This window comes from Rhea pennata, chromosome 14 (assembly GCF_028389875.1).
Source record: "Rhea pennata isolate bPtePen1 chromosome 14, bPtePen1.pri, whole genome shotgun sequence".
NCBI classification, from domain to species: domain Eukaryota; kingdom Metazoa; phylum Chordata; class Aves; order Rheiformes; family Rheidae; genus Rhea; species Rhea pennata.
This window is the reverse complement of record NC_084676.1, coordinates 14,521,802-14,805,467: the sequence shown is the minus strand read 5'-3', so window position 1 is coordinate 14,805,467 and position 283,666 is coordinate 14,521,802. Positions and strand designations below refer to the sequence as shown.

The 283,666-nt window shown below is 44.5% G+C and overlaps 9 protein-coding genes and 1 long non-coding RNA gene across 13 annotated transcripts; 5 read left to right on the top strand and 5 right to left on the bottom strand.

Moving 5' to 3' along the window:
• Positions 1-17,091: 17,091 nt before the first annotated feature.
• On the bottom strand, positions 17,092-19,737 carry DUSP1 (dual specificity phosphatase 1). Its single transcript, XM_062587359.1, has 4 exons — positions 19,243-19,737; positions 18,990-19,138; positions 18,682-18,901; positions 17,092-18,146 (listed from the first exon to the last, which is right to left on the bottom strand). The coding sequence occupies exons 1-4, from the start codon at positions 19,610-19,612 to the stop codon at positions 17,773-17,775; spliced, it is 1,113 nt and encodes a 370-aa protein (XP_062443343.1). The 5' UTR covers positions 19,613-19,737; the 3' UTR covers positions 17,092-17,772.
• A 28,555-nt stretch (positions 19,738-48,292) lies between these two features.
• On the top strand, positions 48,293-111,434 carry ERGIC1 (endoplasmic reticulum-golgi intermediate compartment 1). Of its 2 annotated transcripts, XM_062587280.1 has the most exons (11): positions 48,293-48,381; positions 72,883-72,944; positions 79,685-79,757; positions 87,118-87,177; positions 89,631-89,725; positions 90,345-90,469; positions 93,156-93,260; positions 97,264-97,324; positions 98,508-98,608; positions 100,727-100,849; positions 107,051-111,434. In XM_062587280.1, exons 1-11 carry the CDS (start codon positions 48,362-48,364, stop codon positions 107,156-107,158), a joined length of 933 nt encoding a protein of 310 aa, XP_062443264.1. In that variant the 5' UTR covers positions 48,293-48,361; the 3' UTR covers positions 107,159-111,434. The 2 variants fall into 2 exon arrangements, with proteins under 2 accessions (XP_062443264.1, XP_062443265.1); XM_062587281.1 differs by lacking the exons at positions 48,293-48,381; positions 87,118-87,177 and having other exon boundaries at positions 72,827-72,944.
• A 1,328-nt stretch (positions 111,435-112,762) lies between these two features.
• RPL26L1 (ribosomal protein L26 like 1) lies at positions 112,763-116,604 on the top strand. 2 transcript variants are annotated; one of them, XM_062587154.1, is made up of 4 exons: positions 112,763-112,843; positions 113,470-113,642; positions 114,364-114,504; positions 116,433-116,604. In XM_062587154.1, exons 2-4 carry the CDS (start codon positions 113,475-113,477, stop codon positions 116,559-116,561), a joined length of 438 nt encoding a protein of 145 aa, XP_062443138.1. In that variant the 5' UTR covers positions 112,763-112,843; positions 113,470-113,474; the 3' UTR covers positions 116,562-116,604. The 2 variants fall into 2 exon arrangements, with proteins under 2 accessions (XP_062443138.1, XP_062443137.1); XM_062587153.1 differs by lacking the exon at positions 112,763-112,843 and adding an exon at positions 113,124-113,224.
• A 1,532-nt stretch (positions 116,605-118,136) lies between these two features.
• ATP6V0E1 (ATPase H+ transporting V0 subunit e1) lies at positions 118,137-129,658 on the top strand. Its single transcript, XM_062587614.1, has 4 exons — positions 118,137-118,322; positions 120,184-120,231; positions 125,416-125,543; positions 128,424-129,658. The coding sequence occupies exons 1-3, from the start codon at positions 118,219-118,221 to the stop codon at positions 125,507-125,509; spliced, it is 246 nt and encodes an 81-aa protein (XP_062443598.1). The 5' UTR covers positions 118,137-118,218; the 3' UTR covers positions 125,510-125,543; positions 128,424-129,658.
• Positions 129,659-131,398: 1,740 nt separating this feature from the next.
• CREBRF (CREB3 regulatory factor) lies at positions 131,399-152,448 on the top strand. Of its 2 annotated transcripts, XM_062587476.1 has the most exons (9): positions 131,399-131,489; positions 140,457-140,634; positions 141,604-141,729; positions 142,592-143,675; positions 148,301-148,495; positions 150,465-150,654; positions 151,089-151,162; positions 151,477-151,599; positions 151,868-152,448. In XM_062587476.1, exons 2-9 carry the CDS (start codon positions 140,626-140,628, stop codon positions 151,981-151,983), a joined length of 1,917 nt encoding a protein of 638 aa, XP_062443460.1. In that variant the 5' UTR covers positions 131,399-131,489; positions 140,457-140,625; the 3' UTR covers positions 151,984-152,448. The 2 variants fall into 2 exon arrangements, with proteins under 2 accessions (XP_062443460.1, XP_062443461.1); XM_062587477.1 differs by lacking the exons at positions 151,089-151,162; positions 151,868-152,448 and having other exon boundaries at positions 151,477-151,563.
• Positions 152,449-159,113: 6,665 nt separating this feature from the next.
• On the top strand, positions 159,114-164,143 carry BNIP1 (BCL2 interacting protein 1). Its single transcript, XM_062587590.1, has 6 exons — positions 159,114-159,209; positions 159,313-159,405; positions 159,627-159,718; positions 160,230-160,331; positions 160,931-161,049; positions 163,231-164,143. The coding sequence occupies exons 1-6, from the start codon at positions 159,123-159,125 to the stop codon at positions 163,425-163,427; spliced, it is 690 nt and encodes a 229-aa protein (XP_062443574.1). The 5' UTR covers positions 159,114-159,122; the 3' UTR covers positions 163,428-164,143.
• A 6,027-nt stretch (positions 164,144-170,170) lies between these two features.
• On the bottom strand, positions 170,171-171,413 carry LOC134146825 (uncharacterized). The gene is made up of 2 exons (XR_009959896.1): positions 171,208-171,413; positions 170,171-170,447 (listed from the first exon to the last, which is right to left on the bottom strand). It is a non-coding gene; the product is annotated as an uncharacterized LOC134146825 (long non-coding RNA).
• A 14,308-nt stretch (positions 171,414-185,721) lies between these two features.
• Positions 185,722-188,944, bottom strand: NKX2-5 (NK2 homeobox 5). The gene is made up of 2 exons (XM_062586944.1): positions 188,154-188,944; positions 185,722-187,215 (listed from the first exon to the last, which is right to left on the bottom strand). Exons 1-2 carry the CDS (start codon positions 188,440-188,442, stop codon positions 186,608-186,610), a joined length of 897 nt encoding a protein of 298 aa, XP_062442928.1. The 5' UTR covers positions 188,443-188,944; the 3' UTR covers positions 185,722-186,607.
• Positions 188,945-191,192: 2,248 nt separating this feature from the next.
• LOC134147020 (uncharacterized) lies at positions 191,193-200,021 on the bottom strand. The gene is made up of 4 exons (XM_062587720.1): positions 199,996-200,021; positions 195,523-195,853; positions 194,342-194,724; positions 191,193-192,213 (listed from the first exon to the last, which is right to left on the bottom strand). Exons 1-4 carry the CDS (start codon positions 200,019-200,021, stop codon positions 191,979-191,981), a joined length of 975 nt encoding a protein of 324 aa, XP_062443704.1. The 3' UTR covers positions 191,193-191,978.
• Positions 200,022-218,452: 18,431 nt separating this feature from the next.
• STC2 (stanniocalcin 2) lies at positions 218,453-231,102 on the bottom strand. The gene is made up of 4 exons (XM_062587197.1): positions 230,901-231,102; positions 228,516-228,658; positions 225,675-225,886; positions 218,453-222,040 (listed from the first exon to the last, which is right to left on the bottom strand). The coding sequence occupies exons 1-4, from the start codon at positions 231,049-231,051 to the stop codon at positions 221,647-221,649; spliced, it is 900 nt and encodes a 299-aa protein (XP_062443181.1). The 5' UTR covers positions 231,052-231,102; the 3' UTR covers positions 218,453-221,646.
• Positions 231,103-283,666: the final 52,564 nt, after the last annotated feature.

Genomic DNA, 283,666 nt, shown 5'->3' with positions numbered 1-283,666 from the left:
GTCTGACCTCCTTGATGGGCACAGCTGATGTGACCTGCTGTCTGAATAAGAGCTTGACATCACTGCAACCCATCATAGTCTTTGTAATGGTCTCTGTGCTGATGCGATGTCTAACAGAGTAGCTAAATATTTACTAATGAATCAGGTATATCCACTAGTCACTCAGCAGTCCTTTTCTGGGTTGGTGCAATTGGACTGGGAACCTGCTTCCCAGAGAAGGACTGTTCACAGGGGTAGAGCAGAGGTTACCTCTCCAGGTTGCAGAATTTGGGCTAGAGAGGCATCTGTCTCTCTCTCTTTTTTTTTTTTTTTTTTTTCCTTAACAGACTCTAGGAAGCCTGCTATGCTAATGTCTCAGTATGGCTTTGGAGGTGCAGATCAGTCAGCCATAACCTGGCTTTCTCCTCCCAAGTTCTTTCTGCAGTCTGTATTTGCTTCTAGGTTTCTGTTGTGAAAGCCTTGAACCACCTGAGTGTACATTTCCTTGTGTCCCAGGAACACCTGACTATAGGACCACATAGAGCAGAGTTCTTTGGTGACACAAGTGACACAGAGATGGCACTGCTGGGCCAAACCTCTCCCAGAACTGTGTTCTGCTCCCAAGCTACTGAGAGCACATACAGGAAGAGGCCTTACCATGCACAGCAGACTCGTTAGGTACAAAAAAAGATCAAGCAGCAAAGGTAAGTAGCACTGTGGGCTGCACTTACCATGACATGTGAGCTTACTCAGCGTGGGAAGGGGAAGCGCTGGAGGTAGGAAGACCAAGGTATGTGGAGGAGGCACAAATGAAAGTTGATCTGTCCCACTCCTTTGTGCTGTTCCAAAACATGAGAACCAATAGTCTGATGTGGAAGTTATAAATGTGCAGTCAACTGAGAGCAATAAAAGGAAACATTGTGTCCTGCAGCATTTAGCGAGCCTGAGAATATATGGCCAGAAGGGTCAAGAGAGCCAATCTGTGCAGGTGGATATTTAAAGGATTATCTCTTTTTTCTAACTATTAATAATATTTGAAGCTATGATAGTGTCAACTTCCGCTCCTGCTGCAGGGCATCAGCCCATCTATCAGGACTCCTTCTACCTCCCTGCCCAGCAGTGTTATGAGGTGGCTTAAAGCTGAGCATGTTGTTGGTTTCCATCTGTCCCACACTAGAGGATGGACAATGACCTGAGCAGTGGACAACATCCAATGTGAGGGCTTATGTTTCCTGACACATCCCTCTTCACCAGCTCTCTCATCTCGGCAGTCAGTTTTCTCTGTAGCCCCAAATGGCGCCCAAGTTCCTCAGAGGACCATGTCATGCAGAAGATGATAGCTTCCCTTTGCCAAGTCTGCATGGAGCCAGGGCGTCTCCTGTATCTCTGATCTTAGTTTTCACATACTAAAACTTAATAGGGAGTGTTGAGATCTCTGGGGTGGTTGGGACTGGCACAAGGTACCAGGCAAACTGCTCTATCCAGGAAGGCTGCAGGGTTGTGGGTGGATGGTTAGAAGGGAGGTCATCTACTGGCACAAGGATTCATTGCTGTCTCCTTTAGATGTGGATTGGGAGCTCTGTTTCTGAGCTTCCTCTATTCAAGATGGTCAGACATGGAAGCCTGGCTGGACTTACAGGGACAGGTACAAATCTGGATTCACATTTCCCAAGAACTCATTAGGACTTTGCCCTCCATGCCCTGGACTGGGTAACAGGACACAAACCCTCCTCCTCCAATGTAAGGTCAAAGTAGAACCTCCTACTAGGGCACTAACTGATTCTCAGTTACTGATCCCCAGTCCCCTGATCCTCTCACAATTCAAGAGGGACAGCAGATGCCTTGACTTTCTAGAAGCTCTCGGACCAGAGACTTCAAGCTCTGCCTAAATGATAGGAGATGGGAGGTCACTGCAGAACATGATGCTGTGTGAGGCAGGGCAAAAGTAGAGACTGTATGTGGCCTTTGCCATACAGCAGGCAGCATTAAAGCTCCTGTCTGCTGCCTGCCCTGCCCCAACCTCCTTCCACAGCTTGTTTCAGGGTACAGCAGCGTCAGGGAGCATCCCCTGACTGCCAGGGCCAGAGTAGCAGCATCTATCACTCTGTGTTGAAAGTAGTGGAAGTTTTCAGTACTACAGACCAACTTCTATTTCTTGGAAACTTTGCCTTCTTCTGCACTATGAAGCCTAGGCAAGTCTGTTTTTTTTTTTTTTCCCCCTTTTCTTTTCTTTGTGCTGGTGCCAGTGCTGCTGTGCTGTTGCTATGTTTTGCCGTGGTTAAGTACAGCACAGTTCTCATTTCAGGCACTGACGTGAACTTTGCAAATCTGAAATGAGTTAAAATGTCCCGCAGCATTCCTGGGAGAGCAACGCTGATTCCCTGCTTGCCAGCTGAGTACACGCTGTGGCCGGCTCCTCACATACCCCACACTGCACTCAGAGCAAAGCTGGAAAAAAGCCGGGAGAGGAAAACCACAACAGCAGCTTCAAACTGCAAAGAGTGTCTAAGTTTTTGGGGAAGACTCTGGCCAACAGTGGGCCTGCAATAGCTGGGACTCAGTAAGGACCTCCCAAAGACAGTGAATTTTCAGATCTTGGACTTTGTTCTGGTCTGAGCTGAGAATATTTTACTAGGATATTCAATCAGGATATTGAAAGCACTCAAGGGTGGAGAACTCTTCCTGGAACTAAAACGGGTAACTTGGTTCCCAGGGTCTGGTCCTGCTTTTGACGCTGCATGAGGAAGTCACCTAAACTTTTCAGGCCTGTATTTCCTGTTCCCCTGCTTCACAGGGCATGGCAGATGCTGGCAGATTAATTCCTGCTTTGAGGTCCTTAGATGTAAGAGGCACAAGACTGTCCAAGTGAAGGCAGCCTGCCACTCTGAGTAGTTGGCAAGAAGTAAAAAGTAAAAACACATCACTCAGATGTGTTTGTCATCACTCAGATATGTTTGTGTAGCAGAAGACAAAGGTCCTCCCCATGTTGCATCTGTTCTGCCTTCTCTTTTAAATGAACTCTCTTGGGCAAATGAGCCTCTGTACCACTTGGGACCTGAGGGGTGAAAGGTGCTGTGGAGTCATGCTCAGATCTTCCCATGTCATCTGCTCCTGGCAGCCCCATCTCCCCATGCCGGTGCTGGGAGCTGGTACGTTTGTGGGGAGCGTGACCTATGGGGGCTGGGACATTCTTGGCAGCTTGCTTTGCACGGTTGATGTCTGTAGAGTGGTTCCTCCCCACCCCTTTCTGCCAGCTCCTCTTTATATGGAGAAGTGTGAGGCTGCTGCTGGAATTGCAAAACACTCAGCTGCGTTGTGTTTGAGGCTGGTTTTCGCCAACGTTACTAGGGTACGAGGAGTGACTAATTCTCTCCGAACTTTCAGTTTCAGCCTCAAGCACTGCATTTCAGAGAGACCTGGTGTCTGTTTGGTTCATAAAAAAAACTCTCAGACAACTCAACACTGCATCTATCTGGGGCAGAAATGTGCATATACAGAGATCAACCTAATCTGTGGTGCTGAGCTGACCTGGCAGGACCAAGACTGACCCCAGAAGGCAGATGTGGACGGGAAGGAGCACATGCTGTCATTTCTAACTGCTACAACAGCCAAAGTACCTTTTGCCAAAAAAAGCATGAGCATTCTCATAAGGTATGTCCTAGGGAGAATGCAAATTGCTGCAAAAAGGGTAATGTTTGCAAACGCAGATGTGAGTGAAATGCAGTGAACAACTAAGGAACCTTTTATGTAACCTTTTCTATTTTCAATGTGATCTCTGGACGCTACCTAGACCATAATCACCAAATAAGCAACACGCAAGAGAAAGAAGGATGAGGGACACCGAGCCACGAACACCTTTATTTGTGGGGAACCTGGAGTCAGGCCCAAGCTTGCGGCATGCTCCCCCCGCCTGCTTTATACAAGTTCTCAGTAAACCCCAAAAGCTCTTTCCTGCGCCCCGTGTCGAGCAGGCCCGGCACAGCGAAGTTCTGGAAAAGTACAGCACACGCAGGAAGCCTCCAGGCAAATGCTTCAGGGAGGGGTTTGCTTCCCCATCTCGTGTGAAAAGAAATACAGATCTGGAAGCTTGCCATGGAAATGCGCTTCAATAATAGCCTGGCTCCCCGCGGGACGGGCTGGAGACGGGCTCGCGCGGCGGAGGGGAGGGGGCGGCGGGCCGGCCCCTCGCTCAGCTATGAGAGGAATGTCTCCGGCTCCCGCAGGAACTCGCTGTTCCTTCCGGAGCGCTCACGTCACCGCTCCTGCCAGGGACCCGGGCAGGAAGGCTTGCGCTGCCCTGCCGCTTCTCACCCTCCTTTGTGCTGGATCCTGTTTTCCTGACCCTGCATAAACAATCCCTCCTTTCAGAGGCGGGAGGTGAGGGAAGCCGAAGGAACAACAGCGCCAGGTTGCTCAGCTCAGGCTGATCATTAGCTAAGGCGATTAGCTCCAAGCCCCACAGCTCCGCAGGCCAGGGCAGCGTGGTTCCCGGGACAGGCAGCTGCGCTGGGGCGTTGCTCCGCTAGGTCAGGTTTGCCAGAAGGTTCTCCTTGGGCTGGACTACCCGGTGGCATGGGACCAAGCCGGTGGTCTTGCATGGTGCCATCTCATGTTGACGAACTGGGCACTCTTAGGGGGTCTTGGAGGGGTTCCCAGCATGGCCAGCACTCCCTGGTGCAGGCAAAGCCTTCGGTGAGTGGCTTTGGCACCTGCATGCAAGAGGAGATATCCACCACATCCAGCTGCTCCCCAGTTCCCTCCAACTTTTTGGGCTGTCTTCTTGGGACACGGCTGGGTAGGAAGGACCTGCGGTGAACAGTGGCATCTGATCCAGTGTGGCCTCCTCAACTCTGCTCTCAACACGAGGAGACCATTCCCCACCCCCACGGCCAAGTACATACAGTCTTAGTGTCACTGCAAACTCAGTGGCCACAGGACACTCGTATATGGGGACAACCCAGCGAGGAGCATATTGGGAATGGTCGTGCAGCTGGGCTTACTGCCCCGGCATGGGAGGAGCGCGGCGCTTAGCTGGAAAGCTGAACCTGCGGTGTCCCAGGGGGTTGAGGCTGGGCAGATTTCCTTCAGGGGACAAGAAAGTACAAACCACCTGCGGACAACCGCTGCCATAAGGGCAGAGTCGCAGGCCTGCGCTGGCACTGCTGCTCCTGGCGGCACATGCACGTGGCGCTGCCCACCTGGCTGGGTCTCTCCTCCGCAGCCTTTGCCCCCTGCACGGGTCCCGCACCCCCGTTGCATCAGCAGCTCCCGTTGAGAAGTTGGCACGCCAGCCGGGCTATCACTTTTTATAGCCCGTGAGCTGGACCTTGCCTGAACTCGGCAGCATGAGGGAGCAGCAGTTTGCATAGCCAGGGAAGAGGATAAACATATCAGAGCAGCCACCAGGCAACGGGGCAAACAGAGCGTTGCGTCTGCAAACAAGGCCCAGCCCCTTCAGCCCTGACAAGCAGTTCTCCCGCCAGCCACGGCGCTCCAGGCAGACAGGCCCCTGAGCTGCCCGCTCTGCTGTTCTTGCAAAGCCATTTCTTTCTCCTCTAGCTGCCTCTTGGAGATACCTTGCTCCCACAAAGGCCGTAGTCGGGGCACATCTGCGGAGCAGCTTGTGCAGTCGTTCTCAGGCAGGGAGGCTGCAAGGAGGAGGAGGAAATGAAAGTCGCTGTGATGGAGGGCTTTGGAGGAGAGCCACCGGTCAGGCCAGGCACTCGTAGAGCTCTGCCAGCACCCGGGGCTGGCAGTTCAGCGGAGAGCTGGGCAGAAAGGGAAACAGCCTGCAGCAACTGCTCCCAGGTAAAACTGCCATCTAACAGGCAAAACTTACAATGCCTTGGCCAAGAATAGTCATTTCCCTGCAGAAAGGGGCTCCAAGAGGAGACCTCACACATGGTGATGTCCTAAACCCCCTTTTGTCGAGACAGAGTATCAGGGAGAAGGACAAAGCAAGGGAGAATGTGTCCCCTCTTCTGTACAGGGCCAACTGTCTTCCAGAAGGGAAACTGGCCTGTGCAGTATAAGGGGGAAATGGAGAAATGAGCCAGCCAAGGCAGTAAGGCTGGTAAGAGGCTTGGGCAAACATGACATATTTCCCATGCAAAAAGCCAACAGGATCCTTAGATCACCAACGTAAGAAGAGACTCTGTAGGAGCCAGTTGGGCTTACAGCTTCTCCTGTACTGAACTGCATCTTCCCTCTGGATTTCTTTGCCTAATGCTTGCACGGGTTCAAAGGTCTCAAAGGCTGGAGAACCACATGCAGAAGCTGCCCCATAGGATGGAAATGCCCAGAGTAGGTACAGGAGAAGAGCAATTCAGTTTTAGCAGCACACCGCTCAGAATGGGCTAGTTTATTGTAAATGAATGGAAATCTCCCTGAGAAATAGCCATTCCCAGGGAGGTACTGGTCCTGGCAGCTATTTAACTTGAAACACTTCAAAGGCACTTGTGCTCAAGGGATAGGGCAATCTCTCACAAGAAACTCAGGTAAGCTGGAAGCAGCAGTAAGAGATCTGCTGCTCAGCAACTGTATCTCTGGTCGCAGACCTATGTGTGAAAAAGGCTGTCCTGGAAACACAGCGCACTGCCAGCTTCTGCACTGCTTTGACCATGAGCAATGGAGAGACCTTTGTGAGCCTCTCAAGACACAAAAACGACCTGTCAGTGAGTGCCAGGCCCTGTTCGGTGCCAGTCGGATGTGCAGAGCTCTCCCCCTGAAAGGCCCCATCATGGGTCAAGTGGCCTTGGCCTGGTCTGAACACCATGGAGGGAGCTCCCTCCATTATGTTTAGACACTCGGTGACTTCCAAGCTACCTGCCTGCTCCCAGCCCTGTCTTTTCTGCCTTATTTTCCTTGTCTTCATTACAAATATTTTTGGTTCTTCCGTGCTTCATTTTCTTTCCCCTCAAGCTTTTGCTACTTCCCCCCATCCCAGAGCTCTACCTGGTAATCTGCATATTTAGCTTGCTCCCAGCATCCACGTCCTTTGCCCCTGCTTCACATTGTCAAAGCGCCTCTTGCATCCAGTGACCCTTTCCCCCTCTGCAGATTCATTCTCTCATAATTTTTTTTTGCTTTGCTTCTTCCTAAATAAACAGTTTGATGTCCTCTAGCCACTTCTGTCTTTGCATCGTTTTGCTTCACAAACCATCCTTGTTCAGCCCTCAGAGTGTCCCTGCTTCCAGCCTCCATGCCTCTCCATATCTGCAGGCTCATCTCCCCCTGGTTCCCATCTTGCTCACTCCTGGATTTCTAATTGCTCATAAGATCCTCTTTATTTTCCAAAATCTTTCAGGAATATGGAGGGAGGGGATTGCCTCTGCCTCACCCCTGTGCCCATCTTTTGCCTCTAAATACAGATTGCTGGTTCTCTGGGACAAGAAGGGTGCTTCTGATTTGCATTTATACATCATGTTGCAGAACATGTCATGACTGTGGTTCCTAAGAACCACTGTAATACAAACAATGATAGTCATTATTATTATTATTATTATGGACAATTAGCTCTGAAAATAGAAGTTAGGGATTTTTTCCACCTGCTGTAGTTACTTAGCTAATGGGTTCTAGCTCTAGCATTGATTTGTAGAAAACTCCATGGAGAAGAACTCCAGCAAGCATAGAGCTTTGACCCAATAATTGCTAGTGACGTTAACAGCAGAATTTGTGCTGACATTAAGGCAATAGCGAGCTCCTGTGGCCGTTCTACCCTAAAATTGCCCAGTATGCTCCACTGGAAAAGGCCCGGTGGATGTGTGCGCTCACCAGACAGCTGCCTCTGTCTGTCACCAGCCGGTCATCCGTCTAACTACAGCCGATCGTGTTAAGGCACAGCATCGCAGCCTGTTGTTTAGAGAAAGGTAAACTGAGGTAGAAAAACTGGAACTGATGTGGTGAAAGTCAAGCAGAACCATTTTGAGAATCTATTATTTCTGTCTCGGTCTTCTACTGTTTCCACTAAAACTCAATCCAAAAAAAATCTTCCAAAATTTTATATTGCCATCATTTAATCGAGACAGTGTCCTTCTAAGGAATATGCTTTATTTCAGACAGCAGTTTGGCTTACATTATGCAGGACTGTGTAATCAAAATAATCTCTTCTGGCCTTAGAAATCAGTTTGTATCTTTACATCTGCTACCATTAGTAACCAGAAAAAGTGAATGGGAAACATCAGCTCATGCCTAGCCTGCTGGATTTAATTGTCTCTACCTACAACAGACCATGTTCTCTTTCTAAATGTTATTATTCACTCCTTTCTTCTGTGGTTTGGTAGTAGTTAGAAGGGAAGTTTTTTGTATCCTGTCTCCAGGAGCCAATTTTTCATAGACAGACAGTATTAAATCAGCTCTGATTGGAAATCAGAAAGCGGAAAATTTTCATGCAGCCTCAAAAAAATAAATATTCCTCCAGAAGAACTTCTCAGAGGAAAAGCTGTCATCAGTCTTGCACTGGGCAAGACTCTGGAAATATCAAATATTTCCACTTTGAGTTTATGACTTGGGAAAAATATCTTCCTGGTGCACAGGTGAGGAGGGGTTAATGGAGCAGTTCGTTTCAGAGGGCAAGTCTTAGCTTTGATCAGTTAACTTTGATTAGCACCATGACTACTGTCACAGTCACAGTATTTTTGTACCACTTACATTTGAGGAGTGTATTTGAAGAGTGTCAGCCCTTAAAACTTACCTAAAAAGTTAAGAACAAGAATGGCAAACTCCTGCAAGCTTTAAAGAAAGAACATGTTTACTTCCTTTTGCATTTTCTCATAAGCTTTTGTGCAGTCAGCAGCCCGCCCGTGCTGTTAGAACATGAAACGTTTCAGACCGCCAGTCTCACGCGTAGGCGCAGAGGTTGTGCCGGCAAAACCCACAGCTGCACCGACACGTGGGAGGTGGCCCTGCCGGCCGTACGCCTTCTTCTGACCTGCAAAATAGGTTACACTGAGCAGTCTGGGGGACCACATGCCATCGCTCGCCTGGGAGTGGGAGCAGAACCGTTCACTCCACTACCAAGTGGGTGTAACCCACCCTTCATAATGGGGCCTGCAGCACAATTCAGGGCGTCTCGGTGTTACTACGAGGCACACAGTAAATAAACAACTCCTGTTGATCAGTTCTTTTTAGGAATTTCTTTAAGCCCTGGCAAGCAAAAGGTATTGCTGCCTTTGAGATCTGGTTGATCTGCAGTGAGTGACAGGTCCAAAATTGGTGAAGGCAACAGCAGCTCTGCATTTAGCATCCTTGTTCATCACTGTTTTAGCCTCTTAAAATGTTTTGGAATCTGAAACTCCCCCAACAGCCTATTTCAAACACATGCAAGGCCCTCCAGTGTCCTCAGCTAAACCCCAGCTGTAAACTAAACCCAGGCTTTCTTAATTACAGATCGATGAACAAATCATTGGCAAAGAGCATGCGATGGTGGCAGAGAGCATCAGGCTTTCTCTCTGGGTGAGACCTCCATGGCCACTAGCTCTCCTTGCATCTTTTTTCACACCTCTCTTCCAATCACATCCAGCTGTTTCTTCCTTGCTGTCTGGGAACCCAAACTCATGTGTTTCATATGAAAAATCTCTGCATCACCCAGGAAGATCAATTTGCACCAGAAATAGATTGCACTATACTTGGGATTCAGCCCAGGCCTATTAAAAATAGCTCTGTGCGTAGCTCTTGGTGCCATGCAGCGTTCTGCCAGCTGCGAGGACATGCAGACGGCTTGCCCGATGGGCTGGCCCTCCCGCACACTGCCATAAATGACCATCGCGCTCTCCAGCAAACCAATTGGCAGCCGGCGGGGAAAGCAGAGGTGGGAAGCATCGCGCTGTGCCCTGATCAAATGCCGATTGGCCTCCTGCTTCCCTTCTCCCCTCTTGTGGCGTCCTCTCCCCCTCCCGTGTCGGCCGGCTCACGTTGCAGTTCGCATTCCCAGCGCTCATGGAACGCATTAACGCCAGATAAAAGTGCAGCGAGCCCAAATGTAGCGCTCTGACGTCAGCCATCCCCAGAGCTTGGAAGGGAAGCTGTAAACAGAGGAACAAAAGGCAGTTATAAAAGACCATCGTCTTTGGCGCCCATGGATGAACCTCTGAAGAAACGAAAAGCGGAGTAAGGGAAGGCGCTGAAATTTTGGGTGTGCTCAGCGTTGAGATGTCTGCTGGCTCCAGCAGGGAGGAAGCTCTCCAAAGGGAGTGAGCCTAGTCAAAGACCAGCACCGAAAAGATTTGTATCCTGGCAAATGGTTTGTTCCTTCCTGTTCCTCCGGGTCAGTAGGAAAAGGTGGGAGCTATTGTTCGATACCGTGCAATCTGCTCCACGGCCATGTCCTGGTGGGGCGCCAGAGCAGTCAGAGGTCCCACGGCTCAGAAAGTGTTTGGCTTGTACAACAGCCATCCCAGCCAGGCTTCAACAGCTGACGTGATTTTAACATTTGCCCAGCTTCAGCTGTCCTACTGCACCTGCACTAATCATGATGGATGCTGCAGTTTGTAATAGTGCATCTTGAAAGGCCTTGAATGGTTGGATTTCTCATACTTGGCTGACAATGAGACCTAAAGATGTTTTCGGAGGGACCCCTGAGGTCCCAGATATGATCCACCTAGACTCTGAAGAGACAACACGGCCGGAGAATCGGCCTCTACACAGACGTGGGTATACGAACCCTCTTAGGCTGTGAATGAATTGGGCTGGGACCCACCTACATCCAGACCATTAGCCAAAAGCTTTGGTCTCCAGCAACACCAAAGCAAAGCTCAGTGACGTAGGAGGAAATTCCCCATGCCCAGACACAGACCAAGTTCATAACTGACGACGTTACAGCCAGCTTGCATGCAGGACTTCTGATTTTTCTTTTTAACAACAAGTACCAAGAAAACATCCTCCATCATAACACTTAAACTGGCACTTATCTGATTAAAAAAAATAAATAAAAGGCACGTTTACTCGTTTCATGCCATGTGTTTATGCTAACGATGTCCCCATTTCCTGGCTAATGTGAATTAATGATGGGCACTTTAAACTACTGAAAAGCAGCAAAACTCTGTTGAGCATTTTGTATGTAGGAAGGATTGCACAGGCATGCAGGACTCAAAACAATCACATATTGTCAGCAGCAGATGTCATTTGTAAAATATTCACCATGCAAAAACCCCTAAGATACATATCTGTGATAATCAGGATTTCACTGCAGAAGACAATAAAGAAGTTACTAGTCAGTCTGCAAGCACTGCGGAGTATCAGGAAACTCTGTTAGAATTAATGAACATCTGCGGTTTATATCCTCCATAAATTAGACAAAACCTGCCGTCCAAACCACATACCGTTATATGACCCAGTTGCTGATTAACAAAGCTGTAACAAGGTTGAAAAGAAGAACAAGATACTGATGTGGAAGCAAATTTACCACAAATTATATTTCGACAAGAATTTAGGGAAGACACTGAAAAGAAACCTCTCTTTCCTGTATACAAAAGACCTGAAAAAGTCATTTTTAGACACCTCCACTAAGACCATTTACAAAAAATGCCCTTCCAAATGAAATTAAATAACATTAGGAATTAGAAGTCTAAATCACACTGTCATTGATCATTTTAATAAGGCTTAGACAGGTGGGAAACTACATTTGGTTGTGGGACAAAGACTATAATTTTTTTTATTGTTATGCAGTGAGAACCCTATTATCTGTAACCAAGTGGTTACCGAGCTAAAAGGCAGTTACGTCATGTTAGAGTCTCCTGGGAATTTATTTTTAGATGTGGCCTATAGTTAGGGAACCAAAAATGTAGTGAAATGAGCTGGATTGGTGTAACACATCACCATTTTATGAGAAATTAAGTTTTTTCCGTGGCACTGGTGATAGCCCCTACACAGCCTATATAATAAGGATTTTGGAATGAATTGGCTGATGAAATTGCTGTTCCCACAGACCTGACTCATCCAGCCTGGATGTTAAACAGGAGCTAGGTGAGCCCGGGCGATGCAACGGTGCTGCTAACATCTGCTCTTATCAGCCGTGCTTCATCCCTGTGTCTCCATACGCTGGGTATGTCCGTGGGCATCTCCTCTCTTGGCTTTTCCCGCTGTTCATCTTTGACCTTCCAGGCTCTGCAAGCCAGGGCGATGCGGAGGAGCATCCTCCTGCGTCCAGTTCAGCCTCCGGACACGTCCTCCCACCCTCCGGCGCCCGGGAAGGCAGCGCCCGCGCGGGGCTGGAACGTACCTGCTGGCTGTGACGGGCATCGCGGCTCGCCCACCGCGCTGTCTCACGGCAGCGCACCGGGAGGGAAAGCCCGGGACGAGTCATTTCTGCAGCTAGCAGGAAACACACGCAAATGCAACGGCTTGAGAGCGCCCTGGAGGAAACCCCCCTCCCGGCTCATAGGCAGCCAGCTCAGCGAGGCGCCCGGGGAGCTCAGCCCAGCCTCAGCCTCCGGCACGTGCCGCGGGGCACCGCGGCGGGGGCACGCACCCGGAGCATCGCTCGCGGATGCCTCCTGCCCGGTCCTGCCATCCCCACCGCTGGAAACCCCTGGGGTTGGAAACCTGCGGGACAGAATCACCTGGAGAACGGGCTGTGCCCCGCCATATAAGGCAAAAGAACAAACTTGCCGTTGTTTCCTTGGGTTTGGCCCCTTGTTCTGTGATGAGGAAGCCAGTTTGCTCTACGTGAGGCTCCAGTGTTGCCAGGTAGGGCCTTGGCCCTGATCTCTAGGCAGGCACAGATCTGTACCAAAGAACTACCAAAGTGAGAAATAGCTCTCAAACCAGCAAGCCTTTACTCAATTGCAAAGGCCATGGGGTCGGGGCAGAGTAACCCTGCTGCTTCCCCATGGTACCAGGGCTTTATCCCTCGGGATCAGCCCTTCTGGGGGTTGCTCTCAGTATTGCAGAGCAAAAGGCTGAGTGCCAGCAGCGTGCATGAACCGTGCATGAAGCCCTCGCCGCAACGCTGATTCAAACCAGCCAAGCATGCAGCCTCTGCGCATCCAGCCTGTGCCACTGCTCCCCAGCGCCCGACCCCTCAGAGCTGCTTCCCCTCCTCTCCTTCTTTTGTGTCCCCTAAAGCCTGGTGATCTGTCACGTTGCTGATGGGTGCTGGCAGCACCCGCCCAGTCCAGCACCTTGGCAGCAATTCTCAGCCTCCCTCACCAGGACTGTTAGCTCTGCTTTGCAGTAAATAGCATTTGGGAGAAGGCCACACACATCCACGTGGAGAGCAGAACTCCAGGATCATTTATTCTTTCAACACAGGTGGGGTCTAGCCTGTGCTTTAACTGTTTTCCTAAGTTCCCGCAGCCTTGGATTGGAGGAGACCTTGGTGGAAACCAAAACCCTGGGTGGAGTCTGATTGACTACATGACCTGTCTATCACAAGCATCATTGCTGGATAAGAGAAAGGGTAAGAAATAGGGCTTCAAATAGGTTTAAAAGACATTTCAGGCATGCTAGCTTTTAAATATTCTTGATTGTCAAACACCATGACCCTTTCTCATTCCCCATCATGCTACGATTAGTCTGCCGAGCTGGGAAGGGGGATCTCCAGGGACCACATCTAAATGCACTTACTAAATGACTTCTAGTGCCCTTTCTGCTGCCCTGGAGTCAGATAGAGAAGAGAAAAAAAAAATTGCAGCTGCTAACTGGGCAAATGAGATTTGCCTGTGCATGATGATCGGGATGCAAAGTTCTTTCCAGCGCTTACCTAACGGCATAACGTAGCCTTGCGGCCCTGCTAGTCCGATACCGCGGGTGACTAACGTGGGATAGTCCCTAAGCTTCAGCGCACTTAGTGCTTTCCAAAGCGCTGATTGCAAAAGAAAGGCCAAAGCTCCGAGACGAGGGGATTACCCCAGATGCAGCTAATCTGGAGCTCCGCGGCTGTTCGTCTTACAACAGCCGGGTCCTACTGTATCCCCTGGGTGTTACGTCCTACGGGGTGTCTCGCGCTGCGCGCTTGTCCCGGCCACGCGCTGCCTCTCTACATCCCGCGTGGCTGCGTGGAGGAGCACGCTGGTGCGTTGGGCTGCGGGGACCGTCCCGCTCCCCTCGGCGCTCGGGTGCATCGGGTTGCAGGATGCCGAGGTGCCGGGGCCGGCTGGGAGCAGCCCCCCGTGGCCGATGTCTGCCCGCGGGGCGGGGGAGCGGGCTCCTGGCTGCGGAGCAGCAAAGCCCGGAGCAGGTTCCTGCGAACATTAAACGGGCCTTTTTATTGCTTTGTGACAAACTGGTTTGTCAGCAGCAGGAAGTGATGTTCCTGCCTTCCTCACCGAAGGGAAACTCCTCGTGGTTTCCATGGGGATGTATGCAACTGTGTAAATACAGGTTTATATAACCTTAAAGCCCACATCGAGCTGCTGCGTGCCTGGTTGCCGGGGGTCTCGGGTGGCTGCGTGGGGAAGGGTCTGAGCTCAGAGCCGCTGGCACGGCCAGGGTAACGTGCCACGGGCAGAAGTCAAGGGCCGCTGGAGTTCGGCGCCCTGAGTCACAGCGAACCGTGCGCCTTGATATCCCGAACAAGCAGAAGAGCAAAGCGGGGAGCGTAAGCAAGCGGAGAGGAGGGAAAATGCCTCCCCAGCGCATTCGCAGCTAGCAAGGTTGAGCCGGCCTGAGTAACGGAGGCTTCCTCCAGCGGGGCTAATTTTAGACCCCGCCACTGCCGGTCTCGGCCCCCTCGCGCCCGCGGCCGCAGCCTCCCCGCCGCAGCGCCGCACCTCCTCCTCTTCCTCCTCTTCCTCCTCTTCCTCCCACCTTGCCAGGCCTCTCTCAGCTCCTTCCCCCGCCTCTCGCCATCAGCTCCCAGCCGAGCCCCTTGGTCTCCCCCCCAAGCTGCGGCATGGACATGACGTTTGCCGTGCTCGCTGTGATCTTTCCTGCTCCCGGTGCTGCTCTTTTCCCATCTCCTTCACTCGTTTGGGCTGGGAGCGCTTCAGGATCCGCGGACGATCCTGGGCGCAGATAATCTGCATGAACCACAGGGGACTCCCATTACAGCAGGTGGGGAAGGCTCCCCGTGAAGCCTCCAGAAAAGATGCTAGAAGCAGCCGCAGAGCTGGAAGTGGCTCTCGGTGCCTTGCCGAGAGGCTCGTGCCCTGCCGCAGCCGGCTACTTTTTCAGAAACCCGCTTTGTGCTGAAGCAGCTCTCTTTTTGTGCCCCTCTGTCAGGTGCCTTGTTAGGTTATAAAAACTGATCGACTGCCAGGTAATGAGTTTTATTGTTCCAAGAAACACATAAACAAGCTCCCCCGGCTGCCGGGGAGCGGAATTCTGTTTGAACTGTGATTAACAGGCAGGATTTTTTTTATCAGTTGCGCGGCTGGGGCTGCCAAGGTTGTATTTTTCCACTGAACAAGCTCCGCTTTGCTTTGAAGGTGAAGGTTTGTTCCCCCGCTTGCTGCAGGTGTAAAAAGGCTCACGCATTCGGGAACAGCCTGGCACGTTTTGCAGGGGACGCGGCAGCGGGTGCAATTCCACCGAACGGTGCGATCTGCAGAGTGAGTTTCCACGAAAGAAGGAAGGGATTTCTGCAGGATCTTCAGGACAGAACAGGTTTGGGGGAGGAACAGTCAGCTAGTGGCTCGTGCACATTAATATGCTGTAGAGAAAGGGTTTCTAACCTCAGTTCTTAGTGACCAGGGACCTCTGTTCACTTCCCTTTTTGCTGCTCCATTTGTTTCTATCCCTTGGTGTCAGGTTGAAGCTTGCTGACTGTTAATGCGTAGCGCTGACGACAGAGCTGCGTCTGAGGGGTAGTTCACGTGGAAGAATTTCAGACGCAGCAGTGCATCATCCCATCCTTCAAGGGCACCTTCTCCCAGGAGAAGAGTCCCAGATTTTAGTATCGTTAACACTCCAGGTAACTTGCAGGATTGCAGCAGGAGTTTATTTAGTGCATAGTTTGTCTCCAGTTACGGGACAAGGCTGCAGCTGCTTTATGCTTAACAAAAACCTCATCTGTAAGCTTAGGCTTCAGACTTTAACTACCAAAATGCTTTAGTTTTACATAGAGCGTTGTAGCCTCCTGCTGTCTGCCTAAGCAAGCCTTTATTCAACGAGCCAAGAGTAGGATCTATCTCCTTGAATTTCAGAGATGCAAGGACCAGCACCCTCCTTCCAGAGTCAAGCTGCAGAGCCAGCACAGTTGACGTCCTAGTATACCTCCCTCCAGCTAGCCACTCGTGACACAACACGGTCAGGAAAGCAAGCTGACTTCTGGCTGCATTTCTTCATTCTGCATTAGCTTCACCATGCGTGAGGGACATATTGCAGCACCTGCTGCTCCCCCATACATGCGCTGCCTGCCCTATGGACCCCACGCACCTCTGCCAGACCCATGGGCAGCACTGGCCCTGCCACCCTCCAGACAGGAGCACCAACCGGGCAGAGCTCTCCTCTGCTGTTATGCTACAAAAAAGCTCTACTCCTCATTACCTCAACTTAAATGCCAGGTAAAAGTCACAGTAGTGCGAACTCATAGCAAGAGTAAGCGTGGGTCTAGGTAATAAGTTTAGCAACCATTGGTACTTGATCTGTTCTTATGCTCTGACTTGCTTACAGAGATAACCAGTAAGCCAAGTGTTTCACAGCAAGTGGCATAAAATTTCACAAACATTAGAGAACTGTTTCTAACAGGTTAATTTTTAGATTTAACCTTTGAAGTGTTAAAAGTAAACAAGCAGTGAGGAAGCTCTTCCTAGAAGAAGGTTATTTTAAACCCACAGTGAGCCCACCATGCCCAAGCTGCAGCTGGTGTAAACTGCTCCAGGTCCATGGCTGTCACTGGATCCAGATCCACCTATGCAGCTGAGAATCCGCCCTTGACTCTTTACCATGGCATGTAATAACACAGGGACAAAACAAGGCCAAGTCACAGCCTTCTCCTACGTCAAAGGAGAGCTCAACTCAGAAACAAAAGCTAGTTTCTAGTGAAGTCTAGTGTTTTCAAACACTTTTTTTTTTTTTTCTCTATCGAGCTCAATTAGGATACTAGTTAAGTGCAATGCCTGAGGACCGTAAACTCCATAGAGTCAAAAACTCAGACCTCCTATGGTCTATCTGTGAATGCCTAAGTGAGTTTTGAGGCAGTAAAATACAAGATTTTGAAAGTATCCAGCTCTCTCCCAGTAGAAATATCATAATTTATTGTTTGTATAAAAAGTTAATCATATAACAAAACTATGTCTCCATAAGAAGAAATATATTATTTCACATCATAAATAGATATACAACCCTTGGCAACTCAAAAAAAAAAAAAAAAGCACTCGCCTGGTGCTTTTACGTCAGTGCTTAGGAAACAAGAAGAGTTGACGGCTATATACAGGATTACAGTACCAAAAAATTACTGAGGTATTTTGTTTCTCTAGAAATAAAACCTTAGGTTTGTGAAGGCAAAAAACAATGCATTAATGTAAAAATAAATAAATAGTAGGACTGTCATATTACAGGGGACAGCATCAGTGTTGCTTGAAGTGTCCAGGAATGGGAATACTGGTGCATGTATACTAGACAGTGAGCAGGCTTAAAATAGACAGGAGACAAGAAGGAACAGCTCAGAAAAAGGCAACTATGTTCTTTGATCTCTATGTAGACATCCAGATATTGGCTTAAAACGTCAGCCCCAAAAAACAAAAAAAAGTAACACTAGTTCTCTGGAGTCAGGTGAGCTCCTCTCTGCTTACAACAGCACTCTGGGATGGATGGATCCCCACAAAATGCAAGTGGCTGATGACACTGTCCCCATAGTTATTGCACTTCTGAGACAATAAAAGTCTGAGTTCTGACCACGTTTTCACCCGCCTTTCAGCAGCTTGGGGAAGTGGTAATGGGGCTCTGAAGATAGCTTAAAGCACTGGACGATGTGTGAACAGGGATGGAGACTGGAAAGTTAAAGACTGTCGTGGTTGATGCTCCTCTGTCCAATACAGCAGACATAGCAGGGCTGCCAGCTTCTGCTGAGCAGTTTGGGGCAAGGACCTGGGACTCAAACTGAAGCAGCTGTCCCATGAAGCTGAAATTTGGGGAGATGATGCTTCTTCTCTGCTTCACAAACTCAAATGCTTCATCCAGTTTGACTCTGTTGGTCCTCATGAGATAAGCAAGGCAGATGGTTGCTGATCGGGAAATGCCAGCCTGGCAGTGCACAAATACCCTTCCACCATCATTTTTAACAGAATCTGAAAGAATTAACACACACAATTAGCAAACTAGTCCCACTGCTTCCAGAGGTGGGAAAGCACAGGGTGCTGCTTTACATTTCTTTAAGCCATCCCTTCCTTAGCCTAGGAAGTGTACACAGGGCTTTAGGGACAGAGGGAGCCTTTGTCCTGGGGCAAGCAGCAATGTAGCTATTCTCATTCTGGGCTCCAACTCCGATTATACCAATAGCTCCTCTGGGTCACTTTACTGCTCTTGTAAGATTACTTTAAGACTTATCTGCTTAAACTTGCTAGCTCTTTTCTGCAATACCCATGCCTCTCGATTCAGTGCTTCAAACTGATTTTTAAAGCCAGGATTATTCCACCCTTGGTAGAAAAAAATTAACAGGAATGGTCCCCAAGTATTTCCCCTATGGAATGAAACTCCCTAGTTTTAAGATGCAGCCTGGGCTACAGCAGAGGAAGGAAGAGAAGGGGGGAGGCAGAGTTCATTGCTTCCCAACAGCAGAGATGTTATCCCTGGATAAAAACAGGCTGTAAAGAGCTCACTTACCTATGAAATCAATCGCCTCATTGAACCAGGAGCTGATATCTGCCTTGTGGTTGTCCTCCACAGGGATGCTTTTGTACTGGTAGTGCCCTTCAAAATGGTTGGGGCAGTTGGCAGAGACATTGATCAACGCCGTGATCCCCAGGGCATCCAGCATGTCTTTGCGGGAGGCATGGTACGCGCTGCCCAGGTAGAGAAACGGCAGGATTTCCACGGGCCCACCCTGGAAGAGAAGGGACGGGGGAGCCGTCAGCCTCGCGGCGGCTTCGCGGCGGCCTCCCCCTCTCCCCGCACGGCCCGCGGGGGCTCACCTGGTCGTAGAGCGGCGTGCCGCAGGAGCTGCAGCCCGAGTCGGCGCTGCCGGGCGCGCCGGCGGCGCTCAGGGGCAGGCTGAGGCCCGTCGGGGCGGCCGGCTTGGTGCAGAGCTCGGAGCAGGCGGCCGAGAAGGCTTCGTAACCTCCTACAAGAGCGGGCGGAGAGAGGCGGCGGTGAGCGCCGCGGGGCCCGGGCTCGCCGAGGCCCGCGGGGCCGGGGCGGCCGCGGGGGGCGGCCGCGGGGACTCACCCTTGAGGAAGCAGATGCGGGCGCCGCGGGCCTCCCGGCACAGGGCGCTGAGGGCCAGCACCAGGGTGCTGTCGCGCTTGGGCAACTCCAGGTCGGCGCTGCGCTCGTCCAGCAGCACCACGGTGTGGAAGAGCCCCTGGCGCAGGCGGGCGCGCAGCTCCTCGTTGGGCACGACGTGCTCCAGCCCCACGGCGCCCTTGGCGCGGCGGCGGACGATGGTGCTGAGGCGGACGTTGCAGGAGCCCAGGATGTGCGAGGCGTTGAAGGAGAAGAAGGAGCGGCAGTCGAGGACGAGGCACTGCGCGGCGCGCTCCTGCAGCAGCCCCCGCAGCGCCTCGCACTCCAGGGCGCTCGCCCGCAGGTTCACCATGGCCCGCGGCAGCGCGCACAGAACGGAAGGGAAGGGAGGCGGCTGCGGGCGGCGGCGGCGCTGGGCCGGTGTCGGGTCGGTGCCGATGTCGGTGCCGGCGGCAGCCCGGCCCCGCACGCCCGCGCCCGCCTTATATCGCCGCGCGCCGCCGCGCCGCCGCCGTTTTCTCAATGGGGCCGCGTCACGTGAGCGCCCCGCGCAGACGTCACCTGGCGGCGCGCCAGCCGCGGCGCGCCCAGCCCGGCCGGCCATGACGTCATGTGCAGCGGGGCCGGCCGGAGCGCGGCGCGCGCGCGCGCCCCGGCCCCCGGGCGGCACACGGGCGCGCGCACACATACGGACACACGCATGTGCCTGCTCACACATACATGCATACATAGGCACCTACGTGCACACGCGCACATATATAATACACACCTGCACATACATGTATATATGCACGTATACACGCAGACATCCTATATACATGCAGAGACATATATGCATACACACACACATGCATCCACATGTATATGCATATGTGCACGTGCATATACGTACACATACATGCACATGCATAGTCACACACTGCAGCGTGTTCTCCCCCCAACACATACACACATACACATAAAAATACACTTACACACACACCCCCCTCTCTCTCTCTCTCTCTCTCTCTCACACACACACACACACACACACACACACACACACACACACACACACACACACTGCCCCGCACCCCAGGCCCGCTGGCTCCCCGGGCTGGGTGGGGGCGGGGCACCTTCCTGTCCCACCCGGTGTTGGTCCTTGTCCAGCCTCTGCCACAATCGCTGTTGCTGAGGGTGCAGGAAGGACCCTGGAGAAGCACCAGGGTGAGGGGATGCTCTAGGGATGTGTGTGTACGTGCTTATTCTCATCAAATGCACATTCAAAGAGACAAGCATACCTACCCATGTATTTATACTCGTGTGTAACTGAATATACATGTACAGACATAGCTACACATAAATAGATGTATATAAATATATTTGAATGTATTTTTATAAACACATATTTGAGAACAGTTCCCATCATGTTTTATAGTAAGTAAAAGAAATGTAATAGACCTACAGCCTCCGCAAATTTGGATTTCCATATAGAAAAGTTCCCCAGAATTTAGGGCTACCAAGTAACTGGCAATGAAGTAGTGCAAGTTCTGTTTTTTTTTCCGCTTTGATTGTGTATCAGTGCTTCCCAAAAGTTTTTGTTACCCCGTGGGCGATCAGCTTCTACCAAATCACTCGGCTGTTTCTTACTCAGGGCTTCCAGTCACCGCCGCTTGCAGTTCCCCATCTGTCTCCTCGCCGGTTCCTCGCTGGCCCCTTCCCTCCTGCGCCTCTCTCTCCCACCTGCGTGGCCCAGAGCATCCTTGCCCCTGCCCTCTGGCAGCCGTGCGGCTCTCTTCCCGGACGGCCCGACGGTCGAACACTTCAGAGCCTTCCAGGCTCTTCTCGGGTGGCAGGGGGAGAGAGGCGGCCGAGAGCCGGCAGCGGGGAGCCAGTGCCGTCTCCAGCTCATTATTTTATTGCAGAATTGCCTCGGTTCTGCTGAGCTCTGTTTTTTTGCCAGAACTGCAGCCTCACAGCAAATCTGTTTTTTCAACACATTCCTTAAAAATAAACACGGGCTTGCGCTTTTCGTTCGCTTTATTTATTGTTGCGCTTTTAATAGTGAGTTAGAAACGGATTGCGGGAGAAAGGCTCGCACGTGGCGTCGCCGGGAAATAACCGCGCCGCGCTGCTGCCCGCTCCGCCGCGAGGGCTCCGGGGCGGCTCCAGGGCAGCCCGAGCACCAGCTCCGGTGGGCCGGGAGCACGGGGCATCCCCAGCCGTGCTCCCGGCCGGTCCTGCCCAGCCGTGGCACCGCCGTGGCCAAGCTCTCGCCGCCCCGCCGGCGACCTGCCGAACACCAGCCTGCAGCACCCTTGCGCCGGGCGGAATTAGCAATGGTCAACTGGTCGCCGGTGTTTTGCCGCAGGCTCCTGTAGAGCCGCGAGACTGGACTTTATTCATCACCTTTTCCTAGAGAGAATTCCCCCGGGTTGACATGGACCTCTGCCTGTGACCTGTCTGTAAATTCATATCTAGGCGACCGACTTCCCCAGGGTGCTGAGCTCCTCCTGCCTGCTCCATGCCCGGGAGTGTGCGTCGGACAACCTCGCTTGAATGCCTTAATGGAAAAACTCTATTTCCAACGGTGCTGTGCCCCGTACCCCAGCCCGGCTCACAGGCGCCCATGAGTGTCTGACTGATTTTTTTTCCTGTTGTCCTCATTTTTTCTTGGTGTCCCACGCACACAACAAAACTAAGAGATGTATTTTTTCCTGGTTTGCCAGGCTCAGTTTCTCCCAAGTCCAAAGAAATTGCCCTGACATCCGCACGTCTAAGTGAGAATGTGCTCCCATGTTGTTAACTAGTGTTATACAAATATTAAATAACAAGTATCTTGTAAATATACAAGATACTTCCACTGCTATGAGATAGCACAGAAACCTCCAGATGATGCCTCTGGGAGAGGAGAATCTGCCTCCACGAGGGTACACCATGGCAGTAATTGCTCCTTGATGAGTTTGCCATGTAATTATGAGACTCTCTAATCCAGTTTTATTTACACCCAGTGCAAATCAGAATGAAAAAAAAATACATTACATGGGCACTGTTTTCTTAATCACTTATAATACTGGACTAGCTATTTCCTTGCTTTTCTCCTTTTCTCTCTCTCTCTCTCCCTTTTTTTTTTTTTTTTTTTTTTTTTTTGAATAAGGTGCTATAAAAATGAAAGAAAGGAAAACACAAAACAAGAGTGACTTATAGGAGCTCAGTCTGACCTGAATGACTTTCTTATGGGTCTGATTTCCCCTGTTAACAAAAGCCAGGAAATACAAAATTAACCCCTTCCTCCAAAACAAATCCATGTTTGCATTCTGGCCACAAAGTCATTGTAATAATAACAATAGAAACAACAGCGCGAGGTGCGGCGCCCTGGGTGTGGAGGTGGGAGGTGATGCTTTTATTTTAGCACCTAGGGACCCGCTGCTGGCTGGTCTCCAGGCTCTTCAACTCTGGCTTAGGAGCCTGCAGCTCCCTGGTTGCTCTGCCAGAGCGTTCGCAAGTCCGAAACGCCGTGAGAGCCCCATGAGGCTGAGCCCACGCTCATAGGATTAAGGGCTTCTCGGGAAGATGACTTCACCCCCATTCCGTAATGTCATCGCTGAGTGTTTTCTCTCTGTCTCAGTGGGACAGGAGCCCTCAGAGCTTTTCTCGGAGCCTGTGGGTCTCCCAGGCCTGGCGGGCTAAAGCTGAGCTGTGAGGGTGGTGGAGGGCTACGGACAGCCTCCGCACGGACTAGCGCCGAGGCCAGGTGGTTAGCAACTCGGGGACAAGGTTAGATAACTCCTTCCCTGCAACTGGCCCATTGCACAAACTGGTTATCCAGTAAAACTGGTTATTCAGGCTTTTAAACTGGTCACCCATGGCCAAAATCAGTTCTGAAACGTTCCAGGGAACTCAGGATTACAGCACCATCGGACCTGACCCGAGCCTGTGCCTCTCTGCCCTCAGCCTGTGGCTTGCCTGAATAAAGATAGGCAAGATCAAGCCTTGAGACTTGAGACAGAGAACAAAAATGCATGTGGGAAAATTTGGAAACTGTGCTGGATGCATTTCTTCAGCATGTGTAACTTTTTCTCCGAATTCAGTTTCACAACCCAGCATTTCCTTTTGTAAATATTTGGACAGATTGTACAGAGACACCCACATTCACAAAAAACAGAAGGAAAAGAGGGAGGAAAGGAAGGAAAGAGAGGATAGAAGGATGGAAGGAAGGAAAAAAGGAAAGAGAGAGAGAGAAAGAGAGAGAGAGAGAAAGAAAAAGAAAGAAAAGGGGATCCAGCAACAAAAGGCTACAACAAACAGAATATGAACAATAAAGAAATGCTACAAGGAAACACTGGTTTTTACATCTTTAAATTCTGCGACTGAACCCTTTTGCCAGAGTCTGGTTGAGTTCTAGCTGCCCCACATTCTTGTGTCAGAGGCAACAAGGTGGGTGAATTAGGAGGGCGCAGGGCGAGTCCAGCTTGCAGGGAAGGAGACTCTGGACTCGGGTCTCACTCCTGGAGAGAGGGGCTGAAAACCCTCCTGCTGCGTGACACGTCTGGGGCATCGCTGCCTCATGCTGAGCGCAAAATGTAGTGACTCGGGCCTTTTGACTGAGGACACATCCAGGGGATGGGCACGTAACTGAGGAGTAAGAAAAGCCCCTGCGTTGCCGCCCTGCTCACGGGTCCCGCTTCGAGCACACCGTCCACCTGCCCCGGACCGCTCGCAGTCCCGCGGCGCGGGAGGCCGGGCAGAGGCGGCAGAAAGCAGAAGCTCAGTCCCTGCACGTTCCTGGACCCTGTAGTCCCTCCTTAGACCCCCCCCCACTCCCCGCCACGGGTCTTTCTCTACCCAGTTTCTCATGCACGATCTCGCTGTTGTTCCAAGCAGGCAGCTCCGAAAGGCGACAACCCCAGCAGCCGCCCAGCAGTGTGCGACCCCGCACACATGGCCCAAAACCCAAGACACCCGAGGAGCCAGTGGCAGGGACGAACCCTCCCGTTGTAATTTTGCAAGTGAGTCCATGCCTGCTTGAGCAGCTAATGCAAGTCAGTTCTGCTTTCTCTGCCAGTGACTCACTGAATAGCCTTGGGCGAGTTGCTTAGTGTTGCATTTTAACCTGATTATAGGCATTACATTGCCAGTCTGGAATACCATGGATTTGATACTCAAAATCATTAAATATCTGTCTCCAAAGGAAGATTCTTGGGAATTAGCGCTGATACAGTACTCAGCACCAGGATCAGCTTAGTAGAGCAAATGGTTTAAGCAATTTAATCTTATGTTTAATTGCCTCTATCAATCTGCAATGAATCATGATAGCACTGGGCACAGGGGTACTCACTTAATAAAATCGCTGTATTTGTGAAGGTGCCATATATTGGAATGAAAGGTGTCAGATACATACACATATATAAAATATACACCTATGGGAAGTTATTTTCCTGCTGCTCGAATGTGTATTTTCTCAGCAACATCCACCAATGGCTGGTATGGTAAGGAAAGGCTTATGTGGGAGGAGGAGGAATCTGAATAGAAAACAAGTGACGTACCTTGCCCCAAGCAGCAGGGAGAGGCGTGTTCTCCTATCTAGATATAAGAGACATGGATTTATTGCTGCTGATGTGATGTCAGTGTTTTGTGGGTGCAGTGACTGTATACAAGCTTCTATTCCCAGAAACATCAGCTCTATTAGAGACTGCAATAAGAGTCACAGAGGCATGGAGAATTGCAGGTCGTTCTTCTGTTCTTCTTATCTCTGATATTTGTGTAGAAAAATCGAGGCTCCACAAACGTCCGTGGCAGAGAGGCACCTGCTGAGCCCGGGGTTACTCTCAGCTGTGCACACGAGGACGTGCTGCACAGCTGGGAGGAACGGGACTGGAATCCAGTGGCTTGTTCCCACTTTCCGGAGGGAGCGCAAACCAGTTCTCCTTTAGCCTGTAGCTACAACTGTTCCCACCACCTTGCTGGTGCAAGGGTCTGCAAAGCCAGTGAAACCAGCTACCATTGGCTTTCCCCAGCGTTAAGGGCATGTCTGGGAAAGACTTCCACGGTCGGAGTCCCGGTACATGCTAAGTAGTCCCAACTCAAGAATAATTTTGGGTGGATCTAGGCAGCCGGGAATAATTTAGGACTGTCAGGGCTGAAAACTCTGCAGGTGACAGAAAAGTACTTCTGCCTCCTCCTGAAGTCCTGCGCTGAGCGCAGGACTCGAGGTCTCAGAAATCAGCCTCTCTCGGAGCACTCAGAGCACTTATCCTCTACATGCATCTCCCTGCTCATGGCATCGAAACGGGTTATTTTCCGAGGAGACCGGAGAGAAGGACCTAACAGCAAAAGCGGCGAGCAGGGATGCGAAGCAGCGCAGGGTAAGGTGAGGCTTCGCTTATCAAAAGCCGCAGTTCCCATGTTCTTTGACTGTGGAGTAAACCAACGAGTACGCCCACGAGTGACACTTCGTAAGAGGATGTGAAAAAATAAGGAGATTGTATAAGGAATGTGAGCATGAAGTAATGCCGATGTATAGCACATTACGCACGCTCTGCCTGAGTCTCTTGTCATCCATCTACTTTTTTTCTGCGCTTCTTAGCATGGGCCTTCAAGGTGTTTATAGCCAACCTTTGCATTTCACTTCTGACTGTTAAAAAATACCCCCATAGCAGTAAATACAGAACTGCTTATTCATTTTCTGTGATGCAGTTTGTTAAAATATTTGCAATATGACACGGTTCTCTCATGTGATAGAGTGAGGTGATGTTTGTGTGTAATAGCGGTTAGTGAAAACACAGTATTAGTCATAGGAGAGAATAACACTTGACTGTTTTGAATGTGAAAACCTTTAGCCTGTGGAAAAAGCCAAACTTTGGCCTACTGTGCTGTTTTCAAAAGTATACGAGAACATATGGGGCAGAATGAGTCAGCGCGTGGCGATCTCCGAGCGCCGTCCCAGCCGGAGCAGGGTACGATGCTCCGCGGGAGGACGATCTGCTCCTCGCCCCCATGAAAAGCCTCCTCATGGCCACCCGTGAGTTGCCATGTCGCTCGGACCCCGTTCGACTCAATAAAACTCAGCGTGGGGCTGATCTAACGCACCCGAGAAGTTGCCCTCTTGCAAAATCTTCCCCCCCCCCCACCCCCCCAAGGTGAGACCCCTGGACGCTCCTGCGAGCTTTCTCCTCGGCGGCCGACAAACCGTTTCCTGAGTGGGACGAACGAGGGATGAAGTCACGGGGCCGAATCGGGTGAAACCAGCTTGACCAAACACGGGGCTTCTCTCGGGCCGGGGGGGCAGGTTGGTCACACTCGCGCTCCCGACGCTCTGCGGCTCCCGGAGCCCGGCGCAAACTCCGATTTCGCCACGGGCGCCGCACAAAAAGCTGAGCTCTGCTTAGCCAGAGGCCCGGCCGAAGGGGCTCTCCTACGAGCACGCGTCCCGGAGAGCTTTTTTTTTAGCTTTTTTTTTTTTTTTTACAGCTGCTGCGGTGTAAAAATACCCGTCTTGATGCAGGGCGCCTGGGCGAGGGGAGGCGCGGGGCTGGCTTTCACCCGGCGGCTGTACAGAGAGGCCGTTCCTTGATTTTAAAAGCCACCTGATCACCCGAAGGTTACGCTAGGAAGCACGTTATCACGGGGTCCCACATAGACGGCGGATAAGAGTCCGGGCGTTCGATTTTTAAAGCTCTGCCATAAAGATTTCTACGCGTTCTCAGATACTCAGTGCCCAAACCTACGATCAAGCAGCTCTTTAACGTAATCAGATGAAACTGTAAATAAATCTCCCCCCCAGGTTAATTGGTTGAGCCATTCGCATCCATAATCACAGGGAAAAGATTAGAACCGAAGAGATAAATAAGGAAATAACCAAAATAAGAGAGCTTTTGTATTATTTTACTGAAGTTATTTTTGAACACAACCCCTCATTTGAACAGCCAGAATTTTGAAAAAAAACGTGAAGTGTGAGTCAGGGGCTGAATTTCACAAACTGGGCTCTGATTAATTTAGTAATTCAAAGTATCTTTCCTTCTCTTTTTTCTCTCTATTCAGTTCTGTTTTAGTTCACACACCAGGTCAACCAGTGGGATATGTCACAGCGATCAGCAATTGCTTTGCTTTCCTCAGCACTCATTTTTCTTTTGTGAAAAAGAGGAACAAGAAGTGAAATTAGCTAAAAGAATCAGGCACATTCTCAAATGGTAAATACAAGAGGAGCATGAATCATCCTCTTATAGAAATGACGAGAAAGGATGGAAAAGGTAGCGGTTTAGGAGAAGAAAGTTATGCTCTACACGGCTGATTCAGCTCTCCGGACTGAAAATGAATCACCAGAATATTTAAATCATATTACCAGTATTAACACACACAAAGTCCCTGAGCTCAGGGAGCCTTTGTTATGAAACAAATTTGATAACGGGGAACAAAAGAACAAAAGAGCAAACGAACAAAAGAACAGCTTGCTGAAAGCACTGCGCTCCGCTGCCTGTCGCAGCCTGCACAGCCCGGGGAGAACCAGGACGTTTGCTGTTATCGTAGCAGTAATGTCACAGCCGCGGTGGGCTACAGCAATGCCGGGCAACCCCAAATGCTTTAGAAACCCAAAGACAGGCTCTCCTTTACCCTCTATATCTTCTATGCTTCAGCGGTGGCACAAAGTTTTGTAAAGCAAAGGAATTACCCGCCGGAGAGCACACACCAAAGCGTTTGTCGCCCCGAGCAGTGCACACAGTTAGCTGAAGATGCAACGTCAGGTCAGAGACTGGCTAGGAGGAGGTTTGATATGGGAAACACGGCTGTTCTTATCTCGTGGTTTGCACCTGAGCCTAAGTGACAGCATTCATGGAGTTGTAACATACGTCAGATTTCAGGCAGACTCTAGGCATAGATTACAGACAAGTTAAAGAGTGTTTTTAAATCCCCTTTCTTCCTTCCATCTTCCTGGCCAAGCTGAGCTCAGCTGGAATAAAGGAAGAGACCTATGTGTGCTGAGATTTTTTCTTTCACATAGGATATAACACAGCAGAAGTATCAAAGCAACCACAAGATTCTTTTAGTTAATGAGTTGCAAAGTTTTGTAGTGAGGTGCCTTGCTGCTATAAAGGACATCTGTATATGGCATAACAGTTTGGTACAATAAAATCCCTCAATGTTAAAATAAGCGTATCTGTTCAATGGCTGGAATCCTCAGAGGGATCAAAATGAGCTAAAGTTCCATCTCCAAATAATTTTCAGTGTATCTTCTTGTCTAAATCATTCAGGTTCCCTTACAAATCTCCAATTTAGCTATTAAATGTAAATGCTAAGGAATGAAAGCTTTCATACTCAGCTAGTAAGCAAGACTCATAGTCAAGACAAGACTCATAGTCAAGATTAGCCAAAATCCTGACAAGCTATTTTTAATAAAATCTGGTTTGGTAAAAGAATGTATATTGCTGAAGTAAACATGGACAGGAAAGGCAGAAAGTGAGAGTGACAGCCAGGGAGACAAACATTAATTGGCAAAGAATCCTTTGAAACATCTGGAATGCTGCACAGAAATGTCATTTACCAAGAATGTCAGCCAATCCCAGCGCAGATGGTTCCCATTAGTGTAAGATCAAGAGACCAGCAAGGCTAAAAATATGTATTTGCTTTTTTAGAAATAGGACTTAGTTTTCTGTGCTTTAAAAATAATAATCTCTGTTACGTAATTCCTGAAACTTGGAAATGTTTTCTTGGAATATTGCTTGGCACGCAGTTTAGAGCGCAGGCCCTGTGCCATTGCTATTGCTCATAGCCTTTCCCCTGAGGATTTTGTGATATATCTTTTTCTTAGGAACAGGAGGATGGCACATTGAGCTAAAATTGATGACTTTTGGTTGTAAGCGTCAGTGACAAAATATCTGGACTGCTGTTAGGGGCCAGTTCCTTGCCTGGTGTAACTGTGTGGCTCCACCAGAGTCCATCAGAGCACCATGCAAAGGCACCGTGGGACTGTGGAGTCACCCAGTCGCTTCCCTACTGCCAGACCAGCAGCGTGTGCCGCACCAAGCAACGTGCCTGGAGAAGTTGAGAGGAGAGCGTTTTTAGTCTCCCTGGTCAATCTGTTTTGGAATAGTTGTTTAAGTCAATGGAACAACGTTGGTTTACACCAGGCAGCAGTCTGGCTAAGTGAGAAGGGAAGCACACAGCTATGTGAACACACCTTCACCTCTGTACCTCACCTGATCCTGATTTCTGCTGGCAATGGTTACAAGGCACATGGCCACCTACCCAGAAGTACACCAGCCTTGGAGGAATTTGTGATTTGAAATAAGAAAAGCAGATGTAATTGCTTATCTGATTATCAGTTGTAACATATTTTATGCTGAAACCACCAATGGTCAGCCAGAGGTCTCCAGCTCTGTCCAGAGCACAGAGAAAAAAATGCAATTCCATAGGTAAATACTCTAAACTTCTCTTTGGCACAGGGGGTTTTCTAGCTTCAGTTCAGACCAGTCAACCAAGACTCTTTTCCCTGTGAAGGATAAAGGTGTTGCCTGTCATCTCTAAATCTAATGCTTGGTAGAGTGAGAAGTGTTGCTCAGTGGCAGATGGCAGAGGCATTGCAAGCCACAGCAACAACTCAAGAAGCACAAGCAGAGAAATGCTGCCTTGACTGCACCCTTTTGAAAGCTCAGGGCATGCTTCTCACTTCCAGCTTAGCTCTGCTATTAAGGATATGAGGCTTAGTGAAGAAACAAGTCAACGTTTTGCAAAGCAAGCAGAAACTGTGAGTAGACTGACTCCTTATCCTCTTCCCCTTGCCCTCATACCTCTGTGCAGAACAACCCACTGGCATGTGGAGCCGAGGTGCCTGAGCTTATGAGCTACAGGGCTGGAAATGCCCAATCAACACTACCACCTCTCAAGCTGTGAACAGTGGTAATACATGGTTTGGATTTTGATCATAATACCTTCTCCTTGGAGAAGCTTAAGGTGAGCACACCCAGGATGACAGTGGCTGATACAAGTTTCCTAATTGCTGACTTCCCTCTGGATGGAAATGAAAGAGAAATCTTTCTAGTCATCCATATTACCTCTTTTTTAAAGGAACTTCAGTGTTTACTGTCACAGAGGGAAACCTCAGTGGATGGATTGTTTTGCTTTCCTTTTACACACTTTCCTTTTCTAGCCAGTATATTTTTTTCCAATGGTAAAAGAAGTTTCTGCTTTGCTTTTTTTCAATATTGATTTAACCCAACATGGGGGAGAGTAGGGACAAATAGAGAAGAAAATGCTGAGATATGTATGAGACGGACTATGGTTTCACAGAAATTACACAAATGAAACAAAAACTTTCAGGATTGTCAACAAAATGCTTAGGGCCTTTCAAGTATAATGTTTCAAAATATCTTACTCACAGCAGCTGCCCCTATTAAACAAATAGGGAAATAAAGAGCTGAAATGTGAATGTAGTCTAATGAACAACTCCTGAATAAAAGATGTGAGTTCTCCATGGAAATTCTGAAGCAAAACTTTCAAGTATTTCCTATGGCCCCTGCTGAAAAACAGGTTTTGGAATAGTGATAAAATGGTTCCTACTGCTGGTGGTCTTCCAGTAGTAACAGATTTTAAGCAAAGAAAGCAATAGAAATGAGTTCAACTTACAGGAATTCTTTACTAAAGCCAAATATTTTGGTTGGGAAAGAGAACTGAGGATGGAGCGGGAGCATGGAGAGCAGCAGAGTTTCACCCTCAACCATGGCTTGGCCCGACTTTGCTGGCCACGTGGCATCTCATCTGTGGCTGTTTGCAGGGGAGTAGACACCTCAACCTCGACCTGATGGCTTGAGGGGCTTCTCCAACACGAAAAGCCACTTTTGGAGTCTGCACACTGTAGGAAGCTGGTGAAACAGCATCTGCCCCTACTAGTGATGGGTTGTGGCATTTCCATTTGAGCTGGGGTATCACCAGGGACATGCAGAAACATATGAACCAGTAAAACACAGTTATTGCCCCAAAGATCTTGACATTTCAGCCGGGTTACGGCAAGTAAGCGTGACAATCAGAAAGAAAGAGAATCAGATGATTAGATGACTGCACTTTGTCAGCTAGTTTTGAATCATTTCCTCTTTTGGGTTCTTTTTTACTGTCAGTAAAGACAGAAAAAATATATTTCAAAGGGAAAATATGCAATCAGGTGTTTGTCTGACTGAAACATGAATATATCAAAGATGATTTTGCAGAATTGCTAGCTGCCGTGTGAGACTGGAAAGAAAGAGAATAGAGAATGAACTCCTGTCCAGATGTCCCAAACATCTATGACCTATAAAAATGATTTTGTGGGTCTTTATCAGTCTCTTTCTGAGTAGGACAGTACAGAAAGCACTAACTGGTCTCTTTGTCTCAGTGAAGAAACTTGGTTCAACTGGGCTGCAATGAGAGCAGGGAACTCTCCTGTCTCCCCGCGGGTAAACAAGAGGCAGCCTTAGGAGGCAGAGTACGGGGTCTGCCACTACCTATGCTAAGCTGCCTGTATGGAGAGAGGATTTCAGTGTCGAGGGACAATATATGGCACCGATCAACAGTGTCAACCTCGCCACAGGATAAGAGGAGGTGCAAAAACTGAAAGTCAGAGTTAGGAGGAGAGTGGTGTAGAATGAGTAAATAAACCCCCAAAATATTCAATGACAAGTTCCAAGTCCTCTGATACGTGGAGCGATTTCTGTCTGAAATAACACCAGTTCTTGAAATGACATCAGCCCTCCTCCCTCAGCCCCCATCAAGGGCTGTGCACTGTTCAGCAAGGCTGTCGGCTTGGCAAGTGGGTGACCGTGTGTGTAATGTATAATTCAAGTATCCAATACACAAATGATTGCAGCGGAGTCAGAAAACATGCAAATTATGTCCCACATCCTGCTGTTAGTCATCCTCTTGGGGGAACTCCCCCCTACAAAGCTAGTATCCCAGAACACATTGTATGTTTGCTAATCCTCACTTTCTAAATGTTTCAACAGCAGCGGGAATCTTCCAGCTCTTCTCCTGAAAATGACTGTAATCCAAAACTGCTGTAGTAAAATACTCCATTCTTTCTCTAAAAATAGAAAATGAATTATCTGTATTTCATATTACTGCTGCATAACAATTAGAGGTATTAGTTTAAAATATTATAGCAGGTTACATAGAATCTTTCATCAAAGGGGATCAAAGCACTTTGCATATTAATTAAATCTTAAAATAAGACTCGGAGTTAAGCATTATTATGGGAGACAGAGAGTTCTAGGGATTCGTATAGGTGATAAGAAATGAGGCCGCATGGTGATTTACTGCCTGTGATTTACTACATAACCTTGTACGAGTCCTTCAGAGTCTTTGTGCCTTGGTTTCGCTGTCTGTAAGTGAAGGATAGTCGTATTTAACTTTGTTTGCAGAGTCTGAAATAAATCCTCTGGCAAAAGTGATGCCTGACTGTGGCAGTTACAGTGCCAGGACGTTAAAGGCAAAGAGACGGAGGAGTGGACTGACAGACATATCCAACGGAGTCCTAAAGCTGCTCTGTCTCTTATCTAATTTTTCACTGCATAACTGGGCTGCCTACAGGGTGTTTGTCAGCACTGCTTCTTCCCTTCTTTTTCAAATGCTCCTGAAAGCACAACCGCCACCGAGGCACCTAAGCAGCCATCACTGTTGCAGCCCTGAGCCCCTCATAGGCTTCAGAAGTTGCTGTATCCACAGTAGCTTTCTAAGGCATCATCTGCTGTTCCTATTTGACAGGTTAAATGCAACCTAAGGATCAGATTATCGAGGTTTTCAAGGGCTATCAATAGGAATTAGGTATCAAAGTATCTTTAAAAAGTACCTTCCAGTCAAAAGTGATCTGCAGAGCCAGGCTTCACCCATGGTGCCCTGCTAGCACTCTACTCACTGAAGAAACCTGTTTCCCTTTACAGGAGGAAGCTGGAGGGGCAAGTCCTCCTCCTTTCTTAGTGTAACTAGGACAAAGCAATTCATGGATCTCGAATCAATCTCTATGCATTAATTGCATGGAAAAGTCACATTTTATAGCACTGACTAACAGTGGCTTATGATAACAGAGACTCAATATCAAACACCTTGACCAAAGGTTATTTTCAGTTGTACATTATTTAAATAGGTCATGTAGAATCATAAAAGGACCTATGACTAAACCTGAACAGCTCAAGACACGTCACGAGACCAGTCATAAAATTATGAGAACCAGCAACAAAAAATCAGCCCCGTTAAAAGTCAGACTGGAGAGAGCAGGCAGCTTTTGTTTCTTCATTGTCAAACACGTGAGAAATAAAACCCAACATTCAGTCCAAACCCAGGGCACTCTGTGATCAGACAAGAGTGAGCAGAAGTATATTTCTAATCTCATATTAAAGTAAATACCATCTTCTGTTTGCTTTTAAGTAGAAGAACAAATATCTTTGAGTGATGTCTGAGATGTGCTGAGTTTTGTTTGTTCTCAGACTCCAGTGCCACAGGTCCACATGTTGTGGTGAGGTACCTTCCATTACTGCCAAAGTCTGTTTATCTTGTCTTGTGACTTACTGGAGTTAAACTTGGTTTCCCTCCTCCCCGTCAGTGCACTGAGACGCTTTTTGTTTTCATCTTAGAAACCAGAATGCCTCGTATAGCACCTGCGAGGAAGGGCGGTTACACCTGGTCCCGTTTTCTGGGAGGAGAAACGGAGCCTGAAGAAGTCGGGTGGCTAGAGGAGAGCGGCGAGCTGGGCTGAGAGCCGCGTTCTCACCGCCAAACCCGTGCTCCCCCACGGGGCTGCCCTTCCTCTTTTCTGCCCAGAGAAGCATGGCATTATCAGCAACGAGGCCAACAGAAAAGCCACACACGTTGCCGCAGCGTTGCTTCAGCTACATTGGGCAACTGACGGAAAGCCACTTCCCTAGACAACAGTTGCAGGCAGTTCGGGGCCGGTGCTGTTTGCAGCGTTCACCAACAATCCCATGGTAACAGGCATTTGCAGGGAGTCCCAGCCCTCTCAAGAAGCAAAGGAGATACATTCGGAGGCAACATCTACTAGCAGAAAGATGTGATGGGGCCTTCTGTTATCTCAGCCTCATGCAAACAAGGTACAGCACGAGAGGCAAAAGTGAAAGCCTCCAGGCCTCCGGGCTGCCGCTGCCACTACCGGCAGCACTTGGCAGAGCTGTTCTGAGATTTGGCTTGCTAATGTATGAGAAGTTGAAATGAAAATGATTATAGAGTCATGGAAATCAGAGACAGAAGTCTGGGACAAATGCTCCTGAATTGGCTCTTATTGTGCATGTTCTCATCTGCTCTTTTTAATTGCAAGAGCTGGTGCCTTGCAGATACCTTGAAGATGCTGGAGACAGACAGATGTATCTCATCATCAGGAAGTCTGTCTTGATAGTCAGCCAACATCCAAGGGGAGCGTGCATTATTTATTATGATGATCATCATCACCACCACTAACCTCATTTCCCTAGAGATTTGACTCCAGTATAAATGCTTGAGGCCACATCCTGGGCTTCTTACTCCTTTTTTGTTAACCATGCTATCATAAAAGCCCCCTTCATCTTCTTCAGGAACTTGGTCTGCATAAAGAATGGGGCACACAGGGAGTAAACTCTTCTGGATGGTGCTCTATCTTTTTCTTACAAGCTTCATTTGAAAGCCATACGACAGGAAAGCAAAAGGCTGGACGTGCTATGAAATGTTTGCAGAGAGTGACTACCTGGCTCCCCACAGACATCCACTTTATTGAGAAAAGCAGAACAGCAGAAAACCAATAGCAACAAGCAAAAGTTGTTTGTGTGTGTTTCAACACTGAGTTACGAACTCTGAGCTTTTTGCATACTGCATGTGCAGGAACATGATGTCAGTACTACTGTGCTGCAACAGGAAGCAAAAGATAAGAACGTGGTGAACCATCAGCTCTTCCTGAGCACTAACTTGTCACTATGTTTTTGTTTATGTTTTATGAAGTACAGGTTAGCAATACAAACGATTTTTCTGGCAACTTCAGCCATTTTTTTATTATTTCACAAACTGATTAAGCTATTGCAAATACATCTTTTATTTCTAAGTACTTGCCTCATTTTTAGCAGGAAGCATGTATATAAGTGCTGTGCTATCTATGGTTTGTGTTGTAAGGTCACATTGTAGAACTTCTGCTCCTTAATCAGACGACAGAGAGAAATAAATTAGAGGATGCAAACAACGTGCTCATCATCATTAGTAGGCATTTCAGAACATATTTCTGGAGAAATTATTTGTCCTAAAGATTCATAGACCTTCTTTATAAATCTCAGATGACTATGCAAATATTAGCAATGACATGAAAAAAAATTACATTTCCCCACATATGGAAAAGAAGTGAAATCTAAATTTACAAACTCTGCATTTTCATTATTCATCTAAGCCTAATCACAAGCACTGAGAAATACCATTGTAAAATCCAGTGAGTGCTTGATTTGTTTTTTAAGCCCGAGAGAAGGGGGCTGTTTCCTTATTCTGACAGCATGCTGAATTTAGCGCACGCTGCTCACGGTATTCTCTAATCCGTTGCAGCTGAATTGAAACATTCAAGTTTCTGGGGCACTGAGGCTTGACAGCTCAGAAAGAGCGATACCGCAGCACGAGCCCGCCGAGCTCTTCTGCACCGTGCATTGAAAGGGGCAGGAGCCAGCACAGTGGAGCTGCTGAATAATGACAGCAATCATGGAGGATTTCCTATTGTGCCAAGCTTCAGAGGGAAACAGCAAGTAACGTAAAGGAAATGAGTGCATTTGCTCAAACTGAAAAGGTCATCCAGCCACATATTTTCAGCTTTGGTATACATGTAGCATTTTAAGTCCAATTTTTATCACAAATCCTATCTTCTCAAGGTCTTCAGGAAGGTGACAGAGAAACTGTGAGGTTATTGGGTGGTGTGAGAACGGAACTAGCTATGATTTACAAACTTGTCATTGCAGCATATCCACTTTTGTGTAATGAAGGAAAAAGCAACCACCCTAGTAGCAATTCTTTTGCATCCTCACCGTACAGTTTTAAACAACAGCTTCAGTATCAGAGAGATTCAAGACCTCCCCCACAAAATACCCTGTAAAGCCTATTTAACAGAGCACAACATGGATATGCAAAAACTGCTGCTCTCCTGTGAGTTTCAGACTATGTGCAACTTAACAGAGAACTCTGCCAAATTCTCATTCACACTGATGTGCCTCTAAGTTAAATACCAGTGACTGTGAATATAGCAAAATCTTTCACACAAAATACTACTCGACAAAAAAAAATGTTCAGAACTCCTGGGTTTCATCCACGATAGTTCCATCATCTCCCTATGACAAGTAACTTAACCTCTCCCAACCTCAACTCGCATGTTTATTAAGTACAAATAATAGCATTTAGCTTTCTTTCATGGGCCATTGTGAGATGTGGTGAATCTTCAGTGAGTGTTTGAAAGATTAGCAAATTAGCATTGCAAGAATAAAAGGACTTTGACTATTAATGCAATAATACAAATGATTCATATTGTTTTAGTTATTTCCTAATCTCCTCAACTTTCAAACAACTCTCAAAAACCACTGTAAAGCATGTTATATAGTAGATGCGAAGGGAGTTGCGTATTATTTTAGCTGGGTAAGCACACAGCACACAGTGTGAAACCACAGTGCTGCTAAAGTTAACAGCAATACGCATAGCATATAACAGAAAATAGCTATTTTGTATATTTTACAGCGTCTATTGTATCTCATAGAGCCATAGTGAGACATATCTAAAATACCAAATCGAAAAGACTGCACGACACTAACTCAAGACTAGACTGATAAGACAAAATTTCAATCTATTGCACTTGAATGCATAATGAAAAATCCATTAGTGACTCACTCACTTCTAAGGATAGAAGGCAGCGTACCTTATGAGTCAGCCTTCTGCTGAGAAAAAGTTCTACCTTCAATGGACTGGGAGACAGACCGTTGAAAAGAGTACAATTATCGACCATTACATTGTGGGACAGAGTGGAGAATGGGCAATGAAAAGAGCAAAAATATATGAAGGACTTAGCTCATGGAGGAAATCTTGGCATCATAAGACTGACCTTTAAACTCCATGAAAAATATGAGTTGAATCAGTCCATCACTTGTCTGGGAAGTTTGCTGCAGACTTCCCTGGAAGTCAAAGTATGCAGGTTAATTCAACAGGAATACTAGAAAAAGTAAGGTTAAAATAGACAGGACTGGTTGCCACATATGGAGGTTTGGCCCAACCGGAGAAGGAGAAAATGAAAAAAAGACAAATGAACCCAATGTACTCAGTAATATCAAATTAGGATTAATGTAAAGTATGATCTGCATTTATAGTGCCTTCAATGGATGCAAAAAAATTGGTTATAGCATTTCATTCAGATAATAACTACAGATAAATGAATGGAAACACATACAAGAAGAAATAGGCTGAAAACAGAGAAACAGTGGTATGTTCTCTAAAAGGATTTGAGGGAAGGTACTTCAAGAGAACTGCACGAACTAAATAGAGTCACTCTTCTGTGATCTCTGGGCTAGTGAAGTAGATGTTTTTGCATTTCTAATTTCAGTTCCTGAAGTCCTTACTCAAGTAAAACTCCCATTCGAGTCAATTAAATCTTCACTCTGGTTTTAAACAATGTACCTAATGCAAGACAAATGCTTTCTAGTTTGTTGACATTTTAATACCTTTTGGCTCAATGCAGTCATCTGCAGTAGTCATGCTATGCTCTATCTGCTAGCAATATACATACGTATGAGTCATTGCACCCTAGAAATAAGATAACAAGGGGGGTCAAGATTTTGGAGTCTGACTTTCTAGATTAATTCCATTGTTTTCTGTAAACTCCAGCTTGATTTTCCTGTGGGTGAGTCATAGAGAATTTGGCCCTCCACCTGGAATAACATTATCTGTGGCTTTGGATAGACACATTTCAACTGTACAGCTTTTTTTACTCTTTCACTCCTCCTCATTGCTCTTGCCTAGGGTACACTGCCTACAAGAGGTCATTGTGAGAGGGCACACGATATTATGCCATGTAGCTGTAGGCTTCTTCTTACATTTTGGATAAGCTAAATGAGATTCCTAGCTTTGACACAGGTGACCAATAAATCTTACTAAAAGAGATTAATTCTCAGGAAGAAAACACTTTAGTGAAATCCACAACTTTCCCCTTATCTGGCTTCCCCTCCAAATTTTCAGTCGGTGGTAAGAGACTCAATTACTTCTGCAGTTGACAGCAAAAGGCAACAGCAAACTTTCTCCAGGCATCGCTGCTGGGAACGAATCTCTGGCCTGATGTTCCAGGGGCTTCACATTCAGATTCATTATCAGCTTTAACCCATGGCCCTTTCTGGGGGAGTCACACCTGTCTTAGGCTCTACCTCTACCCTGTGTCAAGGACAGAGGGGGCATGGGAACGCAGCGTCACTGACGTGAACTTTACGTGGCCTCATTAGCCCAACAGGAAGTAACAGAAGATGTTCCTCATTTACATAAAGCTCCAATCATGAGTCATCTCTATCTTCTGCAGCTTCACTTGTCACTCTGACGAGTCTCTGGACGGTAAACGAACGTACCGTTCGTCAGTCATATGCTCGCAAACGTCGGCCTGGCTGTTTCAGTGCCTGCTTTGGGGAAATAGAAAAATGTAAAATGTGCGCATAAAACTTCCCTGCAGTCTGGGAAAACTGTGTGTCTAGCTTTTCTCACATTGGAAGGGAGCGATTCATTAATTGTTAGCCCATACTGTCACAAGCCAATGTCTCAGCTTTAAGCCTTTCATCTTCCTTGTTGAGTGCCCATCAGTTGTCCATCAAATCTCTGCCTTCTTCTCTGACTTCTGGAGAAAAGTCTTTCATTAATGAACATCATAACTTATACCATTTCCCACACAGAAAGCTAAGGCCCAAAGAATCCCTGTACAGGACTGTTTGGAAATCCAGTTGCCAAGTTGGGAACAGAATTGAGGAAAATTGTCCTGAACAACAAATCTCTGGCTACAAGATCAAGAGCATCTTTCTCCATGTCAGCAGAAAAGATCAGTATGTCTGTAACAGTGTCACTGTGAATATATGGGCAAGTTGCACATTTTAAGCTCAAGCAGTTAATCTCTCTGGATATGGTCTGTGCTCCACAGAAGGAGGTTACTTATAGTCCTGATCTGAACTGCCCAGGGGCAGTGGCCCTGTGAACCTTTCTTGTACTTAGGCTAGAGAGGAAATCTAGGAAAATTAGCTTTATTATGCTAATATTAGCCTCTGTGAATAACCTTGCAATTAAATCATTGTATTTCTGACACTTTTCACACTACCGTCCCCAGCAAAAAACACCTACTGACATGGAAATAGAGCAGCAGGGAAATTCCATTGAAATAAATGTATTTGGAAACTTCTCTCTGTTTTTGTCCATAGGATTGTTCCCATCATGATTTCAGGGAAGAGAATGCGTGAGCAAGATGGCATTGAAGAAGAGGCAGGGATTCACCAAATACTTTGTGTGTGCATGCTCAAAGTATGGATAATTTTGAACATAATCATCACAGAATAGAAATATTCAAAAGAGAGAAAGCAAAGAACTGAAAAACAAATGATGAGAGACTCCTGTTTCAGTGTGTCAGGAAAAGCCTTGGTGAACAGAATAATCATCTTTGTTTATGTTTTTGTTGCACCCACATTTCCAAGACAACTAAAAGGGAAGGGGCAAACTGTTGTATCACTGAACTCAACCTAATGTACCAAGATTTAATACCTTTGACTCAATACTGTGCTAACCAAAACATCTGTACAGATTTTGGAGTGAGCACAGGCCAAAGAGTTGCCCCAGACATTACCATTTTGGCAATCAATATTATAGAATGATAAAACATGAACTTCAGGAGTATTTTAGTAGAATATAATATGGATTATATGGATTTTTTTTATAAAACATGTTTTTCTCACAGAATCTGGTCAAATGTTTGTAGTTGAACATCAGATGACCAGAATTTGCCTATGATGTCAGACATATTCCCTTTAGTAGTCTCTGACACCATAGATGCTAGCATACAGACATCTTATCTTACACCATAGGATGCAGCACAGCCAAACTGCATTAACATACGGCAGCTAAGATTAATGCTTGGAAATAGCCCAGTTTCTGAGTCAGACTGATCCCTTCCGTTCATAAACTATAAAGTGCCAGGAAAAAAAGTTTAAAAGTCCAATTAAAATAAAACTCAGTTAGCTCCACTGCAGGCTTATCATCAGTGTTTGAGAAGGGCAGTGCTCCTCTTCTGCAAAATGCTTGAGCAAGAACCATGTTTGTAGGGGGCACGCTGGAAGGGGCTTCTCTGTCAAGGGTAAAATGTAGAGTCTGATAGGCCTGGCTTCCTCTGTAGGCCGGAGGAGTTTTCTGTATGTATATGTTGCTTGGTCAAGTCTACTTGGTTTGATAATTTCTAATTATACTCTCTGTCATTTGAAAAGGACCTTTGCTGTCTGCACTTGACTTTTCATTTCTAATGAGTCAGCTCCCCAGCTCTTCAGTTACATCTCTTCTTTCCTTCTTCTACAGGCTGAAACTTCTCATCCTCACCTCTAAGTTCCTAGAGAAGTCTGCCTACGTATCTGCTCTCATTTCTTCCCAATTCCCTTCTTCTAGGTACTCACAATTTAAGCAATTTCTCTCTTTGCAGATTCTCTCATTAAAAAATGCTGCTATATTTTTTAATGTTGTTTCTGTATTTACAGCACCTTCTCTCTCTATCTCTATCTCTCAATATATGCTAAAGCATATATTTAGCATATATTAGGAGAGATACCAACCCTTAAAAAAGCGAATTACCAGTTTGGGGTATCTGTTTGGCCAAGCGGCAGCTTCAGCTGAAATCAGCAATGAGGGTGGATGCTAAATTGGATCCCGGGTCATTCGAAGTCAGGCATCCAAAACTACCCCCGAGGCCAGATCCTGACAAATCAAACCCTAACACTCCTAAACCCTTTATTCATTAGAGAATTAAAAAAACCTCTCTTTTTAAAAGATCTTCTCTAGCCACTCCCTGACTTTTGCAACATGTGTTAGCCCTGAGAAAACCTCAGTCCACTGATCATCATAGGACTGGCAAAGGACCAAGCAAGAGTGATGAGAACTGAAGTGTGAGTCACAGAAGAAGCTGCATGCTAGCAACGCACAGAAGACACAATTACAAATCCATGTCCTTCCTATAGAAAAGATGGAAAAAGATTCTATCTCTTGCCTGAAAAGTCCCACTGGGCTTACTGAGCCCTTGAACATTACACAATATCTAGAGGAAACCACTGAGAAAATTGATAAGGCAGCGTGGACTAGCATGCCAAAAGTGAGGTGCTATTCAACATCTCACGCATATGGCCAGTTCAAATGGCTCAAATGATAGGTGAGAACTTGCTAAGCTGCAATAACTTGACTGGATAACTACAGATTGCTGAAGTAGGATTTGGTAAGTCTTCTAACAAAGCTTCTAGTGCCTTCTTTGAAAAATTCCTCCTTGTCAAAATTTGGGGTTGTTTAACTTCTTTGCTGCCTATGGGTCTTTGTGATGACCCAGTGTTACTGAATACTCAGATACTCATTCTGCTGAAAAATGCCAGTTGCCACTTATTACTGCCATTCCCTCCTGCTAGACATAGACCTGAGCACAGGCTGACTATGCACTCAAGAGGCCCAGGCTGGCTTTCAAAACTCATATCTAGGAAGAAGCCGCCCATTCTAAGAAGGTTATTCTTAAAGCAGCAAGCCAGGCACTTAGCATCACTAGTCCCTTTCTGCACTGACTCCCCACTGAGAGTATGCTGGTGCAAGATCTCTGGGAGAAATCCAAAATAGCACTCAAGCACTGAAGTGTAACTTATGCAGACTGCTGGTGCCTGTGCTCATGAAAGCAACCCAGAAAAGCTCTGCCTCCTCCACCCCAGCTATGTCAGATGCTCTAAGTGCCTACGGTTTCTGACGACAGCTTTTTCAGGCGCCAGAAGGTCTAGTGCCTCTTTGCGCACAGAAGTCCAGCTGCTGAATTCAGGTAGCTATGTCTTGCTGAGGCCTATGCAGAAAGCAGGTGTGGTTTTCTTTGTCGTTTAGGTCTTAAGGACTCAACTTCCTAGGCATGTTGTGATTGAATAGGACTCAGAGTATACAGCAGTGGTGGACCTTGAGAGTGCTTACTCATTTAACACGAGTCAGTCACGGACCCCATAGTATTCCAACCCCAATATCCCCCTGTTGCCCAGCTAAATCTCTTAGCAGGGCACTCTCTTCTGGCACCAGGAACTTTTCATTCCTGGCTTCACAGTGGCTCAGCTTTAAGAAGCTGGGCACAGAGTATTTCCCTTCCTTCTCTGAATGCTTTTGAGTCTCTCACAGCATTCCCAGTCCCCTTAAGTTCAAAGGCCCCAAACTCACTTCTGGGGCAGTGCTCTTAAGCACTTGGCGATTATGCAAAACAGAAGTCGTGGCTCATCTCTCGGGTATAGTTTCACTAAGAAAAGTGATTCAGGTGTTCATGCCAAATATGTGACTTATACCCAAAAGCAAATGCTTTTGGGTCCTGAATCAGAGTTTCAGAGTGAGATAGAGGTGCCCCTTCCTTAGCATTTCCTACCAGCTGATGTAGACATCTCAGCACTCAGTGTGTTAGCTACAGGTCCAAGTCTTTAGTTTCTTAACTCTTCCTTTCCAAAGTACATGGAATTTAAGCACCTAACACAGTACAGTGCATTCCCCCTCTGTGAACCAGGTGCTAATCCCAAACTCTTTTTTTATTTTTAATCTCAAACATCGTTGAGATTTGTCCCTCTCTCTTCAACTCAAAGTCCTTTATTAAAGGACTTAACTCTAGTTAATTGTTAACTTGAATCTCCCTTTGGCCATGACCTCTCATGCATTTGCAGCTTCCTGAACTACTGTAAACACTGCTCAATACAGGGATGGCTACGAAAGCATGAAGAAAGCCTGTGACAACAGCTGAAACTTGTCCATGGAGTTCATTCCCACAGTGGAAAAGGAACCAAATAGAAAAATGTTCTGCTCAATATGACTTTCTCATAGTAAATTCCTGACACACCAAAAAGTACAGCAAACAAGTAAAGAAAAAGAAACCATATCAAAACTAGAGTAAATTTCCTAGGGACTTTAAGAGCTGCAGATTCCCATTAGCACTGCCCAATGCAGTGCTTGCCCACTGTCACAGGACAAGTAAGAGGCCACAGAGCCGCACAGACCCCCTCCTCAATACACAAAACACACGTGGCTGCTGTAGTCAACCCTGTGATCTATCAGATAATCAGGTTATTGTTTCTACATATTGAACAGGAAGAAGAGAAGTTGTTATTATGGCTTCTTTAAGGGAGAAGTTTAGATATTCAATAAAGAAGACTCTCTTGAAGTCCTTAGCTGTGTAGATCCTAATTTAGTCTGATGTCCGTTTAAAGTCCGGTCTTACAGTAGATTGACAAGTTATAATTAAAGTTATGATAATGATGAACACAAACTACTTTTCATCATGGCTTAAAGCCTGCTTTTTTGTTTTCTGGTGTTTTGAAAGTACTGTCAACACACGGCTTATCAAAATCCTAAGAGGAAGGGCTGAACTTCTGTTACTGATTATACTTAGCCCAGCCCTAGTATTTAAATTCTTCACCTACATGGGCATCCTGTCCCTTCAGAAAGATTTCCTCAGATGATATTATTTATATTTTTAATGCTTTATACCATTTTCTCTTCCTTTTCTAAAATGTTTTTTTCCTTTTCCTGGACGGCAGTTCTGTTTATTACACCATGCAGTCAGTGACACACCCTATAGAATACAACACATAATCAAGTAAACACACCCTGGAAAGCAATGTGCTCACTTTAAACCCAAACCCACCCTGACATGAATGCTACAAGCATATCCTGTGGGTAAATACACAGCGGTAAGATGTCATGGTGCATACCCTGCCACAAGCTATCCCAAACCAAAAGCTACAGCTCTGCTGCGAGCAAACTCACCTCTGTAACAGAAGGGGCACAAGTGAATAAGTGAATAAGCACTGTACCCTCCTTACAGTCACTGCACATTCCCAATGGGGAACGAAACCTAATTGACCTAAACGATGACTGTACGTACCCAGCTTTACCTTTAGCAAACAATGCTACTCACGACCTAGTCACAGCACTTACAACACGTTCCCAAGTCAAGAGCCGTAGTCCAAGCCAGAGGCTAACAAAACTCAGCCATGCGTAAGGAATCACAAACAAAATAAAAGAGGAAATCACGCATGAGCATTACAGAATTTTAAAATTATGCCAAATGGGTAAGGATCTAGGTCATACTTTTTTAGGGAAAAAAGAGGAAATTTTGATATAACAAAATCAACAATATCAAGGGTTGATGCAAATTGTGTAAACAAGAAGTTAAAAGTGAAGAATAGCATATCATCTAAAAATTAAAAGTGCCTAGAGAACCTGCAGAGACAACATTTTTCTTGTAAGAACAAGTTTATGGAGTAAATATTAAGGAAAATGATTCAAAGTACTTCTGGGCCACTTTTTTATAGGAAGGAGGTAGCATTTTTGCCGTATCTGCAAGACTATCCTTTTATTTTTCAACTTTGCATTAATTAGGAATCCGGGTATAGTCATCCATACATAAGAAACTCATATGAAGAAAATATTATTTTTTACAGGGAGAATTAAGAATATAGAATTAGGAGAGAAGGGATTTGTTTGCTAATTTTAGAACGGAAGTTGACTTTATTTTGTAGTCTTAGGTGATTCTATTCACGTTTCTGCTTCAGATTTTTCATCAGTAAACTAGTTCTGGTAATATTTACTCATTGATTTCAGAGTAGTAGTTTGGCTCAATTAATGTTACTTATGCACTTTCAGGAGAAATAGCAGATATTTTTAGGATTACTCTTATCAAAAATATGTTAGTTTGTTACTTTTATGAAAAAGAAACTTTCAAAATCAGTTGCCATTATCAGTTAACTTATTCCAGTTGTAATGAAGTGATAGTCACCTCGAGTAAACTCTTGCTTTTAATTCCTACTCTAATACACAATGTGATCTAAGCAGCCGCACCCAGCTGGCCTGTAGACAAATTCCTGTTCTTATCTCAGGCACAGTCGAAGCCTTATGTAATTAAACAACACTGTGACGAGGGTCTTATCTCAGGGCATTAACTTCTTCTTTCCTTGGCAAGGATGTAAGTGAATTGGATCAAATTGGAAAGCTGCCCTGGCGTTGCTCGGAGTCCATTAATTTCTTCAGAGTTTGACCTTTTCATTGCAAATAAAATCCTCCCAATGTGATCTCTTACTCTGTTATATTCTTGAGGCTGCAAAAGGAATGACTCCTCAAGGCTGCCTCAAGATTTGTCGACTGTACAACTTAAGTGATTTTGCACCACTTTAGAAACTCACTTGGCTCTTGAGAGAGTTTATGTCTTTGCATAAGATTGTTAATAATAGCTAATGTTATCGGGCTCTTGCCAGAAGCCTAGAGTAGCAGTTGGTTGTGTAACTATAACTTGATAGGTGCTGTTTTGATTTTTTTTTCACTATAGATAGCACCCGCTAGCTATGTCTACGTAATTGGTTTGACCTCATGAGAGATGAGAATTGCCTCATTAACTTCAGTGAGTCGTTTTATTTTGGAGCACAATGCAAAGTGCAGCAGGATTTCACTGCTGATCAGCTGGCAATCTGCTGAATGTGCTTTTAGAACAGAGTTGGATAATTTGGATGTCTGATATCAAAATCAAAAAACAATTAGGCATTTTTTAACTGTTCCCTGGGGGCTTTTGAGGGATTATACTTTGTTATCTCATCCCCAGGATTCCTCCAGTTTTAAATATTCCCAGCAAAGAATTGTTATCTCTTCATTTGAAAGACAATTTGAAAGACATTTAACAGCTATAACTCTTAAGTAGTTTTTTCTCTCCTTGTTCTAATCCCCCCCTTTTTTTTTCAAGTACAGCTTAGCTTTCAGGTAAGAAAAAGAATGGAAAGATGCGGATCTCTAAGGATGGTGATGATGACAGCAGAAAGAAGAGGAAGAACAAAGTTGTAGAATCAATTAGGAAAGCAGCACATCTAGAATGCTGTAGTCCCTCTTTCTCTTACCTTGCTTTCTGACTAAAAAGACAAAAATAGTTGTATTTTGTTCCTGCACTGTAATTTAACATGCACTATATGTGAGTGACGCAACTTTATTCCTTAATAGAGCCGTGATCATGGTTTATCTGCAGGAAAAAAAAAAAAAAAAAAAAAAAAAAAAAAAAAAAAACGACCCTGACTGAATCCATTAGCTGGAGACATTGTTAAGGGAACAACCTGCGGTGCCGGATGATGTATGGAATAGCGTGGGATAAGCGAGATGTATTGCATTAAACGCAGCAGGGATGAAGTCAGACAAAAGCATTAGTACTTAGACAAGCAAAGAGGCAAGACAGCACATCAAAAGACCTCAAGTGACTGGCGAAATGCCTTGCCTGCAGAATGGGGAGCCTTCTCTTGTTTTAATACTTTGGCCTCCAACAAAATTGCAAAGAGATTTTTAAGAGAAAGTGAAAGAGCCGTACTGAGACCAAAGAAGTTCACCCTCCACCAGAAAGGGGTGTGTGCGTGCGTGCGTGGGAGGGTAGTGTTGCAGCGGTGCTGCTCCCTTATTTACAGGCACTTCGAACCATGAGACTTTCCTAAGTCCGTTCTTGCGGTTTTATCCGGGCACCCGGTCCCCAGAGAGAGAAAAGACTGTGCTGCAGACGTACGCACGATGCTGCGAATGCAAGGGATGGCGGACAAAACCTGAAATGCCACACGCACACGAAGTGCCGCGCTGCAGCCTGCACACCTAGGCATTTCCACTGAAACGGCCGACGCGGCCCACAGCTGCGGACAGGGCCGCGGAGAAGCACGCCAAGACTAACGCTACGAAACGCGCCCTGCAGCCGCGGGCTGCGGGTTTGGACAGCCACGCAGGGCACGGCTTGCCCTGCCAGGCAGGATTAACTCCTGGGGTCCTGGGAGGCCTGAGGCCGCCCTCGGGGCAAGCAGAGGCCGAGCCCCTCACTCTGCAAGGGTGGCCTCAGGCCCTCGGGGCTGTGGGGTGCTAAGGAAGGTCCTCACAGGTGTAGGGACCCTTGGGTCCATAGGGTACTGAGGGATGAGCCTCAGAGCTGTGGGGTACTGAGGGAACCCTTGGGGCCATGAGGTCCTCTGTGGGGGTGTCCTCATAGCTGTGGGGTGCTGAGGAGAGTCCTTGGGGTGCTGAGGTGGTTCCTTATGGCTGTGGAGTGCTGAAGGGTCCTTAAAGCTGTGGGGCACTGAGGGGGGCCCATGGCTGTCGGGTGATGAGGAGACCCTTGGGACCATGGGGCACTGAGGGGAGCCCATAGCTGTGGGGTGCTGAGGGGACCCTCAGTGCTGTGGGGCAGCGAGGTGGGCCCAGGGCTGTGGGGTGCCAAGGGCACCCTCGGTGCTGTGGGGCACTGAGGAGGGGGGCCCACGGGTGTGGGGTGCCAAGGGCACCCTCAGGGCTGTGGGGCACTGAGGGGGGGGCCACGGCTGTGGGGTGACAAGGGCACCCTCAGGGCTGTGGGGCACAGAGGCGGGGGGGGGGCACGGCTGTGGGGTGCCGAGGGCACCGAGGGGGGGCCACGGCTGTGGGGTGACAAGGGCACCCTCAGGGCTGTGGGGCACAGAGGCGGGGGGGGGCACGGCTGTGGGGTGCCGAGGGCACCAACGGGGGGCCACGGCTGTGGGGTGACAAGGGTACCCTCAGGGCTGTGGGGCACCGAGGGGGGCCCATGGCTGTGGGGTGCCGAGGGCTCCGAGGAGGGGCCCACGGCTGTGTGGCGCTGCGGGGCCCTCGTGCCGCCGGGCCGCGCCGAGCCGGGCCGTGCCGGGCCGCGTCCCGCAGCGCGGCGGCTCCCGCCGCTGCCCTTGACCCGGCGGCGGAAGCGGCGGCCGGCGCCGGCCGCCCAATGGGCTGGTGCTGCGCGGCGCCGGGGCCGGGGCCGGGGCCGTCACTTCCTGGGCCCGCGGCCGGCGGCAGCGAGGCGGGGAGCCGGGCCGAGCCGGGCCGAGCCGGGCCGGGCGGGCGGCGGCGGGGCCCGCAGCCTGCGGCCGCCGCTACCAACATGCCCTTTGACTTCAGGAGGTGAGTGCGGCGCGGCGGGTGCCGCTGCGCCGGGGGCGGCGTCGGGGCGCGGCGCGGCGAGGGCCGGGCCCGCCGCGCCGGTGCGAGTGGAGCGGCCGGAGCGGCGGGGAGGCCCGCGGGGAGCGGGGCGGGCGCGGTGCGTGCGCGGGGGGGGCGGCGGGGCCCGGGGCAGCGCGTCCCGCCCCGCTCCCGCTCCCGCTCCCGGCCCGGGCGCTCGGGGCCGCCCGTGGCGCCGCGGCAGAGCCCTGCGCCGGGGCCTCGGTGCCGAGGGGGCCTCGAGGACGACGCCAGCCTCTCAACCTCTGCGTTTTATTATTATTATTATTATTATTATTATTATTAAGCAGATGCGAGTTCTGAGGTTTTTGCCTTCCTGCCGGCCCCCACTGAACCCGCAGAGCCCCCAGCGCCTTGACTAACACGAAGCTGAAGCTATAACTGTGGGTTAATTTTTAGCGCCTTTGTGCCATTCCTGATCCAAAGATTTTTGACTTCACAAATTCAGAGGTGCCACATGGAAAATGTGCAGCTAAGTCTTCTCACACGGGTTTCACCAGAGCACTAGAATTACAGTAAAAAATGCATAGCGAGTTCTTGGGAATTGAGAAACGCAGTTGTTGGCTGATGCTTCTCATGTAGGACCATCACGAACCATACATTTGCCCTCCTTTGAGATGACTGGAGGAACTGGTAGTATTGCGCTTTTTTAGTTCTCCCAAATAAAAGTTGTGTTGTCTATTTTTACTGTAATTCTAAACCAGGCCTCTCATTTATACAGGCTAACAGGATCTTGTATGTGATCCGTGGGGCACTATTGAACACGGAGGCAGTTGCTTCTGAATGAAAGAACTTGCTGAAGCTGGGAAAAGCATCTGCTGGATCATGGGGGATCCAAGGCCCAGAGCCATTTCTGCTTTTGTATAAAATTTGGTAGAAAAAAAAATCTTCTCAGCTTTGGAGACGTTTTGCCACCTGCAGATCCTGTTGCCATCTTTTTTCAGACTTGTTGAACACATGAACAATAAGGGAGCCTGGTTGTAGCAGTCACTTGTTACAACAGACAAAATGTATTTCAGATGGCTTTGAAAACGTAATTTTTGTTAGAACTCAAATCTCAATCTCCGCATGTGGAAACACAGGTTTACAGAGAATAATTATCTTGAGAGAACTAGTGCTTCACTTTTGAATGGAACAAGGACGTTAATTAAAAGCTAAGTTACAATTTGGATTAATGAGTTACAAAAACATAGAAGCATCAGTTCAGATCTGCATTTTAAAGATTCATAGTTGCACATAAGTCATCAGATTGAAGGATTAGAAATAGGTACTTCAAAGAACTCTCAAATAATGTAAGCTTAATTAAAGTTCAGCTTTTCTGCAAAGATAAAATTTCAGAGGTGTGAAATTAATATAGCCAAAAACTTCATATTTTTATGGTACATAGAAACTATTGTCACATGCAATAAACAGTTTTCCTGTTTTAGCAACATGGACAGAGTTCAGGACCAAAATTTTTGTAATGGTTATAGACAGCGTCTTAGTTGTTGTAAATTTCATTCATTGTGCAGTTAGTGGAATGAAATCTATTGAGTTGGAAAATTTTACTGTCATAGGTAAAGATTGATGCATGTATTAAAAAATTACAGTTGCTCCCTGACAGCTGTACAACCCACAGTATGATACTCCTGGAGAAATAAAGTTACCATCTTCAGTGTGTTTTTGAATGAGGATGTAATGCTTTCCATTGTGCAAAATGCTACAATTTTCTTTCAGAGATTTGAAATTGATGTTCTTTTTGTCAGACAATTTGGCTTCCTGGCTTTAGCACGCACTTTAAAGCGTGTGTTATACCTGTGTATCGTAAGAAAGTTGAATTGTTAGAGACTTCTTAAATTGGCCCTATACATCTCCTAGAGTCTAAAATTTAGAGCTACCGAGTGGAAAGGTATTAGATTCTTCTGGAATTCTGGAGGCCGCAGACCTCACAGGTCTCCATTGCTAGTGCATCCACAGAAATCCACACCATCTTCAGCAGCAACCTTCAGGCATTCAGGAAGGTAATTTTTTTTTTGCTGCATTTTCTCCTCATTTGAGTTTTTATTTTTGATATTTTTAGAGGGGCAAGACATTGCTAGCTAGCACTGGTTGCAGAGATGAGGATAGCATGTTTGAGTAGACCAGCCAGAAGTTTGGGACTCTTTTTGCATGGTTGCCGCACACAATAGCTCTAGGAAGAATAGGTGGACACAGTCTCATCTGAAGAAAATAGAGGCACAAATGACAAGTAAAGAAGGTAACTTGTGAACAAAAAAAAACCCCACTGTTCTTCACCAACTTAAAGCATTTCTGGCCATTTCACTAAATCTGTTTCCTATCTCCTAGAGTTGTGAGTTCAAATTTGACCAGAGTGAAGACCCCAAAGTGCTTGAACATGCCTGTCATCTGTTTCTTGGAAGCTGTCTTGCTGGGAGTTGTCTATTTGTACTATACTTCTTTTTTTTTTCCGTAGAACTTGTTTTCTTGGCTTATCAATGGTTCCTTTTGCTAGACTAAATGCATTTAAATTTTTAGATGAGAATGCCTTCATGTAAAGTAATCTAAAGTGAATAAACAATTGTTCTACCCTAAGTATCTTTAGTTTTAATAATACTTAATACTTTTAGTGCTTTTCATTTTTTCCAAGCGTTTCATGCACACTAATCTCTACAATCCTGTTACGATGTTGGTAAGCAATTAAGTTTTTATTTTGTCAGTGGGAATGTTTGGTACAGGTCTGCTCAAGGCATGTCGTGAGACACCTGCCCTTCTACAGAGTTAATTTGTATTTCCAGATGTCCTGATACTTTCTTATTTTTAAAACATATTTGGCTGCAAAGGAATTACTGATTTCTGCCTCTTGCCTCTCCCCTCGATGTGTTACAGTTTGTGTCAGCAAAGAAGCACTATATCTTTCTGACTGGGGATTTTGAGGCATGCAGCTGGAGCTGGAAGGGTACTTTCCCCTCAGGCCTTTAAGGCTCAGCATCACCTGTGTACTTTCAGGTTCTGTGGGTGTTAAAATCCTAATTAGATTAAACTGTAAATCTGGGCCATCTTGAATAGAGTGGCCAAAAGGTTTCTTGTACAGTGTTGCCGGTTACCAGGGAGGCTTAGCTTCAGTAGTGAAGAAAAACGCAGAAATTTAGACTACTCTGTTGTTGAGAATCACAGAAGTAAAAAATAGGACAGCGCCTGTGCACTGTAAATGGACGTTTCAGAGAGGAACTTTGCTACAAATTCTGTTGCTCGTGAATCTGGTTGCTTTTTTTGGCATCTGCCTATTTGCATGAAAGAGTTACTGATGGCTTTGTACAGCTACTGAAACTTCTGAGCTATTTTGGTAGTGTTAACTGATTAGATTGAGGAAAAACCAAAATAGACCACTCCGAAATCAAGTTTCTATTCTAAAGGTGGGCACTTCTCAGTTGTGCCTTGACTACTTTTTTGACATAGGTAAGTATCCAAGAATCCTTATTTTTATGTTTAAGTGATCAATTCAGAATTTATTTAATCATCATGCTGTTTTTCAGGGTTTTTTCCTCCTTGCTTCTTGATAACCTAAATGAAGTACTGTTATTGCCATTGTATTATGCATGAATTTTGGAGATCCTGGGGAAGGAGCCAGGCTTACAAGGGATTTAGATGTAAATGCCAATTTAGATCGGAAGTTCTTACTCCATCTCTGTAGTGTACAATACAGTGGGACTCCATATTCAGCTGGTTCTTGGCACATCTGTAATAAATTATCCTTTTTCTATAGGTGTTCTAATTCAAATCTGAACAACTTTGTTGTTGTTTTGAGAGATGGGGAGGCAGGTCTTTGCTTTGGCTTCTGTTTGTCTTTCCTAAATCAATTTGTCCAGTCTTAACCAAAGCTGACATACTTTCAACGTTATTGTTCTTGGAGAGGCAGTGTGTGTGTGAATGCTTTTAGTTTAGACCTAGGAGTTGTGATGGCTGATAGGCAAACTGCTGCTTGAGTCACCCAGCCTGATACAGTTGGGAAACTGGTGATACAGCAGCTTTAGCAAGGTCTGTTTTTCCTCCTTCGATTCCCTACCAGATTAGTAAGGTCAAACAATTAGGTTTAGGTGATTAGGAGTCTTAAAGAGAAAAATCTTTTCCAAACTAAGCACCTTCCTGGACAAAATTTCTCATTCACTTATGGATCTAATGAAAATAGCTTTGTTTTAGTCTCCAGACTTAAAAAGAGAAGGAGCAAAGCTCACTTTAATAATCCTGTCACTTTCCTTTTACAAGTTTGTGAGGGTCATGACTTAAAATCCCTCTGTAACCCCTCAATTCTCGTTTTGCTCATCCGGGAGCTGCTCAGCTTGTGTGAACACTTGCAGTTCTTAAGCAGAGATGGTGACTAAATAACGCTTTGGCACTGCCTAATAAATATCAAATGTCAGTGGAAACGTACATATTTGTTCAGGACTTTAATTTGGACTTCCTTTGTGAAGTCTCAAACAGCTCGGCGTTTCTCATCAGTCTGTGATATAGTGGGCTCCATCCACCCGTTTGTTTTCTCTCAGTGCGTTGTTTGACTGGCTGCATTAATACGCAGTGGATCATTTGGCAAAACTGACCTTTACAAGTGAGCTCATGGTGCCCCTGGTGTAGAGCATACATGCTGTTGATGGCAGCCCGTAAGTGTTGTTGGCTGAAGCTGTGGGAGGACAAGAGAGAAGAACAAACAGCCAAGGCCAGCTTGTACAGTTTTGTCTGATTAGATGAGCTGTGCTTTGTTGTTTTGTGTAGCAATGTCGCAGCAAAAAGCTTTGCATGTGCCCTCCACTAAATTGTGTATGGTCATGCTGACTTCCACAGCCGTAAGTTTTGCCACTTACACAACAATTTTGTTCAAAAGTCACGAATCCTGGATGTGATTTAGTTGGAAGTTGGTGACCTAACTTACACATTTATAATTAATGACTGCAACGTTATGTGTTGGTTAAATAGTTGCCTCTTTACTCTTTGCAGGGGCCTGTTCTTTCTCTCTCAGGTATCGAAATGCAAGCTGATCACACCAGTGGGCACGCTAACAGTGCAAGCATATTTTCATATTAAAATGCAGTCATGTCAGGCAAACATGTTCCACTTCCATTGCACGTTGTGCAATGTCCCTGGTAAACAAGCATTCCGCATGGTATTGCTGCTATCTTATGTAATTGCCAACATTGATTTTGGTGCCAGCCAGTACCATGACTAACCCTGCTTCAACAATAGCCCTTTGAGGGCACCTGAAAAATTGTCTGCACTCACAGCAGTCAGAGGGTTGCGCAGAGTTTTATAGAGAGAGTCTGTTCATGCTACAAATAAAGGATTATCCATAGAGTGTATATGTGTAAACATTTTTTCCTAATTCTCCTTAATACATTATTTCTCTTAAAATGTAGTTGGAGTAGAAAACTTTTCCTGAGTAAGTACAGTGGTATTAAGATCTGGCTTGGTAAGAAAGTTTTGTATTGTTCCTTCTTGAGCTTAGCTGTCTTGCCCTGCTCACTCATTGATGACACAGATGTTTGCTTCATGGCATCATAGTTCGTTGCTGTGAAAATAGTTGAATCGTGCGGTAAACAAAGAGTTGAAGCACTGCCATGAGCATAGAGTGAGAAGCTGTGGAAATTCTTGAGCTTCTATTTTGACGTGTGTATGAGTATATGCCTGTGTATTTTTTAGGTATGTACTTCAGAAAGTGGAGTTGGAGAGGAAAGAAGAGATTTGCAATATAAGAAGAGATGGGAGAATCATCTGCATTTTTTTTTTCTTCTATCCAAGCACAAGCCCTAGAGTATGGTCCAGGTGTTCCTATACTAAGCTAAATGCTCCCAAATAGAAAGCTTATTCTGCCAGAAAACTGTTAACAGTAATCTTGTCACTGTCTATGCTACACATCTTACAGTATGATTGGCTACATTTGAATTGTATTTTTTTAAGGATGTTTTCAAAATGAATTGTTATCTAGTTTATTCCAAAGAAGGCAGAAAGTTGGATTGGTTTCATGGAAGAACCTCACTTCAGAATGTTGTGTTAATGTGGACAGGCATGCGTAACTCCTGACAGTATTTCAGCGGTCATGATTGCTTGGTGTTTATTTGATAGTCATATGCAAGGCAGATCACTTGCCTTCCTGATTGCTGTCCATTTCCATAGACCACTCAGTGCTGAAGATAAAACAAGATTGGAGAGCCCCCTGAAACACCAATTTTCTAATAAAAATGGAGTCTCAGAATCTCACTCTGATTCTATGTTGCTCTAAATTGAGCGTGACCCTACCAAACTAAAATCTGAATGTGACTGGTGGATTATAACAAGTTTTATCTTGGCTGACAAGAACAGGTCAAGTTGGTGCCAACCACAGGCTGCAGCTCTTTCCTCTGTCTGTATTGGTCACATTTGTCTAGCGGAGGTAGCATCGTCATAGATGTTTCTTGAAAACTGAGTCAAAACCAGGAACCTCACTTGAAAGTCAGGTTTGAGCTGTATTCACTTGTCGGTAATACAATTCTATGCAACTGCAAAACAGTATTAAGCCATAGAAGAAGATACAGAAATTCTCTTCTCTTCCCTTAGACTGGGACATAAATGGGAGAATCTGAACTGGTCACTGCAGGTTTGTTGAGATTCTTCAATTAGATACTGGTATGATACGATATTTATGTTCCTGTTGGTTGCTCTGGAACACAGTTTTTCCCGCTAAAGCATGTGTAAAAAAAGAACAAAGGGCTCCATTTTGCTTTGGAGAAGAGGGAGGACTTCCATGCGTTGTTTGTGTGTACACCAGTGAACGTAGTTGTCTAATCTCTCAAGTCAGGATTCTGTTGTTCTTAAATGCTTCTGGCTTCTGAAAGTAGCAACACCTCTCAGAGCCTCAGTTAGCTTGTTTGTGTCAAGGGCTTTGTGTTCTTTGCTTTTTCACTTTGCAAAGCAGCCGTTGAATGTTTTTTCTTTGGTGTGTTTGTCTGCATCTCTCGTGATTTTCTTGGCCTGGTCCAGCTTGAGCTGTTGGGCCTAGCAGAATTTTAGGAATCGATCTGTTTGTTCAAGGGAAAGATTTTTGTCGTGCAGTGGAGTATTGATGGGACTGTGTGCTTTGGGGAGAAGCCTTATGAAGATGGAGCCGTGTTCTTCACTGCCTTTTTTTCTCCTTCACCTTCCCCCTCTTTTTCTTGCCAGAGGTTATGTTTGTTCATGCTGTTTTGGGAAATCTAGAGGTGCTTAGAACAGATATCTAATTTATGTGCTGTCCTAGTGCAGCTTAGCGCCTCTCTCCTGCAGAAAGGGCTGAGGATGAGAAGGATGTGTTCAGGGGCACTGGCTACTGAGGTCAGCAGCACTGGCAATATTTGGAGTTGGCAGGAGCCTTGTGTGGCAAGATGGAGCTGGAGGAGCATGGCAGGAGATAGAGAAAATCTGAGTTGGCAGATCTAGAATAGGATAAGGGAGATAAATTCAGGACTGGAGGGCTCCCACAGGAGGGATTGGTTGAGGGACGGGGGGGGGGGGGGGGGGGGCAGAAGTGTGTGTGTGTGGGGGGATGCTATGGTAGGAGGTGCTGGGGAGCTGCAAGGAGCAAGAATCCCTGAGCTTTACTGGGATGAGGAGATCTGAGATAAGATAGGTTGTGGTTTACTTAAAACATTCAAGCATTTGAGTGGTTTAATTGCTTTGGAGTGCAGCTATGTGTGTTTAATTCTTCCTCTCTTTCTCCATCCTCTCCTTCTGATCTCCAAAATACGGCGCTACCACTCAGAAGTACAATCTCTCACTTTCAGTCCAGTGAAGGGCTGGGTCCCTTTAAATACCAGTTCCCTTAGTTGAACATTTTTTCTTCATGACACTTTTCTCCTGTTTTGATGAAGCAGAGTATAGTTTGTTCACTTTATTAAAAATACGTTTTTCTTCCATCCTTCATTTTGACACCTGCCTTGCTGCTTAAAAGAAAATAAAATACTTATTGACAAGAATCCACCATTGAGTATATGGGATTGTAAATACTTTCCTCTTCCTAATTACCTTTGAAATATGTTTGTACCTAACACTTTTTATTAAAAAAAAAAAATGTGTTGCATGGCTTCCTGTCTTCCGTTTTGCAGTGGCATCTAAAATAGTTTGCACTTTTGGCACATTTGAGAAATCGCAATTGCTACTTGTTCCTGGCTGATAGAGAACAAGCTCCTCACTCCGAAAGAGTAAGAGAACAAAATTTAGAACATGGTTGGCAGAAAGGTATTATGCAGGACAGTGTGACGGAGTGAGCGTGGCTGGCAGAAGGGAGGAAACAGGCGCTCCTTGGAAAGAAATCAGTTTAATCAGGAGCAGAAACTTTTCAGTTTTTTGTGTCTCTCTTCCTTTAAGTGTTGTGGGGGTTCATAGTCTTTTCTCCTAAGTAAATGGTTTTGCTATTTTTCATTACAAAATCTTTCCTGTACAAACCTGAAGACCAGATGACATAATGCCACAGAAACTGCTGCTGAGCAGCAACGGGTTCTCTTGGCCCCTTTCCCTAAACATCCAGTTACCCAAGGGCTGAATTATATAACGAATGACAGTCCTCATAGCTAACCTTGTTTGCTTGTTCTCAGTACTCCTCCTTGTTTCAGAAACTTCATCTGTTAGTTTCATTATGTTCTTGGAACTGGAATTAAGAGAGAGGAGCTGGCTGGCAAGGAAACCTATTCCTGTGTTTCACTTCTGAGCCTAAAAGTCTAGAGAGTCAGCAGGTCAGAGGAAAAAAAAATACTGGAGGAGTGTGCTTTGAAAAACGGTGAGATATTAGGAGTGCAATGTCAGTCACGCATAATTTGAAAATTCCAGTCTCCATCTGTTTACAATACAGATAAGCTAGTTTAAAACTACATTAGCTTTCTTGTTCTGCCCCTTGCATATCAGAACTTGCTTAAAGTAGTTCAGGAATAACAGTTTTCAATGAAATTTTGATGTCTTAAGAATTTGTCCATTAAAACTGGACTCTACAGTATGTGTGTTAATACTCAATGTAAATGAGGATTAGCTGATTGCTTAATGGTGTTTTTGTATTATCTGCTGTTACGCAGGTGTTCATCTTATAAAATGTGTTAATAACTGTTTGGTATTTGTAAGTATCGGTTTATTAGTCCTACTTTGAATCTATATTTACATCGTGAACTCACGTTTAAGGCCAAGCTTCAATAGCTGCATATTCTGTGTTTGCTTTCCATGTGTAAAATTACATTAGCGGGATCACTTATTTAAGTTTACATGTGCTTCTAAGTTTGGGTCCCAATTCAGGACACTGTTCCTGATCAAGTTTGCTCTTAAACATGCACTCTAGGCACAACTGTGTTTTTGAACCAAGGCTCAGCTCCTGCAATACATGTCTGATTTGTTTTCATGAACCCCTCTTCCTGGGCTTTCCTTGTAAGAACCTTCAAAGAAGTTGAGACTTTGATCAGTAGTACTTCATACTTTTATGGAGCTTTTCATCTGTAGATTTCAATGATGAAATGTGGGCAAATGCCATCAGGTGCCACTCTGCAAAATGAAGAAGCTGAGGAAGAAAGATTGAATTGACAGGAACAAAAATTACACAGTGAGTCAGTGCTGGGAGCGGAACAGAATTCAGGTCTGTTGGCTACCCCTTTGGCATCAGATCCATAGGATCACAGTGTGTCTCTGTCCCAGAAGTTGTCCTGAGTTGCTCTCTGCACATTATGTTCTCATCTGCAGTCAGACAGGAAACACAGAAATTTCATTTAAACAAAGAATTGACAATTGCAAAATGAAGCATTCAGAGTCAGTAATTCCTACTTTGTTTCCCTCCTGCTGATTTCCTCTCATTGTTTCCCACTCTATAAAACAGGGGTGATAGATTTCAACTACTTTGTCGGAGGAGTAATTACCTTTTATCTGTGCTCTATTATGTAAGAGCTAAGTGTTCTTCCAGAGTTGTCAAGAGCAGGCACTTGCCTTTCCAGGGGAAGAAAAGCAGCATAGTCTAAAGAAAAGATTTCAGAATGAAATGTTGAGCTAATATTTCTCCCTAAAAAGGGAAAAAATAATGCTTCCAATCGATGATAAAGGTATTAGGATAGGGCTTTTGTCACTTTCCTATGAAATATGGTTTTGAGTGAATTTACAAGTGTTGAGAAATGCCTCTTTGACAGATTTGTAGAACAAGATTCCATATTGATGTCCAGGACAGGTACAGCAATGGCCATAAGGAACTGAATAAGCAGTTGGAAGTTGCTGCTTTTTAAAGTCAGTAAGAGAAGTTTTCCCAATTAAAAATAAAACAAAAATCCAAGAGAAAAATAATTCTGACAGAAGTTTTATTCGCTAGATCTTGTTTGGCTTTAGCGTTCTTCCCCACATTCCTGAGGGAAACAGACCCTCTCACATCATGACATTATTTTGGAAGTTTTCTTCCTTCAGCTCTTCCCTTTGTTCCTGAAAAAAATGCCTGGGTAGTTTAGAGACTGGAAACAGTATTTTTTTTTTTCCTCTTGGGAGTCTCTCCATGCAGGACTTCAGATAGGTTCCCTCTCTCCATTACTGAGAAGTCTTTTACTGTTCATACTCAGAGACTGCATCTTTTCTCAAGCCCATGCTTTTTTAATGTAGAGATTTGCTCCAAACTGCTGGTCAGACCAGTTCTGACTTTTTGTAGCAGCTTTCAGCCATCTGGGCTACCCAATCCTGCCTGCAAAAATTGCTGGGTAGTCTCCGTCCAATCCAGCCCTGTACTCGTTCTTCTCCTCTTTCCCGGGAGTTCTTGATAATGTCCAACCCCTCTCTGGGTCACTAGGCAGAGGGGAGTCTTGCCCCACTTGTTCCTTTATCGTCTTTGTCCCAGATACTAACCCTTCTCCAGGACCATCTTTACTGTTTGATTGTTTCACACATTCTGTCTTCAGGCACCTGGAATGGGGTAATTGGTCTTTCAGGCCATCTCTGCAAACCCTAGGAGTCAGCCTGCTGTTACACTGTTAAGTAAAATCTATTTAACAAGTGAGAAGAGTTCTAACTTTTTTCTCCTTTTCTCTCTGATCTTGGTCACATTAGTTCTGGGTATGGTTTTAACAAGTAGGAACAAAAACAGCTCCTGCTTTCCCCCCCTTCCCCCAAGTTCAAACAGATGACTTGGATTTTATTTGTAGGGTTTTTTTTTAATAGATGATCTTTTGTTAATTGAAGGAGCACTGTGTGTGCAAACCTGACTCAACTGTGCTGTTTGTTCTACCTTTTGCATCTCACTCAGCTTGAATAGTCACATTGAAAACTAAATTGGTGTTTTTAGATTTGTCCATTATATGAAAGTAACAGCTTTGCTTTTAAAGATCTTACTGCGAGTGTCTAATGAGCTTCCTGGAAAAGAACAAAGCCAGGAAGGTACGCTCCGTGGTAGAGGGACCTGTCTGTGTTTGGTGGGGTAAAGGCATATGCATAAGCCTGCTTGTTTTTATTTAGAATTAAATGTCCTCTGAAGAGGTTAAAAGCTACCACAATGACTACCCGTGGTTGAATGCACAGCAGCTCGTGCTGTTCAGTTGGCATTGCTGGGCCTGCTCTCACTGCCCAGCGTTCAAAGGCTGTTAAGGCAGCCTTATTGACAAAGCAGGGATGAATCGTCCCAAAGTCATTATTTCAGAGCAGTGACCCAAGAAACAGAGGAACAGTTGTTGCCTATTAAACTTTTTCTTTGTTTTTTAAAGCTCTTAGCTGAGTGATTCTCTGTGTGTGTGTATGTGTTTGTGTGTGTGGTTAGAAACCTTTTGCTCTCCTAGTAGCATTGGAGTATTCTGTATATCTTCCTAATTTTTCGTATTTTTTCTAGTATCTTGTAATTGCACATGCTCTCTCTCACTCTCGCTCACTCTCTTTTTTTGATGTCTGTTTTGATTAAAGAAGCACTGAGATTTAAAGTTCTGGGGCAACAATTTCTTTTCTTCTCAGTCTTAGTAGTTACAGCCCAAGAATCTGTTTTACTCCATCTTGCTGATGTGGAAAATGGGGAGGTGGAAGGGGAGCACAGTTGGTGTGTGTTTCAGTGAGCACTTCTGTAGCGTGGCCAGTTTGCCAAGCTGCTTTCTGTAGCTTTCAAAACGCTTCTGTAAGCAGAGATCCTACAGTATCACCAGCTATTGAGGAGGCAGGTTGTCTCTTACACGTGTACTTCTGATTCTTAAGCTTTGCTTAGGTGGTGGACATCTCTTTGTCCAAGCAACCAGCATATCACCAAGCTATAAATGCTACTTCTAGAAATACCCTGGGGACTAAAAGAAAGGTATACTCCTTCTGCCATTACTCTGTAGCCTGACTGATCTTATTCTCACAACAGTCTCTTCCGAACTTCATTTCTATTCCATGAGTTCACATGGAGAATAGCTGATGTGGCTGCTTACTCTTTTTCCTTCCACCTTGAAGTTACACTGCTGTTTTTTGAGGGCAGAAAGAAGCTTCTAAGAGAAACACAGTGACTGGATTCTGATCTCCCCTCTGTAACACCAACCTCTGCTAAAAGTTTCTTGGAGAGAGAAGATGGAGTCTGTTCACACATTCTTTCATGTCAGATGGACTTTATCCAGCTTGCATTTGTAATGACCAAGTTTCTTCCTACTTCCCATGTCCTACTTATAAATAGTGAAACATTTTATGCAAAGGGAACTGCTGGATTCTGTATTATAAGTGGTATCTTGGTTAAGAATCTTAATAGCAGCAAGTATTGAATGACCCCATAGTCCATAAACTCCTCTGCTGACTTCCAGGGCACATCTTCCAGAGATGGAAGCAACAGCAGTAATTTTAGGAGATAAAGTTGTGTGGTAGCCTGAGCTATGGACCAGTGGAAACCTGTAGGGCCACTATTCCAGCTCACTTCATGTGCACTTCAACGTGTTTCCTAAAGTAGGATTGAGAGGAGAATTGCTCACTTTCCTCTCCCTACTTTATCCCCACCTTGATTTCCTAAACTGCTAATGCAACTCTTCTGTCATGAAATGGCAAACTTGAAAATAGGTGCAGCTACACAAGTCTTGTGGGAAGACCTGGTTGTCTCTGTGCATCAGATCTGTAACTCCTATGGAGAACCAAACAGAAGTGACTGATCCAACCATCTCTGCTCTCTGAATCATGTCTGTGATACAACAATAGAACAGAAGTGTTTGAGGAGGGAGATAGGTAACAATTAAGAGTAGAATAAGAGTGTGTAGAGTGACAAATCCCAAGGTTATATCCATCTCCAAGGTAAATTAATTCTCCTCAAAGTTAAAGATGATTTTTGTTCCGTGACAGCTGAATAGAAATTGTTAGTTGACTGTATTCATCAGTGCCTACATGGAGCAATTAAAGAGGCTGCATGGAGTGATTAAAGAATATGGTGTTATTCAGAAGGCTAAAGTGAATTCATTTAAAAAGTCTAAATGGTAGATGCACACAAAGAAGAGAAGACACTAGATGCTTTCTAATCTGTTACCAGCCAGAGCTGCCCGAAGATGACTCTCGCTGAAGGTAAAATTAATGCTGAGACAGATTTGGTTGCCAAAGGCTGCGACTATTTGTACTGAGTAAATACCTGCTCCTAGAAGTGCGGTTTTTCTACCTATGTGAAAAAAAAGCATTTAATCGACAAATAAACTTTTAGATCTTATTGTAACGTAAAACACATTTTTCTTTCCCAAGAATGAGTTTTCTAAAAGTTAATGTAGCTAATCCACGTGTGCCACCACTGTGTCTTGACTATGGCAAGCACAATGTGTAATGGTAGAAATTCCCCATTCTGCCTGTAACTCCCAGTTACTGAGGAGCACTTAATGAATGGACTTTGTAAGAAATGGGCATGTTCTTTGTTGAGTTAGTCAGGAATTGGCATATGCCTGGAAAAATTGAATTCTTGTTGAATTATTGGTATTTGAGGCCTGCGGCCATACTCTGGCTCATTTTTCTTTTGTTTGCAAGAAAGGCTTGACAAATGGGGAAAACCACCACCAACAGTATTGCGGTTCAGTCTACCTACCGTTTGCAGGAACTGCACTCCTTGCTGTTAGACTAGGTAAGCACATTCACAAGCATATGGGCAGAAGCCCAAGGGGAAACAAGTTTTGAGAACTGTTTTAACCAACTTGCATCCCTTCGTGTGTTGGCAGAGGAACACTTCTTGGATGAAGTGGTTGTTAAAAGGGCAACCTAATCTTGTTTTATGTTGTAGACTAGATAGCTTGGCCTACAAACTCAGTGTCAGCTGCCATGCCAGCTTTCAGAGCTTACTTTCTAGGTATACAAATGGATCAATGGATTTAGAGTGATGCAATCTTGCTTTCAAAAAGGCTCAGAAAAGACAGATTTATTGCTGCTTTCTGACTTATTCAGCTATCTTGAAAGTAAATTAACCTGTGCTGTAAATATGTAAAGACTATGTGAGAAGAGGGAAGAGACTGTGTCTTTGCAAATGGCAGCAAAATGCTCAAGAAAAATCTGAGTAATATACTGAGTATTGGTGTCCTGCAGCCTCCCGCTGAAGTGTGGGTGGCTGCTGAAGATGGGGTTTCATTTCTCTGCTCCTTTCTGCTCTGTAGTTTAAAATTGGGATGATATTTGAGCAAGCGGTTTTGATGATCAAGGAAGTGATCTCAGCTTGACTGGGGAGGTGTACTTTGTTTCTAAAAAAAAAAAAAAAAAAAAAAAAAAAACCCACTTGGGTACATGTTGTGGATGCTTTGCCTTTCTTCTTTTCTTCTTTGTTTAATTCTCCGTTTCTTTGAGCAGTGAAGCAGTGATGTATCTTATCAAGAAGGAAGCAATTGGGGATTTAGATTTAACTGACCCTGAATACACTTTTGGGACAGTTCAGACTGCAAGGTTTCACCAGTTGGCTTTTCTTCTCTTCAGGAGACACTGTTATATGTGATGGAGTCCAATGGAAAAGGTGTCACTGCCTGCTTAGAATGAAGGAGCCCTTCTCCAGCACTGGATTTCCACCCTGCAGCACGCTGGAATACAAGCATTGGCTCTGCAGTTCTCCAAATTTTTTTATTGCTGTAGCTTAATGTAATCATTATAGTATTTTTCAAAAAAAGAATTTTTTTTTGTATCTGTTCTTGATAATACCCTCTTTGTCCAATTTAATCAAATTTGCTGTAGAATTTTCAATTCTTTGGTTAACTTAATAGTGAACTTGCATTTTTTTGCTGTAAAATATGCCAAACCTGCAAGTGACTTCAAGTACACTTACCTATAAGTGAAGCAGATTGGTTCAGTAGAACTAGTTCAATTCTTGTTTTGAACAGATCTCAAAGCTACTGATGTGTAGTAAAATTAAGGTAGTTTGTCAATGTGCACTGGACTAGCTCTTGAGAGTGAGTAATGTCACCAGGAATTAGTGACCGCAACTTCAAATGTGATATCTATTGAGAAATAGGTGCCTCTTCTAAAAGCTGGTTAATACAGGAGGTGGAGAATGGAGTGTTATTTCAACACCCACATCCTTCTATGTGAATCACAGCCATGGACCCTTACTGCTAAGACAAGATGACATGATATATTTACAGTGTCATTGACCTGCCAAAGGTGGAATGTCAGCCGTGGTAACCAATTTTTTAATCATCTTCGACATCAGAAATGTAATTTGCTGTAATTGAATGATCATGTCCTCCAGGCACCTTCTTCCTTCTCTACATGCTACAGAACAACCTGCTATAGTGCCGGTATGCTTCAGAAAGAAGATTAATTCAGTTCTTTTTGGTAGTAATATACCTAAAGAACAAAAAATCTTTTCCCTCTTTTGTAAGCATTAAAGCTACATTTCTGAATAATTTGAAGAGGAGAAAGGGTAGAAAATTAATCTGTTTGCAAATGTCAGCATTGCTGCCGACTTTGTTTTACGGTGCCTAAGTTCTGCTCTGTGGCCAAGTGCCCACATATAAATGTGCTGCGCTTACTATTGAGTTAACTGGAGTCTAAAATACAGCCCAAGAGTTACAAAGCAACCTTCTTTCCCTTTTCCCCTGTGAAAGCAATGAGAACAGACCTTGCAGAAAGGTACATGAAAATTTTCCACTGCTTCTCACCCCAAAGTTATCTTTCAGTGCACCACAGACAAAGCGAAAGCATCTGCTCTCTCTTTGCAGCAGCTTGACACAGTGGATCAGGATTACAGGGAGATTTATAAGCTATTGTGCTGAGTGCTTAAAGTCTGGCTTAGGTAACATGACTAATGCATTACCCTTTTCTTTTCTCCCTCTTCTTGTGCCAGAGAGGGCTCTGCATGCTTGAGTGTTGCTATATGCAATAAATGCTGTAAGCTGAAGGAGGACTTTGTGTTCCTCCTTGTCTGATATGAACTCCTTGAGATGTCAAAGTTTCCCTTTGCTATAAGGCTGCTTGAATTTAGCCACTGTGTATTTAGCGCTGCTTACAAGTACTGCTTTCTTATATTGCTTCTAGCTTGTGAAAGAGGTAACAGTATCTTACAAAGATGTTGCTGTAGCACTTTATGACCCTCTCTTGAGACAGAATAATGCTTAGAGTGGGTTTGGCTCATACATGACCCCTGCAAATACGACCTTGGGCTGCTGCGTGAGTGCCAGGTTGCTAACAGCATGATGCAGCAGGACACTCTGCCTGTGCTACTGCTGTGTCTGCTCTTTGTGCTTCACTTTGCCTTTTCTTTATTTCCTCTACAAGTCAGACCTAGTGCCCTGACTCATGGCTGGCAGGGAGCTGGATGGCACCGTTGGAGTTTTAAAAGCCCCCAAAGGGTGGAGGAGAACGCTTTGTATGCGTGTGTCTGCTTAAATTCATATGCTGTGCCTGCCAGTGTCGTGTTTGCTTGGATCTTGAGAATGCAAAGATACAGCTTTGTGTGCTCAGTGAAAAACACGGAGCCTCTGTCAGAGCTTAATCTGGTCTCCTGATAAGTTTCTGTACAAGAATTAGGTACGTAAAAATCTTCTCTAAACAAGAAACTTTTCAGATTAGATTAACTGTTGGCAAGCCCTTTCTTCCCTAAAAGTCTACTTAGTTGCATGCTATCTTTTTTCCTCCTTGTCTTATAAGGGACTTCCTGCAGCAGTTTGAAAGCAGCATTAGAATGTCTTTGAAATATTTCATCCATTTATCCGTAACTTACTGTGATAAAGTAGCTCTATCTCCGTATCTTGAAATAATTCCACTATTCTCCAATGACATATTGTGGAGTCTTTGAGGTTATATTTAATGGTTTCACGTTTGCGTGAACTCAGTAGTAAGTGGAAAATCAATAGTAAGTGGAAAACTGAATTTTAGAAGATTCCAAGAAACTTTTAGACATTCCCATGGTGAGGATCCTGTCACTATTGTCTTCTTAGCTGTAGAGCCCACCTCATGCCAATGGCAAGCTACCAAGCCATGCTGGCATAATCAGGTACCAGATAGGGAAAGGATTCCTTACTTACTAAGAGAGGAATAGTTTCCTGGTAAAATTGTTGTAAGGACAGGTGTATAGGCTGCTGTGGATGCTTCGGACTGAAGTACAAAGCTTGTGTCTGTGGCCGTGAAGTGGGCTTCTCTGGCTGTTGAAGCTCCTTTCAGGCTTCAAAGACATCAGACAAGATTTGTCTGTTTAGGGAGGTAGTACTCTTCAGTGAAATAACATATTTAATACTTCACCTCCTGAAATACTTAAGGGAAATACTGATGCTTGAAACTTTTTGGGTGTTTGTAAAGCAAGCCCTGGCGGAAAGCTACCTGTGGTAGCTCCTGCTGAGGGGGTGAACTCATCCTCATTTGCAGGGCAGCTAATTGAAGTATCCACTCTCAGGGAAAATAATAGAGTATTTGAGTAGACATCATCTGCCCCTCTTTGTCACCTGTGTTGCACTGTCTAGCAGATAGATTTGAAAGGAAAGTCAGGAATCACCCCAGGGCTGATGATATCAACTTGCTTGTTTCTGTTGGGTTTGACCTACCGTTGCCTCTGCGTAGCCAGCCGCAGACATAATTGTTTGTGACTGTCCCATTCAGATGAGTGGTACTGCATCTGACTGTGGCTGGTGAAGTGCTTTGATGCTTTCTATGGCTCTAAGAAATCCTGGAAACTGAACAAGAGGAGCATATATCTCTCCAGGAAAAAAAAAAAAAAGTTGGAAAAGCAATAACCGTACTTAGTCTGGGTATAGTTTGGACCTCCAGTATTGAAGTTCATCTGTTACTTAATAACACTTTAAATATGCCATCCTTTTTCTGGCTCCATTGAGGCTTGCCAGTCCACAATTTTAGGTTACTCTCCACTTGTGTTTTGTCTCTTGCAGTTGCACAATTTCTGTGTTTCTGAGATCTATTGCATACCTGTCCATCAGACAGCTATAGTTCTGCCTCATACCTCAATTAATTGTTCTAACGTTTGTGGATTCTCTACTTGGGCCTTTTTAAGAACAATCCTTTTGCTATTGATCTTCAAAATGCTGTCTAATAAGTTGGTGAACATTTCAGTCAAGGAGGTGAGAGAGTTTCTGGTTGTGTCCTTTCAACACTGGGTAGGAAAGAGTATTGTAGCAGTTTCTGATGTTATGAATGTTGGTTCTGATGAAAGTCTAAGATTATCAAACAGTCATTTTTATCTCTGTGGTTGCAGCTGGGCTCTCCATTGAGAGCAAAGACAGTAGATACGCTAGTTGTGTCTAGAATTTACTTTGTCATATTTATGACAGTCTGTTTCTATCTTTAGCCTGGTATTCTAGTATTCCAAGGTCCAGCCCTCCCTTTATAAGGATATGCATGACCTGAAGGAAGAGCTTTCCTGTTGAAAAGCTTGTTGTTCTCACCCTCCAACTATGTCGGTTGATTTGACTCAAAGATATTACTTCTCCTTTACTCAGAAAAACAGTTGCCAAAAGCTAGATATTATAAATAACATGCTAATCATGCTATAGAGGCTGCCCGTGTGCCTGCTTTCTAAGTGTAAAGTAATGTATCCCTCTGTGTAAGTGGAAAACTCTTACAAGTACTACAAGTAAAGAGAGTTTACTTAGCAATTACTGTGAAATAGTGAACATGCTGTAAGTCTGCAACCTAATTTGTCTCATGGTCATTTAGGATATGACGACAAGAATACCAAAATGGATATTCTCATTGTAACATGATGTGCCTCACTGTGTTGTGAGCTGACTGGTATTAATTTCCTTTCTGAACATCCAGTCTTGCTCCAGTGTTAGTAATATCTTCCACTGCTTTGAATGTGCCAGTATCAGAAATCAGTAAAACAGCTTTCATGATACAGAGCACAAGGTTCCGCTCTGTTCCTGGAGTATAGGTATTTTTCCAAACAACCAAAATCACGGGAACTTTGAGGCTTATTGAAATTTTTACTGCAGGTGCTTGCAGGAATATCTGACCTGAGGGCAAGTAAAACCTGTTCCCTTTTCCATATGTACAACTCCATGACCTCTTCCCTCACACATTACAAATCATCTGTGATGCCTAATCAGCATTCTTCCTTCTTCCCAAGACAGTTTAAGTGATCCCCTGAAATTGCTTTGAGCCCTGTGATGTAGGCAAGAAGCTCGTGGCAAAAGGAGAGGAGTTTGCCTGGTGGAGCCTAGAAGTTCATCAGGTTTTAGCCCTTAGGTCTGTGAGGAACTGTGGCTTTCACAGATCTCAGATCTCTTGGGGCTTAAGTTTTCCTATTACAATAACTGTTATCAACTTCACACATTTGTATGAGAAGTTTGATTTAGTTATTTATTAGAATTATTTATAATTAATTAGGGCTTTGTTTGGGGTTCCATTCTCTATTTACTGCTGGGATCTAATCCCTCTAGTATCTCACAAACATACCCTTCAAGCTGTCATTGAATCCCATACAGTTTTCATCTTCCCTTAACTCCGAGCTTTGTCTCTGTTCCCTCACCATGCTGGCATAGCCATCATTCTCTTTTCTGTGCAGTTTTGCTATCCTTTTGGGCTCCCAGTTTTCCCTTCTCTGAACACTTAAGCCCAACAGCTGTTTTCACTGTCCCAGATCAGGCTGTATAAATTATACTTTCTCAGGCTCTGTCCCATACGAAGTGCTTTATGGGAAGATGCCTGGCACCCTGAAGAGTACTGTCAGTGATCAAAGCATAGAACCCCTTAATCTAGAGCATGTCTCTTCCAAGCCCTGTAGCACAGATGAATACTTCCACAGGATACTTGTGAAGATGCAGTCCTTTTTCTTTTAATCCAAGTCTCGTAGATTTGCTGGTATTACGTGTCAGAGAGCAGAAGGAAGCTGCGTGTGTTTCTTGTGTCAAACTAGTCTCCATTTGTTCCCTTGCTGTTAGGGTTATTTTGTTTTGATTTTTTTTCCCACCGTTCTTCTCCAAGCATAAATAAGCTCCTTTGGTCACCTTCTCTTCTGCTGCTTGAGACATGTGCCTGTCCTCATCCTTTGAGCTTCTGCATTCACTCACAAGATCTCAGCCAAGCTTTCCACCTTTCTTCCTGCCATCCAATCTGCTTTCATTGCCACTCTTGCATCCTTTGTCCACTGCTGATCATAGAATCATAGAATCAGTAAGGTTGGAAGGAACCTCTGGAGATCATCTAGTCCAACCTCCCTGCTCAAGCAGGGTCACCTAGAACATGTTAGACAGGGTTGCATCCAGGCAGGCCTTGAAGATCTCCAGAGAAGGAGACTCCACAACCTCTCTGGGCAACCTGTCCCAGTGCTCCATCACTCACAGTGAAGAAATTCCCCCTCACGTTCAGGCGGAACTTCCTGTGCTTCGATTTCTGCCCGTTGCCTCTTGTCCTGTCACATGGGACAACTGAAAAGAATTTGTCCCCGTCCCCCTAACACCCTCCCTTCAGGTACTTGTACATATTGATGAGATCCCCCCTCAGTCTTCTCTTCCCCAGGCTGAAGAGGCCCAGCTCTCGCAACCATTCCTCATAGGGCAGATGCTCCAGCCCTCTGATCATCTTTGTAGCCCTATGCTGGACTCTCTCCAGAAGCTCCATGTTTCTCTTATACTGGGGAGCCCAGAACTGGACACAGGACTCGAGACGAGGCCTCCCCAGGGCTGAGTAGAGGGGCAGGATCACCTCCCTTGACCTGCTGGCAACAGTCTTCCTAATGCAGCTCAGGATACTATTGGCCTTCTTGGCCACAAGGGCACGTTGCTGGCTCATGGTCGACTTGTCACCCACCGGCTCTCCCAGGTCCTTCTCTGCAGAGCTGCTCTCCAGAAGGTCAGCCCCCAGCTTGTACTGGTGCGTAGGGTTATTTTTCCCTACATGCAGGACTCTGTACTTGCCCTTGTTGAACCTCACGAGGTTCCTCTCCACCCAGCTCTCCAGCCTGTCCAGGTCTCTCTGAATGGCAGCACAGCCCTCAGGTGTATCAGCCACTCCTCCCAGCTTGGTACCATCAGCAAACTTGCTGAGGATGCACTCCGTCCCCTCATCCAGATCATTGATGAAGAAGTTGAACAGGATGGGCCCCAGTACTGAGCCCTGGGGGACGGCACTAGCCACAGGCCTCCTACTAGACTCCATGCCACTGATGACGAGCCTCTGAGCTCTGCCTTTCAGCCAGTTCTCAATCCACCTCACTGTCCACTCCCCTAACCCACACTTCCAGAACTTATCTAGGAGGATGTTATGGGAGACAGTGTCAAAAGCCTTGCTGAAGTCAAGGTACACAACGTCTACTGCTCTGCCCTCATCCACCCGCCAGTCATTCCATCACAGAAGGCTATCAGGTTGATTAAGCAGGATTTCCCCTTGGTGAATCCATGCTGGCTACTCCTGATCACCTTCTTTTCCACCGTATGTTTGGAGATGACATCCAGAATGAGCTGTTCCATTGCCTTTCCAGGGATGATTCTGAGTTACTCCTTAGAATTTCCCCTTATCTAAAAATGTTTTAATTCTGAGAAACATGCATGTTGTAGTTTTATGCTGTCCTCTTGGGTTGTTCTATACTATTCTTGTAAGTGACTCTAGGCTGTAAGTTCAAGGCTAGGATGCTATTTGCCTTATGTTCTTTGCTTAGCAAGCTGCGTACACTCGCTGTGCTCAGGTATTAACTGTTCTTTAAAGTGCTTGAAGACCTCAGGTGACAAATGTTGCAAACATGGTGTACTATGCTTACAGAGAGGCTTCATCCTTGACGTACAGACCTAAGCTTTCTCAGAACTCCAGCAAATTAGATCCTGAGGATTGCATAAATATCTTTCTAGGTGTGCATGATTGTAGTAGGTGAGAGAGCGAATATAAAATCATAGTAGAAGAGACAGGAAGCAGAATAGCAAATGGAAAGGGTGGGCTGCCTTTTAAGCTTTTAAAGTTAGGAGATAAATGTTAGGAGAAAGCATTGATCAACTTTCTATAGTGTCTTGGTCTGGTGAAGAGTTTGATGTTGCTTGTCCTCCTAGCTTATTTTCACAATGTAAAACTCTTTCTTTGGTGTCACTTATGTGCTGAAAATAGCAGTCTGAAAGGAGAGGCTCCTGCTGTGACATCAACTTTCCACTGAGTTATTTAAAAATCTAGGTATTTTTACTGAATCCTGCGATGGGTCATCATTTTAAAACTAGTAAATATTTCTTGTTGTAAGAACAGACTTCCTTTTATAGTATCCACATGCTGCTATTTTTACTGAATCCAGTGTAGAGATATTTCCTATTTCTAAATGTTCGCTGACACTCAGAAGCTCTTGCGTGTTCCTGCGTGCTCTGTCTTTTCTCTCTCAGCTTTTTTAGCCTTGTCGATCCATTGTTGTGACTTTAGAGAGGACGCCAGCTTTCAGCACTGAATGGGCTGTGAGCAGGAAGATCAGCTACTTCCTCTGCCTGTGAGACCATGAAGTCATCAGCCGCTCTGGCTTGCTTTATCATCTGCTGCTGTTGCTTTGGTGCATGTGGAAAGAATGTAAACAGCACTTTCCAGATGTTTGCAAGGAAGCTGCCGATCCATAAATGGACTGTTTGGTTCAGAAATATTACTAATCTGTTTAGGGCATGGCGGTGGATAGAGTCACAAAAACATGTAACTCCATGCATATGCTGTGCAACATGCTCCGTCAACTATATCACAGGAACAAGAGTTGCGTATAGTTGGCAAATGTGCTGGCACTCTCTGCTTGTGTCGCCCCGTCAGCGCTGTACCAGAAAACGCTGCAGATCCTGAATCCCCATGAAACCTTAGAGAGATGTGTTCTTCCCATTTCATAGCGGACGCACTGGGTTGTTTGAACAGTTACGTGATTTCATAGCATGTTCAGGTGTTGAATCGGGTGAGTGAAGTCTCATTATACCAGCTGTCCTGCCTTCTTGTACCCTCTCTTCATCCAGCTTCAACTGCTGAGCAAAACGTAGCAGCAGCACCCTTCTGATCCCATGCTTGGCAAATGCTGTTTTGCTCACCTCATGAGCCTCCGAGTTGTATTGATGATCTAATCAGACACAGAGTAAAGGAAAGAAAGCTGATCTGGTTTTTGAACTCTCAATATAGCATTTGGTGTAGTAGGAAGTACTGAATAAACATGGTGGTGTTTCATCTTGCTGCAGGATGGAATGGGAATTTGGAACGCAACGTCTCCCATGCCCCTCCTGGGCTGGAAAAAAGCATCAAATTTCACTCGCTAGTAGTATATCCCCAAAAAAGTCTATTTGGTGGGAGTACCAGTCACTTCCCACGTTAGGGTGTGTGTGTTTTTAATGCATTAATTAATTTTTATTGAGTGGTGGAAAAATTGATGTCAGAGCTGCATTGCAGCTGGCCATGGAGGAACACAAGGTGGTAGGAAATAATACATCTAACATCAAAAGGGCAATGAAAGTTTAACCATGGAGAGTTTAAAATAGCAAAGCTGAGCCAGGTGGATATTAAAAGATATGACTGAATCAAAACAACAGTCTAATATTAAACTGGATTTTGCAGGGGGGAAGAGCAAACTTTTTCAGTTAATTTCTCTTGTGTATGTGGTATCCAAGGGTAGGTTTCTTACCTCAGCACCTTGAATTCTGGCTTTGGTGTCGGCAGTCCCTGGCTGCCCATGGTACAGTCTGCAAGCTGCAGTGTAGATCTAGGGGTTTTCTGCCTGCCTGTTTCTCTCTCTTTCTCTCTTTTTTCTTTTTTCTTTTTCTTTTGGCCAGGCTTAGTTGTTCATATTCAGGAGCCTCTAAAATATCCTTTTCCTTTTACGGTGGTCTGTAAACTTGTCCAGCATGACTTATCCCCTGGCATCACTAACAGTTCAGGTTGCAGAGATCTATGAAAGCAAGGCAGAGGGAAGTAGAGAGAAGTGCTTTGGAAATTGGAACCAAAAAACCTTTGTGGTTACATAATCGTACAAAAGAAAATGGTTTTTTTTTGTTTTCCATTTCATAACCTCCTATGAACTGAAAAATGCTATTGGAAAGCTGAATGGAAAAACTTCAGTATTGTTCATTACTGTGCGGACATGAAATGTATTGAAATATTCCACCTGTTTTATGGCTGTTACTTTTCCTCTTTCAGGTTTGACATCTACAGGAAGGTACCAAAAGACCTTACACAGCCAACCTACACAGGGGCTATTAGTAAGTAGCACTTCTCTTTGCTGTCCTTGTGTACCTCTGGTCTAAAATTAAAGATCTTTTGGCCTCTCTGTCTTAGAGGATATTTTTAAAGGAATATTAAACACTAGAAAGAGTATCCTTTATTGCTGAAACAGCTAATTTTGCCCAATCTGTCAAGTTTTACTAAATGATGGAACAGTCTGCATGGATTCAGAATCTTAATAACAGAAAATGGTAAAGATACATTGTTGTGAAAGGGAGCTCTTAAGAGCTAAAGTTTTTCAACTGCTGTGCTAGCTACTGAAGCGGCTAGAGAGCTTTTCGCTAGTGTGTTTTGTGAAGAGGAGCTGTAAGTCCACTCTAAACACTGAGTGGGGAGGGGAAAACTGCAGCATTTTTTAATTCTCTCTGATCGTTGTGCAGTCCCTCAGTCAGGATGAAAAACAGCTGAAGACAGTTGCGTTCATGTCTTGCTTGCCAAAGAGACTTAAGTTTTGATGTCTAGGGCCTGGGTCAGGAGGGAGCAGGATGGATGGCAACATGCAAGTGGCCAGTGGTGAGTATGAATTGAGAGAGACAAATTTCTGTCACAGCATACTCAAGGGGATTCATCTGGCATTGAAGCAGGGATAAATGAGCAGAAGTTTTATTTTGTTTTTATTTGTCATATTTTTAAAGAGAAGTTGCATTGTCAGAAACCACCAACAATGATCCACTCTCACTGCCGTGTGTCAATGCATAAATTCTGACAGATACAGATCTCTTGCCTTGGGCCTTTTTTCCTTCTTTCCTCTGCCTGAGGTGGGAGATGGTAGGCTGAGTAATGCAATTTCACACCATCATGACCAATGAGAGCACTGTGCAGAGTGGTAAACATTGATCAGTTGGTCCTGCCAAGTCTGTAATTAGATGGCTAATGGAGCTTTCCTGTTCCATTGAACAGTGACTTCCTTTGATCATGGAGCTTTGCTCCATTCATCCATTCTTATAGATGGGTCAGTAGCCTTGTGTGTCATTGCTGATGTGAGTGATGTCATATCCCTTGGTGACAACGGACGTCAAATAGAACTGAGTCAGTAACAGCGAATCAATGGGACACAAAGCAAAGCCTTTTGTAAGCTGAGGAAACTCCTCACTAACATAGTATGTGACTCTAAATATTTATTTTTAGAGAGTTGTCGTCCTCCATATTCTCCTGATCATGGATAGAGTTACTTGCCTATTGACTCCCATTTAGTTTTGCTGAAACTGTGAATGAAGGGCTTGAAACAGTTTGCTAATTTAGAGGCATAGGAGATTTAGTGTTTTGAAATAACACTTTGAACTTGTTGGTGTTCCTACCTGCTCTTCTATTCTGGAAACTAAGAATTCCCACAATGTATCTGGGTTCCCTTCGAGAATTTGTCTTATGAATCACCAGCAAAGGAGCATGTTTTAGAAACAAAAAAGAACATCAGAGGCCATCCGGTGTTAGGCTCTCTGATCTACAGTGAACAGCTCAAGTGATAAGTTTGTTGTGGGAAGGCTTGGAGGCTGTGACTCTTACTTAAAATCGTTAGCTGACTTATTTCTCTCTATTGTTACAATTGTTATTTGCAGCTTCTCAAGCTTTGATTTTCTTCTCTAACTGGTTCTCCTTCTTTTGGTCAGAATGCTTGTAGACAGGCTGATATAGGCTTTTGAACTACACAAGCAGCCAAAAAACTTTAGCAGCTCTGTGTGGGAAGATCTTGTATACAGCTTTTATAATGGGCTGTCTGACCAAGCGTGCGACTTGTAATTTGAAAGCTAGTAATCTTGAGCATTGTAGTAGGCTGTGAATGAGACTAGCCCATTGCCATGCCAGTTTGAAGCCTGGGAAGGTTGCATGATTTTGTGATAAATGCTTCAGGGAAATTAGATTGTAATAATATTAGGAGCTTGGGAGTAGGGGAAAGTTCTGCCTCACAAAAACTTTTAGGGCTGGAAATCTGGGAAATGGCTATGACTGGAGTTATACTTTGATTTCCTTGAAGTGTTCCAAAGTTTACAGAGGAGATACAAAGTAGTCTGTGGTAGCTGAATATTAACTTGGGCCCTTCCCGCAATCTCTGCTGAGGCTTTAAGTCCCAGATCACTTATGCTACTGAAGACTTTATGGAATAGGAATGGATTTACAGCAGGATTTCTACAGGTTCCTTTAAATTATAGAAAAGCCTATTTTCAAAAGTTTGATTAATCTGTGCTGCTTGCATTATGGAAGAAAGAGCAGATCAAATTCTAGAAGACAGGAAATGGAAAGTACAAGCTCTGCTTCTAACAACTAGAAGTAAGATAGCCAACTTCCCTGGAAAGGAGAGGCTTAAAGAGAAAGGAGGTAGCTCAGTGAGCATCACTTTTTCTTGGTGGAGAGGAGCAGTCAATCTCAAATACTTGCAAGTTCAGAAGCTAACTGGAAGACTTGAGAGCCTTTCCGCTATGTAGGATTTTGAAATTTCCTAAGTTGCACTGGATGCTGCATGAGGTGTTTGAGATCTGCATGGCCACCCTTCCAACCACTGGACGTTAGTAAGAATGAGGACTAGGAGCAGTCCACTGTAATTTGAAGGAGTGAGGTTTGCCTAGGACAACATACGCACTGCTGTGGACTTGCCTGAAATATGTGTAGTAGCTGGGTGTTCTTTTTTCTCAGTAGAAATCTTTTGTTTTAGATAGTTAATGTGCCCCAGACGTGTTGTTGTCGCTGTTCCACCAGATGCTTGTTCCAGTCCTTAAAAGCCACCCTATCCCTGTTTAGTGGTGTCTGTGATGCTGGCACACACTATTTGTGATGGTGCGCTTCCCCCTTCCTGCCCCCCTCCAATGTGCTCTCCTCACTGTCTTCCCATATTTTTTTTTCCTCCTTTCCTTCCCCTCCTTCCCTGTGGAGAGATTGTCAGCAACACCTGGACAAGGGCTAACAGAACATGCACCAACTAAAACTCCATCTAATATGCTTTTCCCTCTCTTCTCCTCCCCCGCCTCAGAGGGGATCCCTCTACACTCCTCCGCACTCGTCTGTGACACCGTTCTAACGGACCTGGCTAGCCTGGTGACAAATTGGCCATGTTTGGTATGCAGACAGCAGTGGCATGTGCCCTGGGTGTCTGACAGCTGGCATCTGCCTGGACAGGAGCAATCTTGACTTCTTGATGGAGGGGTCTGTAGCTCAGGCAGCTGCTGTAGCAATTGTGCTATTTAACAGTCAATGCAGATGCATAGTTTGCATGCGTGTGTTATATGCACACATGGTAATGTTATCCAGAAATACTCTATGCTTTGTGGAGGCTGAAGTTTTAAATACACATCAGGAAATATCAAAGTTATGATTCACATGGCATCTGTAACAAGACCCGCTCCTCACGCTTCATAGCAGTTTGCTTCATTGAACAATAAATGCGATTAGTTTTATGCCTTAATATAGAAATGGATTCACGTTCTCATTCTGTATGCTGTGCTAAACACTTTGCTTTGCATGTCTTTCATTTCTTGGGATGGGGGAAGGGAGGTTTCAGGCATGTATAGAGATGGAGTTATGTATCAGAAGGGATACGTACAAAGGGTTAGGTTGTAGAAGCCAGTGTTGAAAAGTTCCGTGGGAGCCCCCCATCCTTTGGGGGCTTCTCATTAGCCAACTGCAGCGTATTCCAGTATGTCTAACTGGAACATTAGACATGATGTTCTATGTCTAACATATAGACATATATTCCAGAGTGTCTAACACCAGCAGCCTTCAATGTATTGATTGTTATCATAGTAGAGTTTTAAGAAAGCCTGTCTATGATGGCCGTGAGAGTTCTGTTGGAACATTACAATGCTCTTGCAGTTGAATTAAGATTTATTTGTTAATTGCTTTATTCTATCTGATTCCAGCCTTTAATCTACTTTTCCAAATATAATACAGTTGTCAAGAGTGGGCTGTGGGAGCTGTACATTTGCATGGAAGCAAATAAAGGCCTTCGCTGTGTATTAAGTAGCTGAAGTGCTGTGTGTGTGACTTATGCTGGGAACATCACATGTGCCTGCAGTTTCGCACTAACTAGAGGAACCCATGTTCTGTATCTGAAAAAGTTTCCATCTAACTTTTGGCAAAAGAGACAGTTCAGTGCATAAGACTTGCACGTAAGTCTTATGCCTGCCTCCCCTCACCCTCCAAAAATGTGTGTGTACAGAGAGACTTTGATAGAAGGACACCCAAGCCAGGTCAGTCCAAAGGTCCATTTAGCCTGGCATCCTGTTTCCGGTAGTGGTCAGCAGCAGATGCCTAAGAAAAAGCACAAAGGCAGGTCAAACGCTTCCCCAGCCTTCAGTAAATTGGCCGTTCTGGAACTTCCTGATCTAGAGGTAGATTTTTGTGTTTAATAACCCTTAATGGATTTCTTCTTGAGGGAACATCTGATTTTTTATGAATCTTGTAGACTTTGGGCATCCACAACATCCATAGTTAAGGAGTTACAGAATTCACTTATGTTGTGTAGAGAAATATCTCTTGTTTTTAATGTTCCCTTCCCTCCCATTCTTGTACTGGAAGAGACAGTGAGCAGTTGTTCCCCATTCATCTTCTCCAGGCTGCTCATGATCCAGCATGTTGTCCTCAGTAATCTCTTGTCCAGGCTGAAAACTGACCACACAGTTTGAAAAAGCAAAAGTTTTGAAAAACTTTGAAAGTCACTCCTTGCCAGTTTTATCAGGATACTCTTGCTCACTTGTAGGTATTTCTAAGTATAGGTTAGTGTAATTTTATCTTACTCTATTTGCTAAGTGTTGTCACAGGTCTTCATTAGAAGAGCTGAAATGAAATATGGACTTGAGGGAGCGAGTACTTGGTATACTGGGAAGGGAGAAGGTACTTCAAAGACAAAATGACAGAGAAGAAAACAAAACATTGGAAGAGAAAGCAAGCTCCAGAAGAGAATTTACAATTAGCAATATCAGGCTTGCATAGAAGTGATGGAGAGCTGAGAGATCTGGCCGATGCTGTGGAAAGCCTTTATAGGATGATAACAAGGCGCAGAGAAATGTGACAAAAGATGAAGTGGTTGTTTCTATGTGAAACATTTTCCCTCTGCATACTGCCAGAGATGAGTTATCTTGTGTCTCTGCTATTTGGTGATTAGCAGTAAGAAATACTAGATCAACTTATCTTGTGACTGGCTGCTTACTTCTTTTGTGCTCTTATGTAGGTGTGTATGTTCTTATAAGAATTTGTGGCTGTGCTTAAACTACACCTTTCTCCTCCCTGATGTGGCCTTGTGCACCCTGCTAGCAGCTTAGCTGGGTTACAGCAGAGTGGTCTTCCCTGTGTCTTGACAGTCAAGACTTGGAAGTAACTGTGTGACCAGCTGAGGTTTCTCTTTGGAAATTAGCATCTCCTCTCACTTCCCATTTTCCTACTATTCTTTGGCTTTCTTTTTCCTTTTTCTCTTTTTCTTCATCCTCCTTAATGGATTTTTTGACATCTCTTGTAATCCCTTGCACTTCTGAGAGAGTTGGTAAATCAATCCACCCTGATGAGGAAGGGGAAGCAACGCATTTCTCTTTCCTCAGAACTGTAGGCTGACTAATCTGAAGAATAGGCACAAGGCTTTGGGTCATTTGAGGGTCTGTCTCTGTATTTGCCTTAATTACCTCCTCTTTCCTTCCCTTGCCTCTCGTACTCCCTACCAAGGGTGTTTGGACAAGCACAGTGGTATGATACAATTGCTCTCCTGCCAGTTGTTGCTTGTGCCTCTCAAAGGAATGGGTATTCAGGCTGTATTGGTCATATGGAATAAAGTTGAGGAATAGAGTTTTCTTACGGATTTCTCAATCTTAATTAGGAGCTATGGTGAAGTGCTCATTTCCAAAGAGTGCTTGGTCATTATTACTCTACTGGAATTGAGGGGTGAGCCACATTATATGTCTGTTGTCACAACCCTGGAATAACATGCCAGAGTTACGAGTTTACGAGCTCACTTTTTTGTATAGTGATTCACTATGAACTTCGAAGTGTTATTTAATACAGATATACATTGCAACCCTGTCTCCTTGAGTTGGCACATCCTTGTCTACTTCAGTCATCTCTACTCAGCAGGGTTCACTGTTGTCCATCCTTCCAGCCACTCCTCTGCCGGTTTGCTGTGTAAACCTCACTGCACAATGTTTTGTATAGTTTTCTGATGAAGAGTAACCAGTAATAAATGGTTACATTGGGCTCCCTTCTTTTAACTCTAGGTTAGCTTTCTTGGAAAAGACATGGGAATTGCTGTCTGAGTGCTTAACATCTCCTATACTGGGTATTTCCCCTTTCTGAAAAGCCAATGTGTGTGCAAATGGAGAAACTGGAGAAGCATCAGGCATTAGCTAGGCTAGTCTGTTATCCTCATGTCTCTGCTGTGGCAGCTCTGTCTGTTGGGTTGGACACACCATGAGCCTGACTTGCACGTGGCCTTAGGGTTGACAAAGAGGCAAAACATCTCCTAATCCACAATATGCCACATAACTGACTGTGCTTTTGAAGCAAGGTGATGTTGGTTCTTGTTCCTTTCTGGAGGTTTTAGTAGCAGTAAAATGTCATCACACTTCTGAGATTCCAGTGTTATCACCCTGAGGTCCCCTGAGGGTCCCTGTCTCTAAAGAGAATGTGAATTCTCAAGTGTATCATGGGCAATGCATTTGTCAGGGGAATCATCTGACTGCATAAAAACATTTCGTATTTTTATTAGAGATGTGAAACTAACCTTTTCCTCCATCTTCTTTTCCAGTCTCTGTCTGCTGCTGTCTTTTCATACTGTTTCTCTTCCTGTCTGAGCTCACCGGATTCATTGCCACTGAAATGTAAGTAAAAAATGCTATTTTTTTTGTATAAATGCATATGTCTATATGGTTCTTTAACACTTTATTCTGTTATCTTGCATAAATGTGTGTGTAATTTCGCTAGCCCAATTAGTCATGTAATGGTTTTTGGATTCCTTTTGGTTGATTCCAAATTCTTAATCATTCATTCAACTTTTTGATTTACTAATGTATCCTAGGCAAATTTATATCTAAAATACTTTTTTTAGAGAAAGCTGTTTCAGACCTGCTTGATGTTTTATCAGCTGCATACGTGATTTATGTATTGAGCGTGGGGGATATTTTTGATGTGACCGCAGATTATACCCAGCTTTTGACCCTTTCCAGTTTCTGTGGTGATTGGGTGCAAGGTAGTATGAATGCCAAAGAGGCCAACATCTCTTCCCCTTTTGCCCTCATCTGAGATTGTTTCCTCTCTTCTTCTGAGTAAGTACTTTCTTCTGCACTTGTTTCATTCGAAGTTATCCTGGAAAAATAGCATTTTTTTTTCTGTCAGTGACACTATATTTTTAAATGTATGGTGCCCACTGGTGGAATCCCTGTGGTCCATGCTCTGAGACTGCAGTGTTTCATTGCTGATATGGTGGGATTCCTGACAAGACATTCTTTTCCCCTCACTTCCCTGTGGACAAAGTGGAGATCACGTTTTGCCAGTCTTCACCAGATGTTTTTGGTGATGCTTTTTGCAGTAAGGAATTGTATTTAAATATGAATGATTTTTTGCTTAATGTTAATAATACTACTTTTTTTTTTTAATCTAAGATAGAACTGAATATCTAATACATGCAGATAGGTTTACTCATAGCATAGATATTATCTTTCTTTGTGCCTGTTGAGCCTTACTTGTAAATTTAATTGACAAGACTTCTGTGCCTAAAGAGGAGTTGTCCCTAGGTAAGCTCTTCAGGACCTTGCTATGAGCAAAATGAAAATAATTTCCTTTAAAAAAAAATCACTCATAGAGCAAGTATTTTAGTTCGATCAGATTTTTTTTTCCTCTTCTCATGCTCCTCTTGCTTTAAAGCAAACTTTCCTTAGTAACTCTTAACATAAGTACTTTTGTTTTGGATTCTGGGACTCATTCTCCATCCTACTACTGATGTGGCAGTGAGCTCACTGGCTGTGATGCATGATTCCTGGAGAGATAGGAAGGATAGAGCTTCCATCAGACTTATAGGGTGGTCCAGATAGCACCAGTCATTCCTGCTGGGCAAAACAGCTCTTGAATGCATTGGACTTGCATGGCAGATTTTGACCTACCATGCTTAGTGTTGGTTCTGAACCATGTGGCTCTTTCATTGCTTTTGTGTGACTCTGGCTTGGAACAAGAATATCATCTCAAGAATAGCTGTAACTTTGAGTAATGCTTAGCCTTAAGACAGCAGTATTATCTAGCTCTATCTTTTTTATTCCTATTGCTCATTTACTTCTGAATTCGTATCTTATGTTTCCTCCCTTACTCTTTCTTTGAATTCAATCCCATGCTTTTACTTATAAAATACTTGGGATCTCCTTGTCAACACTTCTCTCTAGAGCTGAATTTTCAAAAAAAAAAAAAAAAAAAAAAGAAAGAAGAAGAAAGCTAGACAAATTGCTTCACATGAAAAAAATAGTACTCTTTCTTGGTCTCATCTTAGACCTCATTCTCTCATTTCATTTTTTTCTTTTTTAATGTTTTACTGGGGAAATTAGTAACATTTCCTTAAATCTGATCAAATTAATTGAGTTATGTGACTTTGTGTAGTGAGTTGTGTAATAATTTCTTTTTGAACGGCAAAATTATGTGGTTCTTTGAGACCTCTGCATTTTTTTTCACATTGTGACTCTGTTAACAGGATGATGCATTTTTCACAAAGATATTGTAAATGTTGTAAGTTCCTGAATGCTCAGCTGACAGGATTCTCATCAAAACATCAGAGAGATAGTAAACTGCCTTTCCCAGCAGGAACGGCTTGGGGAGGAGGTGTTTATAAGCACTAAAGCAGTAAAATTTTAGTGAGGATGTCATAGAAGAGACAAATGCAGTAAACTGATTCGTCATGGACCATCCAACACAACTTGCAAAATATGAAAACCTCCTTCTGATGAGTTCTAGGTAATCAAAATCTCCCTTGCTGAGAACAGATCACCCGCAGTGTTTGTGAAGAGGCTCCCTCTGTAATAACGGAAATACTTCAGAATCTGACAGTAACAAAATAATTCCTAGTTCAGTAACTTCTAAAGACGAAGTAAACTTTTCTTTTTCCGCTTCTTACTCGTTACTCTCTCTTCTGGGAAACTCTGTAACCTAGAGATGTTTGAAGATACTACTAACCTCTCGTGCTTCCCTTTCACATGTATATTACTGGCAGGAGACTATGATGCAGCAGAGTCCAGTGGTTTGGAGCATGGGTGTGGAAGTGTGGAGCTGTATGTAGTTGAGCAGTGTGAGAACTCCATGCTGTCGTTATGAAAGGGGTGACGACAGATAGCAGGGGGGGAATATTACCTCACAAAGATGTTTTGAGCCTTGTTGGTCCCTGAACGATACACTTTTGAAGATACAGAAGATTGCTTAAGTGCAAATTGTTGAAATCTGATCATCTTTTATTGCAAGCTTGAAGTTTCTTTTATATCAGGAGTTTTGCATAACAGATATCCCTGCTTGAAGTTTCCTTGTGTCAGCCAGGATCTGAATTATTAACCAGAATATGCTTACTTGTGTTCACTTACGTGGGGTGAGCTTTCCTTCTTTGCCAGTACTAACTGCTTTATGAAACTGCGTCAGTCTTTCTCCTTTTGTGTAATGTTTCCCTTAAAGCAGTCATGCACTTGACAGAGCAGGTTTGCATGGAGGTAGCTGCACATTTTGGATGGCAATGAGAAATTGAGAGTGCTTGGCCAGGTGCCTTACATCAGAGATGTACTTGATTGCCTGATGTGGACTTGTGCGTACATCATAACCCTATTATGCCAAGTAATTGTGCATGGTATATGTGCATGTGACAGCCTGCTTCAGGGGAAGTCAGCAGCAGCCTTGATAGCAGTGGTACCTACAGGATTAACTGTCTAACTCTCACCAATAGGAGATTTGTTTGGTATCTGCAACTGAAGTGAGAGGTTGGTGTGGTTGGTTGTACTTGCATGCTGTAACATGAGAAAACAAGATCCACTTTGCACTACACTAACCGCTAGTGCTTGCTAGCTTCTACCCAGTACTGGATTTTCTTCTACGTTCATATGACCATAGCAACATAAATTCTTATTCTTACTAGAAATCTCAGTGTAGTCACGCTTACTCAACTTGAAAGGTGATTTTCTGTAAAAAGCCCATTATCTCAGTGCTTGTAGTCTCAGATGCTAGAGATGTGTCTAGGTAGCAGAGGCCAGGAAATGGCAGCCTTGTCTTGAGGGTAACAGTCATTACATGAAACCAGACAGATTATCTACGTGTGGCAGATGGTGTGCACCACAGTAGCTCTGTCATAACTCGCTGTGTGGGCATGTCTAATGCCCACCAAGATTGCGTCTGTGCGAGGGAGCTTACTTCAGTTAGGAAGCCAAGTAAGATAGTGTGGACGTTACAGTGGCCGTGCAGGAAGTTCATGTGGCATAGGTAATACACTGTAAACGCGCATCCTATTCTGCTGCTTGCTAGCTTCCTGTATAGCCTTGAACAGGTTAGAAAATTCCTAATTTCTCATTTTCTAGGCCTATTACATGATCCTAACAGGCAGTCTTCTGAACAGCCATGAAGGGAATTAAAGCTTGTATGTTATCTAAGCCCCCAGGGAAAGTACAGCAAAGTAGTGGTGAGAGAAAAGATTCTGTTATTTTGCTCAACCGCAATCCATCATTGCAGTTGAGGTAAGGTAGAGTTAGCACTGGAAATCAAACCCAGACTGAATGTGATGGAAGCCCTCAGAACTGTCCAAAGCAAACTCCTCAGTTCTGTAAAAGACGGATAAAAGAAGGGAGGTCTATGCCTCACACTTGGACTTCTGCAAAATTGGCAATATCGGATACGTGTTTGTCCCACTGCACAAATGACTCAAATAGCTGAAGAAGTAAATCTAAAGTGTTAAATCTGTCTGGTATTTCCTGGGCAGGATCAGTAGTAGGCTGAGAGTGGACTGAAGGCTAGAAGTTGCTTTGCGTACCTTTTAACAGCCTTCCTCACTCATCTTGATGTTATGTTGCAAATCAAGAACATAGAAATCATCTATCTCTTTTCTAATTAACCCAGATCAATTCTGGAAGTTAATAGCTGGCAAGAAGATAATCCTACATTTTATGACCTTAATTAGGTCATGAATTATGTTCTATAGGTTCGATAAGAGTTTTCCAAGTATTCCATTACTAAGGAGGCAAGATGCAATTAACTTATTTGGTTTGCCTTGCATTGACAGCCTGGGGAAGGGATAGGAAGGTATGAATTTGGCACTTGTGGTATGAATGTGACAGGTCAATTATTGTTGACCAGATGCAGCACATTAAGTTGAAAGCAACAGATCATTCCTGACAGTGTTTTTTTTTTGTTTTTGTTTGTTCGTTTGTTTGTTTCTAATGAAGTAGCTGGCACTAAACAGGATGATGTGACAAGTTTGCTGCTTCAAAGGCTGTGTCCCCCTGCGTGGAAGTTAATTACTTAGGCAGAATATTTGCAACAAAAATACTGTATTTGCATAAGAGCATAAATCAGCAGCAATGTATGCATCATTTGTTCATTTTAGGTGACTGGGTCATTCACTGAGGATGCTTGCTTGCTTTAATCTTTCTAAAGAATACTTTGGCCAGTCTGTGAACGTCATGCAGCCTAGCGCCCAGTGTCAGGGAGGCATCATGTGTGGCACAACTCAACTGTTAGCCTCAAATATGGGAAGAAGCAAAAGCCAGGAGTTACCAAGACCAAGATTGCTTGTTCACCCTGGACTTACTTGTGTGCCTGAGACTGATCCTGCAATGAAACAGGGGAATAGTTATCATATGTGCCTTCAGAGAACTTGGAGAGCTCCTTTGTCCCATAGTCCCCCAAGATATGTGAAATGTGTTTTGTGGCTCTTGGCCCACAAAAATTTCTCATAGCAGCTTGCAAAGTCAAACTGCACCTACGATGAGCAATAGTGTGAACTTAGTGCAACAAGTGTTCCTCCTGCTAGGGTCTGTAACCTCTGAGTATATACTGTTGGTACAGGAAGCACAGTGCTAAAGCTTGTATGTTCTCATCTAGGTCCCAAACGTTAGGGTAGAGATGCAACTCCAATTCCACTAGCTCATATGATTGAGGCAGGTGAAATGCAGGAGAAGCTAGACTAGAAGGTGGAATATCTCCTAGTAGCTGGAGGGGAATGGGAGTTCTCAGTTTTACCACTGACTGACCTTGAGACAGACACTTGACTTTTCTGTAGAAGGATGGTAATGCTTACCTACCTACCTCTCAGGGGTGTTAAGAAGCTTAATTAATGTTTGCTTAGTACCTTGGAGATTACCTAATAAAAGGTGTTGTACGGTTGTGAAGTGTTGTTATGCTGTCTGTCCTAATGTACCTGTGTGGGTTAGCAGGAAGCGGAAGGTCATGTCATGATGTCATTTGTAATCTCTGACTCAAATATACGTTGACGTCTTTAGAAGCCTTCTCCTTCTTCCTGCCTGCTGGAGAATTGTAATTCCTTCCTTTGTAGGACAGTGTGTTTTCTATGCTTCCTGCTGAGGTGAGACCAGATCTGGGACAGACTTTCTAAATGAAGTTTTCACTGTGATTCAGGGCTTAGAAGAAAGCTTCCAAATGGCAGAGCAATACATTGCAAGCATAACTTACTATAGAGTAGAAAATTTGCTACCCTGCTTATTTATTGTTCCTTAGCCCTAACTGAGAAGATGGTTGGTTTGTCTGAAGTTAGCTCTTCTCTGGTTTGGCACAGCTGAGAAGCAGGTAGTGCAGAAGTCTCAGCTTGGGCTGTTGTGATTCTGGAAGCTGTCAGGGGGATGATTAATTAGAGCTCACCCAAGAAAGTCTCTTGAAGCTTTGGGATCCACTGAGAAAGAATAGTAATTTTCCCTTTTAGCTTTCGGGTGCTGGAGGCTGGAAGGTGCTTCCTGGGAGTCAGAGAACAAGTTAAAGTGCAACTTGCTGGAGTCAGCAGCTGTGTTTTCTATCCATATGGCAGATTACTGGAGAGAAGGGTTTCTGGTTGTTCACTGTGAAAGATGGAGCAAAAAGGTTTGAAGTAAAGACTAGGCCAAGGAAGACAGAGACCAAGCAAGATGCACTCAGGCAGAGTTTGAAGTTTGGAAAAGTTGATGAAGTTTGTTTCCTTTTGTATTCAAAGGGCCACAGATTCTTCAGCTGTTGAGTGCTGAAGTGTCTGATGCTAGTGGCCAAGGTTGCTGGGTGAAAATAACGTCTGCTAAAGAAATTTGTTTCTGGGGAAACAAAGCTGTTGTATCATAAATCTAAGTCTTAGAGCATGGAGAGCAGGATCTTTCATTGGATAAGATCATAAGAAATATTAAGTCCCTTTGCTGCTGTTTCCCCCTTTCATTCTCCTTCTCTGTGTGCCATTTGCACAACCTGCAGTCTTAGCCAAAAAAATCCCTCCATTTTTTGTGTGTAATGTGCAAGTTTGTAAGGAAACAGGATGAGCAACTGAGGAACCCAGCAGCCAAGGAATGTGAAGTATTTCAGAGTGGCTCTTTCTAGAAGTGAACCAGATTCTTTCTGTGTGGATCATGGCTCCTGCTGTGTAGAGAAACTTTTCTCCCCTTTTCCTTGAAATAGTGAAGGGAGGCCCCGCACTGGGAGGAGTGCTCCTCTCACTTGTCTTACTGCCCATATTACACTTTCATAGCTCTGCACCTAACCACTGCTTTATTGTGCTACTTAAATAAAGTAGCCCTTACTAGCAACCAGTAAAATAGCAAATCCTACTTGCTTAGGCTCTTTAGAGGAGGCATGTGACATCTTTGGAGTCACAATACAACCTTGTGTGCGCTTCTGTCTAAAAAGCTTATGAACCATCTGTATTTACCGTGTCCTTCTGCCTGACATCAGATTTTATTTCCCTTGTGGCAGTCCCAGATTCATACTTAATCTCTATTGCTCTAATCTTGGAACACTTTAGATTCCAGGAGATGCAGCTGTAAGTCAGAGCCAACTTCTTTTCTTCCACTGGAGACATTATCCCTCCAAGGAGAGTTTCTAGAGGTGGCAAATACCACTTCTCCCAACATCCCTGGGTTGTCTGATTAAATAATAGAAAGGCTGTGTGCAGTTTGGATTTTTGGCCTTGGGGAGGAGGATAGCAATGAGTGCCACATGAGTGCCAGTTCTCTGCCAGCTCCATCCAGCTTTCTCCCAAGGCAGGAAGAAGTGGAGTAAGGACAAGATGTTACAAGCTGCCGGGTGTCTGAAGAGTGATAATAGGTAAGGCTATAAAGTTGGGAATATGAGTAGGGAAGGAGCAGGGGGCTCCTAGGCAAAGAGGAGGAGGAGGTGGCCATGAGCCTTGCTCAAGGGACAAGTTGGGAACCGTTGGTCTAATGACTAGAGCTCAGGACAGGAAGCAGGTCACCTTTTATCTCCACAATTAATGGGATGTGTAATGTGGACAAAGTGGCCTGCTTCTCTTTGCCTCAGGAATCCAGTCTGTAACTGAGTGACTTCACCACTTTGCTTTCCTATTTAAAATGTTGGCTCTGCGTGCACAGTTAATCATTTGTCTTCTACCAACAGCCATGTCTCACTGTGTTATCACTGAGAGGTTTCTGTGTACTTGCATGCTCACAGAACACGCCTGACTTCACTTCTTCTGACTAGTTCAGAATTAGAGATCGCTAAATACAAATACTAATATACGTAGAGTTTCAGTCCAGTAAGTAGGACCCAAGCTACTTAACCTGATGTGTTCCTCTGCGAGCAGTACACTCCTTTTTGCCAGTAATGTTAAACTGCCTGCCGCACTGGCTGCGCATGGTCCACGTATTAGACAGCAGAGAGCTTTAAGTCAGATGCTGTTATGAAACAGGTTTGCCGGCAACTGAGATCTTGATGGGAGGACTCCGAGTACAGAAAGGTGCATGGCTTTGGGGGATTAATGCATCTCCTGGCTGGAGCTGCTCCTCACAACCGTATTTGGAAGTATGACTTAATCCTGCACCCTATCTATTCGTCAGTCATGAACACACAGAAGATTTAATGCATTCCACCTGGAAGGAGAGGGCTCAGCCAAGAAGCTTCTAACTAGGTCACTGATGAGCAATCTTGCCCATCCCTCTGTGTCATTTTTATTAATCACTTGAAAAATACGTTGAGTAACGATTTCAAGCAACTTGTCAGGCCAATTAAAAACAGAGAAAGGTAGGGCAGTGAAGCCGAAGACAAATGCTGTGCTGGTTTTAAATGACTGTCTATAAACCCCACTGACCTGTGAATAATTATCTCAGCAAAATTGGCAGTTGCATGCTTCCCTGTCTGAAGACTTGTTTCTTCTGAATACACGGGGCAAACAGTTCGTTATTGTCCAGAGGTGTATCACCAGAACAAAATTGCTTTGAATCTGGCTTGTGGCTACCCTTAATCTGGTTTGGCCATTAGCATGTATAGTTTTTGGCAAGGGCTTGTCAAAGTGTTTCGTACATTTTGACCATTAAATAAAAGTAATGCAAAGCTGTTATTGGTGAAGGCAGTTTTATGGAGCCTGCCTGAACAGAAGTTCCCATCGCTTTATGATCCTTCCTACTAGGAAATAAATTGCCAAATTTTCTGACTTGATGAGGCTGAACAGAGTTGAACTGAGAGAGAAAAAGTTGATAGGTAATATCACCATCTTCTTGAAGTTTAGTGGAGTGGTTTTCCCTGGAATATATTTTCTAGGACCACTTAGCTAATGCTGCTGTGCTTGGGGTGTGTTTTTTTTTGTTTATATTTAAAGTGTCAAATGGATTGTATGTGCCAACAATAAATATTTATAATCTTGTATTCCTTTTACTTTTTATCTGTATTTTGTCTTCTGTGAAATATGTGCCAGCCCTCTGGGTGCTATAAACAGCATTACTCTTTGGGAGACTGTTGCATAGTGTATTACATCCTGCTGTCCAGGATGCTTCATCCCATCTGTTTCCTGGCTCAAGTCCTCTTCTCCTCAATTTTATTTTTTGTCTTTAGTTACAGTTCGTAGACTGAAATGAGATGTTAAGGAGAGAGATACAAGTAGAGGAGAAGGACAGGAGGGGGAGGCCTTGGCACCCAGAAAGGGAGCGCCAACAATGGGAAGCGGAGAAATGGAAGAAGCTCAGGCAACTTTCTAGCTGGGCATGGTTAATCACAGGTCTTAATGCTCCATGGCCTGCCATACACACTACCCTTGCTTCGGCTGTGTCAGCTGGGTGGCAATAGCAGATGGCAGTTATTTACACAAATCGGCTTTAGGATATCTGAGAGTAGCCTTTCTCTAAATCTATTTATGCTATAGAAGAGCACGTGCTTCTCTCCTTCCTGAAAGAAGTAGCAGCCCAGATATGCAGCAAGGTAGCACACTAGCCTGCTGCCTCTTAAACATGAGGTTCTTGTTTTGTGTCACTACTGAGACTCATGTTGGAGGGGCAGAAAATTAGGGAACATTTTTCTTTTCTTCTGGTGTAAAGGAGATGTTTAGAGCATCCATATACTGCATCTGTCAAGCAAGGAGTAAAATAAATTGTAGTTTGTCCCCATGCAATGGAGGGGGTAATTCCTGCTCTAAGTCCGTAACTCTTGGTAGCAAGTGTCACACAACCAAACCCAGTGCTTCAAAGACTCATTTTTCCCTTTCCATGCAAATTCTTTCTGTGGAAAGTAGCTGTGTGCATGAACCTACTTGTGGTTTTTCTGTCCTTCAGAGTTAATGAGCTCTATGTGGATGACCCAGACAAAGACAGTGGAGGGAAAATAGAAGTGAATCTGAACATCAGTTTACCAAACCTGCATTGTGAATGTGAGTACCCCTTTTCACTCTTCATTTTTTTCATCATATTTTAAGTGATAATTGAAATAGGTGCAGTGACCCTTCTTCTGTAACAGAGTGGAATGAAGTAGCTGCAGCCTTTGCCAGTACCCTGTTGCTCTGTATTGCAGGCTAGGACACCTGTTTTCTTCACTGAGCTCTTTCTCCAGCTCTTAGTAGTGGCTGATCTTCCTCACTGGCTTCTTTCTAAGTCTTACTTCCTTCTTTTTAGTGACCTTTTTGTGTCTGGCAGCAAGAAATCTTGGTCTCCCAGGTTTTATTTGTAACTCTGAAGGGACCACCTGCTTGTTGGCTGTTACAAATCACCTTCATTGATTACCTTGATTTTCAAAAACTGAGATTGCAGTCACATGGCAGGATATAGGAGTTACATTTGTGTCAAATAAGCAGTCTGAAAAGTTTGGTTATAAAATCCATTATAAAGATCTGCTATGACAAAATTTGACAGGTTAATTTACTCATTGCCAGGAAAAGATGTAGGTTTGGTTTTTTTTTTTTGGTTTTTTTTTTTTTTTTTTTTTTGGTAAAAGCAGAACCTACCTTTCCTATACAATCTGTTTTTTAATTGTTGTCTCTTCCACCCATGCAGTAGTTGGACTAGACATCCAGGATGAAATGGGAAGGCATGAAGTGGGTCATATTGACAACTCGATGAAAATACCTCTCAACAATGGGGATGGCTGCAGGTTTGAGGGCCATTTCAGCATCAACAAGGTGAGTAGGAATGACAGTGGGTGAGTGTGCTGGCTGGAGAGGTGCTAGCAAGATCTGTTTGTAAAATACTCATGAAAATCTGTGCGTCAGTGTCTCGTCTTGCAGAGGATACATGCATGTCCCTAATCAGTAGGTGAGCTTGGTTCTCATGCTGCTGCAGAACAATGTGTGGAGAGGAGGCTACATAGTTAGACTCACTCAAAGCATGTTAGATCAAGCTCTTTTTTACTGTTCTCTAGAGCGGCTAATCCAGGCAGCATTGCTTGAATAGCAGAGAGTAGCCCTGTGACTAGTGCTATCACTTTCAGTGGAGCTGCCCTAAGGTTTGGGGGCGTCTTTGAACTCCTTGTGAATACGGAGTGTCTTCTGTGTTTATTCCTCATGACTTTTGCACCTCCAAAACATGAGTCACTATGTAGAGGTCTTTGGCATTGTCTCTATCTTTTGTTCCAAGAGCTGCAGAATGACAGGAATGTTCCCTGCTAGAGGATGTCAGCCCAACAGAAACGGCTCTGCGTTAAAATGTTTGGAATACATACACGAGGCCTGTGCGCATGCTTCATAGGGGTGCTCTGCTTCTGTCTCAAGGAATGAACATCTAGGCCTAGAGGAGGCTCCTCTCTGGGATGGGTGTGTTAAGAATTGAATAATCTTGCTATGTAATGCTAGAGATGACTAGATGGGGTGGGGGAGGCAGAGGTGGGGCCCGCTGATGTCCTCAGAAGGGCACACCCTTTATTCACGCCTCCTCATGTACCACGGGCTACAAAATCCTACTCCCTTCTTTTCCTCCCAGGTCATGGTAAATCGCATCTAAAAATAACAGACAGAACCTCTTGCTGATTCTGTGGCATGGAAAGGATTAGAGACTTGAAAAGAGGACTTTTTTTTCCTCACCTCTAAAACTACTGGTAGCTGATAGTCCGCAAGCCTGGGAAAGGGCTCCTTGCTTGTTCTGCTAATCCCCGAAGCACAGAGCTAACATACTTAGGGTGTGTTTTTTGTTGTTGTAGTTTTTAACCTGGCATGTGTGATGCTTTCTGCTCACCAAGGCAACTCAACAGGGGCTTGCTGTATGTGACAGTGAGAAGTTCCCTTTGCTGCTTGGTTTGTGCAAGGCCACTGTTTATGTTGTGCCGTATAATAGTTGTGGCCAAAGTCAGAGGGAAGGAGCCTAACATGGGGCTTCTAGCTCTGAAAACCTGAACCTCTCATGTCTGAAGTGAAAATCTTCAGCCCCTTGGCAGAAATTTTACGGACTTCTGTATGACCTAGGGTAGGACAGGGCCCTGCCTTGAGACCTGACTGAGGATCACAGTCAGACCCTCTTCTGTGGGGCTCTGCAGACGTATAGAGACAGTCCTTTCTCTGAAGAGCATATGTTTGAAGGCACTGATCCTGCAAAGAGCTTCACAGCTGCTGAGCTTCCTGCTGACTTCAGTGGCTGAGTGAAGTTAGTGACAGGAGCAGTGACTAGAGCCGGAGTATGTGACAGTACCTGGCAAGGCATCTGACCTGGAGTGAAGCCACAAGGCAGCAGTGAGGTGATTTTGTGGGGTTCTTGTTGTAGAGTCTGCCTGCTCGTTCACTTAGCCTGTGTATGTCCCAGCTTACGTCCACACGTGAAAGTGTTTCCCAAAGTACCCAGGTGTTCCTCAAGTCATTTTAAATTAGCTATTCTGGAAGCATATGTAACCAGCATGCAGCTGGTGCCAGTTCTGCTGGTGAGGCATCTCTGCAGAGAGGACAGTGGGCACCAGTTGTATAACAGTCCTCCCACTGTTGTCTTAGACTGTGTCAGATTGCTTTTCAGTGCTGCCGAAGGGTTTGCAAATCAAGACTGTTTAATTTCCTGCCCTTTTCCTGTTAGGAAGAGTTCCTTGCACCCCCCATAACCATGTTTGAGCTGAATCTGCTGAAAGTCTTCACGGCTTAGGGCTAATGAACTGAAAGTGAGCACGTGCCAGAGTGATCGACTCAAAATGACATCAGTGCTCATTTGCTGTCTTGACAACTGGAGTCCTGAGGTGAAATCCTTATTTATCAGGGCTTTGTCTTTCTCTCAGTCTAAAAGAAAAAAAAAAACCTGCGCTTGAAACCCTTGAAAGGGTTATTGCCAGGGCTGGAAACTGAAGATATGGCTTAGTTTTTGTATGAAGCCTACAGATTAAAAAAAAAAAAAAAAAAGTCTTACCCACAGTCTTGTCAAATGTAAGGTTGCTCATGACCAATGCTATAATAAGGACATATCCATAGCTTTCTTAGACTGTTCTGCAACAGTGGGCCCATTTACTAGTGTGAGATGCAGGAGGAGAACGTTAAGCAACCGTTGCCTGCCAGAGGCATGAATCTTATTTTAATGGGGATGAAAGACATAGCCCTAAGCATTAGGAATCTCTGAGGCTGGGAGTGGTCCACTCATCACCCCGTAGTCAGCAGCAGTAGCAATGTGAGGATGGCTGGGATGTAACTACTCTCCACAGTGTGTGTGGTGCAGTGATGTTGGACAAGTGCAGGAAGATATTTTCGAGCCTTTTACTGAAGTGCCGGAGGTTATCCACTGCTAAATAGATACAGCATGCCAGACTGGATGGATCCAGGCATTTCTGCTTCGTATCACAGAGCCTAGCAATGCCTTGAGGGATAAAATGTGAAATTCTGTCTTCCTTGTCTTGACTAATTTTAGGTCCCTGGTAACTTTCATGTGTCAACACACAGTGCCACTGCGCAGCCTCAGAATCCTGACATGACTCACATCATCCACAAGCTCTCCTTTGGGGACAAGTTGCAGGTGAGTTATTTTCCCTGGAAACTCCCTGTTTGTAGGGGACCGAATGCAACCAGAGCAACTTCAGTACTAGACTCTCTGATCAGTTTTATGGAAGTTCCATGTACAGCGTGGGAAAGAACTACCTAAATAAGCAAATCCATCCTTTGCATTTGTGTGTTGTATGCTCAGTCTCTTCACATGCCACCACATCAGGAAGGAACAGTGTTCAGTCATAGACTAACTTTGCTATTTTCGTCTGAAATGGAAAGTGCTTTTGGAAAACTAAGTGTCTATGTTCATGCTGGGAATAGAAGTGAGGATCCATGGACTTGTAAAATACTATACAGAACTGCTTTTAATATTAATTTTGCAAATATATCTTAATGAGCGTGTTTGCTGAGGAGCAGTAATTATACTGAGGGAAGATGTGTTCTCTACTGTCTTTACCATGACACCAGTCAAGTTCTTTATAGTTCACTTCACCATACTTCTAAAGCAGATATCTATTAGCCAAATTGTTCTGTGAGACACAGGTTAGGCTGAGAACTGCCAGTTCCCTGCTGGGAAGAAGTTGAACATGTGCACTTGCATTGTGGATAGAGTTACACCTGCTGTTGCAAGTTATGTAATAATTTCTGATTTCTCAATAAGGACAGATTACAGCATTTCTTTAGCCTACTTCCAAGGAACTGGCTTCATAGGTGGGAGTTACATATGTGCACACCCAATTTACGACTCACCCTAAACATTGCTTACCCATTGTCTCTTTGTAATCTTTGTTTCCCAGTGCAGACATCTCATTAGTCTGCTTCTTGTACACCTACTCCCCAAAACCTTTTCTCATGCTAACAAGTCTAAGTGCTGCTTTGTAGTCTTCTGACTCTGCTCCCAGCTTCTTTTAGGAAATATCTTGTGTGGGAACACTGAAATATTAGCATATAAATAAGCTGGGCTTATTGTCTGTAAAGCACACTGAGATTATGAAAAATATTAGGTAAGTGCTAATAGGGAGTTCTGTAGTTTGCCTGGAAAATTAGTGCTGTAGGGTAGTATTCCCAGTGTTTTATCATAGAGTCTTTGAGTAACGAAGCTGAATTGCAAATTGGCATGTATGAGATGAGAAGCCTGGGCAGTTCAGGGCAAAGGAGCAAGTTTCTGATAGCAGGTGTCTTCCACGCTGGTGGTGAGAAACCTGTCTAGTACACACATAGTTGACTCATGATTTAGACAAGTTCTGCTGGTACTTTCAAAGGCCAAAATAACTAGTCATCACTACACACAAGAGTGGGGCAAGAGTGGAATATAGCTGCTGATCCAGTAGTCAAACAAGAGCTCACAGCGCAGGTTAAAAAAGGATGCATTCACTAAACGGGTGCTATTGAGACTCAGCAAGCAGTGGAGAGAGCCAGCGGTTCTGGAAAGCTTTAAAGTTATCTGATACACCTTTGAATCTTTTGTTTTGGCTTCACCTGCTTTGATGTAATATATGCTCATATTTCATAAATGGGTTGAGGAGCTTGTCTCATTCACTTGTGTCATGTGCTGGGACTCTGTTCTTTTGTAGGTTGTTACTCGCTCTACTGGGATGATGTAAGATACATGCTGTTGTCTCCAGAAAAAACAGTCCATGTGAAACAGATTTAAATTTGATCTGACCCTGTTTAAGCTTCAGTTCTTCAACAGTCATTCATGCACACTAGTGGCATACTTTTTGTAGATCTTGCCTAATACACAGAGGACCAAAATTCAGCTTGATCAGGTTATTGAGTGTCAGGTTACACACTAAAGAAACAGATGCAGAAAGTAGGAAATTACGTGGTTTTTTATTACAGAATTCTCTTGAGTGATCTCATTGAATATCCCAGACCTTCATGTTGAATAATCTTAGTTTAAACCTTTGTGAGAAGACTTGTGTTTTCTTTATAGATGCAAGGTTGGAATTTATTTTAGCCTGCTTTTGGACTCTGACTGATCAGTTCAGCAGGCTTTTCAGTTATATACTTTTGTATGCTTTCATAGAGGTTAAAGCCTAGGCTGCTCAAGGCCCTGGCAAGCGTCTTTTTGAGGTCCATCTAGCAGGAGCATAAAGTATTGGCACTACTAGACCTCTGATTACCTTCCTTTTCATTTGAGTACCACTAGTGAAGCACTAGATTTGGTCTTGGTACTGCAGCACAGTCCTGAGAATATCTGGCTAAACAAGCTGGCTTGAGTTCTCTGTTGCAAAGTAATTTTGTCACTGTGGCCAAAATCATATTTCTTATTGAAGTCCCTCCAGACACTTAACAAGGTGCAAGTGTGTTCTCTCGGGAACATACCTGTGCAGTTCATAGAGCAAAGATTAATTAGCAGTTCTGGGATAGCGAATGTTGTAATGGGAGACCAGAACAGCCCACAAGGAAAATCAAAGTGAAATATCAAGCTGGGAGTTATAAATGCCATCCATGTTGCAAATGCCAGAGAAACAGGCAGTTGTGGAGATCTGTGGTGGTTTTATCTGTGTGGAAGTCCTGTAACTTGCAACTGCTTTGTACCCTGAATTGGGTAGAGAGGGAGAAAGAGCAGACAGTTTTTACATATAAGCAAAGTCTGAAAAAGATTGCACTTGCCCAGGTAAGTCTGGATGCTTGGGAGCAAAAAGCAAGAGTATCTCCTAGGACAGATACAGCAGTTGTTTGCTGAGTAGTCACTTAAATATTTACAGTAGTGAATTTTGAGTGGATCTTAATATTCCTGGCCCAGGTGTATGATAAGGGGCTTACTTCTGAGCTGCATCCAGAATGAAGCATAATACTATAGCCCAGTCCAGTGGCTTCTCTTTCTTCACTAGCTTTTCCACTGTCCTCATCTGTGTGTGTATGGCAGCTGAGTAAAGAATATGTGGAGTCTGCGTGGATAGTTCTGACTATCTGTTCCTATTCTGTAAAATCCCTGAGATACCACCAGTGTGAAAGGCACTGCAGAAAGTTCAGCTGTTGCTTTTGCTCTGTGCTTGTTACCAGCACCTTGGTAGTTGAACTTGCTGGTGATTTGGTCTCTCTAGAATTTCTTTTCTCAACTGAGAAACTGGTTCAGTTGCTTTTTCCTTGAGACCGTCGTCTGCTCTGTGGCATTCTGAATGGGGAAACAGCCGTTAGGATCAGACAAATACGTCTATGTGCTATCAGCTGTTGAGAGGGTCTGGGAAGTAGCTACTTGTGCAGTGTCCTGTTAATAAGGTGAAAGTCAGAACACACTGAAGCAGAACACTCCTTCCCTGTGGTCTGGCTTAAGGTCAGGAATTTTTAGGTTGTTGAGTTATTTGTCTTTTCTGTGTGTTATATGAATGATGCAACCCTTATTCTGCAGCTGTTGCTGTGGAGTTTCTCCTGTCTGTAGGATTCACAAATTGATTATTCTGTTGGTGAACACTAGACTCCAGAAGAAAATAGTATGTGTGAGGTATGGGATCAAATCCTGTTGATCTGGGCAAACAGATACTTGCATGCCTGCTGTAAAGAAAAATGAAGGAATGGCAGAGTTGGCATGTGTCCTTTCCTTCTTCAAGGGTGTAGTGTACATGGTGTAAGGAATGGAATAATGAGGTAAAGATTTGTAGAAATGCGGCAGCTCTGACATGAGCCCTCTTTGCAGGAGGACTTTGAGTTTTAACCTGAATCTGGCTTCCATTTATTTCCCTTTGAGCCTGATAATAAATTTTCACTGTAAACTATTCAGAGCTCTTGTGAAATTTCATTGTGATATATTTCCTAACTAGCATCTTTCAACGGCAACTCCTTTAGCTTTGGAGTGGTTTTTGAGTTTCATTGTGTAAAACATTGTGAAATCAATTTTTTCACTTGGAACCAACCCCAGCATTGATGGTCACTGAAAGATATTTCAAGTTTTCTTTTGCTGGATTGAGCCTTTGTGTTTGGAAAGGTTGAATCATGCTGAACTCTTTGTTACAGGAGAAAATAGGGAAGTGAAGGTCAAGATTACAAAGTCAGAGCATAGCTTGTTCATGTACTTTTTTGCTTTCCAGGTCCAGAACATTCATGGAGCATTCAATGCCTTGGAGGGAGCAGACAAACTCAGCTCAAATCGTACGTATTCTTGGTGATTGCAGGTTTTAGCTACTCACTGCAGTAGGGAAAACAGTGCTATCAATGCAACACTGGTGTATCCAGAAGTCTTTAATTTTCCCTGTTAATCAAAGAGTTCCAGGCATCACTGACTGACATTTCCATTCTCTCCACTACTGAAGAGAAGTGTTAGTCCAGAATATGCTTTACAACTTTTCTGCAACTTGGACATTGTCTTCAGCTCTTTTATGACCTGCTGGTGTAGGATTACTGAGTTTTTTATCCACGTTCTACTCCTATAACTTCCATTTGCTACTGTCAGCACCACTTGAGTTTTCCTTGTTCTCTTGTGGTAAGTTCGCTGTTACCTTAGCTTGTCACCCCATGGCTTAAATGATATACTTTTTTGCTGCACTTCTACACAACCGGCTGCACAAAAAGAAACTTTCAGTGCATGCTACAATTCAGCTGAGTGTTTTATTTCATTTCAAATCTTCAGGTTCCTGAGGGATATCCATCTTGTCCATTACTTGGAATAGAATATTCATGATGGTTCCTGATGCCAGATAGTTTTTTGTCCCCCCTGCCCTCCAAGAGTCAAATGTCACTGGGTGCTGCAGAGAACTGCTTTAGAACTGTTGCAGCAAACACACAAATATCCAAACCGTTCTAATCATGGGAGAAAAAAAATAATTGTTAAGCATCTGTGAGAGAAGGAGAAAGAAGAGAAAGGAACAAAGCAGACTGCATAGAGGAGATGGGACTACACAGACTGCAGTGCTTTTAGTTTTTTCTGTCAAAAGCAGCACAGTGAACTGCAGCTCTAACCTCAGCTAGCACTTGATTTAAACAGGACAGCTTTTTGTAGTATTGATAGGGCTATTCATTTATAGATGCAAGCAGTTATAAAATTTGAAATGACCCAAAGTCATCTCCTTGTGTGCTTCTGGTACTGCAGAAGTGTTAGAATGATAGACAGGTTATGGTGGTGTCCAAATACCTTGCAAAGTTTTGTATAAATGCCATAAAAATAGGATGCAAAATTGTCCCTGCATTACAGAACCTGAGGTAAGGAAGGAAAAGGTGGTACTTTAGTTAGCTTGCTTTTTTTCAGTTGATTTGGGACATTTGCTCAAAAACATATAGGCTGCTATTCCTTTCTCTAAATTGTAACTTACGTTTTCCTTTTCTTTTCTGACCACAGCTCTTGCATCTCATGATTACATATTGAAGATAGTCCCTACAGTGTATGAAGACAAGAGTGGCAAGCAGCGATACTCGTACCAATATACTGTAGCAAACAAGGTAAAGAAGTAGGTGGTTCTCAGAGAAGCTCCTCATTGCATCCCAGTGCATACATGGAGGATCTTTAGTCACCATTCCACCATTCTGGCTGCTGTGCTCCACAGCCATGTGTGTGTGTGTTTGTAGGTGAACAGTAGCCTCTGCTGGGAGGAGGAGGAACTGAAGCCCGTCAGAGCCCTTCCTGCTGCTCCTGGTGCTGCCTTCACTAGGGTTAGGGTTAGGGTTGTGAGGGCCTTTCAGAGCCAATGGTGGTGGTATTTTTCTTCTAGAGAATGGTATTTTTACTCCTGACTTTCTTGTATGTCAGTTTAATTGATCTCTCTAAATTAGGTCTCTCTAAATTGTACAGAAGATTTTCAGGTGCTGCAGAAGCTCTTGTGATTTGTGTCAAGGTGCATTTGGATGGAAATTGGAATCCAACTGAATGTACAAAACAGCAATCTCATGGTTTTATTAATAGAACAGTCTTAAGTGCGATGGCTATGTAAGAAGAAAAAAGTAAGTTATCAAAATATGTCACACTGAAGTTAGCTTATAAAATTGAGAAGCTGGTTGAGCTGACTGGGGAGAACAATGGTTTGTGATTTTTCATGTTCTTCAAGATTTTATAACAAGTAGATCTCACTCTCTTGTTTCACGATTTTAAATGTGTGTCAGAAGAGCAAGTAGAATTTCTGGGGCTTTTTTTTCTTCCCCCCAATTCTCACTGTTTTTTGTTTTTTGTTTAACTCAGGAATTAACCAGTACTAAACTGAGCTAGCAAAATAAATAGAAATAATGGAGATAACACTCTCTGGATTAGCAGGAAAAGATACTGTTTTTTGAAATTTTAACATTTTACAAGTGTTGATTTCAGTTACTAAGCTATTTTATAGTATGTAATACCTGCTATTTTGCCGTAATTGAAAATCAAGCATGCGCTCTCATGGACTATTTCTCAGATTAGTGTTCCTGTCTAGTGACTTCTGGGCTTGTACAGTGTGTCCCAATGATTTGCATGTCTCTCTCTATTCTGATTACAATGTATTTGTTCTGTTTAATGTCACAACTGCTGTTCTGGTAAGTCTCTTGCGACACAAGTTCTGAAAGTAATTTGGAAAATAGACAGCAGGAGCTACTGCCTTTGACACTTCTGTGAACATGGTTGCAAATTGGGGCATCCAGCCAAGACTGACTCATTAGAGCAGAACTGCTGGTGGGGAAAAGGGGGAGAGGAGGGAAAAATTGAGGTCAGATCTGTTAAAACTGAAGCACATGGCAGCAGGCAGCAGTGCTGCCTCTGCATTTTCTTCTCATTAAAAATAAAAATTTTCTTATTGTTACTTTTGTTCTTGACTGCAATGCTGATTAGTGCAAACAGAAATCAGAAGCCATTGGTATAGTCTGCTAGTATACGTTATATATTGGCATTGTGCAGAATCTCTTGTTGGGATGCTGTTCTGTGGCTGATGCATTGTGCTGTATCTGTTAAGGAAATAGATTAAAGGAGATTATTGCAGATAATTAAAAAATGTCTCCCCTGAACCAGTTTGTAATAACCTTTTGCAGTATTTTTCTGTATACAGTTTCCTTCAGCATGATTTTTAAACTGGGTTTAAATTTGTCTGTACATGATTCACACTAGGTGTGAAAAGTGTTTGCATGGCTAGTCCCAGTGTGAAGAGGGCCTCTCACACAGGAAATGTTACTTCATATTTCAAGTGCATGGACAAGTAGAGATTCTCTGGTTCTTGCAAACAAGATTCTGTTTGTTTTTATGAATTTCCCAGTGTGTGATTTACATACTGACAGGACATACTGATGGAGAAATCAATGACAGTCTATGTATTTACACTTGTAACTTTGGATGAAGATGAGAGAAAGCAGCATCAATTGTTGTTCTAAGGTATATCATTATCACACTGTGATGATCCTATTTTTCTCTTTGATGAGGATAGAGGGAAAATAGCCATACAGGAGCTAGCTCTTTGCTTCTTTCAGTCTGATGATAATCACTGTCTTGTGTACAGAACCATGGAGTAAGGACTTGATTCACAGAAGCAGAGCTATTGTAGATATTCTATCTAGATTGAGATTGCTCACGCTTTCTGCCATTTTTTCACTCTCCTGCTTTTCTAGGAGTATGTAGCCTACAGTCACACTGGCCGCATTATCCCAGCCATCTGGTTCCGTTATGATTTGAGCCCCATCACAGTGAAATACACAGAGAGACGACAACCGTTGTACAGGTTTATCACATCGGTGAGTTACTCAAAGCCTCTTACTCCGCTTTCTTCTGCCTGCCTTTCATTTCTCTTCTGGACCCTTCTTGCTCAGAAGTAAGTTTCTGCTTCAGAGCATTGGGATCATGGACTGAAAGTAAAGCAGTATGTCTCCTCACTTGTACTGAAACCTGAGCGAGGTAACTGGTAAGTCCTATGCTCTGACAGTTTAATTAAGCAGTTAGGCACTAGAAGAAAGAAAAACATCCTGTTCTAGAAATGCAAAAATCTGTCCATCAATGGTGGGCACTATTGTGACATGTCAGAAACTTGGAAGTAAAACTGAGGTGGTATATAATAAAACATGCTGCAATATACTCTCTTTCTAATAATGAGATCTCACTTGCAGGGCAGTTGTTTAACTCAGTATGGCTGTTTGGTTTAATATAGTTTTGCCAGTTCTGAGCTTCTGCTTCTGTATAGAAGAGGAGAAAGGCTGCATTATCAAATTGCACAGGTGTTTTTCTGATGAGCTGTGTTTTGATCTATCAAGCCCAAACTACTTGTAAGTTAAAGAGCTATTTCGAGATCTTCTAGAACTTTAAAAAATATGTGTTGAGGGAGTTGGCTTGAAGTTTAAGCACAGTCTAGTCTATTGTGCTGTTGAGGAGTGGCAGAATGTGGAGTAGTTGAAAAGTTGTCTGGATTAAAACCTTGGATTATGATTTTTAAACTATTTGAATATTTAAATTGGAAGTGACATAAATGGTGTGGCTATGCTGCACTTAAGGATCTTGACTTTGCAGCTTCTGATTAACATCAAGTCCCTTTCACTTAATTTCAGAGATGTGTAAGATCTCTAGAATACACAGATACCAAGACGAAGGGGTTTAAAGAAAAATCTGAGTATTATGGTTTAAGCTCGTCTCTTATTAGCCTGTCTCTCTGATTTCAAAGCATGATCTTAAAAAAAGTTGAACACCAGCAATTTATTGTTTGGTATATCATGCTGCCTGTACTTCTTTCCCTAAGAATACATGCTCATAGATTTCTGAAGCTTCTTGTTGGCAGTGGGGATGTAGAGATGTTTTTAATTGGAAAGAGTGTTTAGAAATCACTGATAGCTGGCATTACTTCTTTATCATGTCTGCTGCTAACATTCATTTACTGATATGCCATCGTAGGGATATAAACAGCTGTATAAAGATGGTACAAATAGCATCTTTCTCAAACGTGGTACTGTGCTTTCAGAGTTTGCATAAGGAGCCCATAGGAAGGCTTTCCTCGCAGGCTATCACAATGACCTTTTGGATTCGAGATTGCAGCTCTGCCTAGTCCTGTCTGTAAGGGTAGCCAGGTGTACACTAGCTGCTAGGTGGCTGAAGAAGAGTTTTAGAACTGATTTTTTTTTTTTTGTCTGTTTTCTTTAGTCTTATAAATGGCTCTGTGCTTAATCAACTCATCTGGGGCCATTTCAATTTAACGTTCTTCCTATGGAGATGTGCAGATGACAACAATATCTTATGCAGTACTTCAAACAGGTTTGTCAGACCTTTCCCAGTTATGGCTGACTGAGAGGCAGGTCCTGTTGTAGATACTGTACTGTCATTGTCAGCGTGAACCCTCTGGCCCTCATGTAGGTGACCTGTTCATATTGCATTTATTTAGGCTGAGAATATTTTACAACAGGGCAGCCTTGTCTGTGCATGTGCCACACTTTAATCTTTACAGCTTTCAAGGTAGCATTGAAAAGGTTGGAGGGGAGCAGAGCTGCTGAGGATTGAAATACTTTATGCCCTAGGTTTTCTTGCCCTGTTTTGATGACATGATCTGCTCTGTTGTCCTTTTTGCTGCTCTGGCCCCCTCCTGTATCTCCAGCTTGGCCTTTTGCATCACTGTTGCTCTGGAGACCAGTGAGTGATCATCACTGCTGTGCTGAGGCTGCAGCTTTTTGCTCTAGCCTGAGATTATCTGCGTGGGGCAGCTGCAGTGAACGGAGCTGGCCTTGGAAATGCAGCAGCTTTTTTGAAGAGCAGCTGCTTAATTTAAAAACCACAAGTCGGGGGACCACCTGCCAGTCCTTCTATTGAGCAGCTTGTTTACCAGGATGCCGTGTGGCTGTCGGTAAAATGTTGTGGTATTTGCATGTGTCCACAGAGGCTCGTGAGGGGTGGGGGGAAGATCCTGTGGGTTTGAAAGACTTGAGCAAGGTTAGAGATGTAACCCAGGGTAGGGCTGAGCGGGGCTGTCTGTCGGCAGAAGTAGTGTCTCTGTCAAAGAATAGCGTGGAAGGGTACCCTTCAGGAGGGACGATCCCATATGGAGAGATCAGGTGGGAGAGTGGTACTTGGCTGCTCAGCAGAGAGCCAAAGGAATCTAATTCTGCTGCTGGAAAGATTATCTGATGCTCTTTGTCACTATTGAGTTTGCTCTCCAAAATTTCAGCACTGCTGAGAGTGGCAGACGTAGCGCTCTTGCATGGCCTTCCACTGCCATCTGAACTGCTGCACTGTGTGTTCCCATGCTTAAACTCATGTCTGCTCCTTGGGTTTTTGTGATATGAAAAATTATCCTTGTTTTCTGTACCACACTAGAGAAGCTTCCTATACAGGACAAAAGGCATTGGTTTAGGATACATTTTACTTTACCTGTCACACTTCAAAAAATACAGTCCTAAATAAGATTTTGTATCGCTGCAAATCAGTGCTACCACTGTCACCACACTGTGAATTTACCATGGATCCTGGGGTTAACCACAGAGACTTGGCACGGTGTTAAACACAGTAGTTCTTGTCTGTTAACCCATACTGCTTGTAGTCAAGACCTCTCCCAGTAAGGACAAGATATTCATGGTCTCACGGTCAAGATTTTGGAGCACACGGGAAAGTTTCGTCACTGAAAAGTTATGATTTCCTTTCAGTAGCCAAACTGAAAGAAAAGGTTTATTCTGAGGTTATTCTAGGGGTATAAGGGGAGAATAGGCAAAATACATGCCAAAGTTCTGCTGAAACATTCAAAGTCCAAAGAAAAGAATAGAAGCATTAACTAGAAATAATATATAAAAAAAATAAAAAGTGCTTGAAGAGAGAATTATTTCAGCCATGGGACCTGTTACCAGCAGAGGAGGTCAACGTTCAGTCTCCTGGAGTTTCTAAATCAGGACAGAGTGCTCTTCTATGAGACACACTGCAGCTCAGCCAGGCGTCACTGAGTGGAAATCTGCAGCTTATACTACCAGCAGTTGTGACCTGATGGTCCTAGTGGTCCCCTCTGTCCTTAAAATCTGACCGCAAGGACATCTCAGAGATCTGCAGTCACGTATGTGACTCTTGCCTTTCTGCCATCTTTCTTGTAGCCTTGTGTCCTCTTACATATCCTGTTCCTTTTTCCATGACACTTCAGCCGGCATCCCAGCCACTATAATCTCATCCTATTAAAAAGCCTCATATGCCCCCCACCATTACATGATCTCTCACTGTTGTGATTCTTACTCTTCTAGACTACTTTTTTTTCTTCTTTTAATGGTTAGGCCCGAATCAAACTGTAATGTCTCATGGCCAATTCCAGATGATTCTCAATGTAGAACTCAATAAAACACGAGTAAGTGCATGATGCCTGATTTCCTCCAGTGCTGCTAGGGAACAACGCTCCACGCCCGTTAGAACCGTGATGATACGGAAATGTCACGGTGCAGCTTCTGTGCTGACCCGGAGACCAGCCCCAGTGCTGCCTTTTTTGTCGCCACAAGACAGAGCGCCGTGTGCGTGCGGGGAGGCAGGCTCCAAGCGAATGCCAGGTGTGTGTGAGTCACAAGCACTCAGCAGTACAGAGCTGTGCAGATGAATATATGTTTTTCTATCTCCCCCCTCCTTGCACTGCTGCGCTGAAATCAGATTTTCCTACCATATGATGCAAAATCTTAGTGTTGGACGGTTTTCTGTTGTTTGTGGTGTAAAATCTCCTGTCAGCTGAGCTGCTGTGATCTGAAATAACCCAGTTCCATTGCTGTCATTTTCCCTGAAAAGTCACCCTGCGTCATGCTCTGAGGGACAGCAGGGTGGCAACGGAGGGGGTGAAGCAGGGTACAGAGGGCAGGAGCTGGATTTGCTCCCTAAAAATACAAACTCTGCCTCAGGCAGGTGCTCTTGTTTCTGAAGCTTTTATCTGCTGAAATGCCAACTGTCCTGCAACAGCTATGTTTACCTTGCCTTGCTATCTCTGTTGCATCTGTTCCTTTCACTGAGCTCAGGGAACACAAATATCCCACTTATAAACACGCATGTAAATGAGTGATTTATTTCTTACTGCCTTCCCTCACCAATAATCAGCTGTTTGTTCTTTTGCCACTGCACCGAACTCGGCACTGCTACTCCTGTGCTGCTCTTTCATGCTGGTTGGGAGAAGAGATGGGGCATAGTAGACCTAGTGTGGCATTGGTTCCCTTCTGCGTTAGCTGTATTGCATCTTCTGCTACGCTGGCTTATTGGTTTTGATTTCCCCTCCCTCTCATGGCTTCTAGCTCACAGCAAGATCTCCCTTTTTCCTGAGCAGGCCCTTCGCAGGAGGTAAGGTCTGTGTCTTGTTCCCACCTCACTGACCTATTGTCCTTTACTTCCAGAGCCACCTAATCCAACACAGTGAATAACATGTAAAACACTGTATTAAAAGAGCATCACAGTTACGAAGTCAAAAATGTGGGAGTTAGGAAATGCAAGGTCCTGTGTAGTTGTAACTTGGCTGCTAAACATTATTAGGTTACAGGACCATGGATCATACTTTCCATATGAGCCCAGCCTTGCTCAGTGTCCAGGGTGCAGCAACAGAGCCCTGTGTCCTCCGTTGTACAGTATGTGATTACCAGCTTGTTGCTGTCGTGTGGTTTGTATTAACCCAGTCCTGAGTACAGAGCTGCACGTTTCCATGGGGCCTCCGAGACAGCTATTGTCATAGCGCTGAACGCTTCAGATGTGTTTTCCTCCGCAGTTTCCCTGATATTGTCCTTGTTTCGAAGTTAAGGGTTTGGAAGAAATGCAATGCGAAGTCCAAAACTGTTGCCCCCTAATTTCTGGTGATCCAAGCCAAGGTACTTCTGATCTGACACGTCAGGATACTTTGGTGTTTTTCTAGTGCTTGAGAACCAAAGTAAGCTGTTCTGCTAATTAAGATTTTTTTTTCTCTAACTTTGTTCTAGAAAATGATTATGTGTTTTTGCTAATGTTTAAATAATTTTACCCAAGACATGGGTAACTCCATGCATGGAAAACTTCAGCTCTCAAACAGTTAAAGGTTGGCAGTTCTTTTGTAAGCGGCTGAACATAGGCCTTGTAATGGAAAGTGTTAGTTGGACTTAGCTGTAGGTGTCACTGGTAGCTGCACTTCTCTGTTTCTCTGTTAGTCACTACCCTCAACATGCTTTTTAAGTGTCTTTTGCCTGTTTACAAATGCTGTATCTTGTGAAATGGAGAAAAGACTACAAGGCTATGATATTTATAACAGAAAACAGTAGTAGGAAGACTTGAGCAAAATGGAGCTTTTAGAAGGCTTTAGTCAGTGGAAGCTAGCCCTGAAAGAAGGGCGTTTGTGCTGGTGACTCTTGAGATTAGTGATAGGGCAGATCTTTTGCACTCTTTGGCATTGTATCCACGGAGCTTTTGAGGGTACAAGCCTTTGCTGCAATAAGTACTTAAACTAGTATGGTTTTCTATCCAGCCTGTCATCTCCTCTCCGTGCCTCCCCCCCACACACACACACACGCACAGAGAAATGAGGAGGAAGTTGCTTAAATAACAAAACACTGCGCTGTTTGCTCAGTTGAAGCTGGGCTGCAGCTAGTAGGGGCTGCCTTCCCCCAACAGCAAATGAATTTGCCAAGTGTAGTAGCAGAAGATCTGCTCTGCCATAACCCTTCCCATCCCAGGCACCAGCCCTGTTCCCTCTGGCAAGTGTAGAAGAGTGAATTCAGTGTCATCTTGGAGTAGCTTGGAGAGTAGCTTAGTGATACCATCCTAAGGTGAAAGGAGAAGGAATGGGTTCAGGATAGCACTAAGGTGCCCTGCTGTACAGGGAATAGTTTTCCTAAATGTGGTTGTCGTGTGATTACCTCCCCAGTACCGTTACTCAATTCTTACTCTGCTTCCAGAAGACATCCTAGCAGTAGGCCTCATCTTTCCTCTTGGTTTCAAGCTGTGTAACAGTCTGTCTCATCAGTGACATTTTTTTTTCCGCTTTCTGTAAATTTCAGATATGTGCCATCATTGGAGGAACATTTACTGTAGCTGGGATCCTTGACTCCTGCATTTTTACGGCGTCAGAAGCCTGGAAGAAGATCCAGTTGGGAAAAATGCAGTAGCAGCAAAACTTTACCCTAGTCTCCAAGGACAGGAGCAAAGATTGAGAAATCTACCACTACCTGTTTTTTTTTCTTTTCTATTTGATTGAATCAGTAAATTTTTTGCTAATCAGGCTGTTCAGTGAAGACCTTTTCAAGAAATCAGAGACATCTCCATGCATTTCAAAGTTCTGAGAGTCAAAAATCGATGGAATCAAGGCTTGGATTTCAATTCTCTCCCACAGAAAGGGAGGTTGAAATGGCTTACATGAAATACACTGTCGGATCTAAATAAGGTTAATGGTCTGTTTTCTGGGAGATTCCTATGGCAGTGTTGTACAAACTAGCTAGAAGATTTTGAAGAGTTAAGTTGTCTTGTGGCACTTTTTGGAATTCTCTTGGAATTGCATAAGTAGACAATCGACTTTTGTATAAGGCAAAATTATACAGTAGGAAGAAATTCCATCCATGGTGCCAAAAAGGTGATGTATCTGTTGGTGATGAATGGAAAATGTTAGTCCCCATAGCAGACTTGAGAGACAGAGGGCAGAAATAACATCAAAAAATGTGTTGTGCTTTTATTGAAAGCTCTTTAGTTCACATACGACCTTTCTAATGAAGTGAGCAAATGAGAAGAGGAGGCCTTCCCCCAGCTACCTTTTCCTGGATAATGTGTAGTCCAGGTAGAGGAGGGCCTTTCTTTTACTCTGGATGTAGAAGTGGCTTCATTTCTTCCCGAAAACTGAATATCCAGTCTTGTGTTTACAGGTGGCATGAAGTAAAAACCAAACTGAGCAACACAGTTTTATGTGGCCTTTGCTTTGAAGGGGAATAGTAGTCTTTACAATGTTAGCTTTTATTCTTTCTCCTCCTTTTTTAAACATGGACCACCCAGCAGTCTGGAATCTTCACTTCCGTTTTTTTTATTATTAATAATAGTATTATTATTATTGCTGTTATTTTGAAAAGGGGTTGTCCATTCTATGTGTTCAGAAAAATGCTGCAGTCTTCGGGGTGGATGAGCACAGCTTGCTGTCTTGCTTTGTGTGCGTATAATGAGTACACCTGTAAAACACAGGAAGTCTGTCTTTTCAGGGTGTAAGGTGCCCACCTTTTCCTTTAATATTCAGTCAGGCCTCATTTCTGAGCCCTAGATTGGCACTGTTCATCCACAGGTACACCAGTAGCAGGGCAGGCATTCCCACAAGCTGGCCCCTGCTAGTGGCTCTTTTTGGTTTTATTTCCTTTTTTTTTCCTTTCTTTCTTTTTAACTTAAAATGGTACCTAAACCTCCGTGCTTATTCATTCAAACCTTGTTTTCTGAGGTTTCTAGTAAATGGAGGTAGAAGAAAAAACTACTGCCAGGTATGGCTGTGGTGGCAGACAGAAGTTCACTGAAACTTAGACCAAGACCTACCAGCACGTTTTCCATAGCCTCCTGAATGTTCCCTGAGTAGGAACAGTTTCTGCATGCTTTGTAAATGTCTGAACTGAGGATGCACAAATTAAGTGTTCCAGGATGAATGAAAATCATAAAATAAAATTCCTTAGCTCTCCTAATGCTAGAAATTCTAAGACAGGTGTAAGATTTCTCTTGGATAATGCCTACTGTCCCTAGCCCTGTTCTGGAGGCAAAAGCATCGAAACATTATGTTGTAATGAAATGAATCTTTAAATATTCAGTGTTAATGCTAGAGTCGGATGCATTTCAGAAGTATTCCTCCTACGTGTCTGTTGAAATTGTCTCATTGCTTTCAAAGCAGGGAAAGTGGCCAGTTTTACTTACACACTCTAACACATGCAGACACACACACAAACACACACACACACACACACACGATAAAAAAAAAAAGGCCAAAAAAAAAAAGGCCTTTGTCCATTCTCTGCCCTACAGCAACGTCTGACAAATTACAGCGTTGAAATTTTTCCCTGTTCTTATTATGGACTGATTGCTATTACTTTAGGTGTAAACTGGATTGTGTAACTTCCTGTATCTGTTAATGTATGGATAGATTTTATACATTTTTCCATTTACAAAAATCAACTTGAAAATGATGCGCTTGTCTTCATTTCGGTGTGTGCGTCCGTGGTCCACAAGCATTACCCGCTAGATGGCAGCTTCTTGCCGGTGGGAGCCTGGGGTTTTTTCCGTTGCGATTAGGTCTCTTGCTTGATGAAGGATTTCCTCTAATCCACTTTTACCAACTGAAGCTTAAAGCAAAAATGTCCTAGTTTTTCCTCTGGATTTTGTTGAGTCCTTGCTCAGAGCTTGTGAACCTAGTGGATTAAAAGGATCTGATTTTAATATCTTAGGAGTGCGTGCTTCTTCTGAGCTGTGCAAGAGAAATCTTTGACCCCAGTACAGTGGATTGTACTAGTAGTTTTCTAAGGTTTCTTCCCTATTACAATTTCTTCAGCATCAAAGCTGTTTTGCGATCCTGCCTGCCTCTTGCCCCCCAGCATGTTGTTTATGCCCTTCTCCCTCTCTTCAACCCCTCTCTGAGTTAAACACTGCCCTCCCCTCCATCAGTGCAGTCTGGGACAGTTCTCTAAACTAAATCAGTGAAATTGTTTGGCTTTTTTTGGAAATAACAGATGCATACTTTAGTGTGTTTGCTTTCTCTGCTAGTGTCCACTAAAATAGCCTAATAAATCACATTTTTTTGCTAGATGTAGAAACAAAATGGTACTCAAGTATGGCAAAATTCTGCTGAAGAAACAGTCCATGCATTAATTCTCCAACCCAAGCCTAAGCCTTTGAACACTGCCAAACCGAGGGCAACTCCTGGGTCTGCTTGTGGCATGCTTCTCCTTTGGATATGGCTGACTTGGATCACGTGAAGCCTGATGCTCCATAATTTGTTTGCAGAAGAATTTGCTCTTAATCTTTCCAAACATGAAAGTGAGGTGATTGCTGTTACAGCAGTCCTACTCCATGTATACATGTATCATTAGCTTTCACTTTTTTTTAACATTTTCTAGAGTCAAAAGCAAAATGACCTTAGTTATACCTTTAAACATCAATGCAAATAAAAATAATTTCAAGACGTAATGGAAGGAAAACCATAGATCATAGATGTTCATCCAGTTTCCTTTTTCAAATCAGTATTTCGACAGAAGTGTTTGTGGGTTAGCAAGCTAGACAATCCATATAGAGTAAAACGTTTAGAACTTATATGTGTTCTGGTTTAAATGAGCCTTTCTAAGACTATCCTTAAACCCCATCATACAATGGGAAATGGTGGCATAGGATGCTTCAAAATGTTTGAGTTAGAATTTTTAGCTCTAGAGAAAGCAGTACATTGGGATATTCTAGCCAGTATGTGGATTGCTAAAGGCCTTTTTTGGGGGGGGGAGGGGGGCACAAGAATTTGGATACCAGGTAAGGAAAAAAAAAGTTGGAAGACATGCATTTGTGAATATGTTTCATTTATCAAATACTCGTGTTCAGCTAAATGCTTCACTGTAAAAAGTAAATACTGCGGTGTAGATAGTGCTTATAGGGTTTGTGAGTATTTCTCATTTAACGTTGCTTTTCTTGTGTGTTATACACAGAGTTGAAAATGACTGTTATGAGTATCTGCTAGAGGATAGTTGCTTGAAGTTTCAAATGAAATACGTCATCGAGATATTTCTCAACAGCCCTTGCAGGAAGGGAGAGAGGGGCAGGGGAGGGGGTATGTGAACCTGTAGTACGTTATGCAGTGTTGAAAGCGCAGGTCTTGCGTTTTCACGGTGGAGTTCACTAAGGAGTTCTCGCATCTCCGTACCACTGCTTTAATTTGCAAGCTTATGTTAATATGTTAGTCATTTTAGATCTAGAATTAAAAATAAAATTCTCTTGTGTTTTGATTAGCGTCTTGTTGCGCTACCATTGCAAAATCAGTCTAACAGGATTTATTATTATTATTGTTTCAATGACCTAGGCGTTATCATACAATGAAATCACTGTAAGCCAGGTCACTCTGTAGAAATTTAACACGAGGCTCTTTGTTAATCAGTATTGAGTCATGTCTGGATGTTCAGTGCTTGGTTTTGTACAGTACCAAGTGTCCTAACCTCCCTCCCTCCCTCTCTCTCTCTCTCTCTCTCTTTTTTTTTTTTTTTTTTTAGAGGTGAGTGGATTGTGCTTGGAACTTGCTGTTTTTTTTACTTTATTTGCTGTACAGTGTAGTATATAGAATGGTCCCTTTTTTGTCGCCTTCTCTGTTGTTTCCTTTTAGCCTTGCTTCATTAAGTATTTCTAAATAAGCCTCTGAGGCAATTAATGAAGATTAAATGGTTTTTAAAAAGTGAAGCTGAGTGGACATACCTGCATCACCTTAAAAAAAGAGTTCCTCTTTTGGTATTTGCTTTCTAATTCTGGTGTATGCTGTACAAAAGCCTGATGAAGGAGGAGATCCTACCAGCTTCCACTTCACCTCGATTACAGGTTTGAACTCAGATTTCCAGAAGTGACAGGATGCTGCAGGAGGCTCCTTACTCCACTTAAAAGAAGACTAAAGGTATTAGGAAAGTGATTTCTCTGAGTCGCTGAAAGCTGCAACTCAACAGTGTGGAAACTTTTGCAGCCTACGTTTTCGGTACCAAAATCCACTCCAGTTCCTATATTCCTCCTCGCCTGAGGACTGTGTGGTTCGTTTCTACCAGCACAGATTAATTCCTTGAGAATAAATTAAGCTGTATCCCGAAATCCTGGGCTAGCAGCACCTCTGCCTGAAATGCCGGGGGGCGCGGAGCCGGGGGGGGCGGAGGCCGGGACGCGGCGGCGGCGCCGGGCCGGGAGCTGGGGGGGGCTGGGGGAATAAAGACAAAAGAGGCAAAAGAAAAGAAAGGGTTTAATGAGGGTTTTTTTTGGGGGGGGGGGTCTGTCTTTATGCGATCCCTTCTCTGGCCGTGGGGGCTGCCGAGGTGCTTTCACGGGGGTGCAGGGAAAGGCTGGGGCGCGGAACATGCCCGGCCGCGGGGGGCCGCGGGGGGCCGGGGCGCCCGGCGCTCCGGGAGAGGCCGGGCTGGGCGCGGGGGGGGGGCCCGGGCTGGGCGCGGGGGGGGGGCCGAGCTGGGCGCGGGGGGGCCCGAGCTGGGCGCGGGGGGGCCCGGGCTGGGCGCGGGGGGGGGCCCGGGCTGGGAGCGGGGCGGCCCGGGCTGGGCGCGGGGGGGGGGCCCGGGCTGGGCGCGGGGGGGGGGGCCCGAGCTGGGCGCGGGGCGGCCCGAGCTGGGCGCGGGGGGGCCCGGGCTGGGCGCGGGGGGGGCCCGGGCTGGGCGCGGCGGGGGCCCGGGCTGGGCGCGGGGGGGGCCCGGGCTGGGCGCGGCGGGGGCCCGAGCTGGGCGCGGCGGGGGCCCGGGCTGGGCGCGGGGGTGGGGGCCGGGCTGGGCGCGGGGCGGCCCGGGCTGGGCGCGGGGGAGGGGGCCGGGCTGGGCGCGGGGGCGGCCCGGGCTGGGCGCGGGGGCGGCCCGGGCTGGGCGCGGGGGAGGGGGCCGGGCTGGGCGCGGGGCGGCCCGGGCTGGGCGCGGGGCGGGCCCGGGCTGGGCGCCGGCCGCGCTGCAGCGCGCACCGCCGGCCGCGCGGGGGCGCCGCCGCTCCCCGCCCCCCCAGCCCCGTCCCGGCCCCTGCTGAATCTCGCGAGAGCTCGGCGGCCGCTTGGGGCAGCGGAAGCGCCCGGCGCGCTCTTTCCGGGCGGGCGGCGCGGCGGCGGCGGCAGCGGGGTAAGGGCGGCGCGGCCGGGGCCGCCGCCATCCGCCGCCATCCGGCCCGGGGCGCGGCGGGGGGCTCCGCGGCGGGGTCGGCTCGCAGGCTGGGGGACGCCCGGCGGGGGCGCGGCCCAGCGGCCGGGCTGGGCCCCTCGGCCCGCGGGCGGAGCGGGGCCGAGTCGGGCCGGGCCCGGGGCGGGTGAGCGCGGGGGCAGCGGCGGGGGCAGGCGGGGCCGTGAGCCGGCGCCGGGCCGCTGTGCGGCCTGGTCCCCGGCGGGTTTGCAGCGGGCCGCGGAGCTGTTCGAGCTGTGCGGCCCCGCGCGTCCGCCTGCTGCACAGAACCGTGGTTTACAGCAGCGCAGAACTGAAGACCGGTCGGCCCGGGGGGCCTTTCTGGTGAGAAGGAACAGCTCCACCTGCGTGTGTGCAGCACGTGGGGTAATCGCAGTCAGCGCCGCTCGGGGGAGAGGCTTAAACCTTGCTTGAAATACATTTGTAAGAGGACATGAGCTGGGGTGGGATCAGAAAATGGATATGCGCTTTTTTAAAAATGTTATAGTATGCTGCGTGCGGGTGGATGGTGAGTAGTGTGTATGAGCTACAAGCATCTCTAAAACTGTCGTATTTTTTGCTTTTTGTAGCCAAAATGAAGTTCAATCCGTTTGTGACCTCAGACCGCAGCAAGAACCGCAAACGACACTTTAATGCACCTTCTCACATTCGAAGGAAAATAATGTCCTCCCCGCTCTCCAAGGAGCTGCGGCAGAAATACAATGTCCGCTCAATGCCCATTCGAAAGGATGACGAAGTTCAGGTAATCGTTGTTATCTGTTAAGTTATGCTATTACGTTTGAACTTTTTCTTTGTTTTTGCATGTATAGTCTGTACAAAAGAGAAGGGCTAGACATATTCAGATTGATACTAGAGCTTTACCTTGGAGCCTTGTAGGAAGATTGTACAAGTTAATGTAATCATAAAGTTGGCCTGTTGAATGTTTGTTGAGATCACAGGTGTGGGAAGGAAAACATGTCAGCAACAGAAGTACTTTGCTTACATCCTTTGATTATCAGGTGGGTTTAAAGGCTTTTAGCGGAACAACACAAACCAAAGATTATCTTTTTTTTTTTTTTTTTAGACTTAGAGTGTTTGCTCCCTGTGATTTGTGAACAGATCAACTTAGAAATAAACTCAACCTTAGCAGTATTTTCTGTTTTAAATGTGATGACAGATGATATACTAGGATGCAAGATTGTTAAGGTTGACCATTTTCCTTTGGATTGAAAAAATTTTGCAGGCAAAATGAGGGGAAAGTGCAGTTCCCTTCCATTGTATTTTCTATTTTAGTGATTAATGAAATTGTCCAGTAGTTGAAGGTTTTTGTAGCATATATGTACAAAGAATGGAGTTGGGATTTCAGCCTGTGTAGGGTCTGGTTTCCTGTTGGGATGATTGTAGTGTTTCTTAAGATCTGTGACTGACTTAAGGAGTATTAGTGTCATGTGGGAAACTGTACGTTTTCTGCTCTTTTTTTTTAGGTTGTCCGGGGACATTACAAGGGACAGCAGATCGGCAAGGTGGTCCAGGTGTATAGAAAAAAGTATGTCATCTATATTGAACGTGTTCAGCGTGAGAAGGCTAATGGCACAACTGTCCACGTGGGAATCCATCCCAGCAAGGTACTCTGTATAAAATGAGGCCTAAAATGCATAAAGGGACCTAGTTGTTCAGAAAAAAAAAGATGCTGCTACTTGTTGAGCCTTGTTACTGTACATGGAGTAATGGGTTGAGATACTATTGCATTGTTGGGAATGTTAATAAACAAGCGTTACGGTGTCATGATAGCAAAGCAGTGACAGTTGAAACCAGACCTCAGATACTTTTGAGAATTGTTTAACGGAGAAACTTCTAGAGACTGACCTTTAGGGCCTTGCTAAAATCTTTTTGGGGAGAGCTTGATATTTCTAAATTACAGATATCTTATCTTCTTTTATTGTTGTTGTTTTAGGAACAGAGCGTTCAAAATAATCCTATGTCCTTGCTACATGGCATTTATGCAGATTAAGGAGGTGTTTGGAATGGTTGAATAGATGCTCAGGCGCATGATTTGTTATTGTGGATTATAAAATTTTGAATGAATCTGGTTTTAGCCTGAAGTGTTTTACAATGTGTAGTGATGACTAGACAGCGTGCGTTTGGATCATAATAGGAAAATACTGCAGAGTAAACAGAATAACTTGCCAAAAAACAAGTTTAAAGCAGATGAAATCAGTCTGCTTCAGCCATGTCAGATAGGCTTGTATAATGAAGTACTGGTGGAAGAAATCAAGTTTTAGCAGGTTTTCTCATATAAACAGTTGGTATGTACTGTAGAGGGAGAGCAAAATTATTCCAAAACAACATAATGGTTTGTGTCCAGTAATAACATTTGAAGTGCAAGGTGACATTGTGATAGAACTAGTGCACAGAAGATCAGGTAGGACTTGCCTGCTAAATAGCACTGGAAGAAATTGAGATTTATTCTGGTTCTTCATTTCTGAGAAAGTTCTTCCTGGTTGGAAGGTAGACTTTGAGAAGGCTTTGAAGGAAGATTCTCATTATTAACACATGTGCACACACACACGGAATGTATAGTTTGTGTGTATATTTTTATGTACATTTATATATAAAAATGTAGTTTGCAGTGGGATAAGTGAACAGTTTCTACCTGTCTTAGGTAAAGAAGTGGGAATTAATTGTGATTTCCTGTGTTCTGAAAGCCAGCAAGAGCAAAATGTAGCTGACCAGAATTGTGTAGCCCTACTGCAGCCTATATGGATTTTCTAGGATTTGATGTCAGTTGTATTTAAAAGTACTACTTACAGTAATACTAAAGTACTTATTTCTTTGCCAGTTGTGGGAGCATGAAGAGGCCAGAAAGCTGAAGATTGGAGCTTTGGTTTGCTGCTGCCTTGTTAGGAAATAGCTTTAAGGCTTTGGAAGCAACTGGTTTAGGCAAATTATCATTTATGTGCCCATGTCAGTAATACTTAATAATTGTCTGGCCACTTTATAACTGTTCAGTAGCAGGTGTGTTCTTGAAAATGTGTTTATATGGGTCGGCACGATGGTTGCAGTTTTCTGTTTAAAACATGGAAAAATTAGAACAGTGGTCAAGTAATAACTTGGGTTTATTGTGGTGGGGACAAGACTAATTTATATGCTATGTTTTAGATGCAAGTAGTGTACTTCATGTTTGAGCAGTGCCTAGTATAATGGCAAAGAGATTATTTACTTCAAAGTGATTATTTTATTAAATAGTTGGATGGCAAATTGGCTGATCTTCAGTTTGTCCAAATGTTGTTGCAGTGAATATAGGCATCTGTCTGTATGTTCCGGTCCTGCATATACCTGTAGAAATTTGTATAGCTCAGTGCTGTGAAATGTGTAGGCAGTTCAACACCTCAGCTGTACTAGAATCAAATTAGATAGTCTGTGGAAATGAAACTTGGATGTTTCAGCAGTCTGTGTCAGAGGGTGATCTTTGTAGGTAATTTTATGTTGTCACAGTTGTTTCAGGTTGTTGCACAATAATACCAAAGACTTAAATTCTTTGTCCTTTCTCTAGGTGGTGATCACTAGGCTAAAACTGGACAAAGATCGCAAAAAGATCTTGGAGCGTAAAGCAAAATCTCGCCAGGTTGGCAAGGAGAAGGGTAAATACAAGGAAGAAACAATTGAAAAGATGCAAGAATAGATGGTCTCCTGTTTGACACCATTAAAGAACTGCTAAAATTAAACATATTGTTTGTCTTCTCCTTTAGAAAATCTTAATACAGTATGTCTGGTTAGTGTTTAAATGTTCATTCTAATGTTTTGATGTTGGCTATGTTAAAAATGTTTCCACTAAATTAAAAAGCTTTTTAATTTTTTTAACTTTAAGGAAATTAAAGACCTTTTTTCCAATTGCAGTGCATATGCAACCACAGTTACAGAGGGTGCTACAATCCTGAAAACATACATCTGAGGGCTAGTGTATTTTAGTATCTTTTCTGGTAATCTTTAACTAACACTTCCTTAGAAGTGTCCATGGTTTTAAGTAAAAATGTTTACCTCTGTGTTCCATATATATTTAATAGATTATTAGGTTTTTGAAATAAAGTAGTAACTCCTTGTTTTGGAGTAGATCATATTTTTTCACATATCTGATTAGAAAGTAAAAGATGATGCTTAGATTCACGAGGCGTTTTGTGTCCAAGCACACTTCCACCAAATTTGCTGTGTAGTGCCCGAGTCTTTTGCATTAATGCTAGAAATCGAGGAAAGTAGGCTATTTCACCCATGGTTTTGGAGTGGAGTTGTCCGTTTTGGAAAAGGGTAGGAGTGAAGGGAGTCTCAGTTCTGCAGTTAACACTGTTTTGGATGAGCTTGATAAAAATACGTGATTGAAAGCTGCCGCGGGATGTTGAAAGCAGCCCTGCAATTAAGTGACTTTAATGGCTTAGTGAATGGCTTTCTAATTACTGATGTACAGGGAATGAAATCCAGCTCCTGCCTGAGAAAGCAGTGCCGTCTGAAAGATGGGATGCTGAGAATTAGGGAAAATTACGTTAGAACTTCTGAAGGCATTTATAGGTATGATGGCTGCTTTATAGTGCTGGGTTCAGATACGGTTTCCCTTGCGTGTAGTCCACCCCTCTCAGTCCGTGCATGCACACACGCTGCTTGATGAGGGGTTCCTTTTGCCTCGGTAGAGCCGGTGTACAGAGCAAGTCTAGGGGTTCACTGCAGCTCGTTTCCCCAAACGTTTCCCCAAAACGTTTTCAGTCTTTGTGCAGATGCGTTGTCTGAGGATTAAATAGTCACTCCTGCAGGCGTCTCCTAGATTTTTCTGGGTTTTTTTTTTTTTTGTTTGTTTTTGTTTTTTTGCTAAGCTCAAAACCAGCCTTGGCGCTACGCGAGTGTAACTCCAAAAGGCTTGTTTCTTCTGCCATCTTTTCGTAAGCAGAGGTCGGGTACGTTCCTGTGGGAAGCTGCGGCTGCCCGGGGCAGCCCCGGTGGTGCGTTTGAGAGGGGAGCGCGGGAGCGCGCGGGGGAGCGCGGGCGGGCCCCGGGGCGGCGGCGCGCGGCGCGCGCGCCCTGGGCTGCGCCGAGCGCGCGGGGGCGGGGCCGACCCGCGGGGGGGCGGGGCCTGCGGGGCGGTGGCCGCCTCGCCCCAGCGGCGCGTCACGTGTGGGGCGGGAGGGGCGCTACCCACGTGGCCCAGCGCTGCGGCAACGTGGCGGGCGCTGGTTGGCGGGCGCTGGCCGGTGGGCGGGGCTCTGCGGCGGGCCGTGAGGAAGCGGGGGGTGGGGGTGCGCCGCGTCGCGTCGCAGCGCACCGAGCAGCTTTCCGCCTCCTCGGCGAGCGCGGCCATGGCGTACGGTGGCCTGACGGTGCCCATCCTCGTCATGAGCGTTTTCTGGGGGGTGGTCGGCGGCGTCCTGCCATGGCTCGTGCCGAAGGGGCCCAACCGCGGGTGAGTGTCCGGGGGGGGCCGCGGCCTGGCGGGGAGGAGGCCCCGGCCCCGGCGCGGCCTGGCCGGGGGGCGCCGCGCCTGCCGCCGGCCCCAGCCCCCGCCGTGCGGCGGCGGCGGCGCCGCCTGACCGGGCCCCGGGCGCCGCGGCTCGGGCCTTGCGGCGGGCGCCGCGGTGCCGCTTGCCTGGTGACGGCCGCTGCTTCTCCGTGACCTTGGGCGCCTCTCGCTCGCTGCCCGCTCCTGTGGGTTCGCGGCGGAGGGGCTGTGAGCGCCTTGCAGCGCGCCTCGGCGGCCTCGCGGCCGTGCTGGCCTCGGCACAGCAGCGGGACCCCGAAGGACGCTTCTTCCTTCGCTGATCGTAGATAACCGAGCAGAAAGGGGACAAGCTTTGGGCCTCCTCCTTCCTCTAGGAGGCAATCGCCTCTTGCTTCCTCTTCCCCTCCCTGGTACGCCTTCTGCTCCGCAGATACTGCCTGTCTTCTTTCTTAGGTGATTATTGGCGCTTGGAGCAATCCCCTCAGCTTTAATTTAGCTCTGACGTTTACGGCTTCAGTTTCAAAACCGAAGTGTGGAGGGTTTTTTGTACCTGAAAACTTGTCCGACCTCCAACGTATCTTGGAAATGCATCTCCTTAAATATGTGGAAAGCGGAAAAAAAAAGGACATCAATAGGTGTTCCCTAGTTCTCTCAAAATGCGATTGTTTAACAAATATGAATAGAGCACTGCTGTCTACTGATTCTGTAGTAACGTAGGTTAGTTTGTTAACTTCTCATCTTTTTCTTCTTTAAAAGCACAAAGCCACAAAAAATCAAAAAAGCTACTCTTGAATAGCTTTTTTTTTTTCCTTTTTTTCCTCCCGGTTCTGTAACAAAATGTAGTGCGAATTTTAACTGGCCTAAGAATTTGCATTGCTTAGCTTAAAACTTCCAAACCACGTTTCCAGGACTCTTTGCAAAGAAGATGCTCTTAAAGACTGCTGCACACTGTTAGCTTTGTAGTATTAATTTGAAAGCTGGCAAGGGGCACTTGTATTGGGGGAGGGAGGAGGAAGAGGGTTATCTATGTTGCAGAAAGATTAGAAGTTTGCTACCTAGCTTGAGATTTTTCTTATTCTGCTTGGGGGGGGGGAACATATGTATAAAGATTGTGTTCTATAATCAAACAAGGAAAAAAAAACCCTCCAGTTTGCTACTAAGTTCCCTAAGCTGCACAGATCACTCATTGTTAGAGAATCTAATTTCCTTTCGTGCCATATAAAAATCCTTTGTTATATAGCTGCAGCTTTACCACTTTCAATTTGAAGAGCTACTTGATTTTTTTTTCTTCCTTTTCAGCTAAGTTATGGTTTCTCTGTCACAAGAAAGGAAACTCTTCACCTACAGTTTTGTTTCATGTGATCTTGCAGTTTTATTTTGTATTGAATTTGTATATACATGATATAAAATATCTTTGAGAAATTTTGTAAGCTGTGTTTTGATTCTATGATTCTATGATTTATGCAAATGGAAAAAATGTTCTTTACTTTGTTTTAGTATTATAATATCCAGCCTTAGTAGTTCACTAATTTGCAGATAGAGATGTTTGTGAAATGGAGAAAGAATGTTAGTTACATAAGATTGCTCTTCAGAGTGGTTTTGTTAAATATTGCTGTACTGCAGTAATTCTACTTGCAAAAGCCGTGCCAGTTCTTTGCAGAATTTGAGCTGTGCTTCTGTAACTTACTCTTCTGGAATAAGTTACAATATTCATCTTGAGTCACCTTTCATGTGATTGAAGTTGAACTTGTTCTTGGAATTTTTTTCTTTGTATCTTGTGGTCAGTCATAACATGACACCTAATCACCTGTCTCTCTTTTTGCAGTGTTATCAACACAATGCTGGTGACATGTGCTGTTTGTTGCTACCTATTGTAAGTATAAATATCATCTTTACCTGTTAATCAAGGCGCAGCTAGTTCTGCTCTAATCAAAAGATCCTTTTTTATATTCTCCAGACATGTTGGAAGAAGCTTTTCAAATGTCACGGAGATTTAGAAACATGGTCGTCTTTGACAGCCCTTAGAATTTTTGGTTCTAAAAAAAACCTTCAATTTACTGTGGAAAATATTTTTCCTGTTGGTGGATACCACATTCATGTAGAACCTGAATTCCTCTTGTTGTCATCTGAAATATTTATTCTTGAGTCGTACTCTATTGACCTGCCATTATTACTTTCCAGTTGACTGGCTTATTCGCTCACAAGTATAATAATAGTTTGTTGATTCTAAAATTTTGCTGATTCACGGTCAGGCAATGACGTCTTGTATTTTTTCATTCTTTACACTCTTACATTTATTTCTAAGATGATACTAGTTTAAGGCTACTGATGGGCTTTGCTTTTCTTAGTTTGGTCTCTTTTGATGCAATCTTTCAATCTGTTAGAGTAGAAGATGAAAATGTTCAATGTGTGAGATGTACGTATGTGTGCTGGATAATGTCTGTGACAGACTCTTGATGCATTGACGTATTAAGGCTGTTCCTGCTTAAATGTGTACAATATGCTTTAAGGCTGTCTTTATTTTGTAGAAGAATTAGTAGAAATAACAAAATGACTTGCAAAGGCACTTCATATACTTTTTTTTTTTAAACCAGGAAGTGAGCCAGCTGTAGCTGGAGTCTGCAACAGAATGCTTACTTATTTCTTTGATTTCTTTTTTCCTTTCTTTTGAAAAACCATAGAGACAGATATTATCAAAGAAAGCGCTATGCAAAAATATCTTAAAAGGTGTTTGGAAGGAATTTGCTATGCAGAGTAAATTGATTAAAAAGTCTGATTAGATCTTTTTGGGTAACTTAAAATCATTATCTAAAATTCCAGTTGAATATTATTTGTACTTTCCTTAATATTTAGACATTATTCATACTACTCTGAGGAGCTTAATATGAGTGCTTGGGAAGTTGCATCTTAAATACTGAGACCCTAATTTTTAGGAACTAGCAGGAAAAAAAAAAAAAAAAAAAAAACAGGTTTTCAGTGTTTTCCTGTTTCAGGAAAAGCCTTTGTGGTTCTATCTTGGGTTAGACTGTGGCACAGGCTTCCTCAGATTTGATTCAGTTTACTGATGTGATATTCTGGTTTTATACAGTTGAAATATAGACTTATTTTAGGTTATTTGACATGTGAACTCTTGAAGTCACCCTTCTGAATAACTTGTTAAAAGCATAGCAAACTTAGCTCTGTATTTTTTTTACTTATTTAAGAAAATTATTTTCATATCTAACATGACACTTTTAAATGAAAGGCTAAGCACTTTCTTTTTGTGTTAATATTATCTAACTTGTTAAATTTACTTAAGTTTTGCTGAATAGTTGCAGAAACTAGAGAAGAGTGTGTTTTTTTTGTTTTGTTTTGTTTTGTTTTTTTAGTGCCAACAACTTGAATCTGGGATTGAAATGCAGGAATTCAGTGCAGTGAAGGCTGCCCCACCTGCAAATAAACTACGTAGCAGCCCGAACTCATGCTATATTCCAAATCCTTGCATAGCAAAGGGCAACTGGATGCTCTCTTTTGCTAAGCTACTTCATTTAGGTTACAGTTATGTGGCAGGGAAGGGGAAAGGGTGTTGTTACTTCTGTTAAAGTGAGGTGTAAAAGAGCTTTAATGTCCTACTCTTCCAATATAGTTTAAGCTAGGGACTTTTTTATTGTTTGAGGATGGACGATTTCCTTGATGTTGAGGCCACGTAGCATCCTCAGAATTTTCTGGATTAAAATGTAGCTATTTATCATCTAATCCCTTAGGTTTGGTGGAGTGCTTTGAATTTTTCAAATGTACAGTGGTATTTCCCCATAAGTGGCAATTTTTATACTGAAACAGATCTGTTATAAATCTGGTGGTCATTAACATGATTTATAATCTGCTTTTTGCATGTCCAGTGAGTGGGCGCTTTTCTTTTCTCATTCTTAATCATGTGGGCTGTAGCTCACTTTCATTTTTGCCTTTGGCTTTGTCCAATTACATGTTGAGAAAGAAACAGTCATTTAAGAAGGTCTTAAGCCATAAAAAGTTATATTCAACTGCATAAATTGCATCTATAGATTTTACTTTCCAGAATACAACAAAGAGCAGGCTTTTCATCCGATGTTCAAAGATAGAACTTGCCTTATCATACAGTGTTTGTGCATTTAAGAAGTTTATACAGAACATACCAGCCGTCATGGAAGCTCAAAATTTTGGCTTCTTTGTTGGATGCAATGTTAGAGTTAAAATAATCTGTTGTGCATTGTCACAGGTGCAGTCTCAGCACTTGTATATTCTTAGCAGGTGGCTGGTGCTCTTCAACTACCCCTTTGTAAAGTTCTGTAGAACTCTAGTAGCTGGACCTACATTTATGCTTTTTATGTTAGCTTTCTGATTGAGAAAAAAAACAAATTTCCTGCTTTTATTAAACTGTACTTGGTTGCCAAATCAGTTCACATCAAACTGAGTTTATCCTAATTCAAATTCAAATGGTCAGTGACGTTTGAACTTAAACCTGTTTGTTCTGTGTTTAGATTTAATAGTGTTAATCTTGAGTAATTATATTGATTATATTATGCTAATTTTGTTGTTCTATGGGAAACTTTCGCATAGATACGTACATCATTTGTGGTATAAATGCTGCACCAGTAGCCTTTTCAAGCAGAATATGCAAGCCTCGGGAACCTAACAGGATGTAAGGCAAAGTATATGGCATTAAAGCTTCTACAGAAATTCTAGGTTATACCGTTTTGGTAAGGTATTGTCGAAGTCTGAATCTATTTTGCTGTTTACAAAGCAACTCATGAAACAGTACCATATTATTCTTAACGGAAGACGGAATGTTTGAAAAAATTTATAATTTGCCACTAATTCTAAATGGATTAAAATATGGTTGCCCAAACTGACATTTAAACAGTTTGTAACATGCAGCATAGAGAGACAGATGGCAGTTATGGTAGAAAGGTCTTTAAAAATCTTCCTGGTAGAACATAAGGGACTTTAATTTCCTTGTGTGAGCTGGATAATTAACGGACTGTTGCAACTGGTATCCGGTAGAATTTAAGGATCTGTGGGCGGCTTGAATGCCGTACCTGATTTTAGCAGTTCTACAATGTTACACGTTGGATGTAGAGGCTTGCTTTGTTTTACTCTGTGTCCAATTTTGTTTCACAATTTCGTGGTAGATTATCATATGAAGTGGCACTGGTTAAGCAAAATGTGTGGGAGAAGCTTTTTTCATGACTTGACTTAAAGGCAAGGGGAGTCCAGTGCCTAACTGCTGCTTTAATTGCTAGGCCCTAGCAGTGTAGGGAGGAGGAAGTGTTGACCTGTAATGCTACTGCAGTTCGGAAGTTGGGTATCCAGCATGGTCCCAAAAAATAGCTTTAGAAAACAGCACAGTATTTGCCTAAAGCATGGCTATACAGCTGGGACATATCAATATTTTGAATGTGCTTGCAGCTTATTTCATAGCCATGCTGGGTCTGATTTTTAGGAAGCACAAGGAGGTGAGATATTTGTGCATGGAATTCCTTCCTTCTGTACTCTGCTTTAACAGCTTCTGGTGTTCTTATTCTCCTCCCACTCTGGTTCGTTCAGGATGTTAAAGGCAGATGGTACAGTGCTCTGGTACCCCCTTTTATCTGCCTGTGTGTCTGAAACTTAACCCTTGCAAAATAGATTTCTTGGGATTTTTAAAAGAGCTATTTTGCTTCAACTATAAGTAAATTTAACATACAGATTAACATGTGATTTCAAGTTACTTCGTCATCACTTTAGATAGCGAAATAAAAACATGTCAACTAAAGAGTTACTGGTGGTTCTTGTTGATGTCCTGTTGATGTATCAGATTCCACAAAGCATCTGAAACATATTTCAGAATGGGTGATTAGTTTCATTTGTTGATGCACGCTGAATATTAGAGTTCAAGGTGGACACAACTGGTAGATTGCTGTAGGCACAACACTTGATTCTAACTAGAGCCCTACTTCAAGCAAAACTGAAAGTGGCATTGAAAACAAATATTTGTACATTTAAAGAGATTGACCATTTTTTTTAAATTTGCCCTGCATCTTTTGCCTGGGCTGTTATAGCCATTTTGCGGCTGACCTGCACTACATTTGCTGGTCAAAGCATCCTGGTTTATGTGGAATTTTCCATTACTGCCTGAGCGCTCTGATACATTTGTGGCAGCTCCCGTTACAAAGCTGCTCTACTTCTCCTCCTCCTTACAAAGCATTCTAGAAATAGCAGACAGATGAGCCAGTGTGTTCACTAAATACACTTGTATAGTTAGTATTTTATGTAGATTTAAATCTGTGGAAGCATCCATGTGTTTTTCTGAATCTTATAACGGTGGAATATTTATTTCTGCTTAGCTTTCCTGGATATTTTTCACAAACTACATTCCTCTTGTTCTGGCTGTGGCTTCTGCAGGGTTACTTTTGTCAGCTGCTCTGATGAGGAGGCCGATGATGATGGTCTGGGGTTTGTTGTCATGATGATGGTTGTTGCTGTTGTTGTTTTGTGCCCTTTTGCTTCAGACCCGTGTTTCTCTGACCTCTGTTCCAGCTTTAAATCCACTTTTGTTCAAGCTCTTATGAAAATTTTATGTGGTCTGCAAGGGAAGGCTATCATGCACTGAAAATGACAGCAAAAAAGACGCTATGCTTCTTGGAGACGTTTTTTGTTTGTTTAAAGGATGCTTCATAGGCTTTAAGAAAAGGACCCTGTCATTTATATTTCTGTCTTCTGAGCCTGCAAATACCTGAGTTTCACATGTCTCAAAAACATGTTCCTTCCAAAGGAAAATTGTGCAAAAGAAATGCTGTCAGGTGGTTCTGACAAAGTTGGTTTAAATTGAGTAGGACAAATTATTATTCCAGCTGCAGAGTGATATGGTACCAGAACTTCATTGCTGGTATCCAGTCCTTGTGTATGAGCTTGAACAAGATTTTGATTTGATGGTAGACCTTCCTGGTTATGCCCTTTTTCCTTTTGGATGGTGCCTGTGTTCTAGACAAGCCTTCCCTATATAATAAGCTGTGTAATTTGTCTGATATTCTCTCTTTTGGGCTGGGGGGTTGTCTTGCAGTTGGCTGATTGCGATTCTGGCTCAACTCAACCCTCTCTTTGGGCCACAGTTAAGCAATGAAACAATCTGGTATCTTAAATCTCACTGGCCTTAAGGATGTCTGTCCTCTGCTGCAATTTATTGATTAGGTGAGTATAACCTGATTTATAAATATATTTGGTATGTTAAAGGTTCTAGAGAGCTTGAACTGTCATGTAAGTAGTGGGTTCAGGACTACTTGCTGTTTTGGAACATAGAGATATCTTCCTATAGGCTGCAACTCAAAAGACTTGTGGCTGTTAAGCCTGATTGGAGACGTGAAAGTTTGGACTGGATTGTTAGTTGCCTTTTTCACGTGCTGCTATTTGTGTTTTCAGTAAGGGAGTGTTTGTAGGAAAAAGTCTATTCTTCCTCCCTAATACCTGGAGGTGGGGAAGGGTGTAGTGAACTTGATTTTTCTTTTTCTTCTTTTAAGTGCTAGCATAAGTAGGTATCCTAATCTTTAACAATTGTTAAGCCTCTTTCCAAAGCCTACCACCATTTTATTCAATAACTGTCCACATGTCCAAGGCAATGTACAGTTGCCTTCACTCATCTAGGAAGTGAGGATAAGGACTAGAATTAGAATGGTTCTTTATCTCCTGTCAGTGTATAGCACTAATATCTAATTTGTAGATGACTGAAATTTTTTTTAATTGAATTTTTTGGGGTTTTTTTAACAATAATCTGTGTAACTTTAAGCATAGATGACCCTGATGGTTGTTGTCTGGGTAGTGCTACTACAATACTGTTGTTGTGATACTTCAGACAGGTTTTCTGAAAGACCAACAAAAATATAAATTCTGTACTAGGAGTAGCAGCATGATGACTTCTGGTTTCTGTGCAAGGGCTGGATTTGGAGCTGCACGTTCAAATGAAGTGTGGATATGCAAAACACTGGATTTATTATTCTTACCTGTTTTCTATCTTTTAGGTTTATTCATGTTCCCCTTGCTTTTATTACTGTAATTTCTGTTTAGAAAAGTCAAACAGTAGCAGACAGATGACAGTTGATGATATATAGCTCAGTTGCTGACTGTAAAGCATCATGAACGTTCACCTTGAAGCAAAGCTCTGTTTTGGTGTAGACTTACTCCAAACTGTGGTAGTGTACGCCTGTGGCATGCCTCTAGCTTGCTTTTCTAAGCAGCAAGGAGAAACCAAAGGTAAACTTGACCCTGCTTCAAGTAAAGGTCTGTAATTAGGCAAGACAGTCAAGCTGGATTTCCAAGGTGGCTTTTTACTGCCCTTGTGCATAGTCAGGTAATTAGTTAACAAAAACAGAGACGAGGAGACCACTGTATTCTGATAGGGGGCATATAGATCCCTGAATCTCTTGGGATAATTCAGTTGCCTGGGATATGAAACTGAAATGTAATTATCTGGATGGGTGGGTGACTTAGACATAAAAATTGGGCTTACTTCTGACTGGCAAATGAACTATACATTGCTGCTAACAAGAACAAATTGAAGATGAGAAATGGTTTTTGTTCTCTAGGAAGCTGCTAAAAGAATCAGAGAAGGGGTTTCCAGAGAACTCATGGTAAATTTGGACTGAGGAGGAGAGGGAACGGATGCGTTTGGGGTAGCCAGGAATTTTATGTGAAGAGCTATTAGTTAAATAACTCATTAATGGAGAATTCAAGTTGTGTAGCATACATTGTGTTATATGAAGCAATTTTTATTTTAACCTTTGATCTGATTTCATTGACTTAATTTTGGAAGGAAATTGAAGTTTTCATCTTTATGAAGTTTTTAAAAAAAAAAACATAAAGGTCAAATATCATGGTTGGATATTATTTTCTTTCTTGTCTTTAGCTAGAAATATGCTATTATAATATACGTAATTCTTCACAATTTTGCTTGAAGTACTCCTGTAATGCTGAGTGAGCCTAGTTGCAGGAAGCTAGCTACCTGGATGAGGCTCTTGAGTCCTTTTTTCCACTATTGCACACCTATGCACTGAGAGCCTCGTGTGAAATTTCTTACTACACAGGAGCTGTGAGTCAGATTCCATCTGAGTTAAGATACATCTCTCTGGCATTACACAGAATCCCATAAATATAGCTATTATTACTTGTTTGACCAAGTATTTTCTGCTTTTAAGATGCGCTTTTCCAGAGCTCAAGGTGCACACACTATGCTTTGCTTGCGTGTTTTTCCTCCAATTTCCCTTTCAGCTGAGATTTGGCTGGATTACCATGGACAGAATGCAAAGCGTTAAAGAGAATGAAATATGAACTCCCAGGATTGAGAGAGGTTATTTAAAAATGAAGATAGTCTAAGCAAACCAATCGTACTTTGCCAGTGGGACAGGCTGAAAATGCACCCAAATGGTTATTGCATTTTATTTGACAGGAGAGGAGCTTCTGCAGGTGCTGACTTGATTGATCTTTGCAAAATTAAAGATGTTTGGTGTCCCTCTAATTCAAGGGGTAAATATGTGGAACACTGGGTCCCTCTAATTCAAGTAACAATGACATGTCTATGTAATCAAATGAATGGCTTGGAGAGCAGTATGGATATTGCAGACATCCTAGTTCTCAGAACGTGCGGATTTCTGTAGCTGTGGTATATGGGGGTTGCAGGCCCTTTTAAGCAATGTGATCTAACAGCTGCCATTATCCTTAAATGTGTCACGGTGTGTGTACTGAAACCAGGAACTGCCTTCATGCCAAGAATGAGAAGGGCCATCATCCAGATGACTGGATGCTGTTAAACTAAAAATAGTTAAAACTTCAAAACTTTCTAGTTGAACACTTGTTCTACCAGCTTATAATGTAACTAAAACTGCTTGCAGTAACCTCAGAAGTTGCATTCTGAGAAGAAATTACTCTTAAAGCTCCATATAGATTAATTCTTCACAGTTCTTCACCATTTCTTGGTCTGTTTGTGGAATGGAAATAGTTGTAGTTAACTCCACAACCAAGTATTTAATTAGTAATTTGCCTCCATGGAAAGGAATAATTAAGTTGCCTCTTGCTTTGCAGGTAAAGAAGAGATTTCTTCCAGATGAAAAACTCCACTGACCCAAAGATGCCCTTAACATAGCTGGTTGGACACCAAACCTGCTTTAATGCCTTAATGTTTGTATTGTGCTTTAAAATGGCTTGTTCAAAGCCCTATATTTTTTTCCTATTTTCCTACTATACCATTTAACACTGTGCCTGATACAATTTATAACTCCTCTTCTGTTCTGTAAATTTTCATTTATTAACGAACTGCAGTGAGATGGAAACTTCTAAGTGTTTTTTTTTTTTAATGGATATGTGAGGTCAACTCTTCACTTTGCACAGTCTATATTAGTACTATAGATCTTAGAAATCCTAGATTGTAAGTTGCTGGGCTGTTCACCCCTGTTCTGTTTGACTGCACTTGAAAAAAATGTGTACAATGAAACTGTATGAGGAGAGGAGAAACAATGCTGCCACATGTTGATGGCATTTATTTTTTAAAATGAGTTGTGTGCTTGGGAAATTTGGTCTTAAATTTCTCATACCTGGAAATAAAACTAATCCTCCACTTTATACAAAAATGTTTTTGTGCCATGTGTAACAGTTATGTGCTCTTCTGTGTTTTTAATCAAAACAACAGTTAGCTAAGCTGAAGAAACTTAGATGATGCAGATAAACTGTGATGCAGCCCAGTGGGGTAATGAGATAAGAACACATGCTGCCCATATCAAGATCTCTCAGGTGTTTCTAAAATAGTAACAAAATTCCTGATAAGTCTGTGAGTGGAAGTGAGTGCTAAACTTGAGAATCTCTGTGAACTTCTCACTGTCTGATATTAGAGGGTAGCACAGATGACATGACTAATTTGCATGAGGCAGTGATCCTGATAGGAGATTGATTTGCCCTCTGGCTGTTTGGGAGGATATGGATAGTAAGAGACTATTTTAATTGAACAGAAAACAGCAACTATTTTATACTGTCTGATGCTTCATGGAATCACAGAGCTGATAAAGCGCAAGAGAACATAGGCCAGAGATGAGAACTAGCTGAGGCAATATCAGCTGAGTCTCCAGAGGCAAGAATGAATCTAGTAACAGGGGCTGGGGAGGGGAGGAGGTCTGTGTGGGGTTTTTTTTTGTTTTTTCTATTTTTTAAAAAATCATTGGCTAAGGAATAACTTCAAAGGATATAAATTCTATTTAATATACATGAAACGAGTACTTTCTTACCTCCTTGAATCATGTCCACATAAACTACAGTTATTTCTCCAATTCTGTATAATTGTGCCTTATTACTGTTATGTACAAGAGACTAATGGAGCAGTTCATTTTTTTCCTTTTTTCCGTTTGGATAGCACTGCTAGCTTGTTTAGTGGGATAGTATTCAGCACTGTCAAAGAAACTCGGATCTTGACAAAAGGCTGTAACTTGCAGTAATCAAAAGAAAAAGGTAGTCTGAATTATAGAAGAAATAACACGTCCATTTCAACAAATAAGTAGAACGATTATCGAGACTGGAAATTGTACTTTTTTCCCCAAAGTTATCTACTACTGAGAGTAGTGTTTTCACGTGTAAAAACTGGCATATCCTAGTGCTGTATTGTCTGTGGCAAATAATTCACGCAGTTTCTCAGTTGAATTCCAAGTTCATCTGAAATTGGAATTCAGATGAACTTACCCAAGGTTAAAGTTTTTTAAAAAGGGGGAGGGGCAAAGTAAGATATACTTCACATAATGTGGAGAAGAGAAATGCTTTCTTATATCTTTGGGAATCTTGACTGTGCAACTGTTTTTAAAAATAGGGCAAATCTGATAGATAATCTAAACACGAAAAGGAAACAAGAAAAGAAAACATCCAGTGACAAGGAAATAGATATTAGTATATTGGTTTTGTGATCTTTCTAACAAGCTTTCTGTTTTAGGTTCCAAGTTATTGCCCATTATGGAAGATACGGGAGAAACAAAATGAGGTTCAAAGGGCATGTTTCACCTGTGGTAAATTTGATGCAAATGGCTATTCAAAGCCTGGACAAAGAAGCCACATGCACACACAGTTTTAGGTGCTTTCCAGATCAAGGGATTTCTCTTTATCTGAATGTTTAATATTTTCTCAGAAACAGCAGGTAATAATGTAACTGAAGAAGATGCAGGTTAATGTTTTGTTCCCGTTTTGCTGGATGTCGTGTGAGGTACTGTCTGCATTATGATTGTAGAATTGTCCAGTACACACGTGCCAAGAATTAACGCTGTTCCAGGCTCTGGGGTTTTTATTTTTACTTATGTTGCACGATGGCAGGAAATTGGAGCAGACAGATTCAGTCACTGGCGCTTAACAGTGCGGGTATCAAACCTTTAACAGCATCCTCTTGCTTTGTGGCATCAGAAGAGAAGGAGAACATGTTTTAAAAAATGCTTCTTGATGTTTGGAGGAGATGGGAAGAATGGAAGTGAAGAGAAACAGTCTGCTCTTCCTATGCATTTTGATATTATGTATTTCAGTGTGAAAAGCGGGAAGATTGAGGAACTGGCTTTGCGCTGTAAGTCTTGAAGAGGTAACAGTTTGCTAGCGTTTGTAAGTCAAACGCTTTCATCGTTTTTTGTTCCTGTTGTTTTGGCAAGCGGTGGGAGCTGGGGCGCGGAGGAGCCCGCAGCTGCGCTCGGAGGCGAGGGGTCCGCGCGTCCCTCCCACGCCCGGCATCGCGCGCTGCCTCGCCGCGCCGTGCGGAGGGCGGGGGCCGGCTCGGCGCTTCCCCTGCGCGGCGGCAGGCGGAGGAGGGCGGCGCCCCCCCCCCCCGCCCCCGCGGCGCGGCCCCGCCGGGGGCTGGCACCGAACCCGCGGCCCGGCCCGCCGCCGCCGTCACGTGACTGGAGGGGGGGCGGCCCCCGCCGCGCCGCTCTCCCATTGGCCCGCGCGAGGGCGGCCGGCGATTGGCCGGCTGCCGCCCGCGCCGCTCCCCCGCCCCTCCCACGTGAGGGGGGCGAGTCACGCGATTTCCGGGAGCCCGTCAGGAAGGGACATAAACAAAACAAACCCCGGAGCGGCATGGAGGGTCCGGGCCCGAGCGCGCCGCGCCGCGCCCCCTGCTGAGGCCGCGGCGGCCCGGTGAGCGCGGGCGGCGGGCGGCGGCGGGCCCTGCCGCGCTGCCCGGCGGAGGGGGGCCGCGGCCGGCGCGGGGAAGGGGTGTGTCAGCGCGGCGGCCGGGCTGGGCGCCGGCGGAGCGCGCGGCCCCCCGCTGCCGCGGGCGGGGGGTGTGGCAGCCGGCGCCGCCGGGGCGCGGTGGTGTGCCGGGGGGTGTGGGGGTCCCCGCTGCCTCCCCCGGCTGAGATTTCGGGCCCCGCGGCACGGCTGGGGCTGCGGGGAGCGAGGGCGCGCTCTCGGGCGGGTTACGGGGCAGGCGAAGGAAAGCGGCAGCATGTGCGGGGAGCAGCGCGCGGGTTCGGCAGCGCCTTGTCCGGGTCCGTTCCAGCCTCCATCTGTCAGAAGCAGCGGGCGTCTTTGCAAGGAAAGTAAGCCGTGCCCTGTACACCAGAGAAACTGAAATGCCTTCCTTCCACGGAAGACTGGTGGTTCTGGTTGTACGGGTGAAGGGGCAGTTTAGCTGTCATTATATAAGGCATCAGTGCAGCTAATGCTGGTGTACTCAACCTTTGGGATCAGCTTGTTGCAAAAGGCTTGTGCCCTTCCTGAGCTTTCTGTCTTTCCGCGCTGAACAGTTGCCTCTTCCAATTTCTCCCCGTCTGAATGATTCGGTCGGCTGCAGAGTGAACCTGTAGTGTTTGGGGGAGGGGGCGGGGGTGTCTGCGTCCGGGCTTCAGTTTGTACTAGCGTCTAGCAGGGAGGGTTCAAGTCACTCGGCAAGAAATGGGGTGAAGAAAGGAAAATGCAGAAGGACGGACAGTAAGCGCTGGGGGAGGGAGGCGGCCAAGGAGTCCCGCTGCTCAGCCCGGGCCGTTATGTACCTGGCTGGGGGCTAGGGCCGTGGGGGTTCACCAGGACTCCCGGGCTGCTGGCGGGCCTCGCGGGCAGCTGCCCTGGGCGCTCGGGAAGTGACCGTCTCCTCCGGGTCGCCTCTTCCCGACTCGAGCTGGGCTCGGGGGAGGCCGCGGGGCGCCGCGCCGGCCGCCCCCAGCCCCGCGCGGCGGCCAGCCCCCCGCGGGGCAGCGCGGCCCGCCGGCCCCGCTCGGGGCCAGGCCTGCCCGGCTCCGCGCGCCGCCCGGGCGGGCAGCCGGTGCCGCTCGCCCGCCCTCGGCGCCGCGGGGCGCGGCGGCAGCGGCGGAGCCCCCTCAGGAGCCGCGGAGAGGGATTTGTTTACATGTCGCCTCAGCCAAGCTTGAAAGGGCCGCTGGGCGGGTGAGCGGCGCGCGCCGGGGCGAATGGGCGCCGGCGTCCGCGCAGCGCCAGCCAATGAGCGTGCGGGGAGGGCGGGGCGGGCGGCGGCCGCCGCGCTAGGCTGCGCTCGGCGCTGGCTGGCGGGGCGGCCATGTTGGCGGGGAGGTGTGTTAGTGGGTCAGGGGCGGGGGGCGCGGCGCCGGCGCCCCAGGGCCGCGGCGGCCGCCGGGGCTGCGCGGCGCCCCCGGCCGCGGCGCTGCCCTGCCCTGCTCCCGGGAGGGCGGCGGTGCTCGGGGGGGGGCGCTCCGAGCCCGGGCGGGCGGCGCGGCGTGAGCTGCGCTTCGCCCCGCGTTGCTGCCCCTGCCTGAGGGGAGGCAGCGCGCTGCGCCCCTCCGTGCTCGTCCCGGCGGCTCCCTGCGCGCTTCTGTTCGCGTTACGAGCTGCAGCAGCTCCCGCAGGTCTCCTCGGCCGCCGTGCTGGGGGCCTCCTGCTCTGCGGGGCTCCCCGCACGCGTGGTCTCGTGTCCGCGTGGGCCCGAGTTCGGTTCGGGGAGCTTGGCCTTGCCGAAGGCTCTGCGGTGCCTGAAGACCTGAGCCTGAGCTTCGCTTCCCCTCTGCCCCGACGTCGTGCGCTCTCCGTGGGTGTTTTATGTAATGCTGCCGGTGGTATCATTAGTGAGCCCTAATCTCATTCCTGTGATTTGGCAGATCTTTAACACAACCGTGCAGCGTGAAAAGGCCAGTCCCCTATATTCTCCAAGCACCGCCTGAAGTAACCGATCAGCCATCAAAGTTAATTTAATGTTGAGAATTTGCTCTGTCACACTCCCATGTAAAGCACACGCCCCCTTTAAAGCGTCTCTACCCAACTGGCTAAGCAGTTTCAATCTTTCGGCTCTGCCAGTTGAACTTTTCATTTCGAGTGAGCCTAATATTTATGTTGTTGCCACTTGGGAGTGACTTGTTGCCATTTTGTGATGTGAAACCTGCAGAACAGAACCAGATTCTGATATTTTCCAAACATTTAAAAATATTTTAAAGAGCATAGTAAAATCCTAATCTGTAACCTAAGGTTGCCTGACCAAGTGGCTTCTAAGCATTGTTATGGGTTTTCTTAATAATTATCACATTTATGTCTTTATACTTAGAAGTCAAGAGGGATAAACAGGTATTTTAGAAACCTGGGCTTTTTTTTTTTTTTTTTTTTTTTTTTTTTTTTTTTTGTTATTTTTGGCAACCTAAATGAGGAGTCAGACTTTCCATACGGAAAATGACTGCTTTTTTGCAGGAAAGGTCTGCTATAGAAATATCGATGCTCAGTGATAGTTCTTGGCATGGGGCACGAATGATAAGTCAAAGAGCTCATACAGAGCTTTGTAGCCTTTAGTTTACCTGGGCAAAGAAACAATTGTTCTGCATTTGATGGAGGATGTTACCTACTGATAAGAAAAGTTTGCCATGGAGGCATCAAGCCATTGAGTATCCTCCTAGCGTTTTTCTAAGTAGACGATGAGAGTGACAAAAGAGCTCTTTGACGAGCAAACGTTTGGAGCCCCTTCAGCGTTAACAGGAGTTAATTGGGGATAGAAGGTTATGTCCAACGAATAAACTGGTAGTAGGGTATAAATAAGTGAATGCGCTGGTTTAGATTTCCATGATTTGCGTGTATGTGGTAAGTGACTTGCAAAATCTAATTAAATGACGCTTTAAGCTAAAAGCATGTTTTGCAACTCATAAGCAGTGTCTGAAAGTTGTCCTTGTTCTGTCAAGCTAAAAAGTTTGTGAAAGTCTTAAATTTTATAGGTTAGTTCTTGTTACAATCATCTATATTGTTATGCAAGAAAAAAAAATCTTTCTTCTGATTTTGAACTCTTAGATTTGTTTCTGCCTTTCAGTCTTTTTTTGACTGATGCTGTTTTTGACTTGTTTCTGACTTAGCCTCTGTTACTAGTTTAGCAACTATGAGTAATTAGATATCTTGGCTGGCTTGAAGCATCCCATATTGATAACCTGTTTCTAACAAAAGTGTAACAAAATGTAATTCTGCACTATGAAGAGTAGAACAGATTGTGCCATACCTTCATTTTAAGATTTTTTCGGAACACTATGGAATTACTTAATTTTGCTTATCCTGAAAGAATTGTACTGTTAGAAAAAACGTTTCCAGAAACAGCCATCATGTAAGGATATTCCTGGATATCATAAGTTAAGTTGTTGTCTCATTTTCCTTTTGTTTTCTGTCTTTGCTTGGCTATACTTGGACTATGTCAGGGGACTTTTCTGCCCACAAAAAAAAAAAAAAAAAAAAAAAAAAAAAAAGAAGAGGAAGAAGAAAAGAAAGAAAGAAATCTGCCTGCTAGTCTTACTGCTAATTCTCTTTTGCAAGCAATTCCTCTAGTTCTACAGTGGTATTTTAGTAAACCTTTATGCAATTCATTTTTTTTCTATAAAGAAGTCTTAAAATGACTTGAAGTATGTTAATATAGGTCTTTTTCCCCAGTAAGTTAAAACATCCTACATTTCCTACTCTTGGCACTGAAATAATAAAATCTCAGTCTACTTCAGAATTTACCATGTTTATAGCAGGGATATGTTATTCAGAGCATAATTTTATAAAATATGCACATTCAGGACAGTTGCTTTAAAAAATCACTTCTTTTCTCCTACCTCTTGCATTATGTTTAGATGCTGGTATTTGCTTATTTGTTTAGTGGCCATGCTGCAATGGAATACCCCTCCAAAGTTAGGTAGCTCGAATTCATATGTAAAGGTAGTAATTCAAGCAAAAGTGTAGTGCCATATTCATTTTGATAATTCATCAGATCTTTTACCTGAGGTGCGGTACACGTGCCTCCAGACCAAATGTCCTGTTCAGTGGTGGCACTTAGAGATTTTGAAGCCTGTCTGCTCTAGGCATAAATTGAAAAAATAGGTAGAGGGGACTAAACAGAAGAGAAATTGGAGCAAAGACAGTGAAGTAGCAGTTTGCCCCCTATGAAGGGAAGAGACTAAGAGAAGTGAAACAGTATTCAAATCATTAGTTCCTTCAAAGGGCAGCAAGCTGTCAAACCTGGGATCTGGATGTCCTAAACTGTTGTTTGCCCTTGGGGACAGAGAAGGCAAAGAGTCTTTGTGCTTATGCTAGCATTTTAATACAAGTACGTCCACTGGGAAGGAAGAAGGACTTGGTTTCTTTGCATGAGAGGTAAAAAAGGCTATAGTGGGTGAAAGCAGAGGGAAACCTTTTATCAGTGTCTTTGCCTACCCACAACCAAAGCCCCCCCCCCCCAAAAAAAAAAAAAAAAAAAAAAAAGAGAGAGAGAAAAACTTTGTAATTTTGTGGTGGAAGAAGTAAACTTTTTTTTTTAAACTACGTAACAATTGAAGAATAGTACGGAAAGAAGGGAAAACCGAAAACATTACACTCAGAAACAATAAGAAAAATATGTTCTGCACTTGAAAACACTACTGAGCAGAATATGTTCTGTAATAGGAAACAAATTGGCACAAACTGTGGAAGGAGAAAAAAGTTCTAACAGAAGCAGAGGAGACCTTCTTGCATCTCTAACTGTACTATTTTATAAAATATCCAAATATAGCAAAGAGTATTTAGTCCACAGTCACTCTTTTAAAATAGGTAGCATGTTTTTGGGGCCTTTGCTGAAACAGAATATGGTATTTTGAATGTTTTCACCTGAGTTTATAGGTTTGGCGCTGATAGAATCTCATGATAGGTGCTTTTTCTTTCTGTGTTGAAAATGTAACTTCAGTAAATTATGCTGTATGATGCACAGCCATCATCACGAAAATGTAATTGTTCGTGAAATGTACTTTAGCTGTAACAAGCACTTAGCTGCTGTGATAATAGGTACTGTGCAATCATTAAAATGGTGTAGCTACACTCTGTGCTTTTCAGGTTGTACAAAATATACATCTAAACTGAGACAGAAATAGTAACTTCAGTTATAACTACAGTACAAATGATTCATACAGGTGACTGAGGAAGATATTTCAGAATTGTCAAGCTGAAAGCTTGCAGTCCAGGTTTTTGTCTTCTGGGGGATTCTCTGAAGATGATGTGTTATTGCAGAAGGGTGTGGTGCAAGCCTTGGAGAATGGCACCTGTATGATAACTGCCATCTGTCTCTTTATGCTGCACGTTTAGAGTTAAGGTCCTGTATCTCTTTAAATGCCAATTTAAATGTACTGCTGCACCACTAATGTTGTGTAATAAGCCTGCCATTAGAATGTTTGAAGGTCAGTCTTCCTGTGTTGCTTGGGACCTCTATTAAATTATTTTCAGAGTGTGCTTTCAAAAAGTAAATATAAATACAGACAATTTTTTTGTAGGATTTGGTCTTAGATTAATAAATTATTGACTCTTTTGTACAGTTTTTGGCTACTTATTGATGGCCCCTAGGGATTTTAACAAAACATGAACAATATATGTATGTATCCTTCTACCAGTACCGTAAATTCTTGAATGTTCAGTGGAAGGAGTAGTTCCTGAGACGTCTCGCCCTTCATCACGCTCCTGGTGAGCTAACAAGCCGCCTTTCTCAAGTAGGGGTACCACTGCACACTGCTCTGACTCAATCTGAAGGGGGAAAAAACCAGAAACCCCCAAAACCCTAACTTGGGAACTGGTTCCCCAATCACCCTAATCCGATTTAACTGCAGACCACTGCCAAAAGGAGCAGCTACACCTGCCTGGCGCCACCGGCTCCCTGCAAGTTGGGTTGCTGTGCGTTAATGTAAGGCATTAACGGAAAGTGTCCTAAAGTAGAAATTCTTTGTAGCATTGGCTGCTGTATTTATGTTCAGTAGTTCTTACACTGCTATTCTTGAGCTCTGCCACAGATCTTCCAGTTTTTCCAAATTTGTATTCATTATGGATGTGTAACATCTGTACTGTTCTGTTCTAATTCAGTCTTAAGCGGACACTGCCAATAATGATAAATTCTGTAAAAATAGGACTCTGGCTGGGAGGTCTATAAAGTTACTTTCCTTTGTGACTGTTTCAGAATTTGCATGTGTTTCCATATGTGTGGTTGACTAGTGCTATACCTCTTAGTTTACCAGTACGCGAAAAACTATTGCTAGTTCAGAGTGAACACTGAATGTCTTTTAATGCAGATCTTGAATCTGGGAAAAACAAAAAGCAGTTTAAAGTAGGTCTGCTCTTGGTGCAAGCCTGAAGCATAGCTAGATTGTGCAGCTCTCTAAAGAAATAGCGTGTTTCATCTTGCTGCCCTTCCACATTTTCCCCTCTTAACAATAAAAATCTTATCATGGAGAATGCTGACATTGATCCTAGTGAGATTCAAATAACATTTAAGTATTAATGTAAGAAAATGTAAAGACTGAAGCATTCTAAAGGCAATTAGAGGCAAAATCAGATTATGTCCTCCCGTTCAAAGGCATGTATCAGGTACGCTGTCAGCTGCTGCTATAAATTTATAGCTAAAAGATCACTTCAGTCTTTGAACTAGTTAAATATTTGAAATATTTTTATGTCTGTTTTGAAGATTTGTGAATGATCCAAAAGCTTCCCTGTCCTGAAGCTTAGAAGTGTTTGTTGGTTGTTGTTGACGTCGGTGTCAGCATAGGTTAAGTTTCACTGTCCTTTTGCAGTTGTATACGAAGGACGGTGGAATCACTTGAGTTATGTGTTCTAGCAAAAACGCAGCAAAGAATACGCATTAAAGAAGAAGCAAATTTTGCCTTCCCCTTTGTGTCGTGCAGTGGCAGAACTTTGCCAGACTTCCATGTGAGTGCAGATGTTGCAGACACCAGGAAGTAATAAGCTGATGTTCTGTTATAAAAGACAGCAATCTCTGCAACTCTACATGGAAAGAAACTCCGATACTGCTCCTGGAGCTTCATATTAAAGATGATACCCTCTTGCCTTTTTCTTCACAATATGAGAATCAAGGGTCTGCACTGGTTATTTGTTTTAAGGAACAGCCCTTTTCTCCTAGATTAAGCCAGGTTGCAAAGTGAATTTGTCATTTATGCAAAGTTTAATAGCATAGAAAAAACTAGTTGCATTGCTCTTTATCTGTACTGTGGGAAGGGAGACGGATTATTGGAGCATGTTGCCTTGGGGCATACACTTAACTTTAAATATCACTTTAGAATAAATAGAAGGAGTTTTAGGGTGGAAAGAAAATTTTCTCAGAACTCTTATTTGACAGAGAACTCTAAAAAGGAATGGCTTTGTTTGACATTGCTAGCATGGTTTTATTGAGAACAGTGGCTTGTGTATAATTGGACTTGCAATTTTTGTTTCCCTGTTATTTTAACTGATATTTGAAAACCAGTACAAAAGTCAAGGTTTTTTTGCATAATATATATTTTTACCTCAGTCTCAAGATATATATGCTGAATTTAACAAAATAGAAGAGAGAGTGTCTGAAAGTAGCAATAATCAGCTATCGCATGCTTGCGAGAGGGGGCTTTAGAACATACCTCTGCTGTAGGAGAACACTTCTACTTTGCTACTTGCTTTTCAAAGCGAGAGAAAAAATGTAGCCTGAGCAGCTTGCACTGAACTCCAACTTTGAAGCAATGCTGAGTGAAGAATTCTGCACAAAGCATCAAAGAACTCTGTTTCTACAGAAAAGCTGCAGAAGTTCAGCTTTGGGATTAACGCTACTCTAACTGCTTTTTTATGGGAGACCTTTTGTGTGGGAATAGGGGTCTTGCAGGAAAACAAGGCAGTAAGAAAGCAGCCTCCCTGAAGGGCAGTGTGGTTGCATCAAATACTAACATTTGATATGATGGATAAATCTATAATTTTTGACACAATACACATTATGCTTTTCCCTTCCTGTTACTTAGGAACATTTTGGTTGTTTCTTAGTGGAGCTGTAGTAACTGAGGTTTGTGCTGAGACAGCAGCTTTTCTGCAGTTCAGTTACACTGTTTCAAATGCAAGATTAAAAAGGTCTTTAGATACAACCAAGTAGCAATGGGTCTGTAGAAGCTACAAATTGGTTCATCTATTCATCTACTAGTAATTTTAATTCATCCAGGTTAGCCTATGCCTTTAATAGAAGACTTGATAGAGAAGAACTTTTATTAGGCAACTCTGAATTTGACATAATTCTTAGTTTGTTCTGTGAGGGAGGTGTTCCCTTCCTATACTTCTGCACAGTGAGTGTGCTTGCTGTAATCCCTCTGCCACTAGATGTTGCTGTACGAGTGATTGATACAATGTTATCTGAGGCTGAATGGATTAAACTCTAAGAAAAGGAGGAGGTATCGCTGAAACAGTATTATAGCCTATTCTGAAATTAATATTCCGAGACATTTGTTTGAGACATTTTTAGAATTTATTGGCTCTGTTATATTAGTCATAAAGACTGTTTCTCTTTTGTGTGCTCAGCAGTATGCTAGTCCTTTTTCCAATTATGTAGGCTTTTCATATGTCTATAGAGCTGGGAACTAGACTTTCATATATCTATAGTCTAGGTAGTGAGGAAAAGAAAAGGCAACAAAATGTAACTCAAATAGCTGAAAGGTTTGCGCAGGAACTCTGCTCTGTAGCATCTATAACTTTTCATTTGATGGAGGACGGCAGTGGAAGAAAATCATTATACATTCTAGCATGAAGTATAATCAGTTTTCGGGAGAAATTTTTGTCCTTGCATCACTTTGGTTGTTTTTTTTAAGCACTACATTTTTTGATGAAGAAATGCTTATCTCCTTGGGGGGTTGCTGTGTTTATTCTATACAGAAGTCTCCCAATAGAAGAGCTCCATGAGGGTGAACTGAAGTTATCCTAGGGAAAAATTTCATTGCATGGATTGTATAAACTCATTGAGACTGAATTAAAGCTGGAAAGGAATCTACAAGTGAATAAAACAAGAAGTTTGGAATTGGATTTGGGGAATCTGGGCTTGGAGATGCCTCAGGTAAGTCTGGTGTGTTATGATCTTACTTGTTTCTGTAAGTTATTTTACTCCTCATTTTTTTTTTTTTTAAAAAAAGGTTTAAGAGCATGTTTGCCTGGTATCAACAGGGAGAATTTATAAGAGAACAAGTGATGTCCTGGTAGGATCATCTATGGTGAAAGATATGTTACTGCTCTTGTTACTATATTCGTTCATGCATCAGAATTCAGCAAAGTTGTCTTCTTGATGAGGGTAGATGCTTGGAAAACAAGCTTTTATTACTTCAGTGATCCACACGTCAGCACACTGACTGAATGAGCAGTACAGTGTTTCTCCCTTTGCAACTCTCAAGGCAAGCATGGCTGGAAAGGAAATAGAGTTCTGAAATTAAAAGTAGCAGAAAGCGTGGTGGCCTGTTTCCTGTACTTCCAGTCATCTTGCATAATATTTCTTAGCAAAGTTCCACTTAATTCGCAAGGGATGTAAAGCAACTTAGTTGTAGTAAATTTTGCTATGGTTACAATCTCAGATAAAAGTTTTACAAGTTTTAATAGTTACCAAAGCAACCAACACTGCTTTAGTAGGAAATGGTGTATATTAGGATGAAGGCCCTGCAAGCGTGTAGTGCCTACTGATACTCCCAGATCTTGCCAGTATGCTCCTTCTACAAATGCTAACGTATCCCTAAACTTGCCAAACACATGAGAATTTCAAACCAACAAAAAAGAATGAATGAGCAATGCTCTTGCAGTTACATGATGAATACAAATGTGTCCTTTGTGATTAAAGTGCTGAATGTTGCTAGCTGGCTCTTGAAGCGTATTCTCTCACTCTGAGAAATGACATGCTTATCTGTATAGGTAAAAGCATTCCAGCTGCAAGTATGAGTTCAGAGAACTGAATGAAGTGACAATCTTTTTATGTTTTGTTGAAGTAAAGAATATACCTTTTTATAGCTTGTGTCAAAATTCAGTATCAATTTTATTGTAGCCCAGTGTGAGCGGAATGGACCCTCCTTTTGGGGATGCCTTTCGGAGCCATGTGTTTTCAGAGCAGACTCTGATGAGCACAGATCTCTTGGCAAGCAGCTCAGATCCAGATTTCATGTATGAACTGGTAGGTCGTCTTCCTGTGTGTGTGCGTACGCCTGCGCGTAACTACCTCTTCTTGATTAACAGCCTGAATCCATGTAGTCGTAGAAGGATATTTGTTCCACAATGCTAGATGATGATTTGTTAGTGCTTGTTACTGATCAGGGAAGAGCCTAACTGCTTATCTAGCAAATGTGATGCTTCATCAATAGACGCTTGTTCAAGCTGGGCAGTAGGAAAGGCTTGTCATACAACTCTCAAATTGGAGCTATGTTGATTTTATGTAATGGGGCTTCAGACTCCAACTTGCAAACAATCTTTTCTGCAAGAGCAGCTATATGCTACTTCAGCCAAGCTGTGAATGCAAGAGAAGCAAAATAAAAGTTAACTCATGAGCTACTTATGTTAGCAACATTCATTGATCTTTCCTGCATCATAGGAGAAAGTTAGCTCTCACTCATTAATTGGTCTGGCTAGGGTGAGCCTTTCAAGAGACTGGTAAACTTGAGCATATTCCGTTTCTCGCATGGAAAGTTTAACTTAGGTTAATGGAGACTAGAATGGTTTGCTGTTGATGTCTTTCGTATTTGAGGTGCACAGATGTTGGTTGTAGTTTAGTTCCTACTGATCAGATAAATCTGCAATAACAGAAGAAAAAAATCCATCAGCACTTGACTTGTATCTTTAGCTGTCTCTTCAGAAGGATCTGTAGCTGGAGTATGAAAATTAGATTTCAGTCTGACTGTCAAAACAAGATTTTAATTGGAAGTTGAGGTGTCTTCATGTATTATCATTCACTGGAATAAGTTTTACCATTTAAGTAGAAGACAGAGATGATTTAATTCTTTTTTTTAATGTTAATTTTTGGTTTTTCTTATTGTGCACAGGACAGAGAAATGGACTATCAACAAAGCTCCAGAGACAACTTCCTTTCCATGGAGGACTGCAAAGACCTTGAGAGCTTGGAGTCTTTTACGGACAACCTGGACAAAGAAGCTGCTTTCACCTCAAAGTGGGAGCAGTGGGATACGTACTGTGAAGACTTAACTAAGTACACTAAACTAACCAGTTGTGATATCTGGGGAACAAAAGAGGTGGATTATCTGGGCCTTGATGACTTTTCAAGCCCGTACCAAGATGAAGAAGTGATAAGCAAAACACCAACTCTGGCTCAGCTTAATAGTGAGGACTCCCAGCCTGTTTCAGATTCACTCTATTACCCTGATTCCCTCTTTAGTGTAAAACAAAACCCTTTAAATTCTCTGTTACCTGGCAAAAAAATTACAAGCAGAGCAGCAGCCCCAGTCTGTTCCTCCAAGAACATTCAGGCTGAGGCACCTTTGTCGGACTATGTTCAAAAGGCGAGCAAACCTGCAACTCAGCCTGCTTCCAGCACGCAAATCATGGTGAAGACCAATGTGTACAATAATGAGAAAGTGAACGTTCATGTTGAATGTAAAGACTATGTTAAAAAGGCAAAAGTAAAGATCAATCCTTTACCACAGAGCAGACCGGTGCTGAGCCAGACGCATGCAGATGCAGCAAAGGAAAACACCTGCTATTGTGGTGCTGTAGCAAAGAGACAAGAAAGAAAAGGAATAGAGTCCCCACATGGTCACAGTACTCCTCCAGTTTTGCCTTTTAAAGAGACTCAAGAGCTGCTCCTCAGTCCACCCCAGGAAACCCCAGGGCTTATTGCAGGAGAGAGCAGTCTTTCTGCCAGCACATCAGTGTCAGATTCTTCACAGAAGAAAGAAGAGCACAACTATTCTCTCTTTGTCACAGACAGTTTGGGTGAGCAGTCAACCAAAGGAGACCCTGAAGAAGATGAAGAGGATGAGGACGATATTGAAGATGAGGACCATGATGAAGGATTTGGTAGTGAGCATGAGCTCTCTGAAAATGATGACGAGGAAGAAGATTATGAAGATGACAAAGATGATGACATCAGTGATACTTTCTCAGAACCAGGTACCAGCAGTGTTGGAGTTTGTTAAGGTTGATGAATCTGTCTGCAGAGTGGGAAAGAATGCTTTTGAGTGCTTTATAGTTACAGATGAACAACACTGGTCTTAAGTTACCAGCTTGCATCCTAGATTTTCAGTGTCCTTTGTAAAATGTAATTAATAAAAGCTTTGCAAGATAGGTGTTTTCCCTGTTTCTAAAAAAACTAGATAAACTGTAATCATAAAACAGAAAAGACAATAGAGCCTAAGGTCATTAACCTGCAATTGTTGTCTTCCTTTTGGTGGATTGATAGGCTGTGCAGAGCTTTCTAGTGCTTCATTAGGCTGCTGCCTTGAATACATTCAGAGCTGTAACTCTTGATAGCTGTTATGAAATCATAGCCTGAGTAAAATCATTCCATCATTTATACAAGCCCTACTGTACATGTGGTTTTCCACAAAACCCCCAGAATACCTGCCACTGAAACTAGTGGAATGATTTGTTGGTGGCTTTCAGCAGTAACACTAAGTGGGTCTGCAAAAGATACTGAATTCTTCTCCTCTGCATGTAGAAAGGGAGCATTAACGACAAAAATAAGAACTAACCTTCACCTAGAAGGTAACAAGGCAGTAACAGTTTGTAAAAATAAAATCTATAGAGGGGAAGGGACAGGCCTGTAACCAAGTACGAGTTTAATTGTAGAGAACATAATATTCACATTTTATAAACACTTTCTAGTAGAGTAGAAGAACTAAGGTATTCAAACTTTTGGCAGTACATAACTGGGGGTGGAAAAAGGCAGCTGAAATTTTCCCTTTCTGGAATAGCAGCTTCCGTAAGGCACACTGATGTTTGTCATAATGAACTCTACGATCAGTTAATTATTTTGGAAGGAGATTTCGTGAGTGGGCATTAAACTTGTTAAGTGTTACGCCCTTCATGTTACTTTTATGTGTATGTAATGCATTTTTATTAGCATTTTAAGATCTCGCCCTCTCTTCTGAATTGAGCTCCCTGTACTTATTCTTCCTTTTGAGGCTTTGAGTAGCTATTACAGCTCTCTGTAATATAACGTGATTGCTGAACTACACAGCACCTTGCAGCCCACGGAGGCATGTTGCACAGAAAACCTGGTAATCTTGAAAAAAGAGACATCGTATTAAAATGCTGGGATTTCAGTTGGTGGAATTATATTAACTACTTGCTGTCTTTGAAATTTTACTGACAAGTAACTGACCCCAGCATCCGTGTGCAACCACATGGTGCAGTACAGTGACTGAGGAACTTGGCCAATACAAGGGGACTAGAACTTTAAGTAAGTGAAGCCATTCACCTTGAGTGCGGTGATACTAAGAGATGGTATCGCTCTATGTTTTTATTATATTAGAAGATAGTGTCTCCAAGTATTTTAATTATATCACACCAAAACTTTGTTTTGCCTTTTGTACCCTCAGACTTAAGGTGAATACTATGGAAATATATTCTAAAAAGGAACATGCCATTGGAAGATTTAACCTTCTATGGTACTGAAAGCAAAATTAGTTCAAAAATTTAAAGTGAAGGTATATTTTATTAAAAGGACAAAGACTTACTTGGTTGTTATTGACCCTCTGATACATATATTTAATACATAGTATACTTTTGTTTACTCTTCTTTGCATGTTTTGAGAATGCATGAAACATGGCTTCACCAAAATCAATTTGCTCCCCTTTACTGTTGTTTAAAGGGCTTCTGTATGTATGTGTAAAACTGTACATGAATTCTCCTTTTGTCATTGAATTTCTGTAGAGAGAGAGTGTGAGTGTGTGCATATATATATATAGATATAGATAAAAAGATAAGTTAATAGGTTAAAATGCTGATTTTAAAGATCTGATATTTGCATTTTTTCACTATTTTAATAATTTATAATCCTCTTAAATTGGGCTTCAGTGTATATGACTTCCATGTTCTGTAGTTTAAATAGAGATCTAGTCTTCCCATAAAACAAGAGATTTAATTTAAATGCTTTCTTAAAGCACTGGAGTTACTGTTGCCTAAGGAAATACTTAGATCTAGTGAACTTCAGAGACTGGTAGAAATAACTAAAAGATTGTAATTAGTTATTGAGCAAGTTTGGGCAGCAATATTTCTTATTATCATGATACATGATATAGATGTAGTGATTTTCATCCCCTCAAAAGCCTGTTTATAATAGGAATTATCAACCCAGACATGTTCTGGTATTAAAACTTTTTTTCACCATTGCTAGCATATTTTATTGTAAATAACTGCTTTTCAAATCAAATAGGAGATTCCAGAAAAGGGGCATGTGGCAATTGATTAGTCTTCCATAGAACTAGAGTGCAGAAGAAACAGCTAGAACAAGTAAAGGGCTTGCGGACACGTGGGAGTTGTTTTAAAAGGTTGCACTGCATTTCTTCTGAGCATCTGTGCTGTCGGCGGGGGGAAAATCACTCTGAATAGTTTGACAGAAGTCCATGTGATTAAATGGCAGCGTTCAAAAAAGCACAAAACCGTCTCTTTATTTTTTTTTTAAATCTGTTAAGTTGCAGAAGTAATATTTATCCTGATCTCTCTTTTATTAATCTAACCCCTGCAAATTTAAAGCTAAAACCACAGTAAGGGATGTGAACGAAAAATTTATAGGAGTGGCTTCGTAAGGACCTGAAAGTTAAGTGCAAGAACACTTTCAGATTTGTTAGAAGCCCACCAAAAAAAGTGAGACTCCTATATGAGCTTTGCATAAGAGGAGAATTCAAGAAAGACGAATCCAGTGCGGAAAAGCTGATCAGATCGCAGTGCTGCTGTGTATTACAGACTTGGTTAGGACACTGAGCACTTGCCTGTTCTGCATACCTTTAAAATGATAGGTGTTTAAAATGTTAGAGTTGCAAGGTAGGATGCATGCAGTCACCATGATTTAAACTGCCGATTTAATCATGGTTTAAGTAAGTGAACAGGAAGTCTTGCTTTTTAACCTTGTATTATATATGTATACATCAGCTTGTAAAGAGATTCGTTGTCATTGGTTGGCCTAATTATGTGCAGTTGTGATGATGGGCCACATTTATACATATCTATACAATGAGCTGCATACCTTGAAGTTTTTAAAGAGCTAAATAATTGAGGTTTGGGATTTTTGTTTGTTTATATTTTAGATTATTTTGATGTAAACAATCAAACAACTCCTAGATTAAATTAAGTTCAATAAAAATACTTTAGGAATTTGAAACTATATTTAATGTAATCTACCGTAATCATTTTGACCATATATGAGAAAATATCTTTCAGAAAACATGTTTTATTGTTCAATTCTGTTCAGATCATTTTGTTTAAAATACCATCTCTTTTTTATAAATTAGTGAATCAAAGTAAATAAATTTTGTAATGATTAGTAACAGAACTTCAGAATGGATTTCATTCTTCTGTACCTAAGTTTATTCATACTTTGGAAAACAAGGTGAGAGAGAGCTAAATCAGAGCAAGAAAGTTTGTCCTCTTTCAACTTGTTTCTCAAGTGCAAACAGACTAATTAAATAGACTTTTAAAATAACTTTGCTACTGTTTTTTGTGCTACTGTTAGAAGATGATGTAGAGCTTTGGTATATGGGGCCAAGGCTTGTGAAACTTGCAGCTTCACATTCATTTAGTGATTGGGTTTTCTTTAAGCTTCAGCAGCATATGTGATGTTTTGAAGTGTGTTCTTTTTTAATTAAATGTTGCATGTAGTATTTCAGTACATAAATGGTATAGTATGTTTACCTTAATATAGGTTGTCTTAATTTCATTTTATAAAGCTTATGTAAGATCTAAGTGGTTTTTTTTTCATAAATGATGTTTAAACATTTTATTGCAATCTGGATATTGGCATTATAGTTTCAGTGTATTTCAAGAACAGTTATACCAAGTACATCATAATGTAACTCTAAAATACTGTGTAGTGTTGCTGTGGATCATTTCTTTGTCCCACTAAAGAGGTGAAGGAAAGAGATGGAACAGTTTGTGTCCAGATCCCTTCAATTTGTATGTTCTTTACTTACAGACTTTAGTGCATAGTCCTGATAACAGAGCCTCCTATACTGGGACTTGGTCTTCCTTTAGTCTAATAGAGATGGATGGTTTGGTTTATTTCCCAAAGCTGTTTAAATGCAAGATGCCACAATTTTGCTTTGTTTATTAGTCTTTTGCTAATCCATCTTTATTTTGATTATCCTTTTCTTTCTGTGTTCATTGTGATTGAAGACTAATTAAAGATGTGGAGGAGAGTTAGGATTATCTTCCAGCAAATTGAAAGAGGAAATGATGAAGGTAGCAGAACACTGTCTAACAGCTGTCATCTCTACTCTATAGTAGTAAGATTGTGAGGGAGAAAAGCAATAGGTCTTAAGAGGTCAAAGAACAGAAAGGGGCTTTGAATGCATAAATAATTTGTCTCTGTTCAGCAAATGAAGAACCATTTCTGGCTTATTGTCTGTTCCTGGATTTAAGGCAAATATCCAGTAACAGTTGAGGCTGAAAACTGAGTCCATAAGACAATGCAAAACAGGCCATTGTCTGTCTTTTTGCTCTTAATTTCTTGAAAACAATTGAAAGGTTAGAAACAGTCTTGTAAACATTTAATAAACAATACAATGCATTATTTTAGGATATGAAAATGATTCTGTGGAGGATTTAAAAGAAATGACTGCCATATCCTGTCGGAAAAGAGGCAAACGAAGATACTTCTGGGAGTACAGTGAGCAACTAACACCATCCCAACAAGAAAGAATGCTGAGGCCATCTGAGTGGAACCGAGATACGTTACCAAGTAACATGTATCAGAAGAATGGTCTCCATCATGGTAAGAATAGAGTCCTAGCTACACGTGGATGTCTTTGCTAAACCTGCACCAAAGTAGCCAAACTCTTACACCTGAAATTGCTGAGAAGTTGTGTTTTGGCCATGAAAATAAATCATTAAAACACTGATGACTGTTGCTCAGTTAAGAGTGCAGCACAATGTCCAAGGAAGGCACAGTGAACATACAGTGGTAACTGTCAGAGTGGTTTCTTCCAGAGCAAGGTGGAGGAACTGAGATTTGTAACTCCCAAGATTCTTGCTGGAAACCCCAAGAGTTGTGATTTTTTTTTTTACAGTTACGATACCGTAAATATCATAGATGGGTCACATGATTGATGTTTACTCCTGAAAGGTGTTAGACGGATTTGGTATTGCTTGTATTAGAAGAAAGCTGCCAGTGGTCTGAGATGCAAAGTTCACTTTATCTGCAATGTGAAGTGAAGGACCAGCAATGAGATGTAACTGTCTCCTAAAGGAGCTAAAGCTCCTTCCTATTTGCTCCTGTCACCAGTGTGACTGCAGCTCAGAGAAATGCTTTTGCGAATAAACTATTTCTTTAAAATACCCTCTTAGGAGCTTAAACCAATTGATCTCATAACTATATTTTATTGTTACAACTTTTTGACTGCTAACTTGCTGTACTTCCAACATGCTTAACATCACTGAGAACAAACTCCTCTTAGGAATAATGTTTGTTTTCTTGTCATAAGACCTCTTTGGTATGCTGTTCCCTTTGACTGAAGGAACAAAACGAAATAAACTGATGCGACTATAATATTAATGTTTTCATACAATTGCAAATTGTTAGGTTTAATGTTGGCGTTTACCTTATTTTAAACCACAAGATTTGCTTTTGGTTCCTTGTAGATTTATTCAGGGAAGAAAACTTTTGTGTGTGTGTGGGGGGGGGGGGTATTATTATTATTATACTTAGTTTTCAAATGCATAGCTTGCAGTGGAATAGCAATACCTTCAAGTCCCTATCCATACTGATTCTTATAAATACTGGTTCTCACTGGTTCTTTTGGTTCTTCACACTGGCATGTGTTGCAGGTCAGACATCAATACTTGTTTCTTTGTTGTTTAATAACATGACTTGTAGAGGCAAGTGCCCTTTAACTCTATATGCAGGAGATTTACAGAAGCAAACACAATTTAGCATCCAGAAGCTACAGAATATAATGCGTGCAGGACTTTTTTTCTTTTTATATACACATGTGTCAATGTCATCTTCTATCTCAGATATACAGGCTAAATATCAACTCTCTGATAAATATTTCTGGAGCAGGTTTTGTCAGTTCTGTTACAATTTTCATGCAGTTATCTGTAACAGCTGGCATTTTTCAGTGAAGATCTAGAGAGAAACATTTACCAGTGGCAGAATATCCTAAGGAATACAAATTTTATCTCAAATATATGTATTTCCTCAGGAAAACTTGGCCTGAAGTAGCTTCAAATACATCTAAAAGGGGTTGGCTAGCCCTAACTTGGATCATTTAATATTATTATCGTTGAAGATCATTGCAGTACCAGGTCTCCATACTCTTTCTTAATGCAGAACTTCAGGAATAAGATTATTTAGGAGTTTTAGCAACTTGCGTGAGAGAATTTACTGGCAGAAACCAGAGTTAGCAAGTTAGAGTTGGGGCAAAACAAGTGTGTTTGAACTTGTGACATACCTTTTTCAGCACTGTTGTGTGCATGCTGTCCATCACTTCCAATTCGTTTCTATCCTGGCCAGCAGTATTGCTCTTATCTGATCTGGATATAATACGAATTGTACGAAGTTGTTTGTCTGGAAATGCTATTGTGAAACGCGTAGAGATTGCACAGTTCAATTCTGTTGTTTTGTAATGAACAAAGGAACTTCACCTACACCAAAATATAATACATATTTAAGGATATTTTTTCACAGATTTGTATACGTATTCTATCACTTCCCAACCCAATTTTCTGCATATTCAAAACAGGAAAATATGCAGCAAAGAAGTCGCGGAGGACTGATGTAGAAGACCTAACTCCCAACCCCAAAAAACTTCTACAGATCGGTAATGAACTGAGGAAACTGAATAAGGTGATCAGTGACCTGACACCCGTTAGCGAACTTCCCTTAACTGCCAGACCGAGGTCAAGGAAAGAAAAGAACAAACTGGCTTCCAGGTAAATCTTAGTTAGTACTATTGGATGAATAAATTGGGATTACTTCAGGTGTACAAGTTAGGCCTAACTAATTTTTTGCTTCAAGAGAACCTGCTTCATCTTGGCAGTCCCTGTGACAGATTTATTACCTGTTTATCAAAAAGCAGGACAGCTGTGGCTTTTGAGATCTAGTTTGTGTGTTCCCTAAATAATGATTTATTTCCGTTAGAAGCTGGCATACTTGTCTGCAAGGCAAATGCTCGATGCAGTGAGAAAATGTGAAATAGAACCAAATATAGGTAGCAGTGCATTTTCAGTGAGGGTGAGTGAGTAGATGATTTTGTACATCACAGCTCTGCAAGTATTGGTTAATAGTAAGTTCATATGGCTAATGGAAACAGATGCTCTTATTATTCTGGAAGTTTTGAAAACCGTTCTAATTCTTCTTACTATAGGGCTTGTAGACTAAAGAAGAAAGCCCAGTATGAAGCTAACAAAGTAAAACTCTGGGGTCTCAACACAGAATATGGTAAATATGACTCTTCACTTGTTAGTTTTTCTTACATTCTTAATGCAAAGCTCTGATTTGCATTTTCACGTAACCTGGATCATAACTGGCAGTGTATAGAGAAAACGATGCTGGTGACTGCTTCATAGAGGGAATATAAATTGGGTTACCTGCAGTGTTGAGCTGCTTTACAGATAATAATGTAATGGTTTTGTTTGGATGAGATATGACACCTTTAACACTTCTTTTAGATGACAGTGTGTGGACAACTGAGTATCTTTTTGCTCCAGAGGGAATATGGTGTAATCCTCATCTAGTTTTTTTTTTCTTTGCAGATAACTTACTGTTTGTGATCAACTCTATTAAACAAGAAATTGTTAATCGAGTACAGATTCCTAAAGATGATAGAGGAGTCAACATGGAACAAAAATTGAATGTGCTTATTAAAGATACTCTTGGTAAGCAATAAACTTAATGTATTTGCCTGTATGCAAAGAGACATGTAATTTATGGAGTGTTAGATTGGAAACCATTTTTGGTATAAATGGATGGATGTATTCTTTTGGTATAGAGAAGAAAGAAGCATTGCCTAATTATAAGCTTTCTAGGCCTTTTGCTTGGTCACTGACCAGAATGTTTATTGGCTTTATATCACGCAGAGGAATGTGCAAATAAGTGCAATTAATGGTAATCTTATAATGTATTTTATTAACTTTCCTTTTTTAGGACTACCTGTAGCTGGACAGACATCAGAATTTGTGAACCAAGTTTTAGAGAAGACTGCGGAAGGAGACCCCACTGGTGGCCTTGTAGGGCTACGAATACCAATGTCAAAAGTTTAAAACATCGCTTCGCCTGTTCTCATCGGTCAGATTCTACCTGTGTTGTCAAGTACTTCATTGTAAATTGCATTTTGGTCTGCATGTCAGTTTAGCATTACATAAACACTTACAATTAGGTTCCATTGTTTTAAATAACAATGTAGTAAAATAAATCAAAGCATGATTAAAAAAAAATGCTTAATAGCATTTTTGGAGCATAAACCAGATAGTTTCAAAACTGCTTTAGGCTTAACTACAGAGATTAGAATTCTTTTTAAAATTAAGTTATCTAGGACCAGTCTGTATCACTCTTGTTTTAGAAGCAAAAACATGTTTTTGCAAGTGAAAATTTTTAGCATATGCCAGATATTGTGGCAAGTTTATGCTCCATGTAAAATAAGAGGAAGCATTTTTTTGCTAAAACTGTCAATTTAAAGGGTTTTTTTTGTTTGTTTGTGGGTTTTTTTGTTTTGTTTTTGTTTTTGTTTTTTTTTTTTTTTTTAGAATTATCGGGTTTTCTTTTTTCTTCTAAAAAAGAATAAACAGTAAGCTTTCTTTGCAACCATTAACTTGTACATAGCACACGTGGCATTAGAGCTGGTGTGCCATATAAAACTTTAATTTTCTGAGCTTAATATAGTATTTAAGTGTCTGTGCAAGTAAGAGAAAAAAAGTATATTCTTTGTGCCTTGTATTTTGGGGGGAGAGCTATCAGTATAAGCTGGTAAAGTTTTTGTATGAAGAAAACCCTGAGGGAAAAACAAGATGTATAGATGGTAAGATTATAGATTTTAATGTACTTGTTCCAGCTCTTAAAATTTTTGAATGTATATAGGAATATGTTGAAAATGTAGATATATGCCACAGAGTCTATGTATTGTATAAAAGATGGCTCTAGAAAACTTAATTTCGGTACTTTGGCCGGAAGAAAACAAATACTTGCACATTAATGCGATTGTTTATTTTTGTACCAAAGACAAATGCAACTGATATGGCGAACTGCCAGTCTAAGTAAAGTTTTGCACAGCTTATATGATACTGTACTGAATGTAAAAACAAAAGAAAAAAGAAAAAAAATTAAAGGTCAGGGTTAGGGATCTTACTGAACTGTGAATTTTTTTGTTTGGGTCCAATTATCTACAGAAGGAGCATTCATACATAACAATATTATTTTGCTGTTCTTGTAGTTCGCTTCCATGGTAGATAAGTTGGTGGCCGTCTCTGAGTCTTTAAATCTTTTTTCTCTGCACTTACTGTAGGAGATTTTAATATATTTGGATTTTAGTAAGCTATTGGTAAAATAGTTTTCAACTTTGAGAATTTAAAAAAAATATTTAGCTTGTTGTAGTATACTTCCACCAAACAACCAAAATAAAATTATTTTTATTGTAATGTGTATATATGTAAAGAGAAAAAAGAGCTACAAATATCTAATTCCTTAGTTGCCACTTTTCCAGTTGATGTATTATTATGCATGTGATGTTTCCAAGGATCAACACAGGCTTAAAAGAAAACAAAAAAAAATTTATAGACTTTTATATTTTTGTACAGGTATTTCGAAACTAGCTTCTTCAAACTTATATGTGACTTATTCTTGTTAATTCAGTAGTTTCTATGATTGGGGAATATTAACACACAGTTCTTATTTGCTCTTCTGCTAATAAGAGTTGGCTTTGTAGTCAGTGTTAAAGTACAGATTAAAAGCTTTAGCCCTTGATGAGAAAGTCCTTTATCTCAAGGCAAGATCATTCTCTGGTTTCATGGACCTCCCTTACTTCCCTGTTTTTTCTCTCCCTATTTAAAATGACAGAACACTGTTTACTGAAAATAGAAATACCAAATATTTTCAAATGTAGCTGCTGAAAAAAAATGCAAAAGTCCATGAAGGCTTTCTCCCCACTCCCTTTGGGGAATTTCTCCATTTCTAGTTTGTCTGTTTGTACTGTGATTCCTTTTTGTTTATACGGAGATTATTTTTATATCCAAGCTTGTACTATAAAAAAGTCTGAATCGGTAATAGTGCAGTAAGAGTGACAGGTGAAGGTGGCAGTCCTGCCACCTACTTGCGAGTGTGCACACAGCTTACTTTGTGTCTAAATATTCTGGAAGACTCAAAAGGGAGGAGGAGGCCAAAATACCACTACTGAGCTGTACAGAAAGTTTTTCCTTCGAGAGACTGAACAAATACCCGGGGCAATTTAGGCAAAACCGTGAAAATCCACTTCAGACATGCAGAATCTGAGTGGAATTTGGGTGGTTTTGTTTCGGGTGGTTTTGTTGTTGCTCTTGAAGTGAGGTAAAAGTGAGAGTTGGCTGCTTCTTTACATAGTGGGTCAGATGTATTCTTATTGTAGGCATTGCTGATGTCGCAGTTATTCCAGAAATGCATACGGCCCATAAAAACCTCGACAAAGAATGTCTCTGTGAAGTGAAGGCCATGTCTATACCAGGATTTGAATACTGCTGTTCCCTTCTTACGAATGGTGTTAGCACACTGCTCGGATAAGAGGGGTCCTTATGCTATATCAAAACTGGGTAGACAAGGCAGCTTTTCTAAATATTATGAAAGCAGTTTTGCAATCAGGTAAAAACTTTTGCGACAAATTAAACTGACAAGGTATTAAAAAGCCCCTTTTTATTGCTCAGAAATACTGAGCAAGTATAACTTTATAGCTTTTTATTTTTGTCTGAAAACCAGAATATGATTTTGGTCTAGCATTTCAAAGTAGACTTTGAACCTTTAGTGAATTCCATACCCTTGCATTTCAGTGTTTTCTATGTATTATTTTAAGTTAAAGCTTTTAAATAGTTGAGCTTTTTAATGTTGACACTTTATTTTTTACCTATTTATATGTATGTATATCTTAGAAAAGCACTTTGTTTAAAAAGGAAAAAAAAAAAGAAACTGCGTTTTATATGATTCCTGCCACTTGCTGCTAACTCTGGGCTGGTCAGAATGCTGCAGCGATACTTGATATAAATAAAAACCTGGCAGTAAAATGTAGAGTAAAGATAAGACCTTTCGCTGGTTTAACTTTATCATAAAGGTGACATAGGCAAGCTGTGCAGCTTTACATTTTAACCAGGGGACTCTGTGGCATTTAAACCGTCTAGAAATGGTTGTACTTTAATGCCAGTAACAATCTGCTTCCTCTAGTGTCATTAAAATATATACATTTAGTGTATACTTATCACAAACAAAAATCTTATAAGGGTATAAAAAACAGCAAATGTACATGTTCTGTTTTTTGGCAATTGTGGCATGCATTTTTGGATGATCTTTAGAGAAGACCATTTTCTAAAGATTTTCAGTGTTCATACATGGTATGTGGATCTTAATGAAGTCCTGGATTTTTTTTTTTGTTTGTTTGTTTGTTTGTTTGTTTTTGAGTGTAGGCATTGTGAATATTCACTTTTAATCCTATATCCAAAAACAATTATACACTTTTGATTTAATACAGACAGAAGCTCTTCCTTTATCTGATACACTGGATTCTCTAGAATTTGTTTCCATATTAAAAGCATGCTGTCATAACTGCTCTTGTTGAGATCTTGTCAGTCTGAATTTAGGTGCCACACTTTTTGAATTGATGGACTGCTTGTTCTACTGTACCATGTATGATTCTTGTCCTTTCCTACTTCCTTCATGACAGATTATGATGTGGCTTTTATATTGTGCCTTACTTGTACATCTAGAACTAAATGTTTTTCATTCCCCTTGAATTCTTCAAACCTATCCCCTTTGAAAGTGAATCAGAACTGATAAAAGCATCCTGAAGGGAGTTTGGATAGATCTGATTTCAATTCTTCTCAATAGTAGTCATTTTGTATTTATATGGAAGACCAGTTTTTGAATGGCCTTGCAAAATTTGGGGGTGCTCATGGAGGGTGTTTTTTAAGCCCTAAGCCCCTTTTGCTAATACTTTCACTACCATGATTTATTGAATACATTTACTGATGTTTGTTGAGTACTTTTTTTTGGATGAGAGGGAGTTAGTTATAACTAAAGCTATGTTTAGGTGTGAATGAGGCTGGATTTTCTTATCATAACCAGTTTAAATCAGTGTGATTTAATGAAGCTGCATTGCTATAAAGCTGATGTGAGAGTTGGGCTCAGATGTGTTCATTTCCTAATCTTTATGTATAGCAGACTTTTTCCATACTGAGAAAAGTGGTCCAGGAAAAAGTGGTTTTTTAAATAAAATAAAATGGATGAAGGGTCTTTTAACTAATGTAAAAGGAAGCAGATGCTTCTGAAACAGTGGTGTCAGTTTGGATTTTGTTTGAAAAACAAGACACCTCCCCTGAAACAATTATCTGATACTTGCCTTCATTAATAAAACAGCTTAGTCACAAAATGTAAAGAATGGATATGCTTTTATTTTCCATAAATCATTTAAACATAGCTATTTTTTTAAAGCTGCAAAAGGCTTTATCAGGAGAATTATTTCAAAGGGTTGTATACAAGTTGCCTTCAGCAGAAATAGCAAATGCAATTCTGTTCCTCAAACTTGCTTGCTAGTCTTCCTGAAATTCTGTTGAGGCATAACCCAATTATGTAATATGAATGTTAGGATCTGAATTTGGCCTTGAGACCTGAATTTTGAGAATGCATCTAATCATGATTTTACTTTATTTTTAAGTTAGAGGCTTCAGTTGGAATCATCAAGTTAAGTGTGCTGCTAGATGTGGTCTTGGCTTATTGACACAGCCTTGCACAGTGCTGAAGTTTATTTTGTTTACCCCAGGGATCGTGTGAAGTACATTTCAAGCAGTTACTGTTTCGGTGACTGCTTCTTCTTGTAACTCTATTAAGGGCATTAGTATATTGAGAAAACACCACTCTTGAATATCTCCCAATATAAATTGGGATTCATAAATGTCATTAATGAAAGATGGCAATTCTAGGTTGTATCTTCACAGCATACAAAAATGTCTCTGTTTTTCTCTGATTTACATTTCACAACATGCCATGTTTTTGTCCCCCAATGCTTCTAGCATGATAAGAAGGTGTGTGTGTGCGCACTGAATTAATAATCCTCAGCCTTTTAGACATTCGTGAACTTCCACAAGAGCAAATCCTGACTATGCATTTATCGTCTTTCTAACAAGCAGTGGAGCTAAAAGTGAAGCAAGAGCTATTTTAAGACACAGGTTTTTTTTTTCATTAAAAAAAAAAAAAAAAAACTCTTTAGGTAACAGTATTGTTATTCTTTCTTCATTGAAGAATATTTGATATTTAGGTACTTGAATTAACCCAAATTTGGATAAGTCAATTGGCTACAGTAAGAAAAACTTCTGGTTTGGATTTGGGACTGAAAAAAAGCACCCTCTAGCCTGACAAAATCTTCTGATTAAAAGAATAGCATCTACTTTGAATCAAATATTCTAGGATATTTCATCTAAGTAAAACTTTTCACTGCTGTTTGTGGCTGAGTGAACTCTGAGGCTGACGGCACACACAGACATAGGTGATTGAAAGGCAATGGGAAAAAGGCATTTTAAAACATGGCATCTTGCTCTGCCTATGCTTGGGGTCATGATTGTAATGCTGTCCTTGATATTCTGTAATCAACTTCCAACTGGAGCTCAGAAAAACTTATTGAAAGTCTTGTCTCTGTTAAAAAAATAAATCTACTTGTTAAAAGCATGATCTGTTAAGAGTTGCAATGTTTAATGTTGGTTAATAGTTGTGCAGTTTTTCTTTATCTTTTTCCCCCGAAAAGAGGCACAATTAAACTATTGACTTTGTTTACTCTGTCACCCTAGATTCCTAGCACTTCTATTCAGATACAAATTCATCAATGTATGCAACATCCTTTGTAATTTAAAATAAAAATTGTGGAGGAAAAACGGTCTCAAATCATTGTGTGCGTGATCCTGGTGGTGGTGTCCTCTCTTAGACGCTTTGGCGGGGGTTTCTGCATTCGGTATGGCATAGCTCCTACAACTCTCGACGCACATTTCCTCCCTGAAATGTTGGCCTAACCTTGCAGGAAGCTTGAAGCGCCTCTCCCCTTTCTGCAGAGCAGGTACAGTAACGTACTGTGATGAAGTAAAGGCTCTCAGTGTTCCCGCTGCTTGCTGCAGTTTTTCTTTGGAAGGGGCCACTGCTAGGTAAGGAAACAATTTGCCTTTTTTTTTTTTTCCTCCTTTCTCCTGGTCAGTGCTCATAGTAACCACTAACTCGCAAAGCGGCTGGATGGGTGTTTTATCACCTAGAGCCGAGACCGGGCACCGCCAGGCCGCTTCGCACACTCCTGAAAGGGCCGCCGAGGCGGGCTCCAACCCCAGTGCCTGCTGACCGGGTCTAACCCGGGTCTGCGACGCCGGGGGTCCTAGCACGGGACTGGGAAAAGACGTGGCAAAACGGGGGGGGGGGGGGCGTTTGCAGACAAAAGCAGATGGATTCTCGCTCTTCCTTGCTGCGCTGTGCTTAGCGTGAGGCCCAGAGGCGCTTCGTGCCCTGTTGCCGAGGGTCAAAGACCCTGAGGTTGAGGCCTAAGCCCGTTTGGCGGGGGCGATGGCTGCGCTGCCGCCCCGGCCGGGCCTCGCGGGGGCAGAGGCCCTGCCGCCCCAGCCTCTTCCTCCTGCTCCTCTTCCTCCTCGCCCGGGAGCTCCTCGGGGGCCGCCCCAGCCTCTTCCTCCTGCTCCTCTTCCTCCTCGCCCGGGAGCTCCTCGGGGGCCGCCCCAGCCTCTTCCTCCTGCTCCTCTTCCTCCTCGGGGGCGGGGGGAGGCCGGACCCGGCTCAGGCTGACTGCAGCAAAGGCGTCAAGGCCGGCCGGGCTAGCCACAAAACTACCAGATTTGCAGCAGTTGCGATATTAAAGGGAATACGACAGGAATCATTTAGCAAACGATTGCTAATATCCAAAAGGAGGGGAAAAACCCGCGGTTCTGAAACCCGCCGGCACCGCAGCCGCGCCGCGGGCTCGCGGGGCTGTGTTAGGGCCGCCGAGGCTCTTCCCCGCCGCGGCGCCCGCGTCGCCCCCGCGCTGCAGCAGCCCGAGCGGCGCGGGGGGGAGCCCGAGCTCCCGCCGCCCGGGGGCCTCCGCCGCCCGCCCGCTCGGCGTCGCCACCGCGCCCGCGCCCCCCCGGCCCGGCCCGGCCCCGCGGCCCCGGCAGGCGGCGCCCGAGCGGCGGCGGCCTCTGCTCCCAAGATGGCGGCGGCGGCGGCCTCGGTGCCGGTGCGGGTCTGCAACCAGGAGATCGTCAGGTTCGACCTGGAGATCAAGGCGGCCGTGCAGGTACCGCCGCGCCCCCTCCCCTCTGCCCGGCTCCGCTCCGCTCCCCGCCGGGCCCGGCCCCGGCCCCGGCCCCGGCCCCGCTGAGCGCGCCGCTGCCTTCCAGGACATCCGGGACTGCCCGGGGCCGCTGAGCGCCCTCACGGAGCTCAACGCCGCCGTCAAGCAGAAGTTCCAGCAGCTCCGCGGCCGCCTCCAGGTGAGGCTGCGCGGCCCCCCCGGCCCCGCAGGCTCCGCGGGCCCTTTGGCAGCCGCCTAGGGCGAGCCGCGGGGCTTCGGGAGCGAAGGCTGCGGCGGCGCCGCTGCGCTGAACGCGGTTCGCTGTTCCCTGCGTCCCCTCCGGGGCGGGGGCCGCCCGGGGCAGCTTGCGGGCGGTGACAGCGGTTGATCAGGTTTCCATGTCTCTGCTTCCCACCAAAGGAACTTGAACAGATGGCGAAGGAGCAAGATAAAGAATCGGAGAAACAGGCCTTGCTCCAGGAAGTGGAAAACCATAAAAAACAGATGCTCAGGTAGGTTGGGCAGTCGATGCTGCTTGCAGGTTCCTTCTCCGGAGTGAGGCGAGTTTAGAGGCACCTGACTTGTGCGCAGCATCTTTCAGATCCTGTTTTGCAAGTGGGGTCACTGGCACGAAGCCGTTCTGCCCAGGACCAAGAGAGCAGCTCAGTGATGGAAAGGGTAGGACGTTGGTCTCCTCCTCCGGTCTGTGAGGCTGGTCATGGTCTGCCGAGTTGGATCCCCTCGGAGCAGCGTGCAAGGTTGAGTGTGTAAGGAGGTGGCTCGAGACTGTGTTTTTTTGACCACTAGTACAACATCCTTCATCCCCTTGCTCCTTTAAAGATAGGCTCAGGAGAAGAAGTGCCTGGAGGGAACAACGTATGGTTATTCTGTGGCATAATGTAGAGATAGTTCATGTATGTATGTAGGGTGCTCAATTATGGCAATTTCTTTGTGAAAAACCTTGTTTAGCTTGCAAAGTGTTACCATCATGTTATGTGTGCTGTTGTGCTTTTGTGATTTCAGCAATCAGGCAGCTTGGAGAAAGGCAAATCTAGCGTGCAAAATTGCTATTGACAACTCTGAGAAAGATCAGCTGCTGCAGGGAAGAGACACCTTAAGGCAAAGGTACTAAACTGTCCCCCTTTATGACTTGATAACAGATTTAAATAGTAGATCTGGTATTCACTAGTTTTAACTTAAAAATACTCTTATCTTTTATCTGATTGTATTTGGACACACTTTCTTTTATGAGTACATTTAGCTTCTGTGTAGATTTTAAATTGTTAAGGACTGTAATAATTGTGGAGTGTTTTGGTGGTTGGCCCATCTGTGCAGAAAAGGGCATAAGATAGCTATGATACTATTTCTGACAGCTTTTTACATTAAATCTATTCAGATTCATAAACAAGTAATGGATCATTGCTTTTGTGCCACTTTATGAAGCTGTATAGTCAAGGATTAATAACTAGTGAAATATGAGCCTCCATGAGACTGAGCCACTGCGTAACAGTTGTTTTGGCTCGTGGCTTTAACATTTTGTGATTCTTAACATTTAGTGATGATAATGAATCTCTACCTTAATCTTAGTTTCTCATACAGTAATAAAACCTGGTTCTATCTTTTGTACATTGGCAGAGATGTGTGGTACCAAGCTCTATTCTTAGCTCCCTGTCAGCAGCACTTCCTCCCTCCCTTCCTCCTTTATTTTTCTTTTTCTCTTTCAGAAAGACTACAAAGGAGAGTCTGGCAGAGAGTGCAAGTAACATCACAGAGAGTCTAATGGGCATTAGCAGGATGATGTCCCAGCAAGTCCAGCAGAGTGAGGAGACTGTGCAAACTCTAGGTATAGGTGTAATTTGGGTGTTTGGTTATGGATTGAATAATGGAAGTGTCTTTCATTAGTCCTGTTAGGATGGGCAGAGGCAAACTGACAAGGTGTGGAGCACAGTGGAAAGCTATATTGCTAATACTGAACCTACTAGGATGATAATTAAAGGAATGTCCAGCAGAACTCCTAAAGCACTAGGGCAGAAACAGAAAATAGTAATGGCATATTGCCTGGAACTGTTTGCTGGCATGTCTTTCTGTTTCATGATGTGTTTTCTCAGTTCTCAAGTAAACAAGAGGAGGCAGAAAGAAGAGTTCTTGGTTTAGTTTCACATAAAAGTGTAAAAGCAATGTGACTTAGTGCAATGTGAAGAGTGTGTTTGCTGTTACTCTGTGTGCTTGTCCTGGCAGGCATGTGGCGATAGAACAGACAATAAAAGCATAGGTACAGGTCCGTACATAGAGGAAACTTAGTATGGATAGAAGAGGGTTTTTACCCTCTCTCCAGCTGGGATGACTAAGAGATGTGGAGATCAAGTGACTGGAACCTAAGGTCGCTTGCTCTGTCAGCATGCATTGGGGACTGCGAAACCAAGATTTTGCTCTGTTCTTTGGCTTAGACTCCTAAGACAATAAATCAAGTGGCCTGTCAGACTTGGTGATTCATGAACCATTTAGAAGTTAGATGCGCGTTGCTTGGGCCTCTTACTAGCTGTGCTTTTGGGCAAAAGAGAAAATAGTTTAAAGACTAGGATAGAAAATGCAGCTTTCCCCCCCTTGTTTTCTGCCCCCTTCACCCTCCCCGCCCCCCCATCTAAGGATGGCAGCTGGGCACAGTTTGTTCATGCAGAAGTAGCATGTTTCTTCTCCCATTAAAAAAGACAGTTTGGCAGTCACTTTGTCACTCTGTTTCTGGCTGAACAGCACTTGGAGTTTATCAAGGAAAGAACTATCAAAAGTCATTTATGAAACCCAGCTGTGGATTCTAAGTCAGCAGTTAGAATTGCCCATTTTTAGAGCACGTCCTTTCTCAGGATGCAGTGAGTATATACAGCTGTGAAGCAGGGAAGCTCTGCTTTATCATTAACAGTGGGGAAAAAATAGTTTTTCTATTTTAGGAAATATTTAAATACTCAAAATCAAAATCTCTAAGATGGGATGTCGTGGTTTGCAAAAACTTTACATAAGTATTTCTACAATACTTGTCCTTGTGAACAAGACAACATACTTGGAGTTTGACCTTTCTTTAGTCATTCAGTTCAATAGAGAGTGATATGCCTGCATTCATTCCAGTTCAGGATATGCATTCTGTAATGCAAGACAAAGGGGACTCCTGGGGTTTTGCTTTTTGTCATTTAGTAATTTGAAAGAAGGAAGGCTGGGAATTTTGTTTTGTTGGAGAAGGGAGGTGGACTGGGTGTTTTGTTTTTGTTTTGTTTTAAGAAAACAAAGTTGGCAGGGATCCATATTCCATGCTGCTGTTTTGGCATATTCTCAAATTCTCTCTTTAGTTGACAGCAGTTAATACGTTTTTCCGCTAGCTGATTTCATCTTGTTGACTTGGAAAAATCAAAAAGAACTGTAAGTTGTAGTTGTCAAAAATGTTAACAGTAAAAAAAAAATGCATTTAAATATCTTGAACTGAACAATTGAGGGTCTAGTTCTATTGCTTGCTGCCTTTTCACTGTAGAGCCCCCAAATCACACTAATTTACAGCTCTGGTTTGGGGTGAGAGTTTCAGTTGTGGAATGAATATCTTCAGATACTGACCTACCTTGCTGCTGCTAAAACTGATGCTGATTGTGATGATGGTTTATTTCCCTTAAACTGGTGGTTTTACCTATGTTCTTATTTCATTTAGCTTCTAAACAGCTCTCAGGTAGTGCTGATTTTATAAAAGATATGAACTAGATTTGATCAAGTAACCTAAAAAAATAAAGATTTGATAACAGGGCATGAGAATTTTTAATTCATTCAGTACTTTTATTTTGCTTTGCATTTTTTATTGGCACATCAGGACTACTGAGTGGTTGATGAAAGATTCTAGGAGAACAGTCTGCATTTGTCTTACTCTTAAGTCAGGCTGTCTCACAAGGATCTTACTGGCACTATCTGCATTGACAAATATTGTGTGCATATTTCATTTGATGGGTATTTTTGAAGTGCAGCCAGCTGATTTTTTTTTCCTTCATTTCAGCTAATTCTTCACGAACCATCCTGGAAGCAAACGAAGAATTTAAGTCTATGTCTGGGACAATTCAGTTGGGAAGAAAGCTAATAACAAAGTATAACCGCAGGGAACTGACAGACAAGCTTCTCATCTTTCTTGCCCTTGCCTTATTCCTCGCCACTGTGCTCTATATTTTGAAGAAAAGACTCTTTCCATTTTTATAAAATTCCAAAGTTCTTACTGAACTATATGATACCTGATATGAAATACTGGGAAGAGATGGTGTAATAATGGTAAGGCTTATTGTAAAAGGGGTATGGCAGTAGCTGAAAGAGCGTTAGAGCAGGCATGACTTTATACTGTCTAAATGGAGTGTGAGACCTGCCTAAGAAGAACTTAAAAGAGCACAAGTCAGGGAGGAGCAGCTAGATCAAGGGGTGGAAAGAAGAAACACCCCTCTGCTGCAGGTTTAGGGAACCAAACAAACACTTGATGAAATAGGCATTCAGAGGTGCCAGTCTTAACTTTGTCCCTTTCTTCTGTTTTGCCATAAAGTGAAGTTTGCCCTTGGCTTGGACGGGAAGTTGCATTGATACCTGTATGTAACTGTAAGGTGCTGAGAACTAGAGGAAGGATGGGAGAGAAATTCATGTACATTCCACTAATAAACTATTTATTGTATCCATATAAACTGATTTTTGTTTTAAAAAAATTACAGTGGGCTGAGAGAGCCTGAATATCTTCTTTAAGTTCTGTTTAACACCAGCAACAGTGGATGCCTATGAAAATGTTTTTTTAGGGTTGTAGCACACACGTAGTCTGGCTCTGTTGAGGCTTGGCTTTGAAGGGCTCTGACTACAGAAAAAAATGGAAACCTCATTTGTTCCTATTAATTCATGCAATATATTTATGAAAATTACACTATAAGTTTAAACCTTTAGTCTTTTTTGGTGCTTTTTTCTTTTTTTTCTTTTCTTTTTTTGTAAAATTCCACTTAGCACTTCATATTTGCAAAATACTGACAAGTTGCACATTTGAAATCTTTTCTTATTTATACAGTCGGTCTTTTTGCAGTTAGTAAAATCTTTTGCAATGATTTCTTTGCCTACCTTTTGTACTCTAGTAATGAGTGCCTGTTGGCTTTAATAGCCTAAATATTAACATGCCACAGTCATGTAGCACCTTGCAAATACCACAAAAAGACTGCAGTGTTCTTAAAACTGATGTTGCCTTCTCCTAGGGAAATTGTTTCATTGCTTCCTCAGAATTAACTTTTAAAGTAGACATTCTCTTTATGAAATTCTCACGGAATAGTTAAAAATATTCTTAATTATAATGAAAAGTAATTTTTTGTTACAGACATTCCTAAAAAGATCCAAAGTAGTGTGTCATCAAGTCAATGACACTGTTTAAATTTATGTGGAATCTGAGGCTAAATTTTCTGTGTAGTTTAGGTTCCTACTAGCATATTTGGAGAAACGAGATGATGCTGCCTCCAGTGGATTATCTCATCCTTGTGATACCCATTTACCAGATCTTGTCGGTGGGCACAAATTACCATTTTGCCAGCTGCTGCTACAAGCAGAAGCTTGGTTAAATAAATAAAATGGTAGCAGACTGTAATAATGCAAACCAGTGCATGGGACAGTGGAAGTGGTGATTTGGTAACTGTGTACCTAAACAATAAAGTTGGAATGTTTAGTCTGGCTCCAAAAATCGAGGCCTTTGCATGAAAAGCTGCAGCGTCTGTGCTATTCCTGTTGGCGTGGCACAAAGGGAGCAGGAAAGCTTCCAGTACGGCTGGTGCATCCCGTAGAGGGCAGTAGTGCATGCGTGTCCCTAACTTTTTCTTGCTCTGGAAGTCCTGTAATACCCAGGTTAGAGAGAATGGATGTGGCTTTTTCTGTATCATTTATTCATGGCATTTGAGTGCAGCCTTCTTTATTGATTCTCCTTAGATGCAGAATTACAGAGACTGAAATAAATTGAAAATGTGCTTGTTCTGTTGTTGAAATAAAGAGAAATTACTCTCCTTAAGAAAAGATGTTACAGAAAGTTAATACGTTTGTGCTTTCGAATAATTAAGAGAAGCCTCGCTCCAAGATACTCGTTTCAGGAGCAGTTGTCTGACGAGCAGACTACTGCCGAAGCGAAGGGTTATATTCTGTGAGTGAGGGCTGCACCGGGTCGGTGCTGTGCTCCCCGTGTTGTCTGTGTAGGGGCTGGCGCCTGCTGCCGAGCTCCGGAACGACGGCCGCGGGCTGCCCGGCCGGGACACGCAGCCGCTCCGCACAGGTGGGTAAAACGCACGCGGCGAGGATTAGATGTGTGGCCTGCTGTCCCCCAGGCTTGGAAAGTACAGCTTTAAATACAAATAATATTTAGAACTATATATATATATATATATATATATATATATATATATTTAGAATACAAATACATTTCAAATCAATCACTGTGCAGCAGTCCCTAATTTCCAAAACAGGAGCACAGCGCTGTTTTATGCAACTTCAGAGCAGTCAGTAACATTTCCTTTTGTGGACTCGTGCTTCGAGGCCAGCCGTAGCAGCCTTGTTTTCTTTATTCAGCTAGATTAGAGGAAAACAGGCTTGTCTTCTTGAAACGCAGAACCTGCAAGTGGTCAGACACTAGCTGGTTCAATATTTCCTCCCTCATGCCTATGCAATATAAAAATAGGTCTCCACTAATCTCCGAGATACTGGAACGCTAAGCAGATGATACAGCTATGCTGTAAGCAGCAATGCAGTGCAAATGCCTGCAGGAAATTTCAGTTGCTTTATCTTTGCTACCTGCTCCATTCAGAATATAGATGAACCCTTAAACAGAAGAAGCCTCCTCATGCCACTATGAATCTCAGCAGTACATTTTGTTTTAAATGGATGGTCTTTTTGAATGAGGATTGTAGTAGAGTAATTTGTTAAAAAAAAAAAAAAAAAAAAAATCCTGCTGGATGTCTTGCCTTTTGCTCTTGTCTTGTTACTGAAATTCTAGCTTTCAGACCTTGACTGGCTGCAGACTCCAAGAAATAACTGTCAAGGACCTTCCCTACAACGTTCATTTTCTGTCACATCAGGATTTCATTACCACTCCCCCCCTTTTGTAAACATAACTACCTTCTCTGCATAAACTGCCTTCAGATTTACCGTCCTTAGAGGCAGGGGAAATAGGTGGAAAAAAAGGCTGAGAACAACTGGGCCTTTGGGGAGAGAGGAGGAGCAGGAACCTTCCCCAGGCCCCAGCAAGTCCTTCCGCAGCACTTGGTCCTACAGCTGCTCCCTTCTGCAGGTGAGATGAATTCACCCGGAGCCCTGCGGCCTCCACACCAGTAACCAGCGGAGGTGGTGAGAGGAAGGTCATTTCCTCCTGGGGGGTAAGGAGGTGATGTAGCAGGGCCTTGGCCACATGCGCAGCTGTATCTGCAGAAGGCGGAGGAGTTAGCTGGGCTCAAACGGCCTCGTGAGCTGCGGCCTCGTGTCCACCACCTGCGGACCTGGCTCTTGTCTCAAAGGTAGGCTTCTGCGTCCAGCGGAGCGGCACTGCGGGGAGGGGGCGCGCCTGCCTTTTCCTGTCGGATATTAGGGGTGTTTCTTTGTGTTTTCTGTCTTCTCGGAGGATGCGACTGTCCGGGCAGCCTGGTGGCTCTGGTGACCACCTCTGAGGGCGCAGGTGGGATTTGAACTGCATGGGACAGTGTATCTCAGCCTCGTGCTGTATCTCTGAGTTTTGTGATGTGAAAGGTAGAAACTGGCACCAGAAAGACTATTTGAAAGAGAGTAGTGTTTTCTAAGGTGCGTTAACCTACAGGTTTGCTCTGGTAGGTGCAGCAAACCCTATCAGAGAAGCTAAGAAGAAAGTGGCCTCCACTGCCGCAGGGCTGAGCTTGGGCATGAGCTGGCGCTGAGACAAGCCAGAAATAGGTGGTGGAATAGGTTTGGGGAGCTTTAACATATAAGGAAGGGAGCTATGGAGACATACTCGGTGCTGGGCCACAGCTGAGGAGGGTCGTTGTCTCTTTTTAAGGTACGGTTTCTGAGCATGGGCACCTCAACTCCATTCAGCCCTGTTTCAGCTGCTTAAACTCCCCATTAGTTTTGGTGCTTTGGTGAGCTGGTGCCTGGGCTGTTACCAGCGTGTAAAGGTGTCTACGTGCAGCGTTGCTACCTACATGCAAGTGAAAGCAGAACCGGAGCACCGCGGCCGGGCTGGGGCTCTCCCCGCGCTCGGCGCGGCGGAGGCAGGCGCTGTAAGTCGAAAGCAGCACTCGATGTCGGAAAACAGTTGCAGTCGAAAGACCTTTTTTTCCTTCAAAGACTAACGCTTCCTTTAAAAACAGCAGCAAGCAACTACTGTAAGCTAGAACGGAGCTGAAATCTCCCTGCCCTGGAGTTCAGGGGGCTGAGGCAGGCAGCTGGTGGCAATCAGATGAGTGTGCGTTAATGAATCCACGCTCGTCGGCGGGGCTGTGGTGACTGCCTGTGCGCGCGGCCAGGTGCTCTGCTGTACAGCTGGGACGGGCTGGGGATGCCCATGGGGCCGGTGGCAGTGGCTCTGCTGGTTTAAGAGTGAATTATTACAAAGTTTACTGGTTTGTGAGAATTCGTTTCAAATCCTCGCTATGGATTTCAACCTGCTGAAATAATTTTGTTCTTTCTGAACGCCCATGGAAAGGGCGCTTGGTTGCAAGTGAACTGTTTGGTCATCAGGAGCCAGACGGTGCAGCCAGATAGTTATTTTTGCTACCAGCATGTGATGGTTTGCAGATGGCTAAGAAGATGTGATCCTGGCCTGGGCAGAGTCTCTGATTGCACCGTGTAGATCGAGAGACAGTGGCAAAAACTCAGGGTCTCCACTGCAGTTTCAGAATGCCGATGCTTGGAAATAGGCTGCTTTTGTTTGGTGGAAACATCAGAGCAGCTTCTCTTCTTGCTGTCGTGGGTTTCTTGCAGTGGTGCCTTGGGTTTGCATCTGGTGTAAGGGGGCACCAGCAGCCGCGGTACCGCGCACCGGGGGCCAACGCAGAGCCTGGGGCACCTGCTCTGTAGGTCCCTGCAAGGTTCAGCGTTAAGGTGACTTTCTAAGCCCTGATGCGGGTGTCTGCTTTCCAGCAAGGTCACCTTGTAGTGGTTGCAATTAAATGTGAACCTGAAGGAAAGAAATGGAAATGGCTTTAACAGTCAGCAGAACTTGGCTGAAGAGACTTGCTTCACTTGACTTATAATTATTTGGTATTTGGCATTGGTAATAGTTTTGCAGGTATGGAAATGTTACAGGAAGAGTCTCTGTAGGAAAATAAATGAGTGTTTTGGTCTTCTTCTCTCTAAGAATCGAGCAGAAATTAAGCATGTATTTCAACTTCTCCTTTGGAAATGCCCTCCCTTTAACTGGCTTCACCAAAATGGAAGAGCAAATTCTCAGCTTGGAAGCTTCTAAAAATGTCTCCGCCAAATGCGTGCGGCTGCTATCGCGTGCCAAGTGGTCCCAAGCGAGCCAGGCTGGGCTGGGGCTGAGAACAGCTGGGGGGCACGTGCACCTCCCCGCAAGTACGTAGGGCCCTTCTGCACTCATCTGTGAAGAAGACCCTTGGTGGTGAAAATGGGGGGGGGGGAAAGCCCATAGATAAAAATATATGCAGACCAACTGACAAATTTGACATTAAATCCAGAAGTGTTTTTAACAGATGAGCGACTTTTTAAACTACAAATTTTCCTGTATGTCTGGTGGGTACCAAAAAAAGTGCTAAGGGAGTAAAGAATTTATTAGGCTTTTTTTTTTATGTACAGTTGTACTTTATGATGAGTACACTTGATGCTCATTTGTGCTACAAAATATGTTTTTTTCTTTATTTTAGTTGAGAAATGTATTCAACTTATAAAGAGATGGAGAGAGTTGGCTTACATACTTTGAATTTTAGTATAACTTCAGGTTTTCTCTTCTAATACAGTGATTCACGATAATAAGGAATATTTCTCAAGTATGCAAATTTTAAGGTCAGTTTGTTAAGAAATAATGCTTTTTAGTTGCTGAAAATGTAATCTTTGCAAGATTTGATGGCCATGGTGTCATTGATCTATAAACAAAGCAGTAGGTTAACAAAACCTAAAACGTGGCCAGGTAGTGGAGCCCAACTTAAGTTTCTTTCCTGTGTACTGCATTGCTCAAAGCTTGGAAGAGGAAAAATTGCATTTAAAGCACAAATGCCTCCCAAAACCAAATTATACTGTTTAAATGCTTATTGTTTAACTAGTGTAGCTCGCTGCCGTGCTACGGGAGCAGTATCGCATTGTGAGCCTCCCGGTCCCTGCTGAGATGGTTTTCTCCTGGGCAGTTCATCAGTTTGTAACACTTTCTGTCCCCCTTTTCCCATGTGTTTCGCGTGTCAGGAATCCAAACTTGAGCTTCAAAAGCTCAGTTTGATGTGAAACTTCACAAGAAACAGCTCATCTGTTTCGGGGCAGCCGCTGAGGAAATGATGAAAGTAGGAACGAGCTGCACGGCAGCATCTTCTTGACTTCTTTGCAAAAAGATGCCCTGGATCATTCAGCTCTGAAATCATTGCAGCAGCTTGCAGGGAGGCTCGTGCGAACGGCAGCACTGGAGAAGCAGGAGTTACCGCGTGGGAACAGCTCTCTCTTGATGCTGGCGGTCAGCTTATCAAAATGTGAAACCAGATTAATCATATGAGATCTCCAGTGATGTCAGAATAAACCTGTAAAATGAGCGGTAGCTCAAGTAAACAGATAGAGAAGGTCTGAGTAACAGAGACTGGGTTTCATTCATACGTTGTGTTCTGAACAGGACTAAATCTATAGGCAGACTGATACATAAGGGCGCTTCCATAGGGACCTAAATTTTGGAAATATTAATCAATTTTCATTTAATTTAGTTTCCATGTTACACTGTAACCATTTTTCCCATTGCTATCACATAGAGCTATATAGCAAGTCTCTTGGATTCATACTCTTCTTTTACTACTGTATGAAAGTTACTTATTTTTATCATTAGAGGTGGCCTTTTTTTGTTCTTTCCATTTTTTTTCCCCTCTTGTTAGGGGACTTACTGAGTTTTTCAGAGGCTGCGTGTTCTTGCAGCTCAGTCAGAAGTTAGGTGATGCTGTGTCTCTTGTCGATCCTTCTTCCTCCAATATATCAATTCAGATACTGCAGTTAGAGGGATTCATACAACCAGCAGCCACATCCTCGCTGTATTTGGCGTCTGGAAAAAAACTGTGCCAAAGAGCAGACGATTATAAGAAAAGTCAATATTAAAATCTTTTTACCATCTGAAATGACTCGTGCTTCTGTAAAATCACTGGAACATGCTAGCTTGTCCCGTGCGCTGTGTCTCTGGGTCAGTGCAGTCGGTTCGGGGGAGCCCCAAGTCCTGCTGTGCTTTGGGCTGCGGCTACTGGTCTCACCCACGCGAGCCATGTTTGGAATAAACCTCAGCTTTTGCAACGGTTTGATCATAAGTATCCAAATCTATAAAAGTAGATCTCTGGTCTGCGTAGTTACAAATAAAAGCATTAAATGTGAACCTTATATATATATATATATATATATATAATTTTTTCAGCAACTTTTACTTCTATTTGTACCTATCACACAAAAGCTGAACGCCTAAATCGCAGTCCTTGAGCAGGTGGGGTTGCTGGGTTTTCGTTTGGTTTGGTTTTGGTCTGACTGTTCCTGTATGTGCAGCGTGGGCTAACAGAGGTGCAGAAAGAGCAGCTGCACGTCCGTCCGTTGGGGGCTGTCGCGTCTTGGACGCTGGAGCACTGGGGGAATCGTTAGGTTTCTGCAGGCACGCAAGGTCACCGAGAAATAATTTGAGGGGAAGAAGGAGAAGTAGCTCTGGTGAAGGACCCCCCGGGGCGCTGTGGCATTTCTGCGTGACTTAGGCCGCCGCGGTCCCCTGCTTCCCCTTGGGCTTCCTTTTATTTTTAACCCCGCAACGCGAGCCCGAGCAGATGCTATCGCACCTGACCTTTGCCTTCGGCCGCCACATCAGAGCCGACTTGCGCGTCCGACTTATCTGCCGCTCTGAGAGGCTGCCGGCCGGGGTCGCGGGCTGCGCCGGGGGGCCGCGAATCCTCCTGCCCCGCGTTTGGTGTCGGTTTCTGCATGAAAGGAAAATGCCACTCGGCTGCGCTGAGCCTGCCCGGGCGATAACGCTGCGTGCGTCGCGCTGCCGCTGCGATAAGCGCCCCGAGGGCAGGCAGGGAGAGCGTCTCCCCGGGGATCAGCGCACACCCGGCCCTATAGATAGACCCGCGTATATATAGAACAACATGAAAGCTTTTTGCTCTCTCCTTTTCAACAGCGTGATGGCAAAGTATCACGTACGGGGACGCTTTCCGACCTGACCCCTCCGGGGCTCTGGTCTCGCTGTACCCACGAGTTCTTCGGTTCACCGCGTCCCGGCGGGAGCGGAGATCGGGAACTGAAGCTGCCGCGCGCGCTGCAAAGAGTTATTTTGTAGTCCTGACAAACACCCAAAACACAGAGAGAGGTAGACTGCTTTCCTTTTATCCTCAAAATGGACGGCGGGGTGCAAATTTTCTGCTTGGATTGTTGGCTTTTCATAGGTGTCACCTAACTACCAAGCAACCGTTGCTTCTGCTGATCTGAGATATTTAAGATTTTCTACATTGAGTAAGTCTATTGATCCAGCTGATCCTATGCCTGTGATAGCAAATACTTGCTGCTTCCCAGGGAAGTGAGCCTTCCCCAGTTATGAACCTGCACCTGGATGCAGTGCTGTACGTTTGGGATTAAACACGGGGCGAACTCCTTTTCTGAGCCCAGTTCTTCAACACATTCTTTTCATTTGAAAAAAAAATGCAAATGGTGCTAAAGATCTGAATGTTATTCATATTTGTTTAAGAATCAGAGATGACACTTGAGAACAATTTGAAGCAAAAATACAGGTAGCTAAATGCCAACAAATCTTGTCTTTCATTGAGTAAATGGTTTGTATGCGTAATCCATTTGCTCATTCCAAAACAGCCAAAAAAACCCAAACAAACAAACAAAAAACCCTAGTTCCTTTTGTCCTCTGATTCTGTGCGTCAGTATCCTTGATGATAGCAGACTTTGGCCCAATCTTGGCTCCTGATCTTGTGTATGCTTAACTGTAAGTAACTTCATAGACTTTGGGATAATATTCGTTCCTAAAGTCAGCAAACGGGAATTTGTGCTCTCTCACTAAGGCAAGTTAGTTAATTTCTATGAAGAGGAAGGATAGATATTTAGGTTTGCACATTTCAGAAAAGCGTGTGATCTTATCACCTTGTCAAAAAGACATTAAAATACACCTCTATTAGAGGATCCTCCAAAATTTACCAAGATTTAGGAGAAAAATACTGATTAAAACCATAGTGCCTGAAATAACAAGCACTAAATGTAGAATATTTCCTTTCAAAAGAAAAATAAAAGAAAGAAAAACTCTGTGTTCAGTAGTAAACTGTAGGTTATGACTTTGATTCTGCCTCCGTAAGAGAGGAGTGGCAGAGCCATTTTTGTGGATTAAAGCCAAATAACATTAGAAGGCTTTTCCACACTGGCCCACAAGCGTCCACCACAAAGCGTAGGGTATCGGCTTTAGTGCTGTAGTAGTAATAACTGGCCACATCTATCCTTAAATGAAATATCTGAATCTTGGTCCTTTGAGGTACTTTGTCTATGACCCAGAGGGAGTGGAAAAAAAAATCCTCTGAGTAAACGGAGCTGCTGTACATCTGGTACGGTCCGTGCACAATTCAGATTAACTGCAGCTCGCTCCATAAACACATTCATCAGCCCCAGATGCTGCTGGTGACAAATAACATTTTCTTTGCGTTTGTGCACTAGGGCATAAGATGTGATGTTTAAATTCAAGATCAATTATTTTTAACTGAAGAATGATAGCCTTGTGTCTAAATTATCTCAAGGCTTAATTCACATCAGTTAAACCTTTTCAAAGGCTTATTAAAATTCCTCGAGTGTGTCCTACTTATCAGCAGTTGAGTGTCAATGGCATTATACAAATGTTGCTATTGGAAATAACTGTGAAGTATTGTTTGACTATATTATTCTCATATATATATATTACACGTGTGACTTAATACTACTTAGTGCTTACATGACTCCTTTCATCTGGTGATCGCAGGGCATTGCCCAAGGAAAACAAGCCCCGTTCTCCCCTGTCTAAATATGGGAAAACCATCGCGTAGCGGCTGCGTTTCAGGCTCGAGGTTGCGGCTCTGCCATTGCACCCTGCGGACTTGGCTCCCCGTCTGCCCCGGTGGTTTTCAACAGCGTTTTGCTCCTTCGTGCCCTGGTAGCCCCCGAGACTACCAGCAGTGCGCGGGGTGGGAGGGCTCCGGCGGGCGGCACGGGAGACGGCGGCGGCGGGTGCTGGACCGTCACGGAGCAGGGGAAAGTTTAAGAGGAGGCTGGAAAACTTTTGCAAAGCGGGAAGACTCTGCGGCTCGGCGCGATGAGTGTCCTGAGCTGGCAGGAAATCTGAGGGCAATGCAAAAACGGTTGTCTGAAAATCTAATCGCTGGCATTAATAACCTGATACTGCACAGGAGATGGTGGAAGGGGGAGGACGGTCGCTGAAGGGCCTTGAATGCCACCGGCTGAATTTTCCTGTGCTCCTCTCCAGTGATGATAAGGGTGGGGAAAATCCTGGTTGTCTAATGAAGGAACTAGCTGTCTTGGCATCTAGTAACAGCTGCAGAGCTGTGGGTTAGGGTAGCTGATGGGCACATATTCATATTCGGTCAGAAACGTCAGGGATGAGTTTGCAAATGATCTTAGATGTTTTTTCCTTCCTTTCTTTCCTTCCTTTTTTCCCTGCAACCTAAACTGACGGTTGCTACTCAGGGATTGTGGGGGGTTCAGATTTGATACATGTGTGTAATTCTGTACTGAGAGTGCGCTTTGACTCACTGATGGTTTATTCTGGGCACCACTAGGTAGCACTGTGAAATAAAGTTCCATCAATACTCACACCGTTTCGGCACTCGCCGGACCAACCGTGGCTCATGGGACAAAAAAATATGAATTCTAGCATGTTTGGCTTAAATATGACAGAGGAAAGATGGCAAGGGCACTAGTAAAATTTTCTCCAGCGTCGGGACCAGGTGTAGGTGGGAGAAATCAGCTGTGGTGCAAAAGTGCTGTTAGATGCTTTGGGCACTATTTAGCAGCACACTGAAGTGTACGTGAGCTGACTGCTTGTGCTCACGAAGCAGAGCAGAGGCTTCCAAGCGAGGGGTTTTCACCTGTGCTAGGCTTTACAGTGCTTACAAGGGGCTGCTGCCACTGGCACTCTGCAACAGAGCTGCTGCAAACATTTCTAAAATGATTAATCTTTGTGCTTTGAGAGTGACAGCTATATATTCTAAAAAGAAGTACTATGCTCATAATTAATGCACATTATTCCTATGATAAGTATTTTCCCTCTCAAGACTATTTACTGGAATATAATTTTCTAATTTATATATAGATACTGTGAACAAAGTCTGATATATTAATTTCCAGTTTGATGCTCAAAGTTTTAGGTTGAACTGTGAGTCTGTTCTATACCAATCAGATTTATTAATTCCTAAGAGGTCCATTTTGTTTCTGATTTTCATGGAATATACCACAAAGGAAAATGCATTGTTTTGATTTATTATGTCAAGTGGTGCCCTTCAAGGGAACAAAATCAGGTAACAAGTGTTCTTTCTTGTAACACTAGTTTCTATTAGAATTATTTTAGCTCAATCACAGAAATATTTTTGATAACTAACTTTGAAATTACTCTGAAGATAAATGTCATTCGTGGCATGTCATTTATTTTAACTTTTGAGCTTCAGCAAGTTAGCACATTAGTTTTTTTCCATTTTGCCCTACTCAGTTATGGAAAACGAAGGCCTCAACCCTCCAATCGCTTGTGCATGTGTACATGCTCCGGCATGTAATACCGGAGCAGCTAACTATAAAGCGTGTGAGCGTGCAGCACAACCATATCACTGCTTTTTAAAATTAGAACTTGCCCCGACTGCCGCAGGGAGGGGAGATGTGATAAAGGGACCGAGCATCATGCTCTGCGGTAACCGCCGAGCCAAAACGCTTCGGTTACAGAAATCCTGGGAAGTCCGCATGGCCCCCGGCTTCAGGGGTGGTGATTTGCGCTCGCTGTCGTCAAACTCCTTGGAGAACGCTGGCATCGGTGTTAGCTGAGGGTCTAGAAATTAGGACGGTTATTTTCCTGTATCTCTATTGCCCGTCGTAATGGGTTTTCCATTTGTAAAGTGGTATCTCTACAAAAGGATTTTTGCATCAGGCATAACTTGCTGCTGTTAAGGAAAGGCATGGAAAGTGCGGACCAAAAAGAGCAAAATGTTTATATTAAATGCTGGTTTCTGTCCTGTGTGAGGGAAGTAGTCGCACCCAGGTTAAGCTGAAACAAATGTCCTTATTTCGCTCTGACAAGGGCCTGAATAGCTTGAGGTTTTCACCTTTTTATGCCTCGAGCGACGCTGGCTTGGGGAGCAATAATGTCGTGGCATGACCTGTTGCTCCAGCCGTGTCTGTTATCACTTATTGTGGTGGTTGCTTTACCTTATCTGGTTACTCCTGTAACATCTGCGAGTAAGTTATGGGTATTTTCATCCCCTTGAGGATTTATTGCGACCTCTGGGGGACCTTAATCATGGGATCAATACGCTCCTGACACCTGTAGATCAACATAAACTTGACCCTTGGTCTTGACGGATCTATCACCGCGTTGCCTTTTGCCGAAAGCATCCCCTCCTTTGGAAGGAGAGGAGGCCGGAGGGAGCGGCGGCGGGGGAGCCCTGCCGTCCCGCCCGGGTCAGCGGGCAGAAGGCCGACGGGCGCCCCCGCCGCGGGCACCCCGGCAGGGCAGGGCGCCCGGGCTCGCCGTCGCCGCCCCGCGCGTCTCTGCGCAGGGCGGGTTTTACCCCGCGCCGGGCAATATTTGAGCCAGATGCCGTGCGAAGGAAGGGCTCTGTAAAAGGCCGTATTCGGTGAAAGCTATGTTCTTCCCCAGGGGACTTGCTGATAAGGCGAGCTTGGCGGCTTTAAAAAGCTGCTGGTTGCGCTCATCCTATCTTTAGCTCGGGTCATCAGAAAGCGTTTTCTCTTTTGAGACAGCAGTTTCTCCCTGGGGAAAGGCTTTCCCGCGCTCGCCCCCACCCCATCCATTTTTCCGTCTGGATGGCGTGCACGTGTGCCGAAGCAGAGGTCTTTGGCCCTGCCGTAGCAGCGTGCCTGCATCGAACAGGCCAGGGAGAAGCCCCGTTCCTCTCCTGAGCTCTCTGTCTAATGCATGCAAAGTTGGGTGACTTGCTCAATACTCCGCGTAAAATGAATGGCAGTGCTACAATTAAAAAGGCACTTCCCAATTTAAAGATCTCACTGACTCCAAGTTCACTGAAAAAAGCTGAACAAGAAGTCCATCAGGAAGAAACATAGGTAAACAGCACTCTAACATATATCTAATCAAAGCAAGACAGTATTTTCTGAGTAATTTTTCCTCAAAAAAGTTTTCCACAAAATCTCAGCGACTCCTTAAGATATTCCCAAGTGAAAGTGGCATTGGTTCAGTTTTAAAATAAACACATACATAAAAATAAAGAAATGAAGTCTTGTGGCCTACATGGCGTCAACTGAATTTGAACCTCCTCTAAATATTTTCATTTTCCTTCAGCGGCTGGGTGGGATGCCAGTGTCCTGGCTGATCCAATAGCAAGGGGAATGGTCTCAAAAGAGACTTCTGATTTGAAGGCATCTGTCTAATGTTTTGAAGAGGGTGATGCTCTTTAACTGGGCACACACCAAAATCTGCAAAGTTTCGATGGGGTGTTATTTCACAGAAAAAGGAGCAAGGTGGTATAAGTGGGAATTAATTGCTTGAATGGCCTCTACCGTCCCAAGCACCTGCATCTCAGCCAACGTTTGACTCCTGTCATTTCTGCTCTCGCGGCGTGTCATGCTTCTGGATGAAAGAACTGAGTAGAGCTAATGAGTTGCAATGTCTTGATTTCAGCTGCAGTGGGAACAGCTGCACAGAGAGAGGGAGCCTGCCCGGCAAATGAAAGGAATGGCCATCTGGGAGCGCAAGGGGAGGAAGAGGAGGAGGAGGAGTAAATAGTTGGGAGGCATTCCCTTCTGCTGTGCAGTTGATCAGGCCCTCTGCCCTTCCATACAAATCTTGGAAGGCCACTTAGCAACTTTCCTGGAGAAGGGTCCTTAACACTATTAGTTTTGCATTTGTAGTAAGGGTGCATTTTACTACTGGGAGCAAATAAGTGTCAGATTTTAACAAAATAACCCCTCTATTCTGTTTTGACTAACTCTGAGACCTGAATGAAACTTCCCCCAAACTATCCCCAGAGGGTTTTCACCAGAACAGCACCTTTTGCTGCAGAGGGGTCACCAGAACTGAGGTTACGGCCCTGAACTTAAGATTGGGTCTGAATTAGATGAAACTTAGAAACATGTTTGCATCCAAACTTTGGTTTGGGAACCCACTTGCTCCATCTATAGATTTTTAAGGCTAGAAAGGACTAGTGCAACAGGCTAGCCTGATTACTTCTATAACACAGCCCAAAGTATCTAATTCCTTGTGATTTCTTACAACTTCCCTCTTAGAGTGTGTAAAACGGCAGTATAGGACCTGATAGTCAATACAGCTGTCCTTACAACAAGCCTTTAGTAACTCCCACCTTGACAAGGAAGTGCAGCAAGTCAAATGCATTGGAGAAGAAACCTTCACCGGTACCGCGGTAGCGATGGGTTTGTGTGTTTGTCAAAACACAGACAGCGTCAGACTGATGTTACTGTACCCCGGTGGTCCCAACCACAGACCTGTTGTCCTCGGGGGAAAGGGAGGTTCTGCATTCGTAAGAAGAACAATCTTGCCACTTCCCCAGCGATGGGGAATGGAGAGTAAGAATGACATCTGAACTGGATTTTTTTATTCAGAAATGCTCACTCCACTGGAGCTCAGCCAGTGGTGCGGGAGCTTTGACGCTAAGGTTTGGGGGTTTTAACCCTAACTCTCCTCACCTTCTGAGTAACCCCCTTTGTCTCTGGATATATTGCTTTATCCATGTGAAAAATGGTGATCCTAATAGCTTGTAGGGATAGGTGTGAGTTCAATACCACCTGTACGGTGTTTAAAATGCTAAAATTCATCTAATTCAGACCCAATCTTAAAGAACTGGAGAAGTGCCAACCATTAGTACTTTCTAATAGGATCTGAAAGAGGCGTTTGCTGGCTGTAGCCATCAGGTGCGGTGAACACACCGCTGATCTCCCGGCGCAGGACGCGTTACTGCCTCCCAGGGTGGTTTCAGCCTGTATAATCTGGACGTGCACTGCCAAAAGCCATCTGTCATCTCCTGTTGTGGCCTTGTACCACCTGTCTGTTCCGTGCAAGGCCAGCAATTAAAATGTAAGGTAATGAAGACAGCGAGACATGAAAGGGCTTTTCACTAGTTGATCAAAGAAGCAGAGCGCGGTGTTTTCGCAGCCAGAATATTGAGACCAATAGGGCTGAAAATGTGGCTGGGAAAGAAAGAAAAGCAAATAGGATGTTTGGAAACCAACCTACAATTATCTCTGTCATTTCGGTGTGTCGCACTGGGGCTAGTTCTGTTTTACCCTCCTACTTTCTGTGAAAACCAGCAACTACTTGCTTTCAGCCATTTACTCAGCGAATAATTCTTGTGTGGATAAGACGAAATGCTAGATAGACTGTTAGTGCTGAGGACTGGATGGGAAATCTGTGTTCTAGTTCTGATGCTGTCGTCATGAAAGAAGTCATTTAGATTTAAATTCTCGAGACTAAGCACCGATGGTCTCCAAACTGGTGTCAAAACAGACAAATGTAGTCGCTTTGGGCCTTCTGAAGGGCTGAGGACAGCAGCTCTCAGCAGCTCTGCATGTGCGTGCCCAAGAGGAGAGCTCGGCCGAGGTCCCGAAGGTGCACGCCAAATGCCTGCGAGCGCTGGATGAGAGATACTGTGCGATGTCTCTCGTTGTAGCCGTAATTGTGCTTTCACGCTTTCGAAATCACAGTTAGGTAAAGCAATTTGTTTTGGCGTTGCTTTAAGGGGGCTGTCCCTAAGGCGGTCAGGGAGGACCCCACGTTCAGCACACGGCTCTGTGCGTGGGACCTCTGTGTGTTCAGGATCTATAGGATGGCACTCGCAACACCCATTGATACATGGGGGTCTGTATTGCTTTTGGGGTGCTTAAATGCGCTGAAAATAGAAGGAAAAATACAGATATGCTCCATAACCCAGAACAAGTACAGAAACTCCTCTAACCCTCATAACCAGGAATAAATAGCAAAAAGATACTGGAGCCTCAGCATGGGAAGATGCCAGGAATGGAGCCGGGTGTCAGCATGTCTGTCTACTTCCACTCTGAGCCCTCGTACACTGTCTGCGTTGGTATGAAAATCTTTGCCGGGATTAGCCGCGTCCACAAAGTGAAGTGTGTGTAATTGCAGGGTGCATCCGGCCCTGGCGGTGCGGGTACGTGGCAGAGAGGAGGCAGCAGCTGATTCTACACGACGTGTAAAGAAGCACAGTAAACCTCAAGTCAACCAAGATTTAAATTTTCATTGCATGCAATAGTGTAAATCATTTCATTGATACCGCTGGAACTGACTTGCTAAAGTAAAGCTTTTGTTCTAATTTTAGATACTTTAAAATAGTAAGAAACTTGTTGATTGGACTGAGGATTTTTGGATTTTTTTTTTTTTTTTTTTTTGGTAGCCTGTTTTTTAACGTCTTCTCTTGATGACAGCCAGCCAGCACTGTGCACATGTTTGTAGGCTGCACCTCCACCAACTGCAGAGGCTGCTCTGAAAGCAGCTTTTATGTCTCACAGATAGAAAGCAGCACAAAAAATCCTAGCCAGGAAGATGGGATTTGGGGGCAATTTCTAGCAGTCGGTCCTGTGACTTAGAGCTTATGCTGGAGCTTACAGAGGACAACGCAATCTGTCTCGGAAATGTCTGCTCTACTAAAATAAACTCTGATGTGTTTTGGGGGCAGGAGAATACATCCAGTGTCCTATTTCCAAAACACAGAACACCCGGAAAATATTTCTGGGAGTAGACGTTTTTAACTGTGGAAGTTGATGGTTTGCTAAACAACCAAATTCACTGGTTTTAGGGGACAAAACTGTAAAATATATTTCTAAATGCCCTTGTGTTTCTTCATAGCAAATAGTTAGAGCAGTTCATAGATTCTAATGCACTTTGCAAGCTTTTCTTTTCCTGTTAATACCTGACCTTGCCCAACAGACAACAGTATCGTTCGCATGTTTTTCACCTTCTGCCTAGAGATCTCCACAAATATTAATTCAAAATATTAATTCAGCTCTAGAATGACTCTCCAAGGCCAACAAGTATTATCCTGCCCTGAGAAATAAAATTGCTTGGACCACCAAGAAATATTCTGTCCCTTTGCGTGCTTATTTTATTTTGGGCGACTTGTTTTTCCAGCACATCCAATTAAGCAAGTGCTAAAGGCTTTCGATGGACCTTAGGGGTGAACCCCTGCTGTTGCGGGGACCCTGCTGCAGTTCGTGGAGGTACCAGGGTCTGCCTCGCTGCCCCGACTGCCAGCCCGACGCCTCTATCTGTACCGGAGCTGGGAAAAGTGCCCGAAGCTCCTGACTTTAGTCCTGTGTTTTAGCCATTAGCCCGTGCTTCTTTGTTGGCACCAGACAAATGTTATTTTAAGCAGGGATGACTTAACAAATATTTTATAGTCTTGATGGAGCCAGTGCATCAGTTGTTCAGCACACGGAGATGGTTTAAAATTGCCCTGCTTTGCTTCTCTGGATTTTCTGCTCTTTGTCGGGGCTTCGGTCAGCTTATTCTTTTATCCAGTTTCCAGGAAACGGTTTATTGTCTTATTCTGCCCCTTAGAGTATCAAACCAAACTGTACAGACCCGACTTGCCCGCGCAGCTCCAGCGACGCCCTGAGCAGAGGCGGAAGAACTTGCCCGTTTGCTCTCGTCTCAGCCCCGCGGCTCCCGGACGTGTTTCGGGCGAGAGCCGGGCGCAAGTGTGCGGTGGAAAAGGTGGCGAGGTCTGCGAGCTGCTCCTCTAGAGCAGGCACGGCCGGTGCCGCCTTCCCTGTCGCTAAAATCCGCAGCAATAACCTGGTTCGGCAGGTGCCTCCTGTGCTCTTCGCTCCCTTGGGGCTTCTGGATGAGCCGCAGTGAGGACAGGAGAAGAAAAAAGTTCAGGGATCCTTAAAGCTCCCTTGTTGGCACCTATTGGGAAGAATAGGTGCCAATATTGGGAATGGGTGTATGGATTGATGTACTTACTACTGTTAACTGCAAGAAGCACTAGCGATACGATCTCTGTAAAGACTAGGTTGGAGTGTTTCCTTTTCTTTTTCTTTTTCTTTTTCCTCTTTTTCTTTTTCTTTTTAAGTAAATCAAGCTATTTTGGCCAAGGAAAAGCTGATGAAACTAGTTAAGAAAATTGACATTCCCTTTAGTATGGAAGTGAACTAGGAACAGAAGTTAGGAGAGGCCTTTGACCGACTGATTTGTCACTTAATGGGGCTTTCATGCTCTCAGGTAGCAGGATTTAAAATGATTACAGGAGGCGGTAACTTATTCTGTGTCACTTTGCTAAACCTTGACTGATTGGTTGTCACAAACGTATTGCCAGTGGCCGATCTTCTCTTGGGAGAAACCTTCATTTCCCTCTCTTCCTGTATCAAAAATCAGATTTTATACTAAATTCATATTGTAATAAATAACCAACTACCTGGGAGTGCAAAAATCGGATTCGTCTGAAAGCCTCTTCCCCTTCCCACTCTGGAGGCAGCTTGGAATAGCATTTTAAAGGTGCTGATTCTTCTTAATAATCCCCATTAACAAGAATCACTTAGGGCTGATATTGATCTAAACTGTTGTCAGTGAGATGAATTAGGAGCGGGGGGGGTTAGGGGGAGAGGGCTGTTTATCTGTTGTTTTCCTGCTGGGCTTCTCAAGAACACTGAGCTATTTAGCTAATTCCTGCTAGGACCAAATCCCCTTGTTTTCTGACTCCGCAGAGTAACTTTCTAAGCAAGAACTTACTGAATTTAAGGAATAAAATTCTGGCCACAAATGCCCCTTAGGAATTGCAGGGGTATTTTCTGGGCAAAATAGTTACCACAGATTCTACAAAACTGTTAAAGCATTTAATGTCAGTCCCTTACAGCTGGCATGTTTGTTCATTATTTAACTTGTTACTTTAAAACCTGTGTAACTTCCAAAGAGTTTGTATAAACGCGCCGTATTTAGTTTATCCGAAGAAGACAAGTGTTGCTGAGCCACGCTTGGTCCTGATACCTCCAGCTGGAGTTGGTAACACAGAACTTAAAAAGGAAGAAAATGAAAGAAAAAAAGAAGCTGGTCTAGAACAGAGACCTGAATGTCAGTGTCAGATTATGTTATTCAAAGAAGCAGGGGGAAGGACGGTGCAACCAGACTGAAATGAAAATCTTATCAACATCTCCTTCCTACACCTCCTAGCAAGACCTCAAATCCTGAGAGGATTTGGAGTTACAGATTCACTAGGGAAATTTCAGTATCCTGTGCCCTTCTCTGGAGCAGTGTAGCCGTAGCTTTTCCACAGTAGCCTCTGGATGTGCCACGCTTCAGGCTCAGGCGGAGAAGCGGCTCAGCGCTGATGCATTCGGTTTTTCCAAGCGTTTGGGAGCAATGGGTGTCACGGCTGTGCCGGGGTGCGTGCCGACAGCCTCAGCACCCTCGGAAGTCCCGGGGAGACCTTTTACCGCAGCTGGACCCTGTTGGCGGTACTGGCCCCGGGGCCGCAGCCGGCGGTGGGACAGACCTGTAGCAGTGCTGTGGCTGGTGTGTGAGGACAGTGAACCCCCCCTTGGGCAAAAGCGGTGTGCTGGGGTTGCTTCCCGCTGAATATTCATCTCGTGCTTCCCCGGAGTCCGGTTAGTGAAAGGCCCGTAGCGGCGCCTCCCTGCGCGGCGGCCGGAGCCTCTGCAGAGCTGGGCTGGAGCTCTGGGCTCGGTTTCAGCCAGCTGCGGTTGTGTCCTCTGCCTAAATCGCTTTCTGAATCGGTTCCAAGGCTCCGGCTGCTGTTCCAAGTGCCTATCTTATCCCGCCGTGCATCTGTTTGTGATGAAATTCCCATAGGAATGGGGAGGCGCGGGGAGGAGCGGAGCGGGTGAGCCGCTTTTCACGCACGGTCTGGAGCGCATCGATCCCTGGCAAGAGTGAGCGCGGCGCAGTCCTGGAAACTGGACCCAAAGCCGGTGCCCAAACCTTTGCAGAGCAGCAGCAGGCCTGAGTCCCGCTGGGCAGTCAGATTCCCTGCGAGCTGTAGCTGTAAGGTATTACAGAGGAAAAAAAATAGAAAAGAAAAAAAATGAGGGGATATGAGAGGAGGGAAAGGATGTTCAGAATACATGGAAGTGAGAGGGGAAGAGAGATGTGTGGAGTTATTTCTGCCCCTGCCTCTTCTGGACTCACAGTGCAGTTCATCCTGGTAGAGCACTTAGCAGAGGGCCCTATTCAGGACTGGTTCCTGAAAGTGGAACGATTCCCGTTTTAGCTAATCTTGATACCTCCCCTCATGTTAACCCAGAATTTGCCCTTGTCAGCTGAGGGCTCCCTGTGTGCTCTGGGTTTTGGTCCCGGCCAGGCTCTGCTGTGGCTGCAGGAGTGGCAGGAGCCCCGGGTCCCTCTCGAGCCTGCCAGTTCCACGCCTGCGGGGCGGGCAGGTGGCTCTGCTCCCGTTTTGCGGATGAGGCAGACGGAAGCACGGAAGTGTAATTCCCTCCTCCCTTGCGCCGGGCACCCGCAGGGGCCGACTCGGCCTCTACCACATCTTTCCTACCGCCTCCCACCCTCTCTCCGGAGGGCTCTCAGGGAGGTCGATACCCCTTGACTCCCTTAGAGTAGAATATTTTCTGGTTAACCTACTGTCCCTCTACCACCTGCTGAAGTTTATGCAAGTCCTGCCAAGGCAAGGATTGCATGAGAAGGAGGCAGAAGTTAAAATGCAGCTAGTGATCTTAGGACTGGAGGGGTTTCATGTGAGGAGCTGAAGTAGCCTTTGCTTCTTCCCAGGCTGTGCAGTCCCAGAGCAGTCTCCCGGGTCCTCTGCACAGCGGGGGCAGCTCGTATCCGTACTTTGGACCTTGCAGACTGGGGGGGCTCTGAGTCCCTTGTGTTGTAAGAGGACTCGATGTCCCTCCGCCTCTCCGTCCGTGCCCCCAAGGCAGACCCTCTTCAGGGGTGGCAGAAGGTCCCCTCCGGCCAGCCCTGGGACACAGACAGGTGTCTGCGCTCCCCGATGCATTAGGGGCCTTGAGAGCGGCACCCAGGACTTGCCTTCCATTTGCGGAGATAGCGAGGAGGTGGGAGCTCTTTATCTGTGCAATCCCACCTCGGGGTGAGGGCAGGGAGGGGGGTTGGTCCCTTTGGGAAGGAGGGATAGAAGCTGGAGAAGGCTCCCATTCACCGGAGCCTTTCATCCCATGTCCCAGGGCCACAGCCACCCTGTCTCCATCCCTGTTTACTGATGGGGCCGATATGGCCAAGGCAGGAGAGGTTGCAGGTTCCCCTAATCGCCTTATCACTGGCCCGGACAATCTTAGACACTCAGAGGATGTTTTGACTGCGCTGAATTACAATGTTTGTTGTTTCTCACTCCCAATAATTGACATTTGATAGCGACTACTGTAAAAGCGGCCGAGGAGCTGGGGTAAGGCCAGCGGAGAGGAGAGGCAGGGAGCCGGGCGGTGGGGAGCCCCGCTAGCTGCCCCCGGGCAGGCGAGGGTCCTGCGCGTAGGGGGCGCGGAAACCTCCCGCGGGTGCGCTGGGGGCAATTCCCCCCCTCCCCAGCAGAGCCCGACCCACTTGGGTCGTGCCTTGGTCGCGCCCTGCACGCAGACCCCCCCCCCCTTCTTCACAGTGAAAGAAATCAGCCCTTGCCGCGGCTCCCGGAGACACGGAGCAACCGGGACCCCCCTACGCCCCCCGCCCCGCGGCGGGCCGGGCTCCGTGCGCAGGCGGCGGCGAGTGGAGCGGCCTCGGTCCCGGCCCAGGGAGGGGGGATTAGCTCCGTGCATCGCCCTCCCGGCCGGGCGGCGGGTTCAATCCGACCCGCTCTCGGAAAAAGTATCTTTAAAAACGTTTTTGGAAATCATTGTAAAATGCGAGCGCCGTAGGCACGATGTGAAACGGGAATTGCTCAGATTCGGGTGGGCGACGAAATCGAACGAGGAAAAAAAGAAAGAAAGAAAGAAAGAAAAAGAAAGAAAGAAAGAAAAGGTAAAACCCTAAAGGCTTCCGGGGAGAGGTAGCAGCGACGAGCTCGGCCCCGCGGTAGCAGCGCCCGGGCGGGAGGCTCCGCAGCCCCGGGCCGCGCAGGGGACTCTCCCGGGGATGCTCGGGCCCCGTCCGCGCAAGGAAAGCCAGGGAGCCGCGCAGTGTTAAGCCACTCTCTTTAATGACAAAATCGCTGATCTCCATCAGCTTGTACAGCAAAGGGAAACACATACGAAGGGGCGGCGGGGCAAGGAGCAGACAGTGCATTTCAATGCTAACTCACGTTTTAGTGCATAACCCTACAGGGACCTGGCATGTCAGGGGGGGTCTGAACTCCTCGGCCGGGGCGGGGGTCTGTCCTCGCCCGTGCGCTCGCTGGAGCTGCCGCCGTGTCCTCTCCCGCTCCGGGCAGCGGCACAGGGCGCCTCCGGGTGCAGCACCCAGGCGAAGGCCGGCGCCGCCAGCCCGGCAAGGGGAGACCTAGGGGCTGCGAGACACTTAACTGGCCGGATAGAAGTGACGGTACGGGAAGTGCAAAAATTAAACGTGAATCTCAACAATAATAATTATTATAGTAGAAAAAAAAAGTTCGCAGGGCTTGGCTTACACTTGTCAGTTATTCGGAACGAGTCAAGCAAAACGACGGGCTGCTTGGGAAGACGGTGGGAGGGGAATGACCGGGGGAGAGACCCCCACGGACGGGGGAGCCGCGAGGGGCCAGGCGGTGTGCGGGGCCGGCCGCGCAGGTCGGGGCTCCCCGCAGCGCCGAGCTTCCCCTGCGGCCGTCCCCGAGGCTGTGCCTGCCTCGGCTCCCGCGGAGCAGAGCCGCTGCCCGAAACGCTCCGGGCCTTTCTCCTGGCTGGAAACGGGCACCACGCTAGTGAATTCCGCTAGGATACTACATTGACCTGTCCTCCTCATCCTCCCTGCGGTCTGCAAATGTCCCAGCACCGGCTCGCCGGTGTCGCCCGCCCGCCCGCCCGCTGCACGCCGAGTCCGAGCCCCGCCAGCGCCGCGGGGCGCGCACGGGCGCGGAGCGCGGCGCGCTCTACCAGGCGCGGATCCCGTGCAGCGTGGAAATGCCCGCGTTGCCCTGTGGGATGGGCGTCTGCACTGGATTCAAGTCCCCTACCCCGAAGTTCATGAAGTTGTTGGCGGCCGCGGGGGGCTGCATGGTCTGCATGGAGGGGTAGTTGCAGTTGTAGTTGGCATTGCAGGCGGGGCTGTTGTAGTTGGTGTACGCGGGGTAGGCGTTGTAGCTGTAGGGGTTAATGCTGACATTGTACGGCGAACTGTAGGGAGAAGACTCCCCTAAGCAGGGCTTCCCATCGCGCACCAGGACAGGCACCGCTATCCGCCGGGGCGGCGGGATCCCCACCATTTCGAGGGTCTGATCCTGTCTCTGCCTTTTGCATTTATACCTTCTATTCTGGAACCAAATTTTAACTTGGGTAGAGGTGAGCTTTAGGACGTTTGCTAGATGGTCTCTCTCGGGGGCCGAGAGATACTTCTGCTGCTTGAACCTTCTCTCCAGTTCGTAGACTTGGGCTTGAGAAAAGAGCACGCGAGGTTTCCTCCTCTTCCTTTGTCTGGGGCGCTCGGGATCTTCCAGGTCTCTTTTCTCCTGCTCCAAGCTCTTATGCAGGGAACACAGTTCTGCAGCAAAAGAAATGGGGAAAGGAAAAAGGAAGACTCAAAGAAAAGAAAAGAAAAAAAAAGAAAAGAAAAGAAAAGAAAAGAAAAGAAAAGAAAAAACACCCCACAAAAAACACCCGCCCTCCCAACAGTGTTCGGTAATCCGTGTGCACCATAGCGGAGCACTGTGCCGGCTTCACGCCCGGACTCTTCCCACAGCCCTTGCCGCTGGCTCCCCGCGGCCCGGGGCACCGCGGGTCGCCGCTGCGGTTCCTGCTCTTGCAACAGTGGGACTCAGCTCCGCCACGCTCTTTACAACTCCCTCCTGAGCCATTTTCCTTCAGAATATTTTTCGTTGAAGACAGAGACGCTCCGGGCACCGATCTGAGTCTCGATCTTCTCCGACACAGCCTTGGTGCCTGAGGCCTTTGCAGTGATCCCCCCGCGGAGACACGCTCAGCCTCGCTATTTAGAAACAGGGTCTGTTGCCTAACTCCCCTCGGGCCCAGCTGGCGGCCTCGCACATCGCCCGGGCCCCGCTCTGCAGCAAACGGCCGCCCCCGGGGTCCCTCCGCGGCCGTGCCCCCGCCGGCACCTTTCGCGGGGTGTCCCCTGCCCCCGGGAAGCGGGCCAGGAGCGGGGACACTTAATCCTTGCCCTGCCCCCAGTTTACACCCCCCCAACACACACACACACACTCCTGCAGGGCAGCGCTGGCGGCGCGGCTCCGGGCCGGAGGGGATGAAGGCTCTTTCCCTTGCCCTGCTCTTCCTCCCCAGGTTCCTGGGGCGGCTCGTGCGGACCTAAGGCTGGGCAAGGTCCCCTTCTCGAGGGTCCCCTGGAGGGCCGAGCCGCCCTCGGCGAGCCGCAGCCCTGGGGCTCGGGGGTCGCTCCCCCTCTGCCCTCCTCCCTCTCCTTTTAGTAGCGCTGAGGCCGCCGCCGTGACTCGCTCGTTTTACCTTTCTTGTCTGCCTTGGAGTCCTTGGCCGAGTCCATTTCCACGTAGCTTTTAACATAGTAGGAGCTGGGGAAGGCGCTTTTGGCAGGGTGCGCTTCGGGCAGCTCCTCCCGGAGCTCGGGCAGGGCTGGGGGCTCGGCGCTGTACGTCTCCTGCTTGAAGGTGGAGAGCATGCAAGAGGGCGAGGACAGCGCCGAGAGCTCCATGGGCGCCAGGCCGCTCTGATGCTGCTCCAGGTTCAAAATATCCTTGACCGAGAAGGGTGTCGTTGTCACAGGGCTAGGAAACATTGCGGAGGAGAGCAGGGCAGCGGCCGCAGCCCAGGGTCATGGGAAAGCAGATGAGGAGCAGCCAACCTGGAGCAGTGGTGGAGCGTGAGCTCACGGAGGGGGCACATAGCATTCCCGCGATTAGCCTTGACTTGTGCACTGAAAGCAGGTAGGACCAGACCATAAGGGAGGGGAAGGAGGGACTAGGCAGTTTTTGGGTGACTTTAGCTTTCTATTGGCCAACATTGCAGTGATGGTATGAGAGATGCAAAGTTCCATGTCACCTAATATAGTAATACATCTCAAAAACATCCCCACTCATTTAAAGGGGCGGCACTGTATTTATCCAGCTTTCCCCTCTGAGTTTGTTGATCCATTAAAAAAAAATCCAGAATGGCCTAGTGTGTACAAAGCCACTATCTGATGCCATCTATCATACAGTCAGATTAAATAAACAGGCCGGGAGGAAACCGTCAAGCAAATATGTGCTGATTTCTTTTCTTTTTCTTTTTTCTTTTTTTCTTTCTTTTCTTTCTTTTCTTTCTTTTTCTTTTTTTTTCTTTTTTTTCGAAAAGAAACGGAGGTTTCGTTTTTAGTATTCTGCATTATCCGATCGCAGGAACTAGAAAACGGGAGTTCACTGCTGTGTGAAGCGCGTTCGAGGGGAAATCCGTCTTTGAGGTTTAACCAGAGATATTCTGATGAGGCACAACGCCTGCAAAATCCTAATAGGAGAGAAACCCTAAACAGCCTCTGCCTAGCTTGGGGGTGGATGTTGGTTGGTTTGTTTGAAAACTTTACAAACGGAGATGGGGGGAAAAGCACTGCTGTCTGCAAAAACCTCGCGTTGAAGGCTTTGCAAAGTAGCCAGGGTTCCTGGAAGCGACACGGCAGCAAGTATCGCAGTGTCGGCGCGGCTGGCTGCGGCCGGGAGGCTGGGGCGAGCCCCGGGCCCGGCCCCCCCGGGCCCGCCGCCCCCTCGCCCGCTCGCCGGGGGCTCCCTCGAGCCGGCCGCCGCTCTCCCCTGCACACGGCTAACCGCAGGTCCTTGGACTCGAGGGGCAGAACTGGGAGCTCATTAATTTAATGCACTTGGAGTCACTAAAATAAACCTTAGCGGCAAACTCCCAGGTTGAGGAGGGGCGTTACGGCTCTTTCTGACTTGGGGAGGGGGGGAACGGAAAAAAAATCCCCTTGAACGACTTCTTTGGTGCGGATTGCCCGGCTCCGAAAGGCAAGGGGGGAAAGGCTCGCCCCCCTCTGAGCCCCAGCGCGGCCAAGGGCGATAAGAGATAAGGAAAGGGACTGGGACCGGGGGGAGCCGCAGCGGAAAGGTCTTCCACGGATGCGGTGAGTTGGCGTGTCCTTGGCCGGGGCAGCGGAGGGTGCCCGGAGCTGCAGGACTCTTTGAGCGGTTTGACCCTGTGCTCCGGCCGGGAGCAGCGTGTAGTTCTTGGCCGCGCTTCATTCCTCCTCCCGCAGACGGAGAAAAACTCCCCGAGGCGGGTAAAAACCCGTGTCTACGGCACCTGCCCGCCGCAGCCCTCTCGGGGCTGATCCTTCTCCCTCAGGCCCTGAACATACCGACTCCTTTTATATCCTCCCTTCCATTGCCCTCGAGGAGGTTTTTGTGCCCTGGGCTCCGTTCTGGGAGATTCAGTTAAGGATTTTTGTTGTCGGTGCTGTGACCTTCGTACCGGGTCTTTCAGGGATCGTGGCCGGTGCCGCAGCAACATCCGAGTCACTTAAAACTTCTGCTGCAAACGTCTGCTGGCGTCCTGGGAGCTTTTTGTTAGCGAATCGGATCCGGATCTTGCGATGACAGTTGGAGCGATTAGTGTGTACAGGGAGGCCTGAAATATCGCTGTTTAACGAGGGGAGGGAGAAGGCAGGCAGGGCGGCCGTCTCGCCCTGAGTCCGGGCTTCCCTGGGAATCAGCTCCCGAGGAGCCCGGGCTGGCTCGGGTGAGGGGTGGGAGGGGGGAGATTTTCCTCGATTGCAGAAGGAGCACAGCCTCCGAGTGTGTGTGTGTGTGTGTGTGTGAGAGAGAGAGAGAGAGTGTGAGTGTAGCCTCAGCAGGGCTGCTTGTGCACGTCTGTAGCCCGGTTCGTGGGAAGGGGCACAGGGAGGGAGTCTTCGCCGGGGTGGCCCGGCATAGTTCCCGGTGCCGACGATACCGGCCGTCTGCGCCGGACCAACGGTTTTTCTGACTTCGTTGCCTCCTTTTATTATTCTACAAGCTAATCGGGATTGGTTATGTATATAATAATAATAATAATAATAATAATAATAATAATAATAATAATAATAATAATCCTGACCCGCGGCTGCTGGCTCGCCTTCCCCGGGGCATCCTCCGCGGACGGGAGAAAGCGGGTTCTGCGCTCCCTTCCCCCAACCCGGGCCACCGGGGCCCAAAATGCCTTTTCCTGGGAAAAAGCCTGGTGCTAGATAGGCACGATGCAACAGGAAATGTCTCCTGGCAGCGCCTGTCCCGGGGATCCTTCCCTCTGCCCGGAGCGCATCCCCGGCGGGGAGGCCCGGGAGGTGTCTGCGAGCGGGGAAATGGGAGCTGCCCGCGGACAAAATGTTCTTAATTGAAAACTGAAGGGCTTCCTCCAGACCCCGAATCACACGCCCGCTCCCGATCGATGTGGGCCAGGCTGCAGAGGGTGGAAGTGATTAATTGAACGATAAGCCGGAGCTATCATTTGGAATGTCATTAATGCGTCGGGGAGACATTCATTGGAGACAGACAGCGTTATCTCCGCTTTATCTTCAACAATGCATCACTTTTAATACTGCAGTTTAGAAACAAATGGGGGCTTTAGCCTCAGCCCTTCTCTGCGTGTTTATATTTTTGGAAGAATCACAACTAGTGGGAGACCCGGCCTCGGCCCCCTGATAAATGAACATTAGCACTTTTTAGAACTACTGTATCAACAAAAAGAGCTGCAGGGCCGCAATAATTGGTGAAAAAGCAAACACTCCGCAAAGAGAGGCCAGGTCTGCTCTGTGTCCGGCTGATTGATGAATAAGTCACTGACATACAGCAGCTCACGGACTTTTCGGGTCGGGGCTCAGCTTCCACATGCCCCCCGCCTCTCTTCCCCTTCTTTGCTCTCCACCAGCCCGCCGGAGCCCGGCTCCCCGCTGCAAACGGCGTCTCGGCCGAGGGCGGTGTGTGCGGGGCCGAGCAGAGGGGGCAAAGCGACCGGCTGCACCGCGGCGGGCCGGGGCTTGCTGCAGCAGCGCGGCTCGGCTCCCGAGCGGAGCTCCGGGCTCCGGCTGCGGGCACCGGCCAGCCCCGGCCCAGCCCTACGCTGGGCTCCTCGCGCCTCCAAAAAGGGGCGCTTCGACCCTGGAGCTGCACCCTGAGTGCTCCTAAAGCGGGCTCCCTCTCCGGGGATGGCTTTTGGTTGCAGGTCGAGAAGTGTGAATCAGAATCAGACCTTGAATACACGGTAAAGGGAGTAAAGGAAAACAGGATCCCCGAAGAGGGCCCTGAAAAACCGTCTCTAGCCCACCCCGCCACACGGCACCCAAGCCCTCGAGGTTTAAATGCAGGCGACGGAGGGACGGAGGGGTGAGGCAAACCGCAGCTTTTCTGCTGGCTGCAGGGGCGAAAGGCCGTGTTTGAAGCGGACCCTGCTCCCTCCTGCCGCTTTGCAGGTTGCTCTCGCTGCCTGCTCGGGACTGGGCCTGACTCCCGCTCCCAGACGAGCTCCTCGCGGGGGAGGGCTGACTTTCACAGCCCCTCGTTGCTTTTTTTCCTTTTTTCCTGTTAAATGCCTTAAAAAAAAGAGAGAGAGAGAAAAAAAAGAAAAAAAAAAGCTTTTCTTGCTGAAAACAAACCTCCCCACCTCAATTAGCTCCGGAGTGCACATCCTCTCTCCCCCTGAGATTTCGACACCTCAGACTGTTTAGAGAGAGAGAGATGGAGCCCTTTTAAAAAGTTTTACTCTTAATCCCAGTCGGTTAAGATGTCCAGAGCCCCCTCCCGCTTTAATTCCCGGCTATCTCCCGAGGACTCTGTTTATACCTCACCAGTAAACGCCGGGGTTTGAAACCTTGTCACTAATTGAGTGCTAACACTTCAGGTGCTATAGATTTGTTAAGAGCCAGTAGTCCAGAAATAGCCTATTAGAGTTTCCTTGAGCAAATTTGTGCCAATCTCCCACTTCCCAGCGTGGACGGCAGCAGCCACTGGGACCTCGGGATCTCCGTGGATCCCTTAGGGTTTCCGAAAGTCTTTGGGGCATTTTTTTGTTTCAAAAGATTTCTGAGCACGAGTAAAGACTTTTGAAAGGGCCTCTGTGAAGCAGCGACCCGCAGTGTCGCCTGCGGTGCGTGTCCTTCACGCAGGGGCCGCGGCGGGCAGCCCTGGGCGCTCGCTTCTGCGGCTGCCAAGGGGGGTCGTGTTTGCTTTGCAGCCCTTTAAATTCCCACAGAGGAAGGTTGCTTTGGAGCTGTCCAGGTACATCATTCCGCTGCAACTAAGATAATAATTTTTTTTCCTGCTACATTTTTTTTCTTCCCCTCTCTCTAACGAAACACTCTTTCCTCCACCAACCTGCTCTGCTCCTAGCGCCGTGCTGCTGGCAGTAAGCGCAGCCCCGCTGCAGGGTCTGATCACAGAATCACAGAGTGGTTGAGGTTGGGAGGGACCTCTGGAGATCACCTAGTCCACCCCCCCCCTGCTCAGGCAGGGTCACCTAGAGCACGTTGCGCAGGATCGCGTCCAGGCACGTAGGAGGCTCTACAGCCTCTCCGGGCAACTTGTTCCAGCGCTCTGTCACCTTCACAGGACGGAAGTTTTTCCTCATGCTCAGATGGACCCGCCTGTGTTTCCTGCATGATCTCAGGGACCGCGCAAGGGAATTCTGACCTTGGCGGCCAAGGCGGGGAGAGGGGGGCCTTGGAGCGGGGCTGCGGGGCCTGCCGGTGGCCGCCCGTGGGAACCTGCCTTGCTCCGGTCATGCACTTAGTCTCTGCAAAGCCTCGGGCCCAGCTCCCTTCCATGCAAACCGCTTCCCAGCTGGAGAGGGCGAAGCAGTTAAAGCCGGTGATGCAGCCACAGGTAATGCACAAGCAACAGCAGGCAGGGTGCAGGGAGAAAGTACCAAACACTTACTAGCGCCTTCCCCATATTTCAGGACGAATTACGAAAAAAAATCGAATAAAACTGTTGCGTTTTTTTTTTTCGATTTTGGTAGCCTCTTCCCCCCACCCCAACCCCCACCCCCGGGCCACGGGCTGCGTGGGAGAAGTGGCTAGAAGATGACTGGGTCGCTGCTCTCCTGTCTCTCTGCGGGTCTCAGGAAGGCTGACCTGGCTAGCAAATCTCGCTGTGGATTTTCTCCTGCTGCCCTCGCTGGGCTCTATGCCTGGAATCTGACAATTAGGCTGGCTCTTGCACTGCTAGAGCTTTTTTTTTTTTTTTTTTTTTTTTTTTTTTTTCCTGGCTGAAGCTAAAGCCGGGAGCGGGTCAGATGAATAAAATACTTCATTTTAAACTTCATTTTCCTGCCTATGACTGTACTGAGTTCATTGGTGAAAGAGAGCGAGCTAGCATTTTGTCTTCCTTCCCACTGCTTCTCTCTCCCCCCACCCCCAGTAATTGAGTGTTAATGGAGCGATCGCGTTTTTAATGCCGACTCCAGTATATGCTGTTTATTTCTGCTCGAGTAACAGATATTTAATGTGGTCAGTTTGTTACCAAGGCGCTTGTTCGTTAAATTGCGAGGGGGGAGCGCGCACAGGGCAGAAGCAATACAATTATTTTAGGGATAAGAAAATTAAACGAACGAAGAGACTTTCACATTAAGTAAATGCAGCAACGGCTTGGCACTGAAGTCCGGTACCCAGGACATACTGGTGTCTATTGAAGGCCAAGGAAACTGTTTTAAAACCGAAATACCTTCCAGACACTATCAGAAGCGAGCTGTTTCGAAGGGCAGAGCTCTGCGGGCAGCGGGGTGGGAGGCCGGGGAAAGCGGAGCGCCGCTGCCCTGCCGCTCCCGCGGCGCCGTGGCCTGATCCTGCTCCCGTCCCGTGGAAAGGTTCCCACCGGACTGGGAAGCTAGAACCGGCTGCAAGGATTTCAGGGCGTTTGCAGCTTGTCTGTCCGCAGGATGTTTTCCAGAGGAGATAAAGGTCTGACTTCTCGGATACTTCCTGCTGGCCGCGCAAATCCGATCCGTCTTGCGCTGTCACGACGCGCGCTTTGCCCTCCGCGGCAGCGGAGCGGAGCGGGGGTGGGGAGCGCCCCGGGGGCGCCAGGAGCGGGCTGCGGGGTCCCCCCTTGGCCGAACAGCAGGGCAGAGGCAAAGCCGCGAGTGAGCGGAGCGCAGGACGGGGCTGGGGCTTCCCTCGTCCTGAACGCCGCTTCCCCGCCGCGGGGGTGAGGAAGCCGCTGGCCTGGGGCTGCTCTGCCCCCGCGGTGCTGCTCCCTGCAGCAGAAGCCAGCCTGCCCCCCCCCCCCGGCCCTCCCAGGACAGAGGGCCCCTTCCCGAGGGGATTAGTTGCGCCAGGCGAGGAGGAAGGGTGAACCCGGACGAATAGGTTTACACGGCTCTGATTCCTACCCCCCGCCCCCGGCTCCAGGGTTTCCCTGCCAGGTCGTCTCCGCCTGTAACCTACAACCGCGGAGGCATGAAATCGGCTGCCGAAAGGGCAAAAGCGCCGGGGGGGGGGGGGTCCCTGTCCCCTGTCCCCTGTCCGGCCACGCTGCCCCCCTCCACCCGCCGCTGCCAGGCGCTGCCCGGGGCCGGCGGCCTCCTCCTCCCCCGGTGCCCCGGGCCCCGAAGGGCTTGGAGGAGCCTGCCGGTCCCGTCTGCTCCCGTGCACTTGCTGCACGGCACTTCCCGGGGCGGGGGGAGGGGGGAATGGACGGGTCTCACCCGGTGTCCGGCAACCCCCCCTGCTGCCTTTCCCAGGGATGCTGTAGCTGCGGGCGGGAGCTCCGGGCGTTTTCCAGGTAATAGAAAAAGAGAAAAAAAAGGGGGGGGGGGAAGGAAAAAATACCCCAAACCCATCCTAAACCCGCAACCGGGCCGCTGGTTCGCGCGTTCGTTTTTGCCCGAGCCCCGACCCCGGCACCTGCCCTTGCCGCGCCGCAGGGAAGCCCTCGCGGAGCAGGATCAGGCCTTCTCGCCGCTGTTTTTCCCGAAGGAGACGAAACAATCCGTTGTTCGTTTTTGTAGCGAAATGACGGGGAATCGGTTGTTTTCTCCTGGGAGGGGAGTCCCGTTTCTGCTTCTCTCCAACGAGCCCTAAAACCAAAACTCCGAGACCTCCCGCGACGTTTTTGTTTGCTTTTTTTTTTTTTTTTTCCGGCGATAAAAACGTTTGCGAAGCAGTCTGCGCGAAAATAAAATATACGAGAGAGAAACTGGCAAAAATACACGTTTGGGAAAGAGTTTTTATCGATCTGATGACCGAAGTTCACCGAAGATAAAATATGATCTATTTCAAGAGTGCATCAAGTATATCAAGAAGAAAAAAAAAAGGTGGAAAGAAACGAAAATATTGTAAAAGTGTTTCTAGATTTTTACTCTCGTTATTTTTTTTCCTGGCTAAAATTTCCAAGTTTCTGATCTCTTTAGAAGTCTCATTTTACATTTCAACCGAAACGAATTATATTTCAAAAGAAGGTCGCATAAATAAATCCGAATCGGCACTCCTTTTCAGTCTCGGTACTAATTATCTGCCCGTTTTTCAGAACACGAGGCAAAGGGCGCCTTTAAAAGGCAGCCGTTTTGTCGGAGCCCCGCAAAAGCTGCGAAAACGAAAACGATAAAAAAGGGAGGAGAGGCGAGAGCTCCGGGCGCGCTTCGGGGCTTCCTCACCGTGCGCGCCTGCCCGAGCTCCGCCGTTTGGCGTCTGCTCCTAAACCTAGAAACCACCCAGCTATTACATCTGTTAATTAAAAAACAAAAATTATAGTGAAACGCGTGAAATATTAAACGCCTCTTGACTTTATTTCGTGGCGGATAGGGTTTATTTCTTAAATAAATTGGAGATTTTTTTTTTTTTTGATAAGAATTTTGAATGCTTTTCTCCCGGGCTGTTCTTGCAGTTTGGTTTTGTTTTATTTTTATTTTTTTCTCTCGAGCACTAAATCCCACCAGAGAGCCAGGCCGATGGGAGCCGTGCGGGGCCCCACAGGCTCCGGATGGTGCAGTCCCGGGCCTGGGGGATGCGACGCCCCCGGGGAGAGAAAGGAAAATCTCGGTCTCTCACGCTGACCCCGAGCGGCTGAAACAGCCGACCCGGGCGCTCCTGGTCTCGTTCTTGGGTGCCTCTTGGTTGACAGCTTGGTTGTAGCAATGCAGCAGTGCAGGGGACCTGTGGTGGGCCAGGGCTCGGCTCTGGTGGGCCAGAGCCGGGAGAGAGTGAGCTCCCTTTGGTGCTGGTTTGGTACCCCCGGAGAGGGAACCTGCGAGTCCCAAGCTCCACTGCGCTCCATCCCCTCGCAACCCCAGGGCTGCACAGCCCTAGGGTTACAGATTTTGAGAGCTGTGCAAACCCAGTATATCCCCAGGGCTGTGCATCCCCAGGGCAGCACCTGCTGCAGCTGGAGGGACAAGAGAGCAGCACGGGGAAGGTGCTGGGGAGGCACCATCGATCTCCAGCTCTTTGGGGCAGCAAGTTTGGGAAGAGATTCCTTGGACAACATTGCAGCCTTTCAGGGCACCTTGAATGTTAGAGCCAGAGTCAGAAAGGATCTCTCTCTCCACCACCCCCCCGCCCCCGTCATCTCTGTTGTTTTTTGTCCCTGGCCCATCACAGTTTTAATGTGCAGCTCTGACCAGAGCTCAAGAGGATATTTCCTCCTCTAGTGCTTCTCTGGGCAAAGAAGCACCAACATTTTTTTTTCCATAATGATGAAAACATCTGGCTGGCTCTGAGCTGTCAAGCTCTGCATTGCTTCTTCCCACATGTCTTCTCCACTCCAGCCGCTGGCGGCCCCAGCGCAGCCCCTCTGTGCTCAGGGCACTCGCTTGGGCAATGCACTCCCAACCTCCAGCTACACCAGAGAGATACCTGACACCGTGTCCATGCAAATGGACTGAAACCTCTGGAATCGCAGTGTGGCTCCTCGCCTTCGGAATTATGGGTTAGCCACAGCCAACCTGGGGGCAAAATATCCCAAGGTGCTTGGGATGTTGGGTACTTTCTGATATTTTTTTTCTTTCCCTGTGTCTAGTAGAGGTGGATTGCCCCTTAGCCCCATACACATATTTCAGAGTTATCTGCTTTATGGCTTCCAGCCTTCCTGTTTGGCAGAGTCCATCCTGGAGGTGAGGGGTAAAAATGTGCTTTCAGCCAGGGCCTGGACTTCACAGTTTATGCTATCAAAACAAAATACGCCATGGTGAAAATGCCCCCTTGGTTTTGTGTGCAGCACTGCTGGATCATACATCCACTTCTGAGAAATGTAAAAAGGCAGTAAACACAAAAAGAGAAAAAAGGAAAGAGATGAGCTCTGACTTAGTAAGGTCCTAAAGTGCTGGTCAAATTTTAAATATCTGAATCACAAGGATCATTCACATGCTTCAAATATAAGAGATTTGAGGCCCAAACTAAGAATTCTATTACATGCTGTGATTTAAAAGAGAAAAGTCATAGCACTGAACTATTTTTGGAGAATGAACAAAGGTGCATCCAAGGGGAATGACTGAAAAAATAAATACTTTCTTAGACCACAAGAAAACACTCTGAAAGATATATTTGGCTCCAAGCACTATCAGAGCAGCCTGAGCTCTATCTAGAGTGACTCTTAGATTTTCGGTATTTGAAAGGGAAAGGGGGATGTCCTAATGTCCTATGTTTAAAAACATGACTTTACTTAGTCCCAAAGAAGAATAAACAAAGCAAAGGCAAAAACCTAAAAGTCTCTAGAGAAAAAAAAAATGTGTTTAACCACAATTCTAAACTATCCTTTTTCTTTTCCCTCCCCACTTTTAAGAAGTGAACAAATAACAGCCACACTCAAAAGCCATTGTGTCATACTCCAGCTTCCCTATCTTTGCTTACATTGATGCCAAAGTCCATAAAATAACTATAATATTTGCAAGATATGAACCTGATCCTGTAGTTCACATTTAGGCAGAGCTCTGGACTTAAAGTGATGGAGGTAGTGGCAAAATAGTGGACAGGAACTCTGGATTTGAGCATGGATGTGAAGTCTCTGCTAGACTGATCCTTGACAGTGTAATTTCTGAGACTTTAGGGGTTGTGCGGAGGGAGGCAATGGACTAGTCTCTGCTGGTGTAACTCCATGGGAGAGATCTAATGGAAGTAGCACCGATCCATTCGCTTAGATGACTCTCTCCCCTATTCTCATTCCCACCACATTTATTCTGAATGACTTGTTAGCATTAGCTGGATTAAAGTTCCAGTAGGATAAAATGTCCTGAAATACAGATTTGTATTCTACATTTTGATGTGAGTAACTGATGTTGGCTCTGTTTACTTTTTTGTGATAAGCTCCAGCAGCCTTGGAGTAAATCTGCCTTCTGAAACCAGCCTGTTGTTTGACGGGCTGTTGGAGTCACTCCGATCTAATTTTTTTACTCACTAAGCACCAGCGAAACCTAGGCGAGAGGGACCTTGTGCAAGCTGCAAAGTCAGGCACTCAGGACTGTTAAACCACAGAGAAGGACTTTTCTTTTTCTTTTTCATTTCAGGGGTGTCTGAATGCTTTGGAAGTACAAGTGGTTCCACCTTCATCACCCCGTGTGTAGGGAGAAAATCACTTAGGGGCATACTGTCCCTAGGTCCTAAAGAATTGGAGGTGCAGAGTTTGAGGCTGAAAGCACCTGGTGATGTGGGCAGCCAGTCTGAGGTAGCTGAAATATGACTTTAAAGTATATTTTTTTAATGTTAAAATAATCTACATTCTACAAAGTATGTAGAAAGCACAGAGAACCTGCAATTTAGTGAGGTGTGTAACTTGGCCACCTTTAGGGGAATTTCCATGTAGGTGTCAAAAACGCATATTCCTGATCAAAAGGACAAGTCCTTTCCTAAGTGCAGAGATGTGCTCTAGTTTTTCAAAGCAAAGATCTCCAGGATTTTCACAAGGCCTCTTTTTCCAGCCTTTCTCTTTCCATAAGTATTCAGCTGGGGCAGAAAGCGGGCAGTGGTAAAAGCGATCAGCAGCTGAAAACAGATCCCTTAATGGCAAAGATGGGGTAGCACTTGGTTAGGTGGAAGAGCCAGCTCTGCCCCAAAACGGCCACTGTTTGTTTCTCTCTCTCTCTTTTTTTATTCCCTTCTTCTTCTTGTGGCTGTCCCTGGTTTGGTGGCAGAGTGCCATCTCGTGGGGCCCACAGCTCCACTGGGAGCCGGGAAGAGGCAAGGGGCACCACAGGGCTGGGGCAACGAGGTGCCCAGGGTGCTGGAGGCACCAGTCTGCAGAAGGCTTTTGCTGCTGCCTGAGCCGCTGCGGGAGCGCTGAAGAGCACTGCTAGCCCGACCTGGGGCGTGAAATCAGGAAAAGCCCAGAGTGGAGCAAAACGTAATGCAGTCTACAGCAGCCGTGTAATTCCAGCGTCTTTGTCTTACCGAGGGCAGATTTTATCTGTGGCCATCCCGAAACAGGGATGACACGCTCTCTCTGCAGATGATGAACTGGAAAAGCCTTTGTGCATGAACATACATTGTAACATCCGGCAAGAAAAAAAAAAAGGAAAAAAAAGGGCTTGCTTTAGTTACGTGCCCTAAACTAATTATTTACAAAACAGTCCTCCAACCCAGGCAGACCCTTTTCTGCATGTGAAAAACTGCTGCAGACAGGTGCTGCTAGCACATGCACTTGTCTGATTTGCAGGCACTAGCACCACCCAAAAGCTAGAAAAAACAGAGTTCTCTGGTTTCTTTCTTTGTTTTTACTTTCTATTTTGTAATGATTATATCCATCCTTCTTCAAGTGAACAGTCCATTTGTAGAAACTTTTAGCATCCTGCCTACTGCTTTTACAGAAAGTGTTATCTCTATTTGCTTTGTATCAGCTTTACATTTTTGGACACCACATTCCTGGAGTGGGTTTACTTACGTCAGTTGGCATGGTGCATTTTTATGATGGGAAAAGCTATCCTTAGGAACAGAAGCCGTCACCTCATATAGACTATCAGAAAGATGTTAGGTGGGGGCAGCTTTTGATTGCTGTAGGAACTCAGGCTTGATCTGACTGTTGTGGCAATTGCATCCCCAATGCGCCAATGCGTCCTGTCAGACCCATCCTGCTCTCCTTTCTGCCACTGAAGGCTGAGATAAGCAATAGTGAGACGTCCGTCTGCTAGATGGAACTGGTAGTTTCTGGTCTAATCCATGCCGGGCCATAGCACAAGTGTCTACCAAGGATCACAGAGTGATATGTTTTATATAATGCATGCTGATGGATAAATTTAGAGTTGACAACTCCCTCCCACAGTTGCAGGACTCAGAGACAGTCCTATCAGGTGGCAACTGGCTGGGGGAGTATTTATAATCAATTTGCTGACTGGAATTAATATGAATCTGTCATCCCTTGTGCTGCTTGGGAAGCCACACAACCGAGGGCTGATGATGCCAATAGCTGTTTGTGATCTTTTTTGGCAATAGCTGAGCTTGTCATTCCCAACTGACAAATGGATTTCAGTCTCTGCAGAAGGTTGTCACCAAGATAAAGCACTGCCGGGATCTTCTTTTCTCTGAGATCTGCAAACTTGGGGAAATAGGAGATTTGACACGGCCAGTAGACTATGGTCTGGCTGTGGCCAAAGCACAGCTGGCAAGCAGGTCCAAAGGGCTGACAGCTGTCTCCAGAGCAAACTTAGAGCTTCTTTCCTCTTGTAATACAGAGCAGCATCTTGTGCTTATTCCTGATTTCAACAGGTAATGCTTTTTGTTGGTCTTTGTTTCCGTACACAGCACTGGGACTTCCTCTGTTTTAAGCACATGAAATCCAGCCTTCAGGTTCTTCAAGGAAGGGAGCTTGGTTGGCTTCTCTTCTCTGTTTTTTCCAGCACTCTGGATTTGAAAAGTTAGATCTGATATCAGAACAAAACTACTCATAGAGGTGGTCTGAAGAGAGGAGCAAATTATAAGTGCCAGATAAGATCCACGGAGAAATGGGGGCTGTTTTGGGTCAGTATTTCAGAGAAGGGTTGGTGCACTGCTTTCTCTGGAGGGCACCAGTACTTGGAGTATCTTCCTTGCAGCCAGATTTAGGGGAGGTCAGGGGAAGAAGTATGGATTTTTTTCCCTCTCTCTCTTTTTTTTCTTTTTCTATTTGGGCATGCGTATGATTGTCTGGAGAACGACAGGGCTATGAAGGCCATGGAGGGGAGCAACCTTTGTGCACTTGCCCACCTCTCTGCCAAAGCACTCTGAGGAACCGACCTCAGCACTGGTAAATCCATTATGCCCATATGTCCAAATCCAGGATCCCTCTAGACTTGAATGCCTGTTTATCTGAGAGCAGGGCCTGTAGCAGATCTGGCTCTGGATACTCAGCAGCCCCAGCCTTGGCTGCTTTCCATCTGCCTTGGCTGCTTTTACATTTCCTGGAGAAGTGATGCAGTTCGTGTGACATCTGAGACACCTGCAAACACTGGCCTACACCTCCGAGATGTTTGCTGGGACTCCGTTCCAGCTTGGCAGCTGGATAAGTTAATTGTGTCAGTCTTCTCTGAAACAAATTAAGCCAAAATAGTACAGCTAGCTAACCTCTTCAGCTGCTCCAGATCCATCCCTTCTCTGTGGTGCTCCTCTTTCTTCCTTATTTCCTTTCTTTTCAGCCTGAATCACCACATTCAGTCAGTCTTTCCTTACCTGTTTCATACAAATGCCCTGCTGTAGCAATGTACCTTGTCTCTACCATTTGGCTTTGGTATTTGTGAAATGTAGCTGTGAGTTTTACCTGCAGAATTCCCCTACGTGTGTGTCCTACGTGCACCCGCAGCGCTGAGATCTGCTGGCCCCTGGGAACGGCCACATGCCCATTTGCTCCTATTTAACGGCCACCACTGGGTTACAGTTACTGCTCACTTGGGAGAAATGGTTACTACATCTCACGGTTTCCTACCACGTAACACCCCTCGGCTTAGCGAGTCCTTCAGTGTGCAGCAGTCAGGAACCCAGCGTTAAGAGCTGCCATCCAGCACTCCCAGCACATACCCTCCTCTTATTTTGGTGTCTGTAAATGCGTGTAATGAAGATGGTTTCAGGCAATCTGTGGATGTGCTGCAGCTAAAGTCCCAGCCCTGCGTGCCCACTGGGGGTGCAGAGAAATCCCTGACGCGAAGTGATGGCATAGGTGACAGCAGAAGGAGAAGAGCGATTGCTGGGTAAAGCCACAAGGCATGCGATTAGATTACAGGCTGTCTGGCAGGGAGGCAAAACAAGCTGCTATTAATTTCAGAGCAGGGAGTAGCCTTTATTTACTATTTGGCAGGAGGCACTTAGGACTGCAGCTACAGGAGAAGAAGTCAAAAAGCCAGCTTGGCACCTTGCTTCCTCCGTGGCTGGGTTTAGGAGCAGTGCGCACGCACGGGTGCAGATATTTAGGTGGGTCTTGCTGGTACGGAGAAATGCAAAACTGTAACAGCTGTCTTAGAAGGAAAAAAAAAAGGCAAACAGGGAGAAAGAATAATGTTAAAAATAAACAAACCTTTTTGGCTGAATCAGTCAGGAGACCCTACGCTTGTTCCACCCTGCCAGCGACAGTAACCAGTTAGCACGGACTGAGTGGCTGTCCCATATTTGAAAGCTATGTGACTATGCCGCAGTTATCTCGGCAGAGCCACCATATCCTCCTAGCGCGATGTCCCCCCACCAGGAAACGCACCCCGATGCAGCTTGGGGCTTGCTCAGTTTGCTGCCAGAAAACATAAAGAGCCCCGAAAAATCTTATCGCAGACAGCAGGACGTATGAGGCCCGGGAGTCAGCTCGCCATGTACTCAGTCCTACGGAGCTGCTAAAAATAACCCGGATTGTTCCTCTCTGTCATTACAAGGAAAGACCGGCTAATATTTTAAACACTGGAATGGCACTCGGAATATCTGGGTTCTGTTCCTCGGTCTTCTGCAGACTTGGCCAAGGCTATCGTCAGACAGCCTACGGGAGGTGTCTAATTTAGGCAATACGGCTATTTTTCTCTGGCCGGGGTCTGGCGGCTCTGGATGGCAGGCACTCCGAACCGCTCGCTGCTCTCTTGAACTTGGACGCCTTCGTAATTGCAACATCTAAGCGGGCGCCTCTCCGAGGCGATCCAAACCTGACTCTGTGCTTCACGTGTAAGACGGTGATAACGCTTTGTCTGTCTGCTCTGCTGGAAGCTCTCTGGAGCAGGCTCTGTCTTTCGGTGTGTGTTTGTGCACTGCTTGAACGCTGCTACAGTCCCGATTGCTCTGTAACACGTTTTAACAGCTCCTATAAGAAAAAGGGTCCAAAATATAAATACTAATAATTTGCAACATTTTTTCCAGGCTTGTTGACAGTCATTTGCTTTTGATTTTAGGCTGGCTTTAAAGTGGTCTTCTGCTAAAAGGAAAAGTGATGCATAGGTAAAAATATAAATGAGAAATGTGGGCTGCTTTCTATGCTGTTGGAAAAGAGATCGCGTGATTTGACAATTTTTTAAATCTTTCCTGAGGCTTCCCACTTTAGCAGACCTAACAAACGGAAATAAAACTGAGACTGTTTTAGCTGAAAGGGATTTTAAAGAGCAATGAACTTCTCCTGGGTTTTGATGTTTGTTTTTGCATTTTGCTCTGTTTGCGAAGGCACATAAACTGCCTCCTCTGCTACTTACGCACTAGCCTCCTTCTGAGATGCTTTCCCCAGAAATACTGTTGGGCCACATTTTATTTCCAAGCAATAGATGTCAAGATCTTTTCATCAGTTTGTAAAATATTCTAAGCCCTTCCTCTCTAATTATAAACCCAGAAAGGCTTGCTCTGTAAGAAAAAAGGGAAATTCAGTGACGGCTTCCTCGAGACTTTCCTGAGAAAGGGCCAGAGGCCAGTGGTGCTCCCCAGGAAGGCCGTGCCTCTCCCCCACCGCCTGGGCAGCCCGGCTCGCCCTCGCGCCGCTGCTTTCCCTGCCCTTGGCTGTGCCGTTCCCTGCCCGCTCCTGTGCCCCAGGTGGACATGGCCAGTGTTCAAAGCTCTGACACAAGTCTGCTGGGACATTTGGGAAAAATAGCAGAAATCAAGCCTGAAGCTTCCACGTAGGGTCTTAGATTTCATTCCCTTGGGTTTTCTGCCCAGAGGCCAGGCAGAATTGGGGTCAGATAGTGGTAATACAGGCCACTCCACGGGACTTTTTTTGTTCTCTCTGTGTCTCCAAGTCCTGCTTCAGTGACAGCTGAGCATTTGCATTACACTGTAGGTCTTCTCCAAGGTTTCGGGTGTTGCTTCTAAAGCTAACAGAGGCCAACGGCGAAGTGTGGTTGTGCTTCCTGTAGGGATCATCTGCATTGTCCTCCCAGACTCTCCCATTCACTAAAATGGGAAGTTTTGCCTCAAAGACCTCCTAGCTTCTTATGCTTTGAAAACCTAAGTTAAATGAGTGTAATTATTATCTGAAGAGGATCTTGTATCATAGATCTTTAAATGAAAGTTCCTGGAAGTTTTAAATGAAACTCCAGACAGGTTTGATGAAGTCACTTCAGGACAATTCATGAGTAAAGTAACTCTGGAGAATATACAGAATTTACCATGTAGCCTGAGACTGGGTGGATTGGGTTGCAGATCTTTCTCATTTGACATATTGCATGCACATAGAGAAAACTGTATTGTAACCCACACCTTGCTTCACACCAGATATTTCAGTATCTAAATTTGACTTCAAGCCTACGTACATATCAGAAGAGAACTATATTCTGCATTCCTAAATCACATGAACTGCTGGAAATTGGCACCAATATATCCCCAAACAGAAACCAGAGAAAAGGCTCCATTCCAGAAATCCTATTACCAGATGGTTGCTTTGAACAGAAGGAAAGGAATAAAATGTTAAATACTGCTATGCTTAGAAGAGTGTTTTTGTAAATGTGGCTTAGTTCACAGCGATATTACTGGTTGTTCTTTCCAAAATAATGTCAAGAGGTGGATGTGTATCATTTAAATACATGTCTGTTCATAGAAGGGAGAGAAAATGACGTATTTAATGCCCTAGATGCTTAGACATTTTTCTGTATTGTATCTCCTTGTCTTCTTCCTCTCTGCGTAAAGTACATTACTGTTTTGTACTGCTTGCCATATTAGACTGGTTTGACCAGTCCATAGGTGCTGTTATTCATCTTGTTTTCATTCAAGTACTTACTTCTTCCAGAATTTTTTCCAGGAATCAAAGTTAAGCAGGCAGGTCTGTAATTGCCTGGCTCCTCCTTTTCCCTGTTTTTAAAGAGAGCCACTGCCTTTGCCCTTTGCCCGTCTGTTGGTATCTCACCTGTCCCTCACAAGTTCACTAATGGCCAAGATAACCGGCTCTCCAAGCATCTGAGGATAAAATTCCTTAGGGCCGGTTGATTAGAAAATATCACTCTTATCTACATACTTCCCAGCTTGTTCTGTCCCCGCTTAAAACTAAGCTCCTGCCGCTGTCACTGCTATTAATTGTTGTCACTGTTGGTGTTTTTGGTGAAGAGGAGCAAAACCAGGCGGCGAGCACTCAGGCCTCTGCAGCATCACGCAGGGATGCTCCGGCCGCAGACCGCCTCTCCGCTGCGGCTGGCGAGGCTGCGGTCGGAGAGCTCGAGAAATCGCGGAGGTGCGAAATGGAAAGTCAACATTTTGAAAATCTTGGTGAGTCAGCCGTGAGAAGAGCTGTTTCTGCCCTGTGTTGGGAGCTCAGCCTCTTCCCACCTGCAAAAGGTGGGATATCCGCCGGGCAAAGTAGCTGTGGTACTTTACCAGACCGGTTCTTTTTATAGAAATGTGTGGTGCAAGGTTGCCTTCAAGTGAAAACAAAAAGGTACTGCAGGATGGGGAGAATGAGGACTTTGAATACTGGGAAAGACTGAAACAGATGTAGGAGCTGCACTTCCAGCTAAAGCCAGAACACGCAGAGTTCAGAGCACGAGAGAGTCTGTGAACAAAAAAGAACAGGAACCAGAAAACAAATAATTTGAGAAATTCTATATAACATTTGTAATCCTGACCGTAATTTGTGGCTTTTGCAATACACTGAATTTAGAAACAATTTAAAACTCCTTCCCAGCTGCTGCGTACATAACTAAGCAGTGGCTTTGTGGGAAAATTTGGTATTACCAAAAGGAGATTAAGTGAGTCAACATAAAATGTGGTGACGCTTCTCAGCTCTGCTGTGGTTAAGATCTCAGGGGTTTTCTTTAATGGTAATAGGTTTTTGTGTGCACTGATCCTGTCTGACAAAAGGGGAAAATGCACTCTGGAATATGCAGGAGGGCGAGCTTCAAGAACGCTTTGCCCTGCTTCCCAACTGCATGTCATCCTGCTTTTCTTTAACTGAAAAATAATTAAAAAAAATAGTATCTTGATAATAGCTAATTGTGATCCATTCGGATTTTTTTTTCATTAAATAGCAACCTCCTTCATAATTAATGACACAAATTGTGCGAGTGTAACTTTCCTGAGAATGACCTTCTTAAAATTTAATTCCTCTTACTGAAAAGGTTCTTGAAATAATTACTTCAAGCTTAGTTAAAGCTAACATCAATTCGTCTACCTGCTTCAGAGCCTACACGCCGCTTCTTTTGTGGTTCTGGGATAATACTCTTATTTTAATTACTTCCACCTCCTTTGTTAACTGAAAAATCTAGACACCAAAATGAGAAAGCAAAGTGGCTTTCTAGGAGTAGCAGTGGCCAGTGGTGGGAACCTTCCAGCTTGCTAAAGAAGGGCTGGTCTCTCCGCAGGCACTTTTCAGAGTCGTGCTGCTGCCTTCCTGTGGACAGCCACGGTCACAGTGAATTCGCATTGGTTTCCTTCCCGCCATGGAGATGGACGGGGCTGTGCCTGCATGTGGCAGAGAAGAGGCTGTAAGAGAGGGGGAGTATGACAATAAAATCCTGCAAACTGTTCCCAGGTTGAGCTGAACCCCAATGCCAATGCCAGGTTTTGTCTGGGATGCTAAAGGCTGTAATTCTCCATCCCTAATCAAAGTATTTCAGCTCTCGCTCTGTCTGCTTTGCTCCTGGTTGCAATGTCCGTCCAAGCTGCCGTGCCCTTTAGGTCCACCTCTCCGTGCTGCTGTCTGCGAAAGGTGCTTTCCTTCCTCTTGCTGCAAGATGGTGCTGCAGAATAGGGAAATGAGTCCCTGCTGGAGCTGCTGAGTCTCTGAGCGAGTGCTGTGCAGCAGGTATTGCTAGGGGAAGACCTGGCCTTCCCCAAAGGTCTGGGCTCATCCCTGCAAACAGGGCAGGAGCTGCTGGGAGCATGGAGAGCCCCATGGGGAAAACTTCCTCTGTCTCAGGTCTGCACGAGAGACATGGGGTGCAATGGCAATATGGGGGGGAAATTCCTCCTCTGGTGTGGGTGCAGATAGCTCAAGCTGTGTTGCCAAGACAGTGCAGGCATCTCCATCTTCAGCCTGTACCAGGAGACACAACTATCACAGTGGGCTCGTGCTGCCAGTGAGGGGTCTCTGTGGTTCCCACTCAGACTTGGCCATGCAGGCTTGGCTGGGCTTATGGTGGTACAGGTGCTGCTGTCTTTGCAATAAAGCTGTGCCTTTTTCCATGTCATGCACTGGGTGGGGGCAACTTTGGCTTGAGCATGGTGAGTTGGTATGCATCTAAATGATTAAAAATCAATGAGTTTATCATGCTTAAAACAAGATGCTGATATAGGGGATCTCAGTGCTGCTCTAGATTGATGTAAACTGCAGTTATTTCCTTGAAGAAATCTTGGTTCACACTGTTAGGACTGCTCTGTGGTCAGGGTTTCTGCCAGATGTTCTCCAGTGAATCTAATAGCAGCAGTGTAAGATATTACTGCCTCCATCCAGCTCCCTGCCCTGCACTCCTTTGGGACACAGTTAGCTCAATGTCAGAAGAAGACATATAGCTGCACTCCCATCTCCTCAACCTTATGGTTTGTTTTGGTGCGAATTGACCTTTGTCGATGGATTGAGCTAATGTGATGAACTTCTCTCTGGAGCTCCTGAGATGGAGGCCTATGTCCCATTGTGCCACCTCTGCTCCAGGGACAGTGACTGTCAGCAGGCCACGGCAAAAATCTTTGGGCATCTTAAACCGTCCTGCTGTGGCTGACCAAAGCATGCAGGTCAGAGACCCAAATACAGCCATAGCTCTACGCTTGTTCTTGTTTTTGTGATATCTGCATACATTTACTTACACTTTATATGGCCCACCCTCTGTTTGTTCAGATTCACAGTAGGAGTAGAAGTTTTCATTTATGATTTCTCTCAAAGCTTATCAGGATAGAAATGGGAATGAGAAAAGAAATCCCAAGAAGGAATGATTATCTAAATGAAACTGTTTGAATGTATCACATACACATGAAAAACAAAGCAAGTGTATAAAAAAATGTTCTTCATTTAAAGCTGATATATCACATTTTATTTGTAGTTAAGTGAGTTAAATAAGGTATCTTTGCTGATCAGAATCTTCAAAGTTTTAGCACTAGCAGAACTTTTTCTGAAATACTTCTTCATGGCTAGAAAAGGAAAATAAACTTTCTTGCTTTTCAAGTCTTTAGTTAACATCTGAATGACAAAGTACTTGAATCAAATTAATTGAACAAATCAGAATGAAAAAGTGATTTTTACCATGCTTACAGAAAAAGTTATTTGTGTCAAAAGCTTGTTGAGCTTTTCAGCACGTCCTGGTTGTAGTCATTTCAGCAGTTTAACTTAGCACTACTCTTAGAATAAGGCTGAAATCAGTTTTCCAAACTTAAGTGTCCTAGTTGGCCTCCAGCAGATGCTCCAGAAGGCCGTAGGTCTCAGGGCGGTCCTGTCATACAGGCCAGACCTATGTGGATGTCTTGGGTAGCCCAGCACATATCAGATGGCTCCTGACAGCTGTGTTTTGGCAACAGTCAAATCCCTTGTGTCCTGCCCTTGACTTTGTCGTTGCTCTGCTGTAGGATCTTGAGCAAGTCACTTCTTGTTTTTACTGCTCCTTTTATCCTTTGCTATGGCTATCTGGAGAGTCAGATCTTTGGTCAGCAGACTCTCCTGTGCTATGTATTTTTGTGGTTCCGATGAGTAATAATAAGAGTAATAAACATACAGCCTGGACCCATGTGTCAAAAGCAGCAAGTCCAACAGGTCCAACTTGATGTGCACACACGCAGCAAGCTCCAGATGTGCACCGAGCTGAGTTTCTGCAGGCTGGCACAGGGGCAGCTTGTCCAGCATTCACGTATGTTTGAAGCTGCCCAGCATCTGGAAATGCAGTAGAGCACCATACAGTGTGCAAGGGAGGAAAATTTCCACTCAGGTCAGCAGCCTTCTGCTGACGTGGAACGTGCTGAGTGCTCCTGTGGAACAGACCTTCCCAGCTGTGTATCCTGGCCTGAAGCAGCTGCCAATTTATTAATTTTAAGGAGTGCAGTTTTCTCATCCAAAGGCTTTCATCTATTTTGAAGAGGGGTTTTTGTGTGGTGTCTATCCTGTGAAGTTGGCAGATGGGGTCAGGAGTAGTGGGGGACACAGTGGACCTGAGGTTATCACAGTACTGGATTTCCCTTCCCTTCCTGTCATCTGAGCACAACCCATTGCTCCTGGGGCAGAACAGTCTCCCTCCTGTGCTGTGCTGGGTATACAGACTTAGCCTCATTAGCAGCTCATTAGTAGCATTCCATCCCTTTCTTACACTTTTTTTTTTCACCCTTCTTGACTCTTGTACATGCAGCAAATGTCCAGCCGGGTCAGTGGAAGAGTGACGGTAACATTGTCTCCATGAAGACATATCTTGCCCCAGTGTGCCTTCCCTGTCTCCCTGTCACCTTCTTGCTAGCTGGCCAGGGAGGTGGCTTTTGGGGAAGGGCAGCCAGAGCTTGTCTCCTGCTGCCATCCGTCCACCTATGTACAAGAGTGAGCAGAAGCAGCTTCAGTCCTCAGTTTCCACCATCAGCCTTACTCTCTTGAAACTCCTTTATAAGGAAATTGTGGAGCAGCTAAAGGTTCCCATTTATCTTGGCTTCTTTTTTACCACTGGATTCTCCATTCCCTCTTTCTTTTCTGATCATTTTTACTCTTTCTCTCTTGTTTCTTATTTCCCTCCACATTCCTTTTTTTCAGTTTTTCTTTCCCCCTTTTTTCTCTTTCTTTGTCAGGGTTGCTGCTGAATATTATGAGCAGCAACAGCAGCCACTGGGAGAGGAATCCAGGGTGATAACAACCTTGCCATGAGAATCCATCTGCTCAGCTACAATTAGCCCTGCTGCTATCTTTCACCTGGACAAAGCTGCCTTATCATTGTTACTTCTTGGAAAATTTAGGGTCACAGATACCAATCGCAGATAGCATGACTCTGGCATTTCCCTCTGGTTTTCATGTTGCTGGAATCCCTTTTTGGCTCCCTGCTCCATATGATTAGTTTTGCATCTCTCTTGTTCAGCTGTGCTGCTGTCAGACGTAAAGCAGGCACCGCAGCTTTCCAAAGGGTGTATGGCTGAAACAGAGACCCTCGGCAAATTTACCTGATGTGAGCAACAGCACACGTCCATGAATCCTGCACGTTTCTGAAGTTCAAAGCCAGAAATAAAACAACGTGCCAGTGCCCCAGGGCCTCTTTACAGTAAGTTGTTGCCCTGGCTTTGGAAACTATCAAGAAAGGTGTGAGTTAGAGCCAGCTGTTTGTTAAGTGCTGGGCTGATCACTCACCCCTCCACTTGGCTGGGTGCACAGCCCTTAACTACTGATATGTAGACATTAGGAATTGCTTCCACAGCTTTTTTTTTTTTTTTTTTTTTTTTTTTTTTCCTTTCCATGATAGATGGATTTTAGCAACTATTCCTCGAGTCTGGAGACAAGGTAGATACCCTTCGTGGCCCTTGTTTTGGTGGTGAGTCCATCCACCCAATAAAAAGGGGCCAAAGCAGTTAAAGGCACATAATACAGTCCTTGCTTTGCATTCCTTCTTTTGGTACCTTTCTCTGTATTGGCTTTATAAATACAGCTCTATAACAGGAACAAACCCTAATTCCTTACCTTTCTGGGCTTTGAAAGCATCTGAATTGAAGGACAAACCTAGCAGTAGAGCCACATTTGCAGAGATGGCCTTTTTACTCTCTCTGCATGTATTTAAGCTCTTTGCATGTATTCTTTCCCTCTTGCTTTTCAATTAGGTAAAGAAGCAGTGTCATTGTTAGGTATCTAGCAGGTAGCATTCGTGTATTGGGTAAACGGGTACTGAAATTAAATGGATAGTACTTGGTCGTAGCTGGAAGAGAAAATCTATGCTGGCAGGGAATTTATGCCTCATGGATCATTTTTTATATACAGCCTCCAGGACAGATGCAGAGATTATTATTAATACATTCTCTCGCTCGCTCTCTCTTTCTGATTTTGCTTCAAATTTGCAATTTGCAGACGGTACTGAGTGGGAGTCAGCATGATCCTATGGATAAGAATTAGTGTTTCTGCATCTCTATTCTTAACTTCTGCTCCTTATCCCTTTGATCTGGTTTGATCTGTCCTTTTTGCCATTTTTTTTGTATGAAACAAAAAAGAAACAATGGAATTTGCTACAGCTATGAAGTTCACTTGAGCCCTGTTGTGCTGTTTCCACTGGAAGGAGCATTTAGCTAATTGCATACTCTGCAACTGTAACCTGGGAGCTGGTGGAAAAGCTATCACAGATCTTACTGGACCTGCATGTTACCAGATTGCTCAGGAATGTATATCCAGTTTGGATCTGCCATAAGAACATGTTTGTATTTCCAACAATTAGAGCACATAATACAGAGCCAGCTTTACACTTTTGCAGTGACTTTGTGTGGTTCTGAGACTGTGATTATAATGATTTTTGCCCATATGAGATAACATACTGTGTCATCTGGCCACTGTGTTTCAAGTCCCAAAGAAGGGATCCTAAAACAGGACCTCCTGTAGAGCTGCCTGTGAAAGAAGCTGCATTTGTGGGCTCATGTTTCACTGAGCTTGGATTGTGTGTTATGATGGGTGTGCAATGGTGGAGCTGCACTTGCAGCCCTGCAGCTGAAGCCTTGATAGCCTTGAGTCTAAGGACCCTCCGTGAGAGTATGTAGATGCTGCCACTTACAGCCATAAGGATGGGCCCTACTCACCTGAGGAAACCTACCTCACCTGGTCTGCATGCAGGACAAGGCTGAATCTGCTGAACTAAGGCTGTGACTTTGTAGTCATCTTTCTGGTAGAGCTATGGCTCACTTCCATTGCTGTGGTTGGGCAGTTCATGCTCCTGAGCATGTGCTATGCTTGTCCCATGTGGACCGCCTTTCAGGATATTTCTTCAGTTGGTTCTTGCTGATATTTCTCCAAAGCAAAACTTCAGCTGTAGTAACTGGTTTATAACAGCTTGACAGATTTCATGGCTCCTGAAGGACAGTATGAAGTTCACTCATTTTCCTGTCCTCAAAGATCTGAAGGATACTTTAATTCCTCTGAAGATCAGAAGGTTGGATGTTGCTTTGAGGTCTGGGATTTCTTTGCCATGTGGAGTCTGGACTTTTCAGTACAGTCTTTGCATCTCTGTCCTGTCTATGCCTCATGCTCATGGAAAACCTGACCCTCCTCTTCCTTGCCCACCATCTACTTGAACCCATAATCCTGACAGAAGGAAAAAACAGGTGAATTGCCAGAGGAGTCTGAGTCCAATGAGTTGCAACATTTGTATGTTTATCTGAAATTCACTGTGTACAAATTTGGCTGGCAATCCCATGAAAGAGGGTTTGACCAACTCATTGGTCAGCTGGACTTCAATGCTCTTCCTGTTTCTGGTCAGTCTGGCAATACTGTAAGAACAGTTTGTTCTAAGCAAGCTCCTAAATCAGTTTATGTGCTTATATGGTGTCATCACAGATTCCCAGTGCTGTCTCCTGGTCCTTTTTTACTCCACCCTTTCAAGTTTCTGCTTCTAAATTAATACTCAGAGTTACTGCTGTACTTACTCAAATAAATGCTGCATCCTGCTAACATCTTCCCTGGAAAGGTATGGCTTTGGCTTTCTTTTTTTCCGTCCTTAGAAGAGAGAGTCTGACCACTTTTCCTATATTGAAGTTGTGCTACTGTATTGTTTGTGATCAACAGAATAAAAGGGAGAGAGCAACCATTATGTGTAGGATGTCCAGAATTCAAGCAGTATGGTATACAATTTCAGAAAGCCTAGTAAACTTTATTTCAGGGTTTTAGAAGCAGCAATTAAGTCTTACTTCTGTCACATTTAAGGTGTCTCGTGCAATTCCAGGCACTGTAGAAAGACAATATGGTTTGCCTGCTCTTGTACATTTTGCAAATGATCTATGCTTAGGGAGTGCTGCAAAAAAACAGCCCCATGCCTCAGATTCAAACATCTCTGAATGTGGGAAGTTTGAGAACAGATTATTTTCAGCCTCATCTGTTTTCTAAAGATTGTTCTTCATAAGCCTATGCAGTTAGGAAAGCTTTAGTGACTCCCAGCACCAGCTGGGAGCCTAATCCTAATGTCCTATTATTATCAACAAGATGTTTTACCAGAAGCTTTGGTGAAACCAAGATTGAGCTATTAATTATTATCCAAGACTCATTCCCCAGTCCTGGGCTGTAAAGTGTGGCCAGCTTTCACTAGTGCGTGTAATTCAGATAGCTGCAAAATCCATCTCCTTTTCCTAAAATCTGCATGGTCTTCAGGCTGTCACCTAAAGCTGCCCCGTAGCCCTGGGATGCCTTTCTCGATGCAAAGCAGCCTCAGCTTCTTTGGTGATCCTCTGGACCCTCTAAGATATCCTGACTGTCCTTCCTTTTTATATGAGCCAAAACGGTTTTAAGTGGCCTTTGCAGACTTCTTGTTACCCCTTCATTTAGTTTTAGTTTGTGGATCAGCAAATGTAGGTAGTAGATCCAAGGGAAAAATACGTAATTCCTGGGGTTACTCTTCAAAGTGTATTGAAAAACAAATTAATTTTCAGTGTTCCAGTAGACATAGGGAACATGATATGTCCTTTTCTGCGTGCACAAACTGATTTTGTAGTGACTTGTTTTCATGTCAGTTGAGCAAAATGCTGAACATGCATAATTCTTCTTCACTTTATCTTAAAATAGGACATCTAAATAAGTCATTCTGTAGGCCTTTCCCAGTCTCTTCTGACTGTCAGCTTTCACTGAGCTTCCCCACACCTCCCACTACATTTTTTTTTCTGGGGAAGAAGGAGAGTCTAAAATGTAAGTGGGATTATTCATGGGTGACAAATGTAGTGCAGTACTGTTGTGGGATAGAGAAAAGCAGATACAAACTGAAGAAAATCTGAGAAATCGAAGTGGGCTTATAGAGGGACTTAAGTGACATGTTGTCTTAGATAGCGGAGCGCTGGATCTGGTGACCCTGCTCATTGTTTTAAAACGCAGCCTGGTTTTAGACTTTCCATTAGCACAACACTTTACTGTTCCTAATGACATCAGTGGAAGCTGGCACCGTCTGTGCCACAGGGGCATTTTGTTCTAGCGCTCTTTGATCTGCTGTGTAAGCCAGCCTAGGCTCGATTTCAGCCCTATTACAGGTTCCTATTATGGAATCACACGTCGGGCCGGATCTTTGCAGTGCCATCACCGCTCTGACAGATGCACCGCGGGAGCGCTCAGCACACTTGCTGCAGCAATGCTGCCCCCGGGGCACTACGGTGGTGGAAGAATACCCTTAAAAAAGCTGTATCTCCATCTGCGGGGAGAGCCTCAGAGCAGATTTGTTCCAAGGGCTTCTTCTTACTTTACAAGAATTTCCAAATAAACTCCAAGCCACATTTTTATAAGAGAGGATGGCATTTGCAGAAAAGGTCAAGGCTATAACAGTCAGCATCCTCAGAGACAGGAATTCTCAGCCCCTGCAGCGTCCCATAATTTGTCGTGTCTTTAAACCCTCAAGTCCCCATTCTACATTCTTGATCAAGAAAAACATGAGGTTTTGATTTCAAAATGAAATGCTCAGCTGGCTAGGACAATTTTCACTAAAGGAAATGCACAGAAACAAAAATTGTCAGGATTTGACTGATTATACGATTATGTTTCACCCCAGTCTTCAGCCAGGACCCTTTAGTGCTGGAACCACAGGAGGAGACATGGGAGGGACCTCTGGAAGCACTGGTGGAGCTTTGGCCCCCAGGGAGGTCCAGCTGCTCTTCCCTTGCATCCTCTCTCCACAGTTTAACCTGCTTTCTGGTTTTGGGTCTGTCACACTATGGGGGACCCGTGATGGTTCTGTGTGATACAGGCTGCCCAGGATCACTCAAAAGCTCAAGATGTGGCGTATTTTTCCCCAGGGAAAGTATACAGAAATGTCTGACTTTTAACCAGCAAGTGTGATAGAAGCCTTTCCTCTGAAAGCCTGTGAGGAGAACATGGAAACACGAACATAGCTAGCAGTGAAAACTGAGTGGGATTTGTGTTTCTGGTAAGGTGTCAGGAAACAGCTTTTAAAGCGCGTTGGCGAGAAGGCTTCCCAGCGATTATTAACTCTTCCCTCACCTGGGAAGATGACTGCAGTGAATTTATCAGACGTGTCCCAACGGAGAACCGCTTCAGAGCTGCGATTGCACTCCTGCGATCTCCAGGCCTGCACTTACCAAAGAGAGATAAGGGCAGTGGTTAGGAGCCGTCGAAAACTAACACAGCGACTTTCACTGTAAGTTTAAATTAGGAGCCCACATAGTGGGTTGAGATATGTAAATTGACATACACATTTGTAAATGTTTTGGTATGTTTGAGCAAGCCAATATCTGGAATTAATGTTGTTCTTCTGGGAGGCTAGACAGGGAGCCCATAGGAGAATAAATCCTGATCAGCCAAAGGTACAAATGTTGGTGGGATTCGTTCAATTCTGTGACACCTTTGCGTGGACGTGCATTTGGAATTTAAATGGCCTTGATTTGGTTCATCTTACTCCACTTGCAAAGTGACTCAGTCCAAACTGAATTAAGATCACTCCAGTCTTGAAGTAGACTTGTATTCAATGTATTTTAAATAATGCAGTTTTCGGGGTTGTGCAATGCAGAATCTCTGCAGCTACGCTCTAGACCTCCCATGAAACCACGCCAGACTCTCTACTGCGGTGAGAAGTAGAGCTATTTGGTGCAGCTAGCGAAGTGCACACAGAGCTGAGCTCTGAGGGCTGCAGCAAACCCAGGAGCGATGCTGTCGCCCCATCTATTCCTTCCTCTGTATCATTCCCTGAGGGAGGTGACTACCAGCCAGCCACTCAGCGACCCTGCCCTGAAGTCCATTTTAGGGCTTCTCTTTTCTTCTGTGCTTCTGTACTTTTTATGTCAGCACTCTGTTAGTGCTCTGTTTTGTAGGACGTGCTCTCCTGCAAGAAGGCAACGGCCACGTCACCATTGCTGATGTGTAGCCACTTTTTGGAGCAGAACGCAGTCTCGCCACAGCACACATCAGGAAATGGAAAATAACTTTTCTAGTCAAAACTGCAGGGAGGATGGTAGATGGCAGAGTGCCGGTACCTTAGCTGCACCGCAGCCAAGGTGTGGACCAATGCCTGCAAAAAAATGCAGTGGGATCTTTAATGACAATGAGAGGTCAAACCTCAGCACTAGCTATTCCGTGGCCCAAGGCTGACTGCAGGTTGGCCTGAGACCATATCACACCAAACACTGTCACATCTCGACTGGCAAGATGTGCTTTCCCTGTGGCGGTTAACGACAGTCCGTGGCAGGATTATAGACAAGCTGTCGCACCTAAAGGCAAAGAAATGCCACAGCTGCTAGATTGCTGCAAATCACATTTAGGCTTGTGAAGTCCATCTTATTCAAAGACTTCAACTATATTAGTTATTTTTAAACCTCACAGAAGGAGCATTAAAAATGTGCTTTTTCATGCAAGCAGCCTTAAAAAAAACCCATTGCCTTATGTTCTGAGATGCTTTCTCATAGTTCCCCCATTGCCTCGCTGCCTACACAATGACACTATATGAAAAGGGAAGGGGAAAAGCCATCATCCTTTTTTTAAAAAAATTTATTTTATAAATTTTATTATTTGTTGACTGCAGAGAAAACACAAAGCTCTATTTATGGGGTTTGCTTTTTGTAATCTTAGGATTTAGCTGTTCTCTTTTGCTGAAATTCCAGTAGACATCCAAGCTTTGGATATCTGATCTCTCCTTGGGTGGCAATGGAGCGATCTGAGAGAGAATTAAAGCTACAGTACTTGTGGGTTACCGCCTTGTTCGGAGCCGCCAAATGGTACCCGCCGCTGCATTACTGCTAGCTGACAACAGAGCATCAAATGGGCATCTTCCATTTTTATGGTAAAATCTTGAAGGGAGAGACCTCGCTGCTACATAAATAACAGAGGGGTTTTTTTTATACATTCAGGAGTGTAAATCTCAGCTGTTACAGCTTTTAAAAAGTGTCACTGCTGTATTTGTGAGTGGGTCTGGCTGACATCGCACTGTAGAGCCGTGGCCCCAGCCTGTGTGAAGCCCCTTCCCAGAGGATGCTGTGACCAGGCTCGCCGGGGCTGCAACACGAGGATCCCCGTGAACATCCAGGACATTGGCCACTGGCCGAGTCCCCGTCCCCATTCCCCACTGCAGCCCTGGGCTCCTTTCCCACTCCCCGAGCAGATGATTTTTAAGCGGGTGAGGTGCACTGAGGCATTGCAGCAAACTCAATTCCAGCAAAGGGAAAAGCTCCCGAAGCGCTGGGAGCCCCGTTCCAGCCCGGCAGTGGGGACCTGGCCGCTCCCAGTCCAGCACAAGGGCTTTGAGCAGGATGGGATGGGACAGGTCCCCTGCGCCCCTCCGTGCATCTCCCCCTGGCCTGGCCTGGCCTGGCCTCAAACTGCTTTCTTACCCCTTAGCGCCGCAACTGAAATTCCAGCTAAACAAAGCCAGCCGCAGACTTATTCAAAACATTTATTAGTGTTTAAGGAAAATAATAGTGTGAAAGGTACAGAGCTTTGTCTAAAGCCATATGCATTTCTGTTTTTTTAACAAGCTTATTTGGCTGCAAATTCTACATGAGATAAAACTAGTATGTTTTTCTCCCAGAGATTTGGAATTGAAGGAAGGTTATTTTTTCTCCTTTTATTTCAGCACTTTAAGTTAGGACAGCATTTTCTATGGTTTATTGATATCTTTTTCCAGTAGGCATTTTGCTTCTCCCAGTATTTCCATTCCCGAACAAGGCTCATTCCAGATGCGAAGTGTAAAGGAAACATCATACCTTGGCTTTTAAGCTAAATCTCCTTCCTGAACAGTAAGTTCATAAGGAGTGTTAATTAAAGCATCATACAGGATCTAAATGGACAGTTCTTTCCTTTTTAAAAGTTTATAAAGAATTAAGGCTATGCAGATGTCACAATAAAATACTCTCAGGTAAAACACCCCCCATTTGTTAGATATGAAAGAAGGTTTAACAATAAATAAATGATTTATGCTGTCAATAACATTATGGAACTGTATAAAACTATATTTACGCTGCTTTAAACATAAAAAACATACTAGTGGCATGAATATATACAACACAGGTCATGACATACGTTTAAATTATCATAGCCAGCAGTGTTCTTTTTTTTAATGGAGACACTATAATAAATAGAAATGTTAAATATTTACAATAATAGCATATGTGGAATCAGTAGATGAACACATAAAATCTTCACACACAGAGGAAAAAAAATGTTATGCCTTATACAAAACCCCCCCACCCACAGCTCCCAACAAAACAAAAAAAAAGAAATTTTCATTGACTAAACAAGGGGAATATACAATTTTCCCCACTCAGAATGAATGAATACAAATAAAACTGTATGCATGCTGAGGTGATATGTTGACTGAGACATTCAAGGATGTATATCTATATGTTTGGTTGCCATAGATGGATCAGACATCTAACGAGAGAGGGATCTTATTTTAGTTCGATGCAAGAACATTGTGTTGGTAGTAAGTTGCTTCTGTTCTGTGTTTGTTTTTTGCTAATAAGCTTTGATTCTCTTTTTGGTTTGAGCTTGTTCCCTACTGTGGCTATGGACCACGAAGGGGAAAAGAGGATGCTCACAGGAAACTCGGGAGAAGGGAGACCAGAGACTTTCTTATGGTACCACTAGCAGTCAGACTTGGTTTGCGGAGCAGAGGTGTTGGTCATCAGAGAGCTAGGCAGGGATTAACATTGGCAAGCTCCTCCTTGTGAAATCCTGGAGGCCACATCCACAGGACAGTTCTACAGCTGAATGGACCAACTTGCACTCCCACTGGAAGGAGCTCTGCTCCTCAGGTCAGGACAGTCTTCGCAGCTACAATAGTTGGCCTGATCCTACATCTTCCCAATGAAGTTGAGTAAGAATTTTGTCACAGAACTTAACTGGGAGTAAAATCAAACTAGATCAAGGTCCTTTCTTTAAATAAAGACCTGGTGATCACATAAGGACACATCTTTTCAACTTAACAATCCTCTCTTGCTTCCTACGTGACTTCTATTAAAAGTAGTGCCTATAAATTCTGCTGGTGGATACGTGCATTGAACTCTGAATAAAGTTATTAGGAGCTGTGTTCACTTAACAGTAACTAAAATCTAAGCTGGAAGTTGTAGCCAAATTCCAACATGCTCTACCGTTTATACAGCTTCTACCCACCATGCGACAAGACGTACGTTAGTTCACTGGGTACGTTCTGTCTCCACTGAACTGCCTTTCTGCCCCCACAGCTTTCCTCCCATGCTTCCTAAATGAGAAGGCTCAAATGCTTGGTGTGATTCCCACTCGCTAAGAAAACTCACTTTTTCTCCAGAGGAGGCTGAGGAGCTCACCCTCCTGTCCCCACGGGTGCTGTAACCTACATTTCCAGTACAGCATCTGGGGATAAATGATTGCAGATCTGCAACCTGAGAGTTATAATTGCATAGGAAATAAGGGTAAGAGAGATAACACCTCATTTACACTAAAGACTACCCAGAAAGAATGAGCTCTTGACATACTTCCCTCTCCAGTAACCAATTCTGCAGACCCTGGTGGTCATTATCTGCATGACAATTAACAAAAAGTCAACCCCCTCTTAATGTCTTTGGCATTTTGATAAACCACAGCTGACAGGCACCTGCACCAAGCTGCTTCCACAGAGAGACATTTCTAATGAAACAACGTGGGCTCCTTAACTGCCTGAGCCTACACCCATCCTTGTAAGCTTGGGCTGTCCATAAGGGTGGAGGTGGGCTGCCGTTGCAGCTGTGTCCCTGTGTGGGCAGGTATAATTTCTAGAAGAGAATATCCCCATGGAGTTTAGAGGTCTAAGAACTTATGCTTAGGGGTCCTCCACAATGTGTTCTGCAGCTAAGCAAGTTGTAACCGTCCAGGTATCTTTCTGGAAGGTGACCACTTAGGCATTTGGCATCCTGAAGTAACTGGATAAGCAAGTGTCAAGTTATGCAGTGGTTAAGAAAAAAAAACAGGGGGCACTTAAATGAGGCAGCATCACCCAGATGGGAACAATGGCTCAGAAGTTACTTAAGAGAAAATGACAGAGCTCAAGACTGCAAGGTTCCTGTGCAAGAAATGAGATAGTTGGTTCACTACAGAGTATCATATGGACAGCCTCGAGCTTTTATGTTCTCAGCCACAGGCCGAACCCAAATCCCTTTGAGATTTGGCCATCTGCTTTAAGACTGTGCCCTAAACCTTCAGGGTGTGAAGCCACATGTGGCCAAATACAGTCTGGCAGAGCCCTCTTGTAACCTTCTCCCCAGCCAAGGGGACCAATAGAAAACAATCTCCCCCAAGCAACCCAACAACCTCAAAACAAGATCCTAAATTTCAACCAACATTCATTTTGTAAAAAAGGGGAAAAGAATTTAGTTGGGGACATTTTGCCAAGTTCAGTGGCTACTCAAGCGTGGAGTTTGCTGGATTGATAACCCATTGCCACTGCTCTCCCTTTGCTACTATATACACTGTTGCTGAGGTCCAAATATCTTGCAATGCCCTGTGCTTGACCTCTGAATGAGAAATGCTTTGGAATGTCCACAGATAGGGAGATGGACTCAACGGAGGACGTTTCCAGTGGAGGGGGAGGAAGGGGGTAAAGGGGAGCTTGGTGCCTTCTTTCACCTCCGGATGTCAGAGAAGTCGGACAGTTCGTCTGCCCGGTCCATGATCCCATGTGCCCCTTTGGGACTATGGGCCCCAGCTTTTACCCGGGCATGGGTGTTCAAGTGGCCCTTAGTACCTCTCTCTCCCTTGGATGCTCGTGAGCTCTCCCTGTGGTCAGGTTCGGAGTGGGCCAGTATGTCCCCACGGCCAGCAGCGGCTTTGCTGGCTTCGCCCGCCTTCTTCTCTGGACTCAAGATGGAGTCAGCATGCACAGCTGAGGTGCAGAAGCTCAGGATCGAGCAGAGACTTCCCCAGTTCTGCTCACACTGGGCCTGGACGCTTCTTGTTATTGCCTTTTTCACCTCCTCACCACAGGTGAGCAGGATATTCACTAGGTCAACATAGGGCCTGGAGATAAAGCAAACAGTAAGAGCAAAGTTAAAAATATGTAAGGGCTATATACCAGTAAATGAGGCTAATGGATACTCTACCTTATTCTCTCCCTTGCTTACAATGCAGTTCAGTAGTTTTAATCTCCTGATACCTGTTCACTTGGCAGCCTGGGGTTCAAAACTCTATTACCTTGCAGACCAGTTCAACGTCACATGTTTATTCCTCATTGGGATATGTTCTTACTGGCCATAGCTCTGTAAGAAATGCACATGCCAGCATACAGTGAAGCTAAGCTTCATGCAAATGCTGGGCCTGCCTTTATTGTTCACCCAGTGGAGATGTAGTGAGAGAACTTAATTTCCGCTGGAGGAAGATGTCAGGCCAATATGCCTAGCAAGCAGGGCTGTCAAATGAAACAACTGCGGTCTCTCGCCTCCTTTCTCTATCTCTTTCCATACCTCTTCAACTTCATAAAATACTTTTTGCTATCTCCAGATGAATGACTGGTACAAAGCATATACCAGTCTCTAGTCTGGAAGAGGAAGGCATTTCCTCATCTCCGGAAAGAGCAACATGCACTTGACCAAGCAGTTCCCTGGGTTTCCTTACCATCTTTAGCTTTCCCTGAAACATGAGATGTTGACTCCTGCCAGAAGTAAGATCTTATCTAGACTCATGATCTAGTTGCACAGAGTTAAAATACAAGGGAATCCACCTTGGTGGCATAGTTTCTCCCCATACTGAGTTGTTTCCTCAATTTCTTCAGAGTTAAGTATAACTTTCAGTATACATCTTTTCCCCCAAAACAAGGACTGCAAACAACCCAAGGCCTGTTTCTGCCTCCCACCCATCGTTCCTGCCTGCACGGAAGCCTGAAGCCCCGTAACACACTGCAGCTTCTGAAAAGAGGCAGTTCAGTTTCCTCAGTCAAGGGTCACAGAGCACAGCGTATTTTAAAATAGTTGCGGTCACAAGCCTTGTGGGTCAACATTGATGCTGTCTTTTGACACAACTGTTCAGCTGTTAGCAGGCAACCCAGGTGGGCTGAGAAGGACATGCTTAGAAGTTTCCTAGTAAGTGACACCATCTAAAGTGCAAACTAAGAAGTGCCTACGGTGGAGGGCCTGGGCTCGACGTTAGGGGAGGGGATGGTGGTGTGAGCAGCGGTGGTGCACCGTTTAGGTGCAGACAAGTCCTGTCTAGCAGTCTATTCCCATGGACTGAGTTGAGGGAGATGACGAAAGCCAGCAGATTAAGCTGATTAGCGTGTGACACCACTACGATTTTACTCTGCCCAACTATTTAAGCTCATTTTGAATGACTAATCTTGGAGAGCCACCTATTCCTCCACCTCAAAGTATTTCCCATATTTGGATTGTTTTTATTATTTAAAAAAGTTATTTGGAATGCAGCAGAGAATAATCTGCCAGGGCCTGTCACCACTTCCACCATAATAAATCAGTCTGACCCGCACCCCCACAGCAGCTGACTCAAGAGGCGACTTTGCTGCCCTGATTGCGTTCTTTAGCGCACGTCAACAGAAAATAGTAAGGACAGAACAGAGGACCACGTCTGAATACTGCCCCTGGGTTCTAAGCTGTTAGTTTTTGTTTTAAATCTAAAATAGAAGATGTGAAAAAAGATGAGCGTATCGCATACAAAGTGAGCCAGTGGAAGGAAGAAAAAAAGACAGAGAGGAGAGAGATCGGTTGTTAAAATTGGATATAATCTTTACAAAGAATCTTTGGAAGAGAAAGGTTGCTGGTATGACTAAAAAGTGGCATAGCTGCCAAATATTTCAGGTATTCACAGTCTGCCAGAGCCCTGCGGATTAGTAGTGGCCCATTTCTCCTTTGCTTTTTCACTTTTTGCATTTCAGCTAGCCTGACCATAGTACCTGAACCGAGCACAAGGCTGCAAGTCAGCAGACCTTATTTTATTTCCAGCTCTGCCACACTTGCCTATTGAGCTTGAACAAGTTACTTAGTTCAAGAATTTCAGAAATGGCCTCTAAATATAGGAGGGAGAAGACTGGATAGAGAGAGTCTATTTGGGGAGTCCCGCACAGGAAAGCGGAGCTCTGGTTCTATGAGATGCTGAAAATGAAGTGTAAGAAGCGCTAAATGACATCACGCAAATTATAGGTGTTCAGCTGAATGATCCTTCTCTTCTCAAACTGAGAACTCCCCAGTCAAGGTCCCCAGAAATAAGAAGCTGCTTTTGAGCGTTCCAGCTTTAGCCTGTTTGTAAAATAAGGAGAGCTTACTCATCTTTGTACAGCTTTTGGCTGTCATAGCTCTTCTCACCTCCAAATGATGGAGGTTTAATTGGTGCCAAGTACCCTCATTTACAGCCTATTAATGCAGCCTCAGCAGTGTCCACAGAGAGGTGCTCTTGTGCAGCACGAAGCATCGCTGCCCGGCTCGCCCCAGCCAGCGGGGGCCCAGGGGGGAGCTGCCCTCCTCTGCGGCCACAGCCAGCCGATCTGGCAAGGCCACCATCTGCCACCAGGCCACCAGCCACGCCTTTGATCCGAGCCTCAGGAATGTTCATGGGAAGAGCCTTGCTTTCAGCCCACCATGTTCAGATTGTCAAACCGCAGCAAATGAGTCTGCATTTTAGGGTAAACGGGCATGAGAGAGTCTCTCTCTCTCACTCTGTAACTGCAGCTTAAATATTAGAGGAGCGGTTTTCAACGGAAAGTAAGGAAATCAGGGCCCAGCTCCTCGAAAATGCACAGCTGGAAGCCCAAACCAAATGATCCAGTGAGAAAATTAATCTGTCACAATTGCTGGGATTTGGGGGTTCTGGGCTAGTATCCACCGGGGATAAAAAGTCAAAGGTACAGGGTAGGAAGATGCTCTAAGGTTAAATTTGCTGCCAGGTTGTGTCTGAGCCTTTTTATTTGTGAGATGTTCACCTGCAAGAAAAGCAGGCCTTAGTTTTTGCATCTGTACACAGAGAATTGGTACAAACAGCTTGCGGCTTGTTTGTTCCCGTCATGTAGCAGCTTGATCAATTCCAGCAAAGATTTGTGTCTGCCGTTCCCTGGGGGGCAGCTCAGTTCCCAGCCAGAGATGAACTACTTAAAGTCTGACCTGTGCCTCCTGCTGTACACCTCAATGTTTTATTGGAAAGCATTTGAGGTAAATATGGAGCTGTTTGGACTGCAGCTCGTTCAGGAACAATTAACTACAAGGCATTTATAAGCATATATTTGCAAAATAAATTATCTTCTTACCGACAATTTTGCATAGCCCTCCCCCCCCTTCTCTAGCTATTGCCTTTTACAAGGTATTGCGGTCAGGAATCATGCCTCTGAGTCTGGAAAGCACTTGGACATTGTGGGATGCCCCTGGAAACAGCAAACGCTAACACTGTATTTGCCAATGAACTAAAGATGCAGCTAGATCCATGTCCAGTCCATGTCGTCTCCTTTCAACAGCCTCACCTAGCCCTTCGTAAACAAACTAATCTTCAAGGACCCCTGTAAAGAAAGCATTACCTTGGTCCAGAATGTGAGAAAACGAGATATGCTAAGGCCGTAAGGAGGTGAAACAGCTCTTGGGAGATGCACAACTTGTCAGCATCATCATGCTCCGGGAAGGAGCTCCCATATCTCTAACAGAACTAGCACACAGGCACTTACTCGTGCTGCAGCAGGTCTTTGAAGTGAATCATCTCCACAATGACCTGGACGTTCTCCTTGGCAGCAGAGCAGAGGTCATGCTTCAGGTAGCATTCCCGCTGTAACTGGAACACCATCTCTTTAATGGCAGGGCACTTACGGCTGATGCAGCTGAATTTATGCCTCAAGGCATGAGCCTTACACTTCAGAGCATCTTTAATGAAGGATTTTCCCTGAGAAGAAAAGAAATGGAGTAGGTCTGTATTTCCGTCCATTAAGCACAGCAGGTGATTTATGCTCAACTAGCTGCTGCTTTGTAAGACAATGTCAAGAGTTATTAGATTACTAACGATATTGGTTGATGGCTTTTCCCTTCTTTTCTTTATTTCTTCACCCTTCAAGATCATGCTAAGCTACCCTGTCTTACTATTCCAGCAGGGCAGAACAAACAGGGTCTTCTCACTGCTCTTTTAAGGTTTCCTGTGCCCCAACAGCTGACTGCCCAAAAAGGGAAAGGACAACAGCAAGCACCTTTAGGGAATGTGATGCTTGACTTACTAGCTTCATCCACTTCTGGGGTGGCAGCACAGCAGGCTCACACAAAGAAGTGCATCCTGCAGTGGCTGAGGTCCCCAGGACCCTGAGCAGATACTAAGTTAGTCAGCTCAAATTAGTTTATTTCTTTTTAAAAATCAGTTTGCAAACTCCTCATAGTCTGTATAGATATGCATCCTCCATATGTACCCGTCCCACTCCCCAGCTGTCAGTGTTTCCTCTACGACCACTCCTCAGGCAGAAAAGGACTCAGATCAGCGCTACAGTAATCCTACAGTGCTGTTTGGTGTCTTTTTACTGGAAGAAATATTGAGTGACATTAGAAATCAGAACAAGAAATTCCAGCAATGTTGCTGGAAAGCTGCTTTGGCAATATCTCTTTAACCACTGCTTGTGATTCCCTCATTCAATTGTTTGGAGGGAATCAAGGCAAAATTATCCCTACCTTTTCTCTTTTGGCCATTAGATACATCACATGCTGTGTGCGCTAAAGTCTGTGACCGCTCTGCTCAGACTGTCTTTACTTTGCTGAGCAATAGGTGTGCAGAAGCCTTCTGTGCTGCCTCCATCGCTGCACAAGCTTCAGATTATTTTACACAAATGCTTCACAATGACAAAATTAGATGTAGAAAGTACTTGTCCTTTATTCAAAGGGTACCCTGGCATAACTCCACTGACATTACCAAGACCCACAGGAGAGTCACCCAGATAAGTAAATTTTGTGCCCAAATTGTTTCAAGCCAGAAATGTTTCTTGCTGATCAGAGATCAGTGCTGCCCATCATCCCTTTCTACGCCACATACCAAAGGCCCTTTCCCGTGGTAACAAACATGCACGGCACAGTGGGCAAATAAGGACAAAGAGAAAGTTCTTGTACAAATCAAACCTGACATCAATTCTCAGGTTTCAAAGAAAAGAGAAGGAGAGTAGAAAATCTAAAATCACCAGTACTAGTCTCATCATTGAATGCACCCAGAAAGGTATATGTAGATAATGAAGAGATGGGCCCTAAAAAGCCATGTCATAGCAGAGGGTCAAGTCACCGCCTTACTAAAACTCCAGAGGTTTAATACTTTTGCATGGCAATGCATCCTGGATGTGAAACAGACTGTATTTGACTCACAGTAACTGGGTATCTTGGGGAATAGTTATCCCTGGCTACACTCAACCTTCATAGGTGTTTGCTTTCCTTCCCTGCCAGCAGGGCTTACTTCTGTCAGCTTTACTCACTGAGAGAATATTGTGCAAAAATAAGATAGCATTTTCTGGAAGCCAACTGGAAATTGAGGGTTTTTAGATACCCATGGGCTTAGAAGAATCAATTCTCCAGTTTTAAGTGCTAGCCGGACGCTTTGTACGTCCTTGAGAATTTAAGCTGAGAACTCCAGCACTTCCAAAGTGTTTTTCTACTGGGTGGTCCCACCATCCCTCATGAAAAGGGCTGAAGTCTGCCCTGCTTTCTACCATGCTTTTAAGAGTGCTATATAACTTGTGCTGTTAGTTAAGCTATACAACAAGCTGCATGGTCAAGCCAAATGCCGCTGGCCCGTCGTAATGTTCCCTTCCCTCCACACTGAAATGGGAGAGTAGGTTTACAGGACATAATAACAGGATGTCTCAGTGATGCATACATGGTCTGGGGAGAAAATGAAGGAGACAAACTTAATATTGCATACCATCTAAGTAATGTATCTTAATGTCAGTGCTTGAACCAAAGGATTATTTGAATTCAGTGGCTTTAGGAGGTTGCCCATATTGGTTGCGTGCAAGTCTTAAGAACAAACTCTAACTGCACCTTGGGAAATATTTTCTAATACGTCTAAGTGAACTGGGCACCCAAGCCGCATTTCAGAATCAGCGCTGAAAACTGATTTAGGAAGTTTACATGATTTAGAAGCTTAAGCCACTTAATGTTTCAGAAAACTATGTCTGTCTATGACTGTTCTGATGCAGTTATCCTGGGTATCATAGAAAAAAGCTGTTGTATGGAACTGCAGCTAGGGACTGCTTGTCTCCTGGGACAAGCTACACATGGCCTGTGCATGCTCTGCTTCGGAGTCTTCATTCTAGATTCTTCAAATCAACAGAAAAATTGAACAGGAGAAAAAAGATAAGCTTTTTACTGCACAAAATTTACAGCTGAACTTTGATGCAAAAAAGTAGAAGCTGGGTCATATGCAAAAGCAGATTTGCTCCTTAATGGTAACTTTTTTTTCCACAAAGATGTGTTAAAGAACTAATATACATGCCAAGTACACATTAGAACCGAGCAGATATATGAGACATTTCACTTTTTCTCTTTGTTACCTGCGCATCAAATTTTCCAGCGTTGTGCAGGAATGTCATGCAGATCTCATGTAAGCCTCGGATCTCACAAGAATTGTTTTCAAAGCATTCAAACACTCCACATCCCACATCGCCAGCATTAACCAGGCAGTGCTGGATTTCAGCTAAAATGAGCATTGATTACGGTTAATTTGAGGAACTGTTCATAGAAACTAGTGGTGGGTGGGGGGGGAAGGGAAAGAGATATTTTGCTAACATCATCAGTTCAAAAGAAAAAAAAAACACATGTGACAACAGTTATTGTACCCACAGCATGCCCACTTTTTGCAGAAATTAGGCCAAAACTTGGGTGTATTATGTTATGAAAGTGATATCCAAGAAGTAAATGCCAAATCCACTACGCTTACGTCAAGCTATTTCACTTGAGAACTGTCTAATGCTTTTTGATTTCATAGGAGCTAAAGGACAGGCATGCTTTTTGCTGTCTGACTGTACAAAGACACCCATCAAATTCAGCTGCCCAAGTGAGAGGTCCAGAATGCGGCCAGCAGAATTGATTATTTCTGGTACTCTGAACTAGTGTCTGGTGATTTAGCAAAAAGTTCTTCACAAACCACTGGGCTCCCCCCAGTCTGATGTCTACAAAGTTAACAGCAAAAGTCCCACTGAAAAATGAAGTCCTTTGCACTGGGTGGTTGCATAAAGCTGCAACTACACCCTCACCTGTTTAGAAATCAATTTAAAATATGTATTTGCGTATATATAATATATACATATATAACAGATCAATTGGACTAGCAGCTATGTATGTATTTATACTGCTCTATGAGATGTTATGTAATATTGTAAAAAAAAAAAAAACTGTCTGCAGCTCACAAAAAAACAAAAATCTAATTCTTAACAAGACAGCTTCTGGTCTGTAAAAAAAAAAAAAGGACGTAGTAGTACTGCCAGAAGGAAGGTGGTTGTTGAAAAAGCCTAGGGATAAAGTTAAACAGGGGCAGCTTTTAGACCAGAACTGAGGATGCTAAGAATTTTTGTACCCTGTGCCCTAGTGGTACCTTTAATTAAAGCTCTCTCTTGGGAGCCAGCCTAATCCCCCTCTGAACCGCAGCATGGTTCAGACATCCCCAGCCCCCCCTTTGCCATGCGGTCCCTTCGCAAGTCTTCGCGGCAACTTTCGGGCGAATTTCGACCCCGCCGCAAGGCAGAGGAGCCGCGGCCGGGGAAGCCGAGCGGGGGACTGGAGTTAACGTGACCCTCTTCCACTCCCCCACCCCCAAATCAGGGCCAAATCGCCGCCGCTTTTCCGTCTATCTGCCCCGAGGGGCGGCCGCGGGGGGCGGCCGGGCACCGTCCGCGCCGCCCCGGCGAAAATGGGGCTCTTTGTGGCGCGCTGCGGAGCGCGGAGCGCGGAGCCGGGCTTTCCTAGGGGCTGGGAGCTCAGCCCTAAGTGCTTGTGTTGGCATCCGGATGCAAACCGTTGCCGGATCACATGTCCTGGCTCCAGCGTGCTGAGAACTGCACAGTGCCGTGATTCACATGTGGCAGTCCCTAATGGGCATTCGTGCATTCCTGCTCGTGTGTGTTTAAACACGTCTCGCAGCACGGAGAGTGTTAACAAAAAAAAAAAAAAAAAAAAAAAAAAAAAAAAGAGAGAGAGAGAGAGAGAAGAGAAGGGGGGAAGGGAAGTGTCTGGATCCCGCGCTCTCTCTTTGCATGGCTGGGAAGCGATCCAGCAAAGTGCACGCCTCAGCTCTCTCTTTCTAGGCAGATAATACCCGGGGGAGGGCGCGCAGGGGGCGGAGAGGAGCGGAGCAACCCCCGGCCCGTTGCATCATTGCGCGGCTCCCTGCGGAGAGGGCGAAACCCCAGCCCTTTCCAGCCGCTTCCCCTCCCTCCCTCCCTCCCCGCGGCCCGCTCCCAAACCCTGCGCCGGGAAACTTTCTCCGCGCCCCCGGCCGCCGCCGAGCCCCCCGCGCCGGCAGCGCCCGGCGGCCGCTCCGCGCCGGCGGAGCGCGCTGCGCCCCGCAGCAGCCTCCGCTCGCCCGTCGTCGCAGGGGACAACTTTCCGCTCGCCGCCGAGTTTGTACCCAGAGCGACTTCAGCGGTGTGTCACCTGGATCGCGGGCGGCCAGTTATTGCATATGCACTTCCAAGGGCAACACGTGCTTGGCAAACCCGGGCTTTAAAGGTAATTAGGAGTGAACTCTTATTTCCGCTTATGATTTATGCCTGACAGTCATACACGAAAATAAATGCCTGTCGCTATTCAGCGCGTCTGTCTCACCGATACTCCAGACCCAGAACACACAGACAAGCTCGTTCCGCTCTCACGGCTTCCGCCCCTGAGCAGCACTAGCGCGCAGCTCCTCCGCATCGCGCGTCCAGCCCAGCTCCGCATACCTGTGTTCTGCAAGGACAGGCGCCCCTTCTGCTGGGGGGTCCTGTCCTGGGGCCCCTCCGGTGGGTTGGTGGCCTCGGTGCCCCAAGCCGCATCAAAGCCGGCCAACACCAGCGCCAGGGTGACCAGTGCGCCCAGCGGCTGCGCGCACATGGTCCCGGCTGCCAGCCTCCCGCGGAGCCGCGGCTCGCGGCGCGCCCCTCTGCGCCCCCGTCCCCGCGGGCTGCCGCACCGGGCCGAGCGCGCTCCTCGCCGCCGGCCCCGCCAGCCGCATGTGCCCGGCGCGGCGGCAAGCGCGGAGTGGCCGCGGCGGCGCGGGAGGGTGCCTCAAATATCCCCGCCGAGCCCCGGTGTCACTCGCATGAGGGAGCCGAGCAGGTGTCGCTCCGCGCCGCGGCCAATGGCAGCCGCCGCCCGCTCCGCCCGCCCGCCCGCCGGGGGCCGGCCTTGCCCCGACGGCAGGTTGCAGCCTCCCCGCCCCCCCGCCGCCCCCCCGCGCCGCGCCGTGCCGCGCCGTGCCGAGCTGTGCTGCGCGCAGGGATTCCCACTCCGCTGGCGGGGTTGGGGGGGGGGGGGTCTGCACAGCGCCTCCCCCCCCCCGCGCTCGGCGAGGACGGGAGGGCGGGAGGGGGGAGAAAAGGTGAAAAAGCAGGATTTTGACACGCGCTCTGCCCGCGCTGCTCTGCAGGCGGAGGGCGCTTGGCGTCGAGGGGCTGGTGCGCGGCCTCCGCGGCCGGCAGCTGCACCGCAGCCGCAGCGCGCACCGGGGCCGCCGGCAGCTGGCGCTTGCGCGGGGCGGCGCGGAGCAGCGCGGAGCGGCGCGGGCCGTGCCCGGAGCCGGCTGCCCTGCGGCACTGGCGCTTCAGCGGCAAGACTTGATCAAATAAAAAAATAAGTAAGACCTCTCCCAAGCAGCTACTACTCAGACTTTCTTGGAAATCCTCCACCGCTTCCCCCCCCCCCCCTTTTATTTTTTTCCTGGGATTTTGCTCCCTGCGAGTTCGGCGAGGACTTGGGCCCCTCACATGGGGGGGGGGGGGGAGTGCGCGGCCCTGCCGGGCTCTGCCCCCCCGCCCCCCGGCGCGCCCCTGGCTCCGCGCCCCGGGAGGCAGGAGCAGGGCGGGAGGGGGGCACCGACGTCGCAGCCCCCCCCCGCCCGCTCCAGCTGCCCCCCTCTGTCCCCGTGGCCGGGGCGGGCGCAGGGAGGCCCGAGCAGCCCCCTCCCCCCCCCCCCCCCGGAGCTCCCCGCCGCTGCTGGGGCGCCGGGTGCCTGGCGAGGGGGGCGGGCAGGGGGGCAGCAGCCAGGAATGTCTCCAGCTGCTGCCGCCGCCGCTGCAGCCCGCTGCCACACAGCTGTCAAAATGCACTTGAGGAAATCCACTCACACCTCCCGGAGCAAGGGTCTCCTCGGCGGGACGTGACACCGCGCCGCAGGACCATGGCTCCGCAGCGAGGCACCGGCAAGTATCGCTTTGACCCCCCCCCCCCCAGCTCTCCCCTTGCAGCCTCCCCAGACATCCCCCCCCATCTCCTCTGGCCTTCTGGCCTGGGTCTTCCCCGGTTTTGTCCCAGGCCTGGCGGTTTGTTCGCTGGGTCTGAACTGCGCAAGGTTTGTTTATCGTGCATTGGGGTTTGACTTCTAAACATCTTTTTAACATCAAAATTCTTAGGGTTGTGCCAAGCTTATGTGGAAATTCCCTTTTATCAATATGCAGCTGCCTTGTAAACTACGACTTGCAGCTTTCCTCTGCTGGTCCAGCTGTGCCAGCGTGCGTGTCTGCAGAGCCCCGGTGCCCCTGGGATGGGCTCTGCCCTTTTTCCTATTTAATTGCCTTTGCTAGGTCTAACTAGCTTAACTTCAGCAATTCTCATCTCCAGTGTTTGGAGAACTGGGACTGAATGGACACAGATGCAAGTATGGAGAGGAGCATTCAAGGGACAGCAGCTTTTCTCTGCCAGAAGAGGTAACAACCAATGTACTGTTCATAACCAACAAGTGTATATATAGATAGATTTTTTTAACCATTCCTTGCAAATTGAGCTTTCTCCTTGTCTTTTCTCTGCTGCCTTAGGACAGACACCCTCCAGGAGCCATTCCCTGTGAACTCTTTTGCCCTTTTTTTAGGTTATAATTTTGGGATGATTTTTTTCCCTTTTGATTTAAAGGAATGCTACACGTCTTTTACACTCAAGACCTTGAGTTCTCATCTCTGGTTGACTTCTTTAGTCAGGTCTCATCACTTCTCAGAGTGTGTCCTTTGAAACAAAGAGCCTGAGCTTCTGCAGTTTGGCTTGTCCTTCCCTTCAGACTGTATTGTAGTAATTGCTCCATCCAAGGTTATTTTCATGTCCAGCTTTTTTTTATATGTCTGTGCTTTACCAAAATTGTGCCTAAAATAGCACCCCCTCGTGTCGGGATTTGGTGAACAAATCTGCTGGCTGCTGGCAGGGGAAGCCTCTCCCACCGCTTTCCCTTCAGTAGACATTGCTGCTCAGTGGAGGTCACTGAGAGCTAAAGGATTTTCCCCTGCTTTTCTCTCCCGAGGTCACATCACTCCTCAGCGTGCTCATGGGATCAGCTGGTCTGGTCCCGCTCCATCCTTCCTGAGGAGTGCAAGAGGCTGTGTTGCATTTTAAAGGTGAGAGCTGTCAGGAAACCGCTCATGGTACACAATTCATGCTCCAGTGATTTTGGAGTATTTTGGGAGAGCACTGTGGAGCTGCTCCCTGGCAGCATGAGCGACTGCCAATTTGCGTGCCAGATAATTTATAGAATAGTTACCAATTCCACTGATTTAGAGGCTGGTTTCCAGGAGACTTGGGATGCCTGAATCCCAAGGCACTGAGCCTGCAGTTTCGCTCCGGCAGCAGAGAGTTTGCGTGGATGCAGGGGTCTGATTGCAGGATGGTGCCCGACTGCGAAGCGTTTGACCGCTCCTTTAGATGATGTTTAAGGACTAAGACTTCAGAGATGATCACAAGTAGTTTGAGCAGTTTTGAAAGACTCTTTCCTTTTAGGAGTATGCTTTTGAGTTGCCTTAACTAACACAAGGGTGTTTTGTTTTTTCAAGAGTGCTTCACTCTTGGAACGAAGCCGTAAATGATCAAGCAGCGGCACGAACATTTTGCAAGTACCTTTAAATGGGAAGCGTTCAGTTCTTTGGGGTTTTTAGGGAGAGGAGATGCTTCTGTGGTTATTACCAGGGTTGTGTCCCTGCAAGGCCTTTTCAGAGCTGTGAAGGTTGGCGAACGTTGCGCAAAAGGCTCTGGCAGACCAAGAGAGCGTGAGCACACCCAAGTTACCATGGACGGCTGGGCAGATGACTTAAAAAGGGAAGAGGATGCTCTGGGGAAGGTGTGCCAAGGGCTGGGGTTTTATCTGTGACTAAGTGCGTTACGCAGTACAGGGTAAGCTGCGCTGCGCGCGGCACGACAGGATTTCGTCAGACTTGAGAGAATAAGTGAGAGAGGGGAATTTATTGTTGCCTTTTCTCCTGGGTAATTGCCCCAGCCCGGGGCTTAGTGCGAGGTGCTGACTTGCGAATGACACATGTGGGAATTAAATCAACATATTCCCAGAGCAGGCCCGGCACCAGCTCCCTGCGCTCCCGTGGACCGCTTCTCCCCGCGACGCTTCGCCTGCTCTGGGAATATGTTGATTTAATTCCCACAAGTTGGTTCTTGAACGGCGCAAATAAAGCTGCTGACAGTGAATGAAATGGGATTTGACACTGGAGAACCTGTTAGGCTCAGTAGATGTCGGTCCAGTGGGAAGCTTCAAAGGGTTTTAAGCCACTTTTCCTACATCTATCTTTGATTTAGTACTTTTGAATCTCCGGTAGCTGCAGTTTTTATGATGAATGAGCAGGAGATGACAATAAAGCCACAGAGAATAAAATGCAAGAAAAGTCAGAGCTAATTGTATTTAAAATTGTACAAATATTTTTTCCCGATTGTTTTTGTAAAAATCAAATATTTGAAAAATAGTCTCAGTGACCCGGTTTAAAGATGGGCTGGCTTCTCTGATAAAATATGAACTATTTGAAAGATTTATAAGGGTCAGAAATCCTGCTGAACATTTTAGTATTTAGAGCAGCAGGAAACCGCTCTGTGATATTTTTAAAACAGGTATTTACTCAAGTAATTGGTTACTTTTTATGTGGAATAAGAAAACCTGATGTAGCTATATTGGACTCGACATAAAAGAGAGGTATGTAATTTGTGAGCAAAACAGAGTGGAATGTACACATTGTACCTGAGGAGGTATTTCGAGAAAGACAACTCCTTGAGACAAAAAGCCAAAACAACAAACACGCTAGGTTGCATGCCAGAACTGTTTATTCCTTCGTTAATCAGCTGTGTAATAGGTGTCCAGAAACAATCCCTTCTGCACAGGTAGTTTAAGTTTCACAGTTCGTAGGCTTTGCGGCCTTCATAAAACAGATTACATGGAAGTTGGACGGAAAACACATGTTTCTGAGAACATTTTGGTTCAAATAAAAAAAAAATGTGGCAATGTTAGTGCCAACAATTTACTACAGAATATCTGAACCAGATGCTGTTAAACTACAATTCCAAGCAATTTGCCAGAATTATGTATTTACTTTATTTTAAAGTCAAACTAAAGATATGCATGTTTTTTATTACTTGTGCATATAAACAAAAATGTAATGTGATTACAACTAATATGGTACAGATAATGCCAAACAGCCATGATTGCTGTGACTACTGCACTAGCTAAAGAAAAATGGAAGCTCAGTTGGTAATTACATGTGAAAGGGTCTTCAAAATGTGAATGTGCCTGTTCGGACTGAGACATATCAGACTGCAGTCTGCTTAGTCACTAAATCAGAGCATTGGCCAAAAGTATCTACTTCTCCCCTTTTCTCACAGTAGTACAAATTTTTCTTGAGAGAATGGGGAAGAGATTTGTAAGACATACTGAGTTACTTACAGTCTTAGCTAAAGTAATATATAAAGTATATATATTTTAGTTAAGAATACATAGAATATTCCTGTTACACCATTGCTGTAGGCAACTTCCAGCTTGCTAGTTCTTATCCAGATAAGCTGCTGTATACTTAAAAAGACTGATGCCAAAACTGCCACCTTGAAACGACAGAGTGAATTTTAGCAGAAGTTTTAATGCTGTTACGGGTCATTCAGGTTATAAAGGGTTCTAGCTGGCACTCCCACAAGCCAAAACAGTCTTTACCTACTGTTAAAAGGCCCTCAGAAAACCTCAAATAATTTCCTTCAGCGAAGTGGCCACCTCGGTCAGCTGTGGCTTGACGCAGAAAAGTGCTGAACATCCTGTAACACCCAGATTCCCAGGTCAGACTCCAAATCAGCAGGGAAAAAATACATCAACTAGAGAAAAGAGTTTGGGGAAGAAGCTTTGATTTAGAGGGTTGTTCAGCAAAGTTACCAAAACTGAATTCCCCTGTGCATTGTAAAGAAAAGGCGAATCTGCAAATGATTTGCAGTGGAATCCGTGGTCAGATCCAGACAACGGGATGCTGGGACACAGTGAGCTTCGTCTCCTGCCCAAGCGCTGCAGTTTCAGATTCTACTCAGAAGACTACCAAAATCATCGCAGCTCTTCTGCAGGAATCCTGCTATTTTTTGAGAAAATACGCTTTCACATAAAGCAAAATCAGTTATCTGGGTCCCCTGTCAGAAGATGACCTGGTATATGAGATGTCTTCTTGATTTTACATGCTTCAAGGTTAACATATGTTTAATTATGGGCAGCATTAGAACCTGGAGGTGAACTTCCGCCTGTGATACAAGATGATTTGGCATTTTTGAACCCGTAAAATCTTGAAGCAATAGTTCTGGGAGAAATGAGAATTACCACTATGATGCTAATGCCAAGGTCCAATGCAAAGAATTCAAACAACTTTCAGTGTCACGGCTGTTGTATTTATCAGACACACCCAGCTTATGTGCTGGTTCATGATGCGGTTCTGTGAGTCAGAAGTGAAAGATGGGTGAGCTTCGCTAGTCCCACGGTGTCCTTCTCCTCTGCAGTGCCGGTTTCTTTCCTGCATTCGGTTTCCTTGGACTTTCTCCACACAGAGAAGAAACAGCTTCATCAGTGGAGACTGCACCATTTTCTCTGGAGTGAAAGTTTTAAGACATATTCCCCCCCCCCCTTTTTCTTCCATTCACCCTCTTGTTCCTGATAACACCCCATACCCTGGAGAAGCCGTGGGGGATAGTAACAGGAAACACATGAACAGAATCAGGTAGGTCCAGTCTGAGTGGAATTCATTTCACAGATTTTTTTGCTCTGGAACAAAGTACTTTGTCCTTCCTGGTGTTCCAGGTCATGCTAACCCTACCACCTTGCGGCCAGGCCAAAGAAAATGCTATTGTCTGTCCTGCCAGGACTATGAGAAACCCAGCTCAGGTAACGGGACTGCAGTTTCGTGGGGCTTGCCAAGAAGGAAACATGCCAGTGTAATTATAGTAGTAATTATAGCACCGTAGTCACCGCCCACAAAGTACGACTCTCTGCAGAGTACAATGATTCCAGAATCAGAGTCCAAACAATATAATGCTCTTAAATTTCCCTACCCGCCAATCCTGGCTCCCTGTCTGATTGACCTCAGATGGAAAACGAATCTGCCTCTCCTGTGAATGGCCGTACCGATGCCAGCAAACACAAACTGAACGGGTGGATGGCTTGCTTGCCTCTGCTAAGGCTTTTCTCCTCTGATTCGCTTCAGCCAACAGCCCAATACACTCATGCTGAAATTAAGGGTTAGTTTTTATTTTCGTGTTGGACATAACAAATAAAATCTAATTCTGCAGAGCAGATTAGGGCGTGTGAGATGGAAATACACCTCTACTGTCCCATCCTGGTGTCTCATTGGTTTTACTCTTCATAACCACATTTCACTTTGCACATGTGGATGCTCTTCTCACTGCTTTGGGACTTGGAAGTGCAGCTCAGATAAGAATTAACCCATAGCTCAGACTATTCCCATGCCTAAGTACCATTTCTTAGTGGGACTTCTTGCTTCACTTTTATGGTGCCTAGGTGGATGCTCTGTCACATAGCACAGCCTGTAAACCCTGTCTGCATAGACATAATGTGTCATGCCGGTCTGTTTGGACCTGCATGAAACAGTTCATGGTTTTGCATTCTTCCTGTGGAATAATGACTACTGTGAATTGAAATTCACATTAAAAAAATCAAACAAACAGAACCCCAACCCAGGCCGTTCTGTGAGTACTTACTTGTCACACCCTGGCAGCTGGGAGTGAAAAGATTCCCCAGATCTTATCAGCTATGACCAGGACTTGCAGGCAACACGTTGTAAAGCCAGGCCTCAATGTGTGAGTGGAGTCATAGAGCTGAGGCCTTACTGCTTCATGGGTATTAGAGGAGCAGTTATCAATACTGGAACAGGTAACATTTAAGATACAAGGGAAAGTCCTACTGCTCCTGTGGGATCTACTGATTTCTCTAGGACCACTTAGATGGAGGGAACCCACCAGAACAGATGCTTTTGCAGGACTGATGCTAACATTAATTCTCAAAGTTGCTTTACTAACTACCGTCAATTATTATTTATCACAAAGTAACTTGCAGTTTACGCTATGGTGTGCATATTGCCTCTGTTATCCGTATCTGTATTTACCCAGAGCATCCTTTAATGTGTCTTCATTATGAGGCATCTGGCCATGATTAGGTTGTGCTTGCTGTGGCAGCCTTTTATTTTGCTGTGCTGTGGTGGTGGGGGCTACGTCCCGTTGTTTATACATTGCCACGTGCTTGATCAGAGTATGTTGTGCACAGTGTATCCACGAGCATGCATGCCTGCTTTCAGTGGGGTTTGACGCCAATGGAAACACATTCTTTGAAGAGATAGGTAATTACTAAAGACTTTGTCTCATGTTATAGCAGGACCAACAGACTATTTGAACCAGTTTAGTATTCCTAATAATACATGGTTCAGAGCTGAATAAAAGGCTATAATTCTTTTGAGGGGTTCCACTGACATAATAAACCACGAGCGCTCGGCTAGTCAGCAGAAAGCAAAGATTGGATTACAGCTGGGCTCATCAACATGGAGCTGTACATGGTAGTTTATCGTGTCTGCAAAGGGATTATTTCAGAAGGCTTTTTCTTTTTATTTTAAATTACTATAAATCTATACCTCAAAATGGAAGAGCTGCTGGATGCTGTTTTCTGTGAGAAAACCCGGATAGATAATATTTATTCTCTTCTCTTCTTTAGTGTAATCAGATTTTATTCTGGAAATGTGGCTGTAATTGGAATTCAGTTCTTCTACTCTTTCACCCATCAACCATAAATAAGCTGCAGTGCTGGAGTACTAGACAGTTACAGCTCCATGTCTGGCTGGTGCATGGATGTCCCCAGTGCTGTTGGTCAGGTGGCTGTTCTCCCACCTGCCTAAGAGTTTTGTCTGTCTACGGACCAAGAGTTTGGACCTTGTATTTATTTAAATAGATTCTGCATATACATTGTATAGGTCCTTTCCTGTGGCATTCGAGCTTCTACCGTTCCCATGCCCAGTAGTGGATCCCGTGTGCCAAAAATGCTTTGATTTTTGATTGATGTCATGTGATATTTGTAAGTAGTTAAAGATCATTTCAAAATAGAGATATGTTTATATATATAAAAATATATTTTTTATGATAGCCTCAGGAAACCATCTCAGTAACAGAGGAAATACATGGACATGGAAAAAATCATAAGAGTATTGTTTATGAGTAGATTATAGTCAGATGATAATAGCTAGCAGAATGAATAAATTGGAGAGACAGAATTGACATGATGAATACTAGCTTTAATACCATGTACTGAACTTTTAGTACATCTTGTTTTAGGATTCAAATTTCTTCAAAATCCACAGGAATAAATTGGACTCTGGGTAAATGGTTGAGACAGAACTGACTGGAGGGTGGAATGTGTGGAATGAGACCACAAACAGCGTCTCCGTGGTCCTCTGCCATCTCCCAGGCCTTCTCTTCTCTCTGCCTTTTCAGATCTCTGGATTTAGTCATTTTGTATTCTGATAATTCTTGGCACGTTGGCTGAGGTAGATACTGTCTCTGCTTTTATGTCTTCTTTCACTAGCGGCTTTGCTGGTTGCCCTGCAAGTGTCTGCTGAGACTCACCCGTGTGTATACTCTTCCCATCAGGAAGGCTGGGATGGGCTCTTCCCAGGCTCCTGTGGCACATGAGGTTTTTCATCTGAAGTGTTGAACAAGCCATCTCTGGCTTGAACATGTAGCGGCTGTGGAGCAGATGCCACTGGAGGGGTGCTGAGCGCTGGCTGCCTGGAGGGGAGGCAGCCCCCCACCGTGCATGGCTGGTGTTGTGGCCCTGGGTCAACCTGCCTCACCCGTGGGCTGGGGAATATGATGGAGCGTGGGCACAGCAGATTTAACTCCGGCTGTCTCTATTTGCCAGAGCCTTTTCGGGAAGCTGTTTGCAGGGCAGAGTTTAGAACAGGCTTGAGACTGGTATAAATTGCACTGAGGTCAGCCTCAGCTTGGATGGCCCTAGGATTAGATTGCCAGAAGGTTTTACAATAATAACAGCAACCGTCCTAACTAATGACATAGTAATACTCATTCATATGATTTATGGGAACACTGTATGTAATGATTCCAAGCAGGACTGAACTTCTTTTTAGCCTCCTGAACAGAGGCAGCCATATAATACACCCAGGAGCTTAGTACTTGTAGGAATATCCAGCACTGCCTGTGGCTGGAGGAGCTGTGTACATCCATCATTTCAAATGTCCCCATTAGGATTTTTGAAAGCAGTAAAAAAATTTTGCTGGTGTTGAAACTCGTAGGAGTCCAGGTAGCCTGCTATCTACATTACATTACCATGTTCATCGGCACACTTGAGTAGCGTAGTCAGGCATGACAATGTTGTTTGTGTTTGGGTCTATATTATCAGGGAGGATAGAGCTTGTATTGTCTTGGCTGGGCCCATCATTGTGGGCAGACTGTCTGGCTACAGTGGCTTGAGTCCTGAGATCATACCAGCAATTCTTCTTCCACAGCCAGTCTCCCATTATAGGCTATTGGAACACACTGGGGCATTTCCAAATTCTTCTGCATCTGTCTGGGAGAGTTACGGAGTTCCCTTAGCATTTGCCTTTCTTTCAATGAACATGTGTGGCAGTCTTGATGTACCAAACAGGCCAAAATCTTTGTTTTTGCATTTGCAAAAATAGACTGTTCGGCTTCTTCATTGCTGCGTAAGAGTTGTTGGATACAGAAACTACGTTTGCCCCAGACTGGAGTATATGCCTTCCACACGCATCCCAGGGCACCCTTGGCGAGGTATAGGCGTATATCTCCACGTACGCAGTGTGTGTATACACGCTTCACCATTTGCCTGGAAAGCAAAGCAGTATTCAGTGCAGATGTCCTCAGCTGTCTAAAAAGCAGTGAAAATAGATTCAGACTGGTCTTGTGACAGCGTTATGCAAGAACAAGTCAGGGAGCCTGAGTTCTATTTTGTACATCAACAGATCTAACAAGAGAGCCAGACTCAATGCAGCTGAGTTCGTGCACGTTATCCACTCTGCGAGAAAGGGGGGAGCAGAGGGAATATATCACATCCTGAGGAATTGCAAGTGTACTCTGTGTCTTAACATTTAACATCTTGGTGTTACAACATTACATGCCATTCACTCCTTCCCTTTCCTAGGTGTTTCTTGTGGGACCCATGATTCTTTACGACGTGATGTGCAGGCACTGAAACCTAGCAAGTTCCTGTATCTACCAAGGCTGTGGGGAACACTGAGCCAGCAGCGAGCAAGCCAGTGAGAAGGGGACAGCTGTGTTTGGAAGAAGGGAAGAAGTACTGTGATACCACAGGGAAAAGCAGTGTGGATAAGAAAAAAAATTGCAGATATACTTTTTGCTGAAAAGACCTTCAGGGACCTCCTGAACCATAGGCTCCAGTTTGGTAGTGGAATATTGATCTTTTTCTCAAAAAACTTATAAATTACTCAAGTGACAGAATCATGGCCTACTAAGCACCTCAACTACTCTAAATGTAGATTAACAGTATCTTCAAAGTATTTTTGGAGAGATGAGATTTGTGATTTAAATTCATCTTGGTTTAGAAATCCTTTGAATTCAGACTGTTGCGGAGGGCTTGATTTTAGACAATTTTGATAGTCTAAAATGCTCTGGAGTTTTCCTTTTTCCAGTCAAAATCTCAGTTAATTAGCTGACGTAGCAGTTCCGTGCCTCCTCTGTGAAGGTTTGAGCAAACCTCCTGTATGATTTCTTGGGGCCTACAAACAGCTGCATCACCTTAGTACGCCAAAGGGCCTCTCCTGAAATAATCAGATGATTAAATGTCCCAGTAGGAGGGTAGGATTTCTCTCAAATCGATGTCTGCTCCCTGCAAATTTAAACTCTGTCTCATTAAAATTATTTGGAATCCCTTGCTCTCTAACCAAATGTTCACTCCACGTTTTAAGGAAACAAATGAAACAATCTAAGTGAAGAGACCTTTAGTTCTCAAGTCTTGGGTTAGATCGTGTATCATTCTCTGAAATGTCTCTTGAACATTTATCGTTTTGAACGACATTCTTCAGAGCAGAAGCAGGGTATCATTAGTCATTTCACCTTAATCTTTGGGTACTGTTTTAGCTTGATGGTGTTACAGGCACCATAGCTAAACTATGAACATGTTTTGCTCTTGGTATTTTTTCCAGGATGTCTTGGTATTTTATCCAGGATGTCTGCATCAGTGCACTGAGAATCCTTTGGGATATCATTGCATCAGGAATTAGTTTCACCTCATTTTTTTCTGAGCCAGCATGGGCAGCAGTTCATCTCTGCCACCCTGTAGCAATGGTGGAGAATGCATGAGTTGTCTTCCCCTGCCCCACAGTCTGAACAACGTCCAGAGGAAAGCGTGTTTGTTACCATCACTAACAGACAGATGAACTCACTCCAAAACAGGACCTACTCGGTTAATTCGGCTGCAGAATACACAAATACGATTGCTTGAGATAAACAGTTACCTCAAGTGGAAGTCCCTCAGAAAAACACCAGCACTAGAGACACTGATCTTTTTATTAAAAGTTCACTCATTATGTAGACTGGAACTTCACTAGGAGCTGGATTTCTCTTGCTGTCCAATGTGGCTGTTTATTTAATTCTTGCAGTTCCCATTCTCTTCAACAGTGCACGTTTCCTGTGGGTCACAGCTATTTCCGATCAGCAATATGGCTTTTAGGCTGCTAGCGGTGTGCCTTCAATGGCAGCTACATGTCCAGGTTTTCATAGAGGCCTTTAGGATAGCTGCTGATGACAACTCTGCTGCTTTAGCAATGCCTAGTTACCCCCAGTGTGGCTTCCCTGCTCTTGGGCAATTCTGTCACTAGTGACCTTTTTGCATCTATACCACCTGAAAATGTCAGCTGGCCTCAAATCCGTGTGGGAAACAGACTGTCTCCTCTGAGCTGTGGGACACGTACAACGAGCGTGCACTTGGGCCTCCTCCAGTTTTTAGCCAATTTAATAATGAAGCTTTTTTCTTGAATGGGCTTCCTATACGGAGGAGTCACCCTGGGACTGGGAATTAACAGCTGGTGCTTTAACAAAACCCGTATTTCTGCTTCCCTGGAGGGGGCTTTCTCTATTTTAGGCTTATTCAGTACCTTCTTTTTCTTCACCAATGTAGGTTCTGAAGTTCCTTAGTTCAATTGTTTATGACCTAACTTTCCACAAAAGCTTTTCATATGGAGCTCTTGTGAGAATAAGTGTCTTTTCAAATTGCCAGTTTTACGTTCAGCTCAGTACAAGCTGCTTCTGAAAGCCACTGCCTGGCTGAAGTGCTCCATCAGACCCTACCGAAGCAGGCTTCACATTGCACATTATGCACCAGTTCCATCTCCTGCCTCCATCTGGTATTCCAAAAGGTCTTCCTCATAGCTATCTCTGTGCAGGGAACAGAGAAAAAACATCTTATCAATAGCTATTGGTAAGGAGTTTTGGTATAAGGGTCCAAAATCCTTCCCATATATTGCAATGGCTTCTTCATGGTCCTCCAATTCACGCAGAGGAACTGCCCTGAGTGCTGACAAGCTTCTGCCAATTCCAGTCTCGTCTGTACAGTTCTGTTTCTTCTCCAGCAAAGTAACTTCTTCCCAACTGAAAGCTTTTGTCACATATGCTAATACTTGCTTATAGAGTTGCTTACAGAGATTTCACAATTCTAGCAGCAGGACTTTGCTCTTAGCCCCTGCTTGGGCTGCAGGGTGATAGCCTGAACTTGGTCCTTTCTGAGAAACAACTTCTTTCTCTTTGTAGGCACACTGCAGTGAATGTTCATTCCTCATTTTCCCCATGTAAACCGAGCAGTCTTTTCTGAATTTCAGCTACAAAAATATGTTGATTGTGTACTTTGCAGTGGAATAAAGAACAGTTCCTCACGACACATTTCCGTCTTATTAAGGGAGATTATTTTTTTGTAGTGAATTAAATTTTGAAGATAAAGGTATTATGTCGGGAGAAGTTTGATTATAGGTGGGTGCTGGTGTTATGCAGCTTATCATGATGGATCATTGCCAACTGTGTGGCTGTCACATGCTTCTCATCTTTTCACAGATGCAGCTGCCGACCTGCTGCACCACCTGCCTGGATCCTGCCGCGGCGAAGCTGTCGGGCTGGGGGCAAGAAGCTCCCTTGGATGCCCATGCAGGGCCCCGTAATGTCCTTGCGCCTGCAGCAAGGGCCAAGGTAGCAGAGGTGCAGGCGTGCTAAAATATGCAATCACAACACCGAATTTGGGATGGGAGTAGGGATGACGAAGAAGAAAGAGGAAGGGAGAGACATGTCTCACTGAGACCTCCCTGATGCCTAGTATCTGCTGATTGTTCTTCCTCATCAAGCTTGGGGTAATGTTTTTCCATACTAATAGGAAAATTTACACGTTTACTTCTGCTAGTAAAGCCCGGATTTCATAAAAAGAGAGAATTATCCTGAATTTAGGCTCCCACTAGTGTCTGTGAGTGTATTTCCAAAATCAAATTCTTTTGTCTAGTTGTTTATTTGTATTTCCAGCACAGCAGGGATCAGTGCCATAATTATTAATTTACAGCCTTTCTTTATCTTTCATTATTTTTATTAGCTTTTTATTTTAATCTGTGAGATCAGGTATTTCTGTGCATCATTTGCACAAGCACTTTGTTTATTTTAAGCTTGGTTTGCCAGTTGAGATAGTTTTTATTGCAATGTTTGTATATGACTATAAAGGAACAGTATGTTTTCATCACCGATGTTCCTAACCAGATCAATTCCAATGAACTCTTACTCAGCATATTATGTGAGTCTTACTAAACATTTACTCTGAAAATGCATTTCATGGTTAGATATACTGGGATGTTTGCTGTTACAACCACGCTTAAACAGTATGTGACCGGATCCGGCCTGTGATTTATGGTGGTAGGGTTGTTTATGAATGCAAAGCAACGGTTTTGCTGCTTCTTTACTTTAAAAAGCAATGAAGCGTTTTTCTGAGGGCAAAAAATAAAAACGTATTTTGAAAGTATATGAAATTTAGGACCAGAAGACAAATATTACTTAACTTTCTATTCTGTGAACCTTGATAATACCCTTTTGCATGATCTTCACCAAAAAACAAACCCAAGTGATTCTCAAGGTGTTTAAAAGAGACAGGAGAAAGAAAAATCAATCTTTCATGAAGCCTTGCCAAAGCCTCAAGTAGATGGAGACACTGATGTTGAAGAGAGCTGCTGTGATTGCCTTGTTTTCTACCCGATTGACAGTGCCTGTCACAATCCCTGCAGCTCCGTACAGCTCAGCTGGAGTTTTTCCATTGGCTTCAGTGGGAATTGACTCAAATCCTACATTTGTCTAATGTGTTAACTGTGTTAAAAACTTTGCGACACCGTTGACTGTTGTATAGTTGATGATCTATTGGATGATAGCTGTATCTGAATAGGACAGATGACCACAGGAATTTCCCGCAATGTCTGTTGCATTGTTATTAAAGACAGAACTATCGTATGGCTCTGACAGTGCAATTTCATAATAACAACAGTAGATTTTCCGGGAAGTTAACTTCCAGGTTGCCACCTAATCACCAAACCAATGAAGTGTTATTAGACTAAACTGAGAACAGTCTGCTTTTAACTGGATGGTTATTATTTTTAACCATTACATCCTTCAGTACTAATAATTTTGGTCAAGATTTAAAAATGAATCCCTGGTTTCTGCCCAAGCAGTAGATTAAAAAGAAAAAAAAATCATAGCACAAAGTATGGGAGGAAAGCCTCATTTCCCCTCCTGGACATTTCTAGTGCTAAACAGTGTGTAAGTTTATCGCTTAGTGGTGTGTGAGTGTGAGAGTGAGAGCAGAATGGCCGAAGCATTACCAATTGTAGCATTTAACTGGTATTAAATAATGATTCTGTTCAGCAGTTACATCTGTTCTTGCTGTCCCTGCAACAGGGTAGCCTTGGGCAGGTCTCTCCTATCATTCTAGCACATTGTGAGGACAAACAGTCCTTGTAAGTTTGAAATGAAGCAATGTTTCACCCTGCAGCTTTGTGGATCAGGCCTAGAACCTGCGCCTTTTCCTTTCCTAGTGCAAAGCAAAGCATGTTTTTTTTTGATGAACTTTCACAGCTGATGGATTTTATTCTGTAAAGATACAGCTCTTTGTTTTGAATGCTTAGACCCTCTGGAAGACCTTGTGGCAACCATGGCTGAACCCTGAGGTCCTTCTTAAGCTTGACTCTGCCCCTTGATCATCCTGAGCTCCAGTTGATTTAAGTGGGAGTTTTGCTTGAGGAAGAAGAGGAGGAAACTCAGGATATGGCTCAGTATGTTCTGCAAAAGGATATTAACCCATAACCTATATTGCCTTGATTTGGCAGTATTGTTTTATCTTGTATATCTGACTCTCTTTCGCCGCTTACGTAAGAAAATCGTTTGTACTGTCAACAGCTCTGTTTAACCTTTAATAATAAAATTAGTAACTAAAACCAAGAGGCCCAAGTCCTGAGGCCCAGATTTGGGTAAAGTTTCCCCTGCAGCCAATGGCAGTTTGGCTAGGGACAGGTTTGGGTAAGCCCTGACTATGGAAATTGGAATTAGCTTTTCCAGTAGCTTCCATTTCTGCTCTGTGAACAGCAGCAAGGACTGCAGTGGTAGGGAGAGAAAGTGTTAGAGGAACTGTATGCTGTATTTTGCATTTAATGACTTTATTGGATGAGATATCTGATGATACCAGGTTTTTCTAATTCTCATTTTTATAAGCTATCTAATGCACAAAAACGTCAGCTCTGGGCATACGTTCCTTTCCCTGGAGTCTTGTTCAGACATTAGAGAAACATTTTCTAACTCAAAAAATAAACACTTCTGGTAGAGTTCAGGGACAGAAATTGTTTTCATCGCAGCAGGTGTTGCCTATTAGTTCTACTAGAACTAAAACCCTAAGCTGGGCTTTAAGTGAGATGCATAATCAAGCTCTTACATCATTGTGAGATGTACCGTACTTGAACCTTTTGCTTGCTGAGACTGTCTTTTCTCCAAGAAACATCCTGTTTTGCAATCCCTCAAATTCCCCATGTGCCATACAGCATTAGGGATTTCATCACCTCCTGGGCACACAGGCTATGCTTTCTGCAAAAGACCCAAAGGGAGGGAGAGAAAGAGAGCCAGACGAGCCAGAGGTTTCCGTATTTCCTGATGGGACCATGTGATCTATGAAAGATAGCTTTATTTTCATTCCTCCCCCCGCTTTGCTTCATGCTGTTTCCATTCTAGGCCTGACTCTGCCTAGCAGGCTGCTGGAGACAGCTGATTGCATCAGTTCGAGGAAGGGATCATGCTCTGCTCAGTCCTGTTCAATTGCTTCAGGTCCCATCTTGCTTTTAATGGCCTTGGCTGCCTCACTGCTGCCCTTCACCTTGCTGTCATGCATGTGGTGGACAAAATAGCTGGACCAGTAAAAGGTGTCACTGTTTGTAGATTCATTTCCTTATCTCTAGCTTTCATCAAGGTTTACCATTAAAGGCAGGGGATTTCTTTGCAAACTACAACCATATATTTGAAAGCAGAATATTTCTTAGTAGTCCTTAATCTTGTATCTTTCCTGGAAGCCTTGTTTCTTTTGGACCTAATTTGCCTCACCTGAATTCACTGGAGATCGTTAGTCTGGGTTTACAAAGAGGCTTGCCAGGGCCCTAAGTGTGTTGAGGGGTCTTAATTGCCCTGATGAGGTTCACATGGGCTTCTGCACTCTGCCAGCCTCAGGCTGTGTTAGGGCTCAGCCCCTCAGGTCTTGCCTGGGCTGTGTTGCAGGGGTTGTGCTTGGTGTGGGGTCTTGCTGGCTTGGCTTCAGAGCTGCTGCATCTCTGTGGGCTCCTCAGGGATCTGGCTGTGGCTGCTGGACCTGCTCAGCTCCATCTCAGGTACTGAGGGGCTGCTGCCACCCTGGTTCCTGCACTGCCTTTCCTGTGGGGCAGCCCATGCTGTCTGCTCTCTGGCAGGGTTGGGAAAAGCTGAATCTGGCCTTTGGTTAATGCATACACTTTCAAGAACTGTTTACTCTAATTGCTGTTCACTTGTTATATTTTGTACTACTGACCTAGGTCACATTCTGAAGCCTGTTTATGGCTTTGCTGCCTTTTTGTGGTCATGCCACAACTGCAGAGCATGTTGTTTAGCAGCAATATTCCACCTTTATTTTCAGTCAGTGGTGTTGGTCTATCTAATACATAAAGGAAAACCAGGCTGGATCTACTATTTGTTAGAGTTATTTCTTCTTTTTTTTTTTTCTTTTAACAAAAGAAAGGTATGATGACTTCTACAGATGTTGATTCACTGGACTAATCACAAGATTGTCACCTATGAAATTGTTGTTAAAATGGCACCAAATCTGAGGGGGACAAGAAAAGGCAGAGAAAGAAAAGGCTGCAGCTAAAGGTTCTTGGTGAAATGCATCAGGGCTGTAATTGCATTTTGGAGCCTGTGTCCCTTTTACGTTTACCTCGCTGAGGTTGTGCGGAGGGTGGAGAAAAGCAAAGAAGGAGCAATCTCGGTGTGTGCGTCCTGTGATTGCTCCTTCAGTATCGGAATAAATCGTCATCTGCCGCGAAGCAAAGCATGGACGGGGAAGGAGCGCAGCCAGCGTGCGCGGGGCAGGGAAAGCGGCTTGGAGAAGCACTTTTTCCTCGTCCCACTAGAGGGTGGGTGCAGTTTGGACAAACGTTGCTGCGGCTGGACTGAACTCTGCCTGCCTTGGCAAGCCCCACGAGGGGAGCGGGAGCGTTAATTTATCATCTAACAAGAATGGTGGGGCTGCCAGCAATGGCAGTTGGTACTTCAGAAAATATTTAACTTGGGGGTAGATGTAAGCACTTTCCCTTTATAATTCTTTCTCCCTAATCAGAAGATGCAGTGAATACTAATAATATAAAAAATCAGTGAGGCAAGTGTTTCCATTTTCAGCAGCTTAGAACAAATCAAAAATGTCCATAGGATTTCTTTTTTTTTTTTTTTTCTATTGATTAGAAGGTTCTTCATATTAGTTTGCTCCATTAAGCTCAGAGGAACAAGCATTTAAAGAATCTTGTTTCAGAAACATAAAAGCAGGGGAAACAATAAATTGTGTTTTCTCTTGATTTTTAGTATTTGCAAGATCACTCTTAAAAAAAAGAGGCATAAAAATAAAACCAGCAATCCCTTGATCACAGTCTCCCCCCTGGAAGTAAAATGCAGTTCATACATAAAGTAGATACCTGCACTTTAGTAACACAGTGAATCATATTCTCTCTATTAGTATCATCTGAGCCAAGTTCCCTAAACCCTATTTCAGATATAGCAGGCCGGAAGATACTAGTTTAGTTTTGGTGTGTGTTTTCCCCCCCCCATCTCTTGTTTTGTGTTGTAGGAACTGAGAATACAATTTTGTTTTTAGGGCAGTGCTAAAAGTTTTTGTAGCTGTATTCTGTAAAGCTTGTCCAAGAAAATATGCAATGAAGGTAGAAGAGAAAAATTATTAATGATTGCAGCATGAGAGAGTTTCTCTAAAAAGAAATAGCCAAGCCTTTATCTGGAGCAGAATAAAGGAAGGAAGGGAATTGGAGCTCTCTGAGGCAGGAAGAGACTCAAGGAAAGAATCCAGTGAAATTTCTTCCACAGTAAAAGATGACATTAAAGTAATTAAGAAAAACAAGATTGCCTTTTGACACAGTTAAATTCACTTGCAGAGTCCAGCGCTGCAGAGTGCAGCATAAAGTCAAATACCTGGTCTTTCTAAGAATAAGAGAATTTGCAGTTACATAAATTAAGCTAAAAAGGAAGTCTTCTAACTTTGAGATGTGAAAGGCCATCAGGTGCTGTCATGAAGACATACAGCTTACACAACAGCATAGTTTTGTCTCAGATTGAGGGCAGAATATTGTGCAATTGGCTCAGGTGCTTTGCAGGCTTCATATATCTATTCTTAGTCTTTCTTTAAAGCATCAGTGTTGGCCTCTGCTGGAGACAGAGGACAAGAAGATGGATCATTGGGTCTGTTCTGGCATGACAGTTCCTATGTTTTGTTCCACAGAAAGGTTGTGATCAACAGAAATACTGCCAACCTAGGTCACTTGCCAGTTTATGAGCAATGAGATTGCTTTGCTGGTTTATTCGGCCCTAGTTACTTTTGTTATTGAAATGTGAAATTGGCTGACAGCTCTGTAGGATCTCACCTGCAGAGACTTTGCTCCACAAGGATGGGATAAACTAGACAAATTGTAGTGGGTTTATACATATGGGGCCAATTCATGCTTGATGAACCCCAGTGGAAGCTCTCAGTGCTGCAGTGGCGGAGAGGCTGACCTATTGCATCCATTGACTCATTGTGGTGCTGTCTGTCGTGATTAAAGAACTTGAAATGTTCCCCCTAATGGGGGACCATGCTGAGTTTCAGCATGAGCTGCTCTGCTATCTCTGTTTCTGTTGTTGATAGATCTTCTGGAGTTGTTTGTGTTTGTTTAAAAGGAGAGCAGTGAACTGAGCTGGTGGCTGAAGCTTAAAAACGTGGTCTAGCTGTAATATGAAATTGTTTGGCACTCTTTGTCGGCTGCTTAATCCAACATATGACGTGAATGGGTATGAGGCTGGATAAAGAGGAATCAAGTGATGGAAATGAGACCAGAGTGTCGGGAAGCAGAAGAGATGGGAATACCAGGATGACTTGCTCAAGGGCACTGTCAATCCATCCTGCATCTAAGTGGTTTGGATGAAGGCAGTACCGTTGCAATGATGATACGTGTGTCTGCAGAAGACAGTTTCCTAACAAGATGACCAAGGATGGAGGGGAAAGGAGTGCAGCAGGGTCTGATGGAATTGGGGAAGGAATTGAATTGCAAGATCAGTATGTGAGCAAGGATGGGTGAAACATCACCCCAGACTGCAGTGCTAGACCTGTGTGTGCATGGATGAATTTGGCACTGGGCATTTGATGGGCTGTATTTGAGGTATATTAGAGAAGGTGCTGACAGTATAGGTGTGAAGATAAAATATTATGCTGTTTTCTCAACAGCTCATGACCATGGTTCAGAAAGCCAAGAAGCTAAAACTGGAAGATATCGGTATGAGTGACTTGGAAAAAACTCAGCCAAAGCCTATCACTTAGGACACTTAAGGCTGTGTATAATAAGGGGCTCACTTCCACTGCTTACAATGTATCATGGAGAATGGGGCTAGAAGAGAAATGTTTGGAGAGAGAAAGGGGGGAAAACAAATTAAGTGTGAAGTTTGAAAAGAATTGCAGGACTGTCATCTCTAGAAGAGAACCAGAGAGGCATCCTGTCTAAATGATTGAAGGTGCTTCATGTGGCCTGAAAGTGTAAATAATGATCTGGCAAGTGGAAAACTAAGAGAACTGCCAGTGATGCAGCCTAGTCGGAAGGGCAGTGGAGGCAGACAAAGTAGTAATGTGGGCAGTGGAATATGAGGATGCAATAAAGGAAATTGGAGGAGATGAAGGTGTTGGTTGGGATCCTGATCTTCCAGTGAAACTTCTTGGAGGGGGAAAAAAACCCCCTCTGAATGGCTGCTAAGGTTGGGCAATGGAAGAAATGGAGTACAGTGAAAGGGGGAGAAAGCAAGTGTGGCCCCTGAGGTGTGACTGTTCCTAAACCCCAAGCATCTTGTACAGTCTCCTGCCAATGTCTATTAAATGGATAGGGATGAACGTGAAAATGTGTCAGGCAGATCAGACAGAGTAAGGCACTATGGCAATAGCATTTTCTTCCTTACGCTGCAGTGTTTAGTAGTTGAGCTTAAGTGCAAAGCTAGAGCACACATCTAAGTTCTGTCTTAAATCAAATTGTTAGCACAGGTATTGTTTGTAAATGAGCACGGCAGGCCATAGAGAAAACACAAATGTGATTATGCAGATCCCTGAAGTTCTTAATATTTTAGAAAATGTATGAAAAACAGAAAAACTAGCAAAACTTGCAAGCATTATATGTAAAAGAGCAATGAAAGCAGTGTCTAATACCAAAGTTTTGTGCTTCACAGAAACTTTATTCTGCGTATTTTAGGGGAGAGACTGAAAGATAACAGGTCATTCTTGGCTCATAGTTTGAGATAGTGGTTGGTGAGGTTAGTTTGGAATTGGAAGAAGAGATGAGAGCCTGGGCCAGGGGTATATGGGTGGTTGTCTGTCATGTTTGGAGACAGATCAGCTCAGGTAAAAAGTGAAGAGGCAGGAGAGAAAGGGCCAAGACAAATGGAGCAAGAGGACCCAGCTGTGAGCAGCAAATAAAAGGTAAGAGGATGCAGAGATAAGCAGATGCTAAAATTGAGAGGAAAATAGGGTCCTCAGTGAAGGAGCATAACCCAGTGCTAGAGGTGGTCAGGAGGTTACAGGCAGAAATTAAAACTGGTGAATATGAAGCTGTTCAGCATTAATGCTCTTATTTTTCAGGGTCTGCAAAGGCTTTTATATCTTGTTTTGCTCCCATGGTCTGACATCTTAGCCTCTCATTTTGCCCTCCCCCTGAGCCTGTCAGCAGGTGCTGGCTGCCCAGCTGGGCACACCAGCTTGGGATGAGCATATAACATGGTCCCCTTGCCCAGCTCTAGCAACACTGCTCCAAAAGCCAGAGTTCCTATAAAGCCACTGCGGTTGCAGCTTGGGAGGGATTTTGCCCATATGTTTGAAAGTACATGCGTTCAGTCTGCAAGCTGAGCATCTTAAAAGACTGTCACTGACTTCCATGTCTTGCTTGTGTATTGGTCTACAGCCTCTCCAGGCAAGTCTTCCAGTCTGGAGGTAGTTTTGGTTTCATATATATGGTTTTTGGAGAGCCACCTCAGTTAGCCACCCTGCATTACAGCTGTAATAAATGCTGCTGCTCCCTGGAAGCTGAATCCGACCACAGTACAGATCTGACAGCTGTCTAAGCAACTGAAAACAACTGGTCATAAAACAAATGACTTTAAATCAAACAATAGAGAACCAAAGAAATATCACATTAAACTAATCACTATCAGTTGTTCCAAGCTTTTATATCAAAGGGGCAAGAGGAATAATTAATCCTGTAGACTTTACACCTTTTAAAAATTTTTAAAATAAGGGCAGCAGTTATCCAAGTCAGTAAAAATGAGGTAATTATATTGCAAAATTCTTTGGATGAGAATGAGACTTGCATTCTAAAATTCGAAGCTACATTTACCCACAGCAGAAAATTGCTGGAAATCAGGAGAATAGCAGCTTGCATGTTTATTTTTCCTAGAAGAAAACAATTGACTCTTCAGAACTCATTTCAGAGTGACTGGAAACAGATGGCTGCGGAGATGCTTTGTAACCCAGAAGCATCAGGGTGGTTATGGATTCCTGGGGGCTTGTGTCGTGCTTGCCTGCCTCGAGCTTAAACAAATACGAACTGAACTGGGAAGCAAAAGAACCTTTTCAGGAGGCAGGAATTCTCAGTTGTCCATTTGCCATGCTGAGAGAACGGGAATACAGCTACGTTTTCTCCTGTGATTGTCAATTGGTTTGTAGTGGTTTAGAAGTCACAGGCCAGTTATGCTTGGCAGTGGACAAAACTGACCTTCCCTAAATCTTGCAAAACCTGTATTTAATTTCTGCTGCAGGGGATTAGGAAAGAGAAAGGTGTTCTAGGCAGAACTTTGAAAAAAGAGGGTTTCCCTGGTTTTGTTCATAGTGCTATTTAGTGGAAGCTGATCATGCGGGGAGCTGTGTAACAAAGTTACTCTGCAATGCAGTAATTTTGAGTAAATATTCTTGTAGCTCAGTTCTGCGCAAATAATGTGTGCAGCCTACGGAGGGATTTTTTTCCAAAAGCTCTGTGAGCGAATCCCACGCTGCTTCTTGGGATCCCCTGCTCTAGGAAGGATGCAGGAAGAAAGATGGACTTGTGCTAGGAAGATCAGTTTTTCTTATCAGAATAAATTTGGTTGTTCAGTGTTTGGAGAAAGCACCTTTTTTGTGATGCTTTTTTCCGTGTTAATATGCCAAGAATTTGAATTCTCTTTCCAAACCAATGAGTAAATGTATTAAATGGCAATCATGCTATGTTGCCAGAATATCCAGACCAGGCTTATTTTTATATTAGCCAATGAGGACAGAGCTATAAAGCATCTTTTTATATACTATATGTGTCTATAAAGAGATGGGAATACAGTTTATTTTATATATTAGCCTTTCTAGTTTCTATATTTACCTGTGCTTGTTTTCTTGCATGTTTCTTATCACTTTGTGGATAGCATCCACAACCATTTCTGGAGTCAGGTATTGTTTCAATTAAATGTGCAACTAGAGGACACTCATAACACTAAAACTGCAATCCAGGTAAGTATTTAAGAAAATGCTTAATTTCTGATTGTGAGTAGTCACACTCGAGTTAGCAAGAGCATATATATTTAGCGGCTAGCTTGCCTGTCTGCATTTTGGTGGATCAGGGAGCAGGTAAACATGTTTTTACAATGCTGTTTCTTAACAAAATTGATGTTGTGGGGAGTTTCCAGATCAAAGCTCTTTACAGGTCAGACTTACAGCATAGTAAACTTGGCCTGGGATCTGAAGATGGAATTTTTTTTCCCTGTCACTTTCTTCATCTTTAATTTAAAAGATGAAGACAGGCCAGACTTTTTTCCTCCCTTGCAGCTTGGCTGCCTGTGCTATCGTCTTTGGGGCTGTTCTAAGGTTGATCAGTTTAAAATATGACTATTTTTTCCTCTCTACTCTTCCTCTCTCTGAAGTCACAGCTAAGAGCTTGGACCTTTGTATTTACTTTGCATCTTATCTTTGTTCTCCTCTCCCCAGGGTCCAGTTCTTTCTTCATGGCTTCAGTCTCCCTCCTTTCTCTCCTCTCTTATTGCTGTGCAGAGCCTGTGGCACTCTCCTTACTGAGAAAAGATCCTGCAGCCCAAGTCTCGTAATTTGATTTGAGCTTAATCCAGTTTGTTTTGGCAGGGACTTCCCTAGCTGGGGTAGGGCAGCCCCAGAGCCTCAGAAGATCAAATCTAGGCCTGGCCGTGTTTTAGCGTGGTCTTGCCTTGTTGCATCACAGCTGGCTTGGTCTTATCCAGGAAGATTTTGTAGGCTGAGTAAGGTCTCTAAATGGTCTAAAAATGGAAGGATAGCATGTAGAGAAAAGATCTTAAATCAATTTTCAGTGGAAGAAGTTAGGCTTGGGTGGATAGAGGCAGAGCAGTGTGTTTGTGCACATCCTCAAGTGGATTGAGGGAGCGGGTGGTGCCTGTGCGTATCTTGGGCCTTGGAGCTTTCTTTCCAGATCCTCCTGCTAGTGCTATTGCTTAAGAGGCTTTGCTGTGGTGCTTGTGCAAGCTGGCTGCTTCTCTCTGCTCTCGTGCTAGTCTGATGCTTCTAGAGGGTGGAGGAATCTGACTTGGTAAAATCAATTGGAAGTGTTGATTGGTAGCTTTGATGGATTTATAGGAGAGCCCTTCTGCAGAGCACTGGAATAAGTCATTTGCTGAATTAGTTACTGGTTCTCACTGGTGCCTGTTTCTTCTCTTGCAAACACAGTGACAAGGATGCAGCAGAGTAATGAGACCAGGTAGCACAATCTTTGTGGTGGAGAGGACAGACCTGTCCCTTTGGTCACTAGTAATGCCTGTGTTTTCAGTGACGTTGACTTCAGGAAGAGCCACTGCCCCTGCCTTTTCTAGGAGGAGTCAGCAGGAAATGTTGTTAACTTTAGTCACCTCAGGCTTTTGGATATCCTGGAGGCTGAAGTAGGGGAGATGGTAGAAAACTGAATGTTGCTCATATCCCAGTAGCATCAGAAATGAAGGCAGCTTAAAAATCTTTTGATCTTGCAAATCATCCAGAAAAGAAGGAAAAGTCAGAGATCAGCTGGGTAGTAAAAGCAGAGAGGTTTCATCCAAACTCTAGTCTTATACAGTCCAAAGTTGTGGTGGTGAAATCTAGGTCAATAATGCAGTTGGGGCCTGTCTGTCTACAAATAGTTTTTTTTGTGTGTTTGCTAATACACATGGTTAGTGCTTTGTATGTCAGAAGTGCTCTATCCATGCTTATAAAGCCTTGTAAATGCATGAAATAGTGTTCCTTGTGTTAATGTTCATTTAATAATAGCTGTCAGGCCTTCTAGGGAGTCCATTTCAAAGTATTAATTGAACTTCTTGGGTGCTCAAGGTTATTAACCTTTGACTGGAGCCCACACTAGCGGCAAGCTAATCACTCTCAAACGTTCTCCTCAGCATGCCTTATTGCTTAAGTACACCGCAGGAATGCAGTGTATCGCTGGATAAATCATTCACCATGATATCATCAGAACTGCTGGTTTGCCATTTAATTCTAATGGGGTACAGAATGTTTCAAACCATGGAAATTAGCATTTACATTGACCAGAAAACCTGGTTGAATGATATACATACACATTAAAAAAAAAAAAGCCTGAGGGAGAGGAAAACAGCAGAAGCAGCAAGCTGCATAGTGGCAGGTAACTCTTCATCTTCCCACCAGATAGGGACCTAAGCTATGTGGTCTGTGGAGGCTCTTATTTGGTGACCTGGACCATCTGCCATGTCTCCTCCATTGCTGTGTTGGAGGCCTGGGTGCTGTCTGTGACATAATCCCGTGTTACAATGGAGAGTACTGGGGTGTAGCTCTGTGCATGTCCAGAAAACCCCAAAATATTGATGGGGAAAAAAACAATGGAGACACTTTGGAGGGCTATATTGGAAAGGAAAGGAGCGTTCCCACTGTCTGGGGAAATTCTCCAAGGGAAACTGCTACTGAATATTTTTAGGAGCCATTTTAAGCTAAAAATGTGAGTGAGCTTACTTGACTGGACCAAAGCTGAGGGTCCCTCCTAAGGTAGACTCACCTTGAGTTTTGAGGAGTTTGAGACTATACTTGATGTTCAAGATTTCTTTCGTGGCACTTTCTGGACTGTGGTAATGACTACAACTGATGAAAGCATCATCAAAATGAATGAAAGAAAATGCCCTGACAGTTCTTCCCTTTTTTCCCCTACACAGGTTTAAAAAAATATTCATGTAGCAATAGTACTGTAAGCCACAGTATCAAAGGATGGTACTCACTTCCTGGTATCCCTCTTTGCTCATGTGAGCTGCATTAAGCTTCCCTTTTCATCTCTAATCCCACCTTTAATTCTGTGAGTACAGATTTTTGTAGGAGTGGGATGTCACTTTATCAAAAAGCAAAAAACTCTTGCTTTGTTTCCTAGGTCTTCCTTAAATGAGTTTTTCATTCATTTTATCTTTGACTCTCTTTAGCTTCAACTGTTCTTGCATCCCTAGTTTCCATTTAGATTAGTTTTGTTTGTCCTTCTGTCATTTAATTTTCTTCTCTTCACATTTTTCAGCACTTACACGTGCCTTCCTTCTCCTCCCTCCTCTCCCACTCCTTCTAGTCCCTGAACTCCCTTTCTATGAGGGCTTCCTTTCCTCTGGCCCCCTCTTGTACCCGTGTCCCTGTCTCTTTTGCCATTCAAGCACTATGCTGTCTGCTTGCCCATCCAAGCTCTGGCTATTTGGAGGAACTCTGACTACTGCAACCCAATGGATTTTTTTGGGGGGGGGGGGGCTTTAGGGCTGAAATGCAGGCAGAGGCTATTCTGGGAAGGAAAGGCTTGATCTATCCAAAGCCAGAGGCAGATAAAAGTCCTTATTATTGGTGTCTGTTGATGCCAAGAAGTGGCCTTGGAATATTCTTATGCAAAAGCTGTCTTTCTGCTGCCCTGGGGCTGACGGGGATCAGAAGGTAACCACATACGAGTGGCAGGCCCCAAATATTGGCCATAGTTCCCAACGGGAGGGACTTCAGTACCAAAGACAACACAAGTATAATATTGTGTTACGTGTCTATCAGTCAAGTGACCTTAGAGCAATGAGACCAGGTGGTGGTTTTCAAAATATATGGCCAGTCACTGTAGTCCTGAAGGAATCCAAAAGCCTCCAGTATGCCTCTGGGTAAAGCAGAGAGAAACATGTAGCTACTGGCTTAATCCTAAGACACTGCAGTCACTAAGTCTAGCCTGCACCCATTGCCAGGGCAAAGAAATTGCTGAGATGGGTCTAAGGGAGTGCAGAAGAACATGAGCTCACCCTGGAGGTCTTAAGCTGCCAAGGCTTTCCTGAAAAGGCAGCTGATTTCATGCAGGCAGAATATACGTATTCAAATGTCCCCAATAGGAAAGTTTCTATTAAAAAAACCCAAACACCAAAGACATACACTTTAATATTAATGTGAAAATTCTTCTGTTTATAAAATCAGCTCTTGTATGTGTGGGGGGAAGTAGAAAAGAAGCTGTTTGTTAGCAAAATGAAATCCAGACAAATAGTTACTTTCAAGTGGCTTGTTCTAACATGAGTTGACTATCCTTAATACCTTTCCTTTAACACCATTAGGCATCTCACTGGCACTCAGAACAAATTTATGAATGTCTTATAAAAGTCAACAAGCCACAGGAAAAAAATAAATAAAAAAGAGCCTTATGCAAACAGTGCTTCATCGCAAGAACTTAAACAAAGAAGGTCATATTCATCATTTGCTTACAGAGAGGGAAAGCCAACAGGACTGATGAAAGATGACACAAGGCCTGGCTGACTTTTCTATCTCCACCTAATAGAAGTTTCTGTGGGTGCTGCCAGGGTGGCCACACTCTGAAATCTGCTCCCCTGCCTCCCACCACATCTTGTATGTTCTGGTAATTGCTTTCTCCCTCTATTAGATTATTGGCTTTTGCACAGATGCACAAATAGGGGTAAACCACAGGAATCTGACCTTCAGGGTCACTTGAGAAGGAAAAAGACTCCTGTCAAATGGAGTGTGCTGTTCAGAGATGGATATAACTTGTACTGTTGGAGAGAGTGTTCATCAAGTAGATGGATAGATATCCACACAGTGGAATTGGTGGTAAAAATGTGACTCCTACTCGAGACAGGAGGTGAGTGTGACCTGAGGTGGTCTTTTGGATTAGGCTGTAATGTATCAAGAATTGATAGAGTAGTTTTGGTAGCTGCAGTTGCTATTGCTGCTTCCATAGTATGTTGTGGTATACAAAATACAAAGCATTAGGAGCTTGATGCTGTCAGTCTCTTATCAATTCTAGAAAGCTCTGAAGCTAGAAGTATAATTTCAGCAAGAAAATGTCATACATTTGGTGACAACCATGCAGTGAAGGAGGAAGGCATCTGCATGGTGAATCTGCAGGAGGTTAAAGCTGGGTTGGGTTGGTAGCTGTGGTGGGAGGATGGACTGGGCTCTCACTCAAGTCAGGGAGGCTCCACTGGGAGCGCTAGTGGAAGTGGAATCTCTTGTTGGTTATTTACTGAGGGGGATCTTTGAGACCGGATGCAGCTACTGAGCTTGGAGATAAGTCCAGCTTACACTCGCAGTTCTATGGCTCAGGGAAGTATTCAAACCTGTGGAAAGAGGGGGAATGTGAAAGAGAAATCTCAGGATGAGAGGCAGGAAATGGTTTGACTGCACCAAAGTAGGGTAATAAGGTCAGGTTAAACCTGGGGTGTGTGGGGGGTAATGTATGTTGCCTTACTTGGGTTTTTTGGCCAGTTATTCTTACTGGAGAAAACTCCTTTCTTGTGGCACCTGTGTGTGTGTTTCCCCTCTTCCCTTGATGAATCATTGAATTGTTCTGCTAGCTCGCACACCTGCCCTCTAGTTTCCCATTCCTCGTTTTGAAAATCTGTTCAGAATTAAAACAGAGGGGTTTTTATTCTTTCCTTTCTGCACTAGAGGAGCACGTGTGTGCACGCACACAGATTGCATCACGTAGGTTGCCAGTGCAATGCAAGCATAGTGCGGTACTTTATTGAAAGGGGAAAATGGAGTTCTCACCCTGTAATCGGAGAAGCAAATGCCCCAGGAGGTGACTAAGCTCTTACTGAAGGAGTTCATCTCTTTGGTCTCCAGAGCTGTGAAACAGGGTGAATTTGCCTCTCCACTACTGCCTTTGGACCTGTGCTTGAAGTTACCTGATGAAAGGACTGCTGCCATCATGCATTTCGCTTGCTCTGCTTGGATGCAACCTCGCTGATATGAACAAGAGATGGCTCCAAGGCCCTTCCTATAAGGGTCCCATCCCCTGGGCCATGGAGCTGCAGGCGCTCTGAGCTCTGGTTGCCCCAATTTGGCTTGGAGGTATCAAGCTGTCAACACCAGCCAGCCAATGGCAGCTATCCAGAGAGCATTTTAGCCTATTTCCCTCATCTAGGACAATGTAAAGATAATTACTCATTGCTGCTATCCCAGTTACCATTTTTGTGAGGGGCTACTCAAGTTTAGTTGCCAAGTACTAGTAGTACTAGTTAGAAACCTTCCTGGTTCTATGTTAGGGTTTAATGCAGCCTTCAGTTGTAGGCCATTTAAATCTCAGCAGGAATGGAGGATAACTTGCATGTACATGTTCTAGCTCATGGAGCTTAATAACCTTGTGGAGAGGAGCCCATTACAAGACACTTGTCACTTTTAGCTCTCAACTTGTATTTCAAGCAAAACTGGAAGATTTATGCCCATGAGAGAGCCTGCAAAGTTCAAGTGAAGGGGAGTGGAGAAAGCAACCCTGAAACTTTTAATAATTCATATAGAAAAGAATTGAAAAAATCAGGTGAGGAATGATGAAAGAGCCCTATGGTTTTGAAAAGATTTTTTTTTTTCTTTCCAGGGTTAAAGTCTGCTTGCTGCAGTTAGACTTTCTCCTCCTCTGAAACCATGTAAAAGTTAAACAGTTCAAGAGTACTTGCTGCTGTAAATTGTTATCCAGAATCTCAGTGCTCTTGGCTGCTTACGTTTTCTTTCATGCATGTATTTTCCTTTAATATTAAAGATTACTTTCTGCTTTATGGCATGACATAAATTGATAACAAAACCCTGCAACCTCAACAGATAGTCTAACCACTTTCTTTCAGACATTTTGTCCTATTGAATTATTGAGTCAGCTGTGATGACTTGGATGTAAACATGTACTTTTGAACTTATGAGGATCAAAAACAAAACAACACTAACCGAGGCTAGAATCAGGAAATGAGCCATGGAAAGTTGGTATCGGTCTTCCATCTTTATTTGTTCATTCATTGTTTTGTGATGTGGCATCCAGAGTAAGCTTGCTCAATTTATAAGAGAAGCAAATGACTTTTGGACACCACAAAGTTTATGGAACTGGCATTTATAAATATTGTCTGCCTTGCTTTTTGGTTTACCATGATTATCATCAAGACAAATCATGCATGAGGAATACAGAATAGAACCAAAGCTAATGTTTTTTCTACTGCTCTTTTTGAGATTCTCTGACCAAAGTGAAATGTTGGCCAGCAGAAGTAGTAGATAAGACTCAATTGCAGGAGGAGATATTTGAGAAAGGAAATGTCCTTGTTGATAGTAATTCTTCTTAGACTTACTTGAAAAATGAAGAAAGTGAGATTTCAACATCACTGGCCTATATCTGTAACTATTATTATTATTATTATTATTATAGACTTCTAGGTGAAGAGAAGAATAAATAAGCTGCTCATCATTTCTAAACCAAGAGGCTAAAACTATACGTAGTGGTGATCAAAGTGAGAAGCTTGCTAGACTGATCTGAAAAAAAGTTGAGTTGTGCTGTGAATAGAAATCGTTTTTAGTTTGTTCTGATTGCTGGCACTAAGGTTTAAAAGAAATTCTGGTAACTTACTAGAACTGGCCTTTTGCTTTGCTTAAGGTAACTTAAAATGCTAAAAACAGGCATGCTAGAAGTTTTATATGCTACTGTGAAAGTCTGCAGAGAAAGAAGTCCCTTTATCTGAAAGTGGCTTCTGGTTTCAAGGACTTTCCTTTCAAATACTTGACCTGCAGCATCTGAACTGTTTTTTTTGAGGTTCAGGAAACTTGACTTCAGCTGGAAAAGGAAGTTGGGCATCTAGGAAAGCCAAGTCTGCCTTGTCCCTTAGGTTGGACACTTAGACGTATCTCCTATTCCAAGTGCTTTGTCTGACATACTTGTTCAGGTGCTGAAGCAGTAACATTAACTCAATTTCCAGGTCTCCTATGCTTTATCTTGTAGCCTGCTCTTCCCTTTTGTTAGGTGGCAGCAAAAGACGGTCCAGGGTCAATAAAAAGAATGATTTTTCTCTTAAAAAAAAAAAAAAAAAAAAAGACAACAAGTTCCTCCCTCCTTACCCCCCACTCCCAAACATCTGATTTTGAAATGTATAAAATCACTGTAGTAGCTATCACATCTCCTTTATTGGTCTGTTGCCTTTCCAGTTAGTATCTACAAATGCTAAATTAAGAGGTTAATTTTTCAGCCTGTTAGTGGCATTAAACAGGAGATTTTTTTTTAATGAAAATCTGATTCTCTAGCAGCTGTAAATCCCTAACAGTAACAAAAAAGTAACAAAAAGTTGCTTTTTTTTTCCAGCCATGCAGTCTTTAAAATGTTGACAGGTCTCTTTTATATTTTATTTGTACCAGTAGTCATTTTTCCAGCTGTTGAGCAGATCAACACTCTGCACTTTTTTCTTCATTCCCAGCCCATCAGATGCTTTTTGCATTTTATTTTAGTTTTAACAAGGAGGAAGCTGCGTTGACTTCTTGGAAGTATTCCTAAGAATATATTTGAGTGCAATTAAAAGAGGTTTGTCACTGGTACTTGGATTGTACAGAAGTCTTCTCTGATCCTGTAGGGCAGTACTTCGCAGGCATAAATATGGAAAAGGGCCTGCTTCCGTTGTGACACAGCAGCAAAATACTTCATATTTATTTGTGCACCCTGGTCCAGTTCTGACAGCAGTGACACCAATGTAGAGTTGGATCTAAATCTTCTCAGGACACTGCAGTCATCTTGTGCTGCAGCATACTGCTATGATGGAAGAGGCCAGTGATGCCTTTCCACTTGCCTTGTGGGAGACCCTCTGCTCACAAATAATATGCTTCCCCTAAGAAAGTCTTCACTCTCAACTGATATTCTGTGCCCCTTTTCATGAGGGGCAGCAAGTCAGTGGGCTGGATGTTTGTCAGAGTGGGGAAAAGGGTGTTCTTCACCCTGCTTCACCTCTGATTTGTATTAGAACCCCTGCAAGGAACAACCTCACCCTCCATATGTCTGGTGAAGAAAACTGGCTGATGCTGAAGGTGGTCGTGGTGGGAAATGTTGGTACAGGTGAAGGTCCTAAGAGTTAATGGTGCATTGGGATCCAGCATCTCCTATGCTGCAGGACACCTAATCCTTCAGACTGAGTCTTTCCTTTGATGTGCCCTCTGGAATGGCCACAGAGACCTTGGCCTGCCGAAGGGGTTAGTGGGAAGGTGGAGGAGTGCAGAAAGGATTGAAATGACGGGTACTTCAGGCTTTGTCTAGTATTCTCTAGTGCTTGTCTGCAGCTGGCCCTTTAGCACTAATTGTCCTGTTGTCTGCTTGTACACACTTTATAGGTCTATCTTGATTTGTTTTCATAAAACACTCAGCAAAAAGCATCAATTAAATCATTCATAAGAGCTTTACATCAGCAGCAATTGATGAGATTGCAAGAAGCAGACAAGGAAATCAATGTCTCTTCTTTTGCTAGTATTCTGCTCCTTTCCAGTTTATAAAAGGAGGTGTATTGTAGAAGTTGCACAATCTGGAACTTGAAGATGGAAAATGAACATGACTTACAGAAACAGATAATTCTCTTGTGGGAGAAAATTCCCATGGAAATTAATGTCAGTATTTTGAGCATGCATGTTACCAGCAAATGAGAATTTAAGATGTGGCTGTATACAGCCCTTCTCTACCTTGCACAGCTCAAGTTTTTGAACATTTATCAGCCAGAGCCAGTGGGGTTTTTGTGGAGTGGAGCAATAAACCTCTTCCTTCTTTATACACTGAAAAATAGTTGTGCTTGGGTCAGGTTTGTTGGGTAGTGCTGATTATGTCAGATTTGATCTCAGCTGTTTTCTTAAAGAAGAATATCTTGTAGCTTGTTTTAGGTAATGAAAAAACAGACTGGAAGCAATCATGGCCAAGTGACATAAGCCTCAAAGCTACCCATTCCTGCTGTTGCGTTTCTGCTTTTAGTTGTTGCAGAACAGGCTTAAAAATAAGCTGATGTTCACTGGTCTGTATCTAGGTTACCTTACTCCTCCCCTCTCCTTCAGCTTGGCAGTTGGCTCTTGGAGAGCACTCCCAAATTTCTTGGAGGAAGCCACTCTTCACACCTCTTGATGTTGAATGATTTGGGACCATAGTTCTGCATGTTCTTATTGTCCTCTGAAGACTAATGTGGGACAAGGTCCTGTCCTCCTTTGTTTAGTTCTTCTAAAGACTGAGCCTTTCACTTGAACTGTTGCCTGAGTATTTTTACAAGTCCAGACTTTCACTTGGCCCTTGAGCTGCTACTTCCTTCTCCCCCCCCCCCCAGGATCTTGTTTATGTTATTGTCTTTTTTTCTTTTCCCTTGCCTGTTTTGGGGGAAAGGGAGTAATGCATAAGAAAAGCTAAATGAGTTTGATGCAGAGGATCATTCATTTGTAAATGGAAAAGTCAAGTGGTCACCTTGGCCTAATGTCTAAGGTATGCTTAACTAAAGGCTAGATCAACTCACAGTCAAAGTTCTTGTATAAGGGAAAACATCAATCATGGTTTCATTCATGAATCTTTTTCCTGCCATGGTAGAACTAGGTCAGTGTGAAATCTAATCTGCCTATCACAAGGCTGATGGAAAAGGCAAAAGGCAATTCCTTGCTGCTCATTCCTGTGGTGAGGCAGAGTTATATGAGACAAGGTGAAGTTGTTGCAGTCTTCTCACTATTACCCAGAGGTCATGTTCCAGATGAGCAGGTGATGAGATTTGCCTCTCTTCCCCATGGTATCTTCCTCTTCTCCCAAGCCATAGAACAGAACTGCAGCCTTTGCCCCTGCTAGCAGATGATGGGATAGCTCAGTTGTGTTGTGAACCAGCTGAGGGGCAGTTGACCTCCTGCTGCTTCACGTGGTTGACTGAAGCATCATGCCCTGTCAGCTTCCAGTAGACTCAGGTAGTAGATGCCTCAGATTTTTCAGGGCTCTCCAGGAGTCATGCCATAGCCCTGTGGCTGCTGTGTTTCAGCTGTTGTGAGCGCAGTGGAAATGACATGGAGTAGAGAGAGCCACTAACTCTTGAGTCAACTCTCAAATTTCCTTTTAGAAAGGAACAGGTTGCTGTCTTCTAATAAGATTTTTTTTGGTCTTCCTCTTTCTGCCAAAATGGCACAAGTAAAAATTGTTATGTTATTCAACTGGGAATAGAATTCTTCATGTCTAGTGTCCTCCTGAAGGCAGATTTAACTTGATGTGTAGATAGGAGTTTGTATAGAACTGTATTATACATAGGACAATATAGTTCTACAAACAAGGCATGGGAATCCAAGGAGCGATTCGTGGTAGTTAAAATGTATAACGAGTTGTTGAGGAATACCTGGCAGATATTCAGGACTCTTGCTGCTGGAGTTAGGCAGAAGTTTGAGATGAGGAAGAGATCTGAATCTAAACTTGAAAATCATGATGAACACAAATGAAAACTTCAAGGGAAGACGGTAGAGTCTGTGTTTCTTACTATTACATTTTTTTTTGTAGGCAGGCATATTCCACCCCTGAGACCCCAGTATGAAGCAGGTATCTCATGTGGAAAGTAAGGTAAGCTATGTTTCAATAATTTAGAGGTTTTATAGTGTAATTCTCAGCCATAATTGGAAAGACATGTGCCAAGAAGCTGCATAAACTCTGCCTTGAGGAATAAGAGAAATCAAGTAAAGTTTGAGCCTTGTCTTTTTCCATACGCATCTGTGCCTATTGGTCTTCTGCTTTGACTGTTCTGGTGGCAATGGAGGAATGCTAGCTGCATGCCCATCACTTTTCCCCCCTTAACTGTGCCTGTGTAAGGTCCTGGAGCTTATGATGTGCTTTGACTTCTGTAATGTACCAACTCAATGGACTTCTGCACCTGTGTTAACAACTGGGACATTGTGCAGAATACCAGTCTAACTGGATAAGACTGGGATGGCTGGTCTTCAGAGAATGAGTTTTCTGAGAACTTGCTCAGTTTCTCTGAAGTTATTTAGCCCTCTACAATGAGAATGATGGCACTTCCCATGTGTACTCTGAATATAACTAGGAAGATATTATAATATGCCATATGTTTTTAGCATTTTGCAGAACTTCTGCAATGACTTGCAATTGTTAGAACCTGAATTGGTGGGAAAGAACAGTGGAAGAACTGCACTGAGTCATATCAAAAGTGCAAGTAGTCCTCTGGCTTGTGTTGGTTTTTAGGTCACAGCAGCTGTGTGAGGAGAAATGTATAACACAGCAAGAAAACGATGGTACTTCCCTTGCTATACCTTCCTGGCCTCCAACAGTCTGCTACTGAGAAATGTTTTGAACCACAGATTTGTTGTCTGCCCCCCCGCCTTCTTCCAAGATCAGTGGCAGCTGTGGGCACTTGGTAATCTCTGAAGCCCAAGCTACTATATGTAAATGCCTAAATATAGATATAGAGGCCTATGAGTGTGAGACTATGGGCACCATAGAAGTGTATTGGAAATTTCACATTTGCCTTTTGGGGGATTGGATCAGGCCCTATTTCAGATAATCTGCTTGGAAAAAAATGTGAATGAAGTGGCTTGTCCGAAATGTTTGAACAAATGTAACAAATGGCTGGCAAGACTTGGGAGTTCTGGATTCCATTCCTGCACTCTGACTGCTGAATTAAATCCAGGCTTATAGAGAAAGAACTTGTGCTGGTAAGCATGTGATAAAGATGCAAAGGCATCTTAATTGCATCTTTTTCAGAGTACATTGCTGTAGTGTTATTTCCAGTTTATTCTTCTCTAGAGAAAGCTGGAGCTCCCAGGGCTTTTTAGTATGACTACTCCACTCAGTTAATTTTGAGATAGAACCTCCATCATTTGTGCTGGTTCATGAAAAAGATCAATGGTTTTCAGCCCTTCTGCCCATCCTGAGGTGGGTATGTGTAGCTAGTTATATATTTTATACCTTTATTTCAAATATAGGCCTTTAAAGGAGGGGAATGCACATGCAAAGTGGTGTAAGAATTTTTCTGTTGCAAGATGTAGGTATAGTCAGGGGCTATATCCCATGCAAGCTGCAGGTACTAGACTTGTCTCAGGGAAATGAGCCAGTCCAGCAGTGAGCTGTGCAGTAGGTATATGCAGAGGCTCGGATCTCTTTCCCCTTGAAGGCAGGGGGAGTTAAACCGTTGACTTTCTTGCAGCTGGGTTAAGCCTGTAAATAGTTTCTAATACTTGCATATTATTAGATACCCTCACAGCTAGATCTAAGCATACTTGATCCCTAGAGGAATTTGATTTTGCATACAGTCAGGCATTCCTCATTTCTCACTAGTTAGGTAGGAACATTTGCAGAGAAGTGTGGGTTTGTCGTCTAGCCTAGCTGCTGCTTCCTGACGGGGTGATAGAAGCTCTTTCAGAAGCTGGGTGAAATACAGCATTTCAGAAAAGAAATTTATAGTTTGTCTCCCAACAAACTATCCCTGTGACAGCTGAAGAGGGAACACTCAGGCTCTGCATAGGTTGAAGTCTTTGATGTGGGACCATTGGCATCTGCTCTGCATATCATAGTCGGAACATAAGGACAGCAAGTGGGTGGTTCAACAGCTGGGATGGGAGTTGAGGGAGAATGACATTAAACTTTCATCGGATGGGTATAGCAAAGGAAATGAAGGGGTTTGGAATATTGTTTGCAATTTGGCATGATTGTTTCTTAATGTATTAGTTTACCTCAATTTCTTGTCTATTTTCTTTTCTTCATCTTTTGCTCCCCAGTGAAATCACATGCTTTTGCTTTCCTTTCACAATCATACACAGAGAGGCTTCCCTAGGGGTTTATGATCAATAGAAGCAATCAGCAGGTGCAAGTACTTGGTGCATCACATGTAAATGAGCGGGCTGCAATACTAGTGCAGAACTAGCAGCCAAAGGTGGGAAGCTGAATGCTAACAAAAGACTAGGTCCAAGGTCTGAGGTACTCTGTGCGCTGCCCTCCTGATGGTGAACCACCACAAAGTTCAGCACTGGGTGGCCCAGCATGGTCTTAAAACTAGAGGTGGCCTAACATACAAGAAGACTCCATGATGTACAGGAGCATGGTTTGGATAAGCCAGCTTGAGACTTCCTTAGCACTGCTGTTAATGCTTGTATTTAGGTTTCATCGCTCATTAAGCTGTTAGCCTGTTTTGATCTTCATTTCGACAAGACTGGGTTGCTCTATCTTAATTATATGCACGTCAATACGTCTAATTTGTGTTCTTTTAAGAACTTGAATGAGTTGCATCCTGTCTGTGTGATATCTCTGGGCAAATGCCATGCAGAAGACATTGGGTCGCCACACCCAGGTCCAGAATTTTCTTAAAAACACCAGGAGGTGGTTCTTGTCCTTAATACTATATGTGCTGGGGAGGGGGTGGTGGTGGTGGAGGAAGCTAGCCATTTGTGTTTGCAATTTCTGACTACAAAGGCAGTAGCTGGACATGTGGATAGAAAATTGATCTAAAAATAGAATTACCTATCCTGACCTTGCAATTAAGTTTGGTATCTAAGAATTCATGGGAATGATCCCCAGCCTTGAAGTTATTGCCTGCTGTGCGATAGGCTGTTTCCATGTCTGAGGGCAGGACTGCATTCTTCTCTGAAGGCCTATGTGAGTCACATCTTATGAGCTGTTTTATCACTCTAATTAGTCTACAGTTTGGAAAAAAATGTATACAAAAGGACAAAGGCAAAACATATTAGGAGTCTCTGTAAACTTGTGAGGCGCTCCATATGATTTTTCTAGTTGAAAAATAAAACACTTCTAACTCCTTTCATCTGTGCTACAGTACTGAAATGTCTCTTCCATATGTCAGTGGTATAATCTACATAATGAACAAAGCTTCACAGATGGACTGGCTGATGCAACGAACATTCTTTTCATAAATTACCTCTCGTTTTTATAATTTTCTTTGGTTTCCCACAAGATGGGCTGAATATTGACAATTACTGAGCTATTACTTCCTATGTTGCATAACTTACAAAAGTGCTGTAATTCAGTGAGGTGAGATTTTGTTCCAGAATAATCACTAGCGCAAAATAGCTAGGAGAAAGGAAGGCAGACAGTAAAAGGAAGGGGGGGGAACTGTAAAATGTATGCCCCTAGGAGAAAAAAATCTCCCTGATTTCATGCTTTATTTCTTAACTAATGTCATTAACCTAATATGTTTGCCCTATAATTTAGGCAATGATACATCTCTTTTGACTATGTTGGAAATTCTTTGTGCCCTTGCCTTCTGAAGTTTTAAAAACCTGTTTTAGTTTTTATTACAAATGCCCTTAAAAAAAAAAAAAAAAACTAAAGGCCTTTTAGGAATGTGGGAAAATATTTGTTTTGAAGTTCCACTTTCACCTTCACTGCTTACCTTGGCCAATGCTCACCACTCATTCAAACTCTCAAAGTTCCAGGACTTCAGATTTTTTTTCTGCAGCCCTACTTGGTAGGTTGGAGACCAAATCCTTCCTGGTTCTTGTGTCTCAGTCCTTATCCAAAGATGGTTGCTGTTGACATGGTTTCTAAACTCTGATTCAATCTGAGCTTCTCAATTGCTTGCTGGATCTGAGAAGGTAAAGTCAGAGAGACTGAAATCGCTATGACCACATGATCAAGACTTGGAAAAGCTTTATGGAAAACAGAAGTCTAGCTTGTCTGAAAGAGGACGTTTTCTTTTGCTTCATTGTAGGGATGCATCATCCCAGCCAAGAACCTGGAAGACATTAAGGTAAATGCGATTGTTGCAAACACTGAGGTTTTTAATTTTATTTTATTTTTTTATGGGCCAGCTGCAGCTTAGAGAATGTGAGGTGGAGCTGCAATACAAAAGTAGGCTTGAAGGTGACATTTTGGTTATCCAGGAACAACAGAAATGCGCAAGAGTTCCGAGTTCTCATTAGCTCTGTGTACGGGGAGCGTGTATGCATTTTATGTGTACGTAAAATTTTATGTAGTGATGGTTTCGAATAAAAGGGAAGATATCTCATCCTTGGAGTGAAACTCAGACACTCACTAGTCCAAAAAGTTTGCCTAAGGCCTCCTGAAATGCTCACTCTCCTTTTTTTTTTTTTTTTTTTTTTTTTTTTTTTTTTTTTCTTTCATAGTTGCCATAGATTTCTGGGTCTCCAGCATTTATTCTGTCTCACAGCGTATGTCTGCACTCCAGCTGAAGGTGTGATTGCTCCACCTCATGTACCATGCTAATAGCAGTGTAACTGCCGTGGCAGATGCTTAGTTGCCAAGTATATTCCCAGTGTCCTAGGCAAGCATACTGAGCCTGTGCTGAAACTTCCACGGCTGTCAGCTGTACTCTTATACTGACCAAATCAGGTATCAATAAAACTACCTTGGGGTTGTCTGAAAGAGTAGTGTCCACGCTCTGGATTGCACTGTAAATGTGTCTTCAGCGGTTTCCACAGTTAGGATCAAAGCCATACGGTTTCCAGTAATAGGCAAGTTCTCAAAGATTGTATGCATCTTTCCAAACAGGTTTCCTTTTTGTTGTTGTTGTTGTTATTTTGGATGAAATGTCGGTGCCTCTGCCTTAAGCTGAAGCCTTTCATGGGATTTCTCTTCCACCCTTTATTGTTCTCAGGTCTTGTGCTAGATTCTCCCCACCTGCCTGGGCACCATGACCTCTGAATGCCTCTCACTCACTGACTTAGGCATACTTTCCCAATACTCTTCTGGCTGCTGTGTGCTCTCTCATTTTTCAGTTCACCCTGTAAAATAGGGCTGGCTGAACCAGCTTGCCCAGGGACCGAGTTCGGTATTCAAGAGACGGACTAAATTCCTAACTGGTGTGTGGCCAGTGGTTGTTTTCTTCCTATTTCTAGAGGAAGATAGATTTTTTTTTCTTTCTGGAATAACAACGTCCTGCTGAAACAGTAGTTCAAACTATCTTTTTCAAACCTGGGTGCCAGAAGTGAGAATCATCTGCTTATATTCTGTGATATGAATACGGAGGCACACTTTCAGACATACTGTTTGCCCTCAGCTTCTAGTTGTTGTAACTACTCACTGCCTCTGCAAGCCAGGTTCTTTATCTGGAGATCTAGCAGACAATAATGCTTGCACAGCTTGGGGGGGTAGGGGGCCTGCAAATTCAAAGCCATCTTCAGGCCTCTAAGGGCCACTAATGTCTTGATGACTCTTGGAAAAAAATGTCAATTCTAATTATATGCTTCAGGTAGCATATATGCTTTGGTGATTTTAAGATTCCTTTTGGCAAGGAAGAAAGTAGCACCTCCAGGTCCCGTGTCAGATAATACATGGTACAGGGAGGGATATGAGCTCTTGATTTGTTATTGGTTGTGTGTTATGTAACGTAACTGCTACCCAACAGACATCGAATGATTCCTAGTGAATATGCATTTGGTCTTGTCATTTTTGCTCACCTATCACTGGTACACAGACTATATTTTCCTCTAAGGCATTTTAATTCCTTATTAGCTAGTGATTTGTTAATACATGTTCTTTTTCTTCCCCCCTTCTCCTCTTCTCCCTGCCTTTCTGGGCTGAGTGAACGTATAATTAAAAACTTGATATCTAGATATCATATTGGTTAACTGAAATTGGTTGGAGAATATACATAATGTTGTTATTGTCTCCCTGACTGGATGAGTGTGTAAGCATTTCCAAAACAAACACAAATGTAAACTTTGCTTTCCATGAGCGTTTGTGCCAGTAGAATCTGATCTTTCCAAAGCTCATGGCAAACTAATACCAAAGAGGTGTGAGTGTGGAAGGAACAAATCTATATAAATATTCAAATGAACATTTACATGAACATTGTTAACTCTTCCGTTAGCTCTCCAGGACCCCCTGCATTTCTTTTGATTAGCAAGACTTGTGGTTTAGATGTCTTAATTTATATTCTCCCTTATGTGCTTCCTTGGGCACAACTGACTTCTGCAGGTCTATCAGTGTGATGGGTGGCCCTGTTCAGGGGTGATTTCCAGTTCTAGCATGAAGTTTCCTAGGGGAGCTGAACCTCTAGCTGAACTAGGGGAGGAAATATCCCAGAGGATCACAGCATCACCAGTGTTGTCAAGGGCCTCCAAAGACCATCCAAGCCCCCTGTCAGAGCAGGATGATCTAGAGCAGATTGTTCAGGGTTGTGTATGGTCAAGTTTTGAATCTCTCCAAGGAAGGAGACTCCAGAACCTCTCTGGGCAACCTAGTCCAGCATTTGACCACCCTCACAGTAAAAATAGTCATTTCTTCTATTTGAATAGAGATTTTTGTGTTTCAGTTTGTGCCCACTAGACACCACTGAGAAGAGGCTGGCTCCATTTTCTTTATCTGCAATCTTCCCCCATTCCCTTTCCCCCACAAAATTGTATTTATCCTCTAAGCTCTCTGTTCCAGGATTGTGCCATTTCCTGGGAACTTCTGCATTTATTTAAAAATATTTTTGCTTCCTAAGTGGTAGGAGAATTTCACCTTTTTACTCTAAAGGCACAGGAGCTAGGAGGACGGTGGAGTTTGCATGAGGAGTGACGTGCAGCCTAGTGCTTTTCCCTACAGACCATGCTGGCTCCCATGCTGACAGCTCTTCTGTATAGATATGCACATGTATGCCACCACGTTGTTATTAGACCATAACATTAAGCAAACACTTTTTTGTTCTACTTGCCCATGTGTATCAAATTCTCAGCATGAGAGACTGTGATGTGATGCAGGTGAGAGAAAGGTGCATTTGCTTTTGTGGTTCATGCTGAGATGTGAGGCTCATTCATTTCCCCCCCCCCACACACGCACACATATGCTTTTTGTCTTCTCCATGTCCGCGCTGCTGGGGCAGAGAAAAAGGTGGCTTCCCTGACCAGCTAGTGCAGTGGCAACTCTTTTTAAAAAAAAAAAAAACAATCAAAAAAAATCAAAAATATTCAGGACTAATTAAGGAGTTGTCCCTATGATTTGTGGTTTTGTATACTGGAAAGCAGGCCAAGGCTGTCTGATTTCATTTCTGTAAAAGAATGTAACTCCAGTTCCTTGCCAGTTTATACCATTCCCCATGCCGGGCAGTAGATAATTTCTCATGGTCCCAAAGCTTTCAACAATACTCCATTATGTTTCATGACTCATAAATGGGCTGGTGCCCATGGAAAGCCATGTGTCTCAGTGCAGGCAGTACAGCTCCCCGCAGTACGTTTGAACTGATTTCATAGCCTCCAGACCTAGCATGGTTTGTTATTTTCATGACTTGCTCACTGTTCTCATTGTTGCTAAGACCATATTGCATCAGTAGCAGAAATGAAATTAAAGGCCCTGATGCGTTTCGCTGTGAAATTAAAAGCACAATATGTGGAGCTTCAAATGGACGCGGAGGAAAACAAGATCAAACAAAAGAGTGAACTAAAGTTCAGATCTAATAGCTCTTTGAGATAAGCAGCTCGTATAAACTGCAGGGACAGCTGATAGATAAGACGGTATTATCTGAGCTGATAGAGCTGCAGTGATTATTGCTGGCTTACCTGGGTACTCGGGGCTCTGTGCCGATGAGTGTTGCACACGTCCTCGCTGTTAGATTACAATAAACTGAAAGATTATTTAAAGATATGATTATGATATATAATCTCAAGTCCGATTCTGCAACCTTTATCCAAAGGAGTTGGATAAGCGGAAGCAACTGTTCCTTGTCTAATTATCATTACTTGTTTCCTTCAGTCTGTTAAGTACCATGCAAATGTACATGAAGTCACAGTCTGTACCCCTACACCTGAGTAAAGGTTGAGAGATTATGGTATTGTATTTATGGCCTGATCCTGCTTTTATTTATACATATGGAAAAACTGCTGGTTGGCTTTTTTTTCTCGGTATTTTTTAATTCTATTGTGATTTTCCTGGGGTTTTGTTTCAATTGACGTGATCTCAGAAGCCTTGTGATATGGGGAGGGCTGTTCCAGAGGGGCTAATTCAGAACGCAAGCCAGAAGGAGGTCAGTTTAGGAGGGCTGAATGGAGCGGTTTTTTCTGCTGTTGTAAAGCAGTTTTGTAATACTTAGATAACTTATTAAAACAGCTGCCAGGTCCTGTTGCAAGCATATGACTGTGGAAATAGCTATTTGAGTAATAAGAACAATAGAATTTGAAAAAGTATGATTTATTTCTCTTTCACTTTTTTAGTTTAAAAAAAACAAAACAACCCCCTCCAACATGTTAATACTACTTTATTTGTTAGTTAGACATTGCAGGCTAAAGCAACATGTTGCAAATGCTGTAGATTGAATGTTGATTTATTATTTTAAAATTGCTTCCCTTTCCATTTTTTGTTCCTCTCTTGTGAAACAATTTAGTTTGGTCTTCAATATTAGAATTTTTAAAAAGTTGCTCTCAGATTAGCCTTGAAAGATCATGAATAAAGTATTTTAAGATATATGCTGTCATTGAGTTTGTTCTTAGTTGCATAATTCCTCATTAGGTATTTCATTTTTTTCTGATTTTCCAGTGATCAGGTTTTTAATGTACGTATTTAAGAGGACTAAATATATTTGGTCTGGTGAAAGAAAAGCATGTTCTATAAACAGATCTGTTTCTTCTGCAGAGCTTCGTCTGTGTTTTTTTTTTTTTTTTTTTTTTTTTTTTTTTTTTTTTGGAAGGAGCTGCAGCAGTAACATTGGAAATGTGCTTGGTATCTTGAAACAATCACTGGGCATTTGCGCAGGAAAGTAAAGCATGTGTGGATCTGTTGTGATGCCTAATGATTCATTTAGTGCTCTGTGGTTTGTGATTCTAATGACTGTATGTGGTAATCCTGCTGCCACCCTCATCTCCCCCTTCCTCTCCTCTTGCTTTTCTCCCTGAAATAGGTAAGCAATTAAAAACTCAGCAGCAGACAATATCAGACGCTGCATTACCCAGACTTGGCCGGCAGCAGGTAACGTGCTGGAATACCGTGCGTATTTACCACCAGACTGGGAGTCGACTCAGGAGGTCAGGTCTCTGCAGCCTGCACTATGCTTTTGGCTTCCCTTCATTTTCCACCAGCTCCGATGGGGAAAATTCCCCCTTGTAGACCAAGATCGATGGCTGCAAGCTACATAGGATGCACTTCCCGATGGTAACTAAAAGTGGCTTCCTATTAGTTGATGTAGCTGGATCCCTCCTCTGATGTTAAGGGAGGCAGGAGCAGTAATTGCTTAGCTTGAAGAGAAAGAAGGAGCCTTTCCCCATGCAGAGAGGAGTGTGATCTGTGACCCTTTTCACAGCAAAGCCAAGGGAAGATTTATTTATTAAAGCTTAAGGCAAATGTTCGGATACACAGGAAAAAGCTTTGGAAACAACCTAAAATCCTTGTAGTGTGCAGCAGCCTGGGGAACTGTTTACCCAATTTTTGTGAAGAAAGCCCTCCTTCCATCCCACCTCTGACCAACTCCAGACTAGCCACCTGCCTAAACATGCTCCTTGGGGATTTTTCTCTCAATTCAAATGCAAATGCTATGCTGATAGCTTACTCAGGAGCTTGGCAGCTGCTCCGGGTGCAGTTACAGGAACGTTTTCCCCAGCAGCAGAGACGATTTAAGAAGTTTTGCCCCCACCTTTGGCCACTTGCTCGTGGCACTGTACCGCATGGTTCATTGCCCCCCCTCAGTTGTGCTGAGGTGGCTGTTTGTAGAGACAAAAAAACGATCCAAAAGTAAAACAACATCTGTCCAAAAAATGCTTCCCTGACCCAGTTTACCACATAGCACCACAACCAGTTGCATCAGCACAACCAGACAGGAGATAAACTAAGGTGTAGGGATGGGAACAGGAAGCCAGTGCCTGTCAAAGTGGAAACTTCTCAAACAGGCTTTTTTCCTGGAGAAGATAGTTTTGTAGTTAGGTCTTCAGGTCGTGGTTCTACAACACCAGATCCATGCACCCAGAGGTATTAAACTGATGTAGGTCAGAAATAGGAATGCGACTGCTGGCCCGTTGGGCACAGATGCAGCATCCACACGGGTTTTGCAGTTTTATTTCAGCTTTCTTCTTGTTGCAGGAGAGCAGAGAATACTTGATCTGGCATAAAGTTAGAGAGGTGCAGACAGGTGATATTTGATCTGGCATAAAGCCTGGCGGTACAAAGTTAATATGATGAAATGTTTTGAGCAAATTTGAACCAGCAGAGTTTATACCCGATCAGCGTTTTGCTTCATGTGGCTATGGCATTTTTGATCATGCAGCAGAAACTAGATTTAGTGCGTTGTCAAGCCGTGCCGTCGGAAGTCCTGCTTTGCTTCCCACATCACAGCTCCTTGCAGGAAGCTATTGAGTTTTCAAATGAGCTATCTTCTTCCTGTCCTCACGGTCCCTATGTATCTTTAGGACTGTTTGAAGTCAGTGCTATTCTATGCCACTTAGGTCATCAAAAACATTAAGAGCGCAGACATTTTGCTGCACCCTTCTCAGCTTCTCACGGGGACCACACAAGACCTTTAGATATGTCATTGAAATAGCAAGTGGAGTGACAGAGAAGGTCCTTGTTTGGACACAGTCTTTGAGGACAAATTTGCCTGTTTCCTGCTGTCAGGATTTGGGATTTCTAGGCCACAGAGGGAATGGGAAAAAAACAAGCTATCTCCCATAAAGCAGAAAGTGAATGATGAAGCGGTTGTTTCTGTCACGGTGGTAAAATCCAGAGGCAGGAGGTAGACTGAAAAACAGGAGCATTTGCTGCAAGATAATGCAGAGTGAATGCTTTTAACCAGTAGCTTGTGTGGAAGTGGTTCATTCAGTTGTCCAAAACAGACTTTGCAACTTCTTCGGAAATTGTTCCAGAAAATCCAGTTGCTTCTGATAATTTCACTTTATGCTGTAGTTCCTGGCCCAGCTTCTAGTTGGCAGATGTGGACTAAAGCTATCTCTTGACAGGAAAAGAGGATTTGGTTTTGGTGTCCCAGAGGACCATAGGCTCTCCCATAAGCCTGTTGAGGAGGAGACGCAGAGCTAAGGGTGTCCAGTCAGTAGCTGTTAAATAGAGAGCAATTACTGTCATGGATCAGGTATGATAATGCAGTGGGTTAATGCCTAAATTAAATTAGCTATAACCTAGTTGATATAACATGCTGTGTCTTAGAAGTGATGTAAGCCGATGTCTTCAGATACTCATTAAGAATTGATTTCTATCTACGAAGGATATGAAAATGTGATGTGCTAGCTGGATGCTAGATATTGTGTTATTGAATAAATGTCAAAATCGGTGAAAATGCACACCCAGAATTTCAAACGGTCCAGAGTTCACAACTGGGAGAGTGCTTTCTGAGCAAAAGGGCTGCAAGTCTAAGCACTTAATAAGGAGATATGTGCGAAAGGTTAATTAGGTGCATTTTCCTGAGTTTAATCTGGTATATAGGCTCCCAGTGCTTGAATAGGCAAGTCTAATGTGCGACTGTGAGCATCAGGCCTGGCAAAATATCTTTAATGATGATATTTGGACCTGCAAGCCAACACACTATTGCTTTTGTTTCCCTTTTTCTCTACCTTTTTTATGATTAACTAAAGTACCTAGAGGATGCTTTGTTGCACTATAGCACCCTTCACCTCATTCAAACAAACTTAATATGCTTTCTTGGACAGCAACCAAGTTTGTATTTGTGCCAGCACCCCAAGCTTGTTCTGACTTGTACCATTGTAGCAATAACTGCTAATGAGTGCAAATGTGTTCCTGGAAAACCCTTGACGCTAGCGAGAGGCATCTTTGACTGGAATGATGCTCCTGGCTACGAAATAGCCGAACACCTGTTCCTTGCTTAGCGTAGAAAATACAAAAAACCCTCAGGATTTCTGCCTCCTTTTTAATTTTAGTGTGCTCCTTGACTGTAGGACCTGCTGTTGAAACTCAAAGATTTTTTTTTATATACTAGTCTCTCAAAAACTGCCACATTGCACTATCAGCTCAGAAACAAAACCTGTTCTTCCCTTCTTGTGTACAAAGGGCCGTCATGATACAACAGATGGAAGAGAGGATTGACCATCAAGAAACAATTCCTGCAAAACCCAGAAGGTGGTGGGAGGAGTGAAATTTGAACGGCTGTTTGGCTTGGTGACATGAGGATTTTTGTGTTCTAATGCTGACCTGTAATCATGCAAGTCTTGCCTAACCTAAACTGAGGATTGGACTATATTTATTGCCTAAATATATTTATTACTTGCTTATAGTAGGCTTTTTTTCCTAAAAAGTTTTTCATCGCTCCTGTCACCAGTGGTGCTGTGCTGTTAGATGCAATTATGGAGGGGGGCTGGAAGTCTGTATGCTTTTTCTATCAAGTATCATAGTTCCTTCTCTGATCAGGTTTCTTCCTTGTCTGAGCCAACATGCTGCCCTGATCAGATCATTTAAAAATTGATCTAAAATAATGTGGTCCAGTCATGTGATTTTACTTCAGTCTGTTTGTCCCTGTATTTCTGCTGAAACATCAAGTCACTCTAAGGCAATATTGGCCGTTGCTCCCTGGCTGAGGAGAGCACTGTGGATGGCTCGTTCTATAGCACCCGTACTCAGGCATCCATTAATATTAACAGGGATAGAACTGATTCAAGAATCCTCTTGGGGACAGGGCTTCATGTAGTTGAGCTCATTCTATTCCTGGCAGCCGGCTGCTGGGAACCGGCCGGTGGATTCCCTGCGAAGGAGGGAATTTGGGCCGGTTCTGCGCCCCCTCGCGCAGCGTTCCCGAGGTTCTCTGCTCTACGCTATCACCCTGGGCTTGCCTCCAGCCGATGTTCCTCCTCCATTGCCATGGTGATGAAGCTGCGGAGAAATATGGAGGGGAAGACGTATGTTACTGCCAACTTACCCTGCTCGTTGCAGCACAATTCAGCTGCCGCAGTTGGGTGCATGGACCTGTTGCTACTCCCACTGAGATTATCAGGGGTCTATTCAGCTCTACAGGAGCCAGATCAGGGTGGGGGGAGAGAATGGCTATAGGAGGGGGAAAAAAAAACCCAACACCTTAATAGCTTTATTATCATTTTAAGAACCCTCATGGAATCAGGCTGTCAGCTAGCATAAACTGGGCTCGCTCCTAAGAGCTGAGGAGCTGGCCTGTATACATGTGAATTCACAGTTGGCTCTTCCTTTCTGCATTTATTTTGCCATCTGCATGGTGATTTTTATTTTAAACAGTACATGACTCTCATCACCTTCAGCTTCACAGGTTTTACTGACTTGCAACCCCCCTGAATCTTGAAAGGATGAAGGTTACAGGCTCTCATCTCTAGATTCGTTTAGCAGCTATGGTCCATCCCTGGGATCTGTAACTCCTCCAGAGCTGGGAACAAACTGTTCTTGACTGTTTTGAAAATCTATTTGTACCAGGCACTTCATCATTTTGACTTTATGATACTTGCGTTCACAAAAATATATAGAACTGTTTTAATAGCTTCAAGCTGTTCTAGGTTGACCTACCCTAGTAGGTACTGGCAAAATCTAAACCTATTACTTCATTAGCTGTTGTTCGTGAGACCTGGATGGGTCAGAGGGTTGGAAATGATTTTCCTTTCTTGGGTACTGTTGTGAATTTGCATACAGGGCAGTTTGACTATTGATGGATTATATGAGATGAGTTTAATGTGTCTCAGTTCAATTTCCAGGGAGCTGAAAGATCATATCATGTAGCTATCTTTGTTTTCCTCAGCTATGTGAAGGGATATATAGATTTTTGTTTTCTACCTGTTCTGTATTTCTTTGCCAGAAACAGCTGATCAGAATGATATTAAACATTAATTAAAAAAAGAAGGAACAGCTGTTTCTGCTGATTAGTAATGGGGTGCATAGGAGGCAAACATTTGGGATGTTTTTCCAGCCTGGAAGAGGCGCAGATATCTGTCAGAAATGTGGCTTGAAATGCCCAGGAGTCCACAGAAGTGACTCCAGTGGCTGCATTCAGGGCTGGGCTCCCATGGAAGCTACTGCAGCTGGAGGCCTTGGTGGGAAGATGCCTTGACCTCGCGATCTGTGATGATGGAGCGTGGAGTCAGGCAATGACGCTTAGGCCGCTCCATGCCTCCCTATGGTGGGTCTCCCCAGAGCTGCTGGCCAACAGGGTGGACCCCATATGGTGGCTGGGCTGGAAAAGGACCCTATGGCTCCTCTAGCTTCACAGCATATCTTCTGGGGCATGTGCAAGGCTCTTGGTGCAGCCTTTCCTTCTCTCCCAAGTGCAGTTTCATTCAGAGACTTCAAGCCAACCTTTGAGAAGGTTCGCATGCTTGTAAGAGAAAATTGTCCCTTCCCAAAGAGTTTTCTCTTGCAGCCTCTTGTAGTACCCTTCTTGCCTTGTGTGGGCTATAAGTAACACTTCTCCCCATCCTCATCCTTCCTAGCGCTACTCGATGGAAGTGTGGATCGTAGGGTCCCCATCTTTTAATGTAGTGAGGTCTTTGTATACAACCTACTTGGACTTCAAAACTAAGGTCTAGCTTTGTACAGGGTCTGAACTGAAACTTTCGATGCAGACTTCCACCATTTGTTAGCTAAATCTGTGTACAAACTGTGCGAGTAAGTGGACTATAACTTCTGCATGAAATGAGATTGATGCAGCTACCTTTGAAGGAGATCTTGAGAGTGACACTTGAGTGCAAGCAGTCAATATTTGTGTATTACAGAATTAAGCTGTTCTCAGTAGAAGGAGAATTATCTAATAGTTAACACACTACAGCTTGGAAGTGGGAAGTCAAATACTTTTTGCCTTCTGTTACCTTAGTTACTTTGTCTGTACATTGGGGATAAAATGAGAATCCCCAACAAAAGACCCGTGGAGTTGTTGCAAGTGTTGTTAAATGTTTGCAGAGCTCTTTAAAGTTCTTTGATTAAAGTAATTATAAACATGTGAAGTGCTAAAAATCTTTTCATAGACTTGGCTGCTGTGAAAAGGATTGGAATAGAAGCAGCTGGATCTCAATGCTGAGAAAGCATTGAAAGCAGAATTTAAAAGAGAATGGTTATATGTTAAACTGTAACCATGAGAGATTTTATATATTTAAAGAAAGGCAGATACTGTGATATTGACACAATATGTCAAGCTTTTTTCTAGTCTGCCAAACCACTCAGTCTCCTGGTAGAGAATCTGAGAAATATACTCTTCTATTTAAGAAGTACTTTAATTAGAACTACCCGTAAAGGGCTGTAAGAAGCACAGACATAGATATCTTCCATAGAAGCTATTCAGAGGAGTCATTTGGGGGAAAGGGAGTTCACGAGTAGGAAACATCATCTCGAACTAAAGCCAGAACATCTCTTCTCCTGCCCTGTGTTTGTCTTTTTTTTTTTTTTTTTTTTTTAATTACAAGCTAGGCAGTGACTGTCTACCTCCCTGTGGACATACAGTGCCCAAAGAGCCCCATTCTTAGCCTTTTGGCAGTGCTGGATGAAAAATGTTTCATAATAATAAAGGTACCAGTGTTAATGGTAAGGCAAGAAGACTTGACTTTTCTAGATGATAATTGGCTTGCATCCTTCTCTGCAGTAGCCAGTGGCAATAGAGATCCCAGGCCAAATTGTAGCATCAGCTACACCCAGACAGCCTTCAGACTGTAGTGGAGGGCGGACTAGGTGATGTAGCTCTAATATCACCAAACTGGAAAAAAATAAAGCCAGCTAGTTGATTTTATAATACCATATATATTCTTTTTATTGAGAGACCAGATTTAATAAATCTTTAACGGTCTATTTAGAAAACTCCAAGCCAAGTCACAAACTTATAAGGACAAGTGTGGGCAGAGACATTAGCAGCACAAAGTGACTGTCTGAGTCGGCCAAATAGACTTATGCAATTATATCTAAGAGTGGAGCTACCTACGTAAGTGAAAAATGAAGAGTATTTGTCACCCATGACTTGGTGCAGAAATCAAAGCAAGGAAGCTCACTTACCATTACCTACAAGAAACCCAACGGTCTGGCATGTTCCAAGAAGTTCAGATACATTCTGTCCTGACTTCTCAGAAGTGAAGCAAACATCTCTAGGTGGTATGCATGTAATGCCAGCTAGATCTGCCAATCAAAAATAGGACTACTCCCTGCCACGTGGAGATGTAAATTATCAGGGAAAGATCAGTCATCAAGATGTTTTGGAAGGTGTCTTTACCCAGTGTGATGGTGATAAAATTCTTGTCAGAGTGGAGGAAATTTAGGTATTCCAAATCCCAAGCATGCAATGAGGACCTTGTGGCTAAATACAGAGTAGCCTTGGGGAATTCGGCAGTAACTCGTGCTAGAAAAAAATATGCTCTGGAAAAAGGTATTATGGTGCTCCTGTTGCCACACACAGTTATGATTTGGAAAGACACTCTGATAGAAACGTCACGTTCCGGGGTGTGTTAGGGCATCCCTCAATGAATCTCTGCCCAGTTACTTTCCCCTTATGGGGGGGGGGAACTTTCCCCTTCGTGCCTTTCAATGGGTTACTGCTTTCAATGGGTTACTTACTTTCCCCTTACTGCCTTTCAATGGGTTATTTCCATTGGTTCCGTTCCACTGGAATAGTTATTTCCATTGACTGCTGTTTCGTCACAAAAGCAATTCGAGATGTCTTTAGGTATCATGCAGGTCAGGTTAATGACATGTAAAGAAGCCCACCAAAAGTTGTCTAAGAATTGCTTGCACATATACTTCCGTTCACAAAAATATGTTTTTATTCTGATTTTCTCAATCCATTGTGAATGTTTGTAAACATGAGAGATGAGAAAGAATAAACCCAAAACTTATGAGTCTATAGAATTAGCTTCTAAGGAAAGTGGGGAATTTTCCTGTAATATTAAAACGAAATGATAAAAAATGGTAGGAATACCTGTGTGGCATATACCTCTACTGACAGACAGGCAAGACAGAAATTCCTAAAATCATCCATGGATCGTTTCCATCATTAACTTCTTTAGCCGGTAAAACAACTTCTAAACAAGGCAAAGGGTAAAGTTTTGAAATCTTGGAGTCTATGGCAATGTGATTCACCTGACCAAATACAGAGGTCTCCATCTGTGCTCACTGTCTAGACTGCTGATGCAGTCAGCAAAGAGAAAACAGGCATTTCTAGGGCATGATTTGTCTTCTCCTAAAAGAGACATTTGGCAACTGCTTGGAGACAAAAGACCAGAGATGACTTAGTGTGGAAATTTGTAAGCTTTTATCTTCTGAAAGCTAAGGTTTTTCTCAGTAGCTATACTGAAAATCATAAACATGAG

Coding starts and splice junctions, on each gene's coding strand:
- DUSP1 (XM_062587359.1), bottom strand. CDS start 19,612: ATGGTGAACCTGCGGGCGAGCGCCCTGGAGTGCGAGGCGCTGCGGGGG. Junction 18,902..18,989: donor GCACGCCGCTCTACGACCAG/GTGAGCCCCCGC, acceptor CTTCTCTTCCAG/GGTGGGCCCGTGGAAATCCT. Junction 18,147..18,681: donor TGAGGCGATTGATTTCATAG/GTAAGTGAGCTC, acceptor TAATTCTTTCAG/ATTCTGTTAAAAATGATGGT.
- ERGIC1 (XM_062587280.1), top strand. CDS start 48,362: ATGCCCTTTGACTTCAGGAG. Junction 72,945..79,684: donor AACCTACACAGGGGCTATTA/GTAAGTAGCACT, acceptor CTTCTTTTCCAG/TCTCTGTCTGCTGCTGTCTT. Junction 90,470..93,155: donor GCCATTTCAGCATCAACAAG/GTGAGTAGGAAT, acceptor GACTAATTTTAG/GTCCCTGGTAACTTTCATGT.
- RPL26L1 (XM_062587154.1), top strand. CDS start 113,475: ATGAAGTTCAATCCGTTTGTGACCTCAGACCGCAGCAAGAACCGCAAA. Junction 113,643..114,363: donor GAAAGGATGACGAAGTTCAG/GTAATCGTTGTT, acceptor CTTTTTTTTTAG/GTTGTCCGGGGACATTACAA. Junction 114,505..116,432: donor TGGGAATCCATCCCAGCAAG/GTACTCTGTATA, acceptor TCCTTTCTCTAG/GTGGTGATCACTAGGCTAAA.
- ATP6V0E1 (XM_062587614.1), top strand. CDS start 118,219: ATGGCGTACGGTGGCCTGACGGTGCCCATCCTCGTCATGAGCGTTTTC. Junction 118,323..120,183: donor CCGAAGGGGCCCAACCGCGG/GTGAGTGTCCGG, acceptor CTCTTTTTGCAG/TGTTATCAACACAATGCTGG. Junction 120,232..125,415: donor GCTGTTTGTTGCTACCTATT/GTAAGTATAAAT, acceptor GTTGTCTTGCAG/TTGGCTGATTGCGATTCTGG.
- CREBRF (XM_062587476.1), top strand. Junction 143,676..148,300: donor TGATACTTTCTCAGAACCAG/GTACCAGCAGTG, acceptor GCATTATTTTAG/GATATGAAAATGATTCTGTG. Junction 148,496..150,464: donor GAAGAATGGTCTCCATCATG/GTAAGAATAGAG, acceptor TATTCAAAACAG/GAAAATATGCAGCAAAGAAG.
- BNIP1 (XM_062587590.1), top strand. CDS start 159,123: ATGGCGGCGGCGGCGGCCTCGGTGCCGGTGCGGGTCTGCAACCAGGAG. Junction 159,406..159,626: donor AGCTCCGCGGCCGCCTCCAG/GTGAGGCTGCGC, acceptor TTCCCACCAAAG/GAACTTGAACAGATGGCGAA. Junction 160,332..160,930: donor AGAGACACCTTAAGGCAAAG/GTACTAAACTGT, acceptor TTTCTCTTTCAG/AAAGACTACAAAGGAGAGTC.
- NKX2-5 (XM_062586944.1), bottom strand. CDS start 188,442: ATGTTTCCTAGCCCTGTGACAACGACACCCTTCTCGGTCAAGGATATT. Junction 187,216..188,153: donor CTCCAAGGCAGACAAGAAAG/GTAAAACGAGCG, acceptor CTTTTGCTGCAG/AACTGTGTTCCCTGCATAAG.
- LOC134147020 (XM_062587720.1), bottom strand. CDS start 200,021: ATGGCCACAGATAAAATCTGCCCTCG. Junction 195,854..199,995: donor ACAGATAAAATCTGCCCTCG/GTAAGACAAAGA, acceptor TTCGGTCATCAG/ATCGATAAAAACTCTTTCCC. Junction 194,725..195,522: donor CTGCGGCGCGGCAAGGGCAG/GTGCCGGGGTCG, acceptor TGTTCGGCCAAG/GGGGGACCCCGCAGCCCGCT.
- STC2 (XM_062587197.1), bottom strand. CDS start 231,051: ATGTGCGCGCAGCCGCTGGGCGCACTGGTCACCCTGGCGCTGGTGTTG. Junction 228,659..230,900: donor CCTGTCCTTGCAGAACACAG/GTATGCGGAGCT, acceptor TGCTCATTTTAG/CTGAAATCCAGCACTGCCTG. Junction 222,041..225,674: donor AAAGACCTGCTGCAGCACGA/GTAAGTGCCTGT, acceptor CTTTATCTCCAG/GCCCTATGTTGACCTAGTGA.